Source organism: Anolis sagrei, chromosome 2, assembly GCF_037176765.1.
Source record: "Anolis sagrei isolate rAnoSag1 chromosome 2, rAnoSag1.mat, whole genome shotgun sequence".
Lineage (NCBI taxonomy): Eukaryota > Metazoa > Chordata > Lepidosauria > Squamata > Dactyloidae > Anolis > Anolis sagrei.
In genome coordinates this window covers 147,185,498-147,473,855 of record NC_090022.1, presented here as the reverse complement: position 1 = coordinate 147,473,855, position 288,358 = coordinate 147,185,498, and the positions used below count along the sequence as shown (strand labels likewise).

Sequence of the window (288,358 nt, the reverse complement as noted above, 5' to 3'; positions counted from 1 at the left end):
AAGATCGGGACTTCAAGCCTTTTCGAATTGCTCTCTCTTTGTTTTCTGTTCCTTCCATAAACTCTTCTCAGGTCCCTTCCATAGAGCCATGTAACTCAGAATATCAAGGTAGAAAATCCCACAATATCTGCTTTGAACTGGGATCTCTGAGTCCACACTGCCATATATTCCAGTTCAAAGCAGATATTGTGAGTTTACATGGCTTTGTGGAAGTGCCCTCGGCTCTGTTCAAGGCTTCCTCCCGCTTCATTTCCCCGCTGAGAAGTTGATTAGCTTGACAGCGGCTGCGGGTTGCATCTACATTCTGGAATTAATGCAGTTTGACCCCGCTTTAGCTGCCATGGCTCAAAGCTGTGTAATCCTGGGAGTTGTACTTTGGCAGAGAAGGCTGAAGATCTTGTAAAACCACAACTCCCAGGGCTCCATCGCATTGAACCATGGCAGTGGTGTCAAGCTGCATTCATTCCACAGTGTGGACGCGCCTTGGGAATGTGAAGCCACAGCTTCCCAAAATTGTCACCACTATAATCCTCCCGCCTAGTGCTTTCTTTTCTCATTTCCTTTCAATTTTTCCTCCTCTGCTTACTACCTTTGCTGCAAAGCCACTTTACCCTTAGTTGCGTTACTGTGATGGCGCTTACGAGGAGTTTTGTGTATTTGTTAAAGAGAGTGCAGATTTTACAATGAATGCTATGATCCCATGACACCCAGGGCCTCCCACTCGGGCATACAACCCCGAATATCAAGGCAGAAAATCCCACAATATCTGCTTTCAACTGGGATATCTCAGTCCACACTGCCATGTACTCTAGTTCAAAGCAGAAAATGTGGGATTTTATTCAGCTGTGTGGAAGGGGTGGGGGGCTCAGAAACAAGGCCCACTTTTGTCATGGAGTTCTCATCTCCAATATCGTGGTTTAGTGTGACAGACATACATGTTTATTTTCACACGAGGTGTTAATATGTATCATGATATCCAGAAATCTCCTTTTTCTTCATGTCGGTTTGCCTTTGCTTTTTATTAAAAGGAAAGGCGTGAAACGGGAGCTGCTCCTATTTCAAAACAATAGCCTTCAATCTTTCTCATACACACACACACACACACACATACACACACAGTGTGTGTGTGTGCTCTGTTCAGTTTGAGTGACATCATAACGCAAAATCCGTTGGACAAATTGCCGCCAAATTTGACTACAAAACACCTACTAACCCAAGGAATGACCGTCACTAAAAATAAATTGATTTTGTCATTTGGGAGTTGTAGTTGCTGTGATTTATAGTTAACCTACAATCAAAAAGCATTCTGAACTCCACCAATGACGGAATTGAACCAAATGTGGCACACAGGACTCCCATGACCAACAGAAAACACTACAAGGGTTTGGTGGGCATTGACCTTGAGTTTGGGAGTTGTAGTTCACCTACATCCAGAGAGCACTGTGGACTCAAACATTGATGGATCTGGACCAAACTTGGCACGAATGTTCCATAAGCCCAGATATGAGCACAGATGGAGTTTGGGGGAAATAGACCATGCCATTTGGGAGTTGTAGTTTCTGGGATTTATAGTTCACCTACAATCAAAGAGCATTCTGAATCCCACCAACGATAGAATTGGGCCAAACTTCCCACACAGAACCCCCATGACCAATAGAAAATGCTTAAGGCCATCCAGTCCAACTCCCTTCACCAGGGAAAGAAAATGTAATCAAATACTGTTTATCCACAAGCATAAAGAAATTACATATATAAGAAACCAAGACTTTCTCATTACTTTATTTTCCAGATCACCAGACTGGGCCACAGCAACGCGTGGCAAGGGACGGCTAGTTTAATATAAAATCCAAGCCCAGATGGAATGTTTCAAGGAATGATTCGATTTTTTAAAAGGGGGGCTCTTCAAGACAAGCCCTATATTCCAGGATCTGATCCCAGAGTTTGTTTATTCCAGATTAACAGTGTGGACTCAGATAATCCGGTTAAAGGAGAAAACCTGGGATCAGATCCTGGGATATAGGGCCTGTCTGGAAGGGTCCAAAGACGGTTCACAGTTTTGAATGGATAACTCAGATGTGCAGAAAACTAAACATCGAAAGGTATTTTTGCGAAACCGTGGGCCCTTCCACGCAGCCCTATATCCTAGAATATCAAGGCAGAATATCCCACATTATATCAGTTCAAAGCAGATATTATGGGATTTCCTGCCTTGATATTCTGGGATATAGGGCTGTGTGGAAGGGCCCCGTGTTTAAAATGCCGAGGGACACTTTTCGAGTTTTTTTTTAAAAAATAAATTAAATTAAATACACACTTAGAAATGCGAGAGTAAATAATATCCCGAACTTCTCAAACGTAGTAACGAATGAAATAAAGCAAATTCTGAGGGCCCTTCCACACAGCCCTCTATCCCAGAATATCAAGGCAGAAAATCCCACCATATCTGCTTTGAACTGGGTTATCTAAGCCCACACTCGGATAATGTGGGATTTTCTGCCTTCATATTCTGGGATTTGGGGCTGTGTGGAAAGGCCCCGAATTTTGAGGGGTTTTTTTGTTTGTTTTTCCCCGGTTTTTAACTATCAGTGTATTTGAATGGAATTAATCACTCCGATTAATTTTTGTGAGCGCCCGTCGGCACAAAGCTTGCCAAGACAACCCCATACAATCGGTTCGCTTGAGAGTCGCCACAGGTTAGAAACAACGAGGGACATCCCAGAAAAACAACAAACACCTCCTGGAAGTTGTTGTTGTGATTCTTCCAGAAAGAATGCAATCTGTACTAACCCCACCCCTCAACGGTTCTTCCTCTTCTCCTCCCCTCCTTTCGCCTTCCTTCTTCTCATTCCTTCTTCTTTCTTTGTCTTTTTTCTCCTTTTCCTCTTTCTTTCTTCTCTTTGCCTTCTTCTTCCCACACTCTTTTCATCTTTCTCCTCCCCTGTCTCCTCTTCCTCATACCCCTTTCTTCTCTTTGTCTTCTCTTCTCCTTCGCTTCCTCTTTATTTCCTCTTGTCCTTCTCCTTTCCTCCTTCCTCTCCTCCTATCTTCACTTCTCTTTTCTCGGAGCCCTTCCACGCAGCCATATAACCCAGAATATCAAGGCAGAATATCCCACAAGATCTGCTTTGAACTGGGTTGTCTGAGTCCACACTGCCATAGATCCCAGTTCAAAGCAGAAAATGTGGGATTTTATACATAAAATATGGGACTTTTGTTTTCTCTTCCTCCTACTCTTCCTTCCTTCCTGACCTCTCTTTACTTTTTCTCCTCCTCCTCTTCTTCTCTTCCTCCTCCTCATACTCTTCTATTTTCTTTTTCTTCTTTCCTTCTACCTCTCCTCCCTCACACTCCTATCTTCCTTCTCCTTGCTTTGTCTTCCCTTCTCCTTTTCTTTCTTCGCCTCCTCCTTCCTTCCTAGCCTTGTGTTCCTTTTTCTTCCCTCCTGATATTACTTTCCACTCCTTTCTTTTTCTTCTTCTCCTTTTCTTTCTCCCGACTTTCCTGACCTCTCTTTCTTTTTCTCCTCCTTCCTTCCTGACCTCTCTTTACTTTTTCTCCTCCTCCTCTTCTTCTCTTCTTCTTCCTCATAGGCTTTTCTTCTACTCTTTTCTTCTTTCCTGCTTCCTCTCCTCCCTCACACTCCTATCTCCCTTCTTTCTTTTTCTCTTCTCCTCCTTTTCTTTCTCCCTCCTTTCCTGACCTCTCTTTCTTTTTCTCCTCCTCCTCCTCCGCTTCCTTCCTTCCTGACCTCTCTTTACTTTTTCTCCTCCTCCTCTTCTTCTCTTCTTCCTCCTCATACTCTTCTACTTTCTTTTTCTTCTTTCCTTCTTCATCTCCTCCCTCACACTCCTATCTTCCTTCTCCTTGCTTTGTCTTCCCTTCTCCTGACCTCTCTTTACTTTTTCTTCTCCTCTTCTTCTTATCTTCCTCCTCCTCGTACTCTTTTCTTCTACTCTTTTCTTCTTCCTCCCCTCTCCTCCCTCACATTCCTATCTTCCTTCTCTTTGCTTCCTCTTTCCTTCTCTTTCTTCGTCTCCTCCTTCCTTCCTGGCCTTGTTTTCCTTTTTTTTCCTCCTCATATTCTTTTCCTCTCCTTTCTTCTCCTTCTTTTCCTTTTCTTTCTCCCTTCCTTCCTGGCCTCTCTTTTTTCCTCCCCTTCCTCCTTTTTATTCTTCTTCTCCTCATACTCTTTTCACCTCCTTTCTTGTTCTTTCCCCCCTTCTGTTCCCCCTTTTTCTTCCAACGTCCCTTTGCGAGGCGGCTTGGCTTTGTCTCCACCTTCCTTTCCCTCTCCGCCTTCCCTTCTTCACTCCACCAAGGCCTCCCGCCTAAAGCGCACGGCCTTTAAAGACAAATCTTTCTTTCCTTTCTGGAAAAAACAGGGCAAGAAAGGTATCATCCAGGTGAGAGCAGGCGGAAAAAAGAAAGCCAGGCTGGGCAAGGCCTTGGTCCCTTCGAAGCAGCAGACCGGGTCCAGGAAGGGGCGTTTGAAGGCTTTCCTTTCTACCCGCTTTCCTTTCAGACATTCCTCTCGCGCCTCCCACCTGCGACTCTTTGGCTCCTCTCCCACGCTCCGCTTTCCCGCCTTTTTCCTGAGGGGCCTGGACACAGGCTCCTCAGGAAAAAGACTTTGTGGCCAGTCATCCAAACTAAACAGCCCTATTTCTAAGCATAGGACTACTTCGAAGGGAGACCTGGGCCCTTCCGCACAGCCCTATATCCCAGAATAGCAAGGCAGAAAATCCCACATTATCTGAGTGTGGACTCAGGAAACCCAGCTCAAAGCAGATATCCTGGGATTTTCTGCCTTGCTATTCTGGGATATAGGGCTGTGTGGAAGGGTCCTCTCTGAGTTCAGGGAGAGGTACCACAACTTCAACCCAGAAGACCACAGCCCAGGAGGCTGTCTGCTGTTTATGACATTTGTGTCCTAGCTTCCCCTCAGTGGGCTCAAAGGGACAGGCACTGGCACCTCCTTCCTTGGCCCTGTGCAGTACCAGTTGTATTGGAAGCTAATGGGAGAAGAGGAAGAGGCCATGGCCCTGAGTTTGCAAGACCTGAGCTGTCTGGCTCAGTTAATGACTGGCTGTCTTGGGCCCCTTCCACACAGCTGAATAAAATCCCACATTTTCTGCAGATTTTCTTCCACACAGCTGAATAAAACCCCACATTTTCTGCAGATTTTTCCCTCAAATTTTGTTACATAGTGATAGTTATCAAAGGCCCCTTCTACACAGCCCTATATCCCAGAATATCAAGGCAGTAAATCCCACAATATCTGCTTTGAACTGGGATATCTGAAGCCCCTTCCACACAGCTGAAAAAAACCCCCACGTTTTCTGCAGAGTTTCCCCCTCAAATTTTGTTACATAGTGATAGTTATCAAAGGGCCATTCCGCACAGTCATATAAACCAAAATATCAAGGCAGAGATCCCACAATATCTGCTATGACCTGGGATATCTGAAGCCTCTTCCACACCTGAATAAAAACCCCACATTTTCTGCTTTGAACTGGAATATATGATAGGGTGGACTCAGGGTCCTTCCACACAGCCATACAATCCAGAACATCAAGGCAGAAAATCCCACATTATCTGCTTTGAACTGGGATATCTGAGTCCATATTGACATATATTCCAGTTCAAAGCAGATAATGTGAGATTTTATGCAGCTCTGTGGAAGGGGCTTCAGATAACCCAGTTCAAAGCAGATATTGTGGGATTTCTGCCTGATATTCTGGGTTATATGACTGTGTGGAAGGGCCCTTTGATAACTATCACTATGTAACAAAATTTGAAAAAAAAATCTGTTCCTGGTTTGAGTGTTATTCCTGTTTCATTTGATGGTCCTTACTTTGAAAGTAGTTTTTATACTCCAAAAACTTCATTTTTGTGGCTGCCACAAACTATGTTGAAGTGGTTGAGACTCATTGAGATATTCATTGAAAAACTGTAGCAAAATGTGCTGTAGGATATCCCAAAAAAACCAAGATTTTTCCAGTGAATAAACTTTTTCCATGATTTTACGATAGAAGCCATTCAGAAATTATATTTATAACCCAGGAGCAAGAATTGTGTTACATAGTGCTGTCATTCATTTGTTGTTGCTGTGTGCCTACATGGAGACCCTAAGATGAACCTGCCACAAGGTGAGAGTGTGGGACTTGCTTGAGGTCATCTAATGGCTTGCAGTTTGTCCAGTCACTCCTGGTATGAAAAAAAATCTAATGGCTTTACATGGCCGAGCAGGGATTTGGATACTGGTTGCCAGAGTTGTGGTGCCCAGCAACTCAAAACACTATGCCACACTGGCTTCACTCCAGAATTCAGAGTCTCTCTAAGTCAAAGCCAACCTGACAGCCATTTAAAACAACAAATACAGTCCCCAAACTAAATAAACTGCCGTTTAAAGCCTGAAATCATGAAGAGCCTTTAGATAAACTAGACATTGTGCCATCCTGCCTCTCTTTTGTCCTCCTTCACAATGCAGTCTTTGTCTTCCTCCAAGCAGTTTCCATTTCAGAAGGGCAGTGAAGCTGCAACAGATTTTAATACAAACCTGAGAGGATCTCTCCAAGGTGCTGGATATAAGGCACAAATAGATTAGGAACTTTGGACAGTTCCTCAAAGTTCAAACTAAAGCCCAGAGTGAATTTGACTCCCCAATAACCTGGATATTGCCTCTTTAAGCTCTGCTTAAAAGGACTTAAAAACAAGTACAGGGTCGCAGATTTAACAAAGCATAGTGGCAAGGCTACCACTATGTTGGCATGTGCCACACAGGAATTCTCTAACATTCCTCCAAGTTTGGGCCTTAAAACTAATGTTACTCCCTCCTCATCAATATTTCATATCTTTGCAGTGATGTGAAAAAAGTGCGTGATAAGGAATGGTTAAACAAATCAGGAAAATCTCCTATGACCCCAAGGATCCCCATCCACATTAGAGACTGTTTGGTTGTACCTCTGCATGATGTACCATTCTGTTTGGCCCAAAATATCTTACTGTCTGAGGCAAAGGGCAGATTCACCCTCACCACAACCATTCTGCTTACAAAAGCTAACCAAACTGAAAGTGAAATCCATATTCAACACTAGTGATAGGAAAGGATCTGACACTACAATGGAGGACAGAAATCTAGCCCAGGAATTGAAGGACAGATTGCTTAGAAGCACACAATGCTGTCCATCCAACAAAAGAGGGCAGCTAGATTGCTACTGTTATTACTTCCCCTGTCACATCATCTACCATCACTTCCCCCCCCCCATCCCACCCCAATAGCTATTCTATGGCCATCTTATGGAAAGACCAGCCCATCATTATTTTTGTTGTGTGCCTTCAAATTAACTCTGACTTATGGTGGCCCTTAGCACAGAGTTTTCCTGTCAAGGCAGATTGCAATTGATTTCAGCTTAAGTTGGGAAAGTGTGACTTAGCTGAGTGGAAAGTTGAACCCTGGTCTGCCAGTGTCCTAGTCCATCATTTAATTTACTACAACATGCCGGTTCCTCAAGCCAACATTGCATCTTTCCAGCCATTCTGTTTGAGAGACAGGGAGCTGGTATGAGTCAGTAAAGCTGCCCTATCATTAAGTGAAACACCAGAGCATTCAAGCATTCTCTATGCAGGGATTGGGAGAATCACACAGGGGCACTTTTGAAAGGACTTCCTGGTGCATCTCTATCTGAGGTGCTGTTTTTAGTTTGCAACTTTCTTGTCAAGAGGCAAGTCTCGAATATAATGCAGAGACAGAGATGGTATGTTCCTTTGAGAGTGAGAAAAGTTCCTATACACCATGCCTTCATTTTCATTCAGGAAAAATAGGTCTCAATTCTCAGAAATTTGCAGATCTTTTGCTCTCGAGACAGGAGAAATAGCAGCTTATCCTGCAAAAAGTAGCAGAAATAATATGCCCAAACTCGGAAGACAATCACTAGCTAATTCCTGCAGACATCAAGCTACAGAGGGTTGTCCATTCTAGCTTTTCTCCCCATATTTAGAAGTAAAGATGAAAAGACTGGAAGAAACTGCCTTGTCTAAGGCCATCTGTTAAATTCATGAAATGACAAATATCTGGGAGTTCATCACTCTAATCAGATATTCCAACTCTGTCCAAAAGCTTGTTTTGCAAAATTATGAGACATAGCAAACTCTGCAGTGTGCAAAAAGACTTTAAATAAAGGTTTAGAAACTGTAAAGTTGATGGTGATCTCACTAAGGTTGCCAGCTATTTTATCAGTACTTGCTCATATGCCTTAAACAACAGCTCGCTCTGTAGACATTAATATGAAACCCCACACTGAAGGATTTCTGGCATTCAACCTGCTGTCAAAAGCATAGAAACAGATTGTGTTGGCTTTTTCTGGCAAGTTGGCAGGTCCTATATTTGAATGTGTCTGACTAAGGACCCATTCAGACAGGCCCTATATCCCAGAATCTGATCCCAGGTTTTCTGCTTATTCCAGATTATCTGGCAGTATGGACTCATGTAATCCAATTAATCCTCGGATGAGATCCTGGGATATAGGGCTTGTCTGGAAGGACCCTTCATTTTACTGACTGGACTTTTCATATGAAGCAGGGCTAAATGATATCTTGGGGAAGTGCCTACTACCTTTATCAATTCCCTCATAACCTTATAACTGTTGTAGATTCAGTAGGAAGGAAATTACCACACTTGAGCTATTCTTTCTTCTCTGGATATTTTTTTTAGACTACCTTCACCTGTATTCTAATAACAGATCTATGAGACAGTGCTTGTGACTCTCTGGTGAATCCTAAGACTCAGACTTGGAATATTATGAGCAACTATAAAGAACGAGAGCCATTGTGGTGCAGTGATTTGATTATTAGACTACAACTAATGATATGCAGATTTGAATCCCTGCGCAACAAAAGAAATTCACTGGCTGGCTTTGGGCAAGTCACACATTTTCAACAGAGGACAGCAAAGGCAACCCCCCTCAAAAAAAAACTTGCCAAGAAAACCCCATGGTAGATTTGTTCACCTTAGGTTTGCCATACATTGGAAACAACTTGAGGCAGACAACAAAAAACTATATAAAGAAATAAATGTCTCTGTTCATATTCGGAGTGCCTTTCCCTCCACAAATAATCACAGACAACAAATATGTCTGGCATTAGTGACAAATGTTTCTAGCTATGAACCACCACCCCAACATCTTGAAATTAAATGCAGATCTTGGATCCGCCAAGACATAAGGAAACTGATTTTATGTCAACATTGGTAGAGATCCAGTTCTAGATGAATGCAAAGGGTGCATGCAATCTTTCCTGATAAATAACTGAAATTATGAGGCAAGCAACAAGTATGAGCTGAAAAGTCTATGTTTAAAATTGCCTTCCTGACTATGGACTCTTCGGCTTGTCATTATCATTGCTTCATCCCAGCTACACTATGGGGAATCACAGTATGGATCTATTTTGCAGGATACTTCTGAGGTCAGTTGGGATATTGTTGGCAATTGACAGACAAACACCCCCTAAAAACAGGGCTTGCTTGCTGTTGTGGATTTAAAGTGATGGTGACTGACATTGTTTTTGGCTGCTGTTTATGTCTAGCCAAATATTGATGAACTTCAAGTCCTTTTTGGAGGCAAATTGATCAGGTTTGTGGTGGCTGGACAACATGAGATTTCAGGTGTGAGGGAGAGTAGATTATCTGGATCCATTTGTGACTTGTCTCAAGACAGGTTTCAGTGCCAAAATAATATTGCTTGCCTGTAGTCATTCCTTGCTCAAAGGTACAGTGTGCGGATGATACCCAGCTTTGCTTCTTGTCATCAGAGTTAGGTGAGGCTGTGACAGTGGTAAATCAGTGCCTAGGTGCTATAAGGGGCTGCATGGAGACCGATAAACTTATTCCAAATCTAGACAGGGTAAAACTTGTTTGGGAAAAAGATTCCAAGTCCAGAATCTAGATGTGTGGCCTGCCCTAGATGGGGATATACTTCCCTTTAAAGGACCAGCCATGTAATGATGGCCTTTGATGTCTGCTTGTGTTTAGTATCTGTGGATGAAGACCCACTATATACTAGTAAAATGGTGCCCTTATATATTTAAATGGCAAAATTCAGGTTTGCTTTATGGATTTAAAAAATATTTTCCGGTGATGGATGGCTGACTGTACACCTGCCTAATATTTGTTTGAGAGGTCTTGCTTTGCATCTCACCAATGAGGGAAAATGTACTTCTGGTCCACATTGATGTTTCTGGTAGACACGTGAGATGGTTTTACTGTGGCACTTAAAGGCCCAGCTATTATTAGCAATGATTTCATTTCAATAGCCAGTCAAAACATGACTCTTTTTGTTTTTGTAGGATTGGAATCTTAGCATGGTTATGATCTATAGGTTATGATCTATATGAAAGTTTTAAAAAGAATTTTAATTTGATTTCAATTTTTACACTGTCACATGATTTTGTGTCTTTTTTAAAAAAAAATGTGTTGTTTGTGACCTGCCCTGTGAGTTTTGATATAAATGGGATATAGTACTTAAACAGATACATGCATGCATGCATGCATACATTCTTATAGTCCCTCATTTATAAGTATGGCTTATTGGAGCTATACTTTTAAAACATACAGCTCCAATTAGTTGTTCATTGTCCAGTTTATTGCTAGCATCAGCAAAAGAGCAAACTGGTTGAGGACCCATGTTGAGATTTATTTATTTATTTACTATATTTGTATACCACCCCTCTCAGCCCGCAGGCGACGCAGGGCAGTTAACAAAGGCAGCAATTCAATGCCAACTACAGCATAAAACATTTTAAAAAATTAATATATAACATAAAATCATAACAAGGTCAGTTAAAACATAAATCACAACGTTATCAAAGAGATAGTGTAAATGTGATGCTGTGGGCATTCTAGTGTAAGGGTGAGAAACTTTTGGCCATCCAGGTATTTTTAGACTACGGTTCACAAGTGGTCTGGGTTGATAAGCACGGTAGACCAGCAAAAGATGGATGGCCATCCTTTATTATGGAACAACTGATATAATTCCCTATCATGGGATTTTATGAGAGCCATAGTTCATCTGCTAGATGACCAAAGATGGCAACTCCTCTACTTCTCAATAGCCTTCAGCCAACTGTACTGAAGTATACTGAGCACCACTTTGGGAGTTTCCTTGTTGGCAGGATCTTTAGTAGGGAGAAGATGGATCTGTGGAGAACATAACCATTTCTCCTCCTCTTTCTTCTCCTCCTTCATCAGCTGCTGCTAGACTCCCTTGTTCTTATCTCTCCTGCTTTTATGACTAGCTGTGTCCTTTCTTCCCTTGGCAGGCCCATCTTCTGCAGCCAGATCTGGAGGATGAAGACTGAAGAGGCCCCTTCTTGTTTGCAGCAGGCCACACCAGTCCTGGGCTATGGTGAGTTTCTGAAGTGGGAAAAGCTATGTATGCATATATCTGGAGCTCTAAAGGCAGAGGTGTGAGGTTTCCTGTGTAGTCAAGATTCTTCCAGGGTAAACAACAGCCTCACAAGCCAAAGGACTTTGTCAAATGTCTGCTTTGATATCTCATGTCTGAGTATGTGCCAGCTGGACTCAGTTTGGTATAATTTTGTAAACTACTCACTCCCTTACACAGGCATACAGAACATTAGATCCACCAAGGGTTTTAGAGTACAACTCCTATCAACATCCTCTAGCATGGACAATGGAAAAAGATTACAGGAAATCTAGAGAACGGCACTTGGAAAATTCCATGCCAAAGGGGTGATGGATCCACTTTAGATTTTAGTTTGAACTTTAAGGATGCCACTCAAAGTGCTAAAGCTTATTCCCAACATATCCCCAGAACCTGGGATAACTCCTTTAAAATTCAAACATACAGTGTAATCACTACCTCACTGACATGGAAGCCATGAAGTGCAGCCAGCTACCTATACATTTAGTGCATTTCTACTGCAGAAAGTTGTGCTTATATGTAATAGTATTATATTGATGTAAAACCTATTACATTCATTTTTATGTAAGTAAGCAATACAAAGTAGTGCTAGTCAGTGGTCCAGAGAAACCTTATCTTTAGATGATCTGCATGCACACATAAAACAATGTCCAATGAATACACAGGATAGAAAGGTTCATATGTTCAGGGGCATTAATTGGAATATTTTAATTAATTAATTAATAATTATAAAAATAATTAATTAATTGTTGTAAAAATACTTAATTATTACTAGCATTCATTATTTTTAAAATCAGTTATTAATCACTGGAAAAACTGTCTGTATTGTTTTTAATTTTATTTTTTCTTGTTTTTACATCCCCTTTATTCAAAAATACAACCCAAATCCTAATCATAAGTATTGCATATTTTGTCCTTCAAAAAAGTGTGCTGTCAGTGTTTTGAAGGAACAAGTGAATTGCACTATTAATGCCATCCGTGTTATAACATTGATAAAGCACCATTGTGTGTATGTGGGTTTGTGTGTGTTTTCAAGCCAGCTGTTGACATGTGGCAACTAAATTAATTTCATTGGGGTTTCTTTAACAAGATATACTTAAAAGTCCTGTCGTCTACCCCCCCCCCCCCAGTTCCTTATTCTGAAATGTGTAGCCTTTGGCACCTGGTATTTGCCAGTAGTCTCCTACCTAATAATTAAGCAGGGTGACCCTGCTTAGTTTCCAAGATCAGACATAATTTCTTCCCATGAAGGTATTTGTTGCTCAAAAATGAAATAATGAACAAAACCACTTTTCAAGCTCTTCCTTTTCCGTATGACTCTGGCAGCACACCTCAGTGTGGTGGAGACCTCAGCTGAGCTGACCTTCTCACAGGAGAAAGTGAGGCAATCACCTTTGGGTTATGGATACTGAGGGAACTTGATGGCATATAAGAACAACATAAATGTGGGTGCAGTAGAGAAATGAGGCTGTTTCATACGCCCCCTCTTCATTAAACAACAACAGCATCTCTGTTCTTCCTTTGTTTGTATGAAGCTGTATTTCAGAAAAGGGAACTGGCAAAACTACATCTGGGCATTCCTTGTCTTTTAAAAATGATATGAAATTTATGGATTGCTGCAAGTTGGCAGGTGACAAACACATATGGAAATGTTCAAAACCCTCTTTTCAAAAACAAAGAGAACAATGTCATTCTCACTCACTAGCACTAGCCAAATTCAATAGCTATTTTGAGTAAATGGAGGAACATACTCCCCCTGCTTGCCATGAAGCTGTTAAAAGAAATGGAAACTGGAAAGAAAGGAAGAAAGGAAGAAAGAAAGAAAGGAAGGAAGGAAGGAAGGAAGAAAGAAAGCTTAATTTTGCACCACAGGTACAGTGGGATAAAAGTGTGCATGGTCTGGAAAGGCTGCCATTTAGGAGACTTTAATGCTCCCATTTGTGGTATGTTGGGGCATGGCAATAAACTAGCTAATCCAGCTCGTTTAATCCAGGCCAAAATTGTTACTGGTACCAGGCTGAGGACACTGGGAATAGCAAGGTTAGAGATTGGCTGTGTGGACTGAATGTTTTGCTTTATTTATAATGTTGTTCAGATGCTGTTGGCTGTATTTCAGAGGAAGAAACAGGCAAAACTACCTCTGAGGCCCGTTCCACACAACTGAATAAAATCCCACCTGAACTGGGATATATGGCAGTGTGGACTCATATAACCCAGTTCAAAGCAGATATTGTGGGATTTTCTGCCTTGATATTCTGGGATATAGGGCTGCATGGAAAGGCCCTGAGTTTTCCTTGCCTAATAAAACCCTGTGAAATCCATGGGTTCACCATAAGTTGACAGGCAACTTGAAGAAACATATATAAACATTAGTGATGTAAATGGAGCATATTTACTTGCTTCCTTAAACAATGTTTATTCATTACTTGAATGCACAATGTTTATTCATTATCAATAGTGCCAAATTTGCAGTAACTGACATTGCATTTTTGGTGGGCTGTTGTTTTGGAATTTACTATGTACTTACTACTTAATGACATTGTTGGGGGACAGTTGAGAAAACTGGGCATCACTTTTGTATTTTTTATAAGAAATTCCTTTTTAAAAAGCTGTAAGTAGCACACAGCACAACATATTACTCTTTGCTACTAAATGTTACATTTTAGCTGATTTTTAAAAAAGCAATGACTTTAAAAAGTGCAAAATTTCCAGAGTCCAGTTAATGGCAAATGGTTTTATATGAACTACTTGCTTAGTATTTGCTAGTTGTCTGCTAGTTGTCTGTTATGCTTTTTGTTTTACGTCTTTTGTGATAAAAGACGATTGTTCTTGCAATGACTTGAAAGCAGATTTCAGATAGAAATGGAGATTCACATTATAATAGTAAATAATATGGCAAACAAAAAGCCTTTGTTATTAAAGTAAAATCAGAATGTCTGTTATTGTTTCAAAATAGTAACACAAAAAAAGATCTATGAAGATTACACTGCAGTGTGCAGGGTAATAAAATACTGGCAGCTGGAGGAAGTATACTTGTTATATATACTCTTAAAAACTAACACAAACAGGTATTTTATCACTGAAATCATGATCTTATCAGTTCATTAATATTCCAGCTTATTTAAACCAGGATGTTTTCAAAAGCAAGAAGTAGGTTTTCTAATTTTAATGCCTTGGCCCCTCTCTGGTTCCTAAACTTCTGCAAACGCAATCATTTTTTTTCAATGCATTTCCTGAATAAACATCATGGCTAGAAGCCTGAGAACAACCAATCACTGGAGACAAAATTTTCAAAATCGTGGCTTTTAAAATGGAGTGGTTCCCTGTGAAAAAATGTAAAGTGAAAACTTTTGTCATCAGATAGATGATAACAGCAGCCTTAATATATTGCTCAGTGAAATTACATTGCTATCTTAGGATGAAGAAAAGTGACCTTCCAGGGCATGTTTACTGCAAACTATTTCTCCTGTCTGTATGCCTGGGCTGGGAAACCCATGCCTGCTTTGGTGTTGTTGAACTTCAGTTCCCATCAGGCTTATCCTGTCTGGGCTATGGATATGCATTAGAGGAGTAGGATTGTATAGTGATGATATACTAAGAGACTAGTAACTTAAGTATCCATGGTAGTTAATCCACACTGGAAGATGGAGAAGTTTCCCACCATAATACAGTATTTGCAAGGCCTGTATCTATGGTTTCATTTCTGCATCTGACAAAATATGTCTTCTCCTGGCATTTTCTAGATCAGGCATGGGCATGTTCTAGATCATTACAACTCTGTGGGATTGTTGGATCTGAAGTCCTTTATTTTAAAAGGGTTCCTTATTTCCTGCAGTTTTGTGCATCCACACAAAGTCCAGAAACATATCCCCTGCAATATGTATATATGTTTTAACTTATATATACTTACGGATATGTCTTGTGTATTTAGATCTATAATCATTGTTTAAATGAGTCTGTGTTTGCTGTTATGTATGTGTAAGCATTGTTCTTTATTCATGACATTTTAGGTTAAAAACATTAATTTAATATAGGGGGGAATATACCCCCACTGCTGGAGGATATAGAAAATGCCTGGAGGGGACATATTTTGTTAGATAGATGAAATCATGGATTCTAGTCTCATCATCTTACAACTTCTGTGGATCTTTCTCTCTAAAGCTGCTACTGAAAACTGGAGAGGGCTCCTTCTAGAGTTGTGAGGAAGCATGCATTTCAGCAAGGGTTGTTTATCATCCTGGTTGCATGACAAGCAATACTTTAAAAAATCCCCTTTTCTACAGAGCCATTAACTATACAGGAGCACTCTCCAGTTTTCATTCTGGCAACCCAAAATCTCATTTAAGAGAGCTGGGTAAAATAAATAAATGTAATAATTATAACATTATCATTATCATCATCAACAACAACAACAACACTCCTAAGTTAACTATGAGAAAGTGTGAATGAAGATGTAGTTGGCATTCCTGGCCAGAATCACTGGGTTGCTGTGAGTTTTCCGAGCTGTTGTAGAAGCATTCTCTCCTGACCTTTCGCCCACATCTGTGGCAGGCATCCTCACTGGTTGTGAGGTCTGTTGGAAACTAGGCAAGTGGGGTTTATATATCTGTGGAATGTCCTGGGTGGGAGAAAGAACTTGTCTGCTTGAGGCAGGTGTGATTGGTGTAGTTGTTTAAAGGTTCATAGTGAAAGATGGCATTTCAGAATCAAGTTATTATGCACCCATGATCACCATTCTTCTGAATACCTCTTAAAAACACAGCATCTATGACATGTGGTTATTTCAGTGTAATTAGAAAAAGCATACTGGAAAGTAAACCACCTCCATGCGGCCTGAATCTTTGCGTCTCCACTCTGCAGCAAACCTCCCTGTGTTCAATGAGACTTTCTCCATCGAAGTAACTGCTCAAGTCAGAGCCCAAATTGTTCCCTTGATTTGCCTATGCAAGCAACAACAAGGTCTAAGGGGAAAATATATCCCTCTTAGTAACTTTCAAATAAACAAACGGGAAGAAACTAATAGATGGAAGTGAGTACAGAGACCTTTGAAATGGCATCTGTGGGACAATTATGCCACAGGGTTTCCACTAACACAGCAAACCTCGGTGCTCCGCAGTTAAATAAACTGGAATAATGCAGCACCAGAGAGGGACTGTTTTCAAGGAGCTCAAATCATCTCCATTTCTTTATGACTTTTAATTTCATCATAATTATGGGCACACACAATCTGACCGGGGGGGGGGGGGATGTGAAGCACATGGGGGAAAAGGTCTTGCTTCCAAACATCACAACCACAATTTTTAGTGTGTATTATATCTGCCAGTCAAATGTAAAGAAATATATAGCAGGACATGTTAAAGTGTGGCTTTGAAGAATTGCAAATACTGGTTTTTTGAGCGTTGCAACCTTTATTCTTCATTTCCTCATTCATTTAAACCTGGATTTGTTCAGTGAAGAAACAAAATCTCTCTCTCTCTCTCTCTTTCTTCCTCCTTCATTCTCTTTCTATGCAGAGCTCTGAAAAGTTATTTGAAAACTGCAAAAGTTGTATTTCCAAGTTGTCTCCTGTATCATTGAACACATTGTCTAGGAAATGGATGGAGGTGAATAATTGTTATGCAGCCATTCCCTCCCGTATTAAAAATCTGTACTGACTGTGGGTGAAAGGTACTGCATGTCAAAAAGAAAAATAATGTCATTTGACCCATTTGTCTACACCACCATCAAATTTTGTGTGCTACCCTCTCCACCAAAAAAGGCAAATTTCCACTGAGTAATATAGCTTCTGATTTTTCTCTAATATTCCAACAATAGAAATCTGAAATCAAATCTGTCTGCTAATATCAAAATGTGTAATTCTTTTGGTCACTGCATCTAAACCAAACATTTGTGTTTTCTAGTAATATGAACCCTAAAGCATTTTTAATAGCCATACCACGTAGGGCTCTTCCACAAAGCCCTATATCCCAGAATATCGAGGCAGAAAATCCACAATATCTGCTTTGAACTGGGTTATCTGAGTCCACATTCAGATAATGTGGGATATTCTGCCTTGATATTCTCAGACATAGAGCTGTGTGGAAGGGCCCCAGTATGTTTGCACTACAAAGCATGCATGTATAATGCATGATGACATACATCTGTCAAATAAATGCATGGAAACCTGCAGAGGTTTTGATTGAAGCAAGCATTCAACAACCGAGGGCCCTTCCACACAGCCCTATATCCCAGAATATCTAGGCAGAAAATCTCTCGTTATCAAAGTGTAGACTCAGATAACCCAGTTCAAAGCAGATATTGTGGGATTTTCTGCCTTGATATTCTGGGATAAAGGGCTGTGTGGAAGGGCCCTGAGGAAAAGGACAGATCACTAGCCTTTAAATAACTGAAGAAACTTTAATGAAAGTAAAGGAAGCTAATCAATTTCCCAAGGAGATCTGCTGTTCAAGGATCACAAAAAGGAGTTCAAAGCAAAATGCTTCCTCCCAATTTCATTCATTGCTAATTACTACTAAAGGCTGTCATTTGGTTCCCTTCATGAATATATTTCCCTGCAAAATTTAATTTCAGGGATGATATAATGCCAGTTCTATGCATTGTGCCATTTTATTATCGCCACTGGTATAAATGCTATTAAAAACCAATCAGAGTAGCAAGAAAACGTTGCAATTTGAATCATTCTGCTTTCTCTGACAGCCAGGCATACTCTTTTCCTATGATATTTTATTCTACCTTCGTTCCCTCTCATTTGTCTTCTATTTATTTGCACTAAAAGACATTATGTCATGTCCAATGCACCTGCCCTATCCTCAGCAAGCTGTTTGAGCAGTCTCTAACCCCTTAAAAGATATTTTGTAGTTTTGCATGCACAGAAGGAGCCAATTTGCCTATATCAGGCTCTACGTGCAGATAGTCAGTTTGCTACTGGGAAAATATAGCAAGGTAATTATACTTAAAGGCTGAAATAAATGACCATCAAAAACGTATTTACCTATACATAAATTCGATTGAACTCAGAGGCACTTACTTAGGATTGCAATTGCATTGTTAAGCATAAAGCTCTAATTAAAATATTTAAGCTCTTCCCTTAAATTTGAAAGTCTCTTTCTTTTAATTTTTGAAATGGCAGATTTTTTTCTGGATTAAAATGAAAAGCATAATAAATTACATAGACCACTGAAATTATACATCATCATTTGGTATTTAACAATTCAATTAAAATCGTATTAAAATGTTCCTAAAATACATATTTATCATTCTAGAAATTTAATAAAAAATAATTTCCCCTTAAATATCATTAGCCTTCATCCCTTGCTAATATGTATTAAAATTCAACACAATAGTTGGATTTTATATTCTGAATTGTGTGGTGATGGTGGTGTTTGGGGCTCCAGTTAATGAATCACAGAAAACCTGGAATTTGGCTGCAAAACCAGAATTACCAGCAAAATCCAGACTGTATACAATGGCTTACATCCAGTTACATGGGGCCTAATTTTTCATCATTCTTTTTGAACGCACTACATTTTTTTGAATTTTGCATTTGTGTAATTGTACACCCTGGAGATATTGTCCAATATATTAGCATATAAACTAACCTAGAAGTATTCAATAGCTTAATATAAAGCTTGCGACATTTTATGGGAGGCTTTTGACCAGTTCTGAATAAATACATACAGGCAATGTCATAAATATATATTATATTACCACAAACAGGTTACTGTAAAATAATAGTGAGCTAAGACGAGTTGTAATGAAAGCTATAATTGGTATTACTTGAAGAATCATATATATATATATAGTGTCTGACTCTGGGGAGTAGTGGTCATCTCAATTTCTAAGCCAAAGAACTGACATTGTCCATAGATGCCTCCAAGGTCATGTGGCCAGCAGAAGCGGTACCTATTGATTTCCTCACATTTGCATGTTTTCGAACTGCTAGGTTGACAGAAGCTGGGCCTAACAGCGGGAGCTCACTCCACTCCCTGGATTCGAACTGCCAACCTTTTGGTCAGCAAGTTCAGCAGCTCAGTGGTTCAACTCACTGCACCAACAGGGGGCCGATCATACACACACACATATATACACATACACACATATATACATACATAAATATACAGATATAGAAAACTCACCTGCCCAGTTTCCAACAGACCTCACAACCTCTGAGGATGCTTGCCATAGATGTGGGTGAAATGTCATGAGAGAATGCCTCTGGAACATGGCCATACAGCCCAGAAAACTCACAGCAACCCAATCATTCTCTTGTTTTTGTTTAGCCTTATTACACCTTTCTTTTTAAAACTTCTGAATATTTCATTATCTATAGAGTCAAACTCTGGTTTTGCTTGCAGAAGTACACAAAAGGAGCTACATTGGGTTAGAACAAATTTCATGTTCCCCAGCCATTAGTATTTACAACAGTGCCTAACACCTTACACACAACACACTTATAGCTCTATGACTCCGCTTTGACAGCTATGTGTTCCTCATATTGAATTCTAGAATCTCTCTTTGACTTCAAGATTGTATAGGATGCAGTGATGGCAGTTGAAATAAAATCAGAGGCTCTAACTATGAAGTGTGAAATGGCCCCAGGAGACAACAAATGTCAGCCATGACCATCAGTCATCTTAGGCTGCATTAAGCCTCTAAAAGAAAGAAGAGAGAAAGCAAGCTGCAGGCTGGAAAGGCCGAGCTTGCCTTGATCTCACATTCTGTTGCCACATTTTGCTCTGGTGACTTCTGAGGTTGGGAACTTTGACTGCAACAGGGGTTCGATATTAATAATGAGAGGGTTGAGAGTTGGGGACTATCTCCAAGTGCATCTACACCAGGCATGGGCAAACTTGGGCCCTCTAGGTGTTTTGAACTTCAACTCCCACCATTCCTAGCAGCTTCAGGTAGACCCTATTCCCAAAATAGGTTCAGGACCTTGAATAGCTCCCTTAAAACCAGACTGAAGCCCAGAACAGATTCAACACAACCACTGATATGGGGGCAACCAGATATCATTGACAAAAACAAGAACAGTTTCTGGGAGCGAATATGCCTCATACAAATTATATTAGTTCCATAAGAAGCATCTACACTGTATAATTAATGAGTTTGACCCCAGTTCAACTGCTATGGCTCAATCCTAGAGAAAGCTCTTTAGTTTTCTCCACCAAAGAGTATAAGCGCCTCCTCAAGCTACAACTCCCACAATCTCATAGCACTGAGCCATGGCAATTAAAGTGGTGTTGAACTGTACTAATTCTTCACTGTAGTCACTCCCGGAATCCTGCCTTTCATGAAAGAAAGCCTTTCCCATTTGAAGATTGCTTTATCAGACTCAAACAGTAGTTTTATGAATATCTCAGTCTGTTCTCATTTTGAATGATGGATTGCAATGCTGGAATTGAAAGACCCTGGTTTTTTTCAAAAAGAACCCCTAAACGATGGAGTTGGAGAGATGCGGCTTCGATAAAACTAAGGGAAGCTGGGATTCATTGCATATCTGCAACCCACCATTCTGTCCATATATTGACCAATGAAGAAATAGATGGTAGCTGTCATTTATCTTTCCACTTCTTGATCGGAGCTTCAATCTGATTCCATGATAGAGATGTACAATAATTTTCTTATCAAAGGAAACAGTGAGTTATTTTAGCATTTTTCTTGTCACTCCAAAAAAGTTTTCAAAAACAGTTTTCAATGACTATATGCAAATCATGATTAATTGTGTCCAATTCTGGAGGGGGTGGGGATCAGCATTTTTGACACAGAAAATAATACTTTGACCCAAAATTTCTTCTGCAAAAATGCACAATAATGTGCAGATTTTGCACAGAATAAATTCCAAATTACAAAAATCCTGTCAGTCCAGAATTCTTGTCATCATGTTTCCTGACACTTGAGAAAAACCATTTTAAACCATTAAAAAAACATAAATATTCATTTCAATGTTATTTTGTGACTACTTTCAAGCAAAATGTGGTGCTCACAATCAGCAAAAGACTGCCATTTTCTACACTTTTGAAATAGTTTCTTGTGAGTTAAGATAAAAAAAGTGAATGAATGAATGAATAAATCAATCAATCAATATTGTTTACTTTATTTGCTTCTTAGATTGTGCACTCAAAAACTAGTCTCTTTTTCAGTAAACTTCAGGAGAAATAAAGCAAGGAAATAAACCTCTCCATTCTTTCATCCTTCTTTGAGTGAATCGATAAAAAATAAAAATTAAGCTATTTTGGGGCAATCGGGCTTGCTGCCCAACAATCCCTGAAGTGTGACTCCAAGCCTAATAATTTATGCCTTGTGCTGTTACACAGTTCATGCGCTTGCTGCTGGGTAAAGAGCAATATATTGTTGACATGGCAGGCCCTGGTCACATACCATAAACCTTGGCAACCAGTGTGCTTAGTTACTACACTGTGTAATTTAAAGGCTGTTTCAGCTAGGAGAAATGAGAAATTTAAAAGATTCAGTTTGAATCAAGTTAGACTTGCAAGTCCTCTGTTTTTCCCTAAATAGGCCGTATTATTTCAAAAAGAAAGATGATATCATGTTTTGAGTATGTTGGCTTAACTAGCACAATGCATCAATCTAGCTGCCAGACTGAAAATGGTAAAGGGTTCCACAGTGTTTCTCAACCTAGCGGTCAGGACCCCTGGGGGGGGGGTCACAAGGGGGCGTCAGAGGGGTAATCAAAGACTATCAAAAAACAAGGTATTTTCTGTTGGTCATGGGGGTTCTGTGTGGGAAGTTTGGCCCAATTCTATCATTGGTAGCATTCAGATTGCTCTTTGATTGTAGGTGAACTATAAATCCCAGCAACTACAACTCCCAAAAGTCACGTCTATTTTCCCCAAACTCCACCAGTGTTCACATTTGGGCATATTAAGTATTCGTGCCAAATTTGGTCCAGATCCAACATTGTTTGAGTCCACAGTGTTCTCTGGATACAGGTGAACTACAACTCCAAAACTCAAGGTCAGTGCCCACCAAACCCTTCCAGTATTTTCTGTTGGTCAAGGGAGTTCTGTATGCCAAGTTTGGTTTAATTCCATCACTGGTGGAACTCCACCAGTGTGGATGCACAACTTGAGCATCCACAGATTTTGGGCTCCACGGAGAGTCCCAATACCAGCCTAAGTGAATAGTGGGGACTCCCCATAAAATCTATTTGAAAAATAATCTATGTTATAAATAACAAAGGGAGCAGCTATGTTATGTGTCACTACACTGGTTTCCATTTGTGTGTAATACAACTAAATGAATTTTGACTGAAATACCTAATGTGTGTGTGTGTGTGTGTGTGTGTGGGGTGGAGAATGACTTTAAGATTCCTACATTTCCTAGGTTGGCTATCAAGAAAATAAACTTTACTGTGAGTCATATTGCCCAAATGCAGTGATTTATTGTTATTATTTAATTCATTCTAAAGACAGCTGAGATCTCAAAATTTATCTAGAGGCAATAGTTTTGTACTGCTTGAACACTGTCTCAAAATTTGAACTTTTCTTTCTACTTCTGAGATAACTTTTGAAAATGGTGAGGTATTAGTTACCTTGTTTCTTTGCAAACCTTTACACCCACATTTGGATTGCTTGAGGAAAACATGCCCCAGTTTTCCACATTTTGAAAAACAATATATTTTGAAAGCTACAAAATGCCATTAAAATGCAAAGAACCCCAAAATATAAGAGGATAATTTTTTTAAAAAAAAAAAATCAAAACCAAACAGCATTCTAGTCAGTGAATCTTAAAGTTAAAAATTCAAAAACAAACAGCATTATAGTCAGTGAAGGGTATCACGAAAGGAGCACAAAGTTAAACTGTGAGTCCATCCCAGAATGTTTGTATAGCTGGGTTTAGATATTTGACATCGTTCTGACACAATGGTGTTTTCCAGTGTTCCTTCTTGTGTACCAGATACTCCCTCAACTAATTTTGTTTATTCTTCATGGTTCACAAGCTTGCCTTTAAGAGGAGAGTCACCATCCCCAAGCAATGAGCCAGGTCAGCATGGCTTGACTAGAAATGACCAAAAGTAGATGGAAGTGAATTTCCTCCTGTATTTACTCCCCTACAACACAAATGCACACATGTACATAGTCACCTCATTTGATGTAACTCTGGAGTGCATCTTCCTTTTAATTGTCTTTTTTGCAGTGAGGGAAACCTAGATTCTGAATATATTCTTTAAAGACTTACCTTTATATTCTGCATTTCCTCCAGTGGGCTGAAGGCAGTATACCTGGTCCTCTTTTTTGCTCACTTCATCCTCACAAAACCTTTATTAGACAATTCAGGTTGAGATGGGGAGGGAGGAGTAATCCAAGGCTATCTATTACATTTTGTAGCCAAGTGGGGCTGGTATTCTGATATTAATGCTGCAAGATTATTTAAAGAAGTTCTAATGTTTTTGATTAATGAATAAATTATCAGAGTGCTCTAGATAATCAGTTGTCTGATTCTAAAAACTAATATTATTTTAATCTAAGAACTAGGGCCTTCTCAGTGGTGACCCCCCCCCCCCACTTATGGAATTCGCTCCCCAGCAAGATTAGATTGGCATCCTCCCTCCTTACTTTTAGGAAAAAACTAAAGACGTGGTTTTGGAGCCAGGCCTTTGGCCAGTGGGCACAGCAGCACTTTAGGCACTAAACTCGGACAATAGGATTGTTTGAAAATTGGAAATGGCTTTATGACCTGTGATTATATGATTTGTTCTATGTCATTATGTAATTTTAATTAATATCACTGTTTAATTGTTATGTAATGGATTTTATATTGCTGTTTTTTATTATTGTTTTGATACTGTTGGCATTGAATTGTTGCCTGTGTTAGCTGCCCTGAGTTCCCCCTCGGGGGTGAGAAGAACACGGTAGAAATGGTCTAAATAAATAAATAAATAGGTTTAGATTTAGGCATGTGAACCTATTATTATTATTATTATTATTATTATTATTATTTCTTATCCACTCACCCCCTCAAAGTGGGTTACAGAACAGTTAAATCAAATCATTATAAAATATTATGTAAAATAAATATATTAAAACGTATTTCTATGAATTTTAAACAAAGATTAAAATACAGTAAATACAAGACATGCATTTAAAATTCATAGTTAAAACTGGCTGCATAGGTCTGGCCGAAGAGATAGGTCTTCAGATGGTCGATGGTATCAAAAGCAATTGAGTAGTCTAGAAGTACCAACAGGGACACACTCTCCCTGTCGGTGTTGAGATGGACCATAGCAGTCTTCAACTCCATCTCCTGCTCTGAAGCCAGTTTGAAATAGCTGAAGTTGGTTTCTCCATCCCCTCTACATCAGCTTCTCCAGTGTCCCCCCTTCCATCACCAGAAATGCTTCATAAAAGATTCAAGGATCCTATAGAATGGAGTTGGATGTGGCCTAGGAAGAAGGGGAAATTACTAAAAACCATTATACTTTGGATAGCCCCTTTGAAATTCAGATAAGACCTGGAGTAGATTTACTATCCCACTGACATGTAAGTACTGGCCACTTCTGCATTGAGCATTCTGCTGTTTGAGAGGTTATGATCCCATCTTTTCCTCCATCAGCCCTGAATGACTTTCATTCCCTTCTGGGATACCATCTATTTTTATCTCCAACATGGAAACAAACCCTTCCATTGGGTTGTCATAGGTTTTTCGGGCTGTATAGCCATGTTCTAGAAGCATTATCTCCTGATGTTTCACCTGCATCTATGGCAGGCATCCTCAGAAGTTGTGAGGTCTTTCATTTATGTAGCCCATTGTTTTATTTTCAATTTTTTTTTACCTTTCTGTCCTCTGAATAAATTTAATTTAAAATCTCTGTGTTGAGAAAGGGAAGAGAGATGCAAATAACTATTTTCAAAAACTGTATGTAAATATATGCAAATCTGACCAATCAATTAAGTTATTTAAAGTTATGCATTTAATTAAGTTGCAATTAATTTTCAGGTATTTTCTTTAAAACACCACAGGTAACTAGAGACCACACATTATCTTGGAGGGAAGTGCCACCATCTCCTTTTGTTAGCTGTTAAAGGAGGCAGCATAAATCAACTCATATACTCATGCATCTGCCTTGACTGTCTCCTTCTACCATGGAAAGGAACTCTCTTGGTTGATGACATAACTAGACTGAAGTGATACAACTCCAAATCTTGCTTTGCAGGGGATCATAATACATTGAGCCCCAATTTAAAAAAACAACAACTAGGGAAAGCTGACAGGAAATGAAGAATGCCTCAGAAAAGGGGTCTGTGGTGGGAGGAAGAAGGAAATCCACTCGGCAGACGCTGAAACTCCCTAATATTCACTTCAGTTCTAAGGCAAGCCCACCGCACCAGCTGGGATGTTGTTTATTGCCCACCTGCGCTTCCCTTATCTTTTGCATTCCCTGCTATAGAGGCTTTTGAAGGGCTGCCATAGATAGATGCACTGATAATCCTGACCAATTTCACATCACACACACACACCCCATTTGGAACATGTTATCTCCTGTCTGAGCAAACATGAATCAGGCAGGCCTGGCTCTGAGATATGTTGCTGCCTGAAACAAAGGAGTCAATGGTGCCCTTTACCTTTCCATGTAAAGAAACCAATTGCACAGCGAATGAACTGGAAACCAAACCTTCCTGAATGAAGGAAGCTGGTTTGGAGAATATCACACAGGCCAAGTGGCACACATTGGTGTTACGAAAGGGAAAGGACAGGGAACTCAAGAGAAACATCTAGGAGGGCTGATTCTGCTGCTTCCTCCCCATAATATTGGCCTCTTGGGGCAGTTGTTTCTTCTGCCTATATGCAGGGGCAGTTCTGATATGAAGAAAGGACATTTTCCCAGGTCAGGATCATCACCCAAGCAATAAGGACTGGAAATTCATGAGGCAACAGTGGCACCCTGTGGCTCTGATTTCAGTAGGGCAGTTAATTTCACTGTAGGGGTGCAACTACACTGTAAAATTGATACAGTTTTACTATGCAAACTGCTGTGAGGGTGTAGTTTGGTGATGCATCAGAATTGTTTAGCAGAAAAAGCTAAAGAACTTACAAAACTACAACTACAATGAATCCATAGCATTGAGCCATGGATGTTACAGTAGTGTCAAAACTGCCTTCATTCTACAGTTTCGATTCACCCCAGGATTTAATTTGAACTTTAAGGAATGTATAGAAGGTGATGAATCCTGTACCTTAAACAGACACATTACTTTGGGAAACTTCAGTAATGTTTGGGTTAAACCCCAAAACATCCTACCAATGTCAAAGCCACCAGGACCAGTTTTTTTCATGTCAGGAGTGACTTGAGAAACTGAAAGTCGCTTCTGGTGTGAGAGAATTGGCTGACAAGGAAACAAAACAATGGACCTCACAACCTCTGAGATGCTTGCCATAGATGCAGGCGAAACGTCAGGAGAGAATGCTTCTAGAACATGGCCATATAGCCCGAAAAACCTACAACAACCCAAAACAATGGATGCTTCCAAGTGATGGGATCCCAGTGCTATGAGTCAGAAGGCACTGTGCAGCTAAGTGTAGAGTTTGCTTCCAAAGGATAATAAATGAATCCAAATAAATTTTGCAGGAATAAAAAAAACCTGCTGAGGATGTACATACTATAAAATCCAATTTTCCTCGATCTGTACTAAAGTGATTTTGATAGTTTTGATCAGTACATAATGTTCTGCTCATAGCCAACAACGTGCTGCCACCTATAGCTAATTTTTCAATTTTGTGGGGTTTGGTACCTTTTGGAAGCAAACTAGACAATTAAATTTTGATTTCATAATGATTTCTATTTGTTTTTAGTTTTGGTGGGAAGGGGAAAAGATGGAAGAAGTGCTGAGGAAAAACAGAGTTACAAATGGAAGACAATAACTTCAACATCTGGAACTCATCCAGCTCCTTATCAAATTGCTTAAATAAGACAGGAGGGTTGTATAATGAAATATAGAGATTTTATAAAGGAAGTTTTAATCAGAGTTTAGCTCAAGAGAGGGAATCATGTGGATCTCCAGATATTATTGCACTGAAGCTTCCAGCAGCCCCATCTAACATACTGCTTCTCATCTTTTTTATTGAGCCCAAACTGTGGGATGAGATTTTGTACCGAACTGGTGGGATATAAAATAATATGGAGTCTGGGCTTCCAGAGGAGGAGGAGGAAGATGAGCAGCCCAGGAAATGGCATGAAGGTGCTTCTCATATATTGCCAGTGGTTAGGAGGTGGAATGACATTATAATTTATTTATTTATTTACAACATTTCTACCCCGCTTTTCTCACCCCGGAGGGAACTCAAGACGGTTTTACATACAGGCAACAATTTGATGCCCTAAAGCACAATGTACACTTAAATAAATATTAAAATTGAATTAAAAAGTACATTAAAACCATTAAAATATTTAAAAACAATACATTAAGAGTTAAATACGTAATCCACGAGCATAATTCGGTCTGTTCCAATAGTCATTGCACATTGTTCCAAGTCTACCTATTGCACAAGTTCTCTAAAGGTTTGATCACAAAGCCACGTTTTCACTCTCTTGTGGAAGGTCAGAAGGAAGGGGGCTGATCTAACATTGTGCCTGTTTGCCACCCTTCAGCCAGTGCACTATAGCAAGCAAACCTTTTATGTTGTGGAGGTACTGCATAATTCTTTACCTAAGATCATGAAAAGATGTTGACATGTACAACTGCATCATGCTGTCATAAAGCTCCAACAGGATTCCAGCCATGGTATTCAAATAGAAATATACCCTTGTAGGATTTTGTACAATTGCACACAGAGAATGTACTATTTTTAGCAATGTGTTTCTAGTTCAAACTCCACTAGATATTCTCCTGCAACAGCTGTCCATATTTAATATATAATCAGCTCTCCACATTTGCTGGAGTTAGGGACATAAGACACCTATGAAAGTGAAAATCCATGAATTTAAAAAATAACTATATTTTTACCTGGGAGAACCCTTCTCTAGGAATTTTAGGTCCTCCTACACAATGCCATGGTCAATATCTGATGGAAACTGTCAACAGATAATATTTTAATCAAATCTTTGAATAATAAAATCTGTAAATGTTAGACCTGAAAATGTGAAGAGTCAACTGTATACAGAAACAGCCAAGAGTAAGCTCCCTGGTGGTGCAGTGGGTTAAACTGCTGAGCTGCTGAACTTACTGACCAAAAGGTGGTGGTTCAAATCTGGGGAGTGAAGTGAGCTCCCGCTGTTAGGTTCAGCTTCTGTCAACCTAGCAGTTAGAAAACATGAAAATGTGCATAGATCAATAGGTATCGCTTCTGCAGGAAGGTAATGGTGCTCCATGCAGTCATGCTGGCCATGTGACTTTGGAGGTGTCTATGGACAACACCGGCTCTTTGGCTTAGAAATGGAGATGAGCACCACCCAGAGTCAGACATGACTAGACTTAATGTCAGAGGAAACCTTTACCTTTATTTTAATTTCCTTTTATAATTAAACTTATTTCTTGATAGATGAATAAAGAACTGGACAAACAGACCATTGTGATATATTGTGTCCCAGGCCTTCAGTCTAACCAGAGCGCTGGAATATTGCTTTTGTAACTATGGTTCATAGAATATCGCATGCCAGCTTGGTATATGGCCATGTTGCCTATTGATTCTGGGAGTTGTAGTAACAGAAAAGTAAAATCCACAACCTCTGTCCCATCTGACCTTTATAAGGCTGCAATTCATTTTCCTTTTTGTCTTTTTTCCTTCCTCCCTGCGACCTAGGCTCAGAGTCCAAAATGCGGGAGGTCTGTGCAGGATGCAACACCCCAATCTCCGACCGCTTCCTGCTGAGGGTGAATGAGCGCTCCTGGCATGAAGGCTGCGTGAAGTGCACCGCTTGCCTCCAGCCGCTCTCAGGCACATGCTACTGCCGCAACAGGCAGCTGTACTGCAAGCATGACTATGAAAAGTAAGTCACGTTTACTTTTTGGTTTTCTCCTGTTTGGCCAATTGATTTATCTGGGCTTGAAGCTACAAGAGTTGCATGTGGTAAAGTCTCTTGTTGGAAGACTATCCTAGCAGTGGGAGAAGGCTGATTCCATGAACTTTGTTACCTGCATGATGGTGTTTGCATTCCCCACCCTCAGTTTGGTTGTTTCCACAGCCTCCTACTTGTGAGTGGTACCTGGGAGCAAGTGTCTGATGTGATCTGATGTCTCTGCAAAATTCAGTTATGTTGTCCTATTGGTTGCCAGGTGCTTAACTGTTGTGATGTCACAATTGGATGGCATATCACTGGGCAACTACCTAGGAACCGAGAGAGCTTAGATTTTGTGTCTCCAGTCAAGAAGAATATTTTGATCAATTCAAGTCAGAGATTCCATAAAATGCTACATTGTTGGTGCAAAAAGTGTTGTTAAATTCTATCAAGTAGGTGTTTAGGGACAGATGATATTTGTGACATGGTTGCAGATTTTATCTAAGGGAAGGGAAAGCAGAATCCTTGCCTAGATAAGAAAAGTAATTTGCAAAGAGAAGGAGAATCCCAGAGAATGAATGTACTGCCATATGAATAAATTGTTAGCAGATTGTTGAAATCCAGTTTGTGGCGGTTTAATGAACAGTGTGTGTATAAATATTCTGCAAACAGAAAAGCCAATGTTGGGCTGATAGAACAGATTATGAGCTAAAAATAATAACGCTGAATATTTTAGGCATGCCTTTGGCATAATTTAGTCTCTTGCCTGAAATTTGGTTTTTGAAGAACTATTTGGCAAGACAGAAACTGTAGAGTGGAGTAGGGAAAGGGGAGCATGGAGACATTTTCTAGCCTTAGTGGCCCTGAGTCAGCCCTTTTCATTAATAAAAGCTATTAATAAACAGCATAATTCCCTATCAGACAGCAAACTCCTATGTTTGTATAGCAAAATCATGGATTCGTAAAATGTGTACACAGTGGATGATAGCGATGAGCTAATCAGCACTATTGTCTAGATATGATGAGATTTTTTTTGTGTCAGGAGCGACTTGAGAAACTGCAAATTGCTTCTGATGTGAGAGAATTGGCCATCTGCAAGGACGTTGCCTTGGGGATGCCCAAATGTTTTGATGTTTAGCATATGGTGAGATATTGATAGGACATAAAGCAAGTCACACAGCTAGTGAATAGCAGGGGGGAAATTATTTGAAATCCATCTTCTTTCATGTATCCTATTGTTTCTTTTTTCTCAGTACTTCACCGGAGCCCCCGGTGGCTCAGTGGGTTAAAGCCCTGTGCCTGCAGGACTGAAGACCAACAGGTCGCAGGTTCAAATCCGGGGAGAGGTGGATGAGCTCCCTCTATCAGCTCCAGCTCCTCATGCGGGGACATGAGAGAAGCCTCCCACAAGGATGATAAAACATCAAAATCATCCGGGCGTCCCCTGGGCAACATCCTTGCAGACGGCCAATTCTCTCACAACAGGACACTCCTGACACGACCAAAAAAACTTTAATTTAGCTCCCCTAATATGTACAAACTGCCATTTCACTTACATTGTGGTTTCACTTATCTGCATTCAATAAAATATACCACAGAATTGCCTGCAGGGGCTAGAAATTAAATTCCTAGAGAAGATATATTTTATTAGCTGCACATAGTCACTCAAGGATGCCTCTCTAGGAATTTTCTAGGTCCTCCAGGGTAAACACTGAGATTTGAGATTTACTTTAGGCACCCACCTCTTTGTCCCACCAGCAAGAGCAATGCATTTGTAGGAAGACATAGGAGAGGGCCTTCTCTATAGCAGCACCCCAGTTGTGGAATTCCCACTTTAGACCTGATGGGTGCCAATGTTAAAATCACTTCAATGCCAAGTCAAAACCTGTTTTGTTTTTTGTTTGTTTTTTATTTTGTTTTTTTTAAGCCTATGGTTCTAAACTGGTTTTATTCAGACTTCCAATGTCTTGTGTTTGTATGTGTTTATTGCTTTCAATAGCTTTTAACTGACTGATACTCAACAGATAAGCTGCTTAATATATCTTTAATATTTTAAAATTATTTATGTATTGCTTTATTTTTTAACCCCAACTTTCTCCCAGTATAGGAACAATATTGTTGTTGTTGCTCTTGTTTTTCTAAATAGATATTTGTTGAAAGCCATCCTGAGGTCTTCAGATACTGTGCTTATTTCCTGTTCCATTCATATCTCACCCCTGACTCTGCCCAGTTTTATCCATTCCTCCAAGCTTTCTGTCAAAATACAGAAAGTCTTCCAGTATTACATTACAGCAGTGTATCAAAGCAGTCCCACATCATGCATCTATCTTAGCAGCAATGTATTCAATGTTCGGCAGATGCTTCTACTGAATACAGCCACATCAAAACTCCTGGGTCTTCCTGATGTGTTAGACTACAACTCTTATGGAGGCTGTGGCTAATGACCATTGTAGTCCAACCATCTGAAGAGAGCCAGTTTAAGGAAGATTGTTGCAATTTCTCAGACAACAGATCTCACATGAGATGGCTTGAATGGAAAGAGTTAAAATAGCCCTAGACGACAAGGTATTTGTTGCCATGGTGTTGAGAAACGCTGCTCCCGGATGTGTGCAGTGGATTTAAGTCAAAGTAACTAGCAAACACAGCAGACTTCAGGAATTTTTGAGACAGCATTTTTGAGTGAGAGGGTATGTGCCCAAATTATAATAAGCCAGCCTCATCACAGTTGGAGGCCCTCTTGTACTATGGTATATTCTGCTGAGAGCATCCTAGGCATCTGTCCCAAAGTCTTGCCATGATGGCACACAGTAACCACACAAATGCCAAACGTATGTGTAATTTCACTTCTTCACATCCATTCCTTTTAAACATTATTCTTTCCTCACTGCTGAGTTCCACTTTCATCACTTCCCAGTCCGAAAACCCCAGAATTCTGCAGGAGGCAGCAACCAGATTTAAAGTGGATCCATGCTCTAGTGTGATGAGGCCCCAAGTTTACCACCTCATCACATTGGGAGGGGAAAGCGTGTGTGACCATTCCTTTAAGAGTAGAAAATCACTTCTTTTATGTCATCAGTAGTCGCGTTTCTTGTTCTGCCTCCCCATCACACTCACACTCACATGTGGAAACTTAAGAACTGGCAATACATTCATCTTACATTCATCACACGGCCAGTATTATTATTATTTAATCAGGAGAAACAACAATATCCAAAAGCCAAGAGATCCCTTGCCCTACCCAAAGCCCCTCACATTAAAGGAGGCTGACGCCAGTTTTAAACCACTTATTTCCATGGGATAATGTTGTTTTGTACCAAACCCCAAATGATACAAGTTGGGCAATTAAACAGAATGGGAAACTATGATAGTTCCCATCCCACCTGCTTTTCAGTTGTAAACATGGGAATAAAGTGTGATAAGCGGCAGGAGCTCTGAACACAATTGCTGACCTCTGCTCAGAATTCCCCCCTTTCAGGACATTTCTGCCTCTTTTCAACTGTGGGACTTGTAATGAGCCCCGTGTCTTTCCATGCTTGAAAAGAGGCTGAAGTGTCATACCAGGGGAAATTTCTTAATGTGATGAGATTGATTTGCCAGAGTTCCCTCCTTTCAGGACAGTTTTGCCTCTTTTCAACCACGGAGGGTTAAGCATGATGGCCAGAAGTAGTTTAACTCATGCCATGAGTTCAGTGCTTCTCCATGCTTGAAAAGAGGCTGAAGTGTCCTACGACTGGGAAATTTCTCAACGTGATAAGGTGGTAAGACTGTATGTTCTTTAGGGCTTCTCTTGTTTGCATTATATACAAACACCATATTACCTTAATACAGAGGCAGCCCTAGGTAATTTTCAATGGTAAGCAAACAGTATTTTGGCGCCCCCGCCAACCAATCACTGATATATATTTTCTGTTCATCGTGGGAGTTCTATGTGCCATATTTGGTTCAATTCCATCATTGGTGGAGTTCAGAATGCTCTTTGATTGTAGGTGAACTATACATCCCAGTAACTACAACTCGCATATGTTAAGTTCTATTTCTCTCAGCTTTCTCTCCAATTTCCTGCTTCTCCCCCTATCTATCTCCTTCCATCTAAAAGCCTTTTGCCCTCAATCCCCTCACCTCCAAAACCCCTTTCCCCTCCTCCCTTGCCCCCAAGAGCCTTTTCCCCTCACCTCCCTTGCTGCCTAGATCATTTCTGCTTTGCCTTCCCCTTCCTTTCACAACTCCATTTCCCTCCCACTGCTTAAGGGGTGCTTTAATTATGGTTTTCCTGCATGGCAAAAGGGGGTTGGACTGGATGGCCTCTAGGGTTGCTATTATTACTACTACTACTACTACTACTACTACTACTACTACTACAAAGGCTGGGTAGCCATCTGTTGCGGGTGCTTTGATTGTGCTTTTCCTGCATGGCAGAGTGGGATTGGGTTGGATGGTCCCTGGGGTTTCTGCTATTATTGTGATTATTATTATTATGTTTATTATATAATATAATAGATAAGCATTTCTTGGGGTTCCACAATAAACTTTTACTTCAAAAAGAGCTCCATAGTTGAAAAAGTTTCAGAACCCATGGTGTAGTGTTTCTACCAGTTATTATAGTCTACTGCATCTCAAGGGCACCAGGTTGGGGAAGTCTGTTACAGGTGGCCTTGCAAATGTTCTCCAAGCTGCTTGGGTTAAATTCTTATGGATTGCTAAAAGAAGGGCTTTCAGATAGTGACTTTGAAAACAAAAAGAAAGCCAAGAGTACCCACTGCCTTGACTGTGTTTCCTTCAAAACATCTAGGCACAGTGATAAGCTGGAAGAAAAACTGTAGGGATTGCTCATCCTTAACATGTTTTAGAATGATTAACCAGGATGCCAAGCCCATTTTGTTCTGCTGCCAGATGAAGTATTGGGCTGAATGTACAAAGCTGGAGCTGAAGTGGGAGGTTTGTACGACTCCCGGCACCCAGAGCTTTGATCATGGCTGCAGAAATTGAAGGAGAAAGTGTCTCCTTGTTCCACCCAGTTTCACACTCCTGTCACCCTTGGAGGAAGGTTACATACTTTGGGCTTTATGCTTCAAGGCTTCAGCAACACCACCAAAGCTTGCTCAAGGAGGCCTCTGGAAACTCTTGCCAGAATCAGACCTTTGGAGGTGGGGTGGTGATGAATCCTATTTTATAGAGGACAGTCCTCTATTTGAAGGCACTCTGTTTCAAGAGTGTAGAAAAAAATAATAACAAAATAACAAAAATAATAACAATAATAACAAAAACAATAATAACAAAAATAATGTTATGGTTCGGGATCACCACAACATGAATAACTGTATTAAGGGGTCATGGCATTAGGGAGGTTGAGAAGCACTGGGATAGATAGTAGGTAGAGGCCATGAAATTTCTAATTAATGCTAGAACTTGGCAACAGACTGGCGATGAAGGCACATACATCTCTACCTAACAGTCTCACATCAAAATCTTGCATGCCAATTCTGGTGAGATATATGCTGTTTTCTTCTTTAAATCCAATTCAGGCTACTTGGCAAGTTTGGTGGAGCTGCACCCCACTCTACTCCTGCTTCCAAAATGGGAAAAAAAGCAAGAAAGAAATGGAGCAGCAGGCACTCGCTTCTGATTTGAAAATAGGGAGAGAGTAAAAACAGCTTAGCACAATGTAGTAGCTTGAGCACTGGACTATAAATGTTGAAGACCAAATCTTTGAATGTCCACTTGGCCATGGAAAACCAATGGGTAAATTTGAGTAATTCACAGACTCTCAGCCTTGGGAGAAGGCAATGGTACACCCATGCTGAAAAAATCTTGCCAGGGACATCCCATGTTGGAGTCACCTTTGAGCATTTTCACCATGGCAGGTGGACATGTTAAACTCAGAACACTTCTTTTAACAAGAAGTGACTAGAAGTTGTTGCTCCTGCTGCTTCCTCTTCCTCTTCTTCTTCTCAAAAATAAATGTGACAATGGAACAGTTTTCGAAGTAAGGGCTGTCCTTCATAAAGTAGTAAACCCAGCCACTTTAACAACAGAAGAGGCACTGAAATGGGAAGATACTGTTCCAGGTGAAGTCCTTTTCCTGCACATCCCTTCAAAGACATGGAAGGAGGTCCCGTCTTTATAACTTTTTGCATTCCATTCAATGGACATTTAAGACTGAAATTGGCTTTACAGTGTAACACTTTATGCACTTCACTTGAACATTGCTCTACAGTGGTGTTCAAGGTGAGTACAGACTAAACATGTGGCATTTGCCCTTTGAAGTGATAATTAAGTCCTCCTCAAAAGGTCAGCCTCCAGATGTATTGGACTATGCCACCCAGCATATCTGGGGTGTTCTTTGGTTGGCTGGTGTTTCTAAATTGTGGGAATTGTAGTTCAGCACATTTGTCAGTGTACGTTTTTATGTCTATGGAATATAGGGGGTGGAATTCAATATATCCGAAGAGCGCGCTAGTTGGTGAAGGATATGTGAATGATCTGAAGGCATGCCATCTAAGAATAGTTCCAGCATTACACAGTGGTCAGAGTTTTATGCTTGGACTGTGGAAGACCAGAGTTCATATTTCCAATATCATATTCAGTCAAAAAGGTTTGCTAGTTGGTGGTGAAAGTGATAGATGTCGTAGCCACATCCAGTATGAGAGAAGTTGTTAAAGAGTACCCTACAGAAGTGAAGACAATGTACATTAGCTGAATTTCAGCACACTCGTCTGTGATTTTTATCTTCCCCAAAGTCAAAAGGAAGCCAGTGTGATGTAATGGTTTGGATATTGGACTAGGTTCCTGGGAGACCAAAGTTCAAACCCCCATTTGGAGATGGAAACCAACTGAGTGACCTTAGCTAAGTCACTCTCTTGGCCTCAGAGGAAAGCTATGGCAAACCTCCTCTGAATCAATCTTGCCAAGAAAACCCTGTGACAGAGTCACTATAAATCAGGGTAAACTTGAAAACAACATCTAATAATGATGGAATGGCAATTCCACAACCTCTGGCTGCTTTGATTGGTGCAGATGATGTTGTTTCAGAATGATGGCCATTGTAATTTGAGGACACTAAGCACATGTGTTCTTTGGGCTTGATGGTATTTGTGGCTCAGCACATCTGAGGTGTGCTGAATGGAGGAATACTGCTGTAACTTATTAAGCAGACTTTGTGTTGTGAGGCGGAGGGATGACAACTGCACTGTTTTGAAAAGGGAGAGCTGCGCTCCTCCTTTGGCAGCCGGCCCTGACAGGAAAGGAAATGCAGAGACAGCACTCAAGACTTTGGAGAAGCTTTTGGGAAGAGTTTGTGCATTACTCAGGAGAGCTGGCTGAATCTTGGCAGTCTCCTTGAAAAGTTTTCTTTTAACTGTCCCATCTTATCTCTCTCTTCAGAAAAGAGAGCGCAGCCTCCTCCACTGAACTGTGCTCAGCCACTGACGCAAAGCTTTGGCAGCAAAACTGGACGGGGGTAATAAAAATACCAGCGTTTGCCCATTTCTCAGTGATGCATAGCCAGAGGTCAGGAGAAAGGGAGGGAGAGACACAAGCAAGAAACACACAGGGCTTTGGCTGCCTCACTCTTTAAAGTAGCCTTTGCAGGGAGTTTTGTAAATGGGTTGTAAATCGAAGGCAAATCTGCTGTGTTGATGAAAGAAAATCCAGAGGATGTTATAGAACTGTTTCATTCAAAATCTGAACTGGTGCCTTCGGCTGAATACTCAAAGAGAGATGGGCATACATTGAAAAAGCAAACAATAAAAGGGACAACAAGGTTGAGGTTTCTAAAGACAGAATTTTGAAGGAAATAAAGGCCTGCAATCACAGTAGTCCTATGATGCTGAACTGATACTGCTGATTCATCTTCCTTTCCAGATCCTGTCTGGTCTTGGAAGCTAAGCAGGGAGAGCTCTAGTAAATATGTGAATGGGAGCCCATCAACAAATGCCAGGTGCTCTTTTTCAGATGAAAGAATCACCTCTGAGCATTCTTTGCCTAAGAAATTCAGTGAAATTCATGGTGTCACCATAAATTGAGAAGTGATTTGATATTTGATATGTTATTTCTACCCACTCCCTCCAAACCCACACTCTCTCAAACACACACACAAATGCAAACACATATAGAGTAATACATGCAAGAAACTTTTATAAATGCATCAAAATAAAGCAGTGATAATTTTTCAAGGTAATCTTGTGAAAGCCACAGAGTGACTGCATCTTCATTTGTTTTTTAAAAGGAAATATAGCCTACAGCACCATACATTCATTCACTGTCTCCTATCCAAGCACTAACTAAGGACCCTTCCACACAGCCCTAAATCCCAGAATATCAAGGCAGAAAATCCCACATTATCTGAATGTGGACTCAGACAACCCAGATATTGTGGGATTTTCTACCTTGATATTCTGGGATATGGGGCTGTGTGGAAGGGCCCCAAGACTGGATCTGTTTAGCTTTCAAGATCAGACAGGATCTGGTGCCTTCACACATGGTATTATTATGTTGCTTTGGTTTGAGAGAGGCTCTCTGATTTGGTCTCACTGTTGTGGTGTTTACTATCAATACTGCACCAGCAGTATAGAGTACATGCAAGTTGAATATGAAGTTGCTTCAAATTACTTTACAGTCAAAACCTCAAGGGCTTATGACATATGGAGAGAACAGAGCTGCCTTTAGAGCCATATATCTCTGTGGGCAAGTAGGACCTTCATCATTCCCAACTTTTATCTTTTTGTTAAAAATATATGCTTGTTATGGTTAGTGCTTACCTAATTGTAGTGATATTCAAAACGTTTTGTGGCAACACTTCACAATAAGGTCATGTGCTGCTATTTTCTATCTAGTATAAAACTGGAAACAGAAAAATAACTTTAAGGCTTGGTGCCATTAGTTCATTTTTGTAACTATGGAACTTGCCCTATGAGGAGTGGCTTGTTTAGTCTGCAAAAGAGAAGGTTGAGAGGAGACATGATGGTCATGTTTAAATATGTGAGGGAAAGTCATAGGGAGGAGGGAGCAGGCTTGTTTTCTGCTGCCCTGGAGACTAGGACACGAAACAATGGCTTCAAACTACAGGAAAGGAGATTCCACCTGAACATGAGGATGTCCTAACTGCAAGGAGGGCTGTTCAGCAGTGGAACTCTCTGCCCCAGAGTGTGGTGGAGGCTCCTTCTTTGGAGGCTTTTAAGCAGAGGCTGGATGGCCATCTGTCAGGGATGCTTTGAATGCAATTTTCCAGCTTCCTGGCAGGGGGTTGGACTGGATCGCCCTCGAGGTCTCTTCCAACTCTATGGTTCTATGATTCTATGTGATTTCAGCTATTCTAAAATCCCAGTTTCAAGGTCCAGAGTACGCAGTCGTTGAAGACAAAATCAGAGGCATTTATTTTCCTTAGCCAAAGAGGATGTCAGCAGAGTCTGGCAAAAAAAAAAAGCACAGTCAGTGACAATTCAGCTAAAACTTAAAAGTATGCAAAGCATGCAGAGAGTGACACTACGAAACAGCAGTGGCTACTGACAAAACACAGTCCCCGTAGAATGATAAGTATATTAACAACCGAGCATACAAGAGGATATCATTGTTTTTATTTTAGCCCAGATCAATAGAATCACACTTCCTTGGTTCTAATTCAACTATTGTGTAGTGGGATCTCCCTCTGAAATTACTCTGATAGAGGAAGTTGGAGAGAGCCATAATAAGATACTGCTGGACACTTTGCTGTGTGAGAAAAGGGATGTTTGGCAGGTGGCCACTTGCTGTGTTGAGGCAAAAAATAAATCTAGGCTTGCTGAAACTCTTCTACACACATTTTTAAGTGCACAGATACTTTATCTTTTTATGTCTCTGAAGGATACAACAACCTGCTTTCTCCTGAGTCAAGTGCCTGATTTATAAAGCTTAAGGTTGCCATCATCAGCCTTCTTTAACTGGTGGTTTATTTATTTTATTTATTATTTATTTTGAGGTTTTATATACCGACCCTCTCACCTTCAAAGAGGGATTCGGACCAGTTCACAACATGTGTTAACATACAAAGAATATACAATAACAACACAATGCCACTTCATTACACAATTAACATATCAGCACCATACACATTAAAACATTATCATCACAGTTAAAAGAGCCAAATCGTCCAACACCATCACAATCCCATTCATCATCCTCCTTTCATGTGGGCAAAGAATTAAATCAGTTGTCAAATGCCGCGTTCCACAACCAGGTCTTTGTTAGTTTCCTGAATGTCATGAGGGAGGGGGCAGTTCTGATCTCTAATGGCAGGGAGTTCCAAAGTCAAGGGGCCACCATCGAGAAGGCCCTGTCCCTCGTCCCCACCAGCCGTGCTTGTGCAGGCGGTGGGACCGAGAGCAGGCCCCTCCAGACGATCTTAGTGGTCTTGATGGTTCGTAGGGGAGAATACGTTCGGAGAGGTAAACAGGGCCGGAGTTGTTTAGGGCTTTATAGGTTAACACCAGCACTTTGAATTGTGCTTGGAAGCTAATCAGCAGCCAGTGGAGTTCGAGTAACAGCGGAGTGGTGTGCTCCCTGTACCCAGCACCCGTTAGTAATCTGGCTGCCGCGCGTTGTACTTGCTGCAGCTTCCGGGCAGTCTTCAGAGGCAACCCCACGTAGAGAGCGTTGCAGTAATGTAAGCAGGGCCCTTCCACACAGGCCTATATCCCAGAATATCAAGGCAGAAAATCCCACATTATCTGAATATGGACTCAGATAACTCAGTTCAAAGCAGATACTGTGGGGTTTTCTGCCTTGATATTCTTGGATCTAGCGCTGTAGGGAAGTGGCCCCAGAATATCAAGGTGGAAAATCCCACAATATCTGCTTTGAACTGGGTTATCTGAGTCCACACTGACATATATTCCAGTTCAAAGCAGATAATGTGGGATTTTATTCAGCTGTGTGGAAGGAGCCTAAGATGCATTAAATTACAGCTCCCAACCTCCTGGATATAGATAAGTCAGGGTGATCGGAACTGAAAGCTGGATTATATTTATTAAGTATGCTTCTGCAAGGTTTCAGACCTGGTTCAACTTGGGGAGACCCTGTTCTGACTTTCACGTTGTCATAATGAGTTGTATTCCTTTTACATAAAATTTCATTTAGAAATGGTGGCTTACAGAATCTCCTCACCAGCACATAATTTCTAGTCCCAAAAATGGACTTTATTCCAGCTGTCCTCATTCCCCAATCAGCTTTATTCCCCATTAAACCAACATCCTTCCACAAACTACCTTTTCTTTCTAAAGCAGCTTTTTGGAAGCCTAAGGAAATGTTTCAGGGGGGAGAAAGATAAAGCTGACATCTGCAGCTGGATGCGGGGGAAGGATAAGAAAGAAGCCATGAGATGAAATGTTAAAAGGGAAGATGGATGCTATGCTCCAGTCTGGCAGCTTCCTAGGCTTGGGGTGCAACTTGTTCTCTCTTTCCCCCTCCTCATTCCACCCCACCCTGCCTTTAAGTCAACCTCTTCACCCCCTCCCAGTGCACCCCACCTCACAGCAATCCTGACCATTGGCTCTGGGCACCTGTCTTATAAATCCTGATTCATCAGGGGAGGAAACATGCTGCCTGGCCCCATGATAAAGTGGATGCAGCTCCTCCAGCCTGGACGCCCTTCATTGGCTTTGAAGTTTTGATAGAAGGACAGGTGAAGGCGGGGGAGCCGTCAGATAGGACCTGAGTGGAGGGAGGGACCCTCCAGTGCCAGGGAGCATCCCTTCCTCCTATCCTGCCCTCCCCTCCCGACTGTCCCATGTGGAGATGATTTCCTCATCCAGGGTGAACTTGGCTCGAACCTGGTTCATCCTGGCTAGTCCTAGAGCAGGAAGCTGATGGAAGGAGGATAGCATTTAAAGAAGGAAAACCAGTACAGAACACAAATCTTTGATTTGTACAAAAACAGCCCTTTAAATTAGGGGACATAGCTTGTGTGACCTTCCAAACAGGGCTGTAAGGGGGAGGGGGGTTAGAAGTGCCTCCCCCTTGAAATTTTCAGGTTAAAAAAAACCCTACATTTTAACTTGTTAACCAAATCCCCATGCTAAGTCTATGAGAAGCAAACATTAAATTGATTTATTAAGTATATATAAAATATAGAATGAACCATACTATTTAGATTATTTTGTGTTATGGAACTACTCTTCATTATTCACTAATTTTTTTCAAACCTCTCCCCCCCCCCCCCCATTTTTTGTGGCTGTGGCACTGCTTCCAAACAAGGCTCCCAGTGTTCCTACCTGTTTCTCTGCTATTGAGTGCAGCAACTGGGACCACACAATTCCCATCCTTTGTTTACATCATAATAGTTAAGACACTCTATTGCAGTGGTTCTCAACCTGGGGCCCCCAGATGTTTTTGGCCTTCAACTCCCAGAAATCCTAACAGCTGGTAAACTGGCTGGGATTTCTGGGAGTTGTAGGCAAAAAACATCTGGGGACCCCAGGTTGAGAACCACTGCTCTATTGTGAATGATTCCAGTTTTTTTAAAAGATTGTAATTTTTTTCAAAATGAAGAATCATAGAGTTGGAAGAGACCTCATGGGCCATTCAGTCCAACCTCCTGCCAAGAAGCAGGAAAATCACATTCAAATCACCCATGACAGATGGCCATCCAGCCTCTGTTTTAAAACCTCCAAAGAAGGAGCCTCCACCGTACTTCAGTTTTGATAGGACAGGTGAAGGTGGGGAGCCATCAGATAGGACCTGCATGGTGGGAGGGCCCCTCCAAGTGTAAGGAAATTCTTCCTAATGTTCAAGTGGAATCTCCTTTCCTTTAGTTTGAAGCCATTGTTCCACATCCTAATCTCCAAGGCAGCAGAAAACAAGCCTGCTCCCTCCTCCCTATGACTCCCTCTCACATATTTATATATGGCCATCATGTCTCCTCTCAGCCTTCTCTTTTTCAGGGTAAACATGCCCAGCTCTTTAAGCTGCTCCTCATAGGGCTTGTTCTCCAGACCCTTGATGAAACTATATCAAGTCACACCCAGTGTCAGAGGAGGGTGAAGGCAAACTCTTTCTGAGCAGTTCTTGCCAAGATAGCCCCATGATAAGTTCACCTTGGGGCCACCATAGTTCAGAGAGGAGTTGAAGGCACAAATCAACAAATACAGGCTCAGCTATATCATTGCTTATGTTTTCTACAGGTGCCTCTGCACTGTAGAAGGAATACTGTTTAACACTATTTTAACTGCCATGAAATCTTGGGGGATAGTTGTGGTTTGGTGAGGCACCAGTACTCTTTGACAGAAGACTAAAAATGTTTTAAAACAATGCTCCATACCATTGAAACATGGAAGTTAAAATGGGGACAAGCTATATTCATACTACGGTGCAGATCAGACATAGAAGCAGCTGAGGGGGGAAAGGAAAGGTCCTGCAGCCAGGAATTGTGGGAGTTGAAGTCCAAAACACTCGGAGGGCTGAAGTTTGCCCATGCCTGGTGTCAATGCACTTGAAGTCTCTACAGTATAATCCATTTTGCATCACATCAACCCTACTTTTGCCATTCAGCTTCAAAACACATACATCAGAGCTTGATAAGCATATAGGAGTAAATAAGGCCACTTTACCAAACTCTGGTGCTAATGTGTATGAACATACATGCCAGGTGGGAATACATACATACATGCCAGGTGGGAATAGGTAAGGAGAAGGAACAATTTGACTTCCAGGGAAAGCACAAAGAACAGAAGCTTGACTGTTTGGGATGACTACCAGCCATGGGAAGATGGGGCTGCTGCTGTTGCTTTTGGGGATTGATATAGTTTTTACAGTGTTACTCTCTCTTTGAGTAAGCTCTTTGCTTACTACCCATTCAACTTATATGTTTGTAAACAAACAGCCGAGATCAAAAAACAAAACAAAATGCCATGTCCACAGTCCAATCCAAAGTTAAGTACGCTTAAGCCTTTAAAAAATCAATAGACCTAAAGTGTGCTTAACTTTGTGTTGGTTGAATTGTGATCCATCCACTTCCAATACATACACACCATTTGACCCTTAGAATAAGCAAACTGTCAACCATCTTTCCACTTGGGAAAAGCAAAGGGGAAAGGATAATAGGCTACATTTTATTTTAAAAGTGTAATTCACTGTTTTGGTCAATCGGGATGGGCATGGATGGCATTCCACAGGAAATAACATAATTCTGAATAATATCTCTGACTCACCTGAATGTGTTTATGTTTATAAATATGCCATGATTATGAAGCTTATGCTTCAGTGTTCAAGGCCCTGTCAGTTTGGGAATGGTGGTAACAAAGAGAGAAATAAAATTGCATGTAATTAACATCATTAATCATAAGCTTGATGGGGGAACGATGTGAGATATCTTTAAATCCTCCTGTGTCTAAGTGAAAGGAGGACATCCGAAGCACCAGGGAAGAATGTGGATTGTTGTTATTATTACTGTCTGAAGCAGGAGATGGCAACAAGAGCAAATTTGGTTGCTCAATGGGTCCCTTGTTAAAGTTAAAAGCAGCAGCATTTGCCATTCAGGTCTGTGCAAACTCTTCCCAGGCTGCAAACCAGAGAGCAATTTCCATGCAACCATTTCTCAGGCTCAAAGAGTTTCATACAAAAACAAAACCTTGCGCTCCAAACTAGGCTTCATTTTTACATTTCATAGATTCAAATAAACTCCTATTTGGACAGTCATCAGATATGAGGACAGGAGAAATGTGGGACCTGGGTGTTGAAACCCTGCAAGCTGCATCCATACCAAGGCCAGAGGATCTCTAATCCTGCTTCAAAGTCACTTGCACAACTTTAAAAATATATTATCACACATACATCAGAGACCGTTGCTTAGCATGTATGCCTAGACTTGGCTCACATCAGTGACAGATTTACAAAGCAACCAACTAAATAGAATCATGTACATACAGTGCCTTTTATAGTATCTGCTGGGAATGGAATCGCTTCAAATCCTGGCTCTCCGTTAAAGAACGTATTGAATGACCTTAGGCCAGTTGTTCTTTTTAAACCATATTTACCATTAATGGCACTCCATGCAGTCATGCTGGCCACATGACCTTGGGGGTGTCTATGGACAACACCGGCTATTTGGCTTAGAAATTGACTGGCCTGTAGCCAGGATTTCTATTTGGGGGGGGGGCTGAGTTTTTTTCAGGGGGGGTGGGGAGGGGCTGGGTTTTGGGGGGCTGAATCTGAGTGAAAGAGGGTCTAGCCTAGCAAACCTTTTGTATCATTACCCCAATACCCCCATGCTTATGGGATATATTGAGTATGGTGATCATGATATGAATAAATATAACAGTTTAAATAATGCACCAGTAAGGCCTTTTTGCAAACTACCATGAGAATTTCTGGGGGGGCTGAAGCCCCTCAAGCCCCCCCCCCCCGGCTACATGCTTGGAAATGGAGATGACCACCACACCCCAGAGTCGGACATAATACTTTTACCTAAATTGATGGTAGCCCGATCAGCTCTAATTTAAAGTCCAGAATTATGTTTCAAATATCCATTGAAGTTGGAACTCTAGATCATTCATACATTGGACTTTGGGGGATTGCTCAGGTGACAGGTCAGTTCCCTGATTTGCTTGCTTGTCTGATAAATAGAAGTCAAATGGCATGAACAGCCAAAAAGCTAAAGAGAGGGTTGGACTAACATAACAAGTATCAAGGAGAGAGAGGACAATAATCTGAAATAAACAGCTAAGGGAATTGTCCCACAGGATTAGATATCTTTTTAGTAATGCAAAGAGCATGAGAAATAAACAAGACGAACTAGAACTTTTAGCACAAGACTGTTACGATGTAATAAGCATCACTGAAACCCGGTGGGACAAGTCCTATAATTGAAATGCAGCCATGGAGGGGTATAAATTATTTCAGAGAAATAGACAAAACAGGAGAGGGGGTTGAGTAGCACTATAATGTACAGTATTTGTGCCTATGAAGAGATGCAAGACTTCAATCCTTGAAACCAAATTGAGAGCATCTGGATAAGATTTAAGCCTGCAGAAGAGAAGGTTGGGAGGAGACATCACTACCATGTATAAATATGTGAAAGGATGACATAAGTAAGAGGGGGCAGGCTTGTTTTCTGCTGCCCTAAAAACTAGGGCTCAGAACAATGACTTCAAACTACAGGAAAGGAGATTCCACCTGAACATTGGGAAGAACTTCCTAACTGTGAGAGCTGTTCAGGAGTGGAGCTCTCTGCCTCGGAGTGTAATGTAGGCTCCTTCCTTGGAGGCTTTTAAACAGAGACTGGATGGCCATCTGTCAGGGGTGCTTGGTTTGTGCTTTTCCTGCATGGCAGAATGGAGTTGGACTGGATACCCACAAAGTCTCTTCCAACTCTATGTTCTATGATTCTATGAAAAAATTAAACATTGGTTATATTTACCTTTTACAATTTTTATCAGTTACATTTGCATTCTACTCTTCTTCAGATGTAGTCAGAAAAACAGGAGGGTCCTCCTCCCCATTTTGTCCTCCCAACAGCCCTGTGAGGCAGGTCAGGCTGTCAGGAAATGTGACTGCACCAATTAATATGGTTCAGAGGGAACTTGGATCTGGATCTCACAAGACCTAGATCATCTATCTCACCCAGGCCCCTTCCACATAGCTGAATAAAATCCCACATTATCTGCTTTGACCAGGATTATATGGCAGTGTGGACTCAAATAACCCAGTTCAAAGCAGATATTGTGGGATTTTCTGCCTTGATATTCTGGATTATATGGCTGTGTGGAAGGGCACTTAGAGTCTCTCAAACAGGATTTTCCAGAATCCTGGGGTTCCATGACAGATTGTGATATAATTGCCAGCATTTTATATCAGTTACTTAGGTAGCATCTACACTATATAGAATTAATGCAGTCTAACACCATTTTAATTGCCCGTCACTCAATGCTATGGAATCATGGGAGTGGTAGTTTGCAAGAGCATCATCACCCTTTGGCAGAAAGGGCTAAAGACCTTGCAAAACTGCAACTGTCATTATTCCATTGAGCCATGAGAATTAAAGTAATATTCAACTGCATTAATTCTATAATGCAGGTGCATCCTTGGTATTTTACATAGGCTGTTAAGTTAAGTAAAAGTTAGGGATGTGACAAAACCCTGTTGTCATTTGTAATTTCTTGATGCCTTGACATAAGTCTTTACAAGCTCTGAAATTTGCTACCTGCTGGACTCAGGTATGAGAATTTTAGGTAATTCAAACTGCAAATGAATTAAAGGGCAAGCACTTCAATGAGAAATTCCACATGTAGGCTTTTTATTGTCTAATTACTTTAAGTAAACAGCCATTCAGACAGGGTCTTAGTTGAGCATTTAATATCAGGGGGTGGTATTCATTCTCCTTCTATATAAACATAACCACATAGTCTGTTTGTTAAAGCTTATCAATTATTGTGGTCTTGTTCTTTTCCCTTTTCTTTTTTAATCTCTGGAGTATCAGGTCTGCCTGTAGAGAAATTGCATGCACAGAGATTGAAATCTTATCCATACTTGGGATAAGTAGTAGTTGAAGTGGTTTGTGGACATGGCAGGATATCTTGCGGTGTTGTGGGGATCTGGAGAGGAAGAGGGAGTTTTACCTACATATTATTATGTATTTGTAAGTGGAAAGGGAAAAACTATGGGCTACCACCTCTCCCCCCTCGTCCTCCTTCCTCTCTCTATGTACCTTGCTGTATTTTGTATATTGTTGTACTACTAAGTGTTTTTTGTGAGCCGCCCCAAGTCCCTTCAGGGAGGTGGTGGTGGAATACAAATAAAATATTAAGCATTTCCCCTCCAATGCAGAGCTTATTCCTTCTGTTGCCATTCACTGCTGTGCTGATTGTACTCCTGCTCTGCTCTGGGCGAGGATGAGAGCACCTCCTATCCATCACTGCCTTGTTGGAGGTGTTCCTGATCTCATTTGCTCAATCCACTCTTTGGTGTGCAGCAGTCACATTTCATTAGCCCTTTCCCTAGACTGTAGGATGTCAAGGGGCTCCCAGTCAGCAGATCAAGAATTTAATACAAACTTTGGCAAGGGATGGAGGGAGGCAAGCAGGAATTAGGTTTAAAAAATAGAAGAGGGATTGGTAGGTAGATCAAGGACGTTCAAGTGAGAAGAGTTTTGCTTAGTAAGAAATTAAGGCGGCAGCAAAATAATTCTAAACTAATATGGAAAATGGCAAATCTGCTTCATTATTGTGCCCTAAGTATAAAAAATGTTTCTTTGTTTCTTTGAATAAAATTATTTGATGACCCCTAAATATGCAGAGATGGATTATATCGATTTTGGGCTCTTGTTAATTGATGGAATGTGTAAATAATTCTCAGAGATATGAATGATATGAACAAACTGTTCAAACCAATCTTTGTTGTCTGACATGGATACCTCCCCAACATTTTAATTGCTACCTGTTGTTGTTTTTCTTCAAGTTGTTCTCAACTCATGGCTTTTTTTTCCTTGGCCAGATATATTCAGAGGGATTTTTCTCTGAGAGGATGTGACTCACCCAAGGTCACTCAGTGGGTTTCCATGGTCATACACTGGCTTCCAGAGTCACAGACAAATGCTCAAGCCACAACACCACTCCTCAGACATGAGGCCTCATAAAACCTTGTTTATCAACTTCTACAAAATGTCTACAAAACTGAGCAAATTTTGGCAAGCTTCACTTAGGCTTGTGGTCCCAAACATAAGACTCCTATGAAGAACCCTAAATTTGCTGCCTTCTCTTGCTGGATGAGAAAATACACCAGGAGACAGGCCAGCAATTATGACAATCTAAGGCAGAGTTCTTCCTATTTCTCTCTTTGTCTAAAAGATCAGGACTTCATAACTCATCTTGGCTAACTTGTCCCAGTGATTGCAGCAGATCTGTGCTACGGATAGTCGTCGGGATACAATACTATTTGGCTTTATATTGTTTAACACTTATGAATCAATATAAAGCCAAATATGAATCACATATTCTGTCTATCAGCTATCAAGGATCATCTGCAATAGGAGCAGAATAATAAGCAGAAGCATAGTAAAAAGGGAATGAAAGTGTTCATTTTCAAACTGATCACGGAAGAAGATAGAACCCTGAATACTCTGAAACTCCCCTTTGGAGATTTTAGATGCTTTGGACTTCAGGTCCCAGAATTCCTAACTGGCTGGGGATTCTGGGAGCTGAGGTATAATATACCTGGAGGACCCAAGTTGGAAGCAGTGGCATCATGATTTGTGACACACTCAAAGCATCTCAAATAAGGGCAGTCTGTTGCAGGAGGAAATTTTATCATCGGTCCATGGCAATGTATTGTCTCCTTTCCCTGGGAGCTCTCCAGGGTCCTGAAGGCAATGCAGCTGTCTTGCTTCTTTGACCCCACTCAACCCTTCTGCCTTGCTCAGTACTACCCACTAATGTGGACAGTTTCTGGAGCTCACTACAAGTTGCTTTAGAGGAATGTGAAATAGTCTCCTCTTAACACCAAAGCAAATAACTGTTCTACCATGATTATTATTCTGAGCTCCTGCCAGCTGTTTTAATAGGGTTTGTTAGTTTGCTTCTGCTGCTTCCTCCTCCTCTTCTTCCTCTTCTTCTCCTCCTCTTCCTTCTCCCCTTCCTCTCCTTCTATATATTTATATCTCCCCTTTTCTCTTCGAAGGCCCTTCCATGTTGCCCTTTATCTCAGGATCTGATTCCAAATTATCTGCTTTAAACTGGAATATATGAGTCCCCACTGCCAGTTAACCTGGGATCAGATCCTGGGATATAGGGGAAGTGTGGAAGGGCCCTATGTCTCTTCTGAGAGAGACAAAAGTGAGATATAAATATATAGAAGGAGAAGAAAAGGAGGAGGAGGAAGAAAAGGAGGAGTAAAAACAGTACCGTTTAAAAACTATGTAGGACAGCATCCAGAAAAGAGTATGAATGTACCGTAAATGTTAATTTGGCAAACAATGAAATACTCTATAAAGTTTAAAACATTAAAATTAATTAAAAGACAATGTAAACCCCAACAAAACTAGACAACGCACCATTGAAAGCAAACCCATATCTGCCCTTGAGAAAGAAATATTTACTGGTGACTTTTTATGAGGCTTGTTTTTATTTATCTTTGCATATATAAAACAATATATAAAACTGTTTCATGTTTTAATTGATTTTAATTGTTTTCAAACTGTATGATAAATGTTTCAACCTAATTGTTTTTAGAAGCTGCTTTAGGTCCCCCTTTGGGAGAAAGGCAATATATAGATTAAACAAATTGATTAAATAATAAATAAGGTTTGAACAGGCATTTCCCAACAGAAATGGAAAGTGTGTCCAAAGTAGTGGTTATTCTTAGGAGAAACTAATAGGATTTGTCATCATTCATAAATTTCTTGGTAAAATGTAAGAGCATTGGTCAGCATGGTTTGCACTTTTTCAGAAATGTGTAGCATAGATACTTTGACCTGGCTTTCACCATAGTGGCACATTAAGCTTGATATGACAGGATTATTCTTATTGATATTGTTACTGTTGTATTCTGATTGTTTTCTTTTTAATTTTCATTACTAACATATATGGGTTTGCATTTTTTGTGACTCTTTTCTTTTCTTCCCCCTTTTCCTAATACACTGTGTCCCTCTCTCTTTTCTTTGTTTCTGTCCTTCTCTTGCTTTCCCTCATAAACCTCCCATTCTTTACTTCTTTCTCTTCTCTGCCTTCCTTTCTCTTCTATTCTTTTTCTTTCTCCCCTCACTTCTTTTATCCCCCTTTTCTTTCCTCCCTTCTCCTCTCCTTCTCTTTCCCCATTTTCTCTCCCTCTCCCCCTCCCTTCGTCCATCTCCCTTCTTCTCTCTCTCTCTCTTTCTCTCTTTCTCTCTGTGCCTCTGTCTCTTTCTTTCTTTCCTTCCTTCCTTCCCTCCTCCTTTCCTTTCCCTCATACCCCAGCCAATCTGCTTTGTTCCTTTTTCTTTTCCTCTTCTCTGGACCTGATAGAAGTGGGTTAAAAACTTCTTTTTATTTTAAGTTGGATAATAAAGGATATATGTGCCAAGTTTGGTCCATATCCATCAAGCCCTGTGAGAGTCTTAGTGGTAGAAACAAACAAACAGACTTTGAGTATTTTATTCATGTAAGACAGACACAGGTAAACTTTGTCCCTCTGAGTGTTTTGGACTTCAACTCCCACAATTCCTAACAACTGGTAAACTGGTTGGGATTTTTGAGAGTTGAATTCCCAAACTGCTGCCAAAGTTTCAATAGGATTTGCTGTCATGCGTTGTTTCATGTATCCACAGCATGTCTGTGAATGTATCCCCCAGTGATATGGAGATCTTATTGTATATTGTTTTTGTTTTAATATGCAAGCTGGTCTGAGGTGGTGCATAAATAAAGCAAAAACTTTTAAAGATTGTATATAGCCAAAGAAATACCAGTACTTCAAAATCAATCTTAGTAATGATGTGCAGACTGAAGTAGCCTCTATGTGATGATCACATTCATTTTCTCTTTTCTGAGATTAAAGTTTTCAGAAAACGTTTCCTCTTAAGAAATATATTTTACCTTAAAGCAGTTACAGGTGGTCTACACCCATTTTTGCTACCTATCTATAATAACTTGTGTGGCAGTCAAATACCTTTCTTCCATGTTCCTTGCATAGTTCCAGATACACCCTTACTACCATTGTGCAAGTTATTGTAGTGGGCATAATTTAAGACTTTATCTCACAAGATAGCAAAACCACAATTGCAACAGTATAATAGCGTGTTTGACTGGTACTTATCAGACATACATATGTTTCTCCTGTTACTACTTTGTCTTTCAATCATTAGTGGAACACTTCTTTTCATTGATGGGAAAAGCCTGTCAATGGCTCCCAATATTGCTGCTGTTCCAATACCGCCTCGGGTGTGATGGGTCCCTTCCACTGGAGTTGTGATATTATGGCACCCACATAGTGTGAGTGGATGTAATTCTCATTATTGCCAAGCACAGTGAGGTTGTGCATTGCTATGTCAACAGGACAGTTGGTTCAGAGTGTTTATTCTAGTGGGTACTGAAATGTTTATGTCTTTGTTTCTGCCCTCTGGCTGCTGAAAACTATAGAAAGAGTTAGCAGTAGTTTTCATGATTTTCAATCCACCTTAAAGAATCACAGCATTTTAAGCTGGGAGGGACCACAAGGACCACCTAGTCCACAGCTGCCATGCATGAATACATAACTAACACGTTGTAAAGATACCCAACCAACCTTTGTTTTAAAGCATCTAAACATGGAGAGCCCAGTTAATTCCACTGATGAATAGCTCTTACCAACATGAAGTTCTTCCTAATGTTTAGGCAGAATCTCTTTTTCTTGTAATGTGAATCAATTTGTCCAGGTTTCAGGCTCTGAAGCAACAGAAATCAAGTGTGTTTCATCTGTTACATGACATCCCTTCATACATTTATAGATACTAGCTATCATGTCAGTTCTCTGTCTTCTCCAAGCTAAGCATACTCAGACTCCTCAATCATTCCTCATAAGGCTTGGTTTCCAGACCTTTGATCATTTTGGTTGCCTTTCATTGCATGGATAGAATGCAACTCCCACTCATCTGATTTGTAGGAGACTGACAGGTTGGAGGTTCGAATCCGGGGAAAGCACAGATGAGCTCCCTCTGTCATCTCCAACTCCCCTTGCAGGGACATGAGAGAACCCTCCCACAAGGATGGTAAAACATCAAAGCATCTGGGCAAGGGCCTTGCAGACGGCCAATTCTCTCACACCAGAAGTGACTTGCAGTATCTCAAGTTGCTCCTGACACATTAAAAAAAATCTGATTTGTGCATACAATTGCATACTTGTGCAAGTGAGGTCAGAGAGAAATAGGCTCCAGAAAAAGGACTGTTGTAGCACACTGGTCATAAACCAATTTATTTTAAGGATGCTGCAGCACTTCTTAATCATTTTTTTCCTTTCCTCTTCCTAATTATATATATATATATATAGAGAGAGAGAGAGAGAGAGTTTCTTATGTGAAGAATGATGCTTTGAAACTCCGCCATCGCTGCTTACACCTTGTCAGCAGGAAGACCAAACAGACTTTCTATTCCATTGCTCTACATTTGTCCTCACCAAAGAGCAAAAACATACCGTCTTATACCAAGTCCTTCCTTCCCTGACTACCTTTTGACAATTGTATATATCTACTTTTTAAAAATTGTCATTATAACATCAAAAATTAAGACAGAAAAGAGAACCCCATTCTCTCTTACTTGTTCTTCCCTCAGTTAATATGACATGCATCATATCTAATCTCTCTCTCTCATTCTCTCATTTTCTGCCCCTCCCTGCTCTTCTCCCCTTCCCAAGCAAAATTTAATTAAATAATTCTAATGAATGTTTAATGATGTTCTTTTGTCATTATTAAATCTGTAATATAAAAAGGAGCAGAAGCAGCAGCAACAGCCGACAATGTCTCGCCACCCCTTTCTTTCGATAATCTCCCCCTCTCTTGCTGTCCCCTCTTTCTTTCTCCCTCCCTCTCTCTCTGACAACGGCTGGCATTCAGGCCCGCAAACAGGAAATGAGAAAGGGAGAAACAGGATATTGAGTTTGAATACTATCTGGATCAGTAATATCACCCCTAGCTACTGGGAGGTGGGTGGGGAGGGAGCCTTTCCCCATGCCGAGAATATTAATATAACCCACCGCGGCTTGGCATGAAGCGGCAAAGAAATCAATAGGAATTGATTAGCTCACACAGAAATTCTCATATCTTGGAGGATGATCCTAGCCTGGCTTCCTGACGACCCCATAGCTAAGAACTCGCGAGGCAAGCCTTTGGGGGGTCATGGAGTGGGTGGAAAGTAGGCCTTGGAGAGATCTTGGTTGGATATGAGATCAATTTCCCTCTCCCCATTGAGTGGAGAAGGAAATCTTTGGGACAATCTTGCTCTCTGAACAACTGTTTGTCAGAAAGATTGCTCCTGAGCTAGGGCTGGGCAGCTGGGGTAGCTCTTTGGGCCAGTTTTCCACACAATATGAACCAACACAGCAACAAAAAATGCTAGAGCCAGATGTCCTTTTCTGATTTTAACAAATGTTTATATTTTAGCCAAGCACAAGAGTCAGAATAGTGTAGTGGGTTGAGCAATGGACTCTGGTGGCCACTTGGCCATAGAAACCACTGGGTGACTTTGGGTGAGTCACACAGTCCCACCACCAATAATTCAGTGATGCATTCACCTTAAGTTGACTGTAAGTCAAAAAGACTTGAAGGCATACAACAATTGCAATCCCTTACACAAACGAGTTATCATATCTAGAGGCTTCCAGGAAAGGCAGTTTTGGAAGACAAAATCTGAAGTGTCAGGGGTATAGGCTGCATGTGGCACCCCTTCCCCACCTCATCTAAAGACTTCTCTTAAGGACGGAAGAGAGTGTAACCTTGATGGCATCAACATTATGCCCATACAGGTAATTACAGAGTTTTCTTGTCCATATTTGGGGAAAGAGTCGTGTCAGTGGAAGGTGCAGGTTATCTAGGATTTCTAGTTCAGTCCAAGATTTTAACAAGTCTGGAGATTAACCTGAGTTTGCATGCCTTCTCACTAATATTCTATTTCGCATGTCAAGAGACATGATGGTTTTGCCCTGTGTTGAGACTGACAGAATATTGTCTAAAGAGACAGAATAGGACTAATGCATGTGGTTTTGAGCAAATAATGACTTCTTCCCCCAGCATTTGTAAAATGGGAACAGTGGTGGCCTTCCTTGCCATCAGAGGAGAGAATAGGAACTGCCAGAAGTAGTCCAAATACCTAGGCTCAATACATATTCAAGCTCCAAGCCACCTGTTTTCAAGCTTTTTTGGGAGTTCTTGCTACTACATCCCTTTATCCATCACTTTATATGTATTCCGTCCTTTTAGAATCACAGAATCATAAGTTGGAAGGGACCATAAGGGCCATCTAGTCTAGTCGGGGTATACCTGAAATATAGTAATCCCATCTCTCCCAAAGAAAGAGAATCCACCATCATCAGAGCTAGTATATTCTACCTTAGAGAATATCTTACTGTCACACAGATTTTCTTGATGTTTAGGGGGCATCTTCTTTCTTGAATTATGTTCTAGTCTTCAGAGCAACTGAAAATAAACTTGCTCCATCTTTAACATGGCATCCCTTCAAATATTTAAAAATGGCTATCATATCATCTCTAAATCCTTTAAACCCCAAATGCCAGATTCCGTTGATCAGTAGCATAAAACAGGTGGCCCTCCAAATTTTTTGGAATTCCTGGCCATTGGACAAGTTGGCTAAGGCTTCTGGCCATTGGAGGTCCAAGACCCTTCCATACAGTCATATAACCCAGAATATCAAGACAGAAAATCCCACAATATCTGCTTTGAACCAGGATATCTGAATCCACACTGCCATATGTTCCAGTTCAAATCAGATAATGTGGGATTTTATTTCACTGTGTAGGAGGGGCCCCAGACATCTGGAGAGTCACAGGTTTAACATCTCTACCCTAGACTTTATAGGACTTGGGTTTTGACATTCCATTACTAGCATGGTCAGCTTCCGCTGAACACACTTCAGCTTATTAATATCTTTCTTGAATTGTTGTGGACACAGTACTCCAAGTGAGGTCTGACCTGAACTGTGACTCAAGGTGGCTGACAAAAGCCATAGATTTAAAAAGAAATCTACCAAAAGTAATGTGAAATGTATTGTTCTTGCATTCCTGGAACCCACTTTAAACACTTTGGCAGCACACTTCTCAAAAATGCTTGTGTGAATTTCCCTTCAACCCATCCTGAATGGAAGAACCTCTTGTGCCCTTCTAGTGCCTGATGTTATCTGAGGTTTTTCACACAGCAACTATGTCATTCTTCTCTTCAGTATTGGTCTCTAAAAAGTCAGGTCACAATGGCCCAGAGGGACAATTGAGTGGTCTGCAGTAGTGGACAGGAGGACAAGGAAAGCTCCGCATCTCCGACCTTCAATCTAGCCTCTCTGTCTTTTCCATTACATGTTCAGGCAACTAGCTGGGAGGATGCCCTTTTCCTCTGACTATAGTCCTTTGAGATTGTGCTGCTTACAAGAAGACTAATATCCCCCCACCCCACTCCTACCTGGCAAAAGCTCTGGACTCAGTCTGAGCGCTATCACTTTGTTGAGTTCCTAAACTTTGTATTGTCCAAGGTTTTCATGGCTGGAATCACTGGTGTTTTTCTGGGCTGTATGGCCATATCCTAGCAGCATTTTCTCCTGATGTTTCACCTGCATCTGTGGCTGGCATCTGTGGCAGATACTCTGAAGATGTGTTCTCAAAAATGTGCCTTATTTGATTTGAGGCTAGTGGTTCCCATGTCAGTGGGCAGATAATCTGGATTTAATATAACCTTTAAAGAGGCTATACAAAGTGTTAACCCTTTTTTAGGAATGGGGTTTAATAACTTTGGTTGCTGTTTTAAGAATCAGATTTAAACCTACTATCCCATTCATTTGGAAGTCACCAGATGACATTATATTATTCTAACAGCATAGTGGGACAATTGTTTGGTTTTGGTTTCAGTTTAGAGATGGCTCATAATTTAAGGTCCTAAACTGTAGCTGGCTTAATGTGTACGCAAATCTGGCAATACTATTATTATAGGGAACCTCACATTATTTGAATCATTTTATACCAAACTTCCTTCATCAAAGAACTTGAACAAACTATTGCAGGGTGAAGGACTTATTCCCAGATAACAGGTACCCTCATTAATGACACTCTATTCCATTTCATTCTTCTATTGCCCAAATAAAAATGAAGTAATCAGAGCCAACTGAGCATGCTCAACCCTCATCCAGGAAGGTGTGGGGGTCTTTTTCATTGCCCCTCTCCTTCAAATCTAAGAATCCCCTTGAATGTGCTGATACTGCCTGCTTGTTTCTCAATAGATCTGTTGTTTAGGCTATAGTTCAGCCATGGTAGACCAGCTCTCCAGGTGATTTGGATTTCAACTCCCATAATTCTTAACAGCCTCAGGCCCTTTCCCTTTTCGCCTCAGCCGCTTAAGCAGCTGAGGGGGAAAAGAGAGGTTCCTGAGGCTGTTAGGAATGGTGGGAGTTGAAGTCCAAAACACCCGAAGGGCTGGTTTGCCCATGCCTGACCTATAGGTGCTTACTATAACTGAGCACTTGGGTTCAATAGCATGATACCAGTGTTTTCATATCAACCCACCTTTACTCTCCATCAGATGGGTTCTTGTCTCTGAATAGTGATACCCAATCAAACCCAATAAAAATAATACAAATGGGAATATTATGTGAAAGGGCATACAAAATGCATGCATAGGTGAAAATAATGTTCACAGTTCCTTATACTAAGGGGGTTTAGTATAAACTGAGCAAACCCTTAAGAGAGGGGGACAAAACAAAACTGTATTCGGAAAACTGAGCAAAAGTGAAAACAGATTAGACTATCCTTACAATGGAAGCAAATAGAAGAGTATTGTGCAGATTCTAAAAGAGATGCCCTTTTTTCCTATTTATATGTGACATTAACGGTTTTCAAAGAAATGTTCAGGTTAGTTTCAGCAAAAGAAAAGAAAGGCACATTTTGTGACATATTTAAAATCAGCAGGTTTAATGATACATGTTTCACTTTATATTAAACAAACTTGTTTCTCCATATATTAATGCCTTCTTATACAGTCCAACTCCTCTCTTTGGGGGATACATTCCAAGACACACATTGACTGACACACATACACATACACACATGTTTATCTCAAACATCTGGTAATAGCAAATCCTATGTTTTGACTACATCTGAACTGGAAACAAACCATAGAGGTGCAATGGAAAACTAAGGGCCCTTCCACACAGCCCTATATCTCACAAAAATTAATCAGAGTGATTAATTCCGTTCAAATAGATTGATAGTTAAAACTCGCAAAAAACAACCCACCCACCCACCCCCCGCAACATTCGGGGCCCTTCCACACAGCCCTAAATCCCAGAACATCAAGGCAGAAAATCCCACATGATCTGAGTGTTGACTCGGTTAGCCCAGTTCAAAGCAGATATTGTGGAATTTTCTGCCTTGATATTCTGAGATATAGGGTTGTGTGGAAGGGCCCCTAGAAATTTCCAAGAGGAAATATTTTGGAACATAGATAAATATAATTGTGGATAGTAGAATTGTAGAATCAGTATGTAAGGGAATTCAACTGTATTAAACTCAGGAACTCTGTCCTATTATCCAGTGTTTCACTGGAACATGTGTGGGCAAGTATCATTAGAGAATGATCAAGATCACCAAGTAATCATTGGAAGAACAAACAAGGAGAGTCTGCAGCAGTTTTCTTTTGCCTGAGCCTCTTTGGAAAGGAAAGGTTCTGCACAGTCTACTTCTCTCTTTCCTGCTGAGATAATTGAGTGAATATGTATTTTGCACTTTGAACTGAGTTTTCATCAAGTGAAATAAGTTTGAGACTCAGGAAGAAAACGGGCAGGGGAGACGGCGCCCCCTTCCAGATAGGCCCTATATCCCAAGATCTGATCCCAAGTTTTCTGTTTATCCTAGATTATTTGACAGTGGAGACTTATATAATCCAGTTTAAAGCCCTTCTACACAGCCATACAACCCAGAATATCAAGGTAGACAATCACAATATCTACTTTGAACTGGTTTATCTGAAGGCCCTTCTGCACAGCCCTAATGTGGGATTTTCTTCCTTGATATACTGGGATATAGGGCTGTGTGGAAGGGCTCTGAGTCAACACTGCCATAAAGAGCCCTTCCACACAGCCCTATATCCCAGAATATCAAGGCAGAAAATCCCACATTATCTGAGTGTGGACTCAGATACCCCAGCTCAAAGCAGATATTGTGGGATTTTCTGCTATGATATTCTGGGATATAGGGCTGTGTGGAAAGACCCATAGTCTAGTTCAATGTGGATTTTATACAGCTGTGTTTTATACAGCTTTTATACAGCAATGTGGATTTTATACAGGGGCCTGAAACAGCTGAAAAAGTGGAACCGAGGATTACATGGGATCATAGGGCTGCCAAATTGGAACTGTTTGAAAGCATGTTCTGTTCACAGCTGGAAGAAAACCAAGACTATTACTAGCATATTGGATGGAATATCTTCATGAGTGTGATATGTGGAATCTGGAGTAAAATGAAGGAATAACACAATGCAATTGTGAGGATTATGTCTTGAGATGTGGTGAAAATACCCTGTTTTGTTTTGTTTTTAAAAAAGAAACAAGATCCTCACAAATATGGTTCAAATGATGACACACTCACCCACCACAATTTCATTATTCACCTCTTTGCCTGTCCCACAAACTGGGCAACTTTTCCTCACATGGATCATGTTGCTGGCAGAGATAGGGAGAACTATCCACACAGTTCCTCTCCCCCACCCTCTGGTACTTTCTGTGTTTGATATGACAGGAACCCTATGCATTCTGGGAGATTTTAATAAAGAAGACAGACCAGTGAAATTTAATAAAAGAGTTCATCAGATTATACGGTGATGGCTTCGTGCCACCGCACCGGCAATAATATCTACGCAGCAGGGGGGCTTTAACCCCTTGAGGAGCGGCATGGCAGCACCGTATTAAATCTTTCGCGGGCGTCAAGCTTGTGGAGCTTTAATATTTATGAATCCCAGCAGCTTTGGGAACACAAAACCGGCAGTTTGTTTGTGTGCTGGAGTATATGTGTTCCACCATGCCAGCAACATAAAAAAGTGCCAATGTTATGACTAAAATGCAGAAGGACTTACATCCCAGATCCTTAGTAGTAGAGTTTAAATAAACTTGTTTAAGAAAGGTAGGATAAAAACCAGACTGAAATCAACTTTTCTTTCTAATGTGGGGACTTCTTCCACCATATTCCCCATCTGCCTTGGTGGCTACCTATATCCAAGCCAGTGCATGGTGAATGGCACTAGGCTATCATACCAGCTTGAAAACACTCCATCTTGACAGGCTTTCCTCACACAGATCATGTGGAGAATTCCCAAAGATCTAATCTTGAACTCTGTGCTCAGTAACTCTGCAGGAGACTACCCACATTGGGGCCACCAGCTATCAATTCCCACCACTATCCAAAATACAAAACAGATCCTGTGGAAATTCTTTAAATACTAATTTTAACTACCTCAAAGGCTGGCAGAGAGAGGAGGGAGCAGACATTTTCTCTGCTGGCCAAAAACGTTAGGACCAGGTCTAATGGTTTGAAGTTACAGGAGAATAGATTTGGATTGACCATCATAGGGAAATTTTTGACAGTATTGCTCACAATATTGGAACATAGGGTCAAACAGGAAAGCTGATTGGCAGATGATTCAAGAGGGACAAAAGAAAAATTTCCTCCTAAGACAGGGCATAGGTATACAGTAAAATTCACTGCCATCAGGTATGGTGATCACCAGGCATGTAGCTGGGGGGGGGGGGGGAGGAGGGCTGAAGCCCTGAAATTCTCATGGTGGTCCATGAGTAGACCTTAAAAGGTAAAGGTAGTCCCCTGACATTAAGTCCAGTCATGTCTGACTCTGGGGTGTGGTGCTCATCTCCGTTTCTAAGCCAAAGAGCCGGCGTTGTCCGTAGACACCTCCAAGGTCATGTGGCCGGCATGACTGCATGGAGCGCCGTTACCTTCCCGCCGGAGCGGTACCTATTGATCTTCTCACATTTGCATGTTTTCGAACTGCTAGGTTGGCAGAAGCTAGGGCTGACAGCGGAAGCTCGTGCCGCTCCCCGGAATCGAACCTGCGACCTTTCGATCAACAAGCTCAGCAGCTCAGTGCTTTAACCCACTGCGCCACCAGTCCACTGGTACATTATTTAAACTGTTATGTTTATTCATATCATGATCTGATCACCATGCTCAATATATCCCATATGCATGGGGGTATTGGGTAACAAAAGGTTTGCTAGGATAGACCCTCTTTCACTCAGACTCAGCCCCCCCCCCGAATCAAACTCAGCCCCCCCCCAATCAAAATCCTGGCTATGGGCCTGGTAATCACCAAACATAAGTGATTTTAATGGAGCACAGACCTATCTGTCATGACTAGTCAAGAAGGCTATATGTTACCATCAGTTATCAGAGAACTTGTCTCTGAATACAAAAACAGGAGCAAAAGTCAATGGCCCTCCCATCTTGCAAAATGTTAAAGTCAACTGACCTTTGGTCAGACCGAACAGGACTTTTATTTAATTTTTAATTACAAGCTTCTATGTTCTTTAAACGTCCTTATCCTATTCCTCCCAAGTGTCTTCTCCTGCAAATTTTACCTCGTAATTCTTTTCTGGGATCTGACAAAGCTGACTTCTCTTCTTGTTAGTGGCTTGGTTTAAGGGGAAAGGAAGGGTTCGAGACCTACCATGTGTCTTCTCCCAGAAGCTTTTATACAGATTATGACTTGTGGCCCATTAGAATTCAAAGATATCTTCTGTAGATCTGAGTTGACTTTGTGCTGTTCTCTCTCAGTCATGTTGCTAGGACTGAATTATTTCTGGACATCCCCGAAGTTTTAATTTCAGGACTTACTTTTGGTGCCAGCTCTGATCAGCAGTGTTGTTCTAATGGGAGATTTGTTTCCCCAGACATCATTGTGGGATGTTTATTTAATCATACATTGAAAATATTCCTAATACTGGACTAATATTCAGACTTGTAGAACTTAGTTCAGGACCAGGAAATCTGTGGCCTTACAGACTTCATTCGATTTCCTTTCCCTCACCATAGGCATTGCTAAAGGAGGCAGGTGAGAGCTTCTGTACTGTCCAGCAGCACTTGAAGGGCCATACCTTTCCCAATTCTGATTTAGACACAGATGCATAAATTGGGAACAAGTAGAGTTTATTTTAGTGGAATAGTGATGTGCTTCTGAATAAAAGAACAGGTGCTTGCGGTCCTGAAATCAAGAACCAGATTGATAGGTAGGGGTTCCCTTCAGTAAAGTTGAGCATCTGGCTGTTCACTGATAAAGATGGAATCAATTATAATTTGGAAAAGCACCACACATCAGTCCCATCCAATGGTGGGGAAGGATGGGTATCGCAATCCCATGTTGGGAGGGTGACATATTCCTCTTTTTTATGTTCAGTGATTAGCTGGATTCTGTAAATCCTGTTTATAATAGACAAGGAAAATGTCTGAAGAAGCTGGTTACAGAGTACTGACATTGGTCATGATTTTGATGGAAGATTTCCTGGTTCTTTGCTCTTTTTGCAGAGATGCAAAATATTATATGTATGTATTTCTTTCTTATTTTGTTTAATATTAATATTTTTGTGAATTGATTCTCCACTCAAGAGTGCTTTAAGTGATTTACCAAAAAAGACGAGGAAAAACCAACAGTGGGAATGAGATTCTATCGTTATGCATTGGAGTTTTAAAAATAGTATTATTTCAAAGAAGAAAAAGAAAATGAGAAAGTAGAAACAAAAAAGTGGAAGAGAAATATGGTACAACCCAAAAATCTATAGGCAATACGTCTCTGAATTACAGTGGAAATAGGAAACTGTAGAAAATTGGGAACCCGATTGAAAAGAATAACTTCTGCCAAAAAATGGTCATAGCATTACCATATAGGATCTATAAAAATTCCTAGGGATCATACTTCTCTAGGCATTTTCTAAGACCTCTAGAATAACTCTTAGGATAGCCTTAGAATTGCTTGAAAGGTCTAGAAAAAGCACAAAGAGCTAAAGATGATGGGCAAGAATTACAACAAAACAGGAGAGCTGTCTAACATCAGATAATAGTATAGGCCAGTTCTCAACCTGTGGGTCCCCAGGTGTTTTTGGCCTACAACTCCCAGAAATCCAAATCAATCTTGTCTGATTTCAGAGGATCACCATGGCAAGATCTAGGGATTACTGGGATGGAATTCTACAATGAAATCCAGGGATCTTAAAGTATTACTGGGGGAAATCCTGCCTGGAGCTACAGGAAATGATCTCCCAGACAGATCAAGTAGGTGATGGCCTCCTGTGGTTTTATTGCATCACTATGATTCTCCTCAGGAGCTGTCCCTGGTCCTGCAGGTCCTAATCAGCATCCTAAAGCAAGCTTTGATGCTTGAGAGAATGTTTGGGGCTTTAGCTCTCAGAAGCCCCAGCTAGTATGGTCAGTGATAAATTGGCAGTCCAAAATATCTTTAGGACTAATATTTGGGAACACTGGTCTAGGTCTAGTGAAAGCTTGAGATGCTCCAAAACTAAAACTGTAAAAAGGCATAAAGTTGAGTCTATATTAAATGTTTGAGTCTGCTCACTTGGGCAAAACCTCTCTCACTCCAGAACCAAGGATTGTGAGCCAGCATCTGACTGCCAAAATGGCGGAGGCTCCTTCTTTGGAAGCTTTTAAGCAGAGGCTGGATGGCCATCTGTCAGGGGTGCTTTGAATGAGATTTTCCTGCTTCTTGGTAGGGGGTTGGACTGGATGGCCCACGAGGTCTCTTCCAACTCTATAGAATCACACATGTATTTAGATCAAACAAAGTACTGGTGGGGTATGCATCTAGGTGCACTTGCTGAAGTCATCAGGAGTAGAGGCTCCTCTTTCTTTTCCAGTTCCTCTCCTGAGTGTTCAAGAGCAGCCAGAAACTCCCATGGACAAATCCATCCCCTAAGCTCCTGATTTTACATAGGAGTATGCTGGGTGTATTCCAGCTCATTTGTACAGCTAGAGAAGAAAGAACAATATTTGTCCCCCACTATACCCAAAACATGGTGAATTGTACCTTCCACAGTCAAAAGTGTCTGAGCATGGGAGATCCTGTCCACTTGGCTGATGTTACGTATTCAGGAAAGGAGCCTCGAGGAAAAAGATGTAGCTGAGCCTCCATTATTTGGAATACCAAAACACAATACACTCCAAAATCCAAAATGTGGTTGGTTGAGGAAGTGGCACCTGTGCATTGTTTTTAAAAATATTTTAATTAAAATTTCAACAACAAAATAAATAAATAAATAAATAAATAACAACATTTATGCATATATAAACATAGGCACATGTAAAAGACAATTACATAACATACATCTCTAATCTAATTGCATATGTGTAAACTACAAACATAGATAGCTTGTTAACTGTAAAGGCTTTCCCCTGACATTGAGTCTAGTAGACTGACTCTGGGGGCTGGTGCTCATCTTGATTTCTAAGCTGAAGTGGCAGCATTGTCCGTAGATGCCTCCAAGCTCATGTGGCCGGCATGACTGCATGGAGTGCCATTAACTTCCTGCTGGAGTAATACCTATTGATCTACTCACATTTGCATGTTTTGAACTGCTAGGTTGGCAGAAGCTGGGGCTAGCAGTGGGAGCTCACCTCGCTCCCCAGATTCGAACCACCAACTTTTTGGTCAGCAAGTTCAGCAGCTCAGCAGTTTAACCTGCTGCACCATAGGTGGCGCATAAGTTGATTTTAAAAGTGGATTTCCTGCTGTAGCACTTGTGCTTTCTTTCAGTTCATTGTCCACAAGCTTTGCATCCTGATTTTTAAAAAAAATATATACATATATACAGCTGCCTTCAAGCAATGTGTACAAGGTATATATGAAACATAAATGAATTTCATTTTAAACCTGACTCCCATATAAAGGATAGTTTAATATGTATGTCTATCCAAAAAGTGGTATTACAAAATCTGAAATCCAAAATATTTCTGGTTCCAAGCATTTCAGATAAGGGACACCCAACCTATACTGAATATTTCCTGCTGTAAGACCCCCAACCAGGGGCATGTCAGCATATCTGCAAGAATTGGGCCTTATCATAGTTTTTATCCAAGAATATCACAAGCTGTTTTCAAGCATACATTGTCTACTATTCAGTCCAGCTCTCCACTTTTGGTAACATTTGAACCATGGATGGCTTAGACAGACACAGGCTTTATTAATGTTGCTTCACTGTGAAACTAAGGGGACAAAGCCAGGGATGGTTCAAGTGTGTGAATGAATGTGTGCATGTGTGTGTGTGTGAGAGAGAGAGATTGAGAGAGGGGGCAGAATTAATTGAAACTTTAATCATCAAAGTATCATGGTCAATAGGCACTCCAGCGAAATCTCCTCGAAATAAAGAAAGGCATATTGCTTTATTTCCCCTCTCCCAGCATCCCTTACACCCCCTGGCCCCAACCACAATCTGGAGAGCAGCTTTCAACCTTCCCACTTCAATATTTCAGGCAGTGAAGGGTGGATTTTGGAGCTCAGTGCTGAGTAAACAGACCCTCTCTTAAGCTAGGGACTGCTTCATTTTGACTAAACCTTAAACAAACAAGGCGCCTTCATGAAGCAGGGACCCAAGTAGCCTTTGAGGTGGCTTCAAGTCCCGCTTCATTAACACCTTTTAATCCCACTGGTACAATTTTATATTCTCTAAATTACCCTTCCCAGGCTGAGGTCAGGGCCCTCCATGCTGTTACAACAACTGGGCCAAAAGGACTTCACAATAGTTCCCGCTGTTCCTTCTAGGCACTTGAGAAGTGGAGTTTCTCCATTTAATCTTTGCTGCTTTGGGCCGAGTTTTATTCAAAGCAATAAGAGTACAGAGTGAAGAAGCTACTTTTTTCCCCTGGACTCATAGAAATCCCATGATGATGATGATGATGATTATTATTATTATTATTATTATTTAAAATTTTTGTGTCCCGTTCTTCTCTAACCTCCGTGGAGGGGCTCAGAACGGCCAACAGCAAAGATTCAATGCTAACAATAAAGTAATTTAAAACATCATATATAAACAATAGGTTAAAAATACATATAAGATAAAATACATATAAAACCAATTTGCCAAGATAAAAACAATGTCCATGATGAGTCAGGATTTATTGAGCTGGAGCCTCAAAAGTAGTTTTCTAGACTCCATACTAGAAATTATTTTTTTAAGTCTATAGTTCTTAAGAGGCCACAAAAACAAGATTCCCTTCTATCAGAGAAACATATTTAGGCTGGAAGAGCTAATTCAAAAGACACTGTTATTTGTGTTTCACAAATCCAGAAAATGAGGATTTTTCCCTTTCTCCTTCTTCCTCAAAAAGACACTGTCTCTACGATGTCTGTAGTGCCCATATCCATAGTGTAACTTTTCTGATGCTGCCATCAACTATTGTCCTGACACTGATCTTGTGCCAAGTGTAGATTTGCATATCTGCACCCTTGTCTTCTAGCTGACTTTGCATGCTTTGTTGTTGTTAACCACTGTGGGATCAAGTTTGACTTACAGTGACCCTATGAATGAGAGACATTCAAGTTAACCTGTCATCAACAACTCCATTCAGGTTTTGCAAACTCAGATCTGTGGCTTCCTTGAGTGGATCCCTCCACCTGTAATGTAGTCTTCCTCTTTTCATAATGCATTCCACCTTTTGTTGTTATCTTGTGCCTTTAGACTTATGGCACCACTATCATGTTTTTTTCTTGGTAAGATTGTTTTTTCATGGAGATTTGGCCTTTGCCGTCCTCCAAGGCTGAAAGAGTGTGATTTGTCTAAGGTCACCCACTGGGTTTTTATGGCTGAGGAAAGATTCAGATTCTGATCTCCAGGAATGTAGTCCAACCTTCAAATCATTTCACCACACCAGTTCTTCTTCCACCTTACTAAGCATTATTATTTTCTAATGAGTCCCCCCAGGGAGATATTATTATTATTATTATTATTATTATTATTATTATTATTATTATTTTACTGACACAAGAACACTATGACAAAGCAAATGAGATATATATGCTGGATTTCATATCACAAAATTACAAGTCGAACATTTATTTATTTATTTATTTATTTATTATGACTCATGTCTTCTTATGATACTAGCCATACTAGCGAAATCAAAATCTGCTCAAATGAGTTTGCATTATTTCCATACATTCACCAAGGTATTTTTATCAGAACACTTTATTAAACTTGCTTTCATGGATATGGCTACATTTGTATACAAGTGTGCACCTCTGTTGTAGCTGTGTGGTGTAATTGTAGAAAAATCCATGTTTACAAACAACGATTTGCATAAATTTGTAGTTTTGTGTACATGGCTGTGCATGGGTATTTCCTTTGCATTCATTCTCACTTTCCTTTCCCTGCCCCAGTTTCTCAATACTGACACATAACGGCAATTGACATTGCTTGTATAGTGTACAAACACTATTCCGACATAATTCATATTTTTTTTCTATGGCCACAGCATTCAGAAAAGAAAGGGACCATTGAGTATCACACAATAGTACACATACCATGGTTGTCAAAATATTGGAAGAATGAACTTCCAGGTTGCAATAAGTAAAAATCCAAGAAAGAAATTAATAGGTTACCGGTATTTAGTTTCATACCTACTTCAATCAGAAAACACTAAAATGAGCTTCATCCATTAGGAGGACACTTTTCATTGCTGGGGCCCTTTGCTGAGTGGAACTTACTTGTAAGTAATCCTTATAGAGGGATCCTGGCCATGAAAAGGGAGGTCGTGAGATAATCCAATACTATACTCTGCACTTGTGTGGAACCTCTGTCGTAATTCCACTTCCACAGAAAACAATACCTTGGCATCAAGGCAGAACTCTAGCTTGAAAGCAACCTCTGCTGTGCTACTCAAAATAGTGGCTGCCCCATCTTACAGGTAATGTACAGGCTCCCTCAGTTACCACGTCTGTCAATCTGGCACCAATAATAAACCAGTTTCCAATCCACCGGTGGCTAAGAGAGCTGCCTTCAGTTCCCATGGTAACCTAAACAATATTACTAAGGCTTAAACGGATTCGGACGATATTAAAAAAGCAGCCTCTTTAGGAATTCCTGGTGCTGAGAATTTTAATTTTGCGTAATGCGAGCTGACACCATGTTTATGAGGCACTCGCTGCCTGTTTTCTTCAATTAGTGCCAAGAGGAGTAGATTTGTTTTCAGGGCTTAAGGGGGGAGGCGTTATTGAGTTACAAAGCAAGGAGAAGAACCGATAGACACAGGTCACCCTCGCACCACCATCACTCCCATAAGATGTAAATTCAGGGGAGATTTTCTGGTAAATGCAGTGGTTTTTTTAGATCCACGAAGCTAACGACCGCATCTCAATAAGCAATAGGCTCACAGTTCTGTGTAAACATCTACAGAGGCCTGATGTAACTTCATAAAAGATAGAACAACAATACGAGCAGAAAGAATAACAAAGATAGTCATGCTGATCTAAGGAGAAATAACAACAACAACAAAAACCTTCCTGAAATTCATAACTAGATACCACCAGCTATATTGTGGACAGGCAAGAGGTACTACCCCGATATACATGGGCCCAGTATGCAAAATTTCATATACCCACATCTGACAAAATCTGTCCTCCAGAACAATCCTATAGCATTCTTGTGCTGGAAGTCCTTCATTTCAATAGCATTCATTACTATCTATGGTTTTTACATATCCACACACAGTTCAGGAATATATCCTCTGTGGACACAGGAGTCATACTGCAAATGCAATTGAGAAAAAAAGACAAATCCTTCCACTGTAGGTGAAATGTCACGGATGCAAAACTCCCAGGTTAGTCATGATCTGCAGCAAAGATTTAGAGTAACTGGAAGCAGGGCTGGAAAATGGCCCTGATAAACCTACCCACCTTCTAAGCAGGGCATCAGCAGCCCCACTGGGCTTGTAAAACAGACTGGGTTTAAGAATGATACTTTTTGAGACTACAACTCCCTCAATCCTCCATATAGCATAGCCATAATAACCAACATAGAGAGAGTGGTGCAAAAATAGCCATGTTGAAAAAAATGAGGCCATGCCCACAGGGAAATGCTTGATCTGGGTCAAGGGTCTTTCCCATAAAGCAGTGGTTCCCAACCTTTTTTTGACCAGGGACCACTTGACCAGGGATCACTCTCTAACATTAGTACCAAAAGGGTTATGATTCAGTTTTTGGTTAACTTTAGATTTGAGTTGGGGTACTAATTCAGAAAATTGAATTGGATAGACTACATTAGCTCTAGTTTCTGATACAGAACATATGCCATGGTCAGCTACAGAGAAGGAGTGGCAGGTGGTGTGAGAGGAGCAGAAATAAAATAAAATAAAATAAAGAGAAAGGAGGTTAGTGGACCAGATTTTTGTCCTCATGGCCCACTGGTGGTCCACAGCCCACAGGTTAAGAATCACTGCCATAAAGCAAGGACCCAGAAAAAGCTAGGCTGTGGGGAATGTAGCCTTTCCAAAGTTCTTGGAAAGTTGAAGTCCAAAACACCTGGAGGGCTGAAGTTTGCCCGTGCTTGCTATAGATTGACGACTATCACATCCTAAACCTAGACAAGAGAGGCAGAGTAGGAATTTATAGCACTTTGTATCACAGATGCTTGGGAAATCTGCTTTTAAAAACTTCCCCATGTAAAGCAGAGATGGGAAATTCTCTATCGCCAGAACCTGCCATGGGCTGCTGCTTACAAAATAGAAATGGAGACCTGTCCAGAAATGCACATCCATTTTTCTAAGGAATTTTTTTTTTGCCAAGTCATCTTCACAGTAAGCCTTCATTTCAAAAGATTGCCCTGTCTCCTCCTACTCAGGAAAGGGATCACATAAAGCTTCCAATTTTTTCTGCCACCAAGCTTGTAGAGGCTAAGCTGTCTGTGGTTGGAGAGCAAATATCATGTAATAAGATGATTTTTAAAAAAAGTTTTCATGTTGGAGTAACTGGGCCTTCTTTCAAGCTGGTAGAAACATAACCACACATCAGCTCCCTCAGAGGCTTAGTAAGGGCAGCAGGATTGACAAACTGGCAGTCGGCTTGACTTCATGCATACTGCCTAACAAAATAAAGCACATTCAACTATTGAAAGCTGGTGGTAAGGGAAGAGGGCATAAAGCAATTGTAGCAATTGATTGTAGACAAAAAAGGAAGAAACCTCTGCAAGAGCTTCTGATCTCAAAAACACATTAACAGTGACAACTTAGGGCCCTTCCACATAGCCCTGTCTCCCAGTATATCAAGGCAGAAAATCCCACTATATCTGCCTTGAACTGGATTTCCTGAGTCCACAATCAGATAATGTGGGATTTTCTGCCTTGTTATTCCAGGATATAGGGCTGCGTGGAGGGGCCCTTCGAATTTCAGAAACAGTCAGTAGATTTAAAGTCCATAATTTATCTTACAATCCACACTTTTAAATAACTCACTTCCAATCATCCCTCTAGATTTCACTCTTTCATACATTTTACTTCCATGCTGGTTGCAATATCCTTGACTCTCATCAAGACACTCACAGAGAAGCAAGATCTTGGCTTGACCACAGAAATATTTTTTTAAAAAAAAACAAAAAACTGGTGTTGATTCCAGTGGTTGGTAGCATTCCTTTACTACAGAAAGTGATTATGGGCAATTTAAAAAATAGAGTACAAAATACATGAGGCCTCAAAAAAGCACTTGCAAAAAGAGTGCTGCTCCCATTTCCAGACTCTGAGATTTGCTTCCAAGGGAAAGTATTTCCCTCTTATGCATTTTTTCTTTCAGAATTGAAATGAATGTGCAACTTCATTTACCCACCTCAACTCCCCTCTCTAAATGCTGTTGATAAATACTCAACAAATATTTAATAGTCAACGCCAGTATTCTAATACCCAAAGATTCAGAGAGAGCAGTCAACATTTGATAGCAGCTAGGAGCTGTCATGCAGTAGTCTATAATATTTAACAGCATAGGAAAGGTGACATGCAGCACATTATAGTATTTGACAACATCCATTTGACATGTAATAGCAAATAGTGTTTGACGGCATGCGACATTTAGCAAGTCATGTTCCCAGCACCTCATAAGCTATCACAAAGTGTTCTCAAGAAGCAGCAGTCAAAATTTTATAGTATTGTATCAGTAGATAACTTTTGCATTCAAGTTCATTGAACCCACATGAACAATAAAAATCACTGTTGTGTCAAATGTCACATTTTAAAAACTAATTAAGGGATCAATACCTGAGAAGCAAATACTGAATACTTTGTACACTGGGCTCTTGGTAGCCACTGGGGTTTGGTTCCAGCATCTCCCTGTGAACACCCAAATCTGTGGGTGCTCAAGACACATAATATATTGATTGATTGATTGATTTACTATATTTGTATACCGTCCTTCTCAGACCACAGGCGACTCAGGATGGTTTACAGAGACAGCAATTCAATGCCCATAACACCATAAAAACCTATAATATAAAATCATAACAAAATTAATAAAAAATAGATCATTTACATATCCTAGTTAAAAACGTTGTCCAGTCTTGTCATCCAGTAGTCCCCATTTTCTATGTCTGTTACACTGTATTTTCAAATGCTTGCTCAAACAACCAAGTCTTAACGTTAAAAGGGAGATGGCTGATCTAATGTCCCTAGGAAGGGCGTTCCATAGTCGAGGGGCCACCACTTAGAAGGCCCTGCCTTTCGTCCCCGCCAAATGTAATTGCAACGCAGGCGGGATCAAGAACAGGGCCTCCCCAGATGATCTTAAAGTCCTAGATGGTTCACAAGGGTTCATTTTACTATACCACTATACAGTGGTATAGTAAAATAGTGTTTGATATGTAAAATGGCAAAAATCAATATTTGCTTTTTTTAAAAAAAAAAATCAAACTGTGGATAGTTGAATCTGTGGATATTGAGGGCTAATAGCTCTTAATTTCCCTCCTTTGATCTGAACTTGGGGGAAAGGGGAATTTAGACTACAGTTCCAAGAATCCTCCAGCCAGCATGGCCAATGTTCATGCCAATGGGGATTCTATGAGTTGTAGTTTAAGAAGGTCTTTATTTGAGATCTGGCTTTGGTCTTAATCCAACCCTCACACTGGCTTTATTGGGTGCAGAATGGAAGCTGTTTAACACCACTTTAACTGCCCTGGCACAGTGCTACAGAATGATGGCAGTTGTGGGTTGACAGGGTCATTAGCCTTCTCTGCCAAAGAGTGCTGGTGCCTTAACAAACTATAACTCCTAAGATTCCATAGCATTAAACCATGGCAGTTAAAGTGGTGTCAAACTACATTAATTACATGTACTTTTTTGTATTCTCTCTCTCTTTTCCCCCAATTATTTGCCTGCGTGCCTTTCCTGCCGCTGTATGCTTCTCTCTCTCTCTTGTCTCTGGCAAATCCATGAGAGAAAGGGGAACATGGGCAGGAATCCGGCCCAGCCCACCCACTCCAAACAGCCCCAGCCTATTCAAGCCAAAGTGCAAATCCAGGCAGGGTGGTATTAGGGAAAGGATGAGCCATTCCTCAGTCAAATCCCCCTCCATCCTTTTGCTCGGCAAGAGTTTGCTAGGAGGATTAACCCACGTCTTGTTCTCAATCCCAGTTTATGAGTTTCCCCGCTGGCTGGGAGGATCCTGTGTGTTTAAACAACAGCCTAATTAATCCTCATTTTATTACTTTCGCTTGTCAAGTGGCTAAAGAGAAGCTGTCAGCCCGGTGAGCCGCCCCACTCGCGTTTGTTGAGCTCCCAAATTACTTCATCAGAACCATCTGCTGCAAACATCTTGACCAGGCCTCTCTATTTCTCTATTCAAACGCCTCTCCCACTCTTTCTTTCTTTCTCTCTCTCTCTCTTTCTGTGCTGGGGAGTGAAGGCTCTGAAAGGCAGCTTTAGGGTCATGGATCCCGGAGATGTTGGAGTGTGTGTGCCTGGGTTTCTTAAAGTATAAATATTCAATGGCAAGAAGGGCTGTCAAATTGGTTGGCCATGCAGCCACAGGTGGAGCCAGCCTGCTAACAGTCCAGAGAGGCAGAGCTGAACTCTCCAGCCACATCACTTGCCAAAACAGAAGGGCTTTCCCCTATGGTTTGACTCAGAAACCAAAAGCCAAAGTCTCCAAGGTTGCATTTTGTGCCCAATCCCACAGTGAGTGATGCCTAGTTTATCCAGGTGGACATTTGAAACTACATCGCCATCCCTGTTTTGTTTTTTTTCCAAGGCAAGTTGATACTGCTTCTCAATTTTGTGAAAGAAGAAAAGAAGGAAGGGGAAAATGAATGAAGGAGAGAGGGAAGGAAGGAAGGAAACCCATTTACAAAGGGCATCATGCTTATGGTGACTGTGTAAAGTCACCATAAGCATGATGCCCTTTGTAAATGGGTTTCCTTCCTTCCCTCCCTCCCTCCCTTCCTAATTCAATGGAAAATAGACTTTCCAGAGTGAAAAACTGGAAAGGAATCCAGATCTCTAATGATTGGGCAGACATTTCAATAGATTTTGCTTGTTACTAGATGTGTATTTTACCTGTGTGTATTCCCCACAGCTGAAAAAAAATCCCACATTATCTGTTTGGAACTGGAATATATAGCAGTGTGGACTCAGATAACCCAGTTCAAAGCAGATATCATGGGATTTTTCTGCACTGATATCCTGGGTTATATGACTGTGTGGAAGGGCCCTGATTCTTCATGTTGCCTGTCAATTTATGATGACCCCATGAATTTACTAGGGGTTTTTTTTAGGCAAGTAATTCTCAGAAGTGGTTTTGCCAGTTCCTTCTTCTGAATTAGCTTAGCTTCCAAGATCAAATGGGATCTGATGCCTTTACAGTATTTAGACCCACTGTCTTACATAACACTGAAAGCATAGGAGACCTTCTCAATTTTCAATTTGTCAATGCTAAGAGCCAGTGTGGGGTATTTTTTTTTTGTTTGGTTTTGATTTTTTGGTCAGGAATGACTTGAGAAATTGCAAATCGCTTTTTGTGTGAGATAATTGGCTATTTGCAAGGATGTTGCCCAGGGGACTCCTAAATGTCTTGATGTTTTACCATCCTTGTGGGAGGCTTCTCTCATGTCCCAACATGGGGAGCTGGAGCTGACAGAGGGAGTTCATCCACACTCTCCTAGATTCAAACCTCCGACCTGTCAGTCATCAGTCCTTCCAGCACAAAGGCCGGGGTTTAGCACAGCTAATAAATCACCAGCAATTGTAAGATGTATAGACCAAAAAGTTGCCAGTTCGAAGCCCCGGGTCAGTGTGAGCTACCAGCTGTCAGCCCAGCTTACTGTTGCTCTAAGCAGTTCGAAAACAGCTTTAGTTGTAATTAGAGAAATTAGGTACTGGTAAAAGTGGGTGAGATATTTTACGACGCCATAAAGAAAGATCAGAAAATGCTGGGTGACCAAAAGGAAGGAGAATGTCCTGATGGCTCTTTGTCAAAGATGATGGAATGACAGCACACCCTGTGACTGTATTCAAGCCCAACCTTCCATGGCAACAAAAAGCTGGGCATTGAGTTGAAACAACACACCTCCTTCTGTTCTATCTATCTCTGTATTATCTACACAAAGCGGCATTGAATGTTTGCCATGTATGTGTACTGTGATCCGCCCTGAGTCCCCTTCAGGGGTTGTTGTTGTTGTTGTTGTTGTTGTTGTTGTTAACCTACTGGCTCCTAGCCAGTGTGGTGTAGTGATTTGACTGTTGGACTAGATTTCGAATATGCTCTGCCATGAAATCACACTCATTCTCAGAGCAAAGCAGTGGCAAACGTCTTCTGAACAAATCATGCCAAGAAAACCCTGTGAAGGGGTTGCTGTTGGTTTTGTTAGTGATCAGTCCTGTTTTGAAGAAACTATTGATGAATTCCCCTTTCTGCTGGGAAATTTGTTGAAATTGCCCTCAACTCAAACTCTATTGCTGGGCATAGCTACAGTAGAAATTTTTGAGAAGCCATTTATCTCCATCACAATTTTGCTGCCTTAAACTTGTGAACTGCTTTGTCTTTTGAAAACTAATGGGCTATACATAATCAGAAAATCACTTTATTTCTTTAGTAGGAAATGTAGCCAACCTGCTTAATTTCTGCCCTGTTACTCTGTTCTTGATCTACTTTTCTCTTCACATTTACTATAGAAAGGGGTGATCCATTCGCGTACACTAGTCCTGCTAACATTTTTTTAGCAGTCCATGGAGAGGGTTTCTGTTTCACTACTCACACCATCACAAAGAAAGAACTCTTCAAAACACAGTAAAGAAACACATCTATTTATTGCACTTCTAAAATTCTCACTAAGCAAGTACTTTGGATGGTGCTCGGTATATTAAAAATATAAAATATAGCAATAAACCTATTGGGAGAGACAGCAGAATATAAAACCAAGATTAAAAAGCAACAAATAAGATAAACATTACAGCATATAAAACCAAATTAAAACTATAACCAAATTAAATTCCCTTTGTGGAAAGCTTTGATCATTCTTCCCCAGCAACGTTTCTTTACTAATTTTATCCTTTCCTCATCTTTCCCATTTCTCAGTGTTTGGTAGTTTTAGGGTTTTTAAAAAAACAAAAAAACAAAAAACACAACCATTACTTAAACATGCCATGCACAAAAAAGGCTTTCATTGTATTGCTTCTACTAATGTGCCTGTTGAGTTAATAAGTTCAAATTTGGTATGTAGCAGTAATGAAAGTTTTGGATTGAGAATGCCTGGGTTCAAACCAATTGCTTGTGTGCCTTCAAAATATTTCCAACTTGTGGTGATCTAAGATGAACTTATCAGAAGGTTTTCTTGACAAGATTCACTCAAAAGAGGTTTGCCTTCCAATGAGGATGCATCTACACTGTCCGTTTAATGCAGTTTGACACCCATTTAGCTCCCATGCTTCAGTGTTATGGACTCATGGGGGCTGTCGTTTGTGGAGGCACCAGTACTCTTTGGCAGAGAAGACAAAATATTTTGTCAAACTGCAGCTCCCACAATTCAGTAGCCTTCAGTCATGGCCATTAAAATGCTGTCAAATTTCAGTGTATGTTCATCCTTAGTCTCCCAGCAGATATTACTATGATTGAAATCCTGCATAGCAACCAGTTCTTGCATCTTTGAGATTTCTGATATGTATTTCTGAAAAGCATCATCCATCACCGCAGCTTGATGGATGATGCTTTTCAGAAATGCGTATTGGAAATCTCAAAGATGCAAGAACTGGTTGCTATGCTGTTGTAAACCCTTACCACATTGTTGTTTTTATTTGTTTGTTTCAATTATAATGTTCCACATTTTCTCAACCAACCCAGTTTGATCCCTCATAGGGATTTCTGTACAAGTAAATTTGTCTTTGACGTATAATCCTGCTCCTTTTCTTTCTTGTCTATTCTTTTTGAACAAATTAGATATCCCCCAGCGGTTATATTCCAATCATAGGAATAATCCCAACAAGTTTCTGCCATACTTATAAAGTCATATTTACCACCCTGCATTAGGACTTCAAGCTCATCTTGTTTGTTTCCACAGCTCTGTGCACTGGTACATAAACATACCAAGCTTTGTTTTTGTACATCTTTTATTTTATTGCAAGTTTTACTATGACTCCCATCCTCTCATATCTGGGTTTCACACACAGAAAGCAAGTGACAAGACAGTGTTCTCTCTGGCATTTGCCCTCAAAAGGAACTTGATGGCTACCAGATGGCAAAACAATAAAACAATAAGGAGCAGTAGAGAGAAAAATGAGCATTCGGTCACAGAAAATGTAATCAGAACCAAAGTAATAACCAGGACAAGGAAGAGGATGCAGGAAGAGAAGAACAGCAGAAGAAAGGGAGTAGCAGAAAAAAGATGGGGAAAGTTAACAGTAGAACATTAGTTTAAAATAGAAAGAGGGAACCATTGTAAGGAAACATGTAAAAAGAGGATCATCAAGTATGCTGTTATAACACTGAGGGGAATGATCCTAGTGGCAGTCATATATCTTTGTTAGTATACACAGAGCTAGCATCCTGTTGGCGAGTTGTAAGTAGAGTAGATCCATTCCATCAATTGTTGAATGGTGAGACAACACATAGATACATTTCAGGGCATGCATATATTTACGCAGGGCTAAAAGAGAATTTAGGTCCTAGTCTAACTAGAGTTTATGTATTCTTGTACTAACTTCCTGCCCTTCTGGAGAACATGTTCCCTCACATACACCTCACAAGATCCCCATTTTCTTTTCTGTCTTAAGAAGAGGTAAATTATATTTCCAGATTGTAACAGGCACACACAACTGCAATGCCTTTCCAGGTACTGAAATCTCAAGACCATTTCAAGCAATGAAATCAAAACAATAGTTTGTGTGTAAATAAGCTCCACAACATTTCATCAAGATTTCCTTATAGATAATACATTAGATTCTGTCTGATTATGAAAGATAAACAGGGTCACTCACTCCTGGTTAGTTCTTGGATGGAAGGTTGCCAACAAATACCAGCTGCTGTAGGCTGTATTTCATAGGAGGAAACTGGCAAAACCACCTCTGCATATCCCTTGCCTTAAAAAAAACTGTGAAATTCATATGCTCATCATAAGTTGCCACGTGAATATAAATTAATGCAAACTTGAGTTATCTGACATGAACCCCATCCTCCACGCCTTTTTATTTTCCCAGGCTCTTCCAGACCAAATGCAGTGGTTGTCTCAAGGCTGTGGCTCCATCTGAGTTCATCATGAGAGTGCTGGAGAACGTTTACCACGTCCACTGCTTCTCTTGCTGCGAATGTGAACGACGGCTCCAACGTGGCGATGAGTTTGTGCTGAAGGAAGGACAGCTCCTATGTCGCAGTGACTATGAGAAGGAAAGGGAAATGCTGAGTGCCATCAGCCCAGCTCCCACTGAGTCAGGTGAGAAGGAAATGGCTACATGGAAGCGCACTATGTAGGCAGTGGAAGTGGGTGATGTCTGTGTCCATCTATAACAACAAGCAAGTGGGTTATTGTAATTTAGCAACTTGACATTATACATGGTTGAAACTCAATAAATAGTTCATTGCAGATATAAAACTATTCCATGTACTATCAGGTATTGCATAGTTTTGTGTACAGACACAATCGCAAAGCACTGCCAAGAAATTTTAATATTTTAAAATATACAGTCAACCCTAATTAATATAGAATGGGAGACAGTTAGAGACCACCAGGTGCTGGGTGATATAAGGAATTGTCAAAACCAACTTTGACTACTTCCTTGCCTAACAAAACCCTGTGAAATTCATGGGGTCACTATCACTGGAAGACACATACACACATGTACAACAGATGCATGCACCTAATGAAACAGACTTAACACTATGAAAACTTAAGTTACTAATCTCTTTCTCTCAATTACTCTTTGTCTTAGTCATGTAGCAGAAGCCAGCAGATCCCATCCTTCTATATCTGTTATGCCTGTTGCTTCTTTAATACTTTAAATGCTGTCTCTTCACTGGAGAAGGTCCTTGATGCTGACTCCAAGGGCCCATCCAGACAGGCACAAAAACCAGGACCTGTCTCGGTTTTTACCAGAGGCATCCAAACACTGCCTCCAGTAAAAACAAATTCATTCAGAACAAGACTATGTTCCCCTGGTTTGTTCTGAATTAATTTGATACCCCATTAGATCTGGGCCTTCCTGAAATGCCTGGGTCTAATGGGGCATTGGGCCTGTGGAGACTCCAGGTCTCAGGACTACCCGGGGGTGAGTTTCCATTGCCATCACACACCTTTGGGGCTCCTGGAACCCAAAGGTGTGTGATGACACCCATCCCCTCCCTCCAAGTCCCCAATTTTCCCTAAATGTTAAGTAAAAGGTACCTGGCCACCATAACATTCCTCCTCGCATCCTCCTGATGCAAGGAAATATTGCATGAGGAGACCGAGGGTCCTCCTGTCTCTCAGGCATCATTTCCTTATTCCAGCAGGATGTGAGAAGGGAAGTTATGGTGGCCAAGTACCTTTTACTTAATGTTTAGGGGGAAATTGGGGGCTTCATGGTGGCTGCATGCCATCCCAATTTTAATTGGAATGGCATGTAGCCAAACACACACGCCCTGGGAAGGCCTGGGTTTTGGGGTGGGGGGAGGGGGGAGTGGGAACTCAAACCCAGGTCAAAGTGGGTTATTTATACCTGCTCCGGCATGGATTTTAGTCCTATCTGGAAGTGCCCCAAGTTGCTAATTTTAAACACAAAACCAATGCTTGCAAGTTTTCTGCTTTCAGCAAATGGGGACATAATGCAAGGCAAGATGAAGTCTTCCTTGCCTTGTTCTTCTCCCCTTTTTGCTTCTGCTAGTGCCAGAGAGCAGGATGTCACTTTAATTCCTGAGCATTAAAATGTTTATTACAATTAATATTATTTTAATAAAGGGAAACGATACAGCCTTGTAGCAGCAGTTGGGCAAACATGGCCCTACAAATGTTCTGTGGGACTACAACTTCCACTAGCTCTAGTCACTATAGCCACTGTTAAGGGATGCTAACAACTGGTGTTAATCTGTCATCCACCAGAGCACAGCTGCTCATCCCTGATGTAATAGGATCTATCATGCAAGCAACAGTAAAAATTGCATGGCCTCTAGGTGTTGTTGGACAGAAACTTCCATTTTTACTCACATTGGGCAATGGGCATGTTAGCTGGGTTTGCTGAGAGCTGCACAACAACAGACTCTTAATGGCTGCATGATTCCCCCTCCTGAGCCAAGGAAGGTGGTTTTGAGCTTCCCTTGAGGAAGTGAACTTTGAAAAGAACAAATATCTTTTGAAAACCTATATCTTCTATACCATATTTTCTGGTGCAATCACCTGTTGGGTACAGGCTAAGCATCCCTTATCTAGAATTCTGAAATCCAAAATACTCGGGAGTTTTCCACATGTAGAGCTGAGTGACACCTTTCTATTTTGGTGGTTCAATGTACTCAAACTTTGCTTCATGCACCAAATGATTTTAAAATATTGTATATAAAATTACCTCCAGGTTATGTGTATAAGGTTTATAAGAAATATAAATTAACGTTGTGTTTAGATTTGGGGCCCATCCTCAAATTATCTCACAAGTCTTCCAAAATATAAAATCCAAAACCTTTTTGATCCCAAGTATTTCAGATAAGGGATACTTACTCTGCCTTAGTTTCTTTAATAACACAGTTTTCCTTCATAGTGAAGAGTGAAGATGAGGATGGCAACCACCCACATGGCAAAACGGGTGAGGAAGGGAAAGACCACAAGCGGTCCAAGCGCCCCCGAACCATCCTCACCACCCAACAGCGGCGAGCTTTCAAGGCCTCCTTTGAAGTCTCCTCCAAGCCCTGCCGGAAGGTTGAGTATCATTTGCTTCTTCCCACTCTCTCATAGCAAACACCCAACCCAACCCTGATATTTAATATAACTTATTTGGTCAGTTAGAACATCTATTATCCTCCTTACAAAAAATCTCCCAGGGCAGCAGACAAGGGTTGCAATTTAAATTTCAGGGCTTTCACATGATACGTTTGTCCCATGATTGCACTGACTTAGCTTAATGTTTCATCTTTCCTTATCACACCATGTCATAATTCTCTCCGTTGTTGTATTGTATTGTATTCCATCACATCCTTTCATTGAAAGGAGAAGCCCATTGCTGGCTCCAATATCACTGCAGTTCAACTGTTGTGTCTCATGACATCATTTCATTCCACTGCAGTTCCTATATTCCAGTGCTCATCTGGTGTGAATGGGTACAGTTCTCCTCCCCCTCCCTCTCCACAAGCAAGGGGAGTCATGTTGCTTGTACACTAATATCTGGATTATATTATATTTGATTATTTGTTTTTCCAAAATTGAACAGAGTGACATGAAGGCTCAGCAACACCTGTACAGGATTTATTTGCTTCAGAATAACCAGTCCTTTTCTCCCCAATGGGCAGGTGAGGGAGACGTTAGCAGCTGAAACTGGCTTGACTGTTCGGGTTGTACAAGTTTGGTTCCAGAACCAAAGGGCCAAGGTGAGTGACAGCTTCTAAAGCCTTGAACAAAACATCTCTGAGAAACAGAGATGGGAGTCAGATTCAACTCTGGATGCCAGAGTTTTGGCCCAACCAGGTCTTCTGACTTGAACTTAATGGTCCATCAAAAACACCATTTTATTATCAATGTTTGTTGCCTCTGCCAGCTAAAATCATGTTTTTGGGGGCCCACATATCTCTCTGAGTCCCACTTGGGACTCCCTCCACAACAAATCTAAGCCCCACCTAAGGATTTTTCATTTGTCTCACTAAGGGCCCTTCCACATACTGTAGCCATATAACCCAGAATATCAAGGCAGGAAATACCACAATATCTGCTTTGAACTGGAATATATAGCAGTTAAAAGGAGATGTTGTGGGATTTCCTGCCTTGATACTCTAGTTTATATGGCTATGTTGGAAGAGCCCTATTTCTGTACTACAGCCAGGTCTCAAACCAGATGGAGATGGTAGATAATCAATTTCAACCAGGAACCCTGGAACTGGTAAGCCACCACACTCTCTAGAACCCACTTTTGTAAACCTTTTCAAAGTGAAAAGGAGTTTGTTTAACAAGGAATGAATGCCACAGCTCGCACTCTGATGTTTGTCCATCTCTTTCCTTAAAGGCACAGGAACGGTCCACAAATAAATAATAATAATACTTGCTTAGAATCTATGGTTTTGAAGCAGTTCCTCAATGAGCGCAGTATAAGATTGAGCAAAAGGGGTGCCACCTTTAAAAAGTGTGGCTGTGTCTTTAGAAGTGGCAGGCCTTTCCAAACTACTTCTAAAATGGCTAATCACATGTTTGTAAAAAGCTTTATTATCATTATTTAGGTCCTGTCAGTTGACCACCCCATTCAGTGCAGCAGTATTATTTTTATTTATTTATTTACAGTATTGATATTTCACTCTTCTCAGCCTGAAGGGGACCCAGGATGTATCACAAAGTACACATACACAGCAAACATTCAGTACTATTTTTAGATATATAAGACAGACAGAGGTATTTTGACATTTTCCAAATTTGGCGCCTGGAGGTTATGCTCGATTCCAGCCACAGGGGGGTGTTGTCGCTCTATTTGCTATGACAATGAGCCCTTTTGATCACAGAAATTTCCCTCCTTTGTTCTTTGATTGCCGGCATTTTTATGATGTCATAAAATACCTCCCCACCAAACAGTGCCTAATTTCTCTACTCACTGCTCAGTTGTTTCCGAACTACTTAGGTGGACAGTGAGTTGGGATAATGGTCAGGCGCTCAATCCAACTTGGGCTTCGAACCTGCCACCTTCCGGTTGGCAGTGATCTATTGCCACTGGCGATTAACCAGCTGTGCTACAACCCGACCCAATAGATGATGGTAAAAAAAAAATCATGAAGGAGAATGTTGTGATCTCCAAGGCAGAGGCAAGGGGCAGAGGGGAATCCCCCTCACCCCAATTTAGGAGGGGGATTCTGTCCTCCTTTCCCCCTTTTGTTGCACCCCTACCCAGGAGCATCCATACTCCTCATTACAGATGAAGAAGATAGCCCGCAGGCAGCAGCAACAGCAGCAGCAGCAGCAAGAACAAGAACAGTTAGGAAACCCCCGCTTGGGCAGTGGAAGAGGGAACGGCCGGAGCAGCAGGCAGAGCAACGAGGACAGCGAAGGTAAGGACCCCTGGGCACAACTCAGCAGCAGCACAGTGGAGCAATTCGGCCATTTTTAGACAAGGTATTCGCTCAAGAAGCAAGAGATTTCTGTTGTCATTGCACATTGATATTCCTCTAATACATTTAATGCGCTTCTTTTGAGATTGACCATGGGAATCTAATCATGGGCGTCCTCTTTTAAGGCTTTCCATGGCTGAGCAGAATGTTTTACCCCTTCTTTGTTTCTGCTCTCCAATTGCACAACAGATGGTGCCAGCGTGCATGGGATAGATGGGCTCATGGTGCCGTACTCCAGGATTGCCCAACAGCAATTACTGCCCTTGGACCAGAACAGCTATAGCACAGACTTGTATCGGCAAGGACTCACACCACCCCAGTTGCCTGGTGACCATCTTCACCCCTATGGTGAGCCAACTTCCTCCAAACCTCATTGTCTATAAACACTCCCATTCTGTTTCCCTTCTCAAATGATCATGAGCTAAATAACCCTCTTTGGATGTGTCCGTAAAATAGATGTGAGGTGCACAATACATGAACTATATACTGCAAGTGATCCCCTTTTGTCCTTGTGTTTCCTTCCACATATGCCACTATGTGATGGGACAGTTGTAAAACCAACCCCATAACTATTGCATATCTTCCAATTGCCTAAAGTAGCCACAATCCCAGTGAATAATACTCTAACAACTAACTTTTTTGAGATGCTTTTAAAATGTATGTCCCCTACTTTCACTTCTCCCTCTTCATCTTTTGTTATTGTTTTCTTCATGTTGTCTCTGACTTACGGTGACCTTATTGGTAAGATATCCACCAACTTTAGCCAGTGTTCCTAATGGTGGGGAATATTCGGGTTTGCAGTCCAAGAGCCTCTGGAGAGCCACGTGACTCTCCCTTCAGCCCTAGATGGAGGTGGAAAGGGACTTCCTTTGACTTAAATACTCTGGCCCATCTTGCAACTTTCATTTCTTTCTTTTCTCTGTGTGTCACTCTCTTTCATTCTCTCCTTCCCACCTTTAGATTCAGAAGGTGTCTTCCATGACATGGACAGCGACACCATTGGTCACTTGGGGGATTGCCTGTTGTCAGCTGCAGAAGCCAACCTCCTGCAAACTCGAGTGGGAAACCCCATTGACCGGCTCTACTCCATGCAGAGCTCCTATTTCACCTCCTGACCATGGGGACATTTCTTGGCTCTCCCGTCTGATGTATGCCTCACACCGGGCTTAGAAGGAAGGGAAGTGGCATGGAGGAGCAAGACCTGAATATATATCTGTTTGAAAGAACTCTTTGGACCCTTCAAAGCCAATAAGAAGTATGAGGCTGTCACACAGGCATTTGAGTGCTACCTCCTGGGTATCGACCATAGAGTCTCAGAGGACTCCGCTACACTGCCTCTCTCCTCCCTTCCCCAACATGATATACATGGACAATTTCTCATTGTATAGTTGTACTTCTCCGTATGTTTTTTGTGTTTGAACTGTAGGGCATTAAGGTCAGGTTGACTCATTAGCAGCACCGAAAGAAGAAGGGAGGTCTTACTTTTCTTAAGGATGAAATTTCCAAGGCTCTTGTACTGCTTTTCATGTTATTGCTCCATCTGGTTGTTCCTTGACAAATTTCTCCAACAGTCGTGAAATAGATGTTTACTTTCCACGAACTGCAAACTAGGAAGTAAAAATAGTAAAGGTAAAGATTTTCTCCTGACATTAAGTCCAGTCGTGTCCGACTCTGAGGGTTGTTGCTCATCTCCATTTCTAAGCTGAAGAGCCGGTGTTGTCTGTAGACACCTTCAAAGTCATGTGGCCAGCATGACTGCATGGAGCACCGTTACCTTTCCACCGGGGCGGTAGCTATTGATCTACTCACATTTGCATGTTTTCTAACTGCTAGGTTGGAAGCAGCTGGGGCTAACAGCGGGAGCTCACCCACTCCCCGGATTTGAACCTGTGACCTTTCGGTCAGCATTCAGCAGCTCAGTGTTTTAACCCACTGTGCCAACAGGGGCTCCACAAGGTGAAAATAGATTTCACATTAAAGAAGGAAATTGCCTATGAAATAGGATTGCCAGATTGAAAACAAGAGACTGCTGCTGTCACTTTAATAGTTGTGTATTAGAGAGAATTCCAGCAATCAAGAAGCTGTACCTGCTGAAATTCTTTCTTTATAGCCATTAAAGGTACAGGAGTCATCTCCAGTTTTGACACTGGTTTCCCTATAATAAAGAGGCATCTTAGAGAGACTTCTGCATTTAAAAAACTAATAGTTTTGTGTCATTTTAACTGCCCATCCCTAATTCTGGGAAAGATGTCAAGAATCCTGTCCAAAGGTCTTCTTGACAAGATTTATTCTGAGGTTTTCCAGTGCTATACTGTAGAGCAGGCATGGGCAAACTTGGGCCCTCCAGGTGTTTTGGACTTCAACTCCCACAATTCTTAATAGCCAGTAAGCTGTTAGGAATTGTGGGAGTTGAAGTCCAAAACACCTGGAAGGGCCCAAGTTTGCCCATGCCTGGTGTAGAGAGAGGATTACTTGCTCAAAACATTCAATGGATTTCTGTGGCTGGGCAAGAATTTAAGCCTTGGTTTCTTGGAGTCCTCGTTGAAAGCTCAAATTACTACTCAATACTTGCTCTCATTTCCTTTCTAACATGTCCTAAATATTTTGCATTGGCCATTTATCACTAGCTGGAGAATTCATCTGGAATGGCTTCTCTTGTGAGATCATTTCACCAGCCAAGTCAGCACAGCACAGCAGCTTGGGAACAGCATGCCATCGGGACTATTTTGTCAAAAGCTCTTCCCCCAAAATTTGTCCACCTGTGGTCCATTCATATCAACTTATATCACACTGCAAAATCATGAAGCAGGATGGAACCCTTTTCTCTATTGATATACTATATGGTGTCAGGGCAAAACAAATACATGGAATATGCCTGGTGGATATAACTTTTTATACACCGTGTAATGAGGGTGGTGTAGAAATGCCCTGCCTAATACAGATATACCTTAGTCTATGTGTTCATGAGCATGACTTTTTTAACAGAAAATTTGGTTCATGAGGGAGAAATAACATGGAAAGAATAGACGCATGTTCCAATACTCCAAAAATGAAGACAGGTTTATCATGATTCAGGAAACCTTTTATTAAAACTAACAATATGTACATAGGGCAAAATAGACAACCAGGTCAAGCAAGCATTCTACAGATAAACAAACAAAAGAGCTTGAAAGCTTTTTTTCCCAAATGCATCCAGAAACATTTGTCTTTTAGCAGACTCTGCTTTCCTTATGACATCTTGGAGGTAGATGTTGAGGCTGATGTACCTACTCTCCCCTTTTGACTCTGCTCTGCTGATCACACTTGCTCAGTATGGGGTTCTGGAGGCAGCTCCAGTTTAACGTTCATATTGTATGTAGGTGGATACACATTCAGACTAGCAAAAGCAGAATCTTACTCTTTCTCAGCTCAGGCATTACTGCATTGTCTATAGTATACTGCAACCTGACACTGAAGGTTCATATCTCTCCAGCCCTACTTCAACATCCTCGCACTGTCACTAATGAAACAGCCAGCCTCATTAAAAAGCGGGGGCTTTGTTGACTAAGATATATCTATGTTAGACTTCTCCATTCCAGGTTGGCTTTTAAGGACATCAGTCTTCTCAAAGACAACTTCACGTATACAGTCTGTATTAAGCTATAAACTGTTTCCAAAGGAGAAAGTCAATCTATATGGGTGGGTGGATATCAGAGGAGGCCGTGTTTTTCTCTATAGGTCATAGAATTGGAAGAGACCACATGGACCATTCAGTCCTGCAGGAAAAACACAATCAAAGCACTCCAATAGATGGCTCCCCAGCCTCTTTTTAAAACAGTGGTTCCCAACCTATGGTTCTTGGCCCACCAGTGGTCCACAAGAATGAAAATATGGTCCGTGGTCTCACCATTACTGCACTGTTGCCTCAAAACCACATGATCAACGCAAGCGACTGGTCTCATGAAACCTTATAGTGCTGAGGCAACAGGGATATTGGGAGGGGAGAGGCTGACTTCCCATAAATATTACTACTACCAGCTCTAGATTATTAAATATGGTTTTCTGTGGGCAAGCAGATGGCGATTACTGGATAGTTTCTGATACAGTTACTGGATGGCATATGTTCTGTATCAGAAACTAGAGCTGATGTGGTCTATCCAATGCAGTTTTCTGATTCAGCACCCAAATAACCAAACTGAATCTAAAGTTGACCAAAACCTTATTCGTAAACCTTTTGGTACTAATGTTGGAGAGTGGTCCCTGGTCAAAGTGATTCCTGGACAAAAAAAGGTTTGGAACCACTGGTTTAAAATCTTCCAGGGAAGGAGCTTACACCACATTCCAAGGCAGAGAGTTCCTCTACTGAACAGCTCTTACAGTCAGGAAGTTCTTCCTAATGTTCAGGTGGGATCTCCTTTCATGTAATATGAAACCAAATTACAGAAGAGTTCTCTTCTTAAAAGGGGAAAATTCCTGCTTCAAGTCATCTGCAGTGGCACAGTAGTACATTCTGAAGTACAGGCCTTCATTGTGAGCATCCCGTTTCACTGAGCCAAGGAGAATCAAAAGGTGCAGGCAGCCATACTGTTTTAACCTCTACCAGCCTATCATTGGTTCTCACTTGCCCAATTAAGGACAAGCCACCAACATCTTCAACTTACTATATGGTACAAAACCCTGTACCAGTGGACAAAATATGTAATCTCTACAAATGTTCTAGTTCCTCCAGCAAAATTCTATGGCATGCTTTAAACAAACGTTTCCACAGACTTATGCTGGAGGACCTAGCAAATTCCTAAACAGGATAACTCTCTAGGAATTTTTTAGGTCCTCCAGCATGAATTAATGATAACCTCTGGCAGAAATTGCTCTTTCAGAAGGATTTTCTATTATCTGTGTTGTTTCCATTGTAAGTTCAGGAATGTATCCTTTGTGGATACATAGGTCATACTATATTACAATTAAGATTTGCTAAGTCAAGACTATTTCAGGACCAAAATCTGTGACCGAGGGGATGACCCTTTGCTATGCCCCAACAGGTAATGCGATGGGGGCAACTCCTGACGATGTTATCAAACATGACAGATGAAATATCAATCACAATTACACAAGATGTGCTATTGAATTTTTTAAAATTGGCTGTAATTCACAACTGTACTTCCTAGAGTTATGTATTCTTTGCTGATTGTCAACCATGCCCAAGTATTCAATAATGTAGGGACTATGTAGGGATTGTAAAAGTCTCTGTGTCGTGATTTACTGAGCATCAGCCGCTGTGAGTGCAGCCTGTTCTCCTGTCGATCCAGACACAGCAGATTGATATTGCCATCTTTCTTCCATCAGTGATCTCCAGCACAAGAAACAATTGCAACAAGATAGTGTTTGCTGCTCCTGTTGGAGTAGAAATGTCAGTCTGCTCCATCCTGATTGACAGGAAAACAGACACTGTTGTTTATAGCAGCCACTGGCACTAAGTCTGTATTGTGGGGAGCTGGCTAGGACACACTCCTCAGCTTCACAGCTAAGATAGTTATGTATTAGTTATGTAGCACATCTAGAATATTGGCCACAGAGTCAAATTAATAATTGTAATGTTTTTCAAGGCTGTGCTCTCCCTAAGATTCCTCTACCTCAACCTGAGGACTAGGGAAAGTAACCAGGTCCAGAGATCTTGAAACTCTAATTACAACAGGGATACCTCTCAACAATAATATTATTGCTGGGATAATGCATTGCTCTCGCCCCTACTCATCATGGCAATTGCAGCTAATGCTAGAGGGGACAGGGAAGGGGAGGAGTAGCACATGAAAAAAAATTCTGATTCTTTGGTTTTGTAGTATCTCTAGCTCCAACAAAATAATGGTTCCTAGTCCTAGCATGAATACCTTTTGATTGGGGGCAGGAAAGGATAATTAGTTGTGTGCTGTTGTGTGCTTTCAAGTTGTTTCCAACTTATAGCAACCCTAAAGTGAACCTATTACCTTACGGTTGCTATCTTTCTTGACAAGACTGTTTTAGAAGAGATTTGTCATTGCCTTCTTCTGAGGCTGAGACAGTATGATTTGTCCAAGGTCACCTAGTAGATTTCCACATCCACATGGAAGCAGGATGGAGGACTGATAAGCTGGTAGATATCATGTGGTGGAGAGAAGCACAGCTTTAACCTCCTATGCACTCATTTCAAATAAGATGTTAGTTGTGCGCCCCTCTCCATGTTCCTGGACTGCAATTTCCAACAGCTCTATCCAGTATAACCAATGATAAGAGATGATGGGACTGGTAATTCAATATTTGGAGGCCTACACAATTCCCACCTAATGAGGAAGGAGAGGGATTCAGATATAACCAAGATGCAGAGTTCTGGTTGCAGTGAACAGCAATCTGAATGTATGTTCTAGGAGTCATACACATGTTGGATTGAACTAGCTAGAGAAGACAAAGGTAACAGTAAAGAAATCTCACACATGTCCTTCAGCTGAACAACATGCTTGCCTTATAGTTGAAATTATTTACATATTAGAAAAAAATGGATGCTGGCTCTGCTATCCATTTTTCCCTTTTCACAATTTGACCACTTTAAAAAAATATTGCATGAATGTTTGGGTTTTTACCCCCTTTTATCACTGTTTTTATGATTTCCCAAAGTAAATTTGGATTTATAACTTCTAGAAAGTTTCAGTGGGCATCCATTTGTGTTATTACGGAATAGAGTTGCTGAGCCTTGAGATTTGTAGTCATTTGCCAGGCTCCCAAACCTGCAGAGGAGTAGGTTCAGAGAACTTGATCCAACACAGCCAGAACATATCTAGAATGATAAATATAACAGACCTACGGTTGTATCCACCTATCTTTAGTCAAAGAGCTTCTCTTTTGACAGAACTATAGCCCAATCCCAATAGACTATGCTGATTTGATCAAGCAAATGGACAAACATACACTGGCTCTTCCATGTGAATTGCTTGGGCAATCCCACTTCTCAGAAACCAGTTCTAGTTTTGCAGGATCATTAGCTATTGTGATCTGCTTCCCATCATATCTATAGCTCTACTGTAATGATCCCCAAATTTTGGTGTAGACTTCAACTCCCAACAGTCCCAACTAGTATAGCCAATGGCCAGGAATTCTGGAAACACTTCAAAACACTCGAAGAGCCAACACTTTGGAAATTACCACTTCTCTACTGTTTCTGGTGAAAGAGTAAAGTAGATAAGCTCTAAAGTAGAGAAGGGAAAACATCCCCAGTTGTAGCCACACCATAGAATTATAGCAATGTGATACTACTTTAAGAAATATAGTACCATTCTACAGAATCCTGAGTTTACATTACATTACAGCTCTCTGAGAAGGCCTGAAACCTTACAAACCATAAATCCCAGGATTCATTAGGCTGGAACAATAGAAGTTAAAGTAGACTCAAAGTTGTGTGGTGTAGATAACACCCATATCTGCAGTTGATACATTTCTGGCTGGAGTGTGGTTGCTTAAACCTATTCCTGACTTCTGATCCCAGTCACCAGACCTAAATATTCCTAGAGGGGTATCCTCTTTAGGAACTTGCTTGGTCCTCCAGAGCACCTTATGGTAACTTCTGGTGGAAGTGTGTCACAGAATAGCCTAAAGGATCTAGCAAATTTCTAGAGAGACTATATTCTCCAGTCATGAGTAAGTGGAACCACAGATATGGGTTTTGTGATTATTGGGGAGGGGGTGTCTTGCTATACAAAATCCCATTAATATCTTGTTGGACCAGGACACGAAACCTGAAAGTTACATTGGTGCCATCAATCTGAAAATCTAGATGGACTTTTGAATATGTCTATTCAGTCTTGCCATGAGATTTAGAGTAAAATGTTCATTTTGAAAGCATTTCCATGATGAAAATGCACATTGTGCCCTCCAGATGCCAGGCCTGCTGGGGAAATTATCGCCTTTTTATGCCCGTTGTGATCTATGTTGTGTTGTGCGGTTGTCTTTTGCATGTGCATTTGGTAATTAAACAGAGAACATCAAATGCCAAACTTCCCTAAGAGAAACTGTCTGTGCTTCTGGTTGTGTATAGTACTGAATCTGAACCCAGGTGAAGTCCTGTATAAGTGTTCATCATATTGTGCATTCCCCTCACGTCATCAAACAAGCAATGGCTCCCCCACTGAAGTGGGGAAACTGCAATGTTTAGGTGTTGAGGGAGAGAGGGATAACTTTATTCAGAGAAGATATTTACATCTCGAGTCCCTGCAAATTAATCTCAGCCGACCAGCCATGCACCGTGGTTCAGAAGGGTCCTGTCAAATAAAACTACACTTTACAACTTTCTTAAGACTACAATGAACTCTTAACATTTGCTAGGGTTAGGGGTACACTTCCTGCCTGAAACTATGGATTAAAACTCCCAGTTTTTTTTTATCCTGAGAGAACACCTCAGTAGAAATCTCTAGGTTCCCCAGTACGACTGTATGGTCAGCTTCCACCAGAAGGCGAACAAGAGTGTGTTGCCAATGCAGCTGCAGCTCTGTGCTGTCAACACCAATAACAGCAGGCTGATAAGAAGGTTGAGAACAAAGTGAAAAGTGTTCTATTCTCCCTTTAAAGTTTTTACACTAATTTTGACTCCAGCATGAAACCAACCTTCTTGACATACTTAAGTGTATCCAGGCAAAGGTCGGGGGACTCATCTGTTGCCCCTCATTTTCTTTAGGTGGTGGGAAGATGGGTTGCTCCCTTTGCTTTTCTATTATTTAGTGGGTTGAATAGTTGGTAAAAGATGAAACAGAGGGAGAGATATCTCAGTGCCTTTATCTGACATTCAGAGCACTATACCATAATGGGAATGAGACACATACTGAAATAATTTTCACAAGCTTCAACCATTCCCAATTTATACACTTCTAACAGCCAGTTTCGACTACAATAGCCTCATGGCAACCATGTTTCAAAGTGGTAGCTAAATCGCAGAAGTGGTATGTTTCAAAGTGGTAGCTAAACCTCAACGGCGGAGCAGGCGGAGGATAACATGGCACATGTTACAACGGCTGCGAAGGCGGAAGAAGGCTGCAACAGACTGAGAAGCCATGGTCATTGTGTTAAACTACATCACCAGTGGAACCTCATCTGTGAAGACTGTGTGTTGTTCAGTTGTGCACTGACCTCCACACATTAAAAAAACCCACGCACAGGCGTCTTCCAAAGAAAATAAAAACCAAGCAACCAAAGTCCCATGGCGATCAGCGAGTGGCGACGGGGGCAGGACTGTGAAATCTGGAAGCCCCTAGTCACAGACTGGCACATGGGCGGTGGGTACGGACTCAGTCGCTCTACCTCAAGGTCCGAGGCAGTTGAGTAGTTCGGCAGCTGTATCCGCGACTGAGCAGCCCTTTTTAGGACCCACTCTGCTCACCCCACACGGGGAGGGGGCTAGAAAAGGTGCCCTAAACATAGTCTGCCTCACTTATCCCTGACTGGACTGCCGCGTCCAGTGGGGTCACCACCCTGCGGCCAAAAAAGGAAAATGAACTTCGGTACGTGGAACGTACGGACTCTGATGGACAACAGTGACAGTGAACGCCCCGAACGCAGAACTGCCATCATTGCAAGGGAGCTGGGACGCTTCAACATCGACATAGCAGCCCTTCAGGAGACCCGGAGAGCAGGAGAGGGACAGCTGAAGGAAGAAAAAGGAGGCTACACCTTCTTCTGGAAGGGACTGCCCGAAAAAGACCAAAGAATGCACGGAGTTGGCTTTGCCATCAGGAATGATCTGGTGAAACATCTGTCCGAAGCACCCACTGGCATCAACGAACGACTCTCAACCCTCCGAATCGATCTTGCCAAAAACCAACGGGCAACCATCATAAGTGCCTATGCACCAACACTAGATGCTGACGAAGACATCAAGGAGAAATTCTACTGTCAGCTGGACACCGTCCTATCAGGGATACCTAAGGAGGACAAAATCATTCTCCTGGGGGACTTCAATGCAAGAGTCGGGCGAGACTTCGACCTGTGGCCAGGGACCATCGGAAAAGACGGGGTTGGAAACAGCAACTCGAATGGCATCCTGCTTCTCACCAAATGTGCGGAGCACAACCTTGTCATCACCAACACGCTCTTCCGCCAGAAAAACAAGTTCAAGACATCATGGAAGCACCCCCGGTCAAAGCACTGGCACCTCTTAGACTATGTAATCACACGTGCCAGAGACCGGCGTGACGTACTCTTCACAAGAGCCATGACAGGTGCTGACGACTGCTGGACCGACCACAGGCTAATCCGATCCACGATGGCTATCAAGATCGCCCCCAAGCGCAGACTCCAAGGAAGAAAGACAAGGCGCAAAATGAACACCCAAGCCCTTCAGGAGCCCTCCAGGCGAGCCCATCTCCAAACAGCACTCAAGGACCATCTACCCACAGTACACCCCGAAAATGTTGAGGAACATTGGAACAAACTGAAGACCTCCATCATCCAAGCCTGCGAAGAATCTATTGGATACCAAGCCAAGAAACATCAAGACTGGTTTGACGAAAATGACATCGAGATCCAACAGCTAATCGACAAGAAAAGGAAAGCCTTCCAAACATGGCAGAGAGACATCAACTGTGCTGCTAAGAAAAAGATCTACGCCAGTGCAAAAGCTGAGGTCCAAAGAAGGACAAGAGAACTCAAGAACATCTGGTGGACAAAGAAGGCCGAAGAAATCCAACACCTGGCAGATACCCATAATGCTCAAGGATTTTTCAAAGCCACAAAGGTCATCTATGGGCCAAGAAACCATGGCATACAGCCTCTACGCTCATCAGACGGAACCAAACTCCTGAAGGACCAAAAGTCAATTGCACTACGTTGGAAAGAACACTACCAAAGCCTCCTAAACCGCAGCTCCAGTGTGGCCGAAGAGGTCCTCTCACAAATCCCGCAACAACAAACCAGGGATGAGCTTGCAGCACTGCCTAGTTTGGAAGAAGTCAGCAATGCCATCAGCCAAGAAAAGAACAACAAAGCCAGCGGACCGGATGGGATCCCCGCTGAAATCTTTAAAGAGGGAGGACCTGCGCTGACACACCAACTCCACCAGCTCATAGAAAAAGTGTGGGTGACCGAGAAAATCCCAGCAGACTTCAAGGATGCCACCATCATCACCCTCTTCAAAAAAGGGGAAAGAACAGACTGCGGAAACTATCGAGGTATCTCCCTTCTAACCTCTGCTGGAAAAATCCTCGCAAGAATCCTTGCAAACCGCCTTCTGCCCCTCTCAGAAGACACCCTCCCAGAATCCCAGAACGGCTTCCGCCCCTCCAGAGGAACTGTGGACATGATCTTCACTGCACGACAGCTCCAAGAAAAATGCAGGGAACAAAACCAACCTCTTTACATGGCATTCATCGACCTTGCAAAGGCATTCGACACAGTGAATCGCAGCGCTCTCTGGACCATCCTCCAAAAAATCGGGTGCCCAAGCAAATTTGTGAACATCCTGCGGCTCCTCCATGATGACATGATGGCAACAGTCTTGGACAGCAATGGCTCCCAAAGTGACCCATTTAAGGTGGAATCGGGTGTCAAACAGGGATGTGTTATTGCCCCAACTTTATTCTCCATCTTCATCGCCATGATACTTCACCTTGTTGATGGGAAGCTTCCCACCGGAGTGGAAATCATCTATCGGACAGACGGCAAGCTATTTAACCTCAGCAGACTGAAAGCCAAAACCAAGGTCACAACAACATCTGTTATAGAACTCCAGTATGCTGATGACAATGTCGTCTGTGCGCATTCAGAAGAAGATCTACAAGCCACTCTCAACACCTTTGCAGAAGCATACACAAAGCTTGGCCTGTCACTGAACATCGAGAAAACCAAAGTGCTGTTCCAGCAGTCACCAGCCATCCCCTCTCCAATGCCAGAGATACAGCTTAATGGTGTAACATTAGAAAATGTCGACCATTTCCGCTACCTTGGCAGCCACCTCTCCACCAAAGTCAACATCGACGCCGAAATACAACACCGCCTGAGCTCTGCAAGTGCAGCATTTTCCCGAATGAAGCAGAGAGTGTTTGAGGACCGGGACATCCGTAGGGATACTAAGGTGCTTGTCTATAAAGCTATTGTCCTCCCAACCCTGCTATATGCCTGTGAGACATGGACTGTCTACAGACGTCACATGCAGCTCCTGGAACGATTCCATCAGCGCTGCCTCCGGAAAATCCTGCAAATCTCCTGGGAAGACAAGCGGACAAACATCAGCGTGCTGGAGGAAGCAAAGACCACCAGCATTGAAGCGATGGTCCTCCAACATCAACTCCGCTGGGCCGGCCACGTTGTCCGGATGCCTGACCACCGTCTCCCAAAGCAGTTGCTCTACTCCGAACTCAAGAACGGAAAACGGAATGTTGGTGGGCAGGAAAAGAGATTTAAAGATGGGCTCAAAGCCAACCTTAAAAACTCTGGCATAGACACTGAGAACTGGGAGGCCCTGGCCCTTGAGCGCTCCAGCTGGAGGTCAGCTGTGACCAGCAGTGCTGCAGAATTTGAGGAGGCATGAGTGGAGGGTGAAAGAGAGAAACGTGCCAGGAGGAAGGCGCGTCAAGCCAACCCCGACCGGGACCGCCTTCCACCTGGAAACCAATGCCCTCACTGCGGAAGAAGATGCAGAGCAAGAATAGGGCTCCACAGCCACATGCGGACCCACAAGGAAACCCATGATGGAAGACCATCTTACTCGTCCAACGAGGGATCGCCTAAGTAAGTAAAGTAAAGTAAGTAAACCGCAGAACAATAAACAGAGCAGTAGATCACTGAGGTTTCCATTCTCTTCTCGTTTTCCACTTCTAGGTGATATGTAAACCACACAGACTCCATGGGATACTTACCATGGGAATCTAGGGAGCGTCTTGTTTGAGGCATTACAATTGCTCTGTAGACATACACCAACCACCTGTGATTCTGGATCACATTCCTGTAATGCAGGGATGGAGAATGTCCAGATTTATAGATGCCTCTGGGCCACAACTCACATTATCCCTAACTATGTCTAATGGGAGATGGAGTCCAACAACATCTGAAGGAGCTGTATATTTTAGTCCAGCTATAGGACATAATCGAAAATGGACAACTTGTACCTATACATTTTAGAGGAAATAAAATGACACTTTCTCAGTAGCTGGATTGGAGCCCCCAGTGGCGCAATAGGTTAAACCCTTGTGCCAGCAGGACTGATGACACACAGGTCAGTGGTTCAAATTCGGGGAGAGTGAGTTGAGCTCCCTCTGTCAGCTCCAGCTCCCCATGAGAGAAGCCTCCCACAAGGATGGTAAAACATCAAAATATCCGGGTGTCCTTGCAGATGGCCAATTCTCTCACACCAGAAACGACTAGCACTTTTTCAAGTCGCTCTTGACACAAAAAAAGTAGATCGATCACCCAGGAACGGATATATGGTAGGCCTGTCAGTTTTGTATCGTTAATTCGTTTTTCGTATTTTAATCGTTATTTTTTTAAAAAACGAAGCGATATCAAAACATATTTTCAAACCCGGAAGGGTTTGAAAATATCGAAACAGCAGCCCCATTTTTTTTACGAGCTTCAGCTCATCTCGTAAATGCAATGGCGGCTGCTGTGCTGACTTCAGTGCTGTGGTCATGTGCTGGTGCCTGGGAACCAATCAGGCGCTCCCAAGCACCCCAGCAGCACCGTGGCAGGAGCCGATTGGATGGCGCGCGCGCGCTCACCCGCGCTCACCTCCTCCTCCTCCTCCTACCAGCTGTGTTGCAGGAAGTGCTACGAGGAGGAGGAGGAGGAGGGCGCAGGAGCCCGAGCCGGATGGTGCGCGGGGCTAACAGCAGGAGCGGAGGCCGGTTGTAAAGGTGAGCGGAGCGCGCGCGCGCGCCATCCGGCTCGGGCTCCTGCGCCCTCCTCCTCCTCCTCCTCCTAGCACTTCCTGCAACATAGCTGGGAGGAGGAGGAGGAGGGCGCAGGAGCCCGAGCCGGATGGCGCGCGCGCGCTCCGCTCACCTTTACAACCGGCCTCCGCTCCTGCTGTTAGCCCCGCGCGCCATCCGGCTCGGGCTCCTGCGCCCTCCTCCTCCTCCTCCTCCCAGCTGTGTTGCAGGAAGTGCTACGAGGAGGAGGAGGAGGAGGGCGCAGGAGCCCGAGCCGGATGGTGCGCGGGGCTAACAGCAGGAGCGGAGGCCGGTTGTAAAGGTGAGCGGAGCACGCGCGCGCCATCCGGCTCGGGCTCCTGCGCCCCCCTCCTCCTCCTCCTCCTCCTCCTACCAGCTGTGTTGCAGGAAGTGCTACGAGGAGGAGGAGGAGGAGGAGGAGGAGGAGGGGGGCGCAGGAGCCCGAGCCGGATGGCGCGCGGGGCCGATTGGATGGCGCGGGAGGCCGGTTGTGTGAGTTTACTTTTCAGGGCTGTATGTATGACCAATCCAGAAGCATTCTCTCCTGACATTTTGCCCACATCTATGGCAGGCATCCTCAGAGGTCTGTTGGAAGGCCTGTTTGATCAAGAAAAAATTTCGATATTTAAAATACTAGGCAAATGGAGTTTAAAAAATGTTTTGTAAATATTTACGAAATTTACGAAATTTCGTAAATAACAAAACATTTTTTTGGAAAGTTTTGAAAATATTTTAAATATCGAAACAAAAAAACACCCCAATTAAGAATCGAATTTAGAAACAAATTTTTTCTTGATCAAACAGGCCTAATATATGGCCATGGCTGATATAATCTCCACCCCCATGCCATGTCCAAGCTCTGCAATAAGGCAGCTTCTATTATTTCCTTGGGATGCCACCAAAGCTGCTGTTGCCCACATGAGCCCATATTTATGCACTGGAAGTGTTTCCTTGACATCTTCGATAATATTGCAAAGGATTCTGGGTACTGTCACTCTGATATTGTGTTCTCAGTTCTTAAAACAGGCAAGGTAGAAGGAGAGTGATTATACTAAGGGAAAAAAGAAGGTGGCACCAGGACACAGCTTTTCTATGAATCTAGGTATGATAGAAGATGAAAAATTGGCACACCTGGTGAGACGATTTAAGAGGGACAAGCTGGCCCATTTGAATCCTGTTCTTTCAAAGGTTAAATGTAAGCTCACAGCAGCCGCTCACAGAAAAGACACAGGACGCCAATCCGTAATCAATCAGGAAACCTTTACTACTGGACACACATACACAACGAAAGCCAGGATTGGCATACAGACGCAAGTCAACCCTTATATACCCTCCCCCACATTCGAATCCCCTCTTCCCGCCGACTGAGGATCCCGCTCAATATTCCCCGCCAAACCACCAACTGCCCTTTCCAAGGCCACCAGCTGCAAGTCCTTATCGGTTCTCCATGTCAGGAATCTGGTTTTTTGCGCCACCATCCAAGGCCAGGAAACCGAATCCTGACATAACGTCCCCCTCCTCCTCCTCTTCGCCCTGGAAGGGAAACACACATCACCATCATGTCCCTTCTTTGTCTAGCGGACCTTGGTATTTCTTATTTATTTATTTATTTATTTCACAGTTTTGTATACCGAGCTTCTCAACCTCGTTGAGGGACTCAGCCCGGTTTACAGCCATAAAAACATATACATTCATTAAAATATCATATATCACAAATTACACATTAACTTTAAAATACACTAAATATAAAACTACAGTGGTCAGTCGTCCTATTAAGATGGATCTCCATCAACTTCCACCCAGAGTCCTATGGTGTTGTCTCATTCCTCAAAGGCCTGACTCCACAGCCACGTCTTCACCCGTTTCCTAAATGTAAGGATGGATCTGGCGGTTCTGACCTCCAGAACGAGAGAGTTCCAGAGTTGCGGGGCCACCACCGAGAAGGCCCTGTCCCTCGTCCCCACCAGGCGCGCTTGCGAGGCTGGTGGGACCGAGAGCAGGGCCTCTCCAGATGACCTTAGTAATCTTGATGGTTCGTAGGGGAGAATACGTTCGGAGAGGTAAACAGAGCTTATTCTTCAATAAGCTACAATGGAACGTTGGGTGTACCTTCCCCAAAACCTTTGGCAGTTTCAATGTACAGTATATGTCACCTCATTTATCTTGTCAGAAATCCTGAAAGGCCCAATGAATTTGGGCGACAATTTCCGAGAGGGGGTATTTAGCTTGAGGTTTTTTGTGCTCAGCCACACTAATTCCCCTTCTTCCAATCTATCTCCCTCCCTCCTTTTCCGGTCCGCAAACAACTTGTACCTTCGTTGGGCTTCTCGGAGTGCTTTCGCTACTTCCTCCCAATTCGCTTTCACCTTGTCTGGCCACCCTTCCTTTCCCCATATCTCTTCCCCCCAACTCGGCAGCTTTGGTAAAGGGGTTACTTCCATGCCGTACACTATCTCAAAGGGGGATTTCCCCGTGGATGCGTGGCAGGCTCCATTGTATGCGATTTCTGCAAACGGAAGTAAATCGGCCCAATTGGTCTGGCACTGGTTTGTGTATGTCCGTAGGAACAGTCCCAAAGTCTGTTGTGTGCGCTCAACCCCCCCATTGGTCATGGGATGGAACGCTGAACTCAGGGTCCTTTCCACTCCCATCAACTGCATGAACCCTTCCCAGAATCGGGCCGTGAATTGCACCCCTCGATCACTGATCACCTGGTCCGGGCAACCATGCAACCGGTATATATGTTTGATAAACAGCTCAGCCAACTTTTCTGCAGATGGCAACTTGGGCAGCGCTATGAAATGTGCCTGTTTTGAGAATAAATCCATCACTGTCCATATGTAGCGTTGGCCTCGGCTAATTGGGAGTTCGCCCACAAAGTCCATAGCAATTACCCTCCAAGGTTGTGATGGCTCTGCCACCTTTTGTAATAACCCCGTTGGCTTTCGTGTGGTTGCCTTACTCTGTGCACACGCATTACATCGGGATACATACAGTTTGGTGTCACTCCTCATCCCGGGCCACCAACACTGACGTGCCAACATTTTCAGGGTTTTCGTTACTCCCCAGTGTCCTGCCCCTTTGTTGCCATGGCATCTAACCATCATTTTTTCCCTTAGGTTGCTTGGAATGTATACCTTCCTGTTCACAAATCCCAATCCGTCTTTCCATTCCACCTTTTCCTTATTTCTTCCCAGCCACTCATCCTCCTTGCATGCCCGCCTTAGCTCCTCCTCCCATCCCCCGTCCTTGCTCTCGACCCCCACCAGTCTTTGACTGCACTCCGTTTGTGCTCGGGTTTGTACCGCCATGCCCCACTGCCGTTCTGAGAATATGCTCCCCTTTGGGCCTTGCCCCCTCCCTCCATTCTCTGGCATTCTTGACAACGTGTCTGCGACCACATTTTGTTTTCCCTTATGGAACCGCAGCTTAAAATCAAATCTGCTGAAATACTGCCCCCACCTTATTTGCTTTGCTGACAATTGCCTGGGTGAAGTGAGGTATTGCAAGTTTTTATGGTCGGTCCACACCTCAAAAGGGATGCCACTTCCCTCTAATAAGTGCCTCCATGTTTCTAGAGCCCTCAGGACTGACAGAGACTCCTTTTCCCACACCGGCCAGTTCCGTTCAGTTTCGCTGAACTTTTTTGAGATGAACCCGCAGGGTTTCAACCTCCCCTCTGGGTCCCTTTGCATTAGGGCCGCCCCGTAAGCCCAATCCGATGCGTCGCAATGGATCACGAACAGCTTGGTCAAATCGGGGTGGATTAAGACTGGTTCCTCAGTGAATCTGCGTTTCAGTTCTTCAAAGGCCCTTTGGCACTCTATTGACCAATTTAACTTTGCTCCCGGGGATCGTACCTTTACCGTTTCCCCTTTTCCCTTTGGCTTCAACAGTTCAGTTAAGGGCAGAGTTACCTGAGCAAAGTCCTCTATGAAGCCCCGGTAGAAATTTGCAAACCCGAGGAACGATTGCAACTGTTTGCGCGTTTGGGGAGGACTCCATCCCCTGACATCCTCCACCTTTGCCGGATCCATTGCTATTCCTCCCTGGGAGATTCGGTATCCCAGGAAATCTATCTGCCCCCTATTGAACTCACATTTTGGCAACTTTGCAAACAGCTTTGCCTCCCTCAATTTCTGGAGCACCTCCCTCACCAACTTGACATGGGATCGTCTATCCCGGGTAAACACAATTACATCGTCCACAAAGCAAAACACCCCGCGATACAATAATGGGTGTAACACCTCATTAATCATTTGCATAAATGCTGATCCAGAGCCCTTGAGCCCGAAGGGACAGACGGAATATTCAAAATGTCAGAGCGCACAGGTGAACGCCGTTTTCCACCTGTCCTCGGGCCTTATGCGCAGCTTATGATAAGCCTCGATCAAATCAATTTTCGTGAACACCCTTGCTTCTGACAGTCTCGATAGCAAGTCCTTCGTGAGCGGCATGGGGTAGTTGTTGGTGGTGCTCACTGCGTTCAGCCCCCTATAGTCCACACACAGCCTCAACGAGCCGTCCTTTTTGTGCCTAAACAGCACTGGGGCCCCCAAGGGTGATTCGGATGGCCTTATAAACCCTCGGGCCAAGTTTTTATCAACATATTTCCTCAGTTCCTCCATCTCCTTGACTGACATGGGGTATAACCTACTCCTGGGCAACTTAGCGTCCTCATTGAGTTCAATCTTTACTTCGACCCTCCTGGGAGGGGGAAGCTGATCCGCTTCCTTTTCGTCAAATACATCCTCAAAGTCTCTGTACTCAGGGGGAATCTCCTGCATTCCGCCTGCCGTGCCTTCTTCCCCCTTGTAACACTCCCCCCCTTCTTTGCTCAGGAAGGCTATGCTGCCTTCCCTCCAATTGACTTGTGGGTTAGCTTCCCTTAACCATGGCATCCCCAGTATTACATTGTAAGTAGCCATAGGGGATACTACGAAGGTTATGCTGCCTTCCCAGCTCCCCACTTTACATCTCACTCCTCCCACTTCAAATCGCGCTGGGGCTCCAGCCGCCACTGAGCCATCCATCTGCAAGAATGCTATGGGACTCTGCAAGGGGGTTTTCTCACATTTCAGTTCGTTCGCTAATTCTGGGGCCATAATGTTTCTTGAGCAGCCGCAATCCATGAGGGCTTTGCAGCTGGCCCACTTCCCCTCCCCTTCTAGCCTGATTGGGAACACCAGCATTCCTGGGCTGTGACTCACCAGATCTCCCATTGGGGCCCTAGAAGGGGGGCTCTCCTCCGCTATCTTCCCTGCGGCCGGTTTAAACTTTTGGAAATGGGATTCTCCCCCTTTCCTTTGTCGACATTCGGCGGCCCGATGGCCAAGGCGACCGCATACAAAACAGCCGCCCCTCTGCTCCTTGGACCCTCCGGTTGGGGCCTTCCCGGTCATGCCTCTCTCCGTTCTCCGATTCTCCTCCTTTGCTCTCGTCTGCTGCTGCGACGCTCCTTGGTGCCGCTTAACCTGGGCCAGCGTCGTCTCGACACGGCCAGCCAGCTCGATCCATCCGCCTATCTCCTCCGGATCGTCGCGATGAAGTGCCCAGGTCAAGATCTCCTTCCGCAGGCCCTCCTTGAATATTTGTACCTTAGTGGTATTGGACCACTCCGGCACCTTCTCCGCTCTCAATCAGAACTCCTCGACGTATTCGGATACAGAGCGCTGGCCTTGTGTTATCGTCTGCAGCCGTTCCCTCGCCCGGACCCTCTCGAGCGGATCCCTGAAGCGCGCCTCCATCGCAGCCAGGAATTGCCTCGTAGATCCCAAACATGGATCGCGCCTGGCGTGGAGCTGGACGTACCACTCCGCCGCTCCTCCCCTCAGCGCTGCGCCCACTGCTCGCACCCTGCTCGCCTCTGATCCGAAGGTAAGGGCGTTATCCTCCAGATATCCTCTCACCATGGTTAGGAAGTACGCGAGGCTCCCGGCTTCTCCTCCGAATTCGATCCTCAGCTCCTCCCTTCTGGGTTGGTGGAGAAGGGGCTGCCTCTCTCGGCTCTCCGCTCGCGGTGGCCCTCCCGGGAGCCCTCACTGCTCCGGGGCCAACTCCTGACGCCCTGTGCCACACCCGGCCCCAGCCGGGGGCACCAGGAACGTCTGCTGGGACGCCAGTCCCCGGGGTTGTCCCTCCTCCTCATCGCTCTCTGCAGCGGTTCTCCAACTCGTCTGCGTTTTAGGACGTGCCCCGAGTCCCCGGTCACTCCTCCGCACTCCACATCGACTCCCCTCAGGGTTGTGGTTCCTCTAATAAGGGGGCCAGCCGCTCCATTACCTTCGACATCATCGCGAGGGTGGTCTCCATGGATGCCAACTTTTCCTCCAAGTAATCTAATCTCTGCGGGGAGGGAAAGTCTAGCCCGCTGCTTTCTCTCGCCGCTGCTCCTGCCCCCTTCACTTGCCTCTGAGTGACTCCGTTGGGCTGGGCGTACGCAGTCGAAGAAGCCAAGGCATTCACTCTCTCCAGCTCCTCTTCCGCATTCTCAAAAGGGGAGGCTGGTTCTCCCCCCTCCGTTGGATCTCCCTCTTGTTGCATGGGGGTACCTCACCACAGCCGTGGGATGGCACCGATGAATCCTGGCTTAATGTAAGCTCACAGCAGCCGCTCACAGAAAAGACACAGGACGCCAATCCGTAATCAATCAGGAAACCTTTACTACTGGACACACATACACAACGAAAGCCAGGATTGGCATACAGACGCAAGTCAACCCTTATATACCCTCCCCCACATTCGAATCCCCTCTTCCCGCCGACTGAGGATCCCGCTCAATATTCCCCGCCAAACCACCAACTGCCCTTTCCAAGGCCACCAGCTGCAAGTCCTTATCGGTTCTCCATGTCAGGAATCTGGTTTTTTGCGCCACCATCCAAGGCCAGGAAACAGAATCCTGACAGTTAAACCTGTGCTTCACTCATGTCAAAATCAGTGGGACATAAAAATTATTTGTTTTGCCTGATTCAGACCAGAAGAGGCAAACAGAAGAGGACGTGAGGAGGCACATAAAAGAGAAACGGTGGATTAAGATGTCACATAGGTGGTATACGACCCTACAGAAACTAGGGAAATGCTATAAAAATATAAATATAAAATTTTGGAAATGCGGGAAATTGGAAGGATCATTCTTTCATATGTGGTGGCATTGTGAGAAGGCGAGAACATATTGGAAAAAGTACAAATCACGTTATAAAAGATATTAAATATAAAAATCTATGAAACCGGAAATATTTCTGCTTGGTATAATTGATCAGAACTTAGATAAGAATACAGATAAATTATTATTTTTGCTAAATACGGCAGCAAGAATCTGCTATGCAAGGCTTTGGAAAAAGGAAGCAATTCCAGAAGAAGAGGTTTGGATGGAGAAAACTGAAGATATTAGAAATATGGACAGACTAACATATTTAATATCTAAAAATAAGGGGATCCCGATAAAGGAAACAGACTGGTTGAAAGTTACAGACTATTTAAGATCGAAAAAGAGAGACATACTAATATAGAAAGAAGAAGAGGAAGGAAAAGGAGGAAGAGGAAAGAAAAGGGGAAAAGGAAGAACAGAAAGGAAAAAGAAGTAGAAGAAAGAAGAAAAAGAAGAACCCACTCTGAAGATACCCATGGAGGTCAACAAATAACTTTTTAATCTATTTCTCTATTTCTCTTTATTATTTCTATCATATATATATATATATATATATATATATATATATATATATATATATATTGTTCTTTGATTTTAACAAAATTCTTAATAAAGATTATTTTAAAAATAAAAAAGAGAAACGGTGGGCAACTTCTTCAGGGCTCAGTGCCACCTTGTGGCATCCTTGGGAAGATGCCGGGGCTCCAAAGCCATGGAAGTGCATTGAGGCACTGCATTGAGGTCTGCCTTGCCCCTTGTTCATCCCTCTCTTAACACATCATGTGGTGTGGAACCATTTCAAATTTCCCACACCACCTTGGGATGAAATGAATCAAGGGCATTACAGGAAATTTAACATGGCAGCTGCAAAACACCTGCAGCTAAACACAACCCTGCTACTGGCTGCTCCTGCTTGGTAGGTCTAGGACAGGCTTCACTCAACAAGAAGCCCCAATACTTGATACAGCGTCCTTAAGAAACATTTCAAATGGTCAGCTTTTGTCTTATCCATCCACCTTCTCTTGTGCCTAATGGAGAAGTGAGTCTCACTTTCGAAAGTGTAGGAATGGAATGGAATTTGCCCTTCCCCTGCCGCTTTCAAAGAGAGAGAGAAAGATACTCCCTCCCCCACTGACACCAAAGGCCATGGGGCTGATTAATGGACACTCTCCACGGCCAGTGAGAAACAGGGTGTTAAATGAGGACATTTTTCTGGATGAGGAATTAAAGGCAAGGTTGCTGATTTGCCTGTTCTAATCTGCACCGGCTTGGCACACGTGTTCTGTCTGGTAGGAGACGACCATAAGAACTGATGGGGCAATGGCTTGATGAAACACGTTCAACTGGTTTTGACTTGAGGGAGTAGAAAATCAAAAAGAAAAGGTGGGAGAAGTAAAAAAAAAATCATGTTCCATAGCAATCCCAACTAATTATCCCTCTACCTATTTGAAATATCAATTAATTAGTTCTCTTGTAACTCCCATAGGGAGACAAGATCATTCCGAGAAGGAAATAGAGGTGAAACAACAGCCCAAACTTCCCACAACTTGCAGCCAAACCCTTTCTGAATGGCTCTTTTCCAGAATGTTCAAACACACAGATGGCCCCTGTCCAGAGATTGTTTCTTATGCCTGTGTCCCATTGAAATCGGTAGAACAGATCAAGCTTGCTACTACTCAAAGTCAACCAGCAAGTAATTTCCCTCAGGTTGAGTCTATGGCAGTAGTTCTCAACCTGGGGCCCCCAGATGTTTTTGGCCTTCCAGAAAACCTAACAGCTGGTAAACTAGCTGGGATTTCTGGGACTTGTAGACCAAAAACATCTGGGGACTCCAGGTTGAGAACCACTGGTCTATGGCCTCTTTTGCAATCCAAGGTAGGGGTCGTGTTGACTAAGAAGCTCCTCCCTTGGAAGCTTTTAAACAGAGGCTGTATGGCCTTCTGTTAGGGGAACTTTGTGCTTTTCCTGCATGGCAGGAGGTTGGACTAGATGGCCCATGTGGTTTCTTCCAACTCTATTATTCTATGATGCGAAAAATGTTTCAAATGAAAGCTGTGAGTACAGAAAGGCAGTGCTGTCTTTTTTTTAGAGTTTGGTGCTGAAATCCAATGCTCAAACCATTACATCATACTGGTTGTATCACTACCTCTACATTTATGTAAACTCATAATAATGGTGTTGCTCCAGGGTCACCGCAAGTCTGAAATGACTTGAAGGTACATAACAGGAGAGAAAGAGGGACTATTTTGGCCTGTTCCTTTTTTCCTGTTGTGCCCTTTGGGCGAACACTGGCCAAGCATTAGGATCTGGCTGACCTGCAGTACTGTATTTGTAGGCTAAAAAATGCCCAAAAAGGCAAAACAACAACCAATTTTTATTTTTGATAGAATTGGTTAATACTTCTCCCTTGTGTTCACTCACACTGTGTTCTACAAATAAAATTATAAATTGAAACATCCTTTCAGTTTTGGTTTTAAGAGGAGGCAATGCAACTCAATGCAGAAAAATCTCAAAACTTGCTTACCTGATACATATCTTCCCCCAATTCCAGCTTTGCAATACACTGCTCATGCAGACAGGGATGTAACTGCTGTTTAGACACATCAGTTACTACTCTTGGAGTGGCTACTACAGCTTGTAAAACAGGATCCATTGGAATGACCAACCTGGCAGAGTTGTTCAAAATACTCATGTACATTATTACAGCGGATGAGAACTTATCCCTGAGTTTATAAATAGGAACATAACATGACCAAAGGACAAGAGGAGAAAAAGCCACTTCCTGCCCTATCCCTCTAAAAAGTGGTGCTGAATTCCTACAAAGTATAAAACAGACTGAGGTGGGAAAAGATCCCAGAATCTCGTGTTTCCAGTATCCCTTCCAGTAAGTCCCCCAAAGTTCCAGAACAAGAGAAATAATGGGCCAGTGCAAGCTCCGTGGTTCCAGAACATGTCCATGCTAATCTAGAAGGTGTTGTTCCAGAATTATTACAATGGGGATACTCAAAGGTAATACACAAGTGTGACTACATCTACATAATTCTCCTTTCCAGCATTTCACAAGAGGACCATAAAGCCAAATTGAGCAGTGAGAAATCTCAGTGTTGACATATTGCCCCCTTGTGGCCACAAATGGGATATTGGAGGATTCCTAGATTTATTTTTCTTGTCTAGACTACAGCAGTGGTTCCCAACCTGTGGTGCATGGACCACCAGTGGTCTACAAGGACTAAAATATAGTCCGCAGCCTCACCATTGCTACAAGATGAGTGATTAATCTCACGAAACCCTCTTATAGTGCCGAGGCTTATTAAATATGGTTTTTGTGGGCAAGCAGATGGCAACTACTGGGTAGCATATGTTCTGTATCAGAAACTAGAGCTGATGTCTATCCAATGCAATTTTCTGAATCAGCACCCCAAATAGCCAAACCAAAAGTTGACCAAAAACTGATTTGTAACCGCTTTGGTACTAATATTGGAGAGTGGTCCCTGGTCAAAAAAAAGGTTGGGAACCACTGGACTAGAAGAATAATCCAGGTACCACAGTTTTTGCAAGCATGAGCCATAAGAAGGAAGCCTGCTTTTCCATGCTTCGGTTTATGAATGCTTTTTTTTCAAAATGCAACTGAATCATTCTGAAACTGACTTAGATTTTTAGTATAAATACAATTAACACTACAAATTCCTGTGTGCAAATGTAACTGTTACAAAAAAACAAACAAAAAAAAACCAAAATGAAAACTTTGCTTTAGTCTTTGATTTGCAGTTTATTGTGTCCTGTCTAGGTGGGTTCCAGGCAGGTATAGTAAAATACATACAATGGGTTCCAAGAGCCAGTTCTAGCTTTGCAGGCAAAGTTATGATCCCAATGTCATGCCAATGCAGCTTCTGTGACTTGTTCCTCAAGAGATGTCGTAATTTGACATGCCAAGCAGAGACAATGTTGGGACAACCACTGATGATCAAATAACACCCAGGTCCGGGAAAGATTTCTGTGACCAAACAGGGTTTTGAGGATGTAGGTGCTGTTGCTGCCATTCTTGGCAGAAACATTCAGTCCAGTCAGAACTACAGTGAGTAACTAGATTACTCCTGAAGATGATACCACTGTTTTGACCTATGAAAAAAAGGATGGGATGGGATGCCTGGGGGGGGGGGGGGGGAGAGAAAATGAAGAATAGATTTGAAGGGTGTTTCAAAATATTACATCAACATTTTATTTAGCATCCTCTCAGTACTTCATCACATTGCAGCCAGAATTCCTTTACATGTATAAGTGTTCTCTGTGCAGCAGATCTCCCCTTTGGGTGCTGTAAGATAAAGGTAAAGGTTCCCCCTGACATTAAATCTAGTCGTGTCTGACTCTGGGGGGTGGTGCTCATCTCCATTTCAAAGCCAAAGAGCCAACGTTGTCCATAGACACCTCCAAGGCCATGTGGACAGCATGACGTGCTGTTACCTTCCCGCAGAACGGGTACCTATTGATCTACTCACATTTGCATGTTTTCAAACTGCTAGGTTGGCAGAAGCTGGGATTAACAGCAGGATCCCTGGATTTGAACCACCAACCTTTTTGTCAGCAAGTTCAGCAGCTCAGCGGTTTAACCCGCTGTGCCACCAGGGGGACCATACAGGGTGCTGCATGGTCTGATATTTTCTTCCTTTCTTCACAGCACCCAACAACTCCTGCAGCCACCCTCCGCGGCCATTCTGTGCTTCAGAAAATGCAGGACTGGATGTGCGTATGGCCATGCCTCCATAACCAGAAATACAACTATTACCGCAAATTTCAGTACTGATGCCATCATTTTTTGCCTGGTTATGGGAATGCAACCAGATACTTCTTTGGTCTTAATGGCTGTGATTTCAGGAGCTTCCAAGTCGGGGAGGGGTTTATGGCTCAGTGTAACTTGAGCCTGCATGCAGATATTTACACTATGCTGAGGGGACATTGGTTTGGAGCCTACACAGGTTAACTGCCTGATGTAGCAGTAAGGTGTCTGTGTCTGCCACAATAATCTTGTGACTGGAAACACAGGCTGCACATCCCTTATGCAGAGTTCTGAAATCTGAAATAATCCAACATCTGAAATTGTTCACATTGGTGGCTGAGACAGTAGCATCTTTGTATTCAAAGAGTTCCTTATACAGGCTTTGTTCTGTGCATAAACAGATATATAAACCCCTTTTTCCCAGCTCCAGCAGACCTCTGAGGATGCTTGCCACAGATGCAGGCGAAACGTCAGGAGAAATGCCTCTAGAACATGGCCATATAGCCCGAAAAAACCCACAAGAACTGAGTGATTCCGGCCATGAAAGCCTTCGACAATACATTACAACTATTACAATTGTTATGTAAAAAATTACTTTCAGGCAATGAATATAAGGTATATATGAAGCAAATGCATTTTGTGTTTAGACTTGGGTGCCATCTGCTATATATTTCATTATGTATATTCAAATACAGATCTTTCAAAATAAAAATAATCTCAAGTCCAAAATACTACTGGACCCAAGCATTTCAGATAAGGGATACTCAACCGTAATATCATTTTCATTGTCAATGCTGCTGCATTTAATCTTCCTTGAATCTCATTGTCTACAATTATCCTTGCAATATCTATTGTATCTACATCTGAAATTTTGGGTAACATTACATGCATTAGATGAAATAATCTATAGCCCAAGAGGCCATGCTATAACAAATGTGTCAATTCTGAAAGTGCCACAAGATCCTTTGTTGATTCTGATTTAAGTTAGTGTCCTATGAACTCCACCCTACAAAAATGAATGGTCATTTTAACTCTCTCTGAAAATGTAAGAAATAGAGACACTGAAAAATAAAGTGTTGCATAGAATCATAGAGTTGGAAGAGATCTCATGGGCCATCCAGTCCAACCCTTGCCAAGAAACATACCCTCTTAAGTCTCCTCTTCCTTATCCATTAAGATTACACAATCTGTCTTAAACACAAACTTGAAAGAGTTTCTAGCGTTGCTGCCATCAACTTTAAATCCTGACAATTAGCTCATATTCTTCGGCTGATCTCCCTCATATGAATCCCCCAAAAACGTAACACACATTTGCCATTTCCTCGAAGTAAAATTGCCCCTGCTACTTTCAGTGAAAGTCACACAGACCTCCAGCATTCCTCCACGGATCCCTTCTTCTTGGCAGAACACTGAGGAACATTCCACGCCATTATGACAGCTTGGCAAGAGAAGCAGCTAAACAGCTAAAATATTATCTCACGCTTCATTTCAAAACATCCCATTCTCTTTAGATGAGCACCCATGTGTAGACACACATACACACACACCCCTCATAAGCATGCAAATGCACAGTTGAGTACCGCAAGGCACCAACCTTAGGTGGCCAGTTTCACTTTGTCAGCACAGAGTAAGAACTGCTGGACATGTTCTGTGCAGTTGACCACGGACGTCTGGTTTAGTTTAAGGCACTGTTCAAAAGCAGTAAATGGCTCCGCACAATCCTGACGAATCTTCTGTACAATTGGGCTGCAACAAAACCACACGTATGTAAAAAGAGAAGGGGCAGGGACTGGTAGGGCCAGAGCTCATACAGATATCCCCCAAGTTATGAACAAGATAGGTTCTGTAGGTTTGTTCTTAAGTTGAATTTGTATATAAGTCAGAACAGGCATGTTTCTTAAGTGTAACTCCAGCCATATATAAAAGCTTTTGATAGTATATGGAATGGTTTGGCTGTCTGCACCTCTGGTTTTTTTTTTGTTTTGTTTTGTTTTTTTTGTCAGGAGCGACTTTGCCCAGGGGACACCCAGATTTTTTGATGTTTTACCATCCTTGTGGGAGGCTTCTCGTATGTCCCGAATCGGGAGTTGGAGCTGACAGAGGGAATTCATCCACACTCTCCCTGGATTTGAACCTGTGATCTGTCAGGCTTCAGTCCTGCCCGCACAAGGGTTTAACCCACTGTGCCACTGGGGGCTCCAATGCACCTCTATTGTAATAATAATAATAATAATAATAGTAATTGTTGCAATCCCAGGTGACAGTAGGATTGCAGAGAAACAAATGGAAAAGCTGACATGATATGAGGATTTAAAGATCGAACTGCAAAGACTCTGGCACAAACCAGTCAAGGTGGTCCCAGTGGTGATCGGCACATTGGGTGCAGTGCCCAAAGACCTTGGCCTGCACTTAAACACAATCGGTGCTGACAAAATTACCATCTGCCAGCTGCAGAAGGCCACCTTACTGGGATCTGCAAGCATTATTCACCAATACATCACACAGTCCTAGACACTTGGGTAGTGTCCGACGTGTGATCCAATACAACAGCCGGCAGAGTGTCTGCTGTGGACTCATCTTGTTGTGTTTCAAATAATAATAATAATAATCATCATCATCATCTTTATTTATACCCCTCCCCCTCTCTCCTAAGGGACTTGGTACAGCTTACAACAATTCACAGATACAGAAAACAATATAAGCAATAGACAAAGACAACAAAAAAACAAAATTTCACCTCACTTTCTGTCCCTGTGAGAATTGGACTTTTTAAAATTGGACTGGTGAGAAAGCTTCAATGGAGACACCATTTCCCTATGATAACTCATCCTGGAGTGGATTTCCCTTGGATATTTGTAACTCAGGGGCTGTCTGTATTTTGGATCTCTTGGGCTTGTCTTATCTGTAAAATAGGTATGAGAGTATTTAATAATTTAAGAGTAATAACTGTTTTAATATTTCTGCTTATTTTTAGTTTTAATGTATATGTCTATTTTTACTGTATGTATGTTTATGTGTGGCATCAAATTTCTCCCTTTTTTAAGGCCACTCTGAGCTCCTCTTTTGGGGTGAGAAGGGCAGGATATAAATGCAGTAAATAATAATAATAATAATAATAATAATAATAATAATAAATTTAATTGCAGAGACCACAAATACAGTTCAGATATTCAAAGAATATTAAATATGATCATTAACTTCTTAGCCGAAATTAATTTTATCTATTCTACCACAGGCCCTTCTCTCAAAGATCATCCCAAGTCTCTAGGATGGCAAGATTCGTTCAAAGTGGATTTGCCTTTGCCTTTCCTCTGAGGCTGAGAGCGTGACTTGCCCAAGCTCACCCAGTAGGTTTCCAGGCTGAATAGAAATTTGAACCCCGTTCTACAAAGTCCTAATCCAATGCTTAGACACCACTTACTCTCATAAAGAGGGAGGGAGAGACATGTTTATCCTACATATAGGACCTTGATTCTTGCTAAATTTGTACTTTTCCTTTAGGAAACTTACTGGGAAGAGGTGCACTTGGCCATTTCTACTTTGAGCTGGTGACAGTCCTGCTGCCAGGAGGAAGGGTTGGTGGCAACACACTGGCCATACGCTTCTGATTCTTTGCGGCAATGCCGTGCAGTCACCTCCAGAGCCGCCTGCCTGTTGGGATGGAGACAGGGTGCTGTTATTGAAGAAAAGAAGCAAAAATGTGTGGGACAACAGACAAAATGCTATAGAAATTTGATGGAAAAATAATAATAATAAACCTTTATTTGTAAACTGCTCTATCTCCCCGAGGGGATTCAGGGCGGTTTCCAGCATGGTAAAGCATTGCAATTACCAAAATAAAAACATACAAAAAGTCATTATAAAAAGTATAAACATAGTACTATATATAACTGGAGTTTCCAAATTTGGTACAGAGGTAAGCCAATGTACAGCGCATTGCAGAAGTACAGCCTTGAGGTGAGCAGCACATGCACTACCATCTTTAGGTCCTGCAATCTAGGAAGGGGAGCAGCTGGGGACATTAATTACTTAACAGACTGACACCCACATACACAATACCTAATACCATTTTAGTCCTTGTTGTTGTTGTTGTGTGCCTTGAAATTCTTTCTGACTGATGACAACCCTAAAACAAACCTTTCATAGGGTTTTCTGGGGCTGAGAAGGTGTGACATAGTTATTGGAGTCTACATTCAGAGGCCCCTAGTGGCACAGCGGGTTAAACTGCTGAACTTGCTGACCAAAAGGTTGGAGGTTCGAATCCAGGGAGCAGGGTGAGCTCCCGCTGCTAGGCCCAGCTTCTGCCAACCTATATTTTTTAATGTAATTTTGATTATGTTGCTTGTTGTTTATGTTTTGGTCTTATTTTGATGTAATATGTTGTTCGGGTTTGGCCCCATGTAAGCCGTTCTGAGTCCCCATCGGGGACATGGTGGCGAGGTATAAATAAAGTTTATTATTACTATTATTATTTCAAAAACATGCAGTTGTGAGTAGATCAATAGGTACCGCTTCTGCAAGAAGGTAACAGTGTTTCATGCAGTCATGCCAGCCACATAACCAGTTCTTTGGCTTAGAAAAGGAGATGAGCACCACCACCCAGAGTCAGATTCCACAAGATTTAATGTCATGGGGAAATCTTTGTTGTTCATTCGTTCAGTCGTCTCCGACTCTTCGTGACCTCATGGACCAGCCCACGCCAGAGCTCCCTGTCGGCCGTCACCACCCCCAGCTCCTTCAAGGTCAGTCCAGTCACTTCAAGGATGCCATCCATCCATCTTTACATTTACCTTTATCTTTACCTTTTGAGATATGCAGACACAAAAAGCCAGAGGCATTCTGTATATCCTCAGGAGGATTTTCTTAATCACTGACTTTATGAATGGCTCTCGAATTTATGAAAGCACAAAAAAAATGACAGGGGGAAACTTTTCTGCCCCTCTTTTAATATGAGAACCCAGGGCTAAAAGTAGAAGACTCAAGAGGACATTTAGAACAAACATTGGGAACAGGGTACAGTTAACAGTATGAAATTTGCAACCTTGGGCCACATCTCCTCTCTCAACCTGACCTACCTCATAAGGTTGTTTTGAGGATGAAGTGGGGAGGAAGGAAGCCATGCACGTCTCTCCAAAGAAAGGCAAACTGCAAGGGCAGCTGGCAAACTGACAAACAGATACAGCTTAAGCATCCTTGATCCAGAATTCCTGAATAACAAATCCTCCAAAATTCAGAACTGAGACAGTGACACCTTTGCTTGCCGTTGGCTCAATGGGTGTAAGTGTAGATGTACTCTGAGCCTGGATCTGCACTGTCCTATATCCCAGGATCTGATCCCTGATTATTGGCTTTGAACAGGAGAATATGAATCTATGTGTTCATTCGCTCAGTGGTCTCCGACTCTTCGTGACCTCATGGACAAGTCCACGCCAGAGCTCCCTGTCGGCCGTCACCACCCCCAGCTCCTTCAAGGTCAGTCCAGTCACTTCAAGGATGCCATCCATCCATCTTGCCCTTGGTCGGCCCCTCTTCCTTTTGCCTTCCACTTTCCGCAGCATGATTGTTTTCTCTAGGCTTTGCTGTCTCCTCATGATGTGGCCAAAGTACTTCAACTTTGTCTCTAGTATCCTTCCCTCCAATGAGCAGTCGGGCTTTATTTCCTGGAGGATGGACTGGTTGGATCTTCTCGCAGTCCAAGGCACTCTCAGAACTTTCCTCCAACACCGCAGTTCAAAAGCATCTATCTTCCTTCGCTCAGCCTTCCCTATGAATCTATACTGCCAGATAATCAGGAATAAGGAGGCAACCTGGGCTCAGACCCTGGGATATAGGGCAGTGTAGATCCAGATGGAGAGTTATCCTCCTCAGGCCCAGCTTGTGGAGCGTGGTTCCCAATTTCTGGCCTGCCAGGTGTGTTGCACTTCAGCTCCCAGAATTCCGGAGCATTGGACCAGCTGGCTGGGGCTTCTGGGAGCTGGAGTCCAAAAACCTGGAGGCTAGGAGATTTAGCAGAGAAGACTATAGAGCAGGCAGGGGCAAACTTCAGCCTTCTAGGCGTTTTGGACTTCAACTCCCACAATTCCTTACAGCGGCAGTTAGTCCAAAACACCTGGAGGGCTGAAGTTTGCCCATGCCTGCTATAAAGGTTTTTGCTTGGATCCTGCTGGGCTTTTTCTATAGAATCACAGAGTTGGAAGAGACCTCATGGGCCATCCGGTCCAACCCCCTGCCAAGAAGCAGGAAAACTGCATTCAAAGCACTGTCAACAGATGGCCATCCAGCCTCTGCTTAAAAGCTTCCAAAGAAGGGGCCTCTACCACACTCCTGGACAGAGAGTTCCACTGCTGAACAGCTCTCACAGTCAGGAAGTTCTTCCTAATGTTCAGATAGAATCTCCTTTCTTGTAGTTTGAAGCTATTGTTCCGCGCCCTATCCGACACACTAAATCAGAGAATGAAGAAATCCCTCGTTTGCGTGGGGAAAACCGAAAGAGCGCACACTCACATGCTGATCCTTGAAGGACAAACTCAGTCCCTTCTGCCCCTCTGCCGGCAACGCATGCGCCTTCACGACCACATGGGCTGACTCCTCTACGCATGCTCAGTAGGGGTCCACGCAACCGCAGCCATGACACCAGAGGCGCGGAGTCTGCTTTGTGCGCATGCGCATGTCAGAGTCTTTCCACCCCGTGGTTGTGAGACACGCGGGAGTTCGACCCGGAAGCTGGTTTGCGCAGGCGCGGCTGAGAAGAGAAGGGAGCGAGCATGCGCGAAGGGAACTCAACGGCCGCTTCCTGAGGCAGAAGTGGAAGCGGCGCGGAGGGAGCGAGCCGGCGTCAGGATGGCGGCGTCGGCGTCCGGTTTGGGGCCCGGGGACGAGCTCGTCCAGGAGGTGGTCCCGTACCGCCGCCGGTCCCGGCTGCTGTGGGGGACGGTGCTGCCCTTCTGCGTGCTGTACCCGTTGTGGCTGTGGCTCTGGGGGCGCTGCGCATGCGCGTGGGCCTGGGGGGCCAGCCCCGGCTCCGAGACCCCCGAAGCCGCCCTCCTGGCCCTCGCCGCCATCGGGGCCGCCCACCTGCTCACCGCCCTGGCCGGCCTCTGGAGCGTCAGCGTCCACTGCCTCCTCTACTGCTGCTGGGTCAGTTCAGGGCGCCCGGGAAAGGCCGCTTCAAGGGCCAGGGCGGGGGGGGGGGGCTCCATACACTTCTGAGTGCCCACAAGGCAATGGTTTATACCCCCTCCTTTCCCCAGTCAAGGGCCCAATAGTATACCATCACATGCAGTATATATAGGAAGGGAAATTAGATTACATTACGTCTGAAATGTTAATTAATTATAATTAATCATCAGCTGCCTTTGTGACTTTTGGCCCATCTTGTTTTGTTTTGTTTTTCCTTCGTGTCTTGAGAATCTGCAAGTCATTTCTGGTGAGAGATAATTGGCTGTCTACAAGGACATTGCCCAGGCGACGCCTGGATATTTTACCATCCTGTGGGAAGCTTCTCTCATGTCCCCACATGAGAAGCTGGAGCTGACAGGCAGGAGCTCACCCCACTCAAGCTGCTTTGTGCTTTTTTGTAATGAAAGCCCAAGAGAACACTCAACCAAATAGATAAATAAGTAATCAATAGTATTTGAAATTCTACAGAAAAAAATTGAACAATAATTTAATTAAGCCAGGCATCCTCAAACTGCGGGCCTCCAACTCCCAGAAGCCCTAACGAGCTTGTTCAATTGTCAGGAATTCTGGGAGTTGAAGGCCCAAGCAGCCGCAGTTTGAGGATGCCTGAATTCAGCAAAAATTAAATACAATATTTATTTATTTATTTATTTCAGAGTTTTATATACCGACCTTCTCACCTCTTTTGAAGGACTCAGAAGAGGTGAGAAGGTTGGTATATAAAACTCTGAAATAAATAAATAATACAAGGTGCCAGTCCTTTGAATTGGTGGCCCCCAAATTTGGATTTCCAGAAGTTGGATTTCAGTTCCCAGAATTAAAATTTCAAATTGTAGCCCAACTATCTAAGGAGCCAAGTTTGAGAATTGCTTCTTGAGAGGTTGTTCATGCATGTAATGAATTTCCTACATATAGATTGAGGGTTCATATTCAAAACAATGCATGGCCCAACTTTTGGAGCCCTGGATTTGCAGTCCTTTGCGTGAGAGGCTAAGCCCCGACCCAAACTCTTCCTTGTTCATTTGGAATTTGAACTTTGGAATGGAAGTTTGAAAGTAACTGTGGAGTATATAAGAGTAAAAGGTTGTTTCAGTATTTTGAAGTATAGAAATGCCAACAACATGATTGAGGCTTTGCAACAGAAGGACAATAACAGTCAAATGTTACTACACCCAACTACAGTTCTGAGGTTTGTTAAGTGTGTCCATTTGCTATGTTTCATTACTTTTTTGTCTGCTCATGTTTTTTTGGCCAGAACAAAATTCATATTTTATGTTTTCACACATATGCTAAGGGGTAATATAATCAATTCTACATATTTACACATTTGTCTTGTGGATTTGATTATTTGTGGATTTAATACTTATTTAGGCAACCCCTCGTTGTCAAAGTATGATGGCCTTCCAAGTGTAGTGTCTTGGCAATGGATACATAGGTGACTGTGGAGCCTTATTCTTGACTTGCATGTTCTTCCATAGTGAGGGCATTGGTTTCCAGGTGGAAGACAGTCCTGGTCAGGTTGACTTTACATGCCTTCCTCTTGGCACATTTCTCCCTTTTGCCCTCCATTCATGCTTCTTCAAATTCCACAGCACTGCTGATCACAGCCAACCTCCAGTTAGAGCTCTTAGCGTGTATTCCACAGTTTTTAAGGTTGGCTTTAAGCCCATCTTTAAATATATTTTCATGTCCAGGACCTGTTCAGGATTTTTCGGAGGCAACGCTGATGGAATCGTTCCTGGAGTTGAGTGTGTAGACAGTCCACATTTCACAGGCGTATAACCGGGTTGGGAGAACAATAGTTTTATAAATAAGCACCTTGGTATCCCTGCTGATGTCCCGATCCTCAAATTCTTAATTAATGAATCCTTAATTGATGTGTTCTCTTTAGAAATCTCTAGGTCCTTTAGAGTAATGTTGGTCAACTTCCTCTGGAAGTTCTTTCAATAGGTTCTTACAGAGGTGTTCTCTAAGGTAAAAGAAATAGCAGGTTTGTTTTAGTAATGTTTTAATGGAGATCCTACTGTAGATTTCCAATTTTAAAACTTTCATAATTTTCCCATATTTTCAGAGGGATGTAGTTGAATACGAAGGGTGATATTTATTTAAGATTCTAATAGAGTTGTCTTGAAATTATTAATTTCTGGTAGGCGCATCAGTGCTGTACAGAAAAGCTGTAAGCATACCCTTTGTGTATAGTAAGAATTTGTGTGTTGGCATACAGACCTTGCCTTGTTTCCAAACTTATAGTTTGACAGGTAGGCTTTCAGCTTCAATGTGTTTGAGAGGAATAAGATGCCATTGCAGTTGGTGCTACATTTTTCTTTCTCCTTCCTCCCATTTGTTTCAAGCCATTTATATGGTGACCAGATTCAAATAAGGAAATACTTTGAAACCACATTCTTAACTACCTTCAATGCTTCCCTTTCATTTGCTCCTACAGTTTATTTTATCTTGTTTGGAAATGCCATCGTAACTAGAATTCCCCCAGACTTCTGACTTGTCAGACAATGTGTTGTTTCCTCAAGATAAAAATTGGAGGTGTATTTCATTTGTTGTGTGCCTTCAAGTTGTTTCCAACATAAGGCGACACTAAGGAAAATGTATCATAGGGTTGTCTTGACAAAATTTGTCATTTCATTAGTGCACTCCAAAATTGATTTATTGCTTCTTGATTAGTTAAATTCTAAATTTTAGAATCCAGCACAGGAAAAGTGCTGACCAGCTTGTAGTATCTCAGACTGGTTTTGTGGCCTTCAACTTTCAATCTTCACATGCCTATCTTTTTTCAAGGAGAAAAAAAGAGTTAACCTTTAAATGGATCAGAGGAGTCCTTGGAACTTCCATCTGGTTTTCTTTTTTATAGGTGCCACTCCTCTGGTCCGGAAAAACAGCTAGGCATCCTCCCTGAAAATGAATGAAGACTCTGTTATTTTGACCATGAGCTTATCCTGTGCAACCCCCTTCCCATACATCATCCCATACACCATCTTTCACAAACATTATAATGAGATGAATAGTGGCTTCAAACTACAGGAAAGGAGACTTCACCTGAACATTAGGAAGAGCTTCCTAACTGTAAGAGCTGTTCAGCAGTGGAATTCTCTGCCCCAGAGTGTGGTGGAGGCTTTTAAACAGAGGCTGGATGGCCATCTGTCGGGGGTGCTTTGAATGTGATTTCCCTGCTTCTTGGCAGGAAGTTGGACTGGATGGTCCACGAGGTCTCTTCCAACTCTATGATTCTATGAATGGACCATGCTTTCTGAGAAATAATAATAATATTCAGCTTTGTAAAATAAGCCTAAACAATTTATTTGCCTGTTAAAAACCAAAACCCCATCTAAGTACAGCACAACCCATATATGTTTTGGCAGAGACATTACTGGAGCAAACCCTATGAAGGTACTGAGAAAAGTAAGTGACTTATATAGGAGGCTTTAAGTAAATAAATGAACCTACAGATAGGAGGGCCCACATATATACATCGATTCCATGGATACAGGGGTCATACTGTATTCCTTGCTAAGAAAAACCTATGAAATTCATGGGGTTGCTTTAAGTCAGTAAACAACTTGGAACATTATCTGGCATTGCAAACCACGGTAGCTTTGAGGTGGAGCATGTTTTTAGTTTACTACATCTTCTGAGACTTGTATCCTCCTAATCCATGCATTGCCCCAGTTATCTATTCCCTCCCCTCTTGATTTTTTTGAAAAATTGCTCTACTCCGTGAGTTCAAAATCTTGCGAGTCAAGGGCAAATAAATACTTCACAGGTACTGTCCCACTGAACATTTTAAATATAAATAAAAAAGGAAATGTACATTCCCTGATTTCTTTATTTTGTAAAAGGGGAGGTCTACTTCTCATTGCCAACCCCACTCAGGGTGGAGTTTGCAGCAGTTTGTCTCCAATTTATTTTTGGAATATTGACAAAAGAACGTTAGCAAAGTTCAAAGTGAGACCCCCCCCCCCCTCCCAACATGCCCCAGTGATCCAGCACAGTCCCCAGACTCACTGCTGGAGCACTTTTGCATTGCCACATCACCTGAAAACACTTCAAACATAGCTTCAAAGCATTTTCAGCTGGCTAAAAATAATTCTCTGTTTTCTGAAAAGTATCCCTCAACAGCATCATGGAATAGTAAATGTTTCTCTCAATGGCTAGGGACTTTCAAATCCATGCTACCAGCTGTGTGCAATAATGTCTTTGAAGGCATGCACACGTGCAAAAACCTGGTTCTCCATATTGCCTTGTACCCACAGGGGAAGGAAAACCATCTCCCCAGGCAGTTTGGAAATACATAATTATTATTTTTAATTACCTTCTCCATAAGATGCTGGAGCAAACCATGCTCATTCTGCCTCTGCCAGCCTGTTGTCTTCCTGTTGAGGAAGTTGGGTTTTTTCTTCTTCCTTGTCTAGAAGCTAGGCTCCCATGTCCTTTCTATTTTACCCAGTTCAGTTACCTTCATGGACTTCTTCATCACCAGAGGAATTCTTAAATATCCGTGTGATAGAGTCTTCTACAGTTTTTCAGAGCCCATCAGCTAGATCAGGGAGCATTAGAGAACCTTTTGATTGCAGGAACAGGGGGTAAATCATTCTTGCACAATGCATTTCTCTCCTAGGAATCAGGAGAGTTGCTTGTAAACAGTATCTCTTTATTTCGGAATTTGCTAATTCACTTCAATATAGAGAGAAAGAATCAAAATGTCTATTAACTTTTTCTCTGTTTTTCCATGTTTTCCATTTTTACTGATAAAACAAGACTATATTCTCACCTGTGATTTTGTTGGTTCACGAGTTCAAAGTTCTCTTCAAGGATAATAATTGCACACACTTAGGGTGCATCCACAAATTAATCCAATTTGCCACCATTTTATCTGCCATGACACAATTTATTTATTTACTTTATTTGTATACCGCTCTTCTCAGCCCTTAGGTGACACAATGCTATGAAATCTTGAGAGTTGTAGTTTTACAACATGTTTCACTTTCTCATTTGGTGTCTCACCAAACTTCAAATCCCAGAATTCCACAGAATTGAACCATGACAGATAAAGTGGTATCAAACTGCATTCATTATGCGGCCTTAGAAAGTGGATTTGTGTGGGACAGGATAACAGGTGTGCCCTTTCCTCAAATCTGGGAGTGGTAGGGGTTCTTTGTTTTTGGTTTCGGTTATTCTTGCTGTATTAAACCCCTGCCAAACTTGCTTTTTTCAAACCTACTGCCCTGATTTTTTTTTTAGTGCCCTGGGAAGTAATTTTGATGTGTATTTCCAACAAATGCCAGATTCTGTACACTAAGAAACTGGCAAAACCACCTTTTGGGTATTCCTTGTCTTAGAGACTCTTATGAAAATCATGGGGTCACCATTAGTCACCAGGCAATTTGAAAGCACACATACACATTTGGAAGTTATGATCCCTATAATGCTTTCAATTGAGTGGATTTGGTTGAATTGTTTGTTCATTTGTTGATCAGCATGCTGAAAGTCCTAGCTTAGTGCCTGTCATGAAGTCACAGGTAGCAAGGCCCACCGAAGCCTTGAAAAACTCTTACCAAAATAGGAATGCCATGGATTTATAAGCATTTCTCTCGCTGCTTTGCCATAGAAGGGTTGGCAAATGATTATTTACAAGCTTATCATAAAACAAGGGGGTTGAGCTGCATGAGATGCCAGGCTTTGTGGTGGGAGTGAGAACTGAAGCATCCTTTCTGTTGCATTGATGTCTGAAATTCCAGCTGGCCATTTTGCTGTCTGCGGGTGGGAAAGGGAATAGGAATCGAGGCAATCTGTAATAGCAGTCCACTGTGGTTACATTCAGTTCTCGGATTTTCTTCCACTGTGAACAGCTACCTCAATGCTCAGCTCTTATTTATGTCCAAAGCTGCACAGCTGGAAAATTGTGTGGGTTGCAGTGGGCAGATGTCAAAGTTTGCGGGTAGAATTGGAAGTGGAGATCACAAAGGTTTGCAGAGTTCATGTGTACAGCTGTTTTGTTATTGCCATTATTTGTGAAATATGCACCTACTCTTTTGGCCCAAAGCACAAGATATGTCAAATAAGGGTCAGCTGGTGTAATGTTTTGCATGTTGGGAGTAGGACCCTAGAAGCTAGGGTTTGAATTCCTGATCACCCATGGAAACCCACTTTGAACAACTTGGTATCAGAGGAAGAAAATGGCAAACCCTTTCTGAACAAGTCTTGATAAAAAAAAAAACCCCAAGGATAAAGTTACCATAAGTCTTGAAATGACAACAATGACATCATTGTTTAAAGTAACCAATATATAAAATATATAACTTGTAAACATGTACTATGAAGTTCCTGTGAATTTTTACCATATGAATGATCCGTTTGTTTGTGTAATAACCCCCCTTTTTCCAACATGGGGTCCCAACCAGCAGACAGTCTTTAAAAACAGTTTAAAAGCATTCAATATAAAAGTTGAAACACAATGAAATCAAACTTCTATTTTGAAAAATGTAAGTTAAAAAGGCAGGTAAGAAGCTCAGAACCAGAAGGCAACTTTTCTAAAGCCCAAGAGTGAGGGAATATTAATCAAGGCTTCACCTCAAAGTCTTAATAGTTTGCTAAAATTATATGGCAAGGTTATCTCGCAAATATTGCCGCCCCCCATAATTTATTTATTTTTGTCGTGTCAGGAGCGACTTGAGAAACTGCAAGTCACTTCTGGTGTGAGAGAATTGGCCGTCTGCAAGGACTTTGCCCAGGGGACGCCTGGATGATTTGATGTTTTTATCATCCTTGTGGGAGGCTTCTCTCATGTCCCCGCATGAGGAGCTGGAGCTGATAGAGGGAGCCAATCCGCCTCTCCCTGGATTCGAATTTGCGACCTGTCGGTCTTCAGTCCTGCCGGCACAGGGGTTTAACCCACTGCGCCACCGGGGGCTCCTGCCCCCCATAATGCATGTATTTAAATATAATGATTTAAATTGGTGCCAGAAAGAAAATCAGAGACCAGTTTTCAAGTAGATTGATGTCCACCAATGTCTAAGCTGAAATAGATGTACTCTTAAAAATGTTTTTCCTTTTTAAATCAGGAACCACTGCTGATCAGGTTTTAAAGCCCTAACTTTGGTTAGTTGCATTCCTCCAACAGTGATTTAGACCTAATTAATTCTACTGCAGTGGAATTAAATAATGTACTCTGCTGTTTTCCTCATGGCTTGGCAATTAATCTGGTTCTAATTGTAGAGCAGGGCTGATTGGGGATTTTTCAGAACTTGAGAATACATAAATAAATTGCCCTATTGTTTCTTCACAGAGAGCAAAGAAATCTACATGTTTCTACTGCCATCCAAGTCTGTGACTGAAGTCATTTACTTTCTTGTCATAATTTTAACTTTCCAGAAATCAGTTTCATGAGCACAAGTAGTTTAATTATAGAGACTTTAGTGCAATGGCAACAGCACAAGATTGCTTTCCATTCTCAAAATCCCTACTAATGAAACCAAATTAAATGATGGTTTGTAATTACTTATTTAAATTAGGCTTTCAATCAAGCTTGAAATTAGCCACCTGAGGCAATCACTATACTCTATCTTGTAAATCTGAAACCTGTGCAAAAAATTCAGATGGGCAGGTGGGCAACCAGGCTATGCGCTTTTACTCATAATTAGGTCCTCTTTAGTTCATTGGAAAGTATATGCAGAGCAGCCTGCTGCTATCAGTCTAATTTCAGAAGTCTTCTACAAGAATCATAAAATCATAGTTGAAGAGACTACGTGGCTCACCCCCTTGCCAGTCCAACCCCCTGCCATGCAGGAAGCTCACAATCAAATTACCCCGGCAGATGGTCATCCAGCCTCTGTTTAAAAGCCTCCAAGGAAGGAGCTTCCACCCCACTCTGAGGCATAGAGTTCCACTGCTGAACAGTTCTTAGGAAGTTCTTCCTAATGTTCAGGTGGAATCTTCTTTCCTGTAATTTGAACCCATTTCTCCAAGCCCTAGTTTCCAGGGCAGCAGAAAACAAGCTTGCTTCCTCTTCCTTATGACATCCTTTCACTTATTTATACATGGCAATCATGTCTCAACCTTCTCTTCTACAGGCTAAACATACCCAGCTCTTTAAGACTCTCCTCATAGGGTATGGTCTCCAGACCTTTGATCATTTTAGTTGCCCTCTTCTGGATTCGTCCCAGCTTGTCAATATTCCTCTTGAATTGTGGTGCCCAAATTTGGACACAATATTCTAGAGAAGGTCTGACCAAAGCAGAATAGAAAGGCATAATTACTTCCCTTGATCTAGACCACTGTACTCCTTTTGATGCAGCCCAAAATCCCATTGGCTTTTTTAGCTACTGCATCACATTCTTGGCTCACGTTCATCTTGTGATTTAATAAGACTCCAAGATCTCTTTCATATGAGCTGTTTTTTGAGCCAGGCGTCACCCATCGTTTATCTGTGTATTTCATTTTTTCTGCCTTAGTATCCTACATTTCTCCATATTGAAATGCATTTTGTTAGTTTTGGTCCAGTTCACTAATCTGTTAAGGATCAGTTCAGACTTCTAGCAAGAGTAATTCATTCTTAAAGTAGTAACCTGATTATTAGGATGAACTTCCTGACTGTAAGAGCTGTTCAACAGTGGAACTCACTGCCTCGGAATGTGGTAAAAGCTCCTTCCTTGGAGGCTTTTAAACAGAGGCTGAATGGCCATTTGTCATGGGTGTTTCATTGTGCTTTTCTTGCAAGCAGGAGGTGGACTGGATGCCCATGTGGTCTCTTTCAATTCTATGATTCTATTATCATAGGACATCTTAGCCATTGGTGATGCCGGAACATCTGCTCCAAAAGCAATGTTGATAATTTAAGCTTTCTCTGATCCCATCCATTTCTGAGAAAGTGAGCCAGAGAACAGCCTCCTTGTCTGTAGTCTTATTTTAGGATATTGACACATCACTTCCTGTCAACCTAGCAGAGAAAGGTGCAAACATTCAGTCAATATCTACGAAAGAATCTTAAAGCTAAAAAGCAAGAAGTAGCAATGAAAAACAAACTTAAGACTCACCGCTGTGTCTTATTCTGTTTACCTCAAGTTCATCTAGTTAAATAGTCTCATTGAGAACCTTCTTTTTAAAAATAGTTTTTATTATGGTTTTCCAAATACAGTGTTTAGGAAAAAGACAATTGGGAAGTGAAGGGTGGGGTGGGAGGGGGGGGGGTTATATAAGTATGTAGGGATCGAAGGGAGAGGAAAAATTTCCAACAACTACCACTAAAAAGGGGGGAAAGAAAAGAAGGAAAGAAAAAAAATGCAAACTAGCACACAATTCGACTTCCATTCTTCTTCTTGGTGGTGGTGTTCTAGAAGTTAGGTATGTAGTTTCTCCCTAACCTCTTCTGGGAAGGGTTTTTCTTTAAAGGCTTTAGCCCTCCTTCTTCCAAAAATTATTTCGCTAACTTCTTGTCTTTTTGTCTCAGTCTACTCTGCCCTTCACACACCCACAATGCAGCTTTTCAATGCCCTCTTCTTGTACATTGGGCTTACTAACTTTTGCTTTCCTTAGTTCAAGCTCTAAAACCTGGCTTTTCTGTTGTGTATGTTCCAGGTGCGTTGTCCAAAGAAAGCCACGTTGGCAAAAGTGGTGCCCACCCCAAATAATGGTTCTGCTGAATTAGTACCACTTCACCGAGACCAGGTAAAAATTGGTTTGGGACAATGTACAGTTTCCCTTCATGGAAACCTTGAATATCCAATTTCAGTTTGACATTGATTGGACAGTATGGTAGATAGTTAGATGTTATGAAATGCAGACTTTGTCACCAATATAATGCAAGAGATGTGTAGGCAGTGGATTGGATCCTGAGATCTCTAATGTGATTGGAGGCTCGCATTCGAACTTGTTTCAGTGGCAACACCTCCTGAAGGAAGAGTGGAGAGGAAGGTATGTTTTACTTCCACTGCCATCTCTACATTATTCCAGCAGTTTTTCACTTCTCTCAAGAAGTTTATAGAAATTTGGAGACTGCAGGTAGGACTTTGCAAACGAATGACTTCTCCCAACATTTGAACCCCAAGCAAGAACATTCAACGAGGAGAGTATTAATTAGGATCCAAGCATAGGTTTTAAGAATGTTAATGTAAACAAATGTATCCTGCCAAGTTACTTCAGTCATTTCCTTTTTCTTTTCTTTTTTTTAGTTGGAATTTTCTGTCAGCTTCAAGGCTATTATTCATGCCTTGAAAAAAGTATTGTCTCCTCCTCCTTGTAATTTAGGAGTGAGAATGTTGCAGTTATTCAGGAGCTGTGCGACTTAAGTTCCCATCATCCATAACCAAGATAGCCAGAAGCGAAGAATGCAGGAAAATACATTCCAGCAACATTTGAAGAACTACATAGTTCTTACTCTAGTTACAGCCTTTTGTTGTTGCTGGCATTTCTTCATAGTCTCAGTGACCCATGTGTGCAAGGCATTTGAGCCCATCTATTGCAAAACACAGTAGTTTCCAGAGCCCAATGATGGTTTGGGTAGTAGCCCTGCTACCTAGCCGGCACACAGGTTCTGTTCTGATCCTTCACTCCTTTTCATCAATTTTGTAGCAGCATTGTTAGTAACCTGTTTTTTAATGTGTTTTTTTTGTTTTTTGTTTGTTTGTTTTTTTGCTTCCTTTTATTCCTGACTGTGTAATGCATCTTTATTATTATTAGAATAAATCCAGACACATTCTTTCTTACACATGAAAATAGTTGTTTGATGTTTTCTTCTTCTAGGGGGAAGATGGCCAAGAAGTTCTTTCCTTTGAGTTTCAGAAAATAAAGTATTTCTATGAACTGAATGAGAAGAAAAAATTCCTTTCTGTAGCCTTCCCTGTGGAGCACCCACTGCAATATTATCAAAATGCCAGAGGCTACCAGGAAGACAAAGAAATTAAAGCAGCAGAGAAGAAGTATGGCACCAACAAGTAAGTGGAATACAGGTGGGCCAAGTTACTATTATCTGCATTGATAGTGAGCATCTCTAGGAATAGGAGTGCTTGAACTCTTACCTGCAAAATGCTTATATTGCAGTCTAATTAACTTAAAACTATTACTTGTCTGGATCATAGGTCTAGCAAGCTACTAATGAAGTACTACTTTAAGGGCACTTTTTGTAATATAGTAGCAATAGGTTAAGCAAAGAGGTTATTGCTAGCATTGAATCAGACCATCTGCAGAGAAAGTTGCATTGTCCACATTTTGTTGTTGTTCACATTTAAAATGTTTAGATACTTTTCTGAGAAAAACAGAACAGTAGAAATATATGATGCATTATATGTAAAATAATATAAGAATCATTGTGTTGAATGCAAACTATATAATATACACTGTCCACAATATAAAATGCCTCCCCATTCCGGAAAAACAAATTGGTTAATAGTTACCTATAGAAGGGACTGCATGGAAGTGATTTTTCATTTCCCTACAACTTGCTATAGCTGTTTATTAACCCAATGACACTTCTTGATTTAGATTACCTGTCTTAATTTATTTTTTTCTGGAAAGTATGGAGCTGTATGTATAAGCGAAATTTAGTTTCAAACAGATAGTTAGAAAAGTGTACTTGTCTTTCTGAGAAGATCCCACCAGGAATAGTGGGTTCTCTCTTCAGTTAGGAAAGTGTACTTGTCTTTCTGAGAAGAGCCCACCAAAAATAGTGAGTTCTCTCTTCAGAGTTACACTTTTTTTCTAGATATAGTAATACATGCTTTAAAAGAGGAAATGGAGGGACTGTAGCAATACCTTGAAGACTGATTAGTTTTCTGTTAATTTAAATCAATTTCTTCAGATTCATTAAATGAGTGATGTTAAAGCCATAGGTAGTTACATAGTTTAAGTGGCATTATAATGAAATACAGAAAGATGTAAATATGCTCCTGATCATAAACACATAAAGACTGCATGAGATGACAAGCAGCTAATCTGTTGATCCTGTGATGCAAAAACAATAAATCTGATTCTTCAAAAGCATTCCCTTCAAATAGGAAGTTTTATGAGAACATTTCTTTCATTGCATGTGTTACTGGTGTAACAATTGTTGTAAATCCACAAGTTAATATATGAAGTGTGCCAAGAAACCATTGTCACTATTCATATTCTGATAATGGATTGAGATTTGTGAATCATTCCAGATTACAAGGCTTTTCCCTCTCTCTCTCTTTCATTTTGTTTTGTTTTTCTTCTGAAATAGCTACTTGTGGATCAGAACTAAATGTTCAGTAGCTGTTTTTTAAATACATATTGCCAGTTTGAATTTTGGATTTGCATCAAGTTATCTCTTGCGTAGAAGCTAGCTATCCTGTTTGTCCAACCATTGCTAACAGATAAGGACAGATGTCACATTGGAGGATGAGCAAATAAAAGCACGATTGATGTTGTTGGGACCTCTAATATTGTTACCAGAGTAGATAATTGCAACTGTTACCTATTTATTGCCCACAATCACAAAAGCTGAAAACAGCAGAGGACTATGTATACACCCCTTTTTAGAAGACACATCTAGCCTGTGTGTAACTAACTTCACATTTAGAGGATTAAAGAGCAGGAACTATAAGACACAAAACTCCTTCCTTTGACCCCCAGGGTAGCTATCAAGATTGGAGCACTCCTTCCGATTATATAAATATATATTAGACTCTTACTTAAAGAGCCCAAAAGGTGAGGATGTGTTTTCCAATCTGAGCTAGCACATGAAAGGAGATTTCATCCATCCCATGTTCCTCACCAGGCAATAGTGGAGCTTTTCAAAAAAGGAAACTTTGGTTAAAGTCTGGCTCAGTAGCTGTAGCCTTTATGAAGGTTATGGAGGAGCAATTCAGTGATGTCATAATCGCATAAACCAATAGGAAAATTTTTTTAAATTGGCTGATAATATGAAACCAAGAACACTTCTCATTGGCTGCTTGATTGTCACATCAGTGACTTGTTTCTTCATAAAGGGCTGGGCGTTTCCATGTAAACAGCCATGGTTACGGTAGCCAATTTTTATTTGTTTAGCTGTTGATTGTGTAATTGATGCAGTTGTGGGATGAGGGTGAAATCCCAGGAACAATCCTCAAGTTTCCATTTGTGAGGGTATATATGTACACACTAACAGGCTACTCAAATGAACAAGAAAGGAGAAAGCTGTGAGATGTTCTTCCACAAAGGAAAGTAAAAGCTTCAGGGTTCTGGTGACTGAAGGCAGGTTGGGATGGCTCAGCAGTACATGAGTGTCAAAATTAACCAAGGCTTTTGCTTTTCCACACAGGGCAGAGATGGTTGTGCCAGAGTTTCTTGAGCTCTTCAAAGAGAGAGCAACAGCACCTTTCTTTGTCTTTCAGGTAAACAAACATATATATATTTCTAGAGGCTCAGTGTTTGAGTATTGGTCAAGGATTTTGGGAGACCAGAATTTGAATCTCTACTTAGCCATTGATGCCATTGAATTACCTTGGGCAAGTCACACTCTCAGTTGTAGGCAACAGCAAGCCACCTATGAATAAACCTACTCAAGAAAACTTAGGACAAGGTTGCCTTATGACAATTCTTCTTAATATCAGTTGCCTGCTAGGATGCTGTGAGCCATATATACTAGCTTCAAATAGTGGCAACCTGGCATGGACTTGGAATTTGGTGTCATCACAGAAAATATTTTGATGCCCAGCTTGCTTCTTGGTTTAGGCACTTTTCGCTTAGCCAGAGGTGAAATAAAATGGACCAGCCACCAACCACTTGTCTCCATGCTTTTTGTTTGTTTTACATTAAATTTCCAAGCTGGGGAGGAACTCTCTTCTGTGCAATGCAATTCAGTCTTCAATCATTAGGAACCAAAGATAGCCTTTAACCCCCAGTCTCTTTATTTCCTGCCAGATCTTGGACATACAGTCATCTTCCCACATTTGGATTTTGACTTTTGTGGATTTGATTATTCATGGATTTGACTAAAATGTTCTTTCTCGGAATCTCTCATGTTGAAGGACCTAGAATTATTTCAAGAGAACACCTCTCTAGAAACCCCTAGTTACTCTAATCTGATTCTGTAGTCAACATCCCATGGAAGTTGGCCACAGAATCATGCTGGAAGAACTAGAAATTCCTATAGAGGTATTCTCTTGAGTGAAAAAAATAGCCATTTCCTTATTCATGGGTTCCGCCATAGGACTGCCACTTTCATGGTGGTCCCATGCCCCTCACCCTAGTGAATGTGGAAAACTGGTTGTTAAATGTAAGATGCAATGGCATTGAGTATGATGTGTTTCTTTTGAGATAAGACAGGTCTCAAGAGTTGGTCCTTTTTAAAGAAAAATGTAAAGACTGGTTAAGTCCTTTTGCATGGTTTTTAGGGATCAGTTGCAGCGACTTTTGGACACATTTGTATTTTCAAGAGTATTTTAAAAATATTTATCACTGACCCCAAACAGCAACTAACATCAGTTAGTTCCTTTGAAAAGTAATGTCTCTTCTTTAAAAAATGTTGTGCCAAGCTCTATCTCTGTGCTTTCATTTTTGGCATGAAACTAATGTTTTTGTTTTAACTTTCACCGTGTGTACAAAACACCAGATGTTTGTGTTAATAACAACCTTTATACAAACCCAACCCCTGCTTCACCTTCACCACATGTTCAAATCTGCCAGAAGGGCTGATAAGTAACAAAGTGCTTTAACATTCTTGTCCCCCTTCCTCCTTTGGGTATCTGACACATACCTTCATACTCTATCTCAATCTACTTCTGAAATTCTGCTTTGTTTGAAGAGCAATTTTCGATACTCAAGAAAAGTCAAATAGGAGCCCACCTCAGAACATGGAACTGGGGTTACAGACCCACTATTTCAGTAAACCTTTTAATAGTTTTTTAAAAGGTGGGTCAACATTTTATGTCTCCATATTAGAGAGGAACAACTGAGGATGAAAGCGAGTGCCTTGCCCAAGGCTAGGTAGTACATTTGTGGATAAAGTAGTACAGGTTTGAGTATTCCTTATCCAGAAGCACTCCAAAATTATATTCATGGGTTGCTGAGATAGTGATACATTTGTATTTGGATGGTTCAGTGTACACAAACACTGTTTCATGCACAATATTATTAAAGATATTGTGTATAAAATTCCTTTTAGTCTTTGTGTATAAGATGTCTAGGAAACATAGATTTATTTCATGTTTAAACATGTATTCCATCTCCAAGATATTTCACTATGCATGAGCAAATATTCCAAAATCAGAAACACTTCTGGTTCCAAACATTTAGGAAAAGCAGTTCTCAAGATTGGGCTTTTTAACTCATCCTTTTAGACACAGCACTGCTGTTTGTTTCAGGCCCTAAAATTTCCACAAATCTTTTATTTCCCTGGAAAATGACCTTACTTGGTCAGCACTGAAGAGATTTGTTTCTACTTTCTATAGGTATTCTGTGTTGGACTGTGGTGCTTGGATGAATACTGGTATTATAGTGTCTTCACTCTTTCCATGTTGGTGGCTTTTGAAGCATCTCTTGTCCAGCAGCAAATGAGGAACATGTCAGAGATCCGAAAAATGGGCAACAAACCCTACATGATCCAGGTACGTCAAAAAACAAGGGAGATAAGAGGTGGAGCATTCAGGGTTTGGTGTCGAAGTTGCAAGAATGTTGAATGCTCAGGGTTACATGCGATCAGTGGACAGTGATCATTATTGAGAAGGTAAAGAAAGTAAAGATAGTTGGGGGCCTCCAAGAGAAGTGAGTAAAACTGGAAGTACAAACAAGGCTCCAAGGATTGTTTCTATCCCTAAACTGAAGGCTATTTAAGGATATTACCATATATATTTATGTTGGGAGCTAAAATTACAGATTTTGATATTCATGAAAATATCTTTCAGTGGAGTTGTTACAAGGTTGTGGGACATTAGACTTGGGACTGTTTCTCCAGTGCTTTCATCCTCCCAGATCCTAAGTGCTTTCCTTCTGACTTTCTTCATCTCACAGGTTTACAGAAACAGGAAATGGAGGCCAATTTCCAGTGATGAGATCATTCCAGGGGACATTGTTTCAGTCGGTAACAGAGCTTCCTTGTTTTTCACTGATGTGAATGTATAAAGTTTATCTAATTGACCTTACTTTTGCCGGATATCAACTTCACTTGTTTTTTGTCTTCATCCATCCCTAAATATCACTAAAGCTATGAGGCACTAGCTAAGGGTCAAGGCAGGAAGAAGGCTTCTCATGACCTAAATCCAGTGTTGGGCCTTTTTCCTCTCCCCTACAGCCATCCCTTCTGCCCTCAAAACCTGCTTCACAAGTTTCTCAACCATCTGGAGCGGATACAGGGTGGAGTGTGGAGGGGGAAGCAACTGTAGCAAGAAAGGGCAGCTCTCAATTTCCTAGTACTACTTATTGTAATTTCCATCAGGAGCCAAATCCATTGGACCCTGACGGCAATTGCAGCAGTTTATTTTATTTCTGGTAATTCTTTATATAACCTCCTTCCTTGCTGGCTTACAGTGAAGCTGTTGACCTTGTAATTGCTTCCCAGGTGACATGGGAAAACACCAAGTGTCTGCAAAGTGTAGGATGGTCACACATCATCTAACATGAATAAGTAAAGGTGGAGAGCCTGGTTCTACAAAGCTTTAATTACTTTGCCAGCTAGAGTTGGAATGCATTTACACCTGCTTTGTCTTGGCTGCATTAGAGACAGCTGATATGGGAAAACAAAGAAGACCCTCACTATATATACTGAAATATTTAGATCTTACTTGTTATCATGGGATTTAAGAGCAGCATATAGATAAAGCAACAATAAATTTAAAACAATTTTAGATTGAAACGATAAAATAGTTTAAATGAGATAAAAATTAAAACAGTGTTTGAAAATAATTATTTTTCTATTTATCCTTCTTTATATCCCCTCAAAATATTGACATTTATCTTATTTCATTCCCCATCTGTGTCCTGCCTGGCCCAATGTCAGACTGGATAAAAATGAAAGAACAATACAGTATTTAAAATGAAGAACAATTTTAACCAACATAAACCAGTATTTCAATGGGATGTATGAACCTGCTTTTGGCTGATGAGATAGTCAAGTTAATTAGGATTGTTGTTATTGCTGTGTGCCTTCAAGTCATTTCTGACTTGGGCAAATCTAAGTCTAAAGTTTAGGGCGGGGCTGAGTAAATGATCTAGGAGGTACACCTGTGGCGTACAGGTCTTAATTTGGGGGTCCCCAAGGGTAGAGGGAGCGAAGCTCCAAAAATGCCCATGGTTGTCCATCTTATTGCTTTCATGAAGGCTATATTGTCCTGCCAACCCTTTCTGAACATACAACTCTCGACTCTAGGCCGCTCTCCTCATGAGAACCTTGTACCATGTGACGTGCTGCTGCTGCGAGGAAGGTGCATTGTAGACGAAGCCATGTTGACTGGAGAATCAGTGCCTCAGATGAAGGTTTGGAGATTGCTGCTCTCATAATTTGCCACCTCTTTGGTGCTAGCAGAATGCTTGGTGTTTTACACACTGAACAAGGAAGACAGGCGGGATGAAGGGAATAAGGGATGTGGGATTATGTATACAATGGGGAGGCTGTAGTGGAGGCAGTGGCAGTGAAGAGGGAATAGCTGACCAATTGCATATGGATACACTTTATAAAAATCAGCAATAGAGGATGATGAGTGCTGCGGCAAAAGCTGAAGGAAATAAATGCTTGTATATTAAGGGCCAAAAAAGTGTGAAGCTGGTCAGGGCACAAAATAGGCTTGCATTCTCTAATACAGGGGTAGACCGCTGTTGGAAGCAGAATAATAAGATGGGCTTCATGTGTTTCATCAATCTTAGGCACCATTTATACTGGGCACTTAACCTAGGAGCCATTGCTTTGGGTAGAAGAATCCCCTAGCCAGTGGTTCTCAACCTGGGGTCCCCAGATGCTTTTGGCCTTTAACTCCCAGAAATCCTACCAGTTGGAAAACTGGCTGGGATTTCTGGCAGTTGTAGGGCAAAAACTTCTGGGGACCCCAGGTTGAGAACCACTGCCCTAGGCGAATCTGAAACTCACCAGTCCCTGTTTGAGTTGATTCATGATTTCAAACAAGAACTGAGGCAACAGTTCATCTCCAACATAGAGGCTTATATCATTGCAGCATGGTAGCAGATGTTTTCCTTTCACCACATACATATGCCTCCTGTTCTAGATTATTTTTCTTATAAAAACTAGACAAAGGAAATGGAACAGGAATCTACATCATTTTACATGCATTTTTGTAGTTAGACAACAGAATTGTGCCACCTTCTTTACCAGTGATAAGATTCTTTATGTCTCTACATTTAGCATAATACAGGCCTGTGGCATCTTAGGCCCATTTCTGTGATTAGCCTGTTTCATTTTAAAATCTATTCCGTAGTATAGTTTCATGCTGTAATATGCTTCTGTGTGCAAGATGCTAAAGGTGTGTGTCTTTAATCAGAATGGTACAGATCATGTGAGATTTGTGACATCAGTGAGAAGTTAACTATGCGCTCAGTCATTGGTCAGGGGAAAAGATACTCAACAATGGCCTCTGTTGTCACTTTGCTAAGAAGTGTTTTCTCCCATATTTCAGTATCGGGTGCCTTGGCCTGGGTATGGATGATATCTTTCAATCACATTGTGCTACCGATTTAACCAGCACTTACCATTTTATTTTTCTTGACATTATCTCACATAAACAGCAGAAAGGCCGTATTTGTTCTATTGCGTCTCTCTAGAATAGGAGTGGCCTCTAGACCCATGTTTGTGATTCCAGAAGCCTTCCACCAGTCCACAAGCCCCCCACCCCCCAGTTAAAAAAGGGCCAGATTTTCAGGCAGTTTTTTCTTGTTAATCGCACAGCTTTCCCATCACAAAATATTAAAAAATATGCACCCCCTTCTCTACAAGCACTGCAGTAACAGAATTACATCTGGAACTACTCCCAAATAGTGTGAGGAAGAGATGCCCCTTCACTTCCTATTGCCATTATGAGAAGGTATATAGTGGAATTATCTCCTTCTATACTCTTAGCATCTTCAGAATAGTGATAGGTAATGAAGACACTTCATTTATTATCCATGCTCAGTTGCCACTTTCTCTTGTAGGAACCAGTGGAAGAGTTGGACCCAGATCATATTCTTGACATGCAGGCAGATTCCAGGTTGCATGTCATTTTCGGGGGAACAAAAGTTGTGCAGCACATCCCACCACAGAAGGCCAGCACCGGCCTGAAACGTATGTACCAGTTTGGCTAGGGTGAATATGTTGTAGGGAAGCACAGAAAGGGATGGGACCTCCTGAAGATACTCTTAATTGGTCATTCATCCCACTGTTTAGATTGACTGGATGCCGTTATTTTCTTTTCTGATGTGATTGAGTCTATCCTTATTGTTGTCTTAGATTTGTATTTCTAGCTTCATTCAAAAGGTTATTCTTTAGCTGTCTTTGGCGCAATTATTACTTTTGCAATAGCTGTAGGCTATGTACCTGATGAGTCGGGGAGTACCCATACTATTATTGATAAAATGGCAAATGTTAAAGTTGAAGTAGTCCCATGGTCAACAGGGAGCTATTTGGATGAATTGACAGACATAACTTCATCTGAAAGAGGTTTTTGAGCTCGGGAAATGCACAGACAAATGAACCAAGCTTGTCCAAATCTATTTGCTGAATCTTACAGCTTCCTACTTTGCCCTCTGATGGTCTGTGTATAATAGCGTTGGTTCCATATAGTGCTCAGTATGGCAGAGTTCATTTTGTTGAGCTATTTCCTCAACTTGCACATCTTTTCCATGTTGAGTTGATCCTTTCTCTACAACAATATGATGTATCAAAGCTTTGCTTTCCTACCTTTTACAGCTGTCGATAATGGATGCGTAGCCTATGTTCTAAGGACAGGCTTCAACACATCTCAGGTATGTAACCAGTGAAAAATAACTTCACTTGTGCAAAGTCCCACATGTCAAAATCCAAGAGGTAGTACTTTGCCTATTTAATTCAGTTGTCAATATCAGAAACCTAGATCCAGTTTTCTGGGGCTCCATCCTTTGTAGTTGCCACATCTGAGTCAGAAAGTGCAGCCCTCCAGCTTTTGTTGACCTCTAGAAGTCCTTGCCATTGATTATGCTTACCAGGGGTGCTGGGAGTTGCAATCCAACAATAGCCAAAGAGTTCACTCATGCATTATATCTTTTAATTCTCTTAAGTGAACCAGGATATTGTAGTACATTTAGGCTGCTCATCTTAATAACTGATTTTGTAAATATTTTCCAAAGTACTTCACCTTTTAGAAGAGCTAGATAGCACATTGAATATTTCTTCACCTTTACAAACAATAATTTAACGGAAAGTATAGCTTTAAAATGTCTATTTATGGAGTAGCTTCATTGGCTGATTTGTGGCTTCATTGTTTCCATCTATCTCTTGTTTTTTCTAAAGCTCAAAGCTGTTTTTTTTATTTATTGTGTCAAAAGTGAATTGAGAATACAGTTATAATGTATAAAAACCATAAACAAAGTTAAAATTTGCTATTATACTAAATCTCCTTTGATCAGAAGCTGGCCACTTTGAATGCCACTGGTGTTGCTGTAAGAAGGTCCTCCATTGTATATGTGGTAGGGCTCAGACTGCATTATAGTAAGTGCTCTGTGGTTTGCTCTTTTCCACACTTGCATGTCATGGACTCCACTTTGTAGTCCTATTTCTTAAGGTTGGCTCTACATCTCGTGGTACCAGAGTGCAGTCTGTTCAGCGGTTTCCAAGTCACCCAATCTTCTGTGTGCCCAGGAGGGAGTTTCTCATCAGAACCTCTGATTGAGGTTCTGGGTTTTAACCTGCCACTTTTGGACTCTCTCTTGATGAGATTTTCCTGCTAGTATCTCTGTAGATCTTAGAAAGCTTCCCAAAGGCTATCAAGTGGGGCAATAACAACTAAACATGTATGATTTCACAGCAAGCTTATTTCCAGAGAGGGTATAGCTGCACATCACAAGTATTGAATCTGAGTCAAAGCTGGTAATATGTACTTATGTCCCCCATTCTCTCAAAAGCCCCTCAGAGGATAGGTCATTGTTGCTTCCCAATAAGAGCTCTCCCTTCCTTCCCTTTTAGGGGAAACTTCTGCGTACAATCCTATTTGGTGTTAAACGAGTGACAGCCAACAACTTGGAAACTTTCATCTTCATTCTTTTTTTGCTTGTCTTTGCCATTGCTGCTGCAGCATATGTGTGGATTGAAGGTAATAATTAATGTTTTTGAATTTGGGGTGCTTAAAATGGAGTGAAATGGCAGCCATTTTTACATGCTGTTTTACTGTGTAAGCCTCTCTGCGGAGAGGCTGTGATGGCCAATTTTAATAAGAGCAGGGAGGTTTTGATAGTAAGTCCATATTAAAAATGTCTGCCAAATTCTTTTTCCCCTCAAGCATTGAAAATTGTGGGTAGACCACATTGAATTACCCTTGCATGAATTCTTGAACTTTAGACCTTGAAAAAGTTTGCTTTCAAACATAGAAGAATAGCTGCTTGCCCTTAAAACAGCACATGCTGTTTTTTGCACATGCCCTTTCATTGTGCATGTGCATAAATCCCTATTCTTGGTGTGTTTCCTCCAAGAGCAAGGAATTTCTGCTTAATTTCCCTATCTTAGATGAGTCTTATATTGTATTCGTTTCCAGTACAAGCAGAGAAGGAGAAGTAATACTTGCTTACACTGCATTGGGAGGTGGCAAGGGTTGGACAGAAAATTCCACAGAAATTAAGTAGATAGCCTTTTCTGTTTGCGAGGGTCTAGTAATGACAGATGTGCTTTACAGTTCAGGGTTCTTCAGTGGCAAATTAGTGTACCCTAGAAAACTGTTTGAGGTTTGTGGCTCTGATTCCTCCTCTGCTTTCTCCTACTCCTTCTTTGACTTGTGTTTCTGCTTCTTTTTCCAAGGCACCAAGGATCCCACTAGGAACCGCTACAAGCTTTTTCTGGAATGCACTTTAATCCTCACCTCGGTTGTCCCACCAGAACTTCCTATTGAGCTGTCTTTGGCAGTCAACACCTCACTCATCGCTCTTGCCAAATTATGTAAGTAGCAGACACACCTTCTTAAGGGGTGAGATTGCATGCTTCAGTATTGTAGAGTGAAGAATTGGTGACATTTTTTAAGTTCTGAGAATTACCCTTCTTTTGCTTTGTAGCCCTCTATCCTGGGCATTTCTGTAGTATTTCTTCCATTTGGTGCAGAATATTATGACATGCGACATCTGAATTCTGAAACCTTAAGTAAACCACAACACACAGTATTGGTTATATAACAGCCTTAAGTAAACGTAGCAGTTTTGCAATAGTCACCTAGCTTCTTCCCCCATCCCCCAAATAGGCAGTTCAGATCTTGTGCTGATCTCTTTGCAATTTTTTAATGAACCCCAGACCACTTGGGAAAATCACACTTTCCTTTAGGTCAGTGGTTCCCAGTGTTCTAAAGTCTCTCTATATGGCCATTTTGGTGATACAGAGACTTTAGAACAGTGGTTCTCAACCTATGGGTCCCCAGATGTTTTGGCCTTCAACTCCAGGAATCCTAACAGCTTGTAAACTGGCTGAGATTTCTGGGAATTGTTGACCAAAACACTAAGGACCCACAGGTTGAGAACCACTGCTTTAGGTGGAGTCAAAACCATCCATAGGGTTGAAGACAATTTATTCACTTGGCCAACTTGAGGGTTGTATATCTAAGAGGACATGGCCTAAAACAGGTGTTCTCAATTTTTGAAAGCTGTGGAGCCTTTTTGAAGGAAACATTTCTTGTGGAGCCCCAAGAAACTTTTGGACACAGGGGCTGCATTGCATTTTAAAATTTGACAGATGGGCTGGGCCAGTGGCAGATGGATGGAGAATATGTGTGTGAATTCATTGGGGGGGGGGGGGATGAACTCATTCCTATGTACACTGCACATATCTTGTTTGTAGTGCAGAAAGAATAAAGAACAATACAATGTTTAAAATGAACAACAATTTTAACCAACATAAGTTTATGTTGGTTAAAATTGTTATTCATTTTAAACATTGTATTTTCCTGCATGGCCCCTCGGGTCTTCCACTGAAATACCGTTAAGTTTAACAGTATTTCAGTGGAAGACCCCAGGGGCCATGCAGGAAAAGCACAATCAAAGCATTCCCAACAGATGGCCACCCGGCCTTTGTAACGATGATGATGATGATGATGATGATGATGATGATGATGATAGCAGCAGAAACCCCAGTGCTACCCAGACCTACCCCATTTTGCCATGCAGTAAAAACATGTGAGATAAGGTGATAGTAGTATTAAGAACCAGAAAATGTAGACTGCTAGTATTGAATGGTTCTCTTTCTTTTCTTTCAGATGTTTATTGCACGGAACCATTTCGTATCCCATTTGCAGGCAAGGTCCAGATTTGCTGCTTTGACAAAACTGGCACACTCACCAGTGACAACCTGGTAGTGAGGGGTGTAGCTGGACTCCGGTAAGTCTTGGGTGAGAGAATAAACAGTTTGGGGAAGGGAAACTTCGTCTTTAATCTTTTGACGTAAGCACATGTACATTTTTCCATCCCTTTTATTTATTTAGAACATTTGTATCCCATCCTATTCTTGACTTCTGAAGAGGAACACAGGGCAGCTTCCAACAATATAAAAACACCAATAAAATACTCAATTACATAAAATTATAATAAATATACATTTAAAAACACTTAAAACAGTTATATCCAAAGGTAGTACTATAGATAATCCACACAAGATGTATGTTTACATCTTGTGTCAAGGTGAAAGCAATTAAATGAGCCAGAATTTCTGTACAAAAATTTCACAAAGATCCAACTAATTTGGTTCCTTTTATAAAATGCTGGTTCAGACATATTTGCCTTGTACAATAGTGTCACTTGGCCTTGGTTGTTTGTCTGTTTCATTCCTAGCCCATAGCTAGATTTGTATTAGAAGAATAGGAAAAACTGAAAATTGGAATATTGGAAAGAATACTTGATCAACTGTTTTGCTACATTTGATGTCTTTTTGAAATATGGACTAATAGCCTACATAAATTTTAAAAACAAATGCAAACCACCCCCATGAAATGGTCCCTGATTTGGAATTAGTTGCCTGGTGAGATTGATTGATCAGGTTCCCATTCACTGGAAACTTTGGTTTCAAAAAAAGACACAATTAATTGTCTTAACAAAACTCTTCTCTGATTTTTTACTCATATCATAAATCATCATTCAGAGCAGTGCTACTGAAAAGTTATGGTTCGTGGACTGATGTCAATCATTGTGAGCCATTGGCTACCAGTCTCTGCTGAATTTCCAGCAAAGAAAGAAACTGTTGCAGTGGGCACAAATATGGTGCTGGTCTTTTTCACATTGTGAAGAAGTAATAGCCAATTTTCCACATCAGATAGCCCAAGAAGCACTGGTTTAGAGAACTGGAAATAGGATATCTGAATGCAGCCCCTATTGAAAACTGAATGTGAATTTTTGCTCTTGTTGCAGAGATGGGAAAGATGTGACCCCTGTGTCAGACATTCCTATTGAGACGCACCGGGTCATTGCCACCTGCCACTCCCTGATGCAGCTGGATGATGGGTCCCTGGTGGGTGACCCTCTAGAAAAGGCCATGTTAACTGCTGTGGAATGGACTGTGACCAAAGGTAGGCTTGCTTAGCATCCAAGGGTAAAATGGCTTCTTCCCAATTTTCTCCTACAAGCTCATATGCTTATTGAAACCAGAGTTGTGAAATTAAGTTTTTGAGGGGAGCAGCTAGCTGAGAAAAAGCCCTAGTTTCTCATGCCCATTCTGTTGAATAGAGTCATGTGCCTTTGTCAGTGATATGAGTGCAGTAGATGAACCACTTGAAATGCTTTCAGAGTCTCACTCTGAGATGGTGTGTTGTTCTCCTGTGAGTCATACCTGTCAGTGGAAAGAACTTTGGTGAGTTATCACTATGTGAATAGATTTTTAAAAGATGAATTAAAATTTCAAAGTCTTTGTAAGATAGATGAAAAGAAAGCTAGTTAGATCATTTGGACAATTCCATAAATATCTGGAACAGAAGCATGATCACTGAGCAGCAGGGTTTTTACTGTATTTACTTGAGTTGAATGTGCCATAGGGTGTAATGTGCACCTCAATTTTGAAGGTGCATATTATTGTCTTAAGTCCTGCACCAAGTTGGGGACCGTGGAATTCTGATGAAGAGGTGTGACTTTCCCTTACCCATCAGTCGTTTTGCCCCCTGCCTCCCTGATGATAGGCCCAATGCAGGTAAGGGTAAGGTGCACCTCGTGTCCCTTGCCCAGTCTTCCATGGTGTCCAGTTGTCTTCCTTCACAAGACCTTCAAAACCATGAGGCCAATCTGGAAGCCTCTGACCCTCCGAGTTCACCAGCCTCCACTTGATAGAGGAGCATAGCTTCCCCTTGCCTGTCAGCCATTCTGCTCCCTGCCTTGTGAGAGCTGACAGCAAAGTGGAACCTGCACTTCTCAGTCAGGGCAGGGCTTCCAAATCGGACTTCTTTACAAGGCCTTCAACTGCCTTGTACAAGGCCTTCAACTGCCCCCACCCCCCTCAGTTTTAAAGGCCTTGTGAAGAAAGCCTTCAGGCCAAGGCTGGTGAACTTGCCTTGGCCTGACAGAAGGGCACAGCTTCAGCTTGATGCAGGGGAACAATTCTAATGCGCCATCGAATCTATAACTCACCTCAATTTTGACTATGTAATTTATCTTTAAAAAGGTGCGCATTAGACTTGAATAATTGTGGTAGTTTGTATTAATGTTTTCTAAAGCCTGGAATTTAAGCTTGAGAATGAAGAGTCAAGCTTTGTAGGTATTTTTGAATGTCTTGAAAGCAGGTGCTTCATGGTGCCCTACATGGGCTAACTAATCTCTGCACCTATCTTTCAGTTATTGTTAGCCTCTCATCTCCCCATCAAGCTCTTTGTATCAGTCACCCTTCTGTTCTCTAACCAAAGGGGCTGTTCAAATTGTCCTTTTTACTTGTTTATCAAACATGTCAGGGTGTGATATGTTTTTTTCCCTTCAAACCACATTAATTCCCCTACCAGAAACTCCCTCTTTTTCCCTTAAATTTCTGATCTTGAGTGTTTCTGCATTTCTAATTGTGCATAAACAAAGACATTTTATTCTATGAAGACTTTTAGTTTTGCTTCTTGTTTTCTTCAACACTGTTGGGACTAATTAGAGATATGTTGTATGTATGAAGAGGTAGCCAAGGCATTTATAATTGTTAAACACCTAGACAGAGATGACTCGCACCCTGCCCCAAAATGTCCCCTGGCTGAGGAACCAAGAAAACTGGTTCTGCCAAATGGTTCCCAGCCTCTGTGCCACCCGCAAGGGGGCCTAGAGGGGAAGATTGCTGCTTGTGGTGCTGTTGAACCCTTTCAGGATTTCCCGATCTCTTTGTTTCCAGATGAGAAAGTTTTCCCCCGAAGTATTAAAACTCAGGGACTGAAAATTCACCAGCGCTTTCATTTTGCCAGTGCCCTGAAAAGAATGTCGGTCCTGGCTTCCTACGAGAAGGTCGGCTCCACTGAACTGTGCTACATTGCAACGGTGAAGGGGGCCCCGGAGATGCTTCACGGAATGGTGAGTGGAGTGGGTCAAGTGGGATGAGTTTTCCTTCCCCGGTTGAACATGTCTGCCATCTTCACCCTGGCATAGGAATTAGCCTGTGCTTAAGCACTTGCAGGGTTGGCCATGGCAAAACCAATGCCCTAGTATTTAGGACCCTTGAAGTCCCATATCACACTATGACTGACCTTGGTCCCAGGTTGGCCTAGTCATAGTTTGACACCTCATCCTCCAAATTAGGGAGGGTATGATAAACATGCTGAAGATAGGCTGTAGGAACTGCAGATCCTTCATATAATATAAATTTTACTTAACCTGAGTAGCTCGTATTAACTACCTTCAGAGGACATAGCAATCACTTTGATTATTCTTTTTTATATGGTCTATTTTTTGAAACAGTACTGGACCATTGCTTAGCGCTGCTGTTAAACAGGTCTTTGTCAAATGTATAGGTGCTCCTGGGTAAGAACTTCTCCAGCATCACAGCCCACAGTAGACAGTGCAATGCCCCTGGCAGGAGGAACAAAATAAAGGATGTTATATCCTGTTGGTTTTCTTCAAGCATCGAGTAATAGGAAGTACGTTGTAATATGCTGATACATATTTGGATGCACAGTTTTTTGTTACAATTAAAGCTTCAAATCTTTTTTTATTTTTTTGCAAAAAGCCATACCTATAAGGTGGTATAAATGGGAGGAACCATTGAGCTCCAAATTGGAAAAATACCCACTGACAAAATTCAGTAAACACACCCTATATAATTGTCCACAGATGGCCTGTTAAGTCATACTTTCACTGTGTGATGAGCTGTTCAGAGGAGAAAGATCAGAAAACTGTCACCTAGAGCACGAACCATTGTTTTCAATTTGATTGGAATACACTTTCCATTGCCCTGCAGCCATTTTGGTGTTTTTTTTTTTAAAAAAATGCTAGGCTAATCTCCATTACTTAATGGTGCAGCTCATAGGTTTTCCCCATTTGTCCAGTGAAGGAGTCAGATTACATAATACTGCTTGGACTCAATTATGCAGACAGTAATTTAGCATTCGGATCCCTTGTCCTTCACAGTGCAATGGATTTCATTTTGTTTTTATCTTCTAAGTATACTTTCCAGATTCTGTAATGACTGTCCCATTTTCTCTTTCTGTTCTTGTGCAGTTCTCTCAGTGCCCAAGTAACTACAATGGTATCCACACAGAGATCACCCGGGAAGGAGCCAGGGTCCTGGCACTTGGCTACAAGGAACTGGGGCACCTCACTCATCAGCAGGTAAGATGTGACATTCCCTACTTCCCCCTTTTGCCCTGGGCAAGATGGTTTGTTCCAACAGAAACCTGTTGCCAAGGAGAAAAAAATAGAATCCAGGTCCTGAGAACTCCTTTACATTGTTGTGTGATGGTTAAATGCCTACTGCTTAAACAGAGGAAATGAGAAAATTGAACCTCTTTCTCCTCATCCTATCAAATGCACACAGGTGCAGGATCCCAAATGCTATTTCTTTCTACTGCTTGCCTGAAAAGAGAGCCATATTACCTGTATGGCTCCAAGCCATCCTGCCTTTTTGTCCCAAATATGTTGCAAAAGCCTCTTCTCTTTAGTATGTAAGGGAAGAGCCTTCCGAGTTCACAATTTGCATACATATAAAGTAAACATTTCTGATTTGCTGCCATTAAAGCTATACGAGTTCCTGGATTTTGTTGTCCGTTAGCTTAGGGTTTGGATTGTAGTCATGATGTAAACTTCTATAGGGAATTGTTTAGATGAGACAACTAACTTTCAATGGCTGTGTTCTCTTGTTCTTTCTTCTTTTCCATCCAAAGGCACGAGAGATAAAGCGGGAAGCCCTTGAATGTGATCTGCGGTTTGTGGGCTTCATTGTGGTCTCTTGCCCCCTCAAAGTGGACTCCAAGCCAGTTATCCGTGAAATCTTGAATGCCTCTCATCATGTGAGTGAAACCAATGAAAGTTGTTGGAATTGCAGACATTGAAGTTCTGAGCAATCGGAGAGCGTGACTCATGTTCACCGGTTCTCAGATTTTTAATTTCCTTCTCCCATTTTCCTAGAGTCTTCACTTTCTTTTCTAGTGGCTAGTCTTTCTTTGTATAGTAAGCCAAAGTATAGCTTTAATGGCATATATGGCCATGATACAGTTACTGTGATATGACTGCAGGCAAGAAAACATCAGTGGCACAGTTTTCCTGCATGACACTCATCTTTGTTTGAAGCATGAAAGGTCATGTCATTCATATTTACAAGGAAATTATCTTCGGAAGCAGAGAGGAAAGATGAGTATAACCCAATGGTGCTCAATCTGTGGGTCTCCAGATGTTTTGGCCTTAACTTCCAGAAATCCTAACTGCTGGTAAACTGGTTGGGGTTTCTGGGAGTTGTAGGCCAAAACACCTGGAGACCCACAGGTTGAGAACCACTGGTATAAACAGTACTGTTAGAAGTGTTCAGTAGTGTAGGCCATACAAATGCTTCCAAAAGGAAGCAAAAATTCCAGCTTTTCTGATGTACAGTGTCCTTTACACTTGCTTTTAAGAACAAATCCAACACAAATGGTATTGGGAAGGAGTACAGTCATCCCTCCACATTGGCAGTTTCAACCTTTGTGGATTTGATAATTCATGGATATGATTCAAAAATGTCCTCTCTAGGAATCTCAAGGTTCTCCAGTGTGACTCTATGCTCGAGGGCTAAGAGACTCCTAGGAATCTCTTAAAACACCCAGTGCTATTTTATGGTCAGGTTCCAGCAGAAGTCGATCATACAACCATGCTAGAACACCTACAAATTTATAGGGAGGTGTTCTCCCGGGGGTAAAAATAGCCATTTCCTGTGCCACTAATTTTGTGGAATATGGACTGTACTTCTAAAACAGATTTCCAGTATCCCAAGTCCAATTTATGTGATGCACTTTTAAGGTTCAGTGTTAAAAGGACATCCCATAAACCTCTCTTTCCTCCCTCTCAGGTAGTGATGATAACGGGCGACAACCCCCTAACTGCCTGTCATGTGGCCCAGGAGCTGCACTTCACTCAAAAGGAGCAGACACTCATTCTGCAACCACCCAGCAGCAAAGGTACAAAGGCTACAAGGGAGCAGTTGCAACTCTCAGCAGAAAACAGTGGGTTCTAAAAACATGGTGCAGGATTTGTTCTCTGGTAGCATGCGCTGAGGGATGGTGGGAGTTATAATTGAGATAGTAGCATTTGTTATTTTGGGAAAGAGTTGGGTCTGCTGTGGCAGGAGTACATCACATGAAAGAGGAGGCCAGAGTAACTCTCAACATTGGCGGCAGCTCTGCAAAGCAGGCAGCCTTTTTGTACACTCCGCCATCCACTCTTAGCTAAATCTCTCTCTTCCAGGTTCCAGCTGGCAGTGGCAGTCCATCAGTGGCTCCGTCATGCTCCCAATCATCCCGCCATCTCTGCAGGAGTTGATCCAGCGCCACAACCTGTGTGTCACAGGGGAGGGCCTTTCTCAACTCCAGGCCACGGACTCCCAGCTCTTGTTAAGGCTCATTCCCCATGTGCAAGTCTTCGCACGTGTTGCACCCAAGCAGAAGGTAAGGGGTGCTAGTCTCATCATCATGATTCTTCATTTCTTGCCATCTCTGTGTTCCAGCTGCACCTCAGTCAATAATTATAGTTATATTCAGCCATTGTGGGTAGAACAAGGATTATTCCCTGAGCACTAGAGAAAAGCAATCTTTTTCATGTTAGGGGAGGTATGAAAGGGAACAGAAGTAATCTACATGGACCAAATACACTGGTCCCTTATCCCAGAGGAGATTTTAGGATGTTCAGACTTGCAGCAGATGTTGCTCCCCAGCAGAGAAATGTATTCAGTAACCTTCCATCTCACATCTGGTGGCAACATGGGAAAGGGCCTTTTTAGTGGCTGCTCCCAGACTTTGGAACTCCCTCCCAAGAGAGACCAGGATGGTCACATTCCTGCTTGCCTTTCACAAGCAAGTGAAGATATTTACTTGCCATCAGGCTGTTTGGGGGAAAGGATGGGAGGCACACTGCTGGGGGGAGTGTATGAGGAGTTTAGTTTGAAATGCAATTTTAATTGTACAAGTATTTTATTGTGTCTTAACTGATTCTTAACTGACATCCATTACCCAACAGTTAATCGTTTTTAGATTGTTTTTAATTTGCATTGAATTTTGCTACTGTTAACCGCTTTGAGTCGCCTAAGGGTGGAGAAAAGCGATATATAAATGAAGTAAGTAAATAAATAAATAAATAAATAAATTTGTGCTTGCTGTTTTTAAATTTATTTGGTTGTGTCATGTAATTGGGAGCTACCTTCAGTCCTCATGGAGACAAGGGTGGGATAGAAATAAAGATGATGATGATGATGATGATCATCATCTGCCATTATAGCTCCTGGGAATGCAAGCCACACTGCACTTTTTCTAAAATTGCCGTTGTTGTTTTAATAAATAATAATAAATATTAATAAAACTTTATTTGTATACTGCCCTATCTCCTCAGGGCAGTTTCCAACATATAAGGCAAACATTCAATAGCCAGAAAGAAAACCATACAGACAAATTTCATCAAAATAAACACATTCGACAATATAACACAACCTAATTTAACTTAAAGAACAAAATAACAACATCTAAAAGCATGATAAAATACCAAAATCCTATTAAACACACTAAAAAAATTGAAACCCATTCCATTGTAGCTCCATCAGTATAAGTTCAACAAACCCATGGCCAGGATTACAAAATGAACGTAGCCAACTATAAAAATTTAGTTGGGATATTGCTGCTGTGTGCCATTGGTCATACAACACTCAACTGACAAATTGGGAAAATGCCATGCAGATAGATGTACAGAGTTTTGTACAATTGTTAGGAGGACTCATGACTTTCTGCTAAATCAGTATCATTTCTCGTATTTCTGATGCCTGAATGTGCTAAATTCCACCTCCTTTTTTCCTACCAACAGTGAGCCTCAAAATTGCTTAATTTAAGAGGCTAACTAACTAGCTGTTGTTGCTCATTTTCCTCTGATTGCTAATGTGGAATGAGGAGATAGTAGATGCCATGTAGTTAAAACCTAATTGGGTGTTAAGATGAGCAGTGCAATGAGAGTGTCGGTTCACAGAGAGCATTGCAGTGCCCCTCCCATGGCTATGAATTTTCCCATTGCAGGAGTTTGTGATCACAACACTGAAGGGGCTTGGCTATGTAACACTGATGTGTGGCGATGGGACCAATGACGTGGGGGCTCTGAAGCATGCTGATGTGGGTGAGTTTTTACTTCACTAAAAAAGATGCCCTGATTAATCAGAGCTTGGATTGTAACAACTTGTTGTTTATAAAACTTGTTTACAAAAAGGGGGCTTCGGTAGTAAACACCAAAACATGGAGGCATTTTCCTATCTCTCACAGACAGGACTATGCCATATATACTTATGTAGATAAGTCGACCCTGGTTTTGGAGGACTTTTTTTTCACTGACATTCCTGAACTTATACATGACTGGCATATATCTGGGATTGCCTAGGTGTCAAAGGGGCCTGCTTTCTCCCTTCTCCAGCATCCTACATACATACTTTGATTTTTGTATAGATAGGCAGGTAGGTAGATTATAATTAAATACAGTACATCTTCCAAAGGAATAGTACTTTTTTCTTAAAATGGGAGTACTTTGTTATGATTGATACCAAATGCAAAGAACTCACATTACTTGTTATTTATTTTAGGGTTTTTTAATGCATTGAAGCTAGTGAAGCAGTCTTTTAAAAACACATTCTAGATTTTTCAGTGATAACATGTGTGTTATTTGTAAAAAATTTAGAGCCATTTTACTTCTCATGCAGGAGGAAATACTGTGGAAGGTTGATTATTCTCTACAGCTTTTAAAACTTATATATGCTGTCTAACCAAAACTATCTGTTTGATTATTATTATTATTATTATTATTAACTTTATTCTTATATCCTGCCACCATCTCCCCAAAGAGACTTGGGCTGGCTTACAGACCGCACAAAGTGCAAAACAAAAGAGCGAGCACAATATAAAATACAATAAAACACATGCACATATAAAAACATCAACTCAGTGTTTTGAGACTTTGATCTTCTCCTTTACACCTATTTATTATTTACATGTTTGTGCAGATTTAACAAAGTGGTTGATGAAAAACAAATCAATTCTAGTTTACCCAAATTAACCTCGTTCTTAAAATTGTCAGCATCTAGGAGTTGTGTTCATGCTTTTTGATCTCAGTGAAATGGTACCATGTCTTCACACATTTTTCTTCATTCTACCTGCCTTCTCTTAAATTTGATAGGGCTTTTAGGTAAAATCACCAGACTAGTGATTCTTTCCTTTTCTAGATTCCATTATAGGATTTTGCCAGTATGCATAGCAGGTTTATAGACTATGCTCCTGCCTTCCTGTTCCCTTTGGAACAGGAATGTGTTGTTGAAACAAAACCTGCCACTGACAACAGGTCACCTGACAGTTCCTAGTGCAGTGTTTCTCAACCTGGGGGTCGGGACCCCTGAGGGGGTCGCGAAGGGGTGTCAGAGGGGTCGCCAAAGACCATAAGAAAACATTTTCTGATGGTCATGGGGATTCTATGTGGGAAGTTTGAGCCAATTCTATCGGTGGAGTTCAGAATGTTATTTGATTGTAATGAACTGTAAATCCCAGCAACTACAACTCCCAAATGTCAAGATCTATTTTCCCCAGACTCCACCAGTGATCACATTTGGGCCAAGTTTGGTCCAGATCTACCATTGCCTGAGTCCACAGTGCTCTCTGGATATAGGTGAACTACAACTCCTAAACTCAAGGTCAATGCCCATCAAACCCTTCCAGTGTTTTCCATTTTCACCTCACTACCTCTGAGGATGCTTGCCATAGATGCAGGCGAAACGTCAGGAGAAATGCCTCTAGAACATGGCTCTATAGCCCGAAAAAACCCACAAGAACCTTGTTTTCCATTTGTCAGGGGAGCCAAGTTTGGTTCAAATCCATCACTGATGGAGTTCAGAATGCTCTTTGATTATAAGTGAACCATAAATCCCAGCAACTACAACTCCCAAATTACAAAATCAATCCTCCCCCAACCCCACTAGCATTCACATTTGGGTGTATTGGGTGTTTGGTCCAGTGAATGAAAATGCATCCTTCATATCAGATATTTACATTATGATTTATAACAGTAGTAATATGACTGCATATGGCCTGCATCAATAGGAGCATAGTGTCTAGATCTAAGGAAGTAATGCTACCCCTCTATTCTGCTTTGGTTAGACCACATCTGGAATATTGTGTCCAATTCTGGGCACCAAAATTCAAGAGAGATATTGACAAGCTGGAATGTGTCCAGAGGAGGGCGACTAAAATGATCAAGGGTCTGGAGAACAAGCCCTATGAGGAGCGGCTTAGGGAACTGGGCATGTTTAGCCTGAAGAAGAGAAGGCTGAGAGGAGATATGATAGCCCTGTATAAATATGTGAGAGGAAGCCACAGGGAGGAGGGAGCAAGCTTGTTTTCTGCTTCCTTGGAGACTAGGACACGGAACAATGGCTTCAAACTACAAGAGAGGAGATTCCATCTGAACATTAGGAAGAACTTTCTGACTGTGAGAGCCGTTCAGCAGTGGAACTCTCTGCCCCGGAGTGTGGTGGAGGCTCCTTCTTTGGAAGCTTTTAAGCAGAGGCTGGATGGCCATTTGTCAGGGGTGATTTGAATGCAATATTTCTGCTTCTTGGCAGGGGGTTGGACTGGATGGCCCATGAGGTCTCCATAGATTCTATGATTCTATGACTGTTATGAAGTAGCAATGAAAACAATATTATGGTTGGGGGTCACCACAACATGAGGAAATGTATTAAGGGGTCACGGCATTAGAAAGGTTGAGAACCACTGTCCTAGTGTGTTCTGTGCCTTCATTGTCATGATCCATTTTTGCAGGAGTGGCCCTGTTAGCCAACGCACCTGAACGAATCCCTGAGCGCAAGAAAAGGCTACGTGATGGCCCTTCTGATGGGAAGCCTGCTTTGCCCTTGCCTGCCATTGGAAGCAACATGAGGCCCACCTCCCGGGCTGCTAAGCACAGGGTCATGTCACACAGAGAGGAGCAGTTAGCCATGCAGCGGGTGAGTTGCTGTCTGTGCCTTAGCATCGTCCACAGCTATTCCACTGTTAGACTGACATGTAGTTCAGAGCTCAGCCTTTCCCCTTGCGAAATACAAAGGCCGGGAGGGAGACAAAAGAGTCTTCTATGGTACCCTTGTACTAGTAGATGTACTAGTAGATTAAACTCGTGTAATAGATTGAATGGAAGCTGCAAGTACTCTACTCCAAACCATCCCACATCCTTAAACTGTCGTATTTACTTGGGTAGAATGCCATCAAATGTAATGCACGCTTCAGTTTTGAAGTTGCACTTTACAAAAAAGGGATTTGCTGCTGAATGTAGTGCACCCAAATTTAGTAGACTTTCACCAGCCTTGTGTGGCTCCCAACTGGCCTTGTTCACAAGTCCTTTAAAACCAAAGGGGAAGGTTTTGACAGCCTCGAGAATGAAGTCAGTTGGTAGGTACATACTCTCTTGCTCACTCTTCTCAGGCTGCCTGCCGGTCTGACTACAGGTCCAATGGCACAGCAGACACGGTTGCATCAGGGAGACAGGCAATGAAACAGGTGAGATGAAAAGGGGCCATACCACTCCATCAGGCCATGCTCTCGGGCTGCTGGGTTGAGGTGAGGAGGTGGAGCTGGGTGAAGTGAGGCAGCTGCTTGAGCAAGTAACTGACCTGACAGGAGAGGGAGAAAGGGGAAGGTGCAGCCCCTTCACATCCCTCAGGGCAGTGTCAAAAATGAACTAGTGAGAGCAGTGAATGTGGCAGGATTACGTGCGTGGTTCTAACACACCATTGAAACTAACGTGCACCTCATTTTTGGTTATGGAATTCAGCCAAAAGCAGTGAGCCTTAGACCCAAGTAAATATGGTAATTTGTAGGAATCATTCAACCCCATAGATGTTGAAAAACTACAAATCCCATCATGCTTCATCATTGTCTAGTCTAGGGCTAATGAGTCTCCCAGTCCCAGGTTAAGAAGTACTTTATCAACCTTCTGCTGTCTCTCCTTTTCAAGGTAGTTTCAAAGTAAGTTTTCATTTAAGACAGGCATGGGCAATTTCCCATCGTAGTCGACTGTGAATACGCACATATGGTAGTTTCTGTGCCTGAGCAGACAGCTTCGGAACCTTCTAGATAGATTTGAAAACTCTGGTGTTTAGCCCCGCCCACTCTCCCCTTGCGAGTATAAGTAGCAGGTGGACGGAGCCACTGCCTCAGTTCTTCTGATCCGTCACTCTGTCAGTAGCAAAAGAACCTTTGCTTACGAATACCTTTTAGGACTGCCTGTTTTTTTGACTGGATTGTCTATCGTATGACCGTCTATCTCCCTTCCTGAGCACGGACTGTTTTCTGGACTCTCTCTTAGTTTACTGATAAATAATCCACTTTCTTGAGGTGAATATGGCGACTCCATCAGTCTTCAAGCGCTGTATTGCTTGTTCAGAGAATGATGGCCATTCTCTCTGCCTTCTCTGCCTGGGAGAGAGCCATTTATCCCAATCCTGCTCTATCTGCCAGGCGTTCACACCCCATACGAGAAAAAAATAGGGTGTATCACCTCAAGGCTGCGCTATATAAGCGAACCTTACTCCCTCCCTCCCAGGCCAAAAGCACCATTAGCGCTTCTGCCCCCTCAGGGAGTAATGATAATAATGACTTAGGAATGAGAGCCGTTGAAAAAATGGCGCCTTTAGCATGAAAGAAGAAGTTGAAGGGTCATGGTGGCTCCAGTGAAACCAGATTAATCCCTCCCAAGAGGGTTGGGACCTCTGCTGCCCCACTGCAGATAACAGCAGCCCCTTCTTTGGGACAGGAGCATGGCAACCCTAACCTAACCGTGCCAAAGGTTAACCAGTGACCTTTGTGATGCACTACAAGCTGGATATCTCTTCCAAGAGGGATGCTTCGTTTGGAAGGGCAGTCCTTTTTTCTGCGGTGGCATGACGCCCACCAGCCAAGGTTAGTAGCTCACTAGTCTACCATAAGTGTGTATTCACAGTTGACCACGATGGGAAAATATGAGTTGCTTACCTGTAACCGTAGTTTCCCGAGTGGTCACCTGTGAATTCGCACAGCCCCTCCCATCCTCCCCTGTTGTCATGCCTCAGTTTTTCTAGCTGCTTCCTTGGCGGAAGAACTGAGGTGGTGACCCCACCCACTTGCTACTTATACTTGCAAGGGGAGAGTGGGCGGGGCTGACCGACAGAGTTTTCAAATCTATTTAGAAGGTTCCGAAGCTGTCTACTCAGGAGCAGAAACTACCATATGAGCAAATTCACAGGTGACCACTCGGGAAACTACAGGTACAGGTAAGCAACCCATATACCTCAGTTCTCCAGGTGTTTTGGACTTCAACTCCCACAATTCCTAACAGCAGTAAGCTGGCTGGGAGTTCTAAATGAATTAATTAATTTTATTCGGATGGTCACAGACCAGAAGTACAAAACATTAAAATCAAGAGTTTTTTTAAAAAAAGAAATATATTAACATTAAAATCAATTATTCAAAACATCAAAAGCAGAAAGTCCTCTACAAGGAGATGTCTGGATCTTATAAAATCTATGAGTGGGTAGGTTAAAACATCCTTTCTGGAGGGATGAAGTTTGCCCATGCTTGATTGAGGATGTCCTATCTGTGATGGAGGTCATCTGGAGCCTTGCTGTGTCTGGGGGGGTTGCCATTAAAGACTGCTCGGAAACTACAACTAGTCCAGCGAGAAGCAGCCAGGTTGCTCACCGGAGCGACGTACAGGGAGCACACCACCCCCCTGTTGCGTCAGCTCCACTGGCTGCCAATCCAATTCCGAGCAGAATTTAAAGTGCTGGTCTTGACCTATAAAACCCTATACGGTTCCGGCCCAGTGTATTTGTCTGAACGGATCTCCCTCTACATCCCACCTCGAAGTTTAAGATCTTCTGGGGAGGCCCTGCTCTCGACCCCGCCAGTCTCTCAAGTGAGGCTGGCGGGGACGAGGAGCAGGGCCTTCTCAGTGGCGGCCCCCCGCCTGTGGAACTCACTCCCCGGGGAGATTAGATCGGCGACCTCCCTCCTAGCATTTAGGAAAAAACTAAAGACCTGGATGTGGGACCAAGCTTTTGGTCACTCTGACAATTAAATCAAGGACCTGGGAATAGACAAAGACAAACGGAGTAGATCGGACTTATGGACTCTGATTTATGGACCCTGACATGAGATTGTTTTAGGTTTTAGGATTTTACTATGTACTGATGTTTTAATTTAAGTGTTGAATTGTTATTTTTGTATTACTTGTTATGTGTTTGGGCATCTAATTGTGCCCTCCCCTGTAAGCCGCCCTGAGTCCCCCCCGGGGTGAGAAGGGCGGGGTATAAGTGAATGAAATAAATAAATAAATAAATAATATTCTCTTCTCTCCCCTTCCTTCATCCTAATAGGAGAGGATCAGTCAAGTGCTGAAAGATTTGGAAGAGGAACAAGCACCCATTGTGAAGCTGGGTGATGCCAGCATTGCGGCTCCTTTCACCTCCAAACTCTCCTCTATACAGTGCAGTACGTAGGGAGGGGAACCTGGGGCCGGAATTTCATACTGTACCAGCATTGTATCCATTGCAGTCAGTGATGATATCACATTCCCCATGCCATTCCCTTCATGGCATGAAATGAAACATGAGGAGCCATCCACATTTGGGTAGTTTGATGAGTTCCCTCCTTCTGCTCGGGAAACACTTCTCCCCTTGCTCAGTCCACCAGGCTTCTTAGGACTGCAATACATTACAAGCAAGAGGATGACTGTCTCCATTAAATAGCAAGGCATAATGGAAGTAAAAGTCTCCTCACCCAAAACCATAAAATGTTTTCCTTAGAAAGTATCCTTAAGGCCCAAATGGCCAGAACTGGAACAGCCCTGTTCTGATTGTAGCTGAAGTAGACTGGGACTGGTCCGCCCCCTTAAAGTGGTAAGGATGACCAGTAGTGGAAGATGCTCTTCCTGTAAAGTCCAGGGGAAGTGCTAGACCCAGCTTGAACGAGGCAGATCCAAGCAAAGGCACCCTCTCTTTCTCTCTACAGTCTGCCACGTGATCAAGCAGGGCCGCTGCACCCTGGTCACCACACTCCAGATGTTCAAGATCTTGGCCTTGAATGCACTCATCCTGGCTTACAGTCAGAGCGTCCTTTACTTGGAAGGGGTGAAGTTCAGTGATTTCCAGGCTACACTACAGGGGCTGCTGCTGGCTGGCTGCTTCCTTTTCATCTCCAGGTCCAAGGTAAACAATAAGAGCACTGCCAAAGGATTTGGCTCCTGAGAGGGTGTGCCCAGCGCTTATAGACTAAGGGAGATACCTTGTTAGTGGTATGTGATGAAATTGTAAGTGGTGTGTGATGAACTTGTAAGTTGAACTTGTACCATGTCTTGTTTTTTTGTTGTTGTTGTAGAGGTCAAAATTCTCTTCCTCCCTCCACAATGGACAAAACCCTTCCCCTTGAAACTTTGTGTTCATCCTCTAATGCAGTGGTTCTCAACCTCTGGGTTCCCAGATGTTTTGGTCTTCAACTCCCAGAAATCCTAACAGCTGGTAAACTGGTTGGGATTTCTGGGAGTTTTGGGCCAAAACACCTGGGGACCCTCAGGTTGAGAACAACTTCTCTAAAATGGCGCCTTTAGCACAAAAGAAGGTGAAGGGGCATGGCGGCTCCAGTGAAGCCAGATTAATCCCTCCCGAGAGGGTTGGGACCTCTGCTGCCCCACCGCAGATAACAGCAGCCCCTTCTTTGGGGCAGAAGCATGGCAACCCTAGCCTAACTGCACCGAAGGTTAACTAAAGTCTCTTTATGTGGCCATTCAGTGACTTGTGGGGAGCAGGCAGGATCAGAGTTGTGTCTAGCTGTGCCACTGTTACCAGATGGAAAATTATAACAGCACTGATCTCACTACTCTTAATTATTTTTGCATCTAGCCACTGGAACATAGCTAGACACTTTTCTGATACTGCCTGCTCCCCATGAGGCTGTGGGGAAGGGACACTATCAAAGCTTATGGTAAGATTGGCAAGGTTAAATGGTTCTGACTAGTGTAGGTCTGTAAACGTCATGTTACACAACACCCTGCTGAATTGCAACCCATATATATCTTGTGTTGTCTTTTTCTTGTCACCAATGTCTAGATTTTAAAAAAATCCGAGTCTTTGCAAAAACCAAAATGGATAAGGGCATTTTGGCAGTGTCTGTAACACTTTAGAGCCCAAATGTGTTGGCAAGTGAAGAGTAGTTGGCACTCAGCAGAACATCCTGTTCCTTCTCTTTGATGGACAAAATCATGCAAAAGAATCTCACGTTAGCAAATTAGATTTTACAATTCAGCCTATGTAGCTGTAACGAAATGCCCAATTCAAGTGTAAGTTTTAGTTATGTTTATTAATATTAGCGGAGAGGTGACCAGAAGCCCCAGGCGTTGCCATAGCAACCTAGCCACCTGGCAGAAGGAAAGGGGCGGAGCCAACTGTCACTGGAGAAAAAGGAATGTTGGTTTAAAAGGGGAGAGTTGATGGCTGAAGGAACCTGAGGATGGTTGATCCTAATTATGTGGAGTTAGTCCAAGTTGTTTAGGCCTCTGACAGGGAGTCAGTAGGAAAAAAGAGGCTCCAGGTAGTGGGCCAAGTGCTTAGTATTTAACGTGGTGTTTTAAAGAAAAAGGGGTATTTAACTCTATACTATAGTTGGGCCTGAATGCCAGAAGAAAGTAGTTCCCAGTCAATTTATGTGTGACTTCAGTATCGAGCCTGAAGCAAGGAAATAGGGACTGTGGAAAGAAACTTGTTAAAAAGAAAGGAATAGAGTGAATGAAACTCATATTGAAACATAGTTGTGCAAGCAGTTGATCTCATGTAACCATTAAGCATCTATATCAATAAAAATGTAATGTTCCTTTGTGGGATTAACAGAACTCAAAAACCAGTGGGCAAATTGACACTAAATTTGGACACAAGACACCAACTAAAGCAATGCATGTCCTTCACTCAAAAAAAAATTTAACAGGTGGGGGGCCACCACCGAGAAGGCCCTGCTCCTCGTCCCCGCCAACCTCACTTGTGACAGTGGCGGGGTCGAGAGCAGGGCGTCCCCAGAAGATCTTAAACTTCGAGATGGGATGTAGCATCCTGACAATGCTTTGGCCAAAGCACTTCCAAGATGCTGGAAAATGGACATTGGGGTATGACATTTGCAACCTTCTCCTAACTGCAGATCTCTGTGGGTCTAGCAATTGGGCCAGGATCTTGGATGTGGCATCATCCGATGCAACTACAGTTAAAGTGACGCTGTCATTGTTATATTGACAGTGCAGGTTCTCAACTACCTTGTTTTAAAACAACTTTTAAATGTGTTCTTTACCAAAAGCTTTCCTCTTTTTGTTTTGCTTGTAACAAATTATTATCCTATGTTTTCATTATTTGGGACCACTGTGAGAGATGTGATAACACTGAGGTCCTCTGGGGGGAGGGTCTACTCCAACTAGCCAGAACCTGACTGGCAGCCATCACCCAGAGGGCCTTTTCATGAGGCGCCCCAAAAAGACTGGAATGACCTGCCAGAAGCGCATTGACCGCTAAATCAGCTGCTGTCTTCCGCCAGGCTTTCCCAGTCAATTTTAACTTGCAAATTTTAATTTGTTTCACGAATGGAATTTAATTCTGTGTATCTTGTTATATATATTTTAAGTCTTTTGTCTCTCGTTTTAACAATGTTGTACCCTGCCTCATGCCAGAGGAAGGGGCAGGTAATAAATTATCATTATGATTATACCCAGCACAAGCAAGTGAATCTAACCAGCTCCCAAAACCTGTATGGAGTTCTAATCTTGATTTTATTTTCTCCTTTTTTCCCCTAGCCTCTGAAAACCCTCTCCCGGGAGCGACCACTCCCAAATATCTTCAATCTCTACACAGTTCTAACTGTGTTGTTGCAGTTCATGGTGCACTTTGTCAGCCTGGTTTATCTCTATCGAGGTGCGCAGGCCCGTAGTGATCCCAAGTGAGTGCTACTTGGATTTAAGTATTAAGTATTTAAGTATTAAATACTTTGATTGGGAAAGAATATTCCCCCCAGAGAATTATTAACTGCAGGTACAATTTACTGCATGTACTGTATTAACTGTAAACTGGAGATCATGTATTAACAGTAAATTAGAAATGTGAGCAAATTCTATACAAAGCAATCCAGAAAAAAGCATGGAAATTGAAAACTTTAAACTGAGAATCTCTGTGTTATTGATTAAAGTGCCTTCAATATGTCGTATTTTATTGTGAATATCTTGTCTTTTAATGAGAAATTCTCAAGGACCTTTTCCTTGTTTGCTTTAAGGAAAGATGACTTCGTAGACCTCTACAAGGAATTTGAACCCAGTTTAGTGAATAGCACTGTTTACATCATGTCCATGGCAATGCAGATGGCCACTTTTGCCATAAATTATAAGGTGAGGAGTGCTTGACTTCAGTAACTGTTATGGTGTGAATATACGTTCTACTTCAGTTGATTCCAGTGAAGCCTGATGCTATTTCTTTGGCTGCAAGAGACATTAGCCAAGAACCAGATGCGAACTTGGTTACCCAGCACCTACAGAATTAGGAGTTTCCCTGCGTGGTCTGCTGTGAATACACACATATGGTATTATCTCCTGTGCACGTGCAGCACAGCTTCGGAATCTTCTGTTAAATTCAAAAGAAATGGCGGTTGGCCCCTCGAGCACATATATAGCCCGTGGGCTGGCTAACCGCCTCAGTTCTCTTCATCCGCGTTAACAGCGAGCTCAAAATCTTCTGTTGAGAACATTTTGGATCAAAATCTATGATCTGACAGTTTAAACTACTTTAATTTAGTCTATTATTGAAGTGCAGGCTTTTAATCTGAACTATGTCTCAAACGAAAGGCTTTAAGCATTGTTCCGCTTGCCAAGGGAACTTCCCTGATAACGACGCACACTCTTTGTGCATTGCATGTTTGGGGGAAGGGCATCTAACGCAAGCCTGTGCTATTTGCCAATCCTTTACCCCCCAAACGAGAAAGAATAGAGGAATCCGCCTTAAGGCGGCATTGTACGAACGGGTGGTCCTGCCTCTGGTTCCGAGAGCACAAAATGGCGACCAAAACCCAACCGAAAATTTTGACTTACCTGTCTCTAAGGCAGGGAAGAAGACAAAGAAAACTAAAAATGTAGAGAAGACCTCGGGCCCTATTAAACAGCCCAAGAGGGCCATGCTGGTTATGGAGCTAAATCAAGTTCAGGATTCCCTTGTTCTTATCAGCCACCAATTAACCATCAGCCAGTTGGGGGTGACTTGTAGTTCAATGAGATAGTGAGTATTTTTCTATCATAAATATGAACAGTATATATCCTTGCATAACAACAGGTGGTTAACCCAGAATATGTCACCAATATATTTTGATATTCCTGCAATTGAAACTTATTCCTACTGTATTTGAAACTTTTGGTTTTGCAATCTTTCCAATCAACGTTTGTTATTCCAGGGCCACCCGTTTATGGAAAGTTTGCGGGAAAACAAACCTCTCCTGTGGAGCATCATTCTTTCAGGACTGGCAATTGTAGCCCTTCTGACTGGCTCATCTCCAGAGTTCAATGAACAGTTTGGGTTGGTAGACATCCCAACAGAGGTAAGCAGGCAATCATTTGGCTGGGTCTTCCCTTTGAAGTCATCCCACCCCCCACCCCACCCCGGTCATTTTGGTGTTGAAGGCAAAGTCTGTCCTGGCAAACTTTTAAATATTTTCTTTGAATGTGTTCAGTGAGCATTTTACCCCCAAATGAAGAATCGAGGGTTTTGTTGCCAGATTTCAGGCAAATGTTGACATAGAGGCAGCTATTCATATGAAAAGAGAACATCAAATCATATTCTGATTAGTGTTAAAGTAAGTGAAAACCAGCTTCAAATGTGCAGGCAGTCCCCTGGTTCTAGAGAAGATAGGTTCTGTAGGTTTGTTCTCAAGTTGAATGTGTATGTGAGTTGGAACAGGTACGTATTTTGAGAGCAACTTCTGTCATTTTTTTTAGTTTTGGATAGCATAGGAAATGGTTAACAGACCTGTGATGTTTGTTTTGCTGTCTGTGTCCCTGTTCAGAAGATTTTCCATCACTTTCTGTTCCTGTGACAATTGGTATTTTGACAATTTTGGATTGTCATAGAAAGAAAGATTAGTGATAAAGCATTTAATTCATTTTCAGACCAGTTCAGCTTATGAAATTAGTATGCTGGCCATATTCTTGGTATTCAGTGACTATGGATGCTCTGCCATCTCATTTCAGTTGTATGGGATTCTGTCTCTCTGGCAGTGGGGCTTCTATGTTACAAAATATGTCAGCATTTGTTGCTTTCTGGGGCTGTTTCTCACTTCAGTTCTCCTGCCTTTGGTTCTATTTCAGTTTAAACTAGTGATTACTCAAGTTCTGCTGGCCAATTTCTTCATTGCGCTCCTCATCGACAGAGTCTTGCAGTTCCTTCTGGGCAGCACAAAGCTCAAAGTGCCTTCTTGAGATGGATCCCCTCCCGGCGGAAGTGAAGGACGACGACACACACGGGAACAGCCACCACCCAGCATTGCAAAGGAATATTTATTCTTCGACACCAGTTTGGTACTGGCAGGCAATGGCCCACTGTGTTACTTTGGAACCCACTGCAAAGGTTGTGCAGGGGGCGACAATAACTTTCACATGTTTACTGAACATGACAGCAATTGTTGACTTTTGTACTGCCCCTGTGCTCCTGGAATGAGGTCATGGGATTTGGTAATTAAATGGCAATCAATGCATTTTACAAGGTGGCTGAAATGTTCTTTGTACACAAATTCTTCATCGCTGCTAAAATGGTACATTTTTTACTTACCTTGGTTTTTAGGAAGCTAACTAGCACAGGAACAAATCGTGTCTACTTTTATGTTCTGTTAAAATCATTCCCGGATTTTTTTTTAAAAAAAAAATGCATACTCAGAACACACCAAAGGTTTAGAAATGCCAGAAGGAAGCGCGCAAGTTTATTTAAAAATATGTTTTGCATAGAAAATACATATATGGAGGAATGATACTGAAGACATTTTGCTTCTATGAATAATGAAATGGATATAGTGCTGAGAGTTCTGTGAGCTTCCAGTAGGCAAGAATATAATTTACAAGCTTTAACCACTAAAGCCCTGGCCCCAAGAGTTCCTTCCTTTTATAAAAGAGCACTTCCATGTGCATTGCAGTTAGTTGGCTGTCTGTTTGGGTAAGAGCCTCCAATGCAGAAAGGCACATCCTTCAAGAAACTGCTGACGCTATGAGATGCTGGGCGGAAGCCTGGCGGCTGCAGTTCTTTCCACTACAAATCCATAGTCATACTGAAGAAAAAAACCAAAAAAAGATCATTTTACTCACAAATGCAAGAGGACATACTTCAGTGGTAGAACACATGCTTTGGCCCTATTTCCACAGAAAGGGTGGTGACTACTGGGCCACACTGGTTCAACACAAGACAGTTTAATGTACTCTTTGTTTGGCCTTAAATTCAACTTACCTCTTTCTCAATGTCAGCAAGAGACTTGATATTGAAGTTTTGAAAGAGAGAAAATGCCTAGAAGAAGTGGAAAAAACCCAAAACTCTTTAACTTGCAAGGACTCTTCACAGCACCAGCATTATCACAGCTCAACAAACCTCCTCTAAAATAATTTCACTGCTTGTGAAACATGACTTTGAATTACTAGCATTTCCAGTTATCCTGATTTGGCATAGAAAGCAAAACAGGCCATTGAGAACTCACTCGGGAAAGAGACTCAATAAGAGTAATTCAATCCAATGCCCCCTTTCTCTTGACACATTTTAATTTTTTTGTCTAAAGCCTTATGCAGCACATAATCTTCCCACAAAGGCAGCAGCTCTCTAAAATGGAATCAGAGCAGTTGTTTTTTTTTATTTATAATACTTACATTAGTGCTCCCACTGACGCTGCTCTCAAACTTGGGGTGCAGGGTGAAGGGAACTCCATCCATGGCTAAGAAGGTGAGAGAACACATGAGTTACTCTGAAAAATACGTTTGGGCGGAGGGGCGTCAACTCAAAGTTATAATCTTCTCACTCCCTCTGTATTCCAGATTCTTTACACTATCTGTGCCAGATCTGGGGAATGAAATGTTGGGCCTGTTTGGGCACCTCTGCCCAATAGTGTTCTCTCATTTCCCTAAGAAAGCAAAGACACCTCCAGTGCTTACAAAACAGTTAAAAGAATTTAGAAGCATTCAGCACTAGGTATTCTAAAAAGAGCAGTATTTTCCCCACAAAACTATGCTACTTGCTAAGAGTGCTGAGAGTAACAAGCTTAATGCACATTAAATTAGCAAGCAGGGCAACTATTTCTTTTTCTCATACTCTAGACTTTAGGATTACTTACCCGAGATGCCGTAGACATTTGAACTTTCATATATTGACTCGTGTCGCTTAAGAGCCGCTGGCCTTGTGGGGACTGTGGGCTTTTCTGATGGAAGGTCTGCACTGAAAGGATTATGTGACAAGGTGTTTAAACAAAAGAGTAAATAAAACATGGCCTCCTGGTGAATTGTCAGTTGTACTCATAAGGAACATATGGAGTGTCATCAGACTGCTAGCTTTCTTCCCTGTAGTTTTATGACTTACATGCTTAAAGGCACACATGACCTGCACTTTTTGGCCCTGGGAGATTTCTCATATCCTTTAATCTCACAGGCTCACGATGACAAAATGTGCCCCTCCCTAGAAAAGGGACTGGGGATGGTTCTCCCATACCTGCTGAGCCCTGGAGATAACCCAGAGTTTCTCCAGAAAGTCAAATCTCATCATCTGGACTCATCAGATCAGGTGCCAATAAGAGCAAAAGATGGTTCCAATATTTGAAAAGACAGGACTTATTTTAAAAAGTAGAATGCTGGCTTGCTACTGCTTGCCTAAACTTCACTTCACTGCCCCTAGTTTCTCATAATGGCTATATTTTGTTAGATTTGGGTACACGGCGAATATTAAGATTGTGCAAGCCATTGTGAAATGGAATAGCTGCTTTTCATAGCATAAAACTTGGCTTTTAGTGATACAGACTGAACATCAGCAGTTAATAGTTAACATATTAAACTGGGCTGAAAAACAAAGGGTGCAATCTGTTTCAACTGCTATCTCTTCAAATGCCTCAATCTGAGAACTGTTTGAAGGCAGATACTAAATTTTGGTCCATTTATTTGGCCAGTAAGTCAGATGAATAATATACTCCTATTGCAGAAGGCTATCCAATATGGACTCTAGATCCGTAATGGTAAAATGGATAGAAAAGTTTCAATGCAGTTTTAATACAATGATTGCATACAACTTTCTTCCTTTGAGCATTAGCTGATTGATTTCCAGATGAAATTGCAGGGGCTGTAGAGTGTTAATGGAGTTAAATAATACCATAAGACTTGAAAGAACTCCAGACTATTCTGTAGCTATGAGATTGGGAACACCATAGTAGTAAGGGAATTAATACAGCAGACAAGTAATACACGGAATATATTTCAGATGGGTGCTTTGATTACTCCTAACAAGTGAAGACTTGAGTGAGAGTTAGTTTATTATTTACTAGCCGTCTCCTGCCATGTGTTACTGTGGCCCAGTCTGTGTATATGTGCTTTGTGTGTGTATGTGTATGTGTGTATGTGCATATGTGTATATATGTGTATATGTAGTTCTGTGCATGCATTGTATTTTTTTTTACTTTTTAAGTCTCTTCAACTGTGTTTTTCAGTGTTTTTATGAGTGATGGTCACTTGTAGGCCTGATACGTGTATTGTGTATACAACCCCCATTATGTCAGCTTCACTGGCTGCCAGTCTGCTACCAAGCAGAATCCAAGGTGCAGACTTTAGCCTATTAAGCCCTAAACTGTTGTACGTATTGTGTCCAAATTTGGTGTCAATTCGTCCAGTGGTTTTTGAGTTATGTTAATCCCACACACAAACAAACATTACATTTTTATTTATATAGATTTACTGCATTTCTACCCTACTCTCTCTTACCCCAGAGGGTCTCAGAGCAGCTTCCAGTTTGGCAATAATTCAGTGCCACATTAAAACATAAAAGCATATAAATACACAACACATAAAACATCAAATTCAAAGAATGAAGCATATAAATACATTAAATAACTATTAAAAACATAGCACCTAGTCCTGCAATCATAATCCACGCTGATTCATGTATATTGCACTGTGGTTGTACTACTCCCCAAACACTTGGTTCCACAGGCAGGTTTTAACTTTCTTTCTGAAAACCAGGAGGGAGGAAGCCAACCTAATATTGCTGGGGAGAGTTTCATAGCCGAGGGGCCAACACTGAGAAAGCCCTATCCCTTGTCCCCACCAGTTGCTCCTGTGAAGGGGGCGAGTCCAAAAGCAGGGCTTCCCCATCAGATCTGAATGTCAAAGCTGGTTCATAGGGGAGATTCGTTCGGACAGGTAAGCTGGACCAGAACAGTTTAGGGCTTAATAGGCTAAAGTCTGCACTTTGGATTCTGCTTGGTAGCACTGGCAGCCAGTGGAGCTGACATTACGAGGGTTGTATGTTCCCTGTACGCCACTCCAGTGAGCAATCTGGCTGCTCCCCATTGTACTATTTGCAGCTTCCAAACAGTCTTCAAAGGCAATCCCAGGGACAGCACATGGCAGTAGTCCATTCAGACTGAAACAAGAGCGTGGACTACCGTGACCAAGTCTGGCTTCTCAAGGTACGGGCGCAGTTGGCACACAAGTTTAAATTGTGCAGAAGCTCCCCTGCCAACCACCAAGACCTGGGGTTCCAGACTCAGTGATGAATCCAGGAGAACTCCCAAGCTGCGAATGTATGATTTCAGCACAAACTGTAACCCTATAGCCTGTTCAGCCTTTTGACTAACCAGGAGTACCTCTGTCTTATCTGGATTCAATTTCAATTTGTTCTCCCACATCCAGGCTGCCACAGCTGCCAAACACCGGTTCAAAACTTGGACAGCCTCCTTAGCAGCAGGTGGAAAGGAGTGATAGAGTTGGATATCATCTGTGTACAGATGGCATCAAACTCCAAAACTCTGGATGAGTATGACTCAGATAAGCTACTGGAAGTAATTAATAGAAGAGAAATCATTTTGGCCTAGCGTCTACATCTTGTACGAGTCTACTAGAGATGAGAAACTGGTAGATCACAGGCCATTGGACTGAATCACCTGTGACAATAATTGGGCAAAGTCTATAGCAACATTTTTAAATGTCCAAAACTTACTTTTCTGGTTCTAGTGAGAGCCTTCTCATTTCTAAACTGATGTTCCGTGGCTTAGGGAGAGGTTTAGGTTTGGCAACAGACTCCTTTCGACACCAAAGTGCAAATCCACCCATTTCCCTAGATGGGGAGAGGAATATATTTTTTGAAAAACAAATAAACTATCAGCCTAATAGAATAGCAAGAAGGGATACAACAGAAAACACTTCACCCTATGCGCAAGTAATTTGGGACCACTTTGCTTTTGCTGCTCAGCAGGATGTCAAAGACGGCTGTTTCTGCCGCACCCAGCGGGATTAGCTTGACACACAGCCTCTTCTTCTTGGAGATGGATGTCTCTGCAGGAAGAAGCAGCAACAAAACGGATTAAGAACACACATGAGGTAAAGATGTTTAAGACAGGAAACTATGTGTATGTGTGAGGGGGGAGTTAGCCCTCATAACACATACAAAATTACTGCTGGGAAGCAGGGCATCTTAGAGTATGGTTTCATAAACTGGGTCCTGACACTAAATGGGATGTCTTTAGCTCAATGTTGGGATCACAAACAATTTGGCAACAGTAAAAAGGTTTTCCCATTGTGGTCAACTGTGAATATGCACATATGGTAGTTTCTGCGGCTGAGCAGACAGCTTTGGAACCTTCTAGATAGATTTGAAAACTTTGGCGGTTGGCCCCGCCCACTCTCCCCTTGCGAGCATAAATAGCAGGTGGGTGGAGCCACTGCCTCAGTTCTTTTGATCCGCCGCTCTGTCAGCAGCAAAAGAACCTTCGCTTACGAATTGCCTTAGGACTGCCTGTGTTTTTGACCAGGTTGCATATCGTTTCACCGTCTCCACCCACCTGCTATTTATGCTCGCAAGGGGAGAGTGGGCGGGGCCAACCGCCAAAGTTTTCAAATCTATCTAGAAGGTTCCGAAGCTGTCTGCTCAGCCGCAGAAACTACCATATGTGCGTATTCACAGTTGACCAAAATGGGAAAACCTTTTTCCTGTTGCCAAATTGTTTGTGATCCCAACACTGAGCTAAGAACATCCCATTTAGTCCGAGGTCAAGAAGGTAGAGAGAAGGTGAAACGATATGCAATCCAGTCAAAAACACAGGCAGTTCATAAACAAATATTCTTTTGCTGCTGAGAGCGGCGGATCAAAAGAACTGAGGTGGTGGCTCCGCCCACCTGCTATTTATGCTCGCAAGGGGAGAGTGGGCGGGGCCAACAATCAAAGTTTTCAAATTTATCTAGAAGGTTCCGAAGCTGTCTGCTCAGCCACAGAAACTACCACATGTGCTTATTCAGATGACCACTCGGGAAACTATGGTTAGAGGTAAGCAACCTATATTTCTGACAACACCCATTTCTACAAGTCTATTAGCAATAATGTGCAGTGTTTACAGTGGACTCTTCAGCTGTAATCCACAAAAAGGAAAATCAGCCTGTTTATCACATCTTGCAAATGTCAATTTATTTTCAGTTGCTGTCTGATTTTTATACCTATTTTATATAACCTGTATGTATGCATTGGGGTCACATAAAAATTTCTTAGGGTAAAAGTATAAGAAGGCCGATCTTAGACAGGAAAGGGCAAAGTTTTTCAGCAATCAACAAGGAAAAGAGATAAAAAGGACAAATTTCTATTTTCTAAAAAAAAACAAACCATGGCATAGCAAAACATATCAGATAAAAGGGAAGCATGTGTTGCTGTTTATTCATTCAGTTGCTTCCAACTCTTCGTGACCTCATGGACTAGTCTACACCAGAGCTCCCTGTCAGCCATCGCCACCCCCAGCTCCTTCAAGGTCAAGCCAGTCACTTCAAGGATACCACCATCTATCTTGCCCTTGGTAGGCCCTTCTTCCTTTTTTCTTCCATTTTCCTCAGCATCATTGTCTTCTCTAAGCTTTCCTGTCTTCTTATTATGTGGCCAAATTACTTCATCTTTGCCTCTAATATTCTTCCCTTCAGTAAGCAGTTGGGCATTATTTCCTGGAGTATGGACTGGTTGCATCTTCTTGTGGTCCAAGGCACTCTCAGAATTTTCCTCCAATAACAGAATTCAAAAGCATCTATCTTCCTTTGCCTTCATTTATATTTTTTTATATGGATGCACACTGAACATTTTGCCATTATAGCAAAATGAATAGGATCAGAAAAAAGACTCTGGCAGTACCTTCCAAATCTATAATCTGCAAAGAACTCTTGTAATTTCTACACTGTTCATGTTTGATTGAAGATGAGGCTTTCCACCCCAACAACAGAATCTAGAGTTACATTTGTAAAAGCGCAGGATCAAACTACACACACAAATCTTAAAACGTCGTTGTGGAATTACGTATCACACTTTCCTCGGTAGCACAACCCAGAGCAGGACAAGCTCACAAATTGGGGGAAGGGAGAGCTTAAATTTCCCCAATTTGTTTTTTAATGTAATGTCTGGCAGGACAGGGGTTTAAAATTTCTAGTAGTGACTTGAGACATGTTTTTAAGAGAGATGTACAGAGGCAATTTAAAATATAAAAACAGATAGAGAAATTAAGCTCATTTCGAATTTAGATCAAGGCAATACACGTTTACTCTAGAGCAGTGCTGCCCAAAATAGTGTCCGGTGAACAATCACCAGTCCATGAGCCATAGGTTGCTAGTCCTCTGCAATTTTCCATTTGTAGCCAATTAGTATTAACTATGACTCGCTGGAAAAGATTATAATGCTTGGGGAGAATGTGCTAGAAACTCAATAAAGGAAGCCAGATGGTGCAAGACCTCAGTAAGACACTTAATGATGGAGTCTCTTGTAGGTCGCTCATTCATAGGGTCACCATACATCAACTTGATGGCAAGCAACAACAACAAAAGTGCTAGGGAAGCAATTCAATCTTTTGGGGAAATTATAAACAGAGTCGTCATCATCCGTCCCGTCCCGTCCCCCCGTCCCGTCCCGTCCCCCCCCCCCGGGCAGGCAAACTCACTTGAATCTGAAAATTCTTTAACGTAAGTGTATCCAGTAGGCAATGGTGTTTTCTCACTCAAGATTATGACGTCATAGAGTACATCTCCTGCAGGATTCTAAAAGAGAAGCAGACTCCATGAACTCTACAAGCCACTTTTGAGTCACATCTGTGTATCACTTGTCCCAGAAACCCTGATGCTGTTCCTACCATATTGTTTATTGTTGATGTATAACAGAGGTAGTACTTCTGTGCAAATCCTTTCCCAAAGTTGGCGGATGTTCCTTCCACAGTGGATGTGATCTAGGTACAGTATGAAGAGAAAGGACGCTTAGGAAACAACATGAAAAGGTTCAGCCGTATCCAATCCAGTGTCAGATGACTGGTCTATGGGTGATTCTTAACTACTAGTGGCTTTCATACAAGACACTAAACATGATAACTGGGCTTATAAAGAAAGAGTGGTGAGCTTTCTGTAGAACAGCTGAGTCTTCCTTTCCAGTTGCTAATGGAGCAGAAATGTTATTACCTGGCTATTACTGCTCTTTGTCCCTAGAGTTTGCATGGACCATAAAGAGAATGGCTTTCACTCACACAGAACCCATCTTAGCTAACACCAAATACCAACTGAAACAGAATGTAGCCATGTGACCCTATCATCTTCACATTTTTTTAAAAAAAAAATCCTGCATGATTTTTAACATATTTGACTGATGAAGAAGCCAGTTAAACTTCAAAAAGTTGCATGACACATTTTATGTATTTTGGCTGGCTCATAAAGGAACATTTGTGGATTCTGGTGTAAGTAACAGGCCTTGTGAACCCCATGGTTGAGTTATTTGAGCTGTTGAAGACATTGCAGCATAAGGAGAGCGAGTGTGTATATCTATACTCCCAAACGTAGAATTAGGACCAGGGAGTGTCATACAGGAAAATTCCTCACAGCAAACCTTTGTGTAATAAAGGTCATGGGAGAGAAAAGCAAATGCTGTGAGTTTAATTATACAACACCCACAGAGCCTTGAACATTTTCAAGAAAATGTGCTCCTAAAGGCAACCCACTGAATAGGTGCCATTCATTTAAAAAGCACAATGACCCAAGCAGGTGGTACGGAAAAAATAGCAAATAGAGCAGGCAGGAAACAAAGCAAAGGCTTTTCATCTCGAGTCCAGTAGAGAAAACCAGGAAGCAATGAAGCAAGAAAGAGAGAATGAGTAAGCCAGACCAACACTAGCCAAACCAGTTTAAAGAAACCTCCATATGACAGCTATCTTCTTGTAATTATATAGGCTACGACCTGTTTCCTTAATCTATTATCACAAATGACCTGGATTTATTGGCATCTTCACTTCTACAATAAGCTACACTTAGTTTGCTGTCGAAGGCTTTCATAGCTGGAATCAATGGGTGGCTGTGCGTTTTCCAGGCTTTATGGCCATGTTCCACAAGCATACTCTCCTGATGTTTCACCCACATCTATGGCAGGCATCCTCAGAGGTTGAGGGGTCTGTTTACTTTGCTGTCAAATATCTTTGACAGCTAGTGGCAGTGTAGATAAAAAGTGATTGTTGTTTATTCGTTCAGTCACTTCCGACTCTTCGTGACCTCATGGACCAGCCCACGCCAGAGCTCCCTGTCGGCCATCACCACTCCCAGCTCCTCCAAGGTCAAGCCAGTCACTTCAAGGATACCATCCATCCATCTTGCCCTTGGTAGGCCCCTCTTCCTTTTTCCTTCCACTTTCCCCAGCATCACTGTCTTCTCTAAGCTTTCCTGTCTCCTCATGATGTGGCCAAAGTACTTCAACTTTGTCTCTAATATCCTTCCCTCCAATGAGCAGTCGGTCTTTATTTCCTGAAGTATGGATTGGTTAGATCTTCTCACGGTCCAAGGCACTCTCAGAATTTTTCTCCAACACCACAGTTCAAAAGCGTCTATCTTCCTTCGTTCGGCCTTCGTTCGTAAGGTCCAGCTCTCACATCCGTAGGAAATACCACTGCTTTAACTATGTGAATCTTGGTTGCCAGTGTGATGTCTCTACTCTTCACTATATATTTTTTAAAATGAGATGCAGAAAAGAGAGGAATTTAACATCAAAATTTCATACTAAAATATCAATTAATTTCATATTTTATTGTCTTGATATAAAATGTACTAAAATTAGCAATACTGTCATGTAGACTTTGGACTGCTGTGGTCTTTTTATTGCATGGATAACCACCCAAAAGCTGGCCAAAATGTAAAACATTTCCCAGCCTTCTGTTGCAACCCAGCTGCTTGTTTAACCCCTTTTTGCCCAGACACCACACAGTCCAACAATAATAATGAGTTTATTAAGAAAGGAGTATATAAAAATAGTGTAAGCAATTATCTAAAAGTCATTTAAAATAAGCAAACTAAACATGCAAGAAAGAAAAATTGAAAGCTACGTTGTAAAAGCAGTATCCAAGTTACATCCATCAGATAGATATCAAGAGCTTGACAAAAGGCAAAGAGTAACTCTGAACATGAATCCAAAAATCACGGAAGATAAAACAAGAAATGGTAATCCCAAGGTGGTGGCACACAATACATGACTATAATCCCAAAGGTTTGAAACAAGACTTGTAATCCAAACAGAAGACATGAAACTTAAACAGGAAAACAAGATCCAAAAACCAAGAATCAGAACTCCTAACGCGGAGCTTCACTGACAGGCAACTTGATACATGAAATTTCAATGTTGGTCTCCACACCAAACAAAACCTCAGATTTGTTAAGAAGTCTCCCTCTTACCTAAACATCATTATTTCCCACACCTAGGCTCCCTTTTTTCAGTCTCTGAGAACAACAAATCTGTCTCTGCTTCACATCCTTCTGTCTGGGCAATAAACGCTGGGTTATCCCTGGGTTACCACCAGTAGCCTTCTGGTCTCCTCCACATTCCTTTCATAGTCAGTCCCTGGGAGATTCTCATGAGAAACATGGTCTGTTTCCCTGACAACGGGTCAATCCAAAACATCTCAAAAAACACCTTGGCTTTCTCTCACAGAAGTAACAGGCTCAAACAAAAAATCCTCAACCTCATCCTCAGAGGCTTCACAGGCCTCAACACCTTCCTAGGCAAACTTCTGTTCAGCCATGATTTCACCAGCATAACCCTGGAAAAATATAGATTGAGTCTCTCTTGGGCAATTAAATGCTTGAGATCCAAAGTGCTTTGGATTTGGAGAATTTAAGGTTTCTGAACTCCTGTGTTTGCATGTACGCAAAATGAGATATCTTGGCGATGGGATCTATCACAAAGCATTCAGTATCAGTATCTCACCTACCCATGTGAAAAATTGGGGATTTGGGGGGATTCCAAATTTTGGACTTCCAGATAAAATTTGCTCATCCTGTAATAACATCTAGAATTTATGTAACATGTTCTAAATAGCTTGAAGATATTGTGGCCGTAAAATAAGCAGAACACTCCTGTGAAAATGGCATTGTCCTATTATGCAGATGGTAAGAGTGAGCGGGTAACAACTTTCCTCACATCCTATATCTTTTTTTATACCTGACAAATGAACTGGCAATTTCCCAAGTCACACTTCATGGCTTCTAGGTTACAAGTGCATGATTCCAAGCCTCCGTTTTCCTATGAAAACAGGATGCCCAAGCAGCCTTCCTTTTAAGAATACAACCAGGACAAACCAAATGAAAACCTTCTTGTTTTATAAGCAGTATTGTTATACAGATACACACATAATTTGGAACTAGGTTGGTCCACCAGGCCTGGTACTGCCAACTTGAATTGGCAACAATTCTCCTGAGTCTCAGGCAAAACATTTTGATCATTCTAGTTGGAGATGCCAGTAGCAGAACCCACATCTACAGTGTAGAATTAATGCAATTTGACACCACTTTAACTCCTATACTTCAATGCAATCATAGAAATTATAGTTTTGCAAAGTATTCAGCCTTCTCTGCCAAAGTGTGCTTGTGCCTCACCAAATAATAACTTCCAGGATTCTGCAGCCTTGATCCAAGGCAGTTAAAAGTGCTGTCAAACTGCCTTAAATCTACAGTATGGATGCACTCTGCATTAACACCGTTGCTCTCTCAAGCCCTTCCCAATTTAAGTCTTATATCTCACACACAAAACCATTGTCACCTCTCCATTCACGATCATGTTATGGACCACTGGAATGTTTTTACAAAGAAATGGGACAAATACGCAGAAGGAAAAGCTGTCCATAGCTACCATTAAGGTCACACTGAGAAGACCAGAGGCAGCAAGTTTCTGCACACTGCTTATTGAGAGACATTAATGATACTGCACCAAATTCCACCAAGAAACTCCCATAATAGGATTGTCTCTGGGATACCATATGTCAAAAATGACCTGAAGGCACACAACAACCACAACCACACTAACCATTCCCTAACCTGAAACCTGTAAAGTGACTTAAAAGGTAATGTAGAGGTCACCAATTTACACCCATCAATTACGGACATCTAGAAGCCACGTAAAACTGCTTCATTCAAACTGACTCTCAATCTCCAAGAATAAGGTAAAATGATAGTTTAATCAATGCTAATTAAGACTGATTAACACAGCTCAGCACCCTAATCTCTTTGAAGGGGAAAGAGCTTTAAATAAAATCAATGCATTCCCATAATCATGAACCCAAAACCTCTTTCAAAGTGAAGCACAATGTTGTTGGAGAAATTAAAGACTAGGAGCAAGCAAAGCCACAGACAGCCAGTTGCAAAGCAAAGCAAGTTGAATGCCACACTTCATGCCCTGAAACCTCAAAAATGTTTGAAAGCACTCTTTGTCCTTTTCTTCAATCACTAGGGGAAATTACTATTTATATGCTCAAAACTGCTCCTCCCAATGCTTAAATGATACTTTTAAGTTATGGTCAACACCTCATAACAATTCAAAAACATCCAGAGCATCTACATCTGCTAGGTGTTTGAAGTGCCAGTCCGTCCATCCCCGTGCCCCCCACCCCCCAGCTTTATACATTTTATTTATTTTATTCATTTTTCTTGCTTTCACATTTTTTTCATTCTAAGATGCACTTTTCCCCCCTTATAAACATCTCTAAAACTGGGAATTGCTGGTAGTTTTCTTAGATATAAATAAAGCTCTTTTTTCCTCCTTTTGGTGGTACTGAAATTGGCGTGAATCTTACAATCGATGAAAGTGTTGTTGAAGGTTTTCAACAGAAAGGAGGAAACAATTAAAATGAACAAAATCTGGCTACCAGAATTTAAATAAAACTCTAAAACTTTACACACAAAATATTGGAACTGTTCTATATATATTTACCTTCAGGCAATATGTATACGGTGTTTCTAAAACATACATGATATTAATGTTTAGATGTTGGTTCCATCTCCAGGACATCTCCAGGATATCTCATTACATATATGCAAATATCTCAAAATCAAAGAACAAATTCAAAATCTGAAACTGTTTGGTCCCCAAACATTTCAGATAAGGGACAAGCAACATGTGCTATGAATTCTGATATTGACAGAGTTCAAACCAAGTTCCCTTGGTTGCTGTGAGTTTTTCAATGGCTTTTCTGTGTAGTCTGACATGGTGGTGAGTGGTCCAACATTTCTGTGTTCTCAAATTATATTGAAATTGAAATACACAAGCATGTGGACAATTTCAACAGAAAGGGGGAAACTTTAAAATGAACAAAATCTGACTACCAGTTTAAAAAAAAAAACCTCTAAAATCAGGACAGTAAATAAAGATAAACGTTCAGATAACAGGGGAATCCCAGGCATGCAACAATCAGCGCCAGCTAACTCCTCCCAACAAAGGATTCCCCAGGCAGCAACCAGCCAGGCTTTGAAGCTGCAAGGCCATTCAATGCAAATCAAGGTGTCCAATTGCAACATTCACACTCGCCTCCAGCAGACAAGGGTTCTTTCTCCCACCCTGGACATTCCACAGATATATAAACCCCACTTGCCTAGTTTCCAACTGACCTCACAACCTATGAGGATGCCTGCCATAGATTTAGGTGAAACATCAGGAGAGAATGCTTCTGGAACATGGCCATAAGGCCTTGAAAACTCACAGCAACACAATGATTTCAGCCTTCGACAACACATTGCCTGCTTTGGCTTCATCTCAGGCACTACATCTCAGGCATAGAGTTCCCATGGTGCAATCCTTGCACTGGCAGGACTGCTGACCAACAAGTCAGTGGTCTGAATCTGGGGAGAGCAGATTGAGCTCTTGTCTGTCAGCTCCAGCTCCCCATGTGGGGGCATGAGAGAAGCCTCCCACAGGATGGTAAAACATCGACCATCCAGGCGTTCCCTGGGCAACGTCCTTGCAGACAGCCAATTTTCTCACACCAGAAGCAACTTGCCATTTTTCTCAAGTCGCTTCTGACACACACACACACACACACACACACACACACAAATCTCAGGCACATAATGGTTATTGGAGTGGTTCAGCATTTCTGTGTTCTCAAATGATATTGAAATTGAAATACACAAGCATGTGGACAATTTCAACAGAAAGGAGGAAACAATGAAATGAACAAAATCTGACTACCAGTCTTTAAAAACTCGAAAATCAGGACAGCAAATAAAGATCAACACTCAGAAAACAGGGGAATTTCAGGAATGAAACAATCAGTGCCAGCTAACACCATTCAACAAAGGATTCCTCCTGGCATAAGCCCTTTGCTCAATGTTGAGTCCGGAAAATTTGGCAACAGCGAAATGTTTCTGAATGTCACTCTTTTAGACATTTACACAAATCTGTTGTGTTTTGTGTTTACAGTGGACTCTGCAGAAGATGCTTCAGCTGCACTGCATGAAAAGGAAAAACAGCCTGTTTAGGAAGACTTGCAAAAACTGATTTATGTCTGGTTTTTACACCTATTTTATATACCTATGGGCCTAAAATCATGTAAACATTCCTCATGCCAAAGGGGAAACAGTTCAAGGCCCCTTCCACACAGCTGCATAAAATCCACATTGAACTGGATTATATTGCAGTGTGGATTCAGATAATCCAGTTCAAAGCAGGCATTGTGGATTATCTGTCTTGATATTCTGGGTTATATGGCTGTGTAGAAGGGCCCCGAGAAGCCCTGATGGAGACATGGATTGGCTAACTCTTCCGGCTTTCCAGGCCTCACCCATCTTCCATGATTATTTTAACTGGAGATTGCAGTGTTTATTTTATGCTATTTGTATTTCTCCTGGCACTGGACCCCACGTGGTTCACAAGACAGGACACACTCAAAAAACTATGTGGTACAAAGGTTTTAGAGTTGTGAAATAAACACTTCTACTCGAAACACTAAATTACAACAGTGAACATAGTTTTTAAAAAGTCAAAGCCCAAGCATTTTGAATAAAGGATGCTCCGTTTGGATTCGATAGAGAAAGCACACATCCTTCTCAACAGCTGCTAACTTGAGGGCCTAACTTTTTCCTATCTTCATGTGTTTTAATGGCCTTGTGTTGTCTCCTATGCATTTTAACTGTGGTAAAACCTTAAGTAGAGGCGGCTAACAAATAAAGTTGATCATTATGATTGTTATGAATGTCCTGCCTCTCACCGAAGTCCATCCCGCGCTTGCCACGTTGGCCGAGGTCCAGGCGAGGCCGGTCAGCGGCGCGGTCATGGCGGCCCCGGGACGGCGCCCACTCCCCTCTTCCTTCCCTCCTGGAGCGGAGCCTCCCTCAGACTGAGGGACGCGACACAGGGAACTGCCCGCACTCTCCCTTGGCCCCGCCCACCGGAGACAACGATAGGCTCCCCGCCTGTTCGCTCACAATGGGGACTCTCCGGATTGGCTGATTTCGAGGCCTTGGAAACCAATGAGGAGTTTTGCTTCACTCTTTCTCTCGGGAAAAGCCGGAAAAGTTGGTGCAGTTGAAAGCCGAGGAGGGGGCGGGGGATAGGAGCGCTCGAGCTATGACGTCAGATGATGTGGCAGTTAACGGTTGAGACGGTGCTTTGTATATGAATTCAGAAGAAGACCTGCAAACCACTCTAAACACCTTTGCAGAAGCATACGAGAAGCTTGGCCTGTCAATAACATTGGGAAAACAAAGTGCTCTTCCAGCAGTCCCCAGCCAACCCCTCTCCAATGCCAGAGATACAGCTTAATGGTGTAACATTAGAAAATGTGGACCATTTCCACTACCTTGGCAGTCACCTCTCCACCAAAGTCAACATCGACACCGAAATACAACACCACCTGAGCTCTGCAAGTGCAGCTTTTTTCCGAATGAAGCAAAGAGTGTTTGAGGACCAGGACATCCATAGGGGTACCAAGGTGCTTGCTTATAAAGCTATTGTTCTCCCAACCCTGCTATATGCCTGCGAAACGTGGACTGCCTACAGACGTCACATGCAACTCCTGTTACGATTCCGTCAGCGCTGCCTCTGGAAAATCCTGCAAGTCTCTTGGGAAGACAAGCGGACAAACGTCAGCGTGCTGGAAGAAGCAAAGACCACCAACATTGAAGCAAAAACCACCAACATCCTCCACCATCAACTCCGCTGGACCGGCCACATTGTCTGGATGCCCCACCACCGCCTCCCAAAGCAGTTGCTCTACTCCGAACTCCAGAATGAAAACGGAATGTATTATCGAAGGCTTTCATGGCCGGAATCACTGGGTTGTTGTAGGTTTTTTCAGGCTATATGGCCATGTTCTAGAGGCATTCTTTCCTGACTTTTGCCTGCATCTATGGCAAGCATTCTCAGAGGTAGTGAGGTGAAAATGGAATGTTGGTGGACAGGAAAAGAGATTTAAAGAGGGGCTCAAAGCCAACCTTAAAATCTCTGGTATAGACACTGAGAACTGGGAAGCCCTGGCCCTTGAGTGCTCCAGTTGACGGTCAGCTGTGACCAGCAGTGCTGCAGAATTTGAAGAGGTACGAATGGAGGGCGAAAAAGAGAAACATGCCAAGAGGAAGGTGCATCAAGCCAACCCCGACCAGGACCGCCTCCCACCTGGAAACCAATGCCCTCACTGTGGGAGAAGATGCAGATCAAGAATAGGGCTCCACGGCCACCTACGGATCCACCCCTAGGTTACCACTCTTGTTTTTTTTTAAAAAAAAATATCTTTATTAGGTTTTTGATAAAATACAGTGGGGGGGTAGGCAAGGGTTGGGGGGAAGTCGAGGAAAAAAAAGGGGAATACATCACATGTATAAATCAACATATACAAGCACACGCTGTATACCCACCTACATGCATATACAGATAGAGATAGTGGAAAGAGAAAGAAAAAAAGAAAAGAGAAAAAAAAGAATATAAAAAGACTTCCATTCAGTTTCCAAACAGTACATCATCCGATATCCCTAGGTATCCCTCAGGGGGGAACCCTATTTTGATTTTCACCCGTCCATACCAATATAATACCTATTTATGTCTCACCATTTCAAATCTTAATAATTTTTACATTCAAATTTGCTTTTCTCGTATTCCTCAAATTCAGTCCAATCCGTCTGTTTCATGGGTCTCCCAGAGCTGTTTCTCAGGAAGAACGTTAACTTATCCATATCCCTTATTTCAAATAATTTGTCTAGCCATTCTTCAATTGTTAGGTTACCATTCTTGGAGGACCATCATCCTTGGACTACAAGGGATCACCTAAAATATGAATGGTGTTAGCCTCCTAAATCAGGCATGGGCAGAACGGCCCTCCAGGCTTTTTGGACTTCAACTCGCACCATTCCTAACAGCCTCAGACCCCTTCCTCCCCTCCCCCCCCCCCCCCCCGAGGCCAAGTTTACCCATGCCTGGTATATATATCTCTGTCAGAGAAGGCTAAAGACCTTAAGAAACTTTAACTCCCAAGATTCCGTAGCTTTTAGCCCTGGCAGCCTAACTGCATCTATTCGTAGACACAGCCTCTTATTTCACTTGGAGAGCCCAAGTTTGCCCATGCCTGTCCTAAATAGACCAGGCCCTGTCTGATCTTGGAAGCCAAGCAAGGTAGACCCTGGTTGGCATTTGAATGAGAGGCCACCAATTTGTTATTAGGCTGTATGCCAGGCCCCTTCTACACTGCCATAAAAAAATCCAGAGCATCTGCTTTGAACTTGATTAGTGTTCCCTCACTTATCACAGGTGTTCCAGAATCACCCGCGAAAAGTGAAAATCCGCAAAGTAGGGATGCTATATTTATATAAATAAAAATGTAATGTTCATTTGTGGGATTAACATGACTCAAAAACCACTGGATGAATTGACACCAAACTTGGACACTACACCTTTAATAGACCAATGAGTGACTATCACTCATAACCCCCCCCCAAAAAAGCAGCAGAAAGGTCTTAAAAACCCCAAAAAGCTAAATGACAATACAGTTGTAGATGCTGAGATTACTAACCATGGAGCCCTTGCTCTGCAGGGATTAACCTCTCTCTACCTTTGAGCCCAACGCTTATCCAGCCTATGTCTGGAAGGAAGGAAGGAAGGAAGGAAGGAAGGAAGGAAGGAAGGAAGAAAAGGGGGAAGGAGGGAGGGAAAGAAAGAAGGAGGGAAGGAAAGAGGGAATGAAGGGAAAAAGCAGAGAAGGAAGGAAAGAAAAAGGTAGAGAAGGAAGGAAGGATGGGGAAAAAAGAGAGAAGGAAGGATGGAATCAAAGAGCAAAGGAAGGTAGGCAGGTAGGAAGGAAGGAAGGGAGGAAGGAAAGAGGTAGAGAAGGAAGAAAAGCCTGAAAGGAGAAAAGAAGAAGGGAAAGAAAAAGGGGGGAAGTAAGGAAAGAGGGAAGGAAGGAGAGAAAGAGGGAGGGAAAGTTGGCCATAGCAACGCGCGTGGTGGGTACAACTAGTAGGTGTGTATGTATGAGTGTATATGTGTGTGTATGTGTGTATAATATCGCATTCCAAGGGTGAAGGGGCTATAAGGCCGTGATTTACATACTGCTCTCTCTTTTTTATGATTGACTGCCTCTCTACTGAGGGGGAGGGTGAAACCCCCTTCCACACTCCATCGTTGCCAGGAGGCAAAAACTCACAAAACAGCAAGTCCACTAAAAGCAAACCGCGAAGTAGCGAAGAAACACTATATATGGCAGTGTAGACTGAGGCCCCTTCAACACTGCCACCCAATTATCAGTGCAGATGATCCAGATTATCTTCTTTGAACTGGATTATATGAGTCAACACCAGGCATGGACAAACTTCAACTCTTCAAGTGTTTTGGACTTCAACTTCCACCATTCCTAACAGCCAACAGACTGTTAGGAATGGTGGAAGTTGGAGTTTAAACCAACTGGAGGGCCGGAGTTTGCCCATGCCTGATCTCCACTGTCATATAATCTTGTTTAAAGCAAATAATTTGGATTATATAATGAGAGAGACGTAGTTTTAAAAGGGAATATTCAGGGATGTTCCCAACGGCCATATGTTACTGCCATATTGGCCTGCTTCTGCAGAGGGCTTTTGTTTATAGAAAATGCTGATGGTTTGCGAAAACGTTGCTGCAGAGAGAGGAAGTTACTTTTCATGGATAAAAGTACATCAAAACTGGCTAGCTAGTGGCTAGTTGGTACTCCCCAACTTTCCCAGTTGTTTTGGAGTTATGCTTGCAACAGAAGAACTGATTTTATATTTATTGTATCAGGAGTGAACCAAGGGTACAGTTGTAATGTATTTAAAAACAAACAAAAAAACCCCACAAAGTTTGAAAACTTGGCATTATATTAAATGTCCTTTGATCAGTAGCTGGCCACTTGGAGTGCCTCTGGTGTTGCTATAAGAAGGTCCTCCATTGTGCATGTGGCAGGGCTCAGGCTGGTCTCTGGTTTGCTCTTCTCCACATTTGCATGTTAACTCCACTTTGTGGCCCCATTTCTTAAGGTTGGCTCTGCATCTCGTGGGGCTAGATGCAGCTCTCTAAGGTCATTAACTTGGCCTCGGCCCAAAACTTGAGACATAGGGTCACCCTAAGTCTCAAATGACTTAAAGGCACACAACAACAATCCTGATTAACTTGAATCTCTCATCAGCCAAAAGCAGGTCCACATTTCCTATTGAAAGACTAGTAAGTATATGTTGATTCTTAATTTTAAATATTTCATTGTTTTTTCATGCTTTTTCGTAGTACAAATAAGATATATGCAGCATACATAGAAATTCGTTCATGTGTCTTTCAAACTGTATTCTGGCTCCCAACAGTCTGAGGGACCGTGAACTGGCCCTCAGCTTAAAAGGTTAGAGGACCCGTTTTAAAACAATTTGGTCCTTGAATGGATTACAGAAACTTGGCATTGTTTTTTCCACATTTCACAGATGAAACATCAAAATGTAGTCAAGAGATTAAAAGCTATCAATGAGGCAGAATATACATGAGTTAAGACAGTCTGCAGTAGCTTGCTTTTTCCTGAGCCTCTAGGAAGGGCAAGATTTTCCTGGGCCTCTGGAGCCCCATGTAATGCAGTTAAACTGCCCTATGAAACTGCATTATAAAGCAGTGTAGATGGGGCCTGAGAAGAGCTCTCCTTTTTCACTCCACAAGTTAATTGAGGGCTAAATATTTATTCTCACCCTACAAGTTAAGCTGAGGACAAAGTGGGAGGAGGTGAAAGAAACCAGGACATTGTAAAAGCAGCTGAAAAAGTGGGATGACAGAGGATTAATCAGTTCTATCCCTATTAGACCAGAACAGTTGTAGCATATGCACTGTCAGTGGAAAGTCTGCAAAAGACCACTCTTAGCTACATTTTGGGGCAGGTCCTACTCACATAGCTTCTTCTTATGGACTCTTGTAATCCAATAACCCAAATTCACCAGAAAACAGCAAACATACAAGCGACACACTTAGGATAAGCGTAAGATCTAAGTAGTATTACCAAAGCATTCTCCTCCCTGGAGATCCTAAAAATTTCATCCTCTTCCCATAGAACAATACTTTACCAAGTTGCTGCCTGTTCAAAAAGTGTACTAACTTTTGCCCTCATCTATCTGTCCTGTGTAGTGCGGCCTAAAAAAAAACATTCACTTTGATCGAGTCCAGAGCATAACACTTGTAAAATAAAAGAACTCCATGATATAAAGTGTGGTCTTATACAACTAATGGCAGTTGAGCCAAAATACACATGATGCAACCCTGCAGTGAAACACTTTAACCATAACTGCAAATACGTTTATTTTAAAATAGAAACCAGAACACCAAAGTGCATGAGGCAAGATACACAAAATATCAGTGTACAAACACAGAGCTTCTACTGTTTCAGGTAGGAGTACAAACATATTCATAAAACCTTTCTCAGTCCAGAATAATGATATTTTGTTCAATTATTGTATTATTGCAGCAAGAATAGTTCTGGCAAAAAAATGGAAACAGAAAGAAGTAGCCACTAAGGAAGAATGGATAAACAAAATCATTGAAATTAAAGATATGGATAAATTGACCTTTGCACTAAAGGATTCATATGGAAGACCAATGAAAAAAACAGACTGGAAGTTATTTGAGGAATATCTATTAGTACATAAAGCTAGACAAGACACAAAAGAAGAGGAAGAAGCAATTTCAGAAGAAAGAAAGATGTAAAAAAAAATGGAACCAGAGAGAAGAAGATTGAGGAAGTCAAAAAACCCTTTTCACAATCTTCACCCCTCTCTTCCCCCTCCCTCTCCAGATCCCCTTTTTCTTTCCCCAACCCAAGCAACCCCTTCCACAACCAACACTAGTCCTGGACCGGCCCCACTTTTACCCCCTCTTCCCGACCCCCCTTCCCTATTCTACCCCACCTTCAATCCTAAAACCTCTTACTTTTAATTATACAATTGTAAGAAAACTTAATAAAAATTATTTTAAAAAATAAAACCTTTCTCAGTGACAGCTCAATAGAGATTTGTGTCATCTTCATCACTCTGAAGATCATTTGCCTTCTGCTTATAGCATAGTTGAATAAAGAGGAAGGGTCCTCAATAGTTGCATCCAATGTTTACTTCTTGGATAACTTTGGTTCTTGGATAAGATACAAAAGCCAAATGTTCAAGCTCCTATTGCCTATTCTTTTTGAAATTGTGAAAGAAAAGAAAACCCAACACTCAAATACTATGCTGTTGTATGGTGGAATTAGAATTTGAGTAAAGGTTATTTTCTCTGCTATATTCTACCAGTCCAAGTGCATTGTGTTTGCCTAGTGGAGCCACAAAGGATGAGCTGAGAAAGAAGAATTTTCATCTTATTTGTTTCCAAAAACAGAGACATTGTCAATCAAATATCTGACCAAAAAGTACTGGTCAAATATTTTTTGAATGTCCCTTTGTCCAGCTCAGGGGCAAAGGCATAGCTCACAGCAAGCAGAAGAAAAAGAGTAGAGCAGGAAAAGAGTACTGAGAACCAAGCAACAGTGAGACCATATCCAAGCCCACAGCTGGGACAGGAATACGACTGCCTCTACCGATCTGGAGGCGGAAGTGAAGCTAGCTTCGTCTGGAAGAGCCGGAGCAATTTCCGGGCAGGTGAGTTTGTGTATCTATTGGAAGCCTTCAATGCTGAAATTAAAAACAAGTTGTTAAGTGATTCTAGTCCCTTGCCTGATGAAGACAACAGTATTTTTTAGTGTACCACATCCATGCTAAAGGTTTTGACCTGCAGGCCTTCACATCCCAAGCTCATCTGTCCTTTCAATTAAACTACATGAAGAAAGCATCCTTATGACTTGAACCACAACCCATCTCAATTCCTTGGTTACCTCTCTTCAGGAAGCCTGACAATGAAATGTTATCACACTATTTACCAAATTCCCTTTCAGTTTCCGAATGCCTTTTAGCTTCTGCAGTTAACTTCACCGGTTAATGCAAATCTAGCTATCTTGGGGGGGGGGGTGCAGAATGAGTAATCTATTTTCATACATTTTGACACCTTAGTTAATACAATTTAGAATAGCCATGACCACCGCACCACATTACTATTCATAATCTTCCTACCTAAAGTAATTGGTGTGGGGGTGGGGGGAGTAAAGTTACGAGTCCAGTAGGCATAAACTGGAAAAAGCGTAAAGAATTGATTTTGTTATTGTGTTTGCTATTCTATTCAGTTTCCCCTAGTGCAAAAGAAGAAACTGTTCCATGGCTTACCAAATTGTGCTGATAGTTGCTGAAGATACAGTGCAATGTCTTCCTTATAAACATGACACACCTTGATTATTTGATTGATTTCATCCAGCTGAGGATACATACATTTTCAAATGAGAAGCCAACAGAGACAGTTTGGTGAAAAAGCTTCAGTGGAGACACATTTTTCCCATTATAACTTGTGAATTTTGAATTCCGATGGGTAGATTTCTCTCACTTCCTGTTGTCTCAGCCCCATTCTAAACTATGAGTAATTTGTAAGTCAGATATTTGTAACTCAGGGACTGCCTATACTGCTATTTAACCTGTATGTTAATCCAATGTCTCTTCTAATAACTTCTAGAACTATTTTGGAAGTTCAGCAAACAGATGCTAGCCTTCATCTTTATGCAATTTGAGCCTTAATTCTGAGCACTGTTTAACTCACAGCCACTGAATATCATTCAAGAAACCACAGATCCTGACTGGAAGTGATAGCTGTACACAATCTATTCATTTAGTGCTATCGACTCTCTAGGAATCCGTTAATTCCTTCAGTGTGAGTCTATGGGCATCATCCAGTGGAAGGTGACCAAATTCCTACAGAAGTGTGTTCTCCCAGGTTAAAAAAATACCGTCTTTTATTTGCTTTTTTTGTTTGTTTTTGTTTTGGTTTTTTTTTTTGGGGGGGGGGGTTAACACAAAGAGCCTTTCATTCACTTCTGCACCTAGGGATGTTACTCTGACCTATCTGGCACAATCATAACCAAGAGGAGACACGACGATGAGATTCACTTTGTACCATATTACACAGAGACATAAAAGCTGATGATGCCTTCCATCTCTTCTCAAAAACCACCTATAGACTTAGGCCCCTTCCCCACAGTTGTAGAAAATCCTCATTGAACTGGATTATATGGCAGTGTGACTCAGATAATCTATTTTAATGCAGATATTGTGGATTATTTGCCTTGATATTCTGGTTTATATGGCTGCGTGGAATGGTCCTAAGGATGTGATCATTTCTGCAAACACCTTTTCATGTTTTCTGCAATATAAAAATATTTCAGGAGGTTCTTGTGCCATGCTGAGATCATCCAATCATTTGTTGTTGTTGTTTTAAAAAACTATCTTTGGTTTCAATAGTCTGAGAATAAATTGGAGCGAAGAGTCAGAGGTATAGAACACGACAGTCCAGGAAAGGGCAAACATTGACTTTGGACTGTTATTCATCCCATATCTCTAATGACTTCACATACTGGATGATGGTCTGATTACATTTTTAAAACACCCAATAATCAACAGTCTCTACAGCAAATAAAGAAGTAGAATATAATAAAACAAATGGTACAACCTGAAGATATCAGCAGGAACAAACCAGTCTAAAAACATAAAAGCACTGATGTTCCTAAATATCATGAAATACTAGCCAACTATTTAATCCTTTAGAATTATCTTCTCAACTTCCTAAACAAGATGCATTGTTGGTGAAGCAGTCGAAAGCTTTACTCCTAAATCAATTGCTTGTTCAGTGTGAGTTTTAATAATAAAGGCTATTAGGATTTTTTTTTCTTTTGCTTTCATTCAGAATTCCAAATTCCTCACTTACTGCCCCCCTTACAGACCTTTGCCTCTTGTAGGCAAACACTGAAAGTCTTTCAAGTGTGCAGCTCCTCTTCACTCATCCTGTTATGGCTTTTCTGGACTCAGTAAAAATTTCCTTATATGCTCCACCTTCCTTGTTTAAAGCTTACCTTGCCCATTTATTACTGGAGAGGCAGCTCCTTTGACAGAGGTCTAGAAATCACTTGCCCCATTAGAAGATGCTCTTTAGCAGCTAGAGCAGCAACCTAGCTGGAGGCAAGCCTTTTTCTTCTCCCTGACTATAAAAATTCAAGATTCACCCTCACCACTCTCTCTATGTCATATAAGACATCTCCTTGACGATCCACTATTTTCTGGTAATCTGGTTTGGTTTGAAGCACATGAGCCTGGGATGTCCCAAGGTAGCTTGAAGGGTCCTCTGGTCCTTGCTTGAGTTCACACTGCTGCAGTTGCCTTAAGGACAAAAAGGTACATAGTCTATTGTAATAATTTGTTATGAAGAAAATGTAATAGTAACAATAATAATACATTTAGATTGCAAGTCTCAGCAGTCCCCTCTAGCTAGGAATGATGGGATTTGCAATCCAATAAAATATGTTGGGGCTTATGCTGTTGCACCCAAGCTGCTTTAAATGTCTTTAGTGCTAACGTGTCTTAACTTTCTATCAGCTTGGGGGGGGGGGGGATGCTGGTTTGCCTTCCTGTTTGAGCAAGGAACCCCGAAGAATCAATGTTCACATTACTCCTTTAGAGAAATGGTAGCAATTTATTAATTGGTCTTGGGCCTATCTCCACCCAGGCACTATCTTGATTTCCCCGCAACAAAATCCATACTTAAAAGTAACTGGTTGTTCTTGAAGTCACTGCTAGTGGATAATTCTGTAGATGAAGGACACTTTCTCTTGTAAAGGGGCCTCTGGGGCACCCAATGCCCAAGGTGATCAGGCCAGAGGTTGAGAGAGCAGCTCTCTCTTAGCGAGGCCTGGCACCTTGCTGAAGGCGACAGAAACTCAACAGGTTGCCACTAACCAGCGGTATATCAGTATAGTCGAAGGAGTTCCCAGAATAGTAGTGGTTACTGGCTTGAAAGGGCCTGTCCAAGCTTGGATCTAGCTGTGACCAACGATACACACCAAGATTCCCTAGTGGTAATTAATCTAAAATGGCTCCCTTTCCCTAGGCAAAAGTGCACGCAAACTTACTGATACAAACCAGGAAGGGTTTTCTTAAGCTCCACCCTCATAAAGCTAACAGGAAAATGGCTACTCCCAAGCTGTGGGTGAGACAGCCTAACAAATGAGCTGGGATCTATACAGTTTCATCACAGGGCTAGGGCAATTCCACCCCCATTCTGTCCCAGTGATCGTAACAATGCAGACTTCCAGATATTGGTAGGCTATAACTCCCAACATAACCAAATGCTGAGGAATGCTGGGAAGTGCAGTCCAGTAAATGGAGGACCAGGGAGTTTCTAAAAGCTGCATCCTATCATTCCCAAATAAAAGGTTGCATATATTGTTGGGACCACAACACTCAACTAATCAAGAGTGGGGCATTATTTGCATCTCTGTGAGGAACACAATTTCTTAGATATTACTCTTCTTAAATAATAAACACAATGAAATTTATACAAAAATGCACAGCAAAGAAGATATGCAAACATAGTTGGCAAATGTATTGATTTATAATTACGCATACAAACATGGAGTATAGACCACACACTGTCCATAAACAAATCCTTAAATGCAAACCTGCAATCTAGAACTCCTTCATGAAAGGCAGGAACAGATGGATAGCTGTGTTATAGCTATGCAACAAAAGTTGGAACCCCAGAAGCAGAAGGCAGAAGTGAGAATACAGTTTGGCTACACAGGCAACCAAAATACAGTATTTCACCCATTGCAATCGGGCTACAGTGAGTTCATGGCCAAGGAGATATTTCAAGGAAGACCTTTCTTAGCATACACTATTTTATACATGCACAGTTTTAACAGACCAGATCCAAGTATCAGTAGTCTTTAACCACAAATAGACTGGGGATAGGAGGATCATGCCCTACTTCCTTTTATTAACACAAATATATGTCAAATAAAACATTTAGAATTTAAATGGGATGTTGATAAATCATGGGATCTCTTTTTGGCATTACATTACACTGGCAAACACGCATTTTGTGACTCAAATGTTAGACCTGTTTTGGTTGTATTTGAACTGCTGATTCTAAAAATGACACCAATTTCCCCTTATCAGCTCTAGTTTTTGTGATATAGAACATATGTTATATATCACTTTTCATCTGCTCACCCATAGAAAACCATGACAACCACATCTAAGAAACTAGAACGGATGTGGGCTATCCAATGCAATGTTCTGAATCAGCACACCAAATAACCCCAAAACAGGCCTAAAAATCAAGATACCAAGATTTTTTTTGTTGGGCTGTGTTATTATTGCTTTGCTGCTTGTACAAATCGCATATTCCCACAACTATTACTACTACTACCTCATTTAAAAAAAAATCTCAATGTTCTCCAGCATTCAAGTTTACACTGATTTGACACAAACCATGCTGAATATGCAGCTGTCTCCCAGCAAGCCAGGGTGAGAACCTCCTTGCCTCTTTCCCAGCTGCACAGTCAGAAGAAGGCCTAGAATGGTTTGGCCAAGGCACCACAACTGCTTCTTTGGAAAGATGAAATGATCAGGAACAGACCTAGCTTCTATAATTGATACGTTTTAAAATAGATAGATAGTATTCTAACCTGGCCACATCCTCAGCATTTTTCTGATAACTGTGAAGCACTTCATCCCAAGCATGACTTTCCTCAGACAACCTGTGAAAGACAAGAGACCAAAGGTTAGTTCCATATTAGAGTGCTTTAGTAATTCCAAGGCACTACTTTTGTTATCTTTTTGAGGAAGAGTGGAAACTGAGTTTCCATGCAAGCTCTTGGTGGACAATTCTATGATCTAGTAATGCTCTTTTTCTAGATTTGCTCTGAGGCTTGTTTCTTCCCAATCCAACCACTCTGTATAAGATAGATGGGTAGGCTTTGTTTTGACTAGCTTGGCTGTAGCCACAATTGTTCACAATTAATTACTAGTTTCCTACTGCCACATATCATGTTCCTGATACCTTAAGACTGAAAACAGATCATACTTCTTCCTGATGGAAGTTAGTCTCTCTCTTTCCCTCTCTCTCTCATACACACACACAGAAGGGGGATTGATTATAGGTTCTGCTATTGCAGTAATCATGGTATTGCTAACTGGAATGAACAACAGGTTAGTAAGAAACAAACAAAAAAGGCGGGAGGTATCTGTTGTTGGTAATAGAAACCTTCTACAAGCCTCCTATACTAGTTATTTGTTAATGTATGTAAATTACATTACTTACTATATTGTGCGTATATATTGGTATGCAGTTTTCCCCTTAACTCTGTGTTATTAGAGGTTGTGGGAGAGACTACAGACCATGTGACCCTGATCTTAGAATGTTCAGAGTGAGACTCCATTTAAGAATGCATTTGAATCAGAAGGCAGTTGGAGTCAGTTGAGTCAGTTAGAGCAGGAGTATAGTCAGTATGCTGCAGTGAGATGTCAGAGTATAAGTCTGTTTGCATCAGAAGTACTGTACAGTACATTATAGTGCAGTTTGAAGTATTATTCAGTTAACATGAAACCAATAAGAAATGTATCTATATGTTAAATACAAGAAGATTGTAAGTAAATCAACTATGTTAACTTTTAACGAAGATTACTCATTTTTGGTCTCTTGAGAGCATGATTTGAAAGCAATATATCTTATGGGAGAGTAGATTATTACTTTGGGCAACTGAAAATAACACTTTTGAAGATCTGCTATATATTTTATGCATTGGCATATCTTTTTCCTAAGAGTTCAGAGAGATAACCAGGTATATCAATCTAACAGCTGAGAAGCCTAAATTGCCTTGCATGAATACTAGTGGAGATTTACCACTAAGGAGAAGATTGACTCAAGTGAGTTTTTAACTCTTCTCGGGATGATCCTACTTTACAAAAAGGTTCCAGTCTCTGACGAGGACATGCCTTTCCAAAAGGTTATAATTTTTCCAAATAGTATGGATGCCAATTAATTTCCAAAAGGGTCATGCTTCCAAAAGCCTGTGGAAATTCCTGGTTTTCCCAATATGTGTCTCAGATAGAGACAGAATATTAAAACCTGTAGCATATTTACTGCTGCTACCTAGTGCATCTGTACCTGGCTACTACAGCATTGTTTGCACTAGCATTCCCTTCAGGACAAATAACATCAAAGCAGTGTTTTATGAACAGTTTCGTGTACAATAAATACATATAAAAAATTAATGGAGCACAAACACTATGATAGAGCAGGACTAAACACCACTAATGGAACAAGAGCCCCTAGTATTTATACTCCATTGGAAGCCATTAATAGAACTTTTATAATATTATTAAAGATGGCAGGCTTCAGCTACATCTTACCTGGCCATTTTCTCTTTTAAGACAGATACTGATGCCTCAAATACAGGATCCGGCTTACACCTAAAAAACAAAAAAACTCAAATGATGACAAAATTATGGCAGAAACTTACTTATACTGTAATTTCTAATTGGTCATATCCCATTTGTTCTCTAGCAAAGCAGCTTGCATAAGTCACATGCGCAGAAAGTGAAGAGGACCACATGTGCTCTCTTTAACAAAGTTACAAAACTGGGTACTGCTTGCAGACCATTGGCTGAAGTCAAGCTCAAAGGTCACAAGTTCAAATGGCACCTTCCTGTTAGGAAGTGAAACAAGCTGTTTACCCACTTGTTAAGGAAAATTTTGTTTTGATCACGCACTGCTCTAGAAATGAAGTAATTAAAGGAAAATAGTCATTACACTCTGTTATCTTCAAAGCATTTTTGCAGAGTTCCATCTAGCTGCAGTTTCCTTGTCCAGAATCTCAACTCTTCTGATAACTTGTTGACTGAAGAAAGATATAAAGAGAAATTGCAGGAAACACCATATAACAGACTACTTAATATCACTTACGGTAATTCATTTCTAATTGGATCCCAGGAAGCTGGGAAGTTTATTCAGAAACAGCAATAAGATGGTCAGTAGTAGATGATAAATATCTCTTAAAGGTCAGTTTGCTATTATGGATTCTTTTTTTCCAGAAGGGATGCCACAAGGTCTGTTTCAGCAGAAGCATAAACAGAGCTATGACCACTTAAGTACTAGTCAATGAATTGTAGCAGAAGTTTTATAGATACTGCCCACTTCATAACGTTTTGCTCTTTAAAATGCCACAGAACCATCTATTATTTGCAATTTGCTTCCAATGCATGCACCACAAGGACCTGGCAAGCAGAGAGCTGATTCTATATGTCAGAAGTAAAATACACATGGCTCCAAATCCCAGTATTGCTAGTAAAGAGCTCCAGATGAGATTTTGAAGACTCATGGCCAATTTAGAGAAGACAATACAGAGCAAATAGATCGACACATAAGGAAGTATCACTTGCCTGACCATGATATGCCTTGACTATTACTTCCCCGAGGTCACCAAATAAGAACCAAACTCTGGCTTCCAAAGTCATACTTTAATGCTTGCCTGTATCTGAGCTTTCTACAATTACAGATAAGCTCTTTAATGTACCTTGCTTGTTTAAAAAGGTGTGGTGATAGCAAAATTAAAACAGAATCAACATTAATGGCAACATAACCCACTGGCCTAACTCAGTCCGGGAAGTTGTAAGCCTCTGCCTTCCCAGTTTCCCTGCACAAACAGATTTCAGCTCAAGTGGACCTTTACTAAACTGATCTCCCATGTAATATTTCAACAATGCCACAATTATTTGCTGAAATAAATTGATAAGACTTACCATTTTGTTCAAAAGTTTCACTATTAAAGCTGTCAGTTTCTCTTAAGGAGCACTTGAGTTTGTGGGCAGCATACTGGGTGGGGGAGAAGAAAAAGGAAAAGTTCCCATTTGTGAGTAGCATTAAAAACAAATGATCTTCAAGACCAAAAATTAGATAACTTTTTGCAAGGACTACTGAAAAGAAATGAAATAAATGAAATAACACCAGAAAGAAGTTACTTCTGGTGTGAGAGGAAAATGCAGCTATTCAAAACAGTGGTAGATGCGAAGGTTCTAGAAAAAACATAACGTATTGATATGTCCCTGCCTTATAGAGCCTGAAATCGAAATTAGCTCATTGAACAAAGTTACAAAGCCCATTATTTATTTATTTAAAACATTTATATTCCGCCCTTCTCACCCCGCAGGGGACTCAGGGCGGAGCACAACATATATACAGCAAACATTCAATGTCGGGGCATAAACCATAAATATATACAAACATTAAAATCATTTATATTCACATTAAAAGTTGCTTAAAAACCATCTCAGGACACTATTTTGCCTCACTGCACTGCCCCAAAGGCTTGGTCCCACAGCCAGGTCTTCACCATCCTTCTAAAGGACAGGAGAAAGGCGGCTGATCTGATATTGCCGGGAAGGGAGTTCCATAATTTGGGGGCAATAACTGAGAAGGCCCTGTATCTCGACCCCAGCAAGCACACCTGTGATGGTGGCAGGACTGAGAGCAGGGCATCCCCAGATCTTAATTTCCACAGTGGTTCGTAAAGGGAGATGCATTCAGACAAGTAAACTGGGCCTGGGCCGTTTAGGGCTTTATAGGCCAAAGACAGCACTTTGATTGTGCCCATAGCAAATAGGCAGCCAGTGGAGCTGGTGCAACATAGAAGTTGTACACTTCCTGAGAGCCATTCCTGTTAGCAATCTGGCTGCCCTTCGTTGGACCATTTGAAGCTTCCGGACAGTCTTCAAAGGAAACCCCACGTAGAGCGTGTTGCAGTAGTCTATCCTGGATGTAACAAGAGCATGGACCACCGTGCACATAAATTGCCATCTTACACTGATGAAGAAGCCAATTTAGAGTCATGATAGAAGCAGTCTGGCATCATTTGTTTACTACCGGAAACATAGATAGAATTTACACTATAATAACACCATGAAACAAAAACATGGGATAGATAGGAGATTGAAGAAAGAATGAGCATTTTAAAAAAACTACTGCTTTTTCTATCATTCTTTTATCAAATACTTGGGGGAGGAAATAAAATACAAGACTCATACAAAACAACTCTGTGCAGAAGTTAATACTTTGCATGTTTTAAACTGTATCTATGTGTTTGGGTTAGCTACAGTAACACTGGAGCAGCCTATTTCAGAGATCCTCAGTCAGCGTTACCATGGAGACCAAGGCAAGCTGGCAGAAGGAGTGGGAGGAGCCAAGTGGAGAGAGTTTTGAAAACAGACAGTTGGAGAGTCAGTTAGGAGTTGATTTGGTATCTGAGAGGAGTAAAAGAGTGGAAGTGAAGAGTAGAGTGGGAGAGTGAAGTGTGAAGCAAAGAATTGTGGCTTTGGGAAGCCTGAATAGCTACTGGAGGTTTCTCAGTCTAAGGAGGCTGAAAGGAGAAACATAGCCAGTTTTCTTTAGTCAAGGGAAAGGCTAAAGGATAAGCTTGTTAATTTGTTTGATCAAGGAAAGATCAAATAGGGAAGATATTCCTGTACTGAAACATTGTTTAGTAATAAGAGCTTCACCTCAGTAAGATACTGTGTAACCTGGAAGAGTGGAATGTTTAACTAATCAAGTATTATTCAAAGTTCTATAAAATAAGTTACAACTTGCAACCACACACTTTGTACTCAATAAACCAGTTACCTTTTGTTGAAGACAGTCTCATCTCCATCCATTCTGCGTCTGAATTGCCATATCTCACAGTAATAACTCATATCTCACGTTGGTGGCAGTTACCATAGATTACATATAACAATTGGCCTCCACTATACCAGTTGGTGGCAGAATTCAGAGAAATTAACAATAAATCTCTCTCTACTCTCCTGTCACACGACAGCACGTGTGCTATCTCCCCACTCTGATCACCTCCTCGCAAACTGCAAATAGGGTTAAGCTGTGGAAATGGCATAAAACATGTTGCAAAGCACAGCCAATAAGGAGCAGAAATTAGAAAGCCTCTTCCTAGGTCTTACCTGAAAACTGGAAAGGAGCAGAGCTGCCATTCTCTCAGTCTCTGGCAAGTCCAAGCTGATGGCTTTACTCAGCTCTGTAAGGTAAGCACAATGTCTCTTAAAATCTAATGACACTAACAGGCATTTTCAGATGATAAGATAGTTTCCTAACCACAACATAACTGGCTATTGAACTCCAAAGTAGCATGAGTTACCTGTCAAATACTAACTTTTAAAAGTTACATTTCAAAAATAATGTATCAGGTGAGAATGAGTTTGGGGGGGGGGTGATGTAGCGACTACAGGTAGAGTCACTCAAAATGCTAGGGACTGGAAGTATTTTAGATCTTGGAAAACTGGTATTTGCATATATGTATGCAATGAAATAGGTTGGAAATGGGATGCATGTCTAGACACAAAATTCATTGATGTTTCATATATACTTTATTCACATAGGCTGCAGGTAATTCTGTACTCAATATTCTTGGGTGGCAATAGGAGCACTCCAGTGCCATTGGTTTCTGCTGTTCAGACTAGAATTCTCAGGATCCAAGATTCTTCTTCAGGTGAGCCGCTAACCGCCTTTCCCATTCTCCAACAGTTTATTTCGTCCTGCCAAACCAACAGGCATGTTTGCCCTTCTCTGACCAACTTACAAGGCAAGAGTGTTAGTAAGGGTATGAAATAAGGACAGAAAGAAAAATACAATTTAGCAAGTCAAAGAAAATTTTCAGAAGGAGCTGAAAATTGACAGAAACAAGCTCCTGGTCTGAAAAGCTTAAAATAGTAGGCAAGGACAACAGAAAGTTGAAAGAGGGGACTAGACAGACAAGGAGTCCCTGCAAAGATGACAAAGTGGAGAAAAACAGTACTGTGGCAACAGTATTATCTCTGAGAACCATTATGGAAACTGTAGCTCTAAGACAATGGCTCAAAAATGGAGAACATCACAGAAGCAATGATATCTCTTTTGGTAAGTTGAAAATGCCATTTTCAAAACCTTATTTCCCCTTGGTTATTTATCCTTACTAACACCCTCACCTTATAAGCTTGTCAGGGAAGGGCAAACATCAGTGGTTGGTTAGGAAGGATAGAGAAAACTTTTGAAGAAGGGGAAAGGGGCTTAGCATCTCAAATGAAAAAAGTAAGACTTCAATCCGCCCAATTCTAATGGAAGCCAGGGGGTTAAACCCAAGCACAGTGGATTGCTCCTCCTGCCATCCCAGAATGAACCTTCATGGTAAGTCCAATTTCCCATATTAATAACTTTGTGCATGAAACAGTTTGTGTACCTTGAACCTGCAGAAAGCAAAGGAGTCACTATCATAGCCACCCATGTGGACAATTTGGGAGTATTTTGGAGTTCCAGATAAGGGATGTTTGAGCTACAATGTATTTCAGTTATTGTAAAGAACATTTTCAAAGACATTTAAAGCTAGTGTTTTGCTTTTTAAAAAAATAGTTTTATGGTATTCTCAATTCTAAAGATTTCAGTTTTGCATATTCCTTTCCCCCCTTATCTGATGTTATTTCTCACTTTGGTTTTTTTCCTCTTTCCTTCAAATTTCTTTTGAATATTACTTCAGTCCCTCGAGTATTTTAAAAATGCACCTTTTATAAGGAAGGGGGAATCTCTTATACATTTTGAATGTTTGCTCTCTAGAGGAAGGGCATACTTCTGACTCTTTTCTCCCATCTTTCAGATAGAAGAGGGGGGGAAATCTTCATCATTTTATTATCTGGGATTTTTAAGAACTGGAATACCCTCATAGGAAGTAAAGAATGATCAGCCCTGAAGCAGTGGTTCTAAACCTGTGGATCCCCAGGTGTTTTGGCCTACAACTCCCAGAAATACCACCCAGTTTACCAGCTATTAAGATTTCTGGGAGCTGAAGGCCAAAACATCTGGGGACCCACAGGTTGGGAACCACTGCCCTGAAGGGAACAAAAAGCAATTTGCTGTGAGTTTTTTAGGCTGCATGGCCATGTTCCCAAAACATTCTCTCCTGATGTTTCGCCTGCATTTGTGCCTGGTATCTTCAGATAATCTCTGAAGATGCTAGCCACAGATGGTGAAACATCAAGAGAGAATGCTATGGAAACATCAGGTGTGAATGAGTTGCGGAGAGGGGGGGGGGTTGATACATCCCAAAAAACACACAGCAGCCCAGTGATTCTGCCTTCAACAAAGAGCTATTTGTTGACGCCCACAGCTTTCAGCTGGAAGCATTACAGCATGAATACGAAGGATATGCAAATCCCATTGTGACTTTTTCCCCCAGACGGTCTGCAGGAACAAGCCTTAAAGCTCAAGAATTGGTAAGAAGGACATTATAGCCCACACTTTAGCACAGTGCAGGTGCAATGCTATTTTCCTCAGGCCCTTTCAGTTTTGAATTACGATTCCACTTTGAAATGTTACAGCAACATCCTACGAATCTGTAGATTTGTCGTTTAGAAGGGAGCCTTTGATATTCAGAACCAAAGAACTCCGCTAATACCTCTGACCAAACCACAAATCCCAGGATTATTTAGGGACAGCCATGCAATTGAAGTGAAATTCTTTAGTGTGTAAGGGTCCCTGGTATGCAAGAGCCAGACTTGGGTACACTTGGAAGGCATGAAGTAAGCAAATCAAGGGCTGAAATCCTGTTGGTTCATCTCAATTCACCGAAATGTATCAAGAGCTTCCTAGAAGATCCTGTCTCTGAATTGCATGTGCAGGAAATACCATATGTGCAATTTCACCGAGACCACGATGAATAATTAAAAGTATGAAGTGGTTCTCTGAGAATACCATTTGTGGTAAGCTTTGTAACATGAAATTATAAGGAATATAAGGAGGGGAGAAGGGAAATTATTGAAAAGAGGAGTAGAAAAAGCATGTTCTGAAGTAGGATCCCAATTCCCAAACCATATTGAGTATTAGATTTGCATTCGGCCTTTGAGAAATCAAGATGTAGCTGAGCAACAAATTTAATTTTCTCAAGAGAAAGCAACCTCCTTCAATGAAGGTCTCAAGCCTAGTTCTAGGGCCACAACAGTTTGTGGGCTTCTGCAACTACTGCATTCCCAGAAAGCCCTAGCTTGGCAATGAATCCATGTTGGAAATATCTACCAGGGACATCCAAATGAAGAGGAGGCAATGACTTTCGTCGATCTGTGCCCAGCTTCAGACTGTACCGACTCAAGGAACGTCGTGCCTCAGGTCGACTAGACAACTGCCCAAAGGTTGCATTAAATGAGGTGGAATCATTCCCTGTGTCAGAACCAGGAGTCTGTGGAGGTGCTTTTGTTGGGTCAGGGCCATGGGAATCCCCATTCTTCAGAGAGGGGCTTAGGTGCCCATCTTCCTTGCCAGTCTCTGCTAACAGTCCAGAGTGACAGGCTCTTGTCTCAACCTGGAGACCACAGCTGAAATTAGCAGGGTTTTCAGGTTTGTCAAAACATTCAGTCTCCATTTTCTCTTGGTAAAGCCCATTTCCTAGAATGAAGAGAGTAGGGAGAAACACTACACATCAAAACCAATTTATTGCAAAAGAGAAAATCAGTAGAGGCACAGTGACAACTCAAGAGAAATGAGTGTTGGATTTAACTTGTGTGCATAGCTATTTCTTGTTCCCAGCCAGAGCCTGCTTGGACCCATGCTAGAGACCTAGTACTTAGACACCTTGAAATAAATGTCCACTCCTTCAATAATGAAGGGATAGAAATTAGCCAGCGATGAGGGATGCTCTGAACTACAGTCCAACAACCCAAAACAATCTACCTTTGAAGCTGTGAGGAGCCAGTGAACAACTCACAAAATAATACAATGCAGAAACCACCGGAGACCCTCCAAAATGTATTAGATTATAACCCCCATCACTGTTAGCAGGTGATTGGTCATGCTAGGTGGGAATGATAGTATTTACAACCTGTTAGGCAAAGATGAACCAACCAGAACAATATTCAAAGTTTAAAAAATGTTTTTAAAAAAACCAAAATCGTGCAACCAGAAGCAACACACAATAGACTTAGAGCTCAAATTCTAGCAGGACAACAGCATTTTTAAAGTATCCCACAGAGAATCTGCCATAAGGGATTAAAAATACCGGTAAGAGGAGTCCTACAAAGGCTGCCATTCTGTTTGTTCATTACTTTTAATTCCAAAACACCCAAGTTTGAAAGCTAAAAATCTCTATAATAAAGGCCCTTCAACTAAGAAATGACAGAAGACAATGGTTGTAAGCCAAAGCCCAACAAATCCAAGACTAATAAACTATACAAGGCTTGTGTTTCTCCAATAAGAAATTTAACTAATTCAAGGACAGGGAGATCATAAATAGCTCTACCATAGATATAGATTATTCAGGTGGGAAACATCAAGTAGGTAGATAGCTCCTCGAGTCTTCCTTGATTAGCAAAAGAAGAATTATGCAAAGCACACTTACATGTAAATTACTTAAATTTGCATATTTTAGAGAGTTCAGGACATTAGCTTTTCTTCTTCTTATAAAAATAGCCAAAAAAATCAAGGCATAAACCCTCCTAGTGGGGGCAGTACAGCATCGATGAATGCATTGCTCATAAAAACAGTCCTCAATGCCTTCCTAATTATTTTTTTACCCTGTGCTTTAATGGAGGCTTTCCCATCTTCAAAGCAAGGCTGGTTTCCTGGAGAGGTGTTCTAAAACAGAAAATGAGTATTTCTTGTTAAACATTACAGATATCATCCAATCTTTTTCCATCTCATAGGGGAGATAAATCTGACAATAAAAAGGAATGATCTCAGTGCTTCTGCCTTGAAAGAGTCACAAGGTGACTTTCTTTACCTGCCAAAGAACATGTTTCCAATTCAATAGAACTCGGAAAGTTTGGCAATGAAGTACTTTCACACATTTATTTCCTCCTCCAACCAAGCATCCCATTCAGCCTTGAATGCCCCATGAAACTACTTGGCAGATCAGTTACGGCTTGCTTCCATATACAACATACAGAGAACCAAGTCCTCCCAAGTTCAATGAGGCCATAAAGAATTACAGTGTGAGATTACTATGTAAATAGATTTTTGAAATAGGCAAGTGATAGAGGATGGTCAAAAATGAACTGTGAAAACAACTGAGAGTTGGTTAGTCATCATGACATCAAATGTTGTTTCTATCTCATTATTAATTTTAAAAATTCTACATTTTTCTGTGAAACTACACTCCTCATGTGGTTTAGAATAGCACACACGAAACAGAAATCAAGCACTTTAAAGTTGTTCCATACAGAAGAAAAGGAAATAAAAGCCAACCTCCACAGTACCCAGAAAATGGAATAATGAGCAACGAAGTCACAAACTCGGGATTACTGATTCCACAAAATGCACATGTAGCAGACATGGTCAATCTTTAAGCCTCTGCAGTTACATTTAGTCAAACCTGTCAAGGAAGTGGTCTTAAGTCTAATTCTGATTTGGATAAGCAAGTTTTAAAATGTTAAACAGTGTAGAGTGAATGGACCCCATTTAAAAGAGCACTCCCAGGATAAGGAACTGACCCTGTTTGTGATAAGAAAAGAGATAGTCCAGAAGCCTTGGAGGAGCCAAAGACTGGGAGTCACATTTTGCTGGTCATGCAAACATTTTTTTCTGCTAGCATCAGGTGGGCAGGGTATGTTCCTATCTGTATGTGCAGATTCAATTCTTTTACTAATACAGGCGGCCCCCAAGTTACAAATATCTGGCTTACAAATGACTCATAATTAAGAATGGGGGTGAGACAACAGAAAGTGAGAGGAATCTACCCCTCAGAGGGGAAATTCACTCCTGGAAGAGTTTTCATGGGGAAAAGGTGGCTCCAATGAAGCTTTATCGCCAATCCTCATTTTCACAACCAGCCAAATACTGTATCTTCCGGCATATAAGACAACTGGGCGTATAAGACGACTCCCAGCATCAGATTTTATTTCAACTTGGTAATTTTCCTATTACTGTACCTCCTTCTCTGCCTCTCAGATCTCACACCTGCGCACCTGCACTGCTTCACGGCAGTCTTCAGGAGCAAGATCTGAGAGGCAGAGGAGGAGGTACGGTAATAGGATACAAGGGTGGGCCAGACAGGTAAAAGAGGTGTGTTTTAAGTCCACAAATCCTGATGAATGGATTTTTTTACCATACTTGTACAGTGTTGCCCTTAATGCTTTCACACAGTTGCTGCATATGGCAGGGACGTGGCCACTGCCATTTATGAGCTCCCCCCACAATATGCAGCAACCACAGATTCTCCAATCCAGATTGGAAGTTTCAGCACCTGCTCTATAAGACGACTCCCGGCGTATAAGACTACTCCCAACATATAAGACGACTTCCATGTAAAAGACTACCCCTGACTTTTGAGAAGATTTTATTGGGTTAAAAAGTAGTCTTATACGCCAGAATATACAGTAATATCTATTTATATGGCTGGAGTTACACTTTAAAATGGACCTGTTCTGACTTACATACAAATGCAGCTTAAAAACGAACCTACAAAACCTATCTTTTTTGTAACTTGGGGCCTGCCTGTAATTTATATACTTGCTGCAATGCAAATGACTGCCATCATTTTTCCTTGAAAATATTATTAGGCTACATTGTTATTACCTGCTGGTGCATGTTCTTTAGAAGGATGTCTTTTGCACTGAAAAAATATGATACAAATGGTTTAGTGAAGCTTTGAACCTACACCTCTTTCAAGTCAACATCTCATGCACAATTCCCCTTCCATCCCCATACCTTTCTCCGACCCTTCTCTTTCATTAAATTCTGTTCCCTTAACAAGATCTTTCCTACTTTTTATGTCTGTGCTTTCTCTTCCATGCTCACACCAGAAGTCAAATTTCCATAGAAAAGAAAAATCAATTTGGTGACAACTTACCACACTTTGTTATTCTGCTTTAAATAGTGATCCATGAGGCAGAAACCAATATATGCACTTTTTATTAGTGTACTCATTTGTAAATTCTTTTTATTTTATTTTAGGTTTCTATGTACAGTTTAGTTTTAGGGGTTTTTTTAGAAAAAGAATACTAAAACTAAACTAAAAATAATACAATATAAATATGGACTACTATATTTTACAGATATTTATGATCTCATTCTTTATCCATAATACCCAAACAAAACAACGTTGGTGACATTGTAAAAACAACATGTACTTATCAAACAAATAACTTTTGGTTTTTCTATAAGTCTTCCTCTTATGGAAAAAGAGACCTCCTTATATGGACAAGCCCAGTATTGATTTGTAACATTCTTAAAAATGTTCAGCAGCTTACCTGGGGGTTAAATACTATCCATTTGAACATTATTTTCAGTCCACCTTATCATATGTTGCCCAGCCCTGCTTTGTAAATGCAACACATAACTTTGAATTTGACTCTCTTTTCCTGCATGGCGGGGTATTGGTCTGGGTGACCTTTGTGATCTCTTCCAACTCTATGATCCTATGAATACTGAATATTTTCATTACAGGTTAAGCCTCTCTTGTCTAGAAAACTGAAAATCTCAAAAAACCAAAACATTTTGCCACCAGGGCAAGATGTGTTCAAGATGGCAGAAGGGCTTCTGTTTGTTCACCTCTCAAATCCCCAGTCTCTCCCTCCAAACCCATGCACAACACAGGTAGCAAACAAACAAGGAGAGAGACTTGAGGATCTGAGAGATGAAAGAGCAGAAGTGCCACAGCCTCTGTTTTAAAGGCAGAAGAGGAGGCTGGGAGCAAAGTTTCAGTTTCCCACCATTTCACTGAATTGTAGTTTCTCTCTAGCCTCACATCTCTTACACAACACAAGTAATGAACAAGAGACACAAGGTCGGTAAAAGAAGATAGCATGGGCACAAAGAGCAATTAAATGGCATATGTGCAGCGCCATTACGTATATGAGAATATAGGTATTCCAAAATTTAAAATTCGAAATGCAAAACATTTTTGGTCACAAGCATTTCAGATAAGGTAGGCTCAACTTGTAATTTGGAAGCAGACAATGGGGGGATGGTGGGAGGGCTGCTCATAAAGCTGAGATGCAAAACAGTGCTGCTCTGCTGATAACACACAAAGGACAGCCCCACGGGACTGTGGCTCACGACCAAAGGATCATGTGCATCAATGGTTCTTCTTCTTCAAACCCAGCCATGAGTGCAGAACAGCAAAAGAGGCAAATATGCCAACCTCTTTGCACCTGAAGGGTATCAGACACTGTTGAAACAAGTAATTATAAGGTTCAGGATTTATTTAAGATAGCCCTTCTATCTTAGCTAGCAATATTCTGAGCAGTGGCTTAGATGCTACTCTAATCTCCTATAAACTAACATCACTTGTAACTGATCTTAATGCCCACCAAAGCATTGGAGTACAGAAATTATTATTATTAAACAAGAGGCTTTTTAGGTATTATTGTTTACTGTGTGCTAATATACAACATATAGTACAAATTATACTTGATAAGCCTGCAAACTCAATATAGAAAACAAAGACACATAGAAACACACAGAACATAATGTCTCTGGAGCAGAACACAGTATAATTCTCAACTATTTTACCTCTCTCATAGCGTAAGTGAATCTGATATTTTTCCAGAGAAAAAACTGTATGGTGGGTTTTATCAGACCTTTTATTGTATCAGTAGCTTAAAGTACAAAACTATCAAACCACATTCAAAGATACGATTTTGTATTACTAGTAACATTTAATACCTAATAAATAGGCCTTCTGTAACAAGGTACTGCAAGTTTCCTGTCTTCGTATTTAATGCTTTTACTAGCTTTTATATTCTGGAGGTTAGACCTCTCATTCTGTTACCTCCTAACAAGGTTTGTCATATTTTGTTTAATTAGCAAAATGGGATTATAAGGTAAATCCTGATGTCCAGTGTCTGTGATACACTCTGAAGATTGACATACTTTTTTTCTGCAAATAAATATAGGTTAGCGGGGGGGGGGGAAGCATACTTTATCTTTCAGGCCTCATACTTTATTTCACAAACCCAGTGTATGCAAGCTGGTGGACCCCTCCACTAAAAGGGTTAATCTGACTTTCACAGCAGTGTTCTTTGGCTCTGGGGAATATGTAACAAAATTTGGGGGGAAAAATCTCTTCCTGCTTTGAATATGTTATTTCTTGTTTAATTGTACAGTACTTACTTTCAAAGTAGTTGTTATACTTCAGAAACTTCGTTTTTGTGACTGCCATAAACTATGTGGAATTGGTGGAGACGCCATGAGATATTCATTGAAAAACTATAGCAAAATGTGCTGTTTTTGCAGCCTAATAAACATTTTTCCATGTTTTTATTGTAGAACCAATTAGGAAATGACATTTATAACCCAAGAACAAAAATTGTGTTGCATTGTGTAATCAATAACCAATGGCCTCATTTGGATGCAGGGCAATTTGGATCTCTGCATGCTTCCTAATTCCTCACTAGAGCAGGCTGAGAGGAGACACAGTAGCCATATGTAAAAATTGAAAAAGATGTCACCTTGGGGAAGGAACAAGCTTGTTTTCTGCTCCTCCAGAGATTAAGACCCAATGGAGTAACGGGTTCAAATAGCAGGAAAGCATTAGAAAGAATTTCCTGATAGTAAAAGCTGTTGGGTGCTGCAATATGCTTCCTCAGAACTTGGTGGAGGTTTTAGGCAGAGTCTGGATGGCCATCTGTTGAAGGAGATTTGATTCTGTGCTCCTGCATGGCAAAGAGTTGGATTGGAGTGCTCCAGTGGCCTCTTCTGACTCACAGTGGTTCTCAACCTGGGTTCCCCAGATGTTTTTGGCCTACAACTCCCAGAAATCCCAGCTAGTTTACCAGCTGTTAAGAGTTGAAGGCCAAAAACTCTGGGGACCCACGGGTTGAGAACCACTGCCCTAGGACTCCTTGGCCCCTCCCACAGCTGAATAAAATCCACCTCTATCTGCTTTGAACTGGGATATATGACAATGTGGACTCAGATAACTCAGTTCAAAGCAGATCTTGTGGGATTTTCTGCCTTGATATTCTGGGATATAGGGCTGAGTGTAAGGGGCCCTTGATTCTAAGTTTGAAAGAAAGAAGGAAGGCGCCTTAAAGACCAAGATTTCTTTTTTCATGCTGAATAAAGTCAGAAGGTTGGACTAGGTGGCCTTTGGGGTCTCTTCTTAGGTTTATGGTTCTGTAGCACCGCAATCCTAGAATGGCGCTCTGCTCCATTCTCTGTTTTCTGTCAGGAAGCCTGAGGGGGGCACAGCGACCTGAAAGCACACAGCCATCCCCAGTTTTTCCACTTCCCTCCAGAAAGAAGACAGAGAACATCCCTGCTTAACACGGAGCGCATCTACACTATGGGGTTAATGCAGTTTGGACACCGCCTTAAGCGCCGTGGCTCAATGCTACAAATCCTGGAAGTTGTGACAAACTCTTGAGCCTTCTCTGCCTCACCAAACGACATCTTTTATTATGCCATACACCCGTTACAGCGGTGTCAAACTGCGTTAATTCTACAGTTTAGCTGCACCCACGGTTGCCATTCGCCTGGAAAGCGACGCTCCCTCCTAAGCGGGCCGCTCGGTCAACAAGGCCCCGCGGAGTCCCCTCACCTCTGGCTTCCCTCCTTCTCCGCTTCCATTTCTTCTTCTTCGCCGCCGAAAGAAGACGAAAAATCAAACTAGCCCGCCAAGGCGCATGCGCACTAAGAGCTCACCAGCCCTTGGCCCCATCGCCTTCTGGGAATCCTTTCTCAAGGCTTTGTTTACAACTCTTGCGCATGCGTAGTCTCCTCCCCCCTCTCTCTCCGCAGAGCCGGCGGCCCATAGAGGTACAGCCGCTTTGTTTGCGTTCAGAGTCAGGGTTAGGGTACGTCTAGAGGAAAGGGAATTTCGTGCACCCATCACTTCCGGATTCCGTTCGCAAGTCCTCAGAAGTGCGGGGAAGAAAGGAAATGTAGGGAACTGTGGGGTAACCAGCTCCGAACAAAGGGTTAGGGTCAAAGTCATGCTTGAATTTATTTGCAAAGTCGACTGCTTGGTCCTTTGAACCTTAAATAACTGGGTCTGCATTGACAAGCGAGTCCGCGCAGGAAACAACGGAGAACTCCAATCAGGCCCGTAGCCAGGATTTCGTTTCGGGGGGGGGGGGGGGCTGAATTTTTTTTCAGGGGGGGTTTCGGTGGGGGGGCTGAGTTTCGGGGGGGCTGAGTCTGAGTGAAAGAGGGTCTAGCCTAGCAAACCTTTTGTATCATTACCCCAATACCCCCATGCATATGGGATATAATGAGTATGGTGATCAGATCATGATATGAATAAACATAACAGTTTAAATAATGCACCAATATGGCCTTTTCGCGAACCACCATGAAAATTTCGGGGGGGGGGGGGGCTGAAGCCCCCCGAGCCCCCCCCCCCCCCCCGGCTACATGCCTGACTCCAATGGAGGCATAATAGAAACGTGCCATTCTTTGTCCTGGATATGCCACAGATACATAAACCTCACTTGCCTCGTTTCCAACCTCTGAGGATGGCTGCCATAAATGTGGGCGAAAGGTCAGAAGAGAATGCTTCTGGAACATGGCCACATACAAAAGCAGATTGCCCGTTCTTTTTCCCCACTGCAGTTGTATTCAAATGCAACAAAAAAAAAGTATTTGTCAGATCATAAATAAAGCACGTCTTTGCCACCAGTCCCTCACATCCATCTTGCAGGCTCATGGGACTTGCTGAGAAGAAAACCATACACCTGCCTTGTAGTGTAGTCCAGGGCCAATGCTGCATGATAGAAAAGGGCAGGGCTTTTCTATGTATTTACAGCTAAGCAGAGTCATGAGGGAGGGCAACAGAGCAATCAAATTGTCTTGTATTTTCCCACCTTCTTCTCTGTCCAAACTCAGCACAGAATAGCAAGCAAAAGGCTTCTGCTCCATAAACAAGAAGAGTGCATGATAGACAAGACTGTTCATTTGTTCTGAAACAAAAACAAAACAAAACCCTAAACTTTGGATATAGGCTCCAACCTGAGCTGATTTTTTCCATCTTTTCTCTTCCCCTTTCATAATTTATATATATTAAAGTAATTGTAGGTAGGTTGGTTTGTACCACAAAGGCACCTACGTAGCTTGATGGAATTTGGACCAAACCTTCATTCTCCAACTTAAAAAATTGAGAGATTTGAAATTTTAAAAAAATCCCACCCTTTGGGATTCTCTGAAGAGAAAAGGGAAGGAAGTGGATTGGCCCTGAGTAGGTGAGGTGGTCCTCTATCATGTGACTGGGAAATAAAGGGAATGAAGCAGATGGGCTGTCTGTAAGACGGGAAGGGAAGAAGGAGAAAAAGAAAGGATGGGAAGAAGAAAAAAAGGGGGAAGGGAAATGCAAAGGGGAAAGGGAAGGAAAAAGAAAGTGAATGGAAAATAGAAGAGAAGGGGGAGGCAAGGAAAGAGAGAAAGGGAAGGAGGGCGAGGGGAAGAGAAAGGGACATTTCTATAGTGTAACTCCAGCCAATTGTTTTAAAGTTAATAGCAATGGAAAGGGTTAACACCTTTCCCATTGGTTTGCTGTCTGTACCTATTCAAAATACTTCACCTCACTATCTGTCCCTATGACAAGTGGATTTTGAAAACAAGGATTGGTGATAAAGCTATAGTAGAGACATCTTTTTCCCATGATAATTCTTACAGGAGTGAATTTCCATTCCTATGGGGGAGATTTTCTCTCACTTCCTGTTGATTCACTCACATTTCTAACTAGGAGTTGGACATAAGTTTAATATTTGTCACCCAGGGCCTGCCTGTATGTACAAGTACTAACACTCTGACAGGGCACATCATTTGTTTATAACAGGGATGTAACTACCATTCCTCACCATAAGCTATTATAGCTAAGGTTGACTACAGACTTGTGGTCCACAGTTGATCTCCTGGGTTTACAGAATTAGACGGAAAACCAATACACACTTACCTTGGAGTAAATCCCACTGAATTCAACTGGACTTACTTCTGAATTACTACTACTACAGGCAATCACTTGTGGCTGAGTATGATTGTCTTCCAAGGGTAGAGTCTTGGTGGTAAATCCATAAGTGACTGTGGAGACCTATTCCGGATCCACATTATATTTCACGTAGTTGACATAGATTTCCAGACAAGAGGTAACCTTCTCCGTTTTGCCCTCTATTTGTGCCTCCTTAATATTCATGCCTCCTCACTTCTGAATAGACATGCATACAATCAAATTTCTTTCTTTACACATCATGCTGCCAAGAGACAGCACCTGACATACATGAAGGAAGGCTTGGAAAAAGGCAAAAAAGGGAAAAAAGACTTTGGAAGTTTATTCTTTGATAAAATTTAAACTGAAACTGATGGACTTTGCTATTAACATTTCCTAAATGCACGAAAGTCTATTCACAGGGAAGTCTGTGTTTTCTCTAAGACATTAAATTAGAGCTACATGAGTGACACAGAAGATGAAGTTTCTATTCAAGAGCAAAGTCCAACAATCATTTTGGTAAAGCAATGGTGTTTTCTTGTTAATGAGTGTAAAGAAAAGGTCTTCCTATACAAAATTACAATACAGAGAACGCATACAATTACAATACAAGAGGGGCTATTTGTTAATAACTAGCATCTAGAACAGAATTTTTATAATAAAACACATAGAAATTAAAATTAGTTTCATTTTTTTAAACTGGGAAAATTGAGTTCATTTGGAGAAACACTTTCAGACTCTTACGCATAAAAGTGGCATTTCTTTTTTTTCTTTTTTGTAAAAAGGAATTTGGTTTGGTAAATGAAGCCAGTTCCTTTATAAACCAAAGGGCACAAGCCAGAAGAACTCAAGCACATCATGCCGAGAGGTAGAGAGGTGTCCATATATAATCACAATCTTCTATTGGTTTTCTTTTTTTATTTTTGTCTGAGGTAATTAGCTGTGTGTGTCAAGTTGTAGAATCAAAAGTATTGGCAAAAAGAGCAACATTGACAAGTAACACTAACGACCTCTTTCCTCTCCTCAACAGGTCCTAAAAATTTAATTAGATGCATCTGAATTAATGCTTCCGGGATCTCCGGCAGGTGAAGTGATTGATGAAGGGGTTGTAGCGTCCTGCCAGCTGCCATTAGCCTGAAGAGGGAATAAATGCATTTGTTGTTAAGTCCACAAGGTGCTACTTGCATCCTAAACCATTCTGAGTACGATTTCCCATATCACTACAGGAGGGCATTATGCCATAGGCAAGACACGTACTTTGTTCCAGAAGACTTAGCTTCAGAGCAAAAGTCTTGACACTGCAGTTCACTTTCTGAGACATTCAGAAGGCAAAGTATGGTGTGAATGCTGCTTCCGCTGCATTTATTTCATAGCTTCTTCTCTTTTCCTAAATGGGACTCCTTTCCTCTTGCCCAAATTCTCCAGCTAATATGTCTAAATGGATGTTTTATTGGCCATAACTGTCATTTATCAAAAGGAATTCAGATCACATGGAGGAATAATGTATGCAGTGAAGGTCACTCACACATACATTTCAGTTCCCAAATGCAGATAAGGGATAGTCACCATCCATAGCCAGTTTGTGGATTTCAGTGTAGGCTAGTTGTGTGCATGCTTCCTCTTTCGCTTCCTCTCTTTCCTGTTGTCTCTTGCTCCAACTGGCAGTTCTCTCCTCCAATGGGAGGGGACTAGAAGGTGCTCTCTCCTTCTAATTCACTTGCTTAATTTGGACAGGTTGGTAAGAGTATTACATTCTGACCATTCCAAAGCACTAATGGTTCTGGTTTTCACAGTAATGGAGGGATTTTCTTAGTCTAAAATAAAGAGGGGAAGGTAGTCCCCTAAATGACAAAGACTGGAAACAGGCCACCTATTTCACACTCTTTGGAACAGCAACACCACAGTTAATGCTGCAGTAGAGCATTAAATTTAATTGCCTCTGCAGAGGTGTTTACATCAACCTCCACTGCCATTTCTGATTTCTGCAGTTCAAGACACCTCCTTTCAAATCAGAAGCTCCTTACATCAATGCGCTGTGTCGAATAGAGAGGGTTTCCCACAATGCTGTCATATCTTCCTGCCTGGTGTATGACATGGTGTAAGGAATCCATCTGCAACAATACAACCAATGTGGCAAAAGGGAAAGAGGAGAAAATTTCAGTTACACAGTTATGTCAGTCACTGACCAAAATCCACTATCCTTACTCTCTTTTATGCACCCTCCAATGAAACTATTGTGCTGAGCTGGACTAACAGTTGCAAGCTAAAATCGCATTTGTAATCTCTCTTTACAGCCACATTCTACAGCAGACTACATCTCCCTAGCACTGAGACACAATTGTGTGTTATGCTCAAAGAGTAAAGACTGTCATCAGATTGGCAAGGGTTGCAAAAAAAGATGACGATGAATGGACCTCTTGGCCCAATTGTTTGGAGAAAGGAAACATAAATGGCCCCACCCACTGCTTCAGAACACGTGGTGCAGAACACCTGCATTGCATGAAGGCTCCCTCTCACTATGGAATCTGGGACACCTGGATCTGATTCAGGAATAGCAATAAACTATGGCTGTGTGACCCATTTTAAGCATAGCAGTAAGACTGCAATGTGCATTAGTAGTTAAACCTGATAACATAGGTGTCTCTTCCCAGCTACATAGCCTCACTTCTGCTCCAATACAATAAAGCAAGATATATATTGGACTTGACTGTTAGTGTCAAGTCCATCTAGGTCTACTGTGGAAGTGTTCATGCACACAACTGTGTGTGGGACACAGCACTATCCTCTGGTGCATGACACCAACAGCACATGGCATCACCACAGATTCTATGGGGCATGCCAGTAGTCAAACCCCTTAGAACACATTTATGTAGTAACAATACAGAAGTCTGAATGAGAAGTGTTGCAAAGTGCAATCTAAAACACAAAAAATAGTCCTCTCCTGGCTTGAACCAGCACCGGATTAGTTATTTTGGAAGCCAATCTTATTAATAAAGAGTTCTGACCACTGTGTTGCAATATTTCAGAGAGAATTTGAATTCTAATTGTTTGTAGGCCTCAGGGGATTTGTCACACAGTTTGCTCCGCACACCCACCTGTGACTGCACATTGGCTCCCACTGGCGAGTTCTGGTAGGAGGTGAGTGACTGCAGGTTTATAAAGGAATCTCCAGAATTTGTCATTTTAAATGACCCAGAGGAACCTGAAGAGGAAAAGAAGTTACCTAAAGGTATGTCTGCACCCACTCATTTTTGCGTCATCTGTCACAGACAATAGCACACGTTCTTCACCTAAACTACAATTAATTGTCTTCATGGAGGACTCTGCTTCTGGAGATTATTTCTGGTCTCATACAGCCCTGGATATTTCATGATTCCAGCTCAAGGTTTCCTCCCTAATTTTGCTTTTTAGCAATAGTTTCAAACTATGCTCCTAGGAATCCTCAGGCTCATTCAGTGGAAATAATCAGAAACCTGTAAAATTGCCTACCATTACTAATCTGCTATAATATGCATGGTAGAAATAGCATGAATTCTAGAGCAGTGCTCCTCAGACTGATGGTCCATAAGCCATTGACTACTGGTTCCTGGAAAGTTCCCAGGAAAGAAACACAGAACTGAAGCCATTAGGTACAAATATAGTATCAAGCCCTGACACACTGGGAAAAAGTCTGTTGATCTATCATACCAAATACCTTGAGCAACAGTGTTCTATAATACTCTATTTATAGACAAAAATTATTTCGATCAACAGCATGAGCAGAGTCTGAAGTAACCACTGTGTGCAGCAGAATTCTCTGAGACATGCAAGAATTATAGAAGAGACATGAAGAACATACTTGAAAGACAATCTGAGAACGATTCCATTAAAGTGGAGTGAGACAAGTAAATTGTCTCAGATGTTACTGGACTGCAATTCTGCATTCTGTACCATTCACTACTGCAGTTCCAGAAAATCCAAAGAACTATTTGCTCATCCCTACATAAAAAATGTCTATGTAATTTGTGTATGGAAATGTCCACATGCAAAATATGGAAGTATTACTACTGTAATCCCACAGTTCTGAATGAAAAAAATCTGCATGCACTGTGGAAGTAGCAGTGCCCCATGTAGGCTTTGTGGGAACAATAGCATCAAATGTGTGGCAATTTCTATTTTTTTAAAAAAGATTCAGTTTCCCTTAAAAATAAAATTGATGATCTCCCCTAACTAGCCATTGTACTCTAAATTCTGCCTACCTGATTTGAATAACTCTGTTCATTTAAGGTCTAGCTCAGTGTTCATTCTTGATCAGCCAAGTTGCTTACAAGATCCTTTCAAAAAGGACCACACCCTCTTAGTCCTTACAGGAGTACATGAGGGTGTGTGTGGAAGGAGAGTAATATAAATATGGAACCATCTTGAAAAATATCTACACTACTACTAATTGATTCTTAACCACTGTACTATAATCAAGATCAGAGCTTCTTAAACTTTACCACTTAAAACCTCTTCCCATCCAATATTTTTTTCACAACCCTTTTTTGCCCAAGAACATGTTATGTGACCTCAGATATATAGGCATATAAAATAGGTGTAAAGATCAAACATTTACTAACAATAAAACTAGCATTTTCAAGGCTTACTTTTTTGTGAAGTACAGCTAAAGCATTTTCTGCAGAGTCCACAACACCACAAGATGTTGCTAATATATTCATGTAAATGTCTATGTGGCTTTCAAAAACCTTTAGTTGTCAACATTTTTGTGATCTCATCACTGAGCTAAGGAGAACTCATTTGGGGTTGAGACCCACAGTTTAAGAAGCCCTGTCCAAGATCAGAGTAACTAACAAATCATTTTTTTCAAAGAATATTAAACGACTAACACCTCTTGTAGTGTCACAAAAATACATAGATGAAAAGGCACATAATCCTTCATTCTGGTGCAGGAAACCTATATTCTAATCTAGGCACTTATTGGGGAGAGGGCAAGACTAGATGATACATCTGCCATTTTTCTTTTATAAATACTGCATTTCACTGTGTAATAGTTGCACGTTTTCCCTTATAAAAAGGGGGTGCGACTATTATGCTGTGAATAAATTGGAGGCCCATGGTTGTCAAGGGAGATGCAATAGGCTTCCCACACCTAAATGCATAAGTGAGCAAAGCCTAAACAGCCTTCTTTGGCTTCCAGCCAGGGGAGAGCTAGAAAATCATGTTCAGTGGAAGCCAAGAGAGGCTTCCTAACTCTCGCACCATCACTTGTTCATGCACCTGTCCCTCAGAGCTATGGGAGCTGCTACAAGGTGTAGGCAGGAGTGCGACAGTTACGCAATGAATTCTTAAATCCCAAACTGGGGCCCCAAAAGGGGGCTGCAACTACTATGCAATGAAATATGGTATATAGAAATCCAAGCCACAGTTTGAACAGAGGATTCTTTTCTTTCTTTCTTTCTCTTTCTTTCTTTCTTTCTTTCTTTCTTTCTTTTCAGTCCATCTATACCAACCCCATCCCTACTATCTGCATGGGAGATGAGTAAAATATAAATAGCTAGCTGTCCCCTGCCACGCGTTGCTGTGGCCATCTGTGTATATGTGTTTTGTGTATGTGTGTATATATATATGTGTGTGTGTATATGTGTTTGCATATGTGTGTGGGTGGTTTTGTGCATGTGTTGTAATGTAATTTTTGTTTTTTGGCTTTTTATGTCTCTTCTGCTGTGTTTTTCAGTGTTTTTATGAGTGATAGGTGTATTGTGTCCAAATGTGGTGTCAGTTTGTCCAGTGGTTTTTGATTTATGTTAATCCCACTAACAAACATTACGTTTTTATTTATATAGATAGATTTGTGTGGCACTCCCAATCACGAATCCTCCACTACTTTCTTCCACATAAGAACACATAAGAACAGTTACTATTTCTAAAAGAAAAACAACATTTAGATTGTGTAGTAAATTTATAATTTAGTTCTGGCTAAAAAAAGGAATCTGAAGAAAAATGAAAAGCTATTCTACCACATTGCTTTTATGTTTTAGCTGAGGATTCAAAGTGCATTACAGAACAGCCCTCCACCTGTGCCATTGCTTCTAATTTCCCCCTGAATGTGTGCCCAACAACATGAGGCATTTCCAGGTTGCTGGGGAGAAAAATCCACCTGACACTCAGTACCAAATGTTTCTCAGTTCCTGGCAAACATTTAAGGAGGTGTTTTTCAGGAAGACAACAACAGCCTTCCAGGAGGAAAAAAAAAGGACAAAAACTGTTAGCAGCTGCAAACAATATACAGACAAGTCAGTCTTTCAGGTAAAATCAAAAACTGGGACAATAGCCAACATCAAAGCTATGCGCCATAGATCACAGTAATTTATCATTTTCACAAAATAGTTCACAAGGAGTAAACATACATTTTGTAACATAAACAATCCGTAGTTATACAATGTGATGCTTTCGGACTGAAAGAACTGGTGAAAAATTATAAAAGTTAAAGTGAGCTGTAAATAAATAATTTATTCCCCCCCCCCCCCTTCATTTCTTAGAAAACCTTCACATAAAAAGTGTCTGCCCTAACAAACAAAGAAGGCAGACTACAACCTTGGTATATAAATGGGAATGCTGTGAAAATGAGGGGCAAATGAAGTGAAGCCTGAAATGAAGTGATGTGCCAATAGTAGCAACTAACTCTACTAAAGTAATTCTAGTTTCCAAAATGTATCAAACAAGCTGCTGTTCTTCAGAAGAAACAGAAATCTCTACCAAAATAATTGAATACATGTATGTAAGTCTAGTGAAATTTGTCATAGGAGGAAAAGGAACATCTAGAGATGTCTATTAATAATTTACCCTGAAAAGCAGCAATTAGTTTGAAAGATACTGGGAGCCAGAATTGTTTATTGGTACTCATAGCACAATCAGCAGGACTCTCTAAACAGAGAAAATAGATAAACACTGGAATTTAGAACCACAAGACACTGGTTCTGAGCCATTTCCCAATAGGGTCCATTGCATCTATTCACACTATTATATCCTTTTGGATTTCAGAACAATGTTGAAAAAGACCCTTCCAATTTCCTCGGTAAATATCAAGGCATGCACTGTTTTAAATACAATCTTTCTGAACTCACCAGAATTTGGGGTAGGTGGAGAGCTTGTTTGGTTTCCCTGGGCTACCACATTAGTAGCATCAACTGCCGTTTTGGCTGCATAAATATTAGCTTCCTCCTGGAATTTTCCCATATTTTTCTTATACCGGATTCTCTTGTTACCAAACCAGTTAGAGACCTGCAGAAATAATTCAGTGCACAGTAACCTCATCAACAAAGTATAGAGGTATGAACTATAAACTATTATAAATGTGGGCAAAATAAAACCACACTTCTGGAAAACTTCCAAGAGTAGGGTTTAACCATTTAATTCTCATAGTAACACTCAAGCATCCTGGATCAGGAATTTAAGGGGTGCTACACTGAGATACATGCTGCATGCTCCTACCAAGATTTACTAAATAACAAAGTTACAGGGGCACTGATCAGATCAGCTCCCTACATCCCACCTCCCCCAAAAAGCCCTGTTGTTAACTAGGCCCAAACATGCACATGGTAAGGATCAACCAATTAAAAAGGGTTCCAGGTCAGATTTTCTATTGAGTTGAGTTAGCATACTATAACAGCAATATCAACAACAGTTTAAAACAAAAACTCAACAGGAGTAAAATTTCATAATATTTAAATACTGTAATATAATATCTAATCCCTACAATCTCTTCCATTTTCTAATTATTGTTCCCACAGTTGATTTCTTCACACCAAGCTGCTTGCCTATTGCAGATTCAGTTTTCCCAGTCTGGTGAAGGACGACAATTTTGTTTCTGGTGTCCTTTGACACCTCTTTGGCCTTCACCATAGTGGAGTTTGGAGTGTGACTGCTTGAGGTTTTGGACAGGTGTCTTTTATACTGATAACAAGTTCAAATAGGTGCCATTACTACAGGTAATGAATGGAGGACAGAGGAGCCTGTTTGTGAGACCCACGAATCTTGCTTGTTTGTAGGTGACCAAATACTTATTTTTTTACCATAATTTGCAAATAAATTCCTTAAAAATCAGACAATGTGATTTTCTGGATGTGTTTTCTCATGTTGTCTCTCATAGTTGAGGTGTACCTGTGATGTCAATTACAGGCCTCTCTCACCTTTTTAAGTGGGAGAACTTGTACAATTGGTATCTGACTAAATACTTTCTCCCCCACTGATTTTTGTACCCTACTTAACATGAGCTAAGCTTTGGATTTGGCTGTTCTTCTGCAATGACTTTGTCCTCTACATCTCTAAGAGAGTCCGCAGGTTACAAACAAGATAGGTCTGTAGGTTTGTTCTTAAGTTGAATTTGTATGTAAGTCGGAAGAGGTACATTTTTGAAGTGTAATTCCAGCCCAAAACGGATAGGTTATTTTTGCTTTGGATGGCATAAGGAAGAGCTAACATTCTGTAACATTTATTTTGCTCTCTGTACCCATTCAGAAGATTTCACCTTCCTTTCTGTCCCTGTAGCATATTGATTTTTTTTAAAATTTGGGTTGTTGTGGAAGCATGGATTGATGATAAAGCTTCAACGGAGACATCTTTTCCACATAATAACTCTTCCACTAGTGAATTTCCCTTCCCAGGAATAGATTTAATCTAACCTCTTGCTTTCTCACCCCCATTTGTAATTAGGAGTTGTATGTAAGTGTGATGTTTGTATCTCGAGGACTGCCTGTACTTTGTCAAATATTTAACAATATTTTTAGATTTTAAGAGTACAATAAAGAACTTTTTAAAAAATAGATTACTTTTGATGATAGCAAAATGGTAATAAGTGACTTAAAAAACTGAATCCGAATTATTTATGCTGCTTCCAACTTTTATATTCTATGCATATTTCCCTCAAAGCTTATAACAAGGGTTGGAATTATCCATCTCTCCGGACTAAAACCCCTAGCACATATTCCCACCAGCTATGCAGGAAATTTGCAGTCCTATAATATCTATAATATAATATAATATAATATGAAAGGCCATACAACTCTTAAACTTCTCCAATCAAAATTCTTGAAAATAACAAGTCATGTACGGTGGAAATAGTCTCTATCATATTACACAGCCTACCTGTGAGACTGTGATGCCTCCTTTCTTTGCTAATTCTTCTTTGGCTTCTTCACTGGGGTAAGGATTGCTCAGATGTGAATAAAAATACTCATTCAGGACTTCCGTTGCCTGTTTGCTGAAGTTACGCCGTTTGCGCCTGGAAATAGATTGCAGTTATTCAGACCGATGATATCTAAAGATATTATGCACAGACCCAAAAGCTAGAAGCCAAACCAGCAAGAGTTCCACTGGAGGTCATACTAACTACAGAGAAAGACAGCATGTAAATAAATCATTGCAGTAAAAACCATTTGATTCAAACTGCAGCTCTAGCTTGCTTTCAAATTGGGAACAACTACTGTATTGGCATAAATACAATCCCTGCATCCACAGAGTACATGTTTCTGGACTTCTTGTGGTCATGCAAAACCATGAATAATAGCAATGCCTATAGAAATTAAGAGCTTCTAGACCAATAATATCATAAAGTCATGTTGGAGACCTAGAAAATTGTTAGAGAGGCCATGTTTTTCAGAAGTGGATAGATGAAGCCATTGTTACTGCTGTCCATAGATACAGAAGTTGTACTGTGCAGTCTGTTTTCCAAGACATAAGCAATATTGACCAAAAAAAATTATAGAATTCACAGTATGGATAAAATAATTAGAACTACTAGGACTTCTGCCAAACGAGAAGTCAGAAGGGTAAAGAGAATGGGGGAAAACAGGGCTGAAAGCACAACTTGAACAAAGCCAATAATTCTAAGAGAACTGCCAAAGGCAAACCAGTTACCCAGATTTCATCTCAAAACATCTTGTTCCAGGCTGAAAATATTTTGATAAAATTTTAGATAAATTTATTTTGATAAAATTATCTAGGCTGCAAGTAAACAGTTTTGGAAATGACCCAAGTTTTGCACACAAAATGTCCAAGGCCCAAGCCTCATCATCTCCAGTATGTCTGGGGCTTTTTGAGAATTTCTGTACCACATTTCAATAAACCATTCAAAATAGTGATATAATGATCAGACAGAGATGGGATATGACCCCCCAAAAAACCTTGAAAAGTTAATGTCAGGATAGCACATGTGGTGGAAAACAGGTCAGTGTTCTTAGTTAAATATAATTATCTGTGTTCCTGCAAAATCATGGTCTCTCAAAATCACATGAAATGGAGTTTACACTTTTTATAGGCTCCAGTTAAAAAGAACAGATCAGTTAAAATAAAACTTGAATGATTACATACATCTAACAGCAGAAAGGAATAATATTTACAGGACTGTTCCCCAAAACATAGAATAATTCTAGATCACAATAACTAAGGCATGTATTTATTTCATTGACTTCTTAGAGAGGTTGACAGTGATTTGCCAACATCCTGGAGGCAGACAATATGTATGCTGAGTATTGCTTATGTATTACCTTGCATCAAGAAACCGCGAGCGCAAGATCATCACCGCTTCACATGTGCTCTGTTTCAGCTGCATCTGGATGGTGCTGAACTTCCCATGAATTATATTCACCATACGCTCAATTTCTTTGGGAGAAATTGGCCTTGTTCTACTCTGTTCCCGGAGCAGGTTCATAACATGGGTAGTGAATTCACTGCAAGCCTAGAAGTGAGTATAAAAATAAGCCATTTCTAACAGAAAGAAAAGTAAAAGGTTTCTCAAGGCATCATCCCATTTAATGCACAAGTGGAAAGTGGGAGTTATAATTACTCCACATGAAGAAGAATTTGACATTTTCTGCAGTGCAAATATTTATACAAATATATCTAGAAGATATACTTTCCTGGGCTTTACTGTGATAAATTGTAACAACTGGATTATACTTGGTAGTTTACAATATCAAAGTCCAACTAGAATATCTCCATAGTGCTATTATCTTTTATAATTAATAGGCAGATTCTACGTTGTGAAATCTTTTTCTTCTTTACATTTAAGCTTGTACTATTTAACTATAAGGCACACAAATGGCCCCAGTTGTACCAGTCCCTGTATCAGACTGTGCCCCACTTAAAAGATACAGAAGTTGCATTAGAAAAGGAAGGATTTTCTAAGAGTTTCATAAGAAATTCCCCGATGAAACATAGCGACTGATTTTGGTTTCTGGAGAATGATAGATACGATTCATGCACGCTATTGGCCTGGCAAAATGTGGTAATTCTGAAGGGGAAAGTCATACACAGTGTTGTCTCAAATGCCTTTAATGCAACAAATATCAAGAAATGACACAGCCTAAAGCAAGAAATCTCCCACCCCAAATTACAGAAAAAATGCAGCCTAAATCACACAACTTGCCATTTTTACTTTTGTATGATAAATAGCTGGTTAGATTATTGTATCACAAAAACAGTATACTCCCTGCTCTGTGACCACAAAGGAAAAACTATTAATTGTTAACTGAGATGATAAAAACTCTTCCATGCAGAAAGATCACCTGTTCATATTTCTCTAGCTCAGAGTGGTATATCTGTCGGATCTGTGACAGCTTGGCCCTGTAGTCAGAGTGTTCAATGCTATTGTCATTTGGACAGCCACCTGAAGTTGCTGCTATGGCCGCTGGTCCTCCTCTTCCCCTCTTCTCAGGCCCGGAGACACCCTCAGCCAGCAGCATGTTATCTAGTCTCATTAGCTGAGCATCAGGGGGATCTTCTTCCTGAATACCACGTATACTTAACACTGCATAAATATAAACAGGGAGTAGAAGTTTATTTCAAGGGCAGAAAAAAATTAAGAGTTAATTTTCCTCCACATTCTCTTTGCAAAGATAGTAAGAACCATGGTCTTAGAGGCACAGATCCACTGCAAATGCACAGTATGCAAATGAAAGACAGATGGATTTTTTTCCATTTTCACTGAATATATAGTTCAACTGCAGATCTCAAGGGCAAAAAGTATTAAAAGTAAAATGGAGCAGGGCCATATTGAAGAGTTAAGGTATTTGCATTGTGTTGCAAATTGGGGGGGGGGGGGCAAAGGTGCTGCCCAGCAGCCCCAAACTGAGTTTGGAGCAGCTAGACCATAGGGACTCCCTCCAGCTCCCAAGATTGGTACGGTTATCCCAATGAAAAAAAAAAAAAGACACCAGATTGGGCCCACATTAGTTGTCAATGTAGAAGGACCCCAGTGAACTTCACTGCTAAGTAGAGATTTGAAAGGGGATGATTTCAGTCTACTTTTCTCCACAAGACATTGGTTGTTTTTCTTCCAATATGTGCTGCTACTTGAAGGACCTTGTAGGGGGTTAAATAGCACAATATTTAACCCCCTAATACATATCCCCCTCAGTCACATTGTACTTTCAATGCCTACATAGCAATCTCAGGTGAAGATACAAATGGGAAAGTGAACATGTCTCTCCTGGTCCAAGATAATTTCAGCACGGATGTCTGTAAAAATCCCAAATGCTTAGAAATATTGAAATTAACTTCAATGACTTGGGATTTAGCAATGGTTCAGAGAAACGTGTAATTGGCTGTCCAGTGACAGAGGTCAGGTCCAGAAGATGAATAGAAGGGGTAGTGGAAAGCTGAAGGACTGTAAGTTCCTTTTCCTCAAAACCAAGTAATTTTACCCAGACTGAGGGTGTTTTGTACCTACCAGAGGTTACCTCCACTATAGCAAAACCAAAGGTTGTGGTGGCAAATGGCTGCAGTCACCACTGCAATTCTAATAGTTGTAGCATAGGATTGAAACTTCATGTATCTCAATCTTAAATGCTGCTCTTTGCTATTCATAACACCAGACTTCTCGATGACCCTTTTTTTTAATACTCCAGAACCTCTCATTAGTCACAAATAAGTCTTATTAAGGCCAAAAGCATTAACTGATTAGCACTGAATAATTAGTTACAGTTTATGGTGTGGGTTTTTAATTGCACATTAACCAAAGTTCCCATGTAAAAGAGCAGTTCTTCATTAAAGCAACATATTTAAAATCATTTTCCAAACAAAGAGTGGATTTGTCTCTGCTAATTAGCTAAGAGAAACTGTTATCTTCATTAAATGGCCTCAAAATATCAATTGAACCAAATTACCTTAATATTTATACGAAACAGTTAATTAATCAATTAAATGAGTAATAGTACTACAATAAAGTGACTAAAAGAATCCTTTCAATTGGTTGGCAGCTCTAATTTTTATGGATGTTTTTAATGGAGAATTCTCAGCACCATAAACCCCTGAGAACCTGAGCAGTCACACAGACTCACATGCCATGGTTCGTTCTGATCCCTAATCATAACAGTCTCTACATATTCATCAAAATGGAAAATAATTAGACTGAGCCAAGTGAAATTCCCATCATTTCTAATTAGCCCTTAATTAAAACACATCACAACCAAGGTACTGAGGCCTCACTCAATATGCAAATGCAATCATTGCAATATATTTACATATCATTAATTAACACGCTGTGGTGCTGTAATGAACTGTACAAGAGCACCGGTGCCAAAACAAGAATGATATGCAATTTGTTTAAGCTTGTTTTTCAATCCAGATTTTTCTCTTCCATGTGGCAAAAGAGCAGTGGGGCTCATACTTCTGTCTTATGACTAAACATTTCTGTTAACAGAGAAGAAAAACGCATCTATTGATTAATTACAATACGCAAGAGGCAGACAGACTGTACAGATTACGGCAACACAAGTAAGGACCAAGTTGGCACTTGGGCTTGAAATGCTCAGTTGTTTTTTAGTGAAAAATTGGGGCCAAGGAATTCCCCAAAGTACTGAAGGATAGGAATAAATGCTATAAAAATAGCACAAGTGAACAACTGTTTTTTCAAAATATTTAAGGATATACAAATAATTATTAGTGAAGAATGTGTCTGTTTTAGCTCAAGAGAGAGTCAAACATTAACAAAAACCTGTAACTTGCTAATGCAGACCAGGGTATAAGCAACTTGGAGAGCTAAGATCTCCATCCCTCTCTCATGAATTTCCGAAGTGTTTCCCAGAATATCATCTGTTTCCAAATAATCTACCTTTATGAAGGTGAGAAACAATGAAGAATCCCTTTCCCCAACAACGCTACTAGGCAATAGCAGAGGCTTTAGTAGAATCTTTGCTTTATTATACATCTTGACTGTTGTTATGCCTAGAAGGGATTTTAGTGAGCAAATCTGAATGTCTCTCAAGAGATTGTGTATTCCGGCTTTTCTCACTGATTCAATGTTGTCCTTGTCCATGAAAACTAAGGCTGTAGTTTAAAAGGAGTTGACAACTAGGGGGTAGAATACTGCAGTTTTTCCACCCATACTTGTTTGGGAGTAAGACTCACTGGATTAGTGGAACTAACTTTTGAGGAGAATCAAGCTGTATATATATAACAGTCATTTACAACAACTAAAATATACAGATAAAAGTACGTAACCAAGAACAGGAGTTCAATCTTTGAAGCTCTCAGTATGGAAGGGTATTCGACTGCAAATTACAGCACTGGTGGAGAAGGGTTATTTTAACCTGTTATGTTCACTCCACATGCAAAAAGCAATGTTTCCTGGGTCTCTAATACAAGTGATTCACCAGGCAGAAGATCACTGTTCCTGGCAAGTCCATTCTCTATGTGCCAGACATTAGCAGGACAGGACAGACGCATGTGTTCTCAACCATCCATCCTGGTTACTTAGAGCCGTAGCAAACTAGGGTTTTGCGAGAGCAAACTGTGCCAGCACGAGCGATGTTCTGCCTCTTTCTCCGCCTATTTCCCTTTGCTAGGGCAGTGTTGCGAGCATACGCTCATGCCGCAGCAAACTACAGGAAGCGAAAGCGAGCTTGCGCTCGGGCTTGCTCCGAAGCCCCGCCTTTTTTTCCCCCGAGGCTGCTCTCTCTCTTGCTAGTGTGCCTGTTTTCCATTGCAGAGGGCAGGGATGCGAGCGTACGCTCACAGTTGGCAGAATTCAACTGAGAGAGTATGCTGGCAATGCTGCCCTAGCAAAGGAAAAACCACTCTGGCATGGAGAAAGAGGCTGAGAAAGGGGCGGGGCGAGAGGCGGAGTCTCATGACATCAGGGACGTGCTGGCAAGGTTTGCTCCCGCAGGAGCCTAGTTTGCGACGGGTCTGAAGAAGAAAATTGAGCTGTGAGAGAGCCGCTGAACCATTCTCTTCTCATACATTCTATTTTCACTTACTCTATTGCTCCAGCCACTTTTCTCTGCTCCCAGTTAATTTTTGTTATCAGCAGGCTAAGGGAAAGTAAATCACAGACAAGAAGAAGTACAAGTACCCATCTCTCATTAATTCCTTTTTATGGTTAAAGAAACTCAAACCTCTGAATTTCGCATCTGAAGAGCCAACAGACACATCAATAGCTGCTTTGTGTCTGCACTGGCCCTCAGCTACCAACCTTGATCTTGGTGACAACTGCAGCAAAGAGAAGACAGAAAAAGAGATGCATCTACAGGGCTAGCCTAATTTGTGCAGATGCCCTTTTAAAAACTCATTATTCTAATCCTAGGATAAATTCAGCCACACCATTCTCTAGCAGCCTCAAAGAAAGTTCTATTGCTTTCCTCTGTTTGTGCAAGTGCACATTTTGTGCTAAGAAACATTATGGAACGAGTATTGGAGTAAAAGACCCTAAACCTTAAAGTCCAATGACTAGGAAAAAGAAATAACTATTCCAAACCCTAGACCCATTTTGTCTCAAAACATTTGTTTTTAGTGAGATACTTAAATTATGGGGCACTTAATTTTAAAATTATGTGTGTGAACTCTACTTACAGAGGGGGTTTGGCAGAGTGATTACGGTGGTGGTTAATGCCTCTTTACGGGAAGGCAAGATTCCAGCCAGCCTAAAACAGGCTGTTATAAAACTGCTGTTGAAGAAACCATCGCAACTCCAAGGATTCTTGGTAGAAACCAATTATCTAGATCTGGCACAATCTGGCTTTAGGCCAGGACATGGAACTGAGACAGCCTTGGTCGCCTTAGTAGATGATCTATGCTGGGAGCTAGAAAGGGGGAGTGTGATCCTGTTCGTTCTGCTGGACCTCTCAGTGGCCTTTGATGCTGTTTACCATGGTATCCTTCTGGGATGTCTCACAGGGATGGGACTATGGTCCCAGAGGGTGCTATTGGGTGACACCTGTTCAACCCCACAACCTTTGTCATGTGGAGTCCCTCGGGGTTCAGTACTGTCCCCGATGTTATTTAACATCTTCATGAAGCCACTGGGGGAGATCAGCCTGAGCTTCGGAGTACGATGTTATCTGTACGCAGATGACGTCTAAATCTGTCATTCCTTCCCACCTGTTACTAAGGAGGCTGTTCAGACTTTGAACCGGTGCTTGGCAGCTGTGTCAGACTGGATGAGAGCTAACAAATTGGAAGTGAATCCAGACAAGACAGAGGTCCTTCTGGTCAGTCAAAAGGCAAAACAGGGCATAGGGTCACAGCCTGTGTTGGACAGGATTACGCTCCCGCTGAAGACACAGGTTTGCAGCTTGGGAGTGATCTTGGATTGATCACTGAGCCTGGAACCCCAGGTTTCAGCGGTGGCCAGGGGAGCTTTTGCAAAGTTAAAACTTGTGTGCCAGCTGCGCCCCTACCTTGGGAAGCCTGATCTGGCCATGATAATCCACGCTCTGGTTACATCCCAAATAGACTACTGCAACACGCTTTACATGGGATTGCCTTTGAAGACTGTGCAGAAACTTCAACTAGTCCAACAAGCAGCAGCCAGGTTACTAACTGGAGCGATATACAGGGAGCACACCACCCCCTTGTTGTGCCAGCTCCACTGGCTGCCAGTCCACTTCCGAGCACAATTCAAAGTGCTGGTCTTGGCCTATAAAGCCCTATATGGCTCTGGCCCAGCTTACCTGTCTGAACATATCTCCCTCTACGTCCTGCCTCATAGCTTAAGATCACCCGGGGAAGCCCTGTTATCGTTCCCGCCAGCCTCGCAAGTGCGCTTGGCAGGAATGAGGGACAGGGCCTTCTCGGCGCTGGCCCCACGCCTGTGGAACTCGCTCCCCAGTGAGATCAGGTCAGCTTCTTCCCTCCTTTCTTTTAGGAAGAAGATTAAATCATGGCTCTGGGCAGGCCTTTGGGCAGCAAGCATAACAGCATCTTGGATATTGAACTGGATTGAAATTGGCTATATGGTTGATGACAATGTTTTTAACATGTTTTTAACTTAAATGTTTTATTTACTGTTTTAAACTGTTGCTATTTGTGTTTATATTTGTATTATATTGAGGCTTTAAATTGTGGCCGGTTTGTAAGCCGCCCTGAGCCCCCCCCCCCCCCCCCACTCAGGGGTTGAGAAGGGTGAGATAGAAATATTGGAAATAAATAAATAAATAAATAAATAATGTTGTAGTTCAGCCAGCTGATGATGAAGAGGGGTTTGGGGATGCATGGCCCGATGGTTCTGTGGGTGCCCAGACAGAGGGGGTGTTGGAGCAAGATGGTTCTCTGGTTGGGAGAATAGAGGGGTTTTTGAAGCAAGATGTTGTTTCTGAGTGTGGGAATGAAACTGCTTCAGAAGCTGACAGTCAGGGAAGGGAGGATAACATGAGCTCATCCGAAGAAGCAGTTGGATTAGATAGAGATACAAGACTACTTCAACATGGGAAGAAATTCAGCCATGGGAAGGAGATGCTGAAGCAGGCCTCTCGAGGTCAACAGAATGCCTTCATGTATTGCAACCCTTAAATTAGGGAGAGACCTGTTAGGATTTTTAGATCAAGCAACATCGCTACTGGAGTAGGAAACTCCTGTCCTGTTCCTTGTTATGTTGTAAACTCAAGGCTCAAGATACCTAGTCGAGTTTTGTTTCCTGCATTGAGGATTTACCTATGGATTCAAGCTCTTGTTTTGTTCCCTGTTTTCTGGATTAATGTTCAAGTTTCAAGTCTTGTTTTGGGGATTTACCTTTTATCTATGGGACTTCCTTTCTAGATATACACCTGGATTTTTACTCTATTATTTGCTTAAGGTGCATTTGGCCCCTTTATCAATAAACTGTTTATTACCACATCTGGTTTCCTCTTGAATGCTTTGAGCAAGGTGAACTCCTGCTGAGGTGCAACAAGTAAAAGCAATTCTAGAGTTAGTGTTTCAATACTCCTTCCTCTGATGATCTTTTGACCCTTTTCTCTAGCACACATTTTATAACCTGGACCATTTCAGATGTTTCATACTATTCTCATGATCCCCGGTAGGCATGGGTACTTGTTATCTATTATGCAGACAGGCGCAAATAATACGCATACCATTTGATTTCATATCCCATTGTACCTGTTTTGCACACAATTTATATCAGGAATTGTCAACAGAGTCTAGAAAGATATTTTAGTAAGGACCCTGATTTACTTTTAAGTGTCTCAGCACCATCTTCTGCAATTGTTCCTGCACCCTCCTTCCCCAATATTCCTTACATAAGGTAGTAATACTATCTGAACACAATCATAGAATCATAGAGTTAGAAGGACCACATGGACCATTAGTCCAATGCCCTGGCATGCAGGAAACAACAGATGGCCATCCAGCCATGTTTAAAAGTTTCCAAGGAAGGAGGTGTCACACTCTGAGGCAGAGTGTTCCATTGTTGAACAGCTCATACAATCAGGGAGTTCTTCCTAATGTTAAGGTGGAATCTCCTTTCCTGTAATTTGAACCCACTGCTCTGAGTCCTAGTTTCCAGGGCAGCAGAAAACAAGCCTGCTCCCTCTTCCTTATGCCAACCTTTCATGTATTTATACATGGATACCACGTCTCCTCTCAACCTTCCCTTCTGCAAGCTAAACATACCCAGTTCTTTAACACGCTCTTCATAGGGCCTGGTCTCTAAACCTTTGATCATTTTAGTCGCCCTCCTCTAAAGGGTATTAAGCACAAGTGCAGTACCAAAATTTAAAACCAAGACAATAAAAATGCCAAATACATAGCACTGAATACATACACTCATTCAACCAAATGAATGAAATGACAAGAGAACGCACACTACCTGTTTTTTTCATTATTTGTTAAGGGAAATTGCAAGCACACTGGTATATCTTAACAAAAGAATGGGACAGGGTAGGGTACAGATAACTGAGTAAACAGAAAGCTAAATACTTTTAAAAGATTCAGAGTTGAGACCATGCTTGTACCTTAAATCGTGAAAAGTAAGCCTCCACCCTACTACTACAGTATGACCAAGTCTTTGTTTGCTTGAAGCTGTAACATCTGCTCCCCATAATTTAAATAAGAAACAGACAGGCCATCAGACATTCAAAAACCTATGAGACCTAAACAAATCCTGCGTAACTATGGGGCTGCAATCCCTTGATACAAATATGTTCAAGTTAAAATGAATTCAACTTGCACATTTTTAAAAACGCAAACTATACACCCTGAGAGGCAAATCCTATCAAGAAACACATTTCATTAAGTAGGGCTTTTGAAGCTAGGCGCTTTCAGCTACAGAAAAAGAGAAGAACCCAATAAAAGATAAGCAGACAGCATTCTCACAGTTCTGCATTAGTATTCTGCCATAAAGAGCAACTGCTGTCATATGAACATAGACTATGCTGTCCATAAAGCTCTCATTAAATGAAAGCACGCTCAGGTTGCTTGGGAAAGTTTAGGGAAATGAATGCATCTAGTGCTGGTTCTCAAACTCAGAAAGGTGTAAGATTTCATACACCTTTCCAGAGATTAGTAAAATGAAACCCGAGAACTGCACACAGCCCTTCCAAGTCCATTTTGCAGGTCATGGACACATCCATAAATCCCACATGTTCTCTTCACTCCCCCACCTCCAAAAATCTTAAGAAATGGGCGGAAGGCAATTTTTATACTTTGCCCATCTTCCCTTGGGAAAAAAATTGCTGTGTCTTCTGAAGTTGTTTCTAATATAATAATACACTATAGAAAATCTTCCAAAAAGAAAAGCCACTGGGGGAAGTGGGAGAGAGAGATTTACTTATCTTATGGGCCCATCTCTTACTAGTCATTCAATAATGTAGGGCAAAGCCTGACAGAAGTTTGCACCAAATATAGTAGGATCTGCAAATTATTGAAGATCTCAACATTAAAATCGTATATGAACTACTGATTCCGAAGTATGAGTAATCTATACCTGACCTAAATAATATAAAGACTGAATGTAGCATTGTGTCTAACATTAGAGAAGAACACAACATTTTTATAGAGCAGAAAGGTATATATTAGAGACATTTTCTTACAGATACAGACTATTTTTTCTCCTCCATTGATGACCAAACAGGTTTAAGACAAAAACCTGTAAAACCTGTAAAATGAGACAATGGAAGGTCTGAATGTGTATGCCATTGGAACAATGCCACTATTCTCAATTCTCTGAAAAAGACTTGCTCACTACCAGCTGGAGAAAATGAACTGTCAGCTGACAACTTGTTTGCTCAAATATCAACTCAGCTAGGGTTAACAGCCTCAGGCAAACTACTCTCTCCTAGTCTTTGTTACAGCAGGCTAATAATAACACCAGATAACACTGTTGTAAGTAAATATTAATGAAATAATGTATATAATTCACTTTGAACTGCTAGTAATGATGTAGAACTGTCTCATTATTATTTATATTTTTCACTTATGGCATAACATAACTGGTTGCCATCTGATGTCACTATGCTAAATCTACCTGACAGGGAACACTTCCACGCAGCTATCAGAAAAATGTCTGTGGTAAAAAATAGTAAATTATTGGTTTCAACTATACTGGCCAGGGGTTGACTGTTCCTGACAATTCGTATTAAATTTCCCATACAACACTCTTCTAAATTAAAAACCAAAACCAAAATACCAACATGACCTGCAATATATTTAATGCTCCTTTAGTATCTACAAATTTATCTGAAAAAGGCTTGTGTGTTTCATGTATAGGGCAATCCTTATCAAATTTGCAGATAACACCAAATTAGAAGTGGTAGCTCATATCCCAGAGGACAGGATCCAAATTCAAAATGGCCTTAATAGATTGAAGAGCTGGGTCAAAACTAACAAAATGGATTTTGGGAGGGAAAATGTAAGGCATTACACTTAGGCATAAAAAACAAAGTACACAGACATAGGATGGGTGGCATTTGCTTCAAAACAGTACATGAGAATGAGATTGAGGAGTTTTAGTAGACCACAAGCCAAACAAGAGTCAACAGTGTGAAGTGGCAACTAAAAAAAGCCAATGTGATTCTAGGATGCAAGTGCAGTGTTTAGATCAGGGACAGTTCACAGTCCCACAGACTGTTGGGAGGGCGGACTATAGTTTGAAAAAAACATGAACAAATTCCTATGCATACTGCACACATCTTATTTGTAAGTGCAAAAAAACCTGAAAGAACAATACAATATTTAAAATGAAAAACAATTTCAACCAACATAAACTTACCAGTATTTCAATAGGAAGTGTGGGGAGTTGCTTTTGGCTGATGAGATAGTCAAGTTAATTAGGATTGTTGTGGTGGGCCTTCAAGTCATTTCAGATTTAGTGCAACTCTAAGTCCAAGATTTAGGGTGGGGGCTGGGTAAATTACCTTGGAGGACCTTATCCAGTCAGCGAGTCTTAGTTTGGTGATCCCTGGTTTAGATTGAAGAAAGTAACAGGGCAACTCTATTCTGCTTTGGTCAGATATCACCTAGAATACTGTGTCCAGTTCTAGGCACAACAATTCTAGAAGGATACTGACAAGCTGGAACATGTCTAAAGAATGGATATCAAAACGGTAAAACACCTGAAACCGTACCCTATGAGAAGTGGTTTAGAACAGAAATCCCAACCAGCTTACCAGCTGTTAGGAATTGTGTGAACTGAAGTTCAAAACACCTGGAGAAACACAATTTGAGAACCACTGTCTTAGAGAATTGGGTATGTTTACTCTGAAGAAGATAAGGTTAAGAGATGACATGATAGTAAGCTTAATATCTGCTGCTCCTGGGACTTGGGCACAGAGCAATAGATTCAAATTACAGGAAAAGAGAGTCCACATAGAACTTAGAACTTCCTGACACTAAGGCAGGAGAATACTAGGGGTTTTTTTAGGTTTTTAAACAGAGGCTGAATGGCCATCTGATGGTGTATTCCTGCACAGCACAGGGTTGGACTGGATGACCCTTTTGGTGTCTTCCTGCTCCATGATTCTATGATGCTTATTTATAGTTAAAACAAGAGGAGAAATTATTCCACTGGGCAAAAATACAGCAGTGCTCATTGGCAGCTCCTTTTCCCAGTATTGAAGCTTATACAGAATGGTTTCCCATAGGAAAGGCAAAAGAACACTAGAAAGACATGGTAGATGTTCAAATGAGAGCATTATATGTTCATTCTTAGCCAGCTTTCTGCAATGTAGTACCTTATAGTATGTCTTCATGGGTATCTGATTTACACCATTCAAATTATTCCCATATGGCTGGAAGACAATGTAGCCATCTGTCACAGCCCTACACATAGCTTTGGATAAACTATAATTTCCTCCAGGTGAGTACCTGGCTAGGCCCACCACTGAAGCCATGCTTTGGCATACAGGGACAGATTTTAAAGCCTTTGTACCCATCTGCTAAGATGCATGAATTATTCACTGAAAAGGCAAAGAACAGCATGAGAGATGCACAGTTCACATGAATTTCGGGACACTGCCCTCCAGTCCAAAATGACTGTCAACAATTATCTGCTGTTTGCAGATCTTTATGTCATGACACCTGAGATTGCTAAAGAGTGGCATGCCAGACACAGCATTGAACACAACACCTGTCATTATCATGTTGATTGTGTTAATATGAATGCTATGCAAATTACATTTCATTATACAGAAATTAAATCATACAAATTAGCCACGGTTCTCTAGAGCAAGACATTTCCACTGTGGCCTTCAGTGTCAACAAGTTGCTTGTCCATTAAAAAAGGAGGTTTATGTACTATTAGATTAGTTGTAAATATAACAACCTCCTCACATAAAATCCAAATTCAATCAACTGAAAAGAGCAAATACAAAGTGTTAACAAGATAAGGGAAAAAAGCTAAAAAGTTGCTGACTGGTTTTTGCCACTGAATGGCATAAAACGGGTAATATCAAGCAAAAAACCATTCTTTTTTGTGAGAGGTTAAAATGTAAGCATGACGCGTTGTGGCAAATGTTTTCAAAGATCACTCAACCCAACAGGCATCTTTACCCCCCATCTACATTCACAATTTAATACAGTTCGAAGCTAGTTTCAAACTGTGGGAGCTAAATAACAAATGGCCACAAAACTGTATGAAAGAAAGTTTTGAATGTGCATCAGTGTGCTACAGTTTGTGAAATCACCATCCATGCATCAAACTGGTTTCAGGATTTCCTATGCAAACATCTGCAGAGCAAAACCACTTCCTTCAATACCAGTTTGATACTACATTAAGAGATCAGTAGATGGGTCCTGGATTTCTCATGTCAGTATTTATATCATTTGAAGAAAAATACAAATAGTATACACTGGAGCATGGAACGATTCAATTTTCTAACCCACTCAGGTCAGATCCTGGAAATCCTGCAATGAGCAGAGAGGTGGACCCGATGGCCCATGAAGCCCCTTTCAACTCTATGATTCCATGACAATTCAAGACCGGTACCATGACGGCACTTCACAACAAATCATGGTGAGCTGCTGAAATTGTTATGTTTGAACTCACCTCTGGATACAAGGTATGGTGTGTTAACCAAGCACAAACTATAATATGAAAATACAGTTTCCTGACTTGATTACAAACTCTAGCTTGCTTAAAATATGGCTTGTTGTCATTTCTAAACTTGCAACTGTTTTTCCATGACTTGTTTCCCCAGCTGCTCATCCTCAAATAGGAGCTAACAAAAGGAACAGTAGAAAGGGGCCACAGGACACAATTTCTTCGCTTGTCTTTCATGCACATAATAGCTTAAGCAACATACCATGTTAACATAAACATAGCTTACCATGGCATGTGAACACATCTAATGCTTTATCATGCTAACATCCTAATGAAGGCAAGAAGATTTCAGTAGTCATTCTTTGCTGGAGTGCAGGTCAGGTCTCACAGTGTCAGCTGAAGTTATTGGAGAACCACCACTGTCTTTTAACTGTCTAGTTATTATTGCGCTTAAAGAGCATTCTCAGTTGCTCTGGAATCAATTTTTAGAAACAACATTTGGATCAAAACACCAACATACCTGTTTTTTCTTTAATATCACATAGAACACTGAAGAGAGCAGGTTTCATTCGATGGCAATTCAAGGCATGTTTCCTAAAAAAGGAGGGGGAAAACAAGATGAATTGGAAAGGAAGAAAACAAAAAGATAACTGGGGATGGAGGAGCAGAGTGAAATTGGCAATATATTCCATTTAAATGCGATAGTCCACATTGTGCCTCAAAATTGCTCTGCAAGTTTCATTTACAGCCTGAAATACACTATTGCCTATACTAGGCTAAGCACCGAGGAAGTTAAACTTGTATAATTATACAGATGCTTGTGTATTTTAAGAGCATATGGGAAGCCTCAAGGCTGCATTCTGCATTAGCATTCTCGCGCTTCCTTTAACAAGGCAGTCTGCTTCAACATGAGGGACACCATAAGAAACCACAAAAGGAATATTTAAGCACCCTGCTGCTTAACTCTATACCAGCAGCACCACAGAACTGTCAGAATTCCAATATATTATTCACTCTTGAAACTGAGTGCAAGATAGTTCCACCAGGTTTAAAATCATACATTAACTACAACTTATATACAGCTGCCTAATATCTTCACCGTTTGAATTTAAGGATGGCAAATTCAATAGCTGGAGAGGCGAATTTCTTATTCAAGGGATGCCCAGGTGTTTTGCCATTAGTTTTCCATTAATAAATGTCACTTCCAATTGAATTGAAAACCAACAAATCTACTTTACTTCAATTCCACAGTAAAACTGCTAAAATGAGAAGTTGTTTCTGCAGAAGCTCACCTCTTCTTAAACACTGATGGTGTCTATCTTATAGCTTGAATGAGAGAACAGAAAAGAGTATTAAGCATGCATATACTGTGTCTTGGGGATCCCAGGAGCATATGAGCAAATGGACCTGCCTTATAAATAGTCAGATCACAAGACCATCTGGTCCAGAATTGTCAACTCTAATAGCATTCTCACCTGAAAAAAGGCACCTGTTAAAAAGAGATATAAGCAAATACCAGCACACCAAACAAGATGTCCCAGGAAGGAAAAATAGGGGCATGGTATACAGAAGCAATGACTGACAAAACCACTAATTCACATCAATAAGCAGTGCACCCTAGATTTCATGGAAAGCAGGAAGTAGATGAGCTACACCCATAAAAGGCTTTATTTGGTCTCTAAGACATGTGTTTGGTGCACTATGTCTAGCAGATAGATTAAAATGCCTCGATCAGTCTTTATGCTGATCACAGAACAGTTAGCTACATTCATAAACAGTAGTAAGATCTTAAATAAATAACACACACACACACTGTTTTGAAGATCTATAAAGATCTATAAAGAGTTTGTAGTATTATAACATTTTAGACAATAAAATAAAAACATAATCGCCAAACAATGAACAAGCAGCAGACCAAATCAGTAAAATTGTAGTCAATAACACCCACTAAGAGAAGTTAAATTAACACCTTTTTCAAATAATAAAATAATGATATAGGAACCTCTCAAATCTCTCTAGAAAGCCTCTTCTGAATTTAAGTGCAAACTGAAAAGGCCCTCTAAGTTAATATTCCTCTGATTGAGTTTCAGATCTTAGAAACAGTTCTCAAAGGTCAGGGACAATAAAACACAATCCTTTCCTTCCCTAGTCCCATGCCATTTTGAACTTGAAAAGGTCACTACTAGAATGTTAAACTGTGCCTGGAAAAATTCCAGAACAGCATAGAACTTTTAAAAATAGTCCAACTGTTCCATTTCAATCAATAATGGAGGTGAAATATTCTGAACCAATTCAGGATTCTGATCAGTATAACGTTGCCTACAAACAACAAACTGTAATAATTCAACCTAGATCTGTCTAGATGTATCTCTCTCTGTTTAGAAAATGTCAAAACTGGAATAATAGTCTAAGCTGGTGAAAAGTACTTCACCCTGAAGACTGTACCAAAAATATCCACATTAAAGAGCCAAATTACGGTAAATTAAAATACACGATCTAGTAGCAGCTGAAGCTCCAAATCTATTCATTTAGAGAAGAAAGTATTCCATCTTCATCTTTTCTTATCCTCTAGTCCATGCTATAACCCATGTGAAGAATTTTCTAGAGTGAAAATGCTTCCATAGCAACATCCACAGTGATCCAGATAAAGCAACATAGCTTCCCCTATGAACTATCTCCTATGAAAAACTCCTCATACACATTCACAAATACATAATTTCTGTTATTTGTGGAAAATGTTTTACTGTTATAGCTACATTCATTGCTTCAAGCAGTTACAAATGGGTACCATTATCTTGCGACATTTTTTGAGCCTAGAAAAAAAAAACAGATTTAAAAAGAATTGAGGAGGCCTGGAAGCTTGCAGACATGCCCCGGAGGCATCAAGAGATGCAAAAGAAGTAGTCTAGATGCTGTATGACACCCATAAACTGAATTTTCCTTACTCTGACCATTTAAATTCCGTGGACATTATTGGCTTCATGTATGCATAAATCAATAGAGCTCTGGAGGGGAAAGAACACCTCTTCTGCAAACACACACACACAAACACACTTCTGGCTAAGCTTTACAAAATAGAAAAGCACCCACACAAATTACAGAAGGGCAGATTGCTTACCTATAACAGTCATTCTTCTAGTAGTAATCTGTGAACAAATGTGCTTACTGATCCAACACAGTGTGTATTTTGAAAACTTTTAAAGTTTTTAAATAAGAGTTTTGGGGGTCACCCCTCTCCCCTGGTCCATGGGAACATCCTAATTCCCAGTCAATCTCTGGATGCTAGAGAGAGCAAGGGTGGGGAGGAAGGGAGGGTGTTGAGTGACTTCATAGATAACCACCCAAAGAAATATAGCAACCCGTTCGCCTTCTTTGTGGTCCCTCTGCTTCACACAAATGGGAGACTAGAAAGCTACTCAATACAGTGGGAGTATAATGTAAACCAAGAAAAAAGCAAGGTTCTCTCAAATGTGGTATATAGACAGGCAGACAAATGTCAGCATGCTGGAAGAAACAAAGACCACCAGCATTGAAGCAATGATCCTCCGCCATCAACTCTGCTGGACCCACCACATTGTCCGAATGCCCAACCACCATCTCCCAAAGCAGTTGCTCTATTCTAAACTCAAAAATGGAAAACGGAATGTTGGAGGACAGGAAAAGAGATTTAAAGATGGGCTCAAAGCCAACCTTAAAAACTCTGGCATAGACACCAAGAACTGGAAAGCCCTGGCCCTTGAGCGCTCTAGTTGAAGATCAGCTGTGACCAGCAGTGCTGTAGAATTTGAAGAGGCACAAATGGAGGGTGAAAGAGAGAAACATGCCAAGAGGAAGGCGCATCAAGCCAACCCCAACCGGGACCGCCTTCCACCTGGAAACCAATGAGAACAGTGGAAGACAAAGAATCTCTGAGACTTGTGAAGGATAGCAGTCATATAAACATAGAGGGAAGAAATGATGGAAGAGAGATACAGATCTCCACTGAACAATGAGAAAAGAAACTCTAGCCTGTTGTGCATTATCAAAAGGTCTGGATGAACTGGAAGTTTGAGATAGATGCCCTGAGAAAAGTGCAGGAGAAAAGGGAACCAAGGCTATCTGGGACAACATGGTGTGAAAGTGTACAGGACAGTGCCACTGCAGAGAAACAGGAAGCTACCACTACAGGATCCCTTTCTCCGACAAGCCCTGGTGCAGTAGATTTAACACTGCCAGTTCAATTTCCAAAACCTCCATCTCATGAAGATCTTTTGAAAGATGTTGGGATGGGGCATCCATTCGTGACAAGAGACAGGTGCCCTCCTGAGAGCATCCACTAATACATACTCTTCATTGCTGAAATTAGAGATGGATACATCAATCACACAGACTGGTTATGAGGTGGAGCAGAGTGCTTGATTTTGTTTCATTCTGATTGTTCTGGTAGCAGACCACCACAGTGTTGTTGGGGACTACAAGAAGAACAATGCCTTGCAAGAGAAATTCAAAGGCTTTCTCCATGGTCGATATATTGAAAGTGTTGATGTAGAGAATGCTCTTGTCAGGTGTCTCTCACAAAGAAGCCATCCATGTTAGTTCCCCATGTTTCCATGAAGCACCCATGGCAATGACACTGTGGAATGAAAAAGAGTGATGGCATGCCTCCTTTCATGTTACTTGGAATGATCCACTTCTGAAGGTATGGTGAGATGAAGCTGAGGAACTTTAGGAAGCAGATTGAAGCAGGTGAGTAACCACAACAGCAGAGGGCACAGCCCAAGTCTCATGTATAATTTCACTACAGTCGTAGAACCAAGGAGCACTTGGATGTTTCTTGCACACACCATGCAATACTGGCAGCACCATTAAATAGTGTGTGCTATCTCTTGTCCAGAAGGAAAGTGAATAAAGGTCTCAAACGTGAACGGCGAAGCGGATTCTGCTGATGATGAAGTGGTGGTGAAGTAGATCATGATGATGGCAATGTGGGTGACAATGGTGATAGAGTGGATGCTTCCAATGAGCAAGATACCAATCTTGCTCATACTTCTTATAAGCCAGCTTCAAAGATAGGGAGTGATCATATCAAAAGTACATTGATATCTTCTGGTAAAACCGATAACAATCATTCCCTATAGCCATATCGCCAAAAATGAACTCTATCCTTGTGGTATTGTCAAAGGCTTTCATGGCCGGAATCACTGGGTTGTTGCAGGTTTTTTGGGCTATATGGCCATGTTCTAGAAGCATTCTCTCCTGATGTTTTGCCTGCATCTATGGCAGGCATCCTCAGAAGTTGTGAGGTTGTGACCTCACAACCTCTGAGGATGCCTGCCATAGATGCAGACGAAACGCCAGGAGAGAATGCTTCTCGAACATGGCCACATAGCCCAAAAAACCTGCAACAACCCACTATCCTCATGGTGGTTGGATTCAAAATCTTACAGACAAGTTGGCAATGATCTTGATCAGGGAGTATAAGGCTGTATAGAGCAGGCCTCACTAAGGAACTCAAGTTCAAATACGAAGAGGACGAGCAGTTCTGAGCAGACTTGATGCAATCTATCACGCCGTAAGAAGGCCAAAATGCAATATAAACAGAGCAAAAAATAAATGTAGTCAAAAAAAGTGAACAACCCACCAAAGGTTCCTTCAATATAATGCTGCTGTGGCAGACAAAAGGGAACTACATATTTTAGTGGGACACCAGCTGGTAACATTGGCGGGGAGGAGGAACTACTGCCAAAGAGGTTACATAGTAACTCTAGAAGGTTCAGTAAACCCATTTGTTTGAGACACAGAAAAGAACAGTACTTTAAAAAGACAGTCACTAGTGTAACTGTCAAATCAACTGATCACTCATCAAAACGAAAAACCAATCACAAGTTATGAAATATGCAATCTCCAGCAGCACGCTGAAATATGTTGTTTTCTTGGAAGTCAACTCTATTCTAACAGGTAAATGCAAATAATAAAATAATAATAATAATAATAACAATAAACCTCACCACCTCTGAGGATGCTTGCCATAGATGCAGGCGAAATGTCAGGAGAGAATGCCTCTAGACCATGGCCATATAGCCCAAAAAAACCTACAACAACCCAGTGATTCCAGCCATGAAAGCCTTCGACAATACAATAAAAAATACTCAAAACAATGCCAAAACTACAAAGTCTACATCTTCACAGAAAGTTACACAAAAAGTCATAGGTTGTGGCCCTTGCAACAGATTAATCTTTACCCCTATAGCAAAAAGTCAAGGACCAATGTCTCCAAGGTAACTGATGAAGGCTACTGATGAGAAACAAGAGTCCAGCTTCAATGTTAATGGTACAAATACCATTTCTCCCTGAAAAATGCTTCACAAAGCACTTCAGTTCACTTCTGCATCAGCTTGATCCAGCATACTTTTCAGATCTACTTGTACAATTGTACTTTGTACAATTGTGTTTCCCAAATGTTGGTCTTCCAGATATTTTGGACTTCAACTCCCAGAATTCCTGATGTTCAAAATCCAAAATAACTGTAGAATCAAAGTTTGAGAACCACTGCTCTATACGTTTGTGTGGGCAACAATTACAAACATCCTCATTTCCATGGTATGTATCCAACCATCAAATGATTCTTGAAATATGTTATGCCAACATGGCAGAATCAAGCAATGGTTTATTCAAAGCAATGGTGTTGTTCAAACTTCCTAGTTTGTTTTAAAAATACTAGCCGTCCCCTGCCATGCATTGCTGGGGCCCAGTCTGTGTGTATGTGTTTTGTGTGTGGACATGTGTATGTATATATTTGTGTATATATGTGGTTTTGCGCCTGCGTTGTAATGCACTTAGTATTTTTTTTTTTTGCTTTTTAAGTCTCTTCTGCTGAGTTTTACAGTGTTTTTATAAGTGATGGTCACTTGTTGGCCTGATAGGTGTATTGTGTCCAAATTTGGGTTAATTCGCCCAGAGGTTTTTGAGTTATGCTAATCCCACAAACAAACATTACATTTTTATTTTATATATTTCCATAGCAATCTCACTTTCTCGTATATGCAATGTTCATGGCAGCTACAAGTCTAGGCTGTAGAGCTTTACTTTTGCTTTGAAAGCACTGAAAGTGTGCCACTGAATATTTTTATTAATATCATCAAATTTTAACTTCACATTTTATTAGTACTGGTATTTTAATCTTTGTCCCATGGATTTTTATACACACACACATTTCAGTGTATTTTGACAATATTATATTCTTCCTCAACTCATAGGGAGAAGTGGTTAACAAATAACATTGATGATGATAAATGAGAGGTTGCTTACCTGTAACCGTAGTTTCCCTAGTGTTGTGCTGTGAATTCGCACTAATGGTACTCTCTCTGCGCATGCGCAGTCACATCCGGAATCTTCAGTTAAAATTTGAAAGAAAAAGCGGTTGGCCCCGCGCACACTCCCCAAGATAGCATAAATAGCCCGCGGCAGGCCAACCGCCTCCAGATCTCTTCCGCCGCCAAAGCAGCCAGAAGGAGGAGGCATGACAAACTGCGGGGAGGATGGGCGGGGCCGTGCGAATTCACAGCACAACACTAGGGAAACTACGGTTACAGGTAAGCAACCTCTCATTTTCCCTACGTGTCTGTGCTGTGAATGCGCACTAATGGTATAAGACTAGCGAGCTACCCACCTTGGATGGCGGGAGTCATGCCACCGCAGAAAAAAGCACTGCTCGACCGAACGCCGCATCTTTCTTCGCCATCAAATCAAGTTTATAATGTGAAACAAAAGTCAGCGGCGTTGACCATGTGGCAGCTCGACAGATGGCGTCCAAGGGCACACCCTTCCAAAATGCTGCCGTAGTAGATACTGCTCTTGTGGAATGTCCTTTCACGGCAGATGGAATCTCACGTCCAGATTTCTGATACGCCAACTTGATTGCAGAAACTATCCATGAGGATAGACGCTGCGATGACACAGGAGAACCGCAGGAGTCTCTTCTATACTTCACAAATAACTTAGGAGTTTTTCTTATGTCTTTAGTTCTACTAAGGTAGAACGCCAACGCCCTGCGGACATCAAGCAAATGGAGACTACGCTCCAAAGGGGAGTCTGGGTTCTGGAAGAAGGATGGCAAAATGATCTCCTGTGACATATGAAAATGTGATGTCACCTTGGGAAGAAAGGCAATGTCTGTACGGAGCACTACCTTATCCCTGTGGAACCGGAGATATGGTTCATCTGATCTAAGTGCGCAAAGTTCGCTAACGCGCCGAGCCGACGTTATTGCCACCAGAAAGGAAGTTTTCCATGAAAGATGAGAGATATCACACGTGGCCATAGGCTCGTAAGGCGCACTTTGAAGAGATGATAGCACGATCTCCAAACTCCATGAGGGAATTACAGGGGCAACTGCTGGTTTGACATTTCTGTAGCCTTTGAGGAAAAGTTTAACTAAATATTCCCCAAAAAGGGAGGGCAGTCCTTCTTTCCTTCTGTACCATGAAATGGCTGCGATGTAACACTTTAATGATGAGATCGACAAACCTAAGTCAGATAATGAAATCAAAAAATCTAACACTATTGAAACTGGAGCTCTAACAGGGTCGCAGCCCCTACTTAACATATACTTTGTGTAACGAGCCCACTTATAAACATAAGAACGTTTAGTAGACGGTTTTTGTGCCGCATCTAAAATAGCCCTAACTGGACTAGACAAACCTAAGGTAAGATCTAATTATTTGGGGCAATCCTCCAGGCAGTGAGCCTCAGCACGTGAACGTCCGGGTAGCAAACCCTTCCGTCCTGTAAGGTCAGGAGGTCTGTCCTGCTCGACAGACGTCTGTACCTCCCGTTGGACATTCCGAGAAGAACTGAGAACCATGGTTGACGAGGCCACCATGGTGTCACTAGGATACAGTTCCCTCTGTCCCTCCTTAACTTCGAGATGACTTTCACCAATAGGGGAAACGGAGGAAATGCGTAAAGGAAATCTCCTGACCACTTGAGAAGGAATGCATCCCCCAGACACCCCTGCGCTGGATTGGCTCTTCTGCGTGCGCAGAAGAGGGGACATTTCGCGTTCTCCCTCGACGCGAACAGGTCTATTCTCGGGACCCCCCAGATCCCGAAGATCATATTGAGTTCCTCTTGACTGAGAGACCACTCGTGGCTCGAAATGGGTGTCCTGCTTAGCGTGTCCGCCAGAACATTCTCCTCCCCCGGGAGGTGAACGGCCATCAGATGGATCTTTCTCACTACGCACCAGTCCCAAATACGCATTGTTAGTTTTGACAGAGTCCGGGACCGTGTTCCCCCTTGCTTGTTTATATAAAACATTGTCGTAGTGTTGTCCGTTATCACCTGCACTACCTCTCCCAACAATTCCATCTCGAAAGATTTTAGTGCCTTTTCCACTGCGAGCAGTTCCAGTACGTTTATATGGAACTTGGCCTCCTCTGGCGTCCAAAGACCTCGGGCAGTGAGGCCATTGAAATGCGCTCCCCACCCTCTTAAAGACGAATCCGTCGTGACAACTTTCGATGGTTCGGGAGGCTGAAAAGGCAGGCCTACAGTAACATTGGTCGGTTCCGTCCACCACAATAGGGAGGTCCGCACTTCCTCTGGCACATGAAGCCGCACATGGGGGTCGTCTAGGCCAGGACGGAACACTGACAGAAACCAGTTCTGGATGGGTCTGAAACGTAAGCGGGCATATGGCGTGACCGCTGTTGTAGAGGCCATATGTCCCAGTAGTACTTGAATTGTCCTTGCTGACACTTCCCCTGAACATAGGACTTGCACAACCAGGGACTTGAGTGACTCGAAACGCTCCTCCGGTAGAAACGCCCTCTGGTAAGTTGAATCCAAGACGGCTCCAATAAACTGAATCCTGCGGGCAGGTACTAGATGGGACTTTTCCCTGTTCACCACAAGACCTATAGACTGGAGAAGAGAGAGAACTGTGTCAACATGCACACGCAGACGGTCACAAGAACTCGCTACTAACAGCCAGTCATCTATATACGGATAAACCGTAATGCCCCTAGTCCTGAGGTGGGCAGCGACCACTGCCATGCATTTTGTGAAGACTCTAGGGGCCGTAGTAAGGCCGAATGGCAAGACGTTAAAATTAAAGGCCCTTTCTCCAACCATGAAAGCAAGATATTTCCTGTGGTGTTCAGCTATGGAAATGTGAAAATATGCGTCCTTTAAATCAATTGATGCGAACCAATCATCTTTATTAAAAAAGGGAAGGATCATAGGAAGAGAAATCATACGAAACTTTCTCGAATCAATATACCTGTTCACTCCCCTTAAATCTAGTATTGGACGCAAACCTCCACCTTTCTTGGTTACTAAAAAATAACGAGAAAAATAACACCTGTTGAACATTGAAGAGTGAACGCGCGAAATCGCGCCCTTATTCAGTAACTTCTCAATCTCTTCCAGCAGTGCTGGGGATTCGGGAGTAACTTTTAACTGCCCCAACGGGGGCTGAGACTTAAATTCTATTGAATAACCATACTCAACAATTCGAAGGACCCAACCATCGGTCGTTATTGCGGCCCAAGACCGCGCAAACGGCCTAAGCCTATCCTTAAATAGAATACACTCAACTAGGTCTGAAGGCTCAGGTTGAAACGAGCCTAACTGCTGCGGAACAGAAAGAGATGGATCGTCAAAGACGACGCCTGGGATTTCCTGCAGTTTTAACCTTATTCTGGTTATATGGCTGGTACCTAGGCTTAGCACCAAAGCTCTGCCTACGGTTGTATTGGAACTTTGACGGAGCATTCCGACTGTTCTGAGTCGCACTGTACCCACTATAATTGGACTTACGATAAAAGGGGGCCGATTGCTGCCAACGAGGCTTCTGCTGGCCACCAGGCTGCCAAGAGTAAGAATATGGATAGGGATATTTGGCCGCCTGCATAACCTCACGGGAATGCTTAATTTTCTCATCCGTTGCTGGATCAAAAAGACCTTCCTCATGCATTGGAAGGTCTTCTGCCAACAACCTACTCTCCTCTGATAACGAAGAAGCACGCAACCACGCATGACGACGTATAGCTGTGGCCGTGGCTAGGAGCTTCCCAGATGTCTCGGCCATATGTTTGGCAAAAGTTTTTTGAAACTTGGAAAGAATAAGGGCTTCTTCCTGATAAGCCTTAGGAAGACGGCGGTCTTCAGCAGGCAGGAGATGAATATAAGGCAGGACTTTGTTCCAGAGAAAACTCTGGTACCCGCTCATAAAGGTGGCGTAATGAGCCATCCTAGCGAATAACCCCGCAGCTATATGCACTTTCTTCCCGAGGGAATCAATCTTTTTGCCTTCCTTGTCTGGTGGTGTCACAGAAAATTTTTTAGGCCTTCTAGACCTAGCTGCTTCCGCCACTACTGTATTAGGAGCAGTGGGGCGGGCAATCCAATTCGCTGATGAAAGGTCTACTTTGTAGAAAAGGTCAACCCGCTTAGGAATAGCTGGGGCAATTGACGGGGAAATGTCAGGGACCTTTGTCAACTTAAGCAAATATGGCAAAGTTGGGAGTAATGTAGGAGAGGAATTGTCTTGTTCCTCAGGAGTAAACATATGGTCTTCTACAGTAGAAACAGGTTTGGGAGCAGGAATGCTTAATGCAGTTATCATCCTCCCAATCATTTGCACAAATTTATTAAAATCATCCAGACGGTCCCCATTAGGCTCCTTATCATTGTCTATATTAGGGGCCTCCATCATCTCCTCAGAAGCATCTGAGTCAATAATGTCATGTGGATGATGATCCTCACAGACAGATGGCAACGGTGTGCCCCTTTGTGAATAATAACATCCCTGGCGCTCATCTCTCATGCACCCAGGGATTTTCTCTTGTACTGCTAATTGTCTGTCAAGTCTATAGTCCTCATTACGACGCCTAGGAGGACGTAAGTTCTCTTGAGTAGGGGGCATAGATGGTGGTGGTCCACAATAGATGAATCTCCCTTGAGGTGTGATCTCATAAAATCCTGGGTGAGGGAGGGGTAGCTCTCTATCATTCCGACGGGAAAGCCTTGAAGAAGAGGCTTTCTTCACTTTTTTTGCATGAGCTTGTCTGCGCATCCTGGCAGAGCAGGATGAATCAGAGCAGGAGCTGGACGATGAAGAGGAGGAAGAGGAGGAGGAGTCACTGGAACTGGAGCGATCTCGACGCCTTCTCTTGCCCTTGCTCCTACGGGATGGAGCGCGAGCACGGCGCCGACTCGGGGCCCCAGCGCCTGGCATCCCCGATGTGGAAGGCTGCATGGAGCTCGCGCGGTGCCGATTTAAATCCCCAGCACTCGCGCCAGCTGATAGGAGGAGCCCTTCATAGGCTGCTTGCCTTGGCTCCTCCTCTGAGGCAGTCCCTTGGGCAGTGGGAGGAGCCGGCGCCGAGAGCGTCGGCATCGGCGGCGTGACGCCGGTCTCCTCCCGCGCACGCGCGGGGCGTGCTGCAGCCGATCTCGGCTCTCTTTCACTTTCAATATCCTCCTGTGCTCGCACGAGGCGAGCGGAGGCTCCTGCCGGCTCCTCTGCATTGCCACGTGGAGGAGTCTCTTCTCCCCTCTCAGCCAAAGGGGCCAGCTGAGGGGCTGCGGCCATGGTTGCTGCCGCTTGCTTCGGGAGCCTCGCCGCGGCCGATTTGCCCTCAACATGCTTTGTTTTCTTCGTTTTCTTCGCTGGCTTTTCTTGGGACGCCAGACCAGGTAAGTTCTTCTTTTTTGGCTCAGTAGATTTAGCCATTACAGGGAGAAGAGCCCTTTCATAAAGGGCAGCCTTTAAACGAATTTCTCTATTTTTTCTTGTCTGTGGGGTGAAGGACTGGCATATGGAGCAGGCCTGAGACAAATGTCCTTCACCCAAACAAGCGATGCACAGCGAATGTGCATCATTGTCAGGGTAATTACTCTGACAAGCAGAGCAACGCTTAAATCCTTTTGTAAGGGACATCGTAACAATAATAATTAGTAATAAGTAGATCTGAGCAATAGGAAGATCCGGACTTGCTGCTGAGAGCGCGGATGAAGAGATCTGGAGGCGGTTGGCCTGCCGCGGGCTATTTATGCTATCTTGGGGAGTGTGCGCGGGGCCAACCGCTTTTTCTTTCAAATTTTAACTGAAGATTCCGGATGTGACTGCGCATGCGCAGAGAGAGTACCATTACTGCGCATTCACAGCACAGACACGTAGGGAAAACTTTTTTCAAAAGATTAGGATCGAATGGCCCATATGATGTTGTAAGACATCAATTCCCACTGTCCTTTTTAACCATTTTGGATAGATAAAGCTGATGTGATTAAGAAAGGGGCTTTCTTGGTAGTGGCACCAAGCTCAAGAAGGCACATCTGGCACCTGCCAGTAGGCATGTGCATTTCGGCTGAACCTTGATCCGTTTCTGCTGGCCGGGAGACCCGCAGATCCGTTTTCACGCATCTATTGAAAACAGGCGGGTAGCTGGATAGCCATTTTCAGTGTGCAGCCGAAAAATGCAGCTAGATCTGGCCTATTACCCGCAATGGGAAGGCTCCCCGGGCTCCCTTTCTCATCATTTTTAGGGTTATCTCAATAAAAATGACCACACTTGGGGGATACATCTACCACTATTAGCCCACCAAATTTCATCCCCTGACTTTTAGGAATTTTTCTTTCTAGAAATAAAATCTCCTTCAAAAAATTCCCCAAAAGGTATCCCTCTGCTGGCCCCACCCTGTAACTTCTCCAGGAGCAGCAGCAGGGCACCATTCCTTCCTGCCAAATGTCAAAGATGCACTTTCACATCACACAGCCCAGAGCTCCACTATTACACTTTCTTCTTTACTAATAAAAAACATCAGGAAGCAACTTCTTCCAAAGCTTTTGCATTTCTTGTTCTCACAAAACATACTGGAAGAGGCCAGCAGCAGCAGCAAGCAACCATTGTCCCCTTATGAGAAAAACATTCCTGTATGATTCACTGGGGGGGGGGGGGTTCAAAATGTATTGTGGGAAATCTAGCCATGTTTCGGGGGGGGGGCATGTTTTTGGAGCATATTATTTTAAGTCTTAGTGGTTCAGATCAGATCATCATCAGCTTCACTGATTCAGAAAGATGAAGCCCCAAAAAAGGGCAATAGAGGGGCTCAGGGACAAGGGGAGAAGGATGACTTCAAGTCAGGGGCGGAGTAGTTGGCAGGCCATTACAGGTAGGTAAGTAGATAGTTGTTTTCTGAGGCTTTTCTTTTTGTTTGATGAGATTACTATTATTAATAATCCCAATAATTATTATTATCTTTTGAAAGTATTTTCTGAAGTAGAGGAGGGGAGATGATGGGTTCTGGCAATGTTTCTCCACAGGCTGAAGCCCAAAACTAAGGTTCGCAGTTGTTCTTAGTACTACTGGCAAGAAACAGCCAATACTACTACTACTACTTATTATTATTATTATTATTATTATTATTACTTGAAATTCAGAAATTATAGGTAGGTAAGTAACTGGTAGTTTTCTGAGAATGAGACTTTTATTTTTGTTTGCTGGGATTATTATTAATTATAATTATTATTAACATCTTTTTAAAGTATTTTCTGAAGATTGGGAGGAGAAAAAGAAGCTAAAAGGTGACTAAAGGCTCTCAGAGCAAGCCAAAGATTTCTAAAGAAAAGCACACCAAGAGCAAAGAGATGCTCTTACTTTCTCCCAAATCCCCAAACACACACGCGCACCTCACCCACCTGACCTGCACGTTCCCAACTCCCAATCAGTTCCACTAAATAAAAAGAATCAAGAAAATAAAGGAAAAAATATGGAAAATCAAAAAGATTCAGTGCTAGAAAGAAGTCAAGCCAAGCCAAAAAAATAAAGCTGAGAGCAAGCAGCAATAGACACAGATTGTGTAAAACATGTCATGGCGTTCTTCCATTCTGACTGGCCCAACAGGCAGGGCTCACAGGGAAACCCTATGTAAGCAGCATGTGGCAGCTTCCCATGCACTTCATGGTGTCAAATAGGGGATGAGAAGCCATGACCAGCAGCCACATGGCCTGTTCTGAACTGAAAAAACATGGCAGCTGTGCTCTTGCCATTATGACCAACCAAACCAGCCGGATTGGCCAAAGGGAACCAACCAAACCAAATCCGTGCACAAGCCTACCTACCAGGATATCATTTTGGAACAAGAAAAAAAAATTAAACGTATCTCAGGCTCTTCGGAGGTGACATTTTATTCCCAGGGGTCGGTTTTATGCTTCTCTTTTTATCTGCTGCTTTTAGCTTTTATTGCTCTGACTCAATCATTGTATATTTTTACTATTTTTTCCTATAAGCCTCACTGGAAAAGTTTTCTAGATGGATGAGATAGGAAGGCTTCTTGATCACAATATTCCAAACATCATAAAATCTTGTAGAGAACTGTTAAGCCACATTATAACATAGCAAAGGAGAGGGTGGGTAAGAATTAGCCACCTCGGTTTTAAATTTGCTCTCTGTGAGGGTTTCCCTGTTAAAGTTTTACACATTATAATTGTGAACTATAAAGTATCAGGTAACTTAGGTATCTTCTACTCTTGAAAATAGTCTCCTTTATCTGTTCCAAAGAAATAACCCTACACTACGGTGAATTCATCGAACACATTCGACAGCTCAAAGCAGTCATGCAGCACGGTCCAGCATAACAAACTTAACAAAACATGGCATAAATTGCCTGCTTCCATGGACACTCCACTCCTTGAAAGTGGCACCCTGCTGAGTTTAAAACACAGTAGTTTTGGTTCACAAAAAGGCAAAAGCCAAGCTTTACCTATATCAAAATCTTATTTCCTCTAGCAAATTGTAAGTTTACAATAGTCTAACTTCCACAAGCAATATAATTTTGCATACATATAAAGGACTGGAGACTTCTGTTGAACAAGGCATTCACACTGACAGTACACAAGGACCATGTGCCTAGTACAAATGACCAACTCCTAGATAAGCACTGGAGTGTTTAGTAAGACTCTTAAGTTGCTGATAAAAGTATCATCTACACAGAGAACAACAGAATGTATCATATTGTAATCAGACCGCTATGATCATGCTATTTGAATTAGATTCCACATATATTCACACGTAACCAGAGTTACAAATTTCTGGCTTGGGCATGACTACATTTTGATAAATCAACAGAATTTTTCCTTATAGAACTAAGAATTGATGTCTTGTCATTCCACGAATTCTTTGAAACTTGGTGACCAAATTGAACACGAGAGATTCCCCCAACTATAATTCAAGTAGCACCTGAAATTATTGCACTTGTTCAACATGCTAATGTCTTGCTGTCTAAGTACGTTATAACTTATCATATTTCTCCTTGTAGGCTACCTTTTATGTATTTTGGTATAAATAGCAAACCACAGGGAGCCAATACATGAATGAACTGAGAGAGAAAGGAAGGAAAGCAGCAAAGGAGGAACTAGAAGAGGGATTCAAAACAGTGTATTAAATTATAATGCAGAATTTAAATGTGGAAATCTCTTTGTGAAACAGCCAAACACACCCAGTGTTTCTTTGTTTTATTAAGCCAATATGGAATTGTGGTTTGAGTATTAAGCTAAGATTTCAGGTGACTAGGGTTCAGATCCCTGCATAGCCAAGAAAGTCCATTAGTGACCTTGAGCAAATCACACTATCTCACGCCAAGAGAAAGGCCACAAAAAACCCCTTCTGAATAAATCTTGGGGAGGGGGAGGGGTATGATAGAGCTGCCATAAGTCAGCATTGATCTGAAGGAATATAACTTCGCCTTGTTTTATAGTACCATGGATGAAGTTTGTCATGTAAGTATATTGTGCTTTAATGAATCTTGCATAAATCAACCAAAGCATGCAGAATTAAAACCAGATCTTTATCTACAATGCTGCAGGTATGCTACTCTTATACAAGTGTTTTGGAACAAATGCATGGCATCTGAAATGCTAACAACACTTACTAGAAAGCAAGTTCTATTCACCTTATTGGGGCTTAGTCAACCTGACACAGGTCTATAATGAAATGATAACTTTTACTAGTGTACATGTATACATACATATACAGACACACATATGCACACAAAGAGAAACTCTAATCAGTTCTGTCACCCCAATTATATACCAGAACATTTGTATATTTATGTATGTCATTTGCCCTCCAGATGTTGTTTGACTGCAATTTCCATCAATACTAGCCATCATATCCAATTGTAAGCATTGCTTACAATTGAAGAGCGATAGCTGCAGTACATGTTTTCCATTACTAATATCTGTCATTTATACATAATATTTTTGTTTATTTATTAGTTTCTCTGGCTGTTTGTAATTCAGTAAAAATAATAAAATTCTTTTTAAGGGTTTTTATCAACTTTACCAAATTTAATTCAAGACAAGGCAGTTTTTGTAAAAGAAGTATTCTGCATGGTGCACAGTGTTGTTCCTGTGACACATATAAATGGGAATTAAGGTATTTGCATTTTATTAATCAAAACATGAAAATTCTACCACCAAACCACATATAGCACCACAGCAAAGACAGTAGCTGGAACAATGCAAATTCATATTGCTATGCTGTCCCTATATCAGGCTAGTTACATCCCATAATTAATTTCAGTCCCATGAGAAACACAAGAGAGGTCGCTATGCTCCCAAAAGAGGATGCATTTCTGAATCCGGCATCTCATTAAACAGAACACCTTGGTCCCCCTCCACTTTCTAACAATGGCATGGGTTAATCAGGCAGACTCCAGAAGAGCTTTTCACACAGGCCTGTGTTCTTCTGCCAGACAGCCCTGAAATAAAATGCACTAGTATTCTGGTCATGCTTTTTCCTTTCCTTTCTCTGTGCAGCTATCTAAATTATGCAAGCACAGAATACTGTTTCTGGGGAGGAAACCAGTATTATGATTAAAATACTTGAGATTTCTATTGTTAGAGCAAAACATTGCTTTACAGACTACTGATAAAAAGGTGCTTATAAAAGGCAACTATGTTAGCATCATTTTGCTCCTTCTAACATTTTCAATCTCCAGACCAAGTTGTATTTATAATAAAGTATACTCTGACTGGGATTTAATAATCCCAAGTAGATTCTGAAGCAGCAAACATGCAACTTTCTTGGAGTGCCTAATGATAAGGTAATGTGAGAGCCAGTATGTAGAAAAGGTAGAATGTTACAACACAATTCCAGGAGACCAGATTTCTGTACAAATGACCCTGCTTGGCTATGGAAGCCTACCTGAAAGCTTGGGCAAGTCATCCCACTCTCAGCCTCAGCAAAAGACAAGGGCGCACACTTTCTCTCAATAAATTTTAACCAAGGGAAAAAAATCAATTGACAGAATTATCATGTCAGAGTCAATCTGATGGTACAGAACAAGTTGCTCTGTTTTACTATACCATAAACTTTGTTATGTAACTGTCTTAGGCTTATTATATTGAAACTTCATGTACCTCTTAGATCTATTTTTCTATTATTACATGAATCAATTAAAGCATGGAGAAATTCACTGATTTCAGCAGATATAAGTGCATATGGTTTTGTATTAGACTATAGTTAGTGACTTTAAAAGTCACATTATTATGGCCATGCAAATTTGGAAATTGTGTAGGGATTTTTAAAATAGTGAGTGCTTTACTTCTATCCTTTTTTGTTTATGAATTGTCTATGTACATTCCATATTAGGATATTTTGAAATTTCTTATCTAAGGAAGAAAAAATTATTCACTCTGTGATAAAATAACAAAAAATCTCACCAAAAGGATTAGCTAACAATATTGTTTCCTCAGTTTGTCCACAGATGCCTTTTATGCCTTAATCATATGGAGCACAAAAACAGTTTACAAAAAAAAAATCAAGTCTTACAACTTACAAATATTTATTCCTCAGTTGTCCAGAAGATGAATGTAAATCCTTACAGACTACCAGGCAAGTAACTATTTACAAGCCAATTCTATGGCAAATGGTTTTGCCTTAAACAATGGGGAGGGGACAGGATTGGACACTCTGTAATTAGGAAATCATAGTAATTCATTATTTTAACCAGTCTGTCAGCAAAAACAACAGAAGATGGATTATTAATCTGTTTGTTCACATGACCATATAAAGATATCTAAGAAATATCTAGCACTTGAAGGAATTCTGAATTACCATTTCAAAAGAAAAAATGAGATGTAGATTAGCAATATGTTTAATTAATAAATAATAATAATAATAATAAAAGTTTATTTATATCCCACCCCCTCTCCCCAGCGGACTCGGGACGGCTTACAACATAAATAATACAGTAAGTGCAATACAATAAAATACATAAAATGGAGTAAACAATTAATAAAACACCCAAATGATATAAAACACAAAATACAACACAATCAAGTAACAAACATTAATAATAAAATTATGAACATTAAATTAAAAACACAGTCACTCCTATGAGCTCGAAAGGGGCTTACTACCGTAAATCCATATCCTAGAAATTGACTAATCACTGTCAAAAGCCTATTTAAATAAACAGATCTTCAAGTCCCTCCTAAACGGCGTGAGGGTGGATGCCTGCTAATCTTCCTGGGGGGGGGGGGAGGGGCACCATTGAGAAGGTCCTTTTCCTCATCCCCACCAGCCTCGCTTGCAAAGGAGGTGGGACCGAGAAGAGGGCCTCCTCAGCCAATCATATGGCCCGAGCAGATTTATACGGGGGGGGGGGGAGAGAGATGAGGTCACATATATAGGCAGGACTTGAGTTGTGCAGAGCTTTATAGGTAATAAAAATTGGGCCTGGAAACAAATTATCTCTATAACTATCAGCGGCCTAGCTGCCTGTCTTTGTACTAGTTGAAGCTTCTGAGCCGTCTTCAGAGGCAGCCCTATATAGAGTGCATTGCAGTAACTAAGGCATGGACCACCATGGCCAAATCTGGTGTTAGATCTGCTCTGGCACTTTAGCCTACAATTTAAAGTACCAGAGCAAACTGAGCAAACTGCACTGAGAGTACCTACAGAATAGAAGATGAGAAAGGAGAATTACCTGATATTTTATGCATTTATACCACTGGATAGCGAACAAATTAGAGCAGATTGCCAAAGTCTATGCATACTGAATGAAGTTGTCATTGACTTTACACATTACCAGGCCATCATTCAATCCACTTTAGGTTAACACCATATCAATGTTTCCAGCTAGAAAAGTGGTACAGCAACATGGCTGGGGTCTCCTTCATGTTAACAATTATAGCACTTTGGTACTATTTTGTCCAGACTCCATCCTATAGAATCCGGGTTTTGTGATTTCATGAAGCATTTAGAATTTCTAACTAAAAGAATTCTACTGCCTCACTAAACTCAAACCCCAAAATTACACAGCATGTTGCCATGGCAGTTAAAATAGTATGAAAAGGTGTTCTGTGTAATTGTGCACTGTGAAAACGACCCTAGACAGCCTTTGCCATTTTACAGCATTTCAAAGTAGCCACTTGCCTAGTTACTTAAAAGTCAACAGGGAGGCAAATTGTTACTCCTTCTCCTTCCTCACAAATGATTCACATAAGAAATAGTGTTTGTAAAAAATATTTGAGGGTTCCAACATTTATAGACATGTTTGCAAAGCCAGTCTGTGCATGAACTCAGTGATGTGGAATGGGCTTTACGGAAAGAGGAATAGTTTTATGGGCAACAGCAAATCTTTCCTTCTATGTACAATGCTGCACTATACCAGTAACCAGGCAGAACATTATATATAGGAGTTAATCAGAAATTCAAGAAGATACAAATGCTCCTCCCTTTCCTCTTCTACTCAGTCTTTTCAGAGCCTTGAGGTATGAAAGAGAACTCTAAATTATGCTCTGATGCAGCTCTTAATAGAAGACGTAGGCTAAATAGTATTAAATAAATGTATGTTAAGTCAAATTAAACACATTTAAATTAGGCCAAGATAAGGAGGAGACCGCTCTCTTAATTTTTATGGGCGGCATTCTCACTGCTAGCCATATGCAGAAATAACTAGTAACCTTTGAGTTCTTCTCAATATCACAGCAAGACAGACCTCTGCTACCTTCATTTTCTTGGTATGACTGGTGAGTGCTAATCTCACCTTGGTTTTTTTTCCCCCTGTCCACGAATTCTGCACCGTTGTGTAGCCAACAATAATCCACCATCCTATTCCCAAAGATTATCGAATGGACGAGTGGCAACAAACTGAATACTGCAACCTGTTTACTGTATCAAATCCAAAACCAGAAAGGTCATTAGCAGAACACAACTTGACTACCTTGATATGAAGTCATTCCATTTAACTGTTTTCATCCCCAATCTAGAGTTTATCTTTCATGTATGCTTGCATTTATGGATTATGTATGGATTAAGGATTATGGATGAATAGTATCATGCACTTTATACGTTTTTAATCGGTTATTATTCTATGTTTTGTTTGTTCAACTGTTTTAATTGTTTAATTGATGGGATGGGTTTTATGGTTGTGTTTTAAACGGCACTGAATCTTGCCTGAGTTTTAAGACGCTTTGAGTCCCCCTGCAGGGTTGAGAAAGGCGGGGTATAAACGAAGCAAATAAACAAATAAATAAATTTACACTGCATTCAGGATTCCTACCAAACCTATCCAGGCTCACTTACATTCGCCCAGTGTCAATACTCAGAGAGAATGCTTCAGTTCAACGCTGCCATCAAAGGTACTGACCATGGTACTATTCAAACAAGAGAAGCATCTTCATTGGCCTTTGCCCCTTAATAACATGTTATGCCAGCTCTGGTCTGTACAAATGAACAAATAGTGCCAATATAACGGGATGGCTTTTGACTTGTCTTTAGAACAGCGGGCACCTGAATAACGCTCTTCCTTTTCTTTCTTTTAACATAATCCTGATTAGTTTATATATCCCTCCAAAGAAACGAATAGGGGCACTTGGACAATGACTAATCCCTTAACAACCCAGTGGCCCTCAAGTCACCTGGTGATTGCCATATCATAGAAGGACATTACAAATGGCCGGTTTTAATGATTTTATTTATTTACCATTTACCAATGTATTCATATATGGCATTGAATTGTTGCCTTTGTAAGGATGCCCTGAGTCCCCTTTGGTGCTGAGAAGGCCGGGATATAAATGTGGTAAATAAACATAAATAAAATAATAAATATTTCCAATGTCAACGGAGGGTCCTCAGAGAAGGCAAGCCTGCGTTCCTGGAACTGATTTCAGGAGCAAAAACCCAACTCTGAGGGCCGCTTAGTCCTTTAGGATTTTGCCTAGAAATGTACAACATACAGATACAACTGCCAAGAGGTCCGAGCTGGGGACAGAGCCAAGCCAGGTACAAAGGGACTCCGAAGATCACGCATCCCGGCTCCCAAACCCTTTTGTCTGCGACCCAAAGACCCCGACTCTGAACGAGAAGCCCACACTCACGCGGGTCCAAAGTTTCCAGTGTGTACAGTTCCTGCCCAGCCGGGCCTACTCCCCAAAACACCCACCTCCTAAACATTAAGACTTCACTTGAAAGCGGGCCCCTTTCCACGCATTTGGAGGGGCTTCCTTCCTTCCTTCTCCCTCGCAGATCCGTCGCAGGCCAAAGTGGGCTTGGGAGGCGCAGAGGCCCTCACAAAGAGATCTCCCCTTCCCCAAATAGTCATAACAAAATGTCCCCGGCGGGCTCCGGCTCACCTGGCCTGCGCTTCGTCCAGGCTCTGGTCGGTGATGGCCATAATCTGCTGCAAGATGTCCCCCGTGTCTTGGAGCCCGGAGCCCGGCGGGGGCTGGAGCCGGTGAGGCGAGGGGTCCCCGGCGGCCCCGGGAGGAGCCTGGAGCCCCGCGAGGAGCCGGGATGCCTCCTCCATGGCGGAAGGAGAGAGAGAGAGGCAGGCTGAGGGAGGAATGGAGGAGGGGAAGGGGAGGGGGAAGGGAGAGGAGAGGAGAGGAAAGGAGAGGAAGGAAGGGGGAAGGGAGGCGCCTCACGCGGTGCGCGAGGAGGAGGAAGGGGGTGGGGGAGGAGGAGGAGGAGACAGTCCGGGAGCGGCTCGCGCCCCGCTCCCTCTCCCTCCGCGCGCACGGAGACGCACGCACGCAACGGCTCCAAGAAGGGCCCCGCGCGCCGCCTCCCTCCTTCCTTCTTTCCTCTCTCTCTCTCGCTTTCCCTCTCGCGCGCCGGCCCCGCCCCTTGCCCCCGTCGCGCGACGGGGCTCCTCCCCCTTCAGCCGTCGCCTTGGCGCTGCGGCGCTTTGCCTCGAAAAGTTGCCCGCCCCCTTCTGGGACAAAGCCAGTCTCACGGCGGGCTCCTGCCTCGCAACCGCCGCCTCGAGGGCAGAGCAGAGCACAAAGGGGCGGGGCTTAGGAGCCTTCGCCCGCCGCCTGGCTCCGCCCACTCCTCGCTCCTCTCTTTCACAGTCTCCCCTTCTTCGAGTTGGAAGACAACACACACACGCAGTCCGTCAGCTCTGGGGCATCCTTCTCCATCCCGGAAGCCTCTCATTGGGTTGCCTTCCTCGCGCCTTTTCCCTCTCAGCCTCCAAGGAGGACTGACTGCACTCTCCTCGGTGCCTGCGCGAGGCTGCCACCTCAGTCACTCAAACTTCCAACGGAACTTAACGGCCTCCAACTGCCTCAGGGCTTCGAGCCCCCGCCTGACGTTGCTTAAGCCTCAGGCTGTTAGGAATGGTGGGAGTTGAAGTCCAAAACACCTGGAGGGCCCAAGTTTGCCATTCCTGACAGATAAATAGACACACACAGAGAGATAATAGTACAAGTTTTTTAAAAGTTACACCGTTTTTAAAACGACACATCTTCGTTTACTACAACTACAAACACTACAACTACCATATATACTCGAGTATAAGCCGACCCGAATATAAGCCGAGGCACCTGATTTTACCACAAAAAACTGGGAAAACGTATTGACTCGAGTATAAGCCAAGGATGGGAAATGCAGCAGCTATGGGTCAGTTTCAAAATAAAAATAGATACCAATAAAATTACATTAATTAAGGCATCAGTAGGTTGACTGTTTATTAATATTTACATAAAACTGTAAGATTTTTTATTTATTTCTCGTGTCAGGCCAGCCAGTCAATTATATTACATTTCTAACAGAACAAAACAAACAGACAAAATACAAAATTTGTGAGTTTGGTAGTTGATTAAATGTCCTTTGAACAGTATCTGGCCACTTGGAGTGCTTCTGGTGTTGCCGCAAGGAGGTCCTCCATGGTGCATGTGGCTGGGCTCAGAGTGCATTGCAGCAAGCTGGATGGCCATCTGTTCAGGGGTGATTTGAATGCAATATTCCTGCTTCTTTGCAGGGGGTTGGACTGGATGGCCCATGAGGTCTCTTCCAACTCTTTGATTCTATGATTCTAAGTGGTCTGTGGTTTGCTCTTCTCCACACTCGCATGCCGTGGATTCCACTTTGTAGCCCCATTTCTTAAGGTTGGCTGTGCGTCTCGTGGTGCCAGAACGCAGTCTGTTCAGCGCCTTCCAAGTCACCCGGTCCTCTGTGTGCCCAGGGGGGAGTCTCTCATTTGGTATCAGCCATTGGTTGAGGTTCTGGGTTTGAGCCTGCCACTTTTGGACTCTCGCTTGCTGAGGTGTTCCAGCGAGTGTCTCTGTAGAGCTTAGAAAACTATTTCTGGATTTAAGTCGTTGACATGCTGGCTAATACCCAAACAAGGGATGAGCTGGAGATGTCTCTGCCTTGGTCCTTTCACTATTGGCTGCCACTTCCCGGCAGATGTCGGGTGGTGCGATACCGGCTAGACAGTGTAATTTCTCCAGTGATGTAGGGCGCAGACACCCCGTGATAATGCAACCAGCATGGAAGCAAACAAACTGTAAGATAAGACTTTCTAACTCTGACTAAACCATTATTCTAACCTTCTTCAATGTGCATGTGTTTACATATCCTTCCAATAATAATAGAGTATAATAATAAATGTAATAATAATAAAAATATAGCTAACCTATAAATGTAATAATAGTAATATTAATAATAGAGTAAAATAATAAATAACCTTGACTTGAGTATAAGCCGAGGGGAGCTTTTCCAGTCTTAAAAAAAGGCTGAAAAACTAGGCTTATACTCAAGTATATACAGTAAGTATCGATTGAAAACGAAACACTTGAATAGACACTTGTATGGAACACACCCAAAACCCCTACTAATAGGACACTTTTAGTCTTTCCTGCCTGATGATTCTGTTTTCTCAATTTTCCACACTCATTAAGAGAAGGAGAACCATCAATACATCCTTTCCCAATAATAATAATAATAATAATAATAATAATCTCCCTGCAACAAAGAACTGGTGGGATCACAAACCGGAAAGAGTTACAGAGAATGAACACGCCAAACTCCTCTGGGACTTTCGGATTCAGACAGTTTTGGAGCATAATAGGATTTTAAGATCATCTGGAGAGGCCCTGCTCTCGGTCCCGCCATCATCACAAGTACGGTTGGCGGGAACGAGGATCGCTTCAAGAAGATCGCGCAGACAGACTACAAGCAGAGGCATAACACCGTTGCTCAGATGATTCATTGGAACTTGTGCCACAAATACCATCTGCCTGCGACAACTGGTGGGATCACAAGCCGGAAAAAGTTACAGAGAATGAACACGTCAAACTCCTCTGGGACTTCCGAATTCAGACAGACAGAGTTCTGGAGCACAACACTCCTGACCTCACGATCATGCTAAAAAACAAGGTATGGATTGTCGATGTTGCAATCCCAGGTGACAACAGGATTGAAGAGAAACACCTGGAAAAGCTGACACGATGTGAGGATTTAAAGTTCGAACTGCAAAGACTCTGGCACAAGCCAGTCAAGGTGGTCCCAGTGGTGATTGGCACACTGGATGCAGTGCCTAAAGACCTTGGCCTGCACTTAAACACAATCAGCACTGACAAAATTGCCAGCTGCCAGCTGCAAAAGGCCACCTTACTGGGATCTGCACACATTATTTGCCAATACATCACACAGTCCTAGACACTTGGGAAATGTCCAACGTGTGATCCAATACAACAGCCTGTAGAGTGGTCTTGTCTGCTGTGGACTCATCTTGTTGTGTTTCAAATAATAATAATAGTAATAATAATAATAATAATGTAGGGGCAAAGAAACCAAAATATTTCCCAAAAAAAGCAGGAGCCCCCTTTCCAATAGGGAGGGTGAAGAAGGATACCACAAAAGTTGAATATTTTAAACGGCAAAAACTATTTATTTCTGCAAAAAAAATTCTGCAAAAAACTAATTATTGTGTGGCCAAAGTAATAACGACAAACAAGCATACAGGAATGCAATCAAAAGATTTGTTGCAACCCCCAATGGGGCTGCAGAGTTTTTATCATTTCTGGCAGTAAATCGAATACACATTTTTATTGGTTTCCAAAGACAAATCATTTCATTGGTCTAAGCTAGCTATACCATTGCTCATTGGTTGTTTATGATTTTGACTGACATTATAGCACACATGGTATCCTAACAATAGCACAACAATAGCACGGCTATAGTCTATTGTTTTCTGACCATGACTGTATCTTATCTGTTAGTCTGTTGCAAACATGGCTCCAGAGCAACTAGGAAACTTGGGGGTTCTAACTAGCCACCAGCTAGCTGGTTTTGTCCGGATGTACTATTATCTTTGAATAGTAACTTCTTCTCTGGAGCACTGATTTCTAAAACAATCAGCATTTTCTGTAAACATAGGTCTACTGCAGAAATAGGCCAATATGGCAGTAAATCATGACATACAGGCATTGGAAACCTCTCTGAAAATTCCCTTTTTAAAACCATGCCCCCTCTAATAATAACTTTATTCATATATCCCGCCACAATTTTCCTGAAAGGACTCAAGGTGGCTTACAAAAGGCACAAAGTGCCTAAAAACACAGAAAAGTAAATACAAAATAAAATACAATAAAATAAAACACATGCACATATAAAAACATCAATTCAGACTCAATCAAGCTGCGATCCGCTAACCGTGGTGGTAAATTACTGGCACCATGGCTGGGCTGTAGACATTAAGAATAAAATAACTAAAGTTTAATCATAAGCTCCAGAGCTGGGTTAAGTTTAAGTTAAATTCCTGTATGTTAAAGGGGTTTTATACAGGGGAATGGTAAATTGGTTATATTGATAACTGGTTTTCCATATGTTTTTAACTTTTGTATTGTATGTTTTATATGTTGTAAGCCACCTTGAGTCCACACTATGGAGAAAGGTGGGGTAAAAATATCATAAATAAATAACAAATAACTTCCCAAAGTACTAGTGGGCTTGAAAGCAAGACATATGAACTCCACATACTGTATTTCATCACATAATCATCAGTCACATCTTGATGTGGCCCTCGATGACAATGAGTTTGACACCCCTGCTTGTATAGGCAAGTATTCCAAAATAGGGAAAGCTTCTGCTCCCAAGCATTTCGGATAAGGGGTGCTCAACTTGTAGGAAGATGAATGGATGTGCCTCCAGGTTGTCTGTAGATTTATGGCATAAGATGGCACTCTTCTCATTAAAAAAAATAATGGAAATTCGACCCCATCTTTGCTGAAGAAATTTAATAAATACTGAATCCTTATTGAAACTGGTTTCTCCCCAAAGTTGTGAGTTTGTCCATTTCTGCTAGTTTACTCATCCTTATAAGCCAGTCTTCTTTATTTGGGGTTGTTGATTATTTCCATCTTTGAACAGAAATTATTCTTGCTGCTGTAGATATATATAAAGCACTAGTCTTCCCCATTTTCTGTTGAGTTGATCATCTTAACTTCTCTAGCAAATAGGGTTCAGATTTCATCTCAAATTTAACCATTTCTTCTATAACCAGATGTCCTTTCCAATGGTTTCTTGGCCAAACTGACAAAGAACAGGGCTGCCTTTCTAATGGCACTTGAGCCTCTCATCAAAATGCTCAAGAAGCTTAACCTGGGGTTAAAATAATAAACGACTTTGCACACGACTTCGGTGTTGTTTTTACAGAAACAGTGGGCAGAGGTAAAGGAGTGAGGTATAGGTACACTTCAAATATTGAAAAGAAGCTTTGAAAAATAGCTTTTGCCACAAATCTGAAAGTTGAGTTTGAGTAACAAAAAATCCATTCAGATTTTCCTGCATACAATTTTTTTGGGGTATATTTTGACTGCCGCGAAGATACCCAATGAGTAATACATTCCATAAAGCAAGCATGAGACTTTAAAGGGAAAGTCCACTGAGATCCTTAAAAAATTAGAAAGAAATGCCATGCTCACAAAAAGGCAACATGGATTTCTCAAAAACAAGTCATGCTAGTACTGAGCATGTTTAGCCTGCAGAAGAAAAAGCTGAGAGGAGCCATTATAGCCATGTATAAATCTGTGAGGGAGAGTCATAGGGAGGAGGGAGCAAGCTTGTTTTCTGTTGCCCTAGAGACTAGGACACGAAACAATGGCTTCAAACTACAGGAAAGGAGATTTCACCTGAATATTAGGAAGAACTTCCTGACTGTGAGAGCTGTTCAGCAGTGGAACTCTCTGCCCCGGAGTGTGGTGGAGGCTCCTTCTTTGGAGGCTTTTAAGCAGAGGCTGGATGGTCATCTGTCGGGGGTACTTTGAATGCGATTTTCCTGCTTCTTGGCAGGGGGTTGGACTGGGGGTTCAACCAGGAGAAATGTAAGATGCTAATAATAATAATAATAATAATAATAATAATAATATAACACTTTATTTATATTCCGCTCTATCTCCCCAAGGAGACTCAGAAGGGATTACAACATACACAGATGCCTTTAATGCAGTGAAATAACATATGACACACAAATACACAGAACAAAGGTAAAGGCTTCCTCTTTCATTTCTGGCTTCTAGAGGCAGTGCTCACTCTTTTTCCATTTCCAAGCTGAGGAGCCTGTTGTCGGTAGACAACTCTCTGGTTGTGTTGCTGGCACAGTTGCATGGGCACCTTTATTACCTTCCTGTCAAACCTATTGATCTACTCACATTTGCATGTTTTCGAACTGCTAGGTTGGCAGGAGCTATAGCTAACAGCAAGAGCTCACCCCGACCAGTGGCTTCAAACTGCCAACCTTCAGGTCTGCAGATTCAGCAGCACAAGGGTTTAACCCATTGCGCCAACCACGGATACTACTTTGGCAATAAAAATCAAATGCACAAATTTAGGATGGGTGACACCTGGCTTGAAAACAATCCATGTGAAAAGGATCCAGAAGTCTTACTCGACCATAAGCTGAACAGGAGTCAACAGTGTGATGCGGCAGCTTAAAAAAGCAATGCAATTTGTGTCGCGACTTAGGGAAAAAATAGTCCCACTTTTTTTACTTTTTTTTTTTTGTCGTGTCAGGAGTGACTCCTGGTGTGAGAGAATTGGCCGTGTGCAAGGACATTGCCCAGGGGACGCCTGGATGATTTGATGTTTTTATCATACTTGCGGGAGGCTTCTCTCATGTCCCCACACAAGGAGCTGGAGCTGATAGAGGGAGCTCATCCGCCTCTCCCCGGATTCGAACCTGTGACCTGTCGGTCTTCAGTCCTGCTGGCACAGGGGTTTAACCCACTGCGCCACCGGGGGCTCGTGAAAGGATATTGACAAGCTGAAGTGTATCCAAAGAAGTGTGGCCAAAATGGTCAGAGGTTTGGAAACTAAGCCTTGTGAGGAATGGTTGAGAAAGCTGGGTATGTTTAGCTTGGAGAAAAGAAGATTGAAAGGGGACATGGTAACCATGTTTAAATATGTGAAAGGATGTCACATTGAGGAGGGAGCAAGCCTGTTTTCTGCTGCCCTGAAGACTAGGACACAATGGAATAATGAGTTAAAATTGCAGGGAAAAAAGATCCCACTTAAACCTTAGGAAGAACTTCCTGGTGGTAACAGCTGTTTGACAGAGAAATATTTTTCCTCCGAGAATGGAGGGAGGAGGGCTCCTTTTCTGGAGATTTTTAAACAGAGGCTGGATGGTCATCAATCAGTAGTGATTTGATTGTGTATTCCTGCATGGCAGAAGGGGGTTGGACTGGATGGCCCTTCAGGTCTCTTCTAACTGTTATGATTCCATAATTCTTCCAAGAAAGAAAGAAGGGAAAAACAAAGGAAAAATAGATATAACATATAGAAAGGAAGAGAGAGCGAGAGAGAAATGGAAATTATAAATTATTTTTTGCTTCTCACTCACTGTACACATAGCATAACTGTTGATGATGTATTGGGTAAGGAGTAACAAAAAAAATAACCATAACCTACAAACTACTTCCTGGAAAGGAGCATGCCCGGCGTTCCCAAATTATATTATCCCCCATGACACTTGAGAGGAAAATAACATATACTGCATTCTTGTAAAATCTCATGTTAAAATGCCTATGCTCCTTACTAACCTGAATTCTACACTGAAATATACTTTGACAAAACTAGTTGTTGGCAATTGAAGAAATTACTTAGCCTTCATCTCAACTGAATTCTTTTACTGAAACTTAATGTAGTCCGTCTACAGTGAACCCAAATAAAATACTGATAATTGGCTGAAGTAAAAACCCACATCTATCAGTTAAGAAGTACTGTTCAGGACCCTCTTTCGTGACCATCACTATCCATTGTTATATGACAGAGTTGTTCAGAATTTTTGCTTGGCTTCTTTGAATTTGGAAATCAGTTTTCATGCCTCTGTTGATTTCTCTTTTTTCTTTCTCTCTACCTCAAGTTTCAAATGATTTTGCTCAAGTTAAACCCTGCTGCTTCATCATAAATCACCCATTTATTTTTCGGTTGTTTCATTATTTTCTCAACGCTCAATCCTCCCTTTCTCATTGCCACCTTTTAGGATGTACAGTTCACTCTGTTTTGTCTCAGTCTATTTGGCCCTGTCAGTTTGAAGGAGAAAGGGCAAAGTCCTTGTCCCTAGAGAAGGGAAGGACTCAAGAAGTCCCTTTTTGCAAACCTTCTTTTAAAGAAAAGGGGGAAAGGAGGCAAATCCTGAAAAGAAGTCTATTCTGCATTTGAAGCAGAGCCAGCCCAAACCGTTTTGCTGCCTGAGATAAAGATCAGAGTGGTGATATTTTCCCCCACTCCACTTTCATAAGCTGCTGATGAAATAACATCCTCCACAACATCCAGTGTGATTCAAGATAAAAGAAGCATTAAAATAGAATGAATATAGAGAACATACCTGCTTAAAAACATCCTTGTCCAGGAGTCACACTATAGGAATAAAACTATGAAAGAGGGATACTTGGGGCCAAGGAACTTAACTCCAAAAATCATCAGCAGCAGTAATTGTAGTTAAATTAGGACATTCAGTATGCCACTATTCATTAGATATTCAGATGATGCTGATGCTGATGATGATTATGATGATGAGAGATGAGTCTCACCGTCTAGAACCTTTCAGGGGCATCTCACTATATCTTTTGGACCTAGTGTACCAAACTAGAAGACCTGTCCTTAAACTACTATCACTGGCTTTTACTAACTTGTTGGTAAATTATTATCATCATCATCATCATCATCATTATTAAACTTTATTTATACCCTGCCACCATCTCCCCAAGGGGACTTGGGGCAGCTAACATGAGACCAAACCCAACAATTACAATAAAGCAAAATAAAATACATACTACAAATAATAACATCAGATAAAATACAACCAATAACACAATAATACAAAAGGTTAAACACAGGATACAAGATAAAATAATAAGAATTGAGTGCAACGGGCTAGGCCAAATGAAAGGGATAAAATTGTAAAACCCTAAGTGAGATGGATAAATAGAGTAGTGTAACTGGTGGGTGATTCTAATGGGACAAACGATGGGGTTTAATTTCACTAAGGGATGAGATAAAGTGCATTAAAAGGACATTTTGGGCTGAGATGGTCATGGTATGGGGATTTGTTGTTCATGCTCAAAAGCACGCTGGAACAGCTAGGTTTTTAGGCGTGCCTAATCTCTCCGGGTAGTGAGTTCCAGAGCCGAGGAGCCACCACAAAGAAGGCCCTCCCCCTTGTCTGCACAAGTCGCGCTTGCAACAGAGGGGGGAGAAGGAGGAGGGCCTCCTCAGAAGATCAAAGAGTTTGCATAGGTTCGTAGAAGGAAATGTGATCATGAAGGTAGGCAGGTTCCAAACCGTTTAGGGCTTTGTAGGTGATAACCTGCACCTTGAATTGGGACCGGAAAATGAACAGCAGCCAATGGAGCTCCTTAATCAGGGGAACAGACCGCTCCCTGTAATTAGCCCCAGTTAGCAGTCTAACTGCTAAGTCATAAAACTTACCTGTGAACAACTAGATCATAAAAACACAAGTGTGTCCTCCAACATATACAGAATGGTTCTGTTATTTTTTCCTGCAGGCTACTATTGCAGGTTCCATCAGTGAGCATGTGCATGAGTCAGGATGTCTAAACGCGAACATGTGCATGAGTCAGGCTATCTAGAGAGTTGCCACCTCATAAATTTGGCTAGCTCAGTTGCACTATTCTTAGCCTGACTCTGGTTTTACCAAATAGTACTATGTTCACATGCTGTTAAACTCCATTATGAAAAGCAGCTAGCTGGATTCCCTAAACAGTAAATTCTGAGTTTCAGTGTTTCTATTGAAAATCTCTGATTGTATATCCTCACCTTCTACATCATACTTGATTGGGAAACTTGCATTAAGGCCTTTCTGATCCACACTTTTGTAATATACAAAATGTATTATCTTGACTAATTTAGACCTCAGCCACTACAATGACTCATTCAATCAGCAGACTAAGTAAAATACTACAGAACACAATTGCAAGCTGATCCCAACTGGGACTTCTATTTTGGCATGGTTAGCTGGGAAATAGACTACACAAGAAGAAATCCGTCTTGATAATTCCACTAAGCTTCCCTACATTGCTCTGCAATTCTGAATGTACTTGTTGTTTCCTGTTCATGACAGTGGATTACTGATCATGTCCCCAGCTGCAGAAAGGTTTAGGATTTTAACAGTGTGACTAGCAAGGGAATAACAACATGGTGTGCGGCACAGTAAAACTCAACTGTGTGAAAATGATGGAAACGGTCTATGTATCTTATGGATACTGGCAGAGGAGGAAAGTGTGAGGGGGAGCGAATCAAAGTGTGGGATCCCAGAATATAGTCTGACATAAAACTAATATATTTATTTGTTTGTTTGTTTATTCGTTTAATTTATAGGACACTTCTGTTAATCTCATCATGACTATCACTACCTGACAGGAGCAGCAGTATTTGAGGAAAGCTATGTATGTAATTTTGTACGAAATGTGAGACTATAGCGATGGCATTATACTGCAGAGCAATTTGTCATTGGCTGAGGATAGGAGAGTAATAACAAATAGACAAGGGGCATCAAATCATCCAGAATGTGACACATACCTATCAAGCATCTTACATTATGAGGCGCATTTTGCATTTCTTTTCATTTTTTAAAATATATCCTGTCTTTCCTCATGTTTGTACAAAGTCCTGTCATTTAATTTTTGCCTCGACTGACTCAGCCTATGCATATTTGTAAGACAGAGATAACTTTGCAAAATCCAGGTTCCCATGACTGATGGCCATGGTGCATAATCCTACAGCCCATGAATTGCATTGCTTCACTGAAATATCTGGCCTTTTCTCAGGCTTAGTCTTTGGATATATGGATTGAATCACATACAGTCCAATATTAATACATTAGTGGCTTTCAAATACCACAATAGAAAGCAGTATATTGTAAGTTCTAAGATCTGACATTAATTTAATAAAAAGATTGCTTGCAGTCTGGGTATTCTCTTGGATTCATCCTTGAGCCTGGAACCCCAGGTTTTGGGGGTGACCAGGGGAGCATTTTCACAATTAAAACTTGTGCACCAGCTGCATCCATATTTTAGAAAGTCAGATTTGGCCACAGTAGTCCATGCTCTTGTTACATCTCGCTTAGATTACTGCAATCTGCTCTACGTGGGATTGCCTTTGAAGACGGCTTGGAGTCTTCAGCTAGTGCAATGGGCAGCCAGACTTCTACCCAGAGTGGCATACAGGAGCATACAACTCCTCTGTTGCATCTGCTCTACTGCCTGCCGATATGCTACCAAGCCCAAATTAAAGTGCTGGTCTTGGCCTATAAAGCCCTAAACAGTTCTGGTCCAACTTATCTGTTCGAACACATCTCCTCTTTTGAACCTATTAGAACTTCAAGATCTTCTGGGGAGGCCCTGCTCTCGTTCCCACTTCTTCGCAAGCACTACTGATGGGAATGAGAAACTGGGCCTTCTCTATGGTGGCCCCTCGGCTGTGAAACTCCCTTCTCAGCAAAATCAGGCAGGCCCCATCCCTTCTAGGTTTTAGGAAAAAGCTGAAAACTTGGCTCTGCACACAAGTGTTTGAAGAATAAATTTCTATGGTTTCGACACGGTCTGGATTAAGGATTATGAGCAGGGTTATGGACAAATGGAACTATGCACTTTATATGCTTTTTAAATTTTGTATAGTGATGTATGTTTCATTGCTTAATGTTGTTTTAAATTGTTTAATTTTTATTGCTAGTACTGGATTTTACCGGCATTGAATTTTTATCAGAATTGTAAGCCTCCTTGAGCCCCTTTGAGTTAGAAAAGCAGGGTTGAAATGAAGTAAGTAAGTAAATAAATAAATATGAGGACTTCAAAGCTTCAATGTACACCGCATTATAAAAAGGGGTTTTGCTTCTCTACAAGTAGGTTGTGCAAAGAGGTTTGTTGCCTGTGGCAATAAATCATATCAAACAGTGTAAACTGAAGCAGAGATATCCAAACCTGAAAAACATTTCTGTTATGCTCAGTAACCTGTATACAAAATATCTCTTTAATTCCCTAAAATTAGTTCTTATTAAAATGTCTTTAACAGTTTATATTTTCTGTTTCAAGGCATATTTATTTGGAGCACTACGATGATTTATTAGATTAAGCTAGAGGGTTGTACATACTAGGTTTATTTTTAAAAAATCTGGATTCAGAGTTCCAATAGACATCTATCATTCGAAACATCCAATGTTAACACTGCATTTATATTTTCATTCATTGTGCCTTTGCTAAATTTGGATTAATTGCATGAGACATGCCCTCCACTGCCTAGCTGTTTTGTTGTTTACTTTCAAGATATTTTAAGTGATTGATACACAAGGTATATTACTGAGAAAAACTAATCTTATACCCCTGCAGATATTGTTGGACTACAATTAGTATCAGCACTTACCATCTCAGATTTTATTTAGTACTGGTTGAATATTTCTTATCCGAAATCCTTGGGACCAGAAATGTTTTGTATTTCAGATTTTTGTTTCAGTTTTGGAAAACCTATGTTTGCATCTATATATATACAAATGCTCTGTGCATAATGAGTACATTAAAAACAAAAGAACCAATGACGAAATCACACCAAATTTGGCAGCTAAACGTCTCACAACACAAGGAGTGACCATCACTCAAAAAATTATGATTTTGTCATTTGGGAGTTGTAGTTGCTGGGATTTATAGTTCACCTACAATCAAAGAGCATTCAGAACTACATCAATGATGGAATTGAACCAAACCTGGCACTCAGAATTCCCACGACCAACAGAAAATACTGGAAGGGTTTGGTGGGCATTGACCTTGAGTTTGGGAGTTGTAGTTCACCTATATCCAGAGAGCACTGTGGACTCAAACAATGATGGATCTGGACCAAACTGGCACAAGCACTCAATACGCCCAAATATGAACACAGATGGAGTTTGGGGGAAATAGACCTTGTCATTTGGGAGTTGTAGTCACTGAGATTCACAGTTCACCTACAATCAAAGAGCATTCTGAACCCCATGAACGACAGAATCAGGGCAAACTTCCCACACAGAACCCCCATGACCAACAGAAAATACTCAAGGCCATCCAATCCAACTCCCTTCACCAGGGCAAGAAAACATAATCAAAGCCCTCCTGACAAAGAGCCATCCAGCCATAGATATGATTCACACACACACAGATGTAGTATCATAGATTTGAAAGGGACCCCTGAAGGACAATTATGTTGCATATTCCGGAGTAGGCAAACCAGACAATCTCATCAACACTGACAAAGAAACAGCAAGAAATACTGTTTACCCACAAGTATAAAGACATTACATATATTAGAAACCAACACTTTCTCATTACTTTATTTTCCAGATCAACAGACTGGGCCACAGCAACGCATGGCAGGGGACAGCTAGTATTTTTATATAATGGGAAATCTTGGAGGGGGAACCCAGGACCAAATACAAAGCCAATTTATGCTTTATCTATATCTCACACATAGCTTAAAGGTAATTTTAAGCTTGAAACAAAATTTGTATACATTGAAGCTGTAGACAATTTAGGACTTTGGAATATTTTTGATTTCGGAATTCTGAATGAGGGATACTTAACCTGTATCAGTTCATAATCTGATTTAGCAAGAACTTAGACACTGTGAAACATGTCGGAAATACATTACCTTCCATACTGGCAAGTTAATGCTTGTACCAGAGCCACTTCCAGCATGCTGCAACAGAGAACCCTTTTTTAAAATAAAAGATTGAGAGAAAGTAAATTCCAACTCATATGTCAGAAGGTTCATTGCTTGTAATTGCTTGCATGCATAACAATAGTCAAATAATACATTGGGATTTATTTATTTTTTACTCAGAATTTAGAATTGCAGATCTCACTGACATGGTATCTGATCTACAAGAGGGCAAGAAAAGTGTTTGGTTGGTTGGTGTACTATTTATCCATGTACGTATATGTGTGAGCATGTGTATTAAGACTCTGTTTCCTGAAAATGAGCCCTATTCAATTCAGGAGGACTAACATTATTTTAGTTCTCAGGATTGTGGTGTTGTTTTTTTTTAAGCACTCTGCTGTATGGTTTTTTGTTTTTAGTTTTAGCATTTAGTCCTGCCATTTGAAAATAAGGTGGCAGCACTGCAAGCCTATCCTGATTTATTCAAAAGCAAGTTCTCTTACATTCAATAGTATTTACTCCAAGGAAGCATGTGCATATTGCAAACGAATTCTCTTATTCAGACACGGTGCAAGAAACTCTCTGAAAATGGATCACAAAGTGCTTCCCACACATACAGACAATTTTGCATATCCTACCATTGTGAACAGCTGAATGACAGTGTGATTTTATTTTCCTCCTAATTTATAAATATATAGAAAAGGATCACATTTGTTTTCTATCCCTTCATATTAATTCTGGATCCGGTTATAATACTGAACACAGAAAACCTAACTACTACATACATGAAGGGTTGATTGATTGAGAACATTACTTGTGGTTATTGTTTTCCCTGTAGATTTGAAGCTTGAGTCAGTTCAATCAATAAATGCACCAATATTAATAGGGAGGCAAAGCACTCTGCCTGGAAACCCAACGTTATCCTCTGCAAGGAAGCCTGGGGAGTGCTGGGAACTCGCTCAGCAACTGCATCTGCTGATTCCTTGAAATTTTCAACAGATGAATATTCACAGACCTTTAGCTCAAGATGATAAAGGCCACGGCTGCAGTCCTGCGCTCAGCTAGGCTGCTCACATCTCCCTGAAGTCGATGGAAATTAAACACATACTGCTGCAGGGTCACAGCCCATATACTCTTCATATAAGACCAAGAACACTACAGCCATTCAGCAATGTTTATACAAAATTGGCGGCATGTTCCACCAAAATAATACATTTTATATTTCTTTATTTTTAACACTGTTTCTTCATTGTGTGCCATCAGATTATTTCCAAGTTCTGGCAATCTTAATGACCCTGTCATGGGGCTTTCTAGGAAAGATTTTTTGCATTGCCTTCCTTTGAGACTGCATCTACACTGTATAATACAATCTGACACCACTTTAACTGCCTTGGCTCAAAGCTATGGAATCCTGAGACTTGTAGTTTTACAGGTTTATTATCCATCTCTGCCCAAGAGTGAATGAGCTTCATCAAACTACAACACCCTGGTGTCAAATTGCATTAATCCTACAGTGTAGCTGCATCCTGAGAGAGAGTGACTTGTCCAAGGTTACCCAGTGGGTTTTCATGACCAAGCTGGGATTCAAAACCTGGTTTCTAGAGCCATAATCCAGCACTCAAAATGGATTGTTGTATGTTTTTCGGGCTGTATGCCCATGTTTTAGAATCATTCTCTCCTGACGTTTTGCTTGCATCTGTGGCAAGCATGCTCAGAGGTTGTGAAGATGCCTCTGAGGATGCCTGACACAGATGCAGGTGAAACATCAGGAGAGAATGCTTCTAGAACATACAGCCCGAAAAACCTACAACAACCCAGTGATTCCAGCCATGAAAGCCTTCGACAACACTCCATCCATTGTTCAAATTGCTAAATGTACTGTGTTTAAACCCCTTTTTTCCAAGGATCATCTTTGTATAAAACATTCACTGCAGCCTTGTGCAGAAAAATTCACACCTTTTCTATGTTTTATCGAAAGCTCCAAAGGACTCAGTATGGAAAAAAAACACCCAAGATCCACATGTTGAAACATTATTTTGCCCTCTCTCTCAGCCACATTTTGTTCTATTTTACGTAGCTTCTGTGGAAACATTAATTGTCGTTCTTTGTTATGTCTAGTTAGGTTTTTCTTTAAAAAATCATATTCGTACAGTTATGTTGTAATTTTGTTAGTGTTCCCAGAGAAGGCAGAGCAGGTTTGATGTAAATCAAAGTGAAAGGTAAGTCCAAGCATATAATTCTAGCCAAGCCTGAAAATGAAGGCTGGCTCTACACTTGTTCTACTGAACTGTTTCTACTTCAGACTGAACAATGGAAGAAATCCAAGATTTTGAATGATGAGTTAATGACTCTATCTACTATCAATCTGTTATCAGCAGTCAAAATTTATCTCCCTACTAGCAGCCAGACGATTAGCACATTGTCTGGTTTTCCTCATTTTGTGAATATGTAAAAGAAATGTGTTATGTCTCTGTGAGAGTAACTGTGGAAATAGAATCAAACATGTGCCACACAAAGGAGAAAACATCTTTCCAAATTAGCTTAGGCTTGATGTAGGCCATTCTACTACTTCAGTTTCCAAATATGGTCATCAAGTGGTAGCTAGCTATGTTATAGCAAAATCAACACAATCTTGTTACACCATGAAGATTTTAGTTTTTCATTCTATTACCCTATAGACTCATGTATACATCTAGAAATGTTGTCAAAAACTGACCCAAAAAAACCTGGGTTGACTTATCCACAGATCAATGAAAGTACTGAACCTTAACTTAAAAAAATAATAATAAAAAGAAATGATACCTTTCTCTGAGTGGAATGGCAAAAGATGAAAGCTTAGTCCATCTTGTGAGAATCGAAAAGAAGCATCAACCCCTCTACTCCCTCCACTACAGTACTGCTTCTGGCTTTTTAAAATGCTTGGGTTGCAAAATAACAGTGGCAGTCTGGGCGTGTCAAAAGCATGAGGCACAAGGCACAGAGGCTGCACCCTTAGCCCTGTACTCTTGTGGTAGTGCTCCCCCTGACGCTAACTTGTAACTCAAATGCTGCTTGTATATCAAAGCAAAACTGGGCCAAGAGATGGCTCATAACTCAAAATGCTCATAAATTGGGATACTCGTAAGTTGAGGTTCCACTGTACTTGTATAACTTTTAAATTTACTTCTGCATGTAGTGATAAATATCAGCACCATACATAAGGACATGGCCACAGAAGAGTTGTTCCCATAAAATGAACTAAAGGCCCATCAAGAGTAGCAGAACTCCAGACTAGCCATGGGGGCAGCTAGACTGCCTACCTTTGCCCTGCTGAAAAAGTCCAGACCATCCAGTGGGGCTGATACATGTCCGTACCCGCTGTACAGCCACCCTTACCTGTGTTGTATTGTCATTACTGTGTCAGTGGCCACAGATCTCCAAAGTATTCCTGGCCACCCCTGAGTACTGGCACTTGTGGGACTCAGTGAGGGGAACGGGGAAAGGAAGAGGGTGGTCCCCCTGTTTGAGTCCCATGGGTACCTTTGGTTACATCAGCAAAGGCGTCCGGGTATAACCAAGAGCTTTTTGGAGCTCCATGGCTGCCTCTACTATAACAAGAACACAACCAGGTAAGCACCACTTTACTTTCCCTGCACCACAGAGCATAGGGAAAGTCGGATGGCAGCACTGGCCAATGTAAACAGCAGTACTGATTCTGAATCAAAACCAGTCTAGCTGTTCACCTACCTACGTATGGTGCATTCTCCATTTTTCCTTAATGGATGACACAACCACATGAAGCTGCTGTATTCTCCACATTAGGATTGAGATGGGTCTGTACATCATGTAAACACCACTGAGCCAATTCTCAACTGCTTCAGGTTATAGTGCTCTGAGACACAGTGATGTCTAGTAGGGTTGTGCACCTCCTTGCCTTGGAAAGAGAATGCATGAGTGGCATGCAAGCCCAAAAACCACGTGTGCCTGCCTGCAGCCAAGTGCCTCCTCTGGAGTAGGAGAACTTGCCTCCTTGTCTTGGAAAGTGTGTGTGGCATGCAGACCATTGCTTCAGTTGCATTGTTTTCTTCACCCCAATGATTTAATCTGTTAAAAATGAAAACAAGCAAAGGTTATCTTATTGGACCTCTTCATCTCTTTCCTGCCTTGTTGTTTACACAGTCTCCATCTGTTTCTGTAGTTTCGAAGGAGGTCATAGGTTCAGAGGTCAATGACATAGTAAGGAATGCTCCAGTACTATGCAATCCCCCACCCGGATAAATCTTAGGCTCTTTTTGGTGCCTGAGTCCTAAACTATTCTATTTCATACTCCTCACTTGCCACTCCCCATAGCATTAATTGGTTTCAGGGCAGGACAAGTTTCTCTACTGGATTAGTTTTCTTGTCAGGACTGTGGAATATCTATTTGTTACAGACAGACAAATGAAATGCGGCAAGGAACAAGCGGTGCTAGAGAAAAGGTAGCAATCTGTTTCTTACCAACAGCCTCCAACAATGCAAGTCCACATTCTCTTTCTCCTTCTCAGAAGACGTTAAATATAGTCTATTTTTCTTCTTCTGCCAGAAAAACAATCAAAAAGAGCAAAGGTCACAGCTTAATTGTAATGTCTCTTCTTGACTTTAAAAATAGTCACCAACAAACATTAAAGGATAGAAAAAAACTTTTTTAACTTTTGTATATATTATATTCTCTGAACCCTGTGACCCACAAATAGTGCCAGCTCAGCATTAGAAAAAGATGCCTTTTGATACAATTTCTAGTATGTTGTCAACTATACATTACTACATTACACTGAAACATGTGCTTTAAAACTTTTCCATTCTTTGGTGGTGTCAGAAAAATGAATCACTGATTACCCTGAAACAGTGATGGCAAACCTTTTAGTGTGTGTGTGTTTGGATGGCAAGCGGAGGGCGAGTGACAGCACGCGTGCCAAGAAAAAGGTGCTGCTTGCCATAGGTTCGCCACCACTGCCCTAAACCCACAGTGAAACCTCTTCCTAGTAATAGTGTGCTAGTTCTTCTTTAGTCCCTATCCCTTGTTCTCCAAAGAAGTAATAGGTTCAGCTTAAAATTAAGCAAGTTCAACAATTAATTGTATGCTCCAATTTACCCTATATACTCATATATAAGTCAAGAATTTTGACTCAAAAATCAACCCCCCAAAACTAGGTCATCTTATCCACAGGTCAGTATGGCTACTGTAACTTAACTCACCCAAAAAGGAACCACCCACTCCTCAGAGTGGCCAAAGAGAAGAGCTTAGTCCATCACAGCAGAACCAAAAAGAAGCACCAACTCCCTCTGCTTTCTCCTCTGTGGCACCACTTCTGGCTATTTTGAATGTCTGAGTGGGGAAATGGCAGCAGTAGCCAGGGGTAACTGGCCCCTTTGGGTGGTATTAGTGCTTTCCTCACTCCATGGAGGAATAGTTTGAGGGGTAGACAAACTTCTGGGGGTCAAAACCCCAGTCAGCCATGATAACCCACTGGTGATCTTTGGCAAGTCACACTCTCCCGGGGATCACAAAATCCAAGGTCAGAATAGAATTGGAAAAGACCCTGTGGGCCATTCAGTCCAACCTGCTGCCAGGAAGCAGGAAAATTGCATTCAAAGTCCAAAGTGGCAATACTCTCAACTCCTGTCCCCAGATCATGTGGACACCTTTGTTGATGTCACAAAGGCACCCAGCGATGGCCATGAGCTCTCCAAAGTTCTGTGGCCAACTGCCAGAGCAACAAATGCCAGCAACAGTAAGTTCAATCCTCTTTTCCCTCTTTTACAGGGAAAAAGGGATGGCACTGGCCCATGTGGAGAGTAGACTAGTTCAAATTAGAACTAATTCGGTTGTCCTTCCTGACCATGTAGTGTGGGGCTACTCTGTGGTTTCAGTGAAGCTCTGGAGCGTTCCCTGACCTGCTAACATGGGGTAAAACAAAGTTAAGTAGTCTTACCTTGGAAGCCCCTGGGTGCCATATGGATGTCCAGGAGCAACTTCTGGCACAATTTGGGGTTACCAGCCAATATAAGTATGCCTCTAACTTTTAAAAAAGGAAAGGTAATCCCCCCAGAACAAATCTTGCCATCATGATAGGTATGTCATAGGGTTGCCGTGAGGTAGAAACACGAAACAAGAAGGCACACGAAAACTATGGCCATTTTTCCTTCTGCCATCCCAATGTGGAAAAAAAATCTGGAAAAAAAACCTTGTCTAAAAACACTGCCACATATTATAAATTCTGTTGCCATAACAATAGCAGCAACAACACAATTATCAATACATTTATATCAAGGGTATATTTCATAGCATTCCCATTTCTGGATTTAGTAACAAGAAATTCCCACACAACTAATGTGCATCATTGGCTTTAATAGAATGCACTATAAATACCTAAATGTATGCTTGGTTAGAATTCAGTTCTGTCATGGCCAAGCAAAACTATTCATAGAGGAATGTATACTCCAATATGCTGGTGACAATTTAGTTTGTGCTCATACAGAAGAAGACTCACAAGCCTCTCTAAACATCTTTGCAGAAGCATTCAAAAAGGTGGGCTCTCACCAAAGTGCTATTTCAGCAGACACCAGCCAATCTCTCTGTAGTGTCAGAAATACAGCTTGATACCGTAACATTAGAAAATTTTGTCTTTTTCCGCTGCCTTGGCAGCCACCTTACCACAAAAGTGAGCATCGACACTGAAATATAACACCGTCTGAGCTCTGCAACTGCGGCATTTTCCCAAATGAAGCAGAGAGTGTTTGAGGATCAGGACATCCATAGGGAGACCAAGATGCTTGTTTATTGTCCTCCCAGCCCTGTTATACTCCCACAAAATGTGGAGAATCTACAGACGTCACACCCAACTTTTAGAACGATTCAATCAGTGTTGCCTCCAAAAAATCCTACAAATCTCTTGGGAAGACAGGTGGACAAATGTCAGCATGCTGTAAGAAGCAGAGACCACCAGCACTGAAATAACGATCCTCTGCCATCAACTTCATTGAACTGAGCACATTGTCTCCCAAAGCAGTTACTATACTCTCAAGAATGGAAAGTGGAATATTGGAGGACAGGAAAAGAGATTTCAAGATGGACTCAAAGCCAACCTTAAAAACTGTGACATAGACACTGAGAACTGAGAATATCTGGCTGTTGAGTGTTCTAACTGGAGGTCAACTGTGACCAACAGTGCTGTGGAATTCAAAGAGGCACACCTTCCATCTGAAAACTGATGTCCTCACTGCGAAAGAACATGCAGGTCAAGAATAGATCTCTATAGTCACCTACGGACCCAGTACCAAGACCCTGCACTTGAAAGGCAATCATATATGAACATGAGGGATCATCAATGATACAGTGGACCCTTGATATCTACTAGGGTTTAATTCCAGGATGCCTTCTAGATAACTAAATCATGGGTGCTCATTGTATACAATGATATAATAATACAGCATTTGTTATATAAAATGGCAAAATCGAGATTTGCTTTTTTTGGAAGAAATGTACGAATATTTTCAACCTGTGGATGATACTCCATAGATGAAGAATCTGTGGATATGGAGAGCCAACTTTAATATTGCATGAATTTACAACAGAATTCATGGCAAAATTTTTGATTGTTATGGAGAAATCCTTGTGTAACTTTTTACAAGATTGGGATTAGTTACCTTTATGCAGACAAATAGGGGATTTATTGCAATCTTGCTTTTGACAGTTAATATAGAAATATAAGAATCAGAAGTGTAATTAAAATATCACACAATGGGAGTTTAAACATAGATTAATTATAACCTCTGATCAAGGGAGAGGATGTGTTATTGTAGTATCCTTCCTTCTGCGTGTGTAGTGTGCGGTAATGTGTCAAAGTTGTAGTGTGTGTAGATATCCCCTGAAAGCTGTTATATGTGACTGAAAATGTTTTGTGTTTGTTAATAAAGAAGTTTTTTTAAAAAAGACAGCCAAATGACTGTTATGTCCTTTAAAAGCAGGCACAGCTTGGGTCCAGACTACTAAACGATGGTATTTCTTTTTGTAAACTTGCACAGCTTTTCAGATTTGCATAGGAGGACTTTCTCTCCATCCCACTACAAACAGGAGAGAGCCTTCTCCACAGCTGCTCCCAAGCTGTTGAAATCTTTTCCGTAGGACATCTGGTTGGGTCACCATAAGCTACACACGTTGCTATTCATTAAAAGGATTAGGTTCGACTCTGTATGTAGCACAAAACCAGAGATTGGAAGCTAGGCCAGAGTTATTAGTATTGGATATAAGTAAATAAAATTGTACTCTAGTTGTTTTCTAGAAAACTTGACATGATTTGTCAAAGGCTTTCACGGCCAGAATCACTGGGTTGTTGTAGGTTTTTCGGGCTATATGGCCATGTTCTAGAGGCATTATCTCCTGACGTTTCGCCTCCATCTGTGGCAAGCATCCTCAGAGGTAGTGAGGTCACCTCACTACCTCTGAGGATGCTTGCCATAGATGCAGGCGAAACGTCAGGAGAGTATGCCTCTAGAACATGGCCATATAGCCCGAAAAACCTACAACAACCCAACTTGACATGATTGCTGAACACAACCTGCAGAATCACCACCACCACCTTTTCCATAGATTTCTCTTTGAAACTTGCGACAGAACTGTATGCTTTAGAAGCATGAAAAGACAGAACTGCTTTTTATTATTTAATAACTTTATTTTTATCCAAGCCTTCTCCCTGTAAAAGCCTAACTGCTAGGATGAATATGCAGATTTGGACTAGGGAGATACCGATATCACCAAGATGTTCAAGTAACCAGTTCAGTTCCTAGTCCTGTATTGTTGATTTGTACATAACATTGTCTTTTATGCATTAATACAAGTTTTTAAAAAACAACCCACTGGGTACCCTTTCCATATACTTGGGAAAAATATGATATACATAAACCATCTTTTCCCCGCTCACAGATAATCATGTCTCTGCTGGATAATGAAATGAAAAGGAATTAAATTGTAGGGCAATAGTTCACCCTGATACTGCTGAGGGAGCAGAGAGAACCATCTTGTAGGCCTGTGATGAATCACCTGTGCTTATAGGAAATGGACAGGGGTATAATTAACAAGTGAATTCTTGCATGTCAGCACAACAGAAGAAAGTTCGCTCACAGGCTGAAGCCAAAAGCAGGCAGCTGACCCAAGTACATCCTGAATACAAGTTCATAGCCTGTGAGCCCCTCCACTTTCGCTGGACCCCAGGACCTCAGTGAAAGCAGAAAAACAGTTAATAATATACCCACTTTTATATAATCTGCAAAAACACCTCTCGAGGAATCTTTGTGTCCTCCAGAGTGATCCTATGTTCAAATTCCAGTGGAAGTTCACAATAGAGTCTCCTCAAAGAACCCAGAGATTCCTAGAAAGAACAAATTACTCAAATCTGAGAATAATCAAATCCACCAAAATAAAATCTGCAAATGCAAAGGGCTGACTATTCACCTTTCTTCCAAGAATCCCTCTTACTTGGGTTGCAATTGCTATAATCAAATGGGGATTTTTGAAGCAGAAAACGACAGGACTTTTCATGAGAATCCTGTGCCCCTAACCCTAATGAATGTGGTAGGATTAATTTCCTAGTGCTGATCAAAGTCAAGAAAGACAGAGCAGGGAGAGAGCATTTATGAGCCCACCTCCCTGCCGCATGACAAATATCGATGTTCTGATATAATTCAACAATGCCTCCTAGAGGATCTGGCACACTTAGTATCCTGCTGACCAGGATGTGTAATAAAATAATAATTGCCCAAGTATCCTGACGGCTCAAGGCAGGGTACAACAAATTCAAAACGAAATGAATAGAAAAATACAATAAATTGTTAAGTTTCAAAGATAAACACACACACACACAAACCTATACCAAATACAGCTACGGAATTGACATATAATGTAAATCAAAATTCATGATTGTAAGTTGACTAGTTAGGCCTTCTGGAAGAGATGGGTCTTCAATTGTGTTTTAAATTCCAACACCTTATTTAGCTGTTGTATCTCTTTTGGCAGGACATTCCACAGTCATCGGGCAGCCAATGAAAAGGTCCTCTGGAAGACGGTGGTGCTTTTGTTTTCATGTCAGGAGCGATTTGAGAAATTGCAAGTCGCTTCTGGTGTGAGAGAATTGGCCATCAGCAAGGATGTTGCCCAGGGGATGCCTGGATGTTTTGATGTTTTACCATCCTTGTCAGAGATTTCACTCAAGTCCCTGTATGGGGAGCTGAGCTGACAAAGAGAGCTTATCCGCATTCTGGCTGCTTGGAGTAGACATCCTTCAGAGGATTTCAGTGTCCCAAGGGGCCATGGATTGTGCAGGAGAAGGCAATCCTCTAGGTAATCTGTATCCTAACCATGTAGGGCTTTAATGGTCAAATCTAACACTTTGCCCAGAAACTAATTGGCAGACAGTGGAATAACTTTAGTATAGATGAAATCCTGTATTTACTTGAAGCAAATGCTCACTGCTTTTTGCTAAATTATGTTCCAAAAATTAGGGTGCACATAATATGGTAATCTTAGGGCTGAGTCAAAGCGTAGGGGAAACTGCTTCAGGAGCACCTGGAGCTCCTATTCAAGAGACATCACCTCTAATTTAATTGCCATGGCTCAAGTCTATGCAATCCTGGGATTTGTAATTTGGTTTTGTTTTTTGGGGGTTTTTTTGGTCATGTAAGGAGTGACTTGAGAAACTGCAAGTCGCTTCTGGTGTGAGAGAATTGGCGTCTGCAAGGACGATGCCCAGGGGACGCCCGGATGTTTTGATGGTTTTCCATCCTTGTGGGAGGCTTCTCTCATGTCCCCACATGAGGAGCTGGAGCTGATAGAGTGAGCTCATCTGTGCTTGGATTCGAACCTGTGACCTGTTGGTGTTCAGACCTACAGGCACAGGGCTTTAACCCACTGCACTACTGGGCTCCATGTAATTTGGTGAGGTATCAGCATTCTTTGGCAGCCCCCATGACCCTATAGCATTGAGTCAGGTCAGTTATAGTGTATCCATTCTACAGCATAGATGCATCCCATTTTTTTCCATTCCTCAAAACTTTGGTGTAACCACATCCAGAACCAGTTGACACACCTCCATTCCAAGATAAGGTCCTCTTGTCTGAATTCAGTTTCAATTTGTTTTTTCAACCCATTGCCTCCTCCAGGCATTCATTGAGAGGAGATGCTATCCTTAGCTGGGGATGTTTTTAAGGCATGGAGAAATATATTTAGGTGTCATCAGCATCCCATCCCATACCTGTTGATGATCTCTCCCAGTAAATGTTAAAAAGCATTGAGGATGTGGCATCCATTTTGGGATGCCACATAACAGCTTCTTTTTTGAGGAGCAGCTATCCCCAAGCACCACCATCTGGAACCTACCTGAGAAGTACAACCAGAACCACTGAAGCACAGTGGTTCTGCAATTCTCAGCCCCTCCAGGTGTTCCAAAAAGATACCATGGTCGATGGTATCAAAAGCATATGAGAGATCTAAAAGCACCACAGGGACACACTCCCCCGTTGATGTTGAGACGGAGATCATCCATTAAGGTGACAATAGTCTCAACTCCATATCCTGCTCTGAAGCCAGTTTGAAATGGGACAACGAAGAGTGAGTCATCTTTTAAACAGGATGGAAAATCCCCCCCCCCCAAGAGATGTATTGATCATTTTTTTATATTTTATATCTAATTTCATCTCCCCACTGGATGAGCAGCCAAGAGGCGCAGGGATCAAGATAGCAGGTTGTCCTCGTTACTTGCTCTATCAACTTGCCCACATCAGGAGCACTCACAAATTGAAACCTATCCAGTGTAATCCCACCCTAAGAGTTGCTGGAGTAAGAATGAACACAAGCACGGACTTCACCTTTAAATACACATTCCAAATTTAAACTTTTTTTTCTGGAACAGACATGCTGTTTTCAGCCAAAAAGAGTTCTGAGGTGATGTCAGATCATAAGGAAGGTGCATTCAGGTGATTTTTCTGACTTGTTGGTTAGATCATCAACAGCAGTAGTGAAGATTCCTGCATGGCTGAATGAGAAAACCGTCTGCCTCTGCTGGCTTGTAATGAATTCTGATTCCTGTAATTGGAAAAATCTGGTCACTTCTGAAAGATGATTATAGCAACATTTAATTGGATACCAATTTATCTGTCTGAGAACATCTTTCTTCCTTGCAACTAACTCTGGTGCGTGTGCTCTGGAAACCAAAGGTACATCTATACTGTCCAATTAATACAGTTAGATACTACTTACCATGAAAGTAGGAGTCTCTGGTGGTGCAGTGGGTTAAACCCCTGTGCTGGTAGGACTGAAGACCGACAGGTCGCAGGTTCGAATCCAGGGAAAGCGTGGATGAGCTCCCTCTGTCAGCTCCAGCTCCCCATGCGGGGACATGAAAGAAGCCTCCCACAAGGATGGTAAAACATCAAAAGATCTGGGCATCCTCTGGGAAACATCCTTGCAGACGGCCAATTCTCTGACACCATGAGAGTAGCAGTTTGATGATGTGTCTGCACTCTTTGGCAGAGAAAGTTATAAGCCTTGTAAAACTGCAGCTCTCATGATTTCATAGCCTTGAGCCATGGCAGTTAAAGTGGTGTCAAACTGCATTAATTCTACAGTGCAGGTGCACCCCAGAACCCAAGTGTTGGAAATAGCAACCTTCCAAGCGTTCACTATTTGTTTGTTAATGTATATATTTGCTAACCTGTATTGTATGTATATATTGACTGACAAAGCAATATGATTGTACTGAGCATATTCAGGCTCAAGACTCCATTTTTGTTTTCAGTATGATGTTGTTGTTCATTCGTTCAGTCGTCTCCGACTCTTCGTGACCTCATGGACCAGCCCACGCCAGAGTTCCCTGTCGGCCGTTACCACCCCCAGCTCCCTCAAGGTCAGTCCAGTCACTTCAAGGATGCCATCCATCCATCTTGCCCTTGGTCGGCCCCTCTTTCTTTTGCCTTCCACTTTCCCCAGCATAATTGTCTTCTCTAGGCTTTCCTGTCTCCTCATGATGTGACCAAAGTACTTCAACTTTGTCTCTAGTATCTTTCCCTCCAGTGAGCAGTCGGGCTTTATTTCCTGGAGGATGGACTGGTTGGATTTTCTCGCAGTCCAAGGCACTCTCAGAACTTTCCTCCAACACCACAGCTCAAAAGCATCGATCTTCCTTCGCTCAGCCTTCCCTAAGGTCCAGTTCTCACATCCGTAGGTTACTACAGGGAATACCATGGCTTTGACTAGGCGGATCTTTGTTGCCAGTCTGATGTCTCTACTCTTTACCATTTTATCGAGATTGGACATTGCTCTCCTCCCAAGAAGTAAGCGTCTTCTGATTTCCTGGCCACAGTCTGCATCTGCAGTAATCTTTGCACCTAGAAATACAAAGTCTGTCACGACCTCCACGGTTTCTCCCTCTATTTCCCAGTTGTCAATCATTCTTGTTGCCATAATCTTGGTTTTTTTGACGTTTAGCTGCAACCCGGCTTTTGCGCTTTCTTCTTTCACCTTGATTAGAAGGCTCCTCAGCTCCTTCTCGCTTTCGGCCATCAGAGTGGTGTCATCTGCATATCTGAGGTTGTTAATGTTTCTTCCAGCAATTTTCACCCCAGCTTTGCATTCATCCAGCCCCGCACATCGCATGATGTGTTCTGCATACAAGTTAAAAAGGTTGGGTGAGAGTATGCAGCCTTGCCGTACGCCTTTCCCAATCTTGAACCAGTCTGTTGTTCCGTGGTCAGTTCTGACTGTTGCTACTTGGTCCTTGTACAGATTCCTCAGGAGAGAGACAAGGTGGCTTGGGATGCCCATCCCACCAAGAACTTGCCACAATTTATTATGATCCACACAGTCAAAGGCTTTAGAATAGTCAATGAAGCAGAAGTAGATGTTTTTCTGAAACTCCCTGCCTTTCTCCATTATCCAGCGGATATTGGCAATTTGGTCTCTCGTTCCTCTGCCTTTTCTGAACCCAGCTTGAACATCTGGCAACTCTCGCTCCATGTATTGCTGGAGTCTTCCTTGCAGGACCTTGAGCATTACCTTACTGGCATGAGAAATAAGGGCCACTGTACGGAAGTTTGAGCAGTCTTTCGCATTTCCCTTTTTTGGTATGGGGATATAAGTTGATTTTTTCCAGTCTGATGGCCATTCTTGTGTTTTCCATATTTGCTGGCAAATGGCATGCATCACCTTGACAGCATCATCTTTTAAGATTTTAAACAGTTCAGCTGGGATCCCGTCGTCTCCTGCTGCCTTGTTGTTAGCAATGCTTCTTAAGGCCCATTCAACCTCACTCCTCAGGATGTCTGGTTCTAATTCATTCACCACACTGTCAAAACTATCCTCGATATTATTATCCTTCCTATACAGATCTTCTGTATAGTCTCGCCACCTTCTCTTGATCTCTTCAGCTTCTGTTAGGTCCCTGCCATCTTTGTTTCTTATCATACCAATTTTTGCCTGAAATTTACCTCCAATGTTTCTAATTTTCTGGAAGAGGTCTCTTGTCCTTCCTATTCTGTTGTCTTCTTCCACTTCCATGCATTGCTTATTTAAAAATAGTTCCTTATCTCTTCTGGCTAACCTCTGGAATTGCGCATTTAACTGGGCATATCTCCCCTTATCCCTGTTTCCTTTTGCTTTCCTCCTTTCTTGGGCTACTTCCAGTGTCTCAGCAGACAACCATTTTGCCTTCTTGGTTTTCTTTTTCTTTGGGACGTACTTTGTTGCCGCCTCCTGAACAATGTCTCGGACTTCTGTCCATAGTTCTTCTGGGACTCTGTTTACTAAATCTAGTCCTTCAAATCTGTTCTTCACTTCCACTGTATATTTGCTAGGAATGTTAGTGAGATCATATCTAACTGGTCTGTGTATTTTCCCTGATCTGACTGTAGCTCAGATCACGAACTTCTTATTCAGTATGATATTGGACTTCAATGTTAGCAGTTTACTTTAGACCTCAGTGGAAGTGGATGCAGTATGATTTTGGACTTCAATGAAAGCAGATGTCATTTGGACTTACATGGGAGCTTTTTACTATATGTTTGCTTTGAGAAGCAGTGATTACAGTTTGGAATTTCATAAGATTTATATCTGTAACTGAACTTTAATAAGAAATGTGCCTGTATACTGAATTAATACAAGATGTTTGTGAGTAAATGAGATATGTTACTTTTTAAAGAATACTTTGGTTTTTTTCTCTGAGTATGTATTTTTAAACTACAGGGAGAGTATATGCTTTAGGCAACTGCAATTTTAACTTCAAAGAAACATTTTAAAACTCTGCTAGCTAAGTGTATGTTTTTTTTTTTTTTTGTGCAGTAGCATGTCTTTGTACCTGGCACTTCAAGGACATGGTTTATCAGTTTAACAGCTGAGTTACCTGTATGCCATTACATATATGCTAGTGAACATCACTTTTTCAAAAGATTGAGTTCTAAAAAGGCCATGCCTTTTCTTGACTACTGGTTTTCAAAAGGTGGTCTCCAGATGTTCATGGAGATTCACATTTGCCAAAAGGATTTGACATCTTTTTTTTCCTTTTCAAAAAGGTTATGAATGCAATTTTTCCAAAACCAAGAAGATAGTATGTAACTGAGGCCCCATCTACACTGCCATATAATGCAGTTTGAAACTGCATTATATAGTCAGTGTAGGCTCATTTAATGCACTTTAACAGTATTGAACTGCATTATATGAGTCTACACTGATCTTATAACACAGTTTTAAACTGCATGATATGGCCATTAAACTGACTAACCAACCAGTTTAATTTTGAAATTATTTATTACTAGCTTGGGGACCCGGCGTTGCCCGGGTTATTAGAGAAAGTGGGTAATGGCGGTTCTGTATGGCAAGTTTGGTCTTTATTGGTCTTTGGATAACGGCTGCATTATTTTCAGGAAGTGAGTGAAGGTACTTGAAGTCCCATCATCCATGGCCCATCCTCCTACAAACAGCAGCAGGATATAGAGTGGGTCATGGGGGCTCTGTGTGCCAAGTTTGGTATGTATCAGTCATTAGATGAGGGTGGCAGTGGTGTCAGTAAGTGAGTGAAGGTACTGCAAGTCCCATCATCCAAAGTCCATCCTCTTTCAAAGAGCAGCAGAATGTAGAGTGGATCATGGGGGCTCTATGTGCCAAGTTTGGTCTTGATTGGTCATTAGAAGAGGGTTGCAGCAATCTTTGGAAGGGAATGGAGGTACTTGAAGTCCCATCATCCATGGTCTGTCCTCCTCCAAACTGCACCAGGATGTAGAGTGGGTCATTGGAGCTCCATGTGCCAAGTTTAGTCTTGATTAGTCATTGGCGAGGGTCTCAATCGTCTCAGGAAGTGAGTGAAGTGACTGCAAGTCCCATAATCCATTGTCAAATTCTTCCAAACCGCACCAGGATGTAGAGTGGGTCATGCTGGGTCTCTGTGTAAATTGTGTTCCTGATCCATCATTGTTGGCAGTTGTAATGGTCTTAGGAAGGGAGTGCAGGTATTGCAAGTCCCATCGTCCATGGTGCATCCTCCTTCAAACTGCACCTGGATGTAGAGTGCGTCATGGAGACTCAGTGTGCCAAGTTTGGTCTTTATCGGTAATTGGATGAGCGTTGCTGTGGTCTCAGGAATTGCGCAAAAGTACTGCAAGTCCCATAATCCATGGTCTATCCCCAGCCAAACACACACCAGGATGTAAAGTGGGTCATGAGAGGTCTATGTGCCAAGTTTGGTCCTGATCAGACATTGGATGAGGTTAACAGCGGTCTCAGAATGTGAGTGATGCTACTGCAAGTCCCATCATCCAAAGTCGATCCTCCTTCAAACTGCAGCAGGATGCAGAGTGGGTCATGGGGGCTCTGTGTGCCAAGTTTGATCTTGATCAGACATTAGATGAGGGTTGCAGCTGTCTTGGGAAGAGAGTGGAGGTACTTCAAGTCCCATCATCCATGGTCTGTCCTCCTCAAAAGTGCACCAGGATGTAGAGTGGGTCATGGGGACTCTGTGTGCCAAGTTTGGTCTTTATCGGTAATTGGATGAGCGTTGCAGTGGTATGAAGAATTAAGCAATGGTACTGCAAGTCCCATAATCCATGGTCCATCCCCGGCCAAACCACACCAGGACGTAAAGTGGGTCATGAGAGGTCTATGTGCGAAGTTTGGTCCTGATCAGTCATTGGATAAGGTTAACAGCGGTCTCAGAATGTGAGTGGTGGTACTGCAAGTCCCATCATCCATGGTTCATACTCCTCCAAACTGCAGTAGGATGTAGAGTGGGTGATGGGGGCTCTGTGTGCCTATTTCGGTCTGTATTGGGAGTGTTCTGACCCAGCCCCCTTTGGCCTTTCCTTTCCTCTCTTTCTCATCTCGGAATGTTGGATTTGAGGCTGGCCAATCAGAGACCATATGCAAATTTCCTTCTGTCATGCCCCGTTTCTGCCATGAACCCTCTTCTCCACCAGGGGCTCCTATTGAAGCTGGCCAATCAGAGACCATATGCAAATAGCACCAGAGCGGCAGCCAATCAGAACGCTGCCACATACACTTCCGCCCTCCCTCCGTCCTTCCTCTGTCCGATACAAACAAACACTCTTCTTTATTATATATACAGATTTTTTAAAATTTAATTCATTAATGGTATATGCCACCTTTTCCCCAGAATGGAACCCAAGGCAGCTTCCCAATACAATACATTACAAACATGTAAATGTTTAACATCTACATGAAGCCGCTGGGGGAGATCATCCAGAGTTTCGGGATGTGTTGTCAGCTGTACACAGATGACGTCCAACTTTGTCACTCCTTTCTACCTGCTACTAAGGAGGCTATTCAGGTCCTGAACCGGTGCTTGGCCGCTGTGACGATCTAGATGAGTGCGAACAAATTGAAAGTGAAACCAGACAAAACAGAGGTACTCCCAGTCAGTAGAAAGGCGGAACAGGTCATAGGGTTACAGCCTGTGTTAGATGGGGTTACACTCCCCTTGAAGATGCAGGTTCACAGCTTGAGTATGATCCTGGATTCATCGCTGAGCCTGGAACCTCAGGTTTCAGCAGTGATCAGGTGAGCTTTTGCACAGATAAAACTTGTGCGCCAGCTGCACCTGTACCTTGGGAAGTCTGACTTGGCCACAGTGGTCCATGCTCTGGTTACATCCTGTATAGGCCACTGCAACGCGCTCTACATGGGGTTGCCTTTGAACACTGTTTGGAAGCTTCAAATGGTCCAATGGGTGGCAGCCAGGTTACTAATGGGAGCAGCGCTCAGGGAGCATACTAATCCTCTGTTGCACCAACTCCACTGGTTGCCAATTTGCTACCAGGCACAATTCAAAGTGCTGGCTTTAACCTATAAAGCCCTAAATGGTTCCGGCCCAGCTTACCTGTCTGAATGTATCTCCTCCTATGACCCATCTAGGAGCTTAGGATCGTCTGGGGAGGTCCTGCTCTCGATTCCACCTGCATCGCAAGCATGATTGGCGGGGATGAGGGATAGGCCGTCTCAGTGGTGCCCCCCTCTCCCCCCCCCGGCTATGGAACTCCTTTCCCAGGAATATTAGATCAGCCCCTCCCTTCTGACTTTCCAAAAGAAGGTGAAAACTTGTCTCTTTGAACAAGCTTTTGAGAATATAGCGGAATAGATAACATGAAACTATGAATGATGAACTCGGATTGGCTAGACGATGTGATTGGAAATCGATTTTAACAGGATGACACATTTTATTGGCTTTTATATATGTTTTTATATTGTTATGTTGACTGTTTTTAATTGCTCTTTTGTGAATGTATGGCATGGAATTGTGCCAGCCTGTAACCCGCCTTGAGTCGCCATATGTCTGAGAAAGGCGCACTATAAATATCGTAAATAAATAAATAAATAAATTTCCCATACAATGTATAGGAAATCAAAATTGTATCATACGCATCAATGAAAAATATACAAAAGTTAAAAGATTTGTAAAATCTGGACAATATAAAGCCTTCCTGCTTACTGCAGTTAAAAAGCTTGTTTAAATAAAAATGCCTTTGCTTGCCGGTGAAAGGACAGCAGGGAAAAACTGCCTACCCTTCCAGAGCAGCTTTCTGCGGTGCCTGTGATTGTTACCTTCCCTTTCCTCCCTTTCTCCTCCCCCCAAATGAACTCATCCTTCATATTTGATATTTGGGTATGTTGTTTTAGTGTGGGGAGAGGAGAAAGGGATTTCTCATGAAACGTTCCATGTGTGAAGCTTGTAAGCCTATCCCTTATGCTTTTAGGGCTTCCATAAGCTTTTTGTTAAGGGCTGGATTTCTGGGAAAGGAAATCCAATTTGCCTTTCCTTTTATCCCCTGCTGGGTTGAAGGGAGGGATCTTCAGTAAAAAGGCTTAGAAGTTCCCAGCTGAACAAACTAGGATGTACCAGAAGGTTTGGTCTGATGGTGGTCGCTTACAAGTAAATCTTAGGAAATAAAATGATAAAGGAGGGGTCCACCAGAAGAGAAAGTAAGTCTGCCTCACAGAAGTGTGTATTCGCCTTTAAGTTGCTTCTCGACTTATCATGACCCCATGGATTTCACAGGGTTTTCCTAGGCAAGGAATACTCAGAGGTGGTTTCTCATTACCTTCCTCTGAAATGTAGCCAACAGCACCTCCTTTCCTCTATCCCAAGTATTAATCAGGGTTGACTTTGGTCAGCATCCAAGATAAGATGAGATCTGGTACCTTCAAGCTATTTAGATCTAGTTCGAAAAGAAAGAATAACAGGTCTCATTGCAGCCATTAAGGCTATAGTTTTTCACTCATAGTGTTGGAGCCCTGCCTCTTCTTTCACCACAACCTCTGTGCAATCGTACCACAAAAGGCATATCTTCCTCCTTTGCTTATACCATCTGTATAAAACTCAAAAGTATCCTGAGTTTTCCTGTCCAGATTTGAGAACAAAATGTTTCCACTGCAAGTATCTTCTGGGTGGGGTGAGGGATTTAGCCAAGTGCCCACAAAACTCTCTCCCTAATTATTAGATGTACATCCAGCATTACAAACAGGAACAAAAAACATCTATGTGTGCCCTGCCCAGATTATGTAAGAGGAACAGGTCATCAAATGCTTGAGCTGCATTTTTCAAGAAATAAAATGTCTACTAGCTCTGGGTATATATCCACCAAATTCATACTAAAATGAAAACCAGTTTTTCGTAAAGGTCCTGACACATTTATTTTTTTCTTCCTGCTTTTTGTGCTGCAAGAGACTGACACACCTACTAATCTGAAAGCAAGATTTCAGTGGGACCAAATTTATTTTTCTTTCTTTCTTTGTTGTTGTTATTTTATTTTTATTTATTTATTTGTCGTGTCAGGAGTGACTTGAGAAATTGCAAGTCAGCTTTGGTGTGAGAGAATTAACCGTCTACAAGGACGTTGTCCAGGGGACGCCCAGATGTTTTGATGTTTTACCATCCTTGAGGGAGGCTTCTCTCATGTCCCCGCATGAGGAGCTGGAGCTGATAGAGGGAGCTCATCTGCACTCTCCCTGCATTCAAACCTGCAACCTGTCGGTCTTCAGTCCTGCCGGCACAGGGGTTTATCCCACTGCGCCACCGGGGGCTCCTTTGTTGGTGAGACAGGAGTTTAGGCACTTAATACATTCAGAAAAGATAGTTGTGATAAGTCTAGTTGTTTCAGCTGCACTTATAGCCCCTGGTGGTGCAATGGTTTAAAATGTTGTGCCGGCAGGACTGAAGACCGACAGGTCAGAGGTTCAAATCTGGGGAGAGTGCGGATGAGCACCCTCTGTCAGCTCTAGCTCCCCATGTGGGGACATGAGAGAAGCCTCCCACAAGGATGGTAAAACATCAAAACATCTGGACACCCCTGGGTAATGTCCTTCCAGATGGCCAATCTCTCACACCAGAAGTGACTTGCAGTCTCTTAAGTCGCTCCTGACACACACAAAAGCTACACTTATCACAGTTCCTTAACATCGGAAATGCTGTTTCTAGGAGTTGAATTCCAAAAGGTCTAAAAACTCTGGATGGTTGACTTCATGCTCTGCAACATTTCACAGAAGAAAACTGGGACAAACTGACATTGCCAGTTTGGTCAAGATGTCAGTTACTGAGAAAAAACACAAGCTAGGATAACTTGAAGCTGTTTGCTTTTGCCTAAGCCTACTTTCCTCTAGGGTTAGAATCTACTTTTACAGTTTGAACTCACTTTGCGACAGTGGAGGTAAGCTGTGTCAGAAGCGAACTGAGGGTACAGTTATAATGAATTTAAAAACGCAAAGTTTAAAACTTGGCATTATGCTAAAAGACCTTTGACCAGAAGCTGGCCACTTGGAGGGCCTCAGGTTTTGCTGTGAGAAGGTCCTCCATTGTGCATGTGGCAGGGCTCAGGCTGCATTATAGTAAGTGTTCTATGGTTTGCTCTTCTCCACACTCGCATGTCATGGACTCCACTTTGTGGCCCCATTTCTTAAGGTTGGCTCTTCATCTTGTGGTGCCAGAGCACAGTCTGTTCAGTGCCTTCCAAATTGCCCTGTCTTCTGTGTGCCCAGGAGGGAGTCTCTCATCCAGTATCAACTATGGATTGAGGTTCCATGTTTTAGCCTGCCGCTTTTGGACGCTTGCTGAGGGGTTCCTGCAAATATCTCTCTAGATCTTAGAAAGCTATTTCTTGATTTAAGGCATTGGCGTATTGCCTGATATCTGATCAGAGGATGGGCCGGAGATGTTACTGCCTTGGTCCTTTCATTATTGGCTGATATTTCCTGACTGGATGTCAGGTGGTGCAATACCGGATAAACACAAAGTGGGAAGGTGGTAAGAGAAACTGGGGCATTTTAAAGCAGCTGAAAAAGCAGAAAGACAGACTGCTTTTGGCAGACTGTAATGCTGACTGTCCCTTTCAAATTGGGTCATTGGAGTTTATGGGATATTACTCCACCCATGAACCATCACACCCATACCCAATATCTGAAGCCCTGACAATGTCATCATGGTTCAGGCCTCTCCTCTTGTTTACAGAATTGTGGAGGGGCAGTAATCTTTCACATGTAATTCACCTCTTGGTTTTCTTCCTTTTTCACATGTCTCTTTAGTTTACTTTGTACTATTAAGACAGAAAACACAAAATAATGCACTAGGAAACAATGGGGCTAATCTCAAAGTATATGGTATCATATAGGTAAGAAAAATACTGGCTGCATTTATATTTCAGTGTAAGTAAACTAGGATTTATTGCTTTTAGTCAAGAAGTTTCTTGCAAATGACCAAACAAGCCATGCTCCCAATTTTTCATTTCGGATTTTTTTCTAAACCCTTTTGTCACTTTTTATTTAAAGTGAGCAAATAAGAAACAAATGGGAAATAAGCCTAAGTCTGAGTTCTAACATAATCACAACAGTGGTTTCTAATTGTGGTTTGCAGTTGTCTAGTAAACCATGGTTTCTTTGCAAAAACATAAGAGCACATCAAATTAAGAAGGGAAAAAACGGCTCTCCCATTTAAGTATTGAGCCAGCAATGTCTTTCATTTACTCAATGAAGTAGAACTTAGAATAAAATGTTCTTCCCATAAACCAAATTTTCCAATTTTTAAAAAATACACCTGAGTGCTTATTTCTGGCAAATGTTTAATACTGTTTCAATAAAAAAGCAAGCAAAGAGTGATAAACCTGTTATGAAATTTGGAAACATTTGGTTGTTTTCATTTTGTCACAGCGATTATCTCCCATCTCATGGAGAAAGAACAGATCCAGAGGACAAAAGACACGGCAAACAAAACCTAAACGTTGTTCCTAATCTATCCTGTCCACCCTGGGAGAATAGAGGCAGCTGCCTCTGGTTTATAGTTCAACAGTACTTGACAATCTTATCTACCGACAGGGTATCATTATGTTCCCCATAAAGTATAGAAAGATAACAGCTGCCAAAAGTAATTGTTCCCTCAACTGGTGTTATTGTCGTTGTTTACTATGCATGCTTAGATGCACTTCTAACACAGGAATGACCAACTGCAGGCCAGTGAGCTAGATCCAGATCACAGAGCAGTATTATCCAGCCTTTTCCGCATTTCTAACACAAAGAAAATCTCTGTAATTAGACTTAAGAAAAATGTATTTCTAAAAGCTGCTAGAAGAAAGAAGTTTTGTTACAATGCTCACTCTGTCTTGGAGCTTTTGAATGTAGTTAGAGCAAGCATGGGAAAACTTTGGCCCTCCAGGTGTTTTGGATTCCAACCCCCACAATTCCTAACATCCTAGCGGCTGTTAGGAATTGTGGGAGTTGAAGTCCAAAACATCTGGAGGGCCAAAGTTTCCCATGCCTGCAGAGCCAAATTCAAATACTTATTCCATTTAAGAACTAAAGCTGCATGAACTTTCTTATAGAAACTGAGTATTTCTGGAGTGTACACAGCAGCCATCTGGCCACAAAACCACATTTATGACAAAAGTGCAACCTCCCAAAAGATAGAATAATACTGTATTGCAACTTTTTTAAAAGCTTTATACATACCCCAGGTTTAAAGGACAGCCAGCTAGTCAAGGAGAAGCTATGCTAAATCTAAACCTTTCCAGTGGAAGAAATTCTTTAGAGCAAAAGTGTTGCCACAAACTGCTAGAACTTTAAGAACCTAATCACACTGGGATGTGCTCCATTTGTATCAGTATGCATCCTGTTTTTGGGTTTTTTTTTAAAAGACTTGGGTGATTGGACCCTAGTCTAAAAACAAAATTCATGCATGTTTTATATATACTTTCTACACATAGCCTGAAGATAATGTTATGCAGTATTTTATAATGATTTGTGCATAAACAAAGTTTGTATTCAGACAGGATACA

The 288,358-nt window shown here is 41.6% G+C and overlaps 6 protein-coding genes across 11 annotated transcripts; 2 read left to right on the top strand and 4 right to left on the bottom strand.

The window, feature by feature from the left end:
* Positions 1-11,318: 11,318 nt before the first annotated feature.
* LOC132768187 (LIM homeobox transcription factor 1-alpha-like) lies at positions 11,319-84,176 on the top strand. Its single transcript, XM_060763851.2, has 8 exons — positions 11,319-11,399; positions 29,199-29,385; positions 76,738-76,970; positions 79,261-79,418; positions 80,006-80,083; positions 81,607-81,739; positions 81,989-82,147; positions 82,760-84,176. Exons 1-8 carry the CDS (start codon positions 11,342-11,344, stop codon positions 82,912-82,914), a joined length of 1,161 nt encoding a protein of 386 aa, XP_060619834.1. The 5' UTR covers positions 11,319-11,341; the 3' UTR covers positions 82,915-84,176.
* Positions 84,177-106,564: 22,388 nt separating this feature from the next.
* Positions 106,565-114,208, bottom strand: CHCHD5 (coiled-coil-helix-coiled-coil-helix domain containing 5). 3 transcript variants are annotated; one of them, XM_060763856.2, is made up of 5 exons: positions 114,099-114,159; positions 112,670-112,759; positions 111,105-111,245; positions 109,189-109,340; positions 106,565-106,967 (listed from the first exon to the last, which is right to left on the bottom strand). In XM_060763856.2, exons 2-4 carry the CDS (start codon positions 112,672-112,674, stop codon positions 109,190-109,192), a joined length of 297 nt encoding a protein of 98 aa, XP_060619839.2. In that variant the 5' UTR covers positions 112,675-112,759; positions 114,099-114,159; the 3' UTR covers positions 106,565-106,967; position 109,189. The 3 variants fall into 3 exon arrangements, with proteins under 3 accessions (XP_060619839.2, XP_060619838.2, XP_060619840.2); XM_060763855.2 differs by lacking the exon at positions 112,670-112,759 and having other exon boundaries at positions 111,105-111,267; positions 114,099-114,208; XM_060763857.2 differs by lacking the exon at positions 112,670-112,759 and having other exon boundaries at positions 114,099-114,180.
* A 123-nt stretch (positions 114,209-114,331) lies between these two features.
* On the top strand, positions 114,332-159,300 carry ATP13A1 (ATPase 13A1). Of its 3 annotated transcripts, XM_060763852.2 has the most exons (27): positions 114,332-114,731; positions 124,359-124,448; positions 125,523-125,713; positions 128,038-128,110; positions 130,169-130,324; positions 130,728-130,797; positions 132,082-132,188; positions 133,854-133,983; positions 134,608-134,663; positions 135,859-135,985; positions 136,684-136,821; positions 138,122-138,242; positions 139,266-139,423; positions 141,205-141,380; positions 142,524-142,634; positions 143,186-143,311; positions 144,343-144,451; positions 144,738-144,937; positions 146,546-146,642; positions 149,324-149,508; positions 149,981-150,055; positions 152,911-153,025; positions 153,545-153,741; positions 156,360-156,502; positions 156,833-156,944; positions 157,997-158,140; positions 158,907-159,300. In XM_060763852.2, exons 1-27 carry the CDS (start codon positions 114,435-114,437, stop codon positions 159,015-159,017), a joined length of 3,615 nt encoding a protein of 1,204 aa, XP_060619835.2. In that variant the 5' UTR covers positions 114,332-114,434; the 3' UTR covers positions 159,018-159,300. The 3 variants fall into 3 exon arrangements, with proteins under 3 accessions (XP_060619835.2, XP_060619836.2, XP_067320046.1); XM_060763853.2 differs by lacking the exon at positions 149,981-150,055; XM_067463945.1 differs by lacking the exons at positions 114,332-114,731; positions 124,359-124,448 and having other exon boundaries at positions 125,649-125,728.
* A 184-nt stretch (positions 159,301-159,484) lies between these two features.
* Positions 159,485-174,428, bottom strand: MVB12A (multivesicular body subunit 12A). Its single transcript, XM_060763854.2, has 9 exons — positions 174,287-174,428; positions 166,919-167,011; positions 166,730-166,826; positions 163,976-164,102; positions 163,768-163,884; positions 160,904-161,004; positions 160,443-160,507; positions 160,033-160,089; positions 159,485-159,856 (listed from the first exon to the last, which is right to left on the bottom strand). Exons 1-9 carry the CDS (start codon positions 174,350-174,352, stop codon positions 159,794-159,796), a joined length of 786 nt encoding a protein of 261 aa, XP_060619837.2. The 5' UTR covers positions 174,353-174,428; the 3' UTR covers positions 159,485-159,793.
* A 5,396-nt stretch (positions 174,429-179,824) lies between these two features.
* On the bottom strand, positions 179,825-202,133 carry DSN1 (DSN1 component of MIS12 kinetochore complex). Of its 2 annotated transcripts, none has more exons than XM_060763858.2 (12): positions 201,998-202,133; positions 198,031-198,067; positions 196,032-196,092; positions 194,542-194,907; positions 191,445-191,518; positions 189,243-189,315; positions 188,254-188,341; positions 187,854-187,913; positions 186,128-186,199; positions 183,671-183,818; positions 181,785-181,872; positions 179,825-181,199 (listed from the first exon to the last, which is right to left on the bottom strand). In XM_060763858.2, exons 1-12 carry the CDS (start codon positions 202,024-202,026, stop codon positions 181,102-181,104), a joined length of 1,194 nt encoding a protein of 397 aa, XP_060619841.2. In that variant the 5' UTR covers positions 202,027-202,133; the 3' UTR covers positions 179,825-181,101. The 2 variants fall into 2 exon arrangements, with proteins under 2 accessions (XP_060619841.2, XP_060619843.2); XM_060763860.2 differs by having other exon boundaries at positions 201,933-202,007.
* A 2,569-nt stretch (positions 202,134-204,702) lies between these two features.
* On the bottom strand, positions 204,703-251,202 carry PBX4 (PBX homeobox 4). The gene is made up of 9 exons (XM_060763861.2): positions 250,735-251,202; positions 228,628-228,701; positions 215,923-216,164; positions 214,903-215,093; positions 213,503-213,638; positions 211,483-211,639; positions 207,475-207,581; positions 206,404-206,490; positions 204,703-205,513 (listed from the first exon to the last, which is right to left on the bottom strand). Exons 1-9 carry the CDS (start codon positions 250,905-250,907, stop codon positions 205,421-205,423), a joined length of 1,260 nt encoding a protein of 419 aa, XP_060619844.1. The 5' UTR covers positions 250,908-251,202; the 3' UTR covers positions 204,703-205,420.
* Between the last annotated feature and the right edge of the window lie 37,156 nt (positions 251,203-288,358).

Bases quoted from the DNA above. Each gene is read 5' to 3' on its own strand.
- LOC132768187 (XM_060763851.2), top strand. From the start codon at position 11,342: ATGAAGACTGAAGAGGCCCCTTCTTGTTTGCAGCAGGCCACACCAGTC. The intron at 11,400-29,198 runs GTGAGTTTCTGA...CCTGCGACCTAG, and splicing joins CACACCAGTCCTGGGCTATG to GCTCAGAGTCCAAAATGCGG. The intron at 82,148-82,759 runs GTGAGCCAACTT...TCCCACCTTTAG, and splicing joins TGACCATCTTCACCCCTATG to ATTCAGAAGGTGTCTTCCAT.
- CHCHD5 (XM_060763855.2), bottom strand. From the start codon at position 114,192: ATGCGTAGAGGAGTCAGCCCATGTGGTCGTGAAGGCGCATGCGTTGCC. The intron at 111,268-114,098 runs GTGAGTGTGCGC...CTTCAATAACAG, and splicing joins TGTCCTTCAAGGATCAGCAT to CACCCTGTCTCCATCCCAAC. The intron at 109,341-111,104 runs GTAAGTTTCCTA...GTTTTGTTGCAG, and splicing joins GCCAAGTGCACCTCTTCCCA to CCCAATTGTACAGAAGATTC.
- ATP13A1 (XM_060763852.2), top strand. From the start codon at position 114,435: ATGGCGGCGTCGGCGTCCGGTTTGGGGCCCGGGGACGAGCTCGTCCAG. The intron at 156,503-156,832 runs GTGAGTGCTACT...GTTTGCTTTAAG, and splicing joins CAGGCCCGTAGTGATCCCAA to GAAAGATGACTTCGTAGACC. The intron at 158,141-158,906 runs GTAAGCAGGCAA...GTTCTATTTCAG, and splicing joins TGGTAGACATCCCAACAGAG to TTTAAACTAGTGATTACTCA.
- MVB12A (XM_060763854.2), bottom strand. From the start codon at position 174,352: ATGACCGCGCCGCTGACCGGCCTCGCCTGGACCTCGGCCAACGTGGCA. The intron at 163,885-163,975 runs GTGAAGTGTTTT...CTCCCCATCTAG, and splicing joins CCAAATTACTTGCGCATAGG to GGAAATGGGTGGATTTGCAC. The intron at 161,005-163,767 runs GTAAGTTTTGGA...TAATCCTTTCAG, and splicing joins CTCTCACTAGAACCAGAAAA to TGCAGACCTTCCATCAGAAA.
- DSN1 (XM_060763858.2), bottom strand. From the start codon at position 202,026: ATGGAAGCGGAGAAGGAGGGAAGCCAGAG. The intron at 196,093-198,030 runs GTAATAACAATG...TTTCTGTTTTAG, and splicing joins TAAAGAACATGCACCAGCAG to AACACCTCTCCAGGAAACCA. The intron at 183,819-186,127 runs GTTAGAATACTA...TTTGTCCTTAAG, and splicing joins AATGCTGAGGATGTGGCCAG to GCAACTGCAGCAGTGTGAAC.
- PBX4 (XM_060763861.2), bottom strand. From the start codon at position 250,907: ATGGAGGAGGCATCCCGGCTCCTCGCGGGGCTCCAGGCTCCTCCCGGG. The intron at 216,165-228,627 runs GTATGTTGGTGT...ATATTTATGCAG, and splicing joins TGATATTAAAGAAAAAACAG to TGTTAAGTATACGTGGTATT. The intron at 213,639-214,902 runs GTAATACATAAG...ATCTATTTCCAG, and splicing joins TCGCGGTTTCTTGATGCAAG to GCGCAAACGGCGTAACTTCA.